Source organism: Tetrao urogallus (genome assembly GCF_951394365.1).
Source record: "Tetrao urogallus genome assembly, chromosome: 1".
Lineage (NCBI taxonomy): Eukaryota > Metazoa > Chordata > Aves > Galliformes > Phasianidae > Tetrao > Tetrao urogallus.
In genome coordinates this window covers 99685125-99973482 of record NC_136813.1, presented here as the reverse complement: position 1 = coordinate 99973482, position 288358 = coordinate 99685125, and the positions used below count along the sequence as shown (strand labels likewise).

General features: G+C 36.4%; 1 protein-coding gene across 1 annotated transcript; it reads left to right on the top strand.

Moving 5' to 3' along the window:
* Positions 1 to 53985: 53985 nt before the first annotated feature.
* GBE1 (1,4-alpha-glucan branching enzyme 1) lies at positions 53986 to 201269 on the top strand (the record flags this gene model as incomplete). The annotated part of the gene is made up of 17 exons (XM_079549548.1): positions 53986 to 54086; positions 88563 to 88732; positions 92842 to 92957; positions 113035 to 113160; positions 115061 to 115196; positions 117323 to 117413; positions 117908 to 118117; positions 135704 to 135819; positions 136037 to 136164; positions 140217 to 140315; positions 142411 to 142521; positions 146920 to 147091; positions 173263 to 173447; positions 177005 to 177136; positions 190203 to 190319; positions 192019 to 192081; positions 201213 to 201269. 17 exons carry the CDS (start codon positions 53986 to 53988, stop codon positions 201267 to 201269), a joined length of 2130 nt encoding a protein of 709 aa, XP_079405674.1.
* Positions 201270 to 288358: the final 87089 nt, after the last annotated feature.

Sequence of the window (288358 nt, the reverse complement as noted above, 5' to 3'; positions counted from 1 at the left end):
TGTACTTAGTCTTTGTTTAGAACATCAGCAATTGGCACAACACCGATATACTGTGTATCCTCATTTGAATCTGCTATGGTCAAAGGGTTTGTCTTCTCACTTGGATTATTCTATCAAGATCAATATTTAATTTTTTAAGTAATTCTTGCTCTCATCTTCAAAAAGAAGGCTATATTTGCCCCGATTGAAATGCTTATTAATCGTATTTTAGTGTGGATTAGTTTATTTCCCTGTGTCAGGTTTTAGCCTAAAGGGATTGCTTCTGTAAGTTTGCTTACTGATGGCTTGTATGTGTTTGCAGAAATGTTTTCCTCTTTAAATAATGTCTAACAACTGCTGTACAATGCCTTTAAAATGTAGGCTCTGTGATTTTGAAATATCAATGGACAATTGATGACAGAACAGTAGAAGTGATTAGTTTAGCTCAAAGAATTGAACTCAAAGAATATAAAGCTATTCTTCATGTCTCAGACACAAAGTATTGAATCAGATTTTTCCATTGTTAGCTGTATAAACTTTATACTGTTGTCTGCACAAAATGTTCTTATATATACATCAATCAGAGATGTTGTAATCTGAGAAATAATGGTCCTAACTTGTTTCATAGGAAAAAGCTACAATGTTATAAACTATTCTTTAATATCATCTACTGCTTGGGTTGTTTTTATCCTTTAGGTTTTGCTTTTCACAGAAATGCAGAAGAAATGCAAGGTTTGGAAGGGAACTCCAGAGATCATCGAGTCCAACACTGTTGCAAAGCAGGCCCCCTACAGCAGGCTAAGCCCCCTACACAGGTAGGTGTCCACGCAGGTCTTGAATATCTCCACAGAAGGAGAATCCACAATCTCCCTGGGCAGCTTGTTCCAATGCTCCATCACCCTTAGTATAAAGACATCCTTAACATATTGGTGCAGAACTTCATATGCTCCAGTTTGTGGCTGTTTCCTGTCATCCTGTCCCCACAGACTGCTGAAAAGAGGTTGGCCATGTCCCTTCGACTGCGGCACTCAAGGTATTTATAAACATTAATAAGATCCCCTCTCAGTCATTCAGCCTTTTCTCATAAGAGACATGCTCCAAAGTCTTTATCATCTTTGTGATGACCATATGCTGGACTCTTTCCAGGAGACCTGCCTTTTTTTTTTTTTTTTTTTTTTTAAAGGCTGTTAATAAGAGGGGAAAACAATGAAGAGGACAGGAGGAAATTATTGCACTCATATGAAATATTAGACTAAGAAAATCTCTCCGCTAATTGTTTGTAAGATGGACTAGCTACAGGGTTATAAACTAATTAGGATATAAATCACACTGTGTGATAGGAAAAAAAAAAAAATCTAGCCTTTATTACCAAGTACATTCTGCTCTACAGATCAAAATTAACATTTAAATTCAGCATACTGACTTCTCACCAAAAACCTAATTCTGCTACCAGGTTTATGCACATTCTTTTTTTAAACTATTATTTTTCTCTTTTTATTTTACTCACTTTCATAATTCTTGGAGCTGTTTCTCTGTCATTTAGATGCCAGTTACAATTTTCTTGCAATCCAATTTAGATTGGATGTAGATAGAATCCTAGTATCAAGAATACACTGATTATTTATGAGTGGCTGTTTATTGCATGTTATCCATTCTATTAAATTTTTAAGTTGTGAATTTCTTTTATAGTTTATACATAATGTAACAAATCACCAAAGTCCAGTCATGCACCAAGGTCCAAGGTGTAGTTAAGTTTGTGTACAAACAAGACTGGGACCATAATATTGTGTTCATTGTCTTGAGAAGCATACCCTTCTCTACTGAAAGAGGCTACATGGTGGTACCTGAATCAAGCAAATTGTGTATGCTTGTACACCAGTGCTGCTACAGCAAGTGACATCCACAGAGCAGTTAAGACATAAGAACACGGTAAATTAGGAAACTCAAAAGGAAAAGGAAACTCAAAATCAGTAAATTAACAAAATTGAAAGCAAAAACAATGAAGTGATAATGGTCAAAAATAGGGTTTGCCCATTTCTGCAAAATCAGGCATGAGACATCATTGCTAAAAAACTTAGGCAGCCAGTGCCAGTTGAGATGCCCAAGGTACACTGTCTGGCCTCCATCTGAAGCTTCTAGAGTGTCAGCTCAGACATAGTGATATAGATGGAAATGTGAACTAGAAGAATAACAGTCAGGCTGTTCTCTGACTATAACTTGGGAAGGCAAGGATGGTGGTAGTGTTTGAAACTACAGGGCTGCTCGTACCAAGGGTGTTAGGTCAGAATGGCCTTCAGTCTTTCTGTTGCCACAAGAACAGCAGTGTCTGTACATTTCAGATCTCTTACAAGATGGGAGTGTATCAAGGACCATCCTGAGCCAATGTTTTGTATCAGATCAGTGTGATTTAACTCCACTGCATCATGAATACTGCTAGTTTTTATAGCCAGTGGCCTGGAAATAAAGTCCTGTGGGACTATTGCCAAATCCATCTGAATGGAATTTCTCATTGAATTCTGCCTCATCAATACAAATAATGAGGAAAGTGTTAGAATTTGGATTTATAGGCATACACTTTAACAAACTTGCTGTCTTAACTGTACAAAAAAGTAGCTATATTTGCATTTTCACTTGTTTTAAAGTTTTTTTAGAGAGGATTAAGAAATGAGGAAACTTTCCAACCAAGTAAGTTTTACAAAAGTTCGTTTAACCCAACAGTTACATAAAGTACTTCATCTCTAATATTATAGTTGTCATGGTAATGTCTGGTTTGTTATTAATTACTTAAGTAAATTGTCTCCAAAGTCTGCCACCAGTTTCACACTGTAAAAGGATGAATTTTAATTTGTAGTTCTTTTTACATGCATTCAATTATACTACACAGTAATTAACAAGCTATCACACTTTATTTATGATATTGTGAGTGATTGCTATTTTTTAATCTCCATTCTTGTTCACAATATAGGGGAGAATAACATTCAGAAGTAAAAGTGTAACCCATGTTGAAATTATATTTTTTTCCTATTGGAGACAAAAATGCATACAATGCTTTTAATATGTCTTTATCTTCTGCTTATTCAAGATTATTCAGCACAAATTACTACATATTTTGGACTTGTATTAACTTGCTTAGACTTTCGAGCTTCATTATGATGATAAAGGTGTTATATCTGATGGATGCGTCCAGTTTATCTGCTCTCCAGAAGATTTCCAGAAGACACAGTACGTTCTTTAGAATACATTTTAAAGACTTTCATCATAAGAACAATGAATTCTAGGAAACATTCTAGGAGCATCTCTAGAGAAGGAGAGGAGATATTGGAAATTATTTTTGTGTTAGTACTTTATATAAACTTTATATTTCAAACAATATCCCTGGAGTATGAACAGGGATAATTTCTTACACCTTTATTTAAAAAAAAAAAAAAAAAAAGCAAAAAAAAAATCAACAGCATGTATTTCTGTTACTGGTTAATGTCATCAGCAAAATTAAGATCTTTTAAATACATAAGTGGTTTTTGCCAGTGAAATGTGTATTTGTAATTTATGATCATCTTTCTCTTGATTCAGACAGTACTACAAACAATAGCAGGGCATGAGAAAGACTTGCTTTACTCTTTTACTTTCTTTGCTAATTCTTGGATGGTGATTATCCCCTGGATATCATAGAGGACTCAGAGCATTTTAATTATTTTTCTAGCACTTACATTTTTATTTCTCAAATCTGTTTCTCATGCAGCCTTTGAGAAATGGCAATATCTCTTGTTGTAAAAATTATTTATCATTCTACAGTTTATAAAGAGACTTAAAATGTATCTTTTTTGTGGGAAAGTTATCTTTCCAACCTGCAAAACTTAAATTATATCCGTTTTACTGAAAAAGATGAACAATCAAATAATCAAAAATTATGCATCATATCGTCAGAAAGACTAACTATACAGATAATCTTTAGATATTTATATAACATGGAAAATAGACCCATATGGTAAGCTCAGTTGTCTTATTAAGTCAGTGAATAATGTTGGAAGTTTGCCTCAGAATGTGTACGTAAATGTCTGTAATTTCTGTTCTCCAGTCTGCTCTCAATGCAGCCATCAGAATTACAAATAACGTAATCTCCAGTGATGTCACACCGCTGGCCTATTTGTGCTGCTGTGTTTAATTTTTTTATATAATTTCAGATCCTCGCAGCTATGAACAGAATGCAGTATTTGGTTTTTGATATTTTGTATTAGACAGTAAGATATGTTTCATTTGGAGATCATTCACGTAGCTCCTTCTGTATCTGGATGTATTTGGAAAAGAAAATTCAACTGACATTACTCTTCTTTTCTTTCCTCTTCATCTTTTCTACAGGTTTGTTCTTAACATCAATTTTGGTAGCCAACAAATGACAGAATATGTTAAAATCTTGAGCAAATCAAATCCAATTAAAAAATGAGACCAATGCTGCAAAAAAAAAAGCTTTTACTTGGAGTTTTCATTAGAAGGTAATGATAGCATCGTTTGAAGAATAAACTAACAATTTGTGGATACTAGTTCTTTACGAAGATATTTTGCAATTTCCAAATTAATCTCTATTGTAAACATGTGATAGCATGTATTTATATCTGATGCATAATCTACATTGCAAGTGTGTCAGTATTAATGCTCGTAATGTATTTACTGCATTTGATAAGGTACAACTAGGAAGCTAGGAATAGATTGGCAAGCTTGATTCAGGAAGTCACAAATTTATACATAAAGTCAAATAGGGCCACTTTTTTTTCTCTCTTTGTGTGGAATTCTTCATGCTATTGGGATGTAATAAAACTGCCAAACAGAATTTGATTCACCAATCTGGAAGGAATAGGAAAGGAGTATGTTTTATGTTTAAGGTATATTTTATGTAATATGCAAGGAAAAAAGAACTTTTTTCCATTCAAATTTTCTAAAGGTTTATTAACAAGGATCTTGACTATGGCTTTTCTTTTATAAATAGCAAACTCGTTCATTGAAATGTGCAGTAAGAAATATTCTTTAAATGGACAACTATTTTTTTGTAATTTTATTTATGTGGTAACAGTAACCAGAAAAATCACTTGAGAGCTAATTTTTTAATCTCTCTGGAAAAGTAAAACATATTTAATAATTTTCTGAATGTTTTTGAAAGGTTTGTGAAAATAATGTATCTCTATTAATCACAACACCAATTGGCTTTTATCTTCTGTCATCATGCAGTATTCTGTCACATCAGCATAGCAATGCTATAAAAAATCTGGATGTTTCTGTGTGAAGCTTTGACTACTATAACCTCTTTCTTTGAACAAGTGAATCCCAAAGTATATAAATAGAGACATGTCAGCTTAAGACAAGTTTTCACCCCTATGTGAGAGGTGAAGTTCTGACTGCCTTACATACCTGACATTTGTGAGCCTAAAATCACAGGTGAATTTAATGCTATTTTACAGCGAGGTACTAATAGTTTTAAAATGTAACAACTGGTAGGATTGGTGTATAAGATTGTTATGTGGTTTTTAAATTACTGGGTTATGGATATCCCATTTTTGAGGGATGTGGCACCGCTATGCATATGCCCAATATCAGTATAGTTATTTCCCTGTCAGCGGGGAAATGAACTTTGATAGTATGAGCATCCTTACCCATTTAATACAGGTTCTAATACAGGCTACAGGTTCTATGATACAGGTAACAGCTCTGATAAACCAGGAATGGTGATGTGGTACGGGACACAATTGACTCAGAGGGCTGAGAATATAATAGGCAGCAAGCTAGCTGGGCTTATTATGAGGGCTTTAAACTAGAGCTGCTGGGAGAAGGGGATGTACTACTGAGTGACAGAGGAGAGCCAGGGAATGCTTTAGGAAGAAGCAGGGGGGAAAGCCTCAGATTTGTCCCAGAGGCTTATGGGAGGGCTCCTTTAAGAAGGCAGAGCATCTGAAAGCCAAGCTGAAGTGCTTCTGTACCAGTGTACTCAACATGGGAAATAAGGGGAAAGGGGAGTTGGAAACCTTGGTGCACTTGAAAAACTTTGATCTTACTGCCATCACAGAAGCATGGTGGGATGGTTCACACATGGGAACATCACCATTGAGGGCTATAACCCTTTTAGAAGGGATAGGCAAGTTAGGAGGGCTGGGGGAGTTGCCCTCTATGTTAAGGAGTAGGTAGACTGCAAGGAGATCCTTCTTAAAAACAGAATGAAGATGAACTGCTGCTGGAACTAGTGTTCACCAGTGTAGAGGATATCATTAAAAACATTAAGATCAGAGGCAGCCTGGACTGTAGTGACCATCTCTGGTTGAGTTTGTGACCTTGAGGAATGTGGGCCTAGCAAAGAGTGAAGTCAGGACTCTGAACAGAGTCCTGACTCGAGAGAGAAAACTTCTTTGCCTTAGTCTTCATTAGCAGGATTCTCACTTCCCTGAACTTGTACATCTATGTGGGAACTGGGGGAGCAAGCCGTCCCTGACTTCAAGAGTGGAGCAAATCTGAGAGCAAGTAATGAGGCTAAATATGTACAAGACCATGGGGCCATGTGATGTGCACCCCAGTGTACAAAGAGAGCTGGCTGAACTGCTCTCCATCATATTTGAAAAGTTGTGGTTGTCAGGCGAAGTTCCCAGGGACTGGAAAAAGGAACATATCATTCCCATTTCTAGAAAGGGAGAAAGGAGGGGGAATACAGGCCCATGAACCTCACATCTGTGCCTGAGAAGATCACGGTACAGATTCTACTAGAAGACATGTTAAGGCATGTGAGGGACAAGCAGGTGATTTGAGAGAGCTGGCTTCACCAAGGGAAGTTTGTGCCTGACCAATCTGGTGGCCTATTGTGATGGAGTGATGGCATCTGTGGACAAAGGGTGAGCAACAGGTGTCACCTACCTGGACTTCTGCAAGGCCTTTGACTTGGTCCTCCTCTGCATCCTATTCTCTAAATTGGAGAGGTATGGATTTGAAGGGTGGACTGTTTGGTAAATAAGGAATTGGTTGGAAGGTTGCAGCCAGAGGGCTGTGGTCAGTGGCTCTATGACCAGGTGGAAGCCCACAACTAGTGGTGTGTCCCAGGTGTCCATCTTGGGTCTGGTACTCTTTAGCATCTATATTTGTCATATCTACATGGATCTCCTGATTGTTGGTTATGATTCCTAAGATGTGGGAAACCGCTTTTTGTTTGCTATGGTTGTAGCTGCCTCTCTGAAGATAGGAAGGTTGTTCTTTAAGACATTCTGCTGTAGTGTATGATCTTAAAGATATGTATTATTAATATTATACGTGCATTAGATTATTTTACTATAACAGATATGTTTAAAAAAAAAAATTCTTTATGTATGTGTACATGTATATAAATGTGTGTATATAAATCTAAGGAGGAAAAGAAAGGGCAAAGGTTTCCAAACTAAAGTAAAAAGGACAAGATTTCCCACCTGTGAGAAGGGATAAAGGCCAAGACTTTCTAAAGTAACAACTTAACAAGGAGCTCCCCAGACTATAATTAAGCAACTGTCTGCTTTGCTGTGCTGCTAGGCTCCTAGGAGAAATCATGTCGAGAGGTTGGCTGCTCAGCGCTCTTCAAAGCAAACAGGTGCCTAAACATGGCCTTTGGGAACCCAACTTGAGGAGTATATATTTAAAATTCTTGTCCAAAAAGCAACACTCTATGTGAGAGGTTTCTAAGAACATTTGATCCCAATCGTGATTTTGACTGGGGGAAGGGAAAGTCATACATGGAAACTTTGGAAAATTAGAAGTTTACTTTTTTCTAAAAAATATCAACTGTAAGATACTCATGTTCTCTTCATCTCTCTTTCAGTCTTAGGGATGCAAAGCAACTTTTAAAGAACAAGTGTCTATCTTGCAAAAGTATGCTTCCAACGTTGCCTTACAATGCAAACATATATGCTTCTGTGATAAATAATTTGCAGATTCCAGCTCATCAGAGAGCCCAAAAACTTTGTCTTATGCCAGTGTAACTTTGGTGGTATTTTCCTGGATTCAGAATTAAGTTTACTGAAGCAAAAAAATGCTGATCGTTCTGATCTGTTTCAACAGTATTGCTAGACAGAAAGATGATTCATTATTGTTCCTTCCACAGCAGTACCTTAAGTGGGCAGTAAAGAATGACCAAACTGACTATCAGATGGGGAAGAGCAGAAGTTGGAACAGTATTTGCCTTGCTCACTTTGTACTTGACTATATGACCATGCGTTCTTGTCTGGAGTTGCAGAAGTTGCTCGAGCATTTAATTACTTGAATTCCAATGAGTTGAAACTACTTGGTTCAGGAGATAGCATAATAAAGTATTCTCCTGTGGTAGTTCTATCATTTATTTTTTTTTTAAGCTTTACTGACAAGCCAGAAATAGTTGCAGATTTTAAGTGTTGCCAAAGATTATATTCAAAAAGCATGGAAAACCTGAGCCTACATTTTCTGTGACACACATGATCCTTCAGGAATAGCAAAAGAAGATAGTATGTGCTACCTAGGTAGCTGCTTAATTATCTGGCTGACTACACAGAAGCTTTGGCCTTGTCATAGTTACTGTAATAAACTGCACTTGTTATTAAGGCACTAAAAGGGGACAGTTTGAGCTAAGTCTTCCCATTCCTGCGCAAGAAATGGGAAGAGTGACTTTACATTACCTCCTGCTGTTTGATACTTGAAGTACAGAATAACTTCATCCCAATATCAAGGTGACAGGAAGAATCAGAATAGCCAAGAGAGTCAGGAAAGAAGGAAATGTAAAAATATTGTACATTTGAAGCATGTATTTCCCGTGTTTGAAGAAAATCAATGTCTTCTAACTTTGTATAATTGAGGTCATTGGAGTGTCTGGTGTCCAGCTAAGCATGCAGTTCCAATGTGTCAATAATTACAAATAATTATTTCTCAATTTTGTTATCTACAGTGTTTGTGTGGGTTTTTCTGCTGTTTGTTCATTTATTTTTAACCTTATTTTTTATATATAATTGTGTGTGAAGGATTTCCATGTATTAAAAGGAAAAGGGCATGGAATTTGGATACAAACCCAAATGGAGAAAAACATCCCCAAAGAAATTCAAATAGTCAGTGACTCATGTAGAATACTGCTTGACATCTGAGCATGCAAGATCATGTGTGGGATGTGGCTTAAACAACTGCCGGTTTTCTATGTTTCTCTACAGATAAGGTTGTCAGATCTGGAATAAAACATATGATTTATTTTCATTCCAGGGTAGAAGTAGTCTTTTTGAGTTTTAGTATGCAATTGATGAGCACTTGTCAGTGCACATTTGTAAAAAATTAAAAAAAAAAAAAAAAAAAAAAAAAAAAAGTGGAGCACATACTTGAGCCCATCAAAAGTAGAAATAGAATCACGAGCCAGGATTTTTCTCTGCAGTATGATTTAAACTGGTTCATTTATTCTGTTAAATTACATAACTTTGTATTTTGCACTGCTTTAGGTAAGGAAAGGTTACACTGTTGAAATGGGAACACAAATTCTCCACCTGTATCTTCATGATTCTCCTCAGGCTTCCACATGATTATATGCTGTAGACTATCTAAATATGATTTTTTTTTTTTGCCAGCTGGGAGATCACTTGAGCTCCAGCCTGACAAACCTAATTTGTACTATGGAATTCTTTCACCTGAAATTCACCATGGGTGGTCTCCTAGAGCAATAGTATCTAGAATGGCTATGTTGGTGTAGAAACTGCACAGAGCAAACTGCTTCAGAGAACACTGATACACAGGTACCTGGAGACAGCTTTGTTGCAGTTTTCAATGGAGCTGACTAAACGTACAAAGTTTGTAGTTGGGTGACAAACTATGGCTTGTGAGTCATTCTATCTAGCAGTATCCTTTTTAGTTTTAAGTAATTCAATAAGCAGAAAATTCAAGCTATTAACAGCTCCTCCTACATGCTTTGAGCATGATTTGTCTAATTATTTGAATAAAAGTATATCTCTGTTCAACTATGATATTTAGTTGTATGGTTAAGTATCAGACAAATCTTCAAGGGCTTTTAGATCTCCTGCTATTCACTTTTACTTCTCAAGAAAAATGAAAGCAATATGAGAAAATTCAGAGCTTATGCTGTTGCTGTTGTTGTTTTTTTTAGCCATTCTTCAAACTTAACATTTATTATTATGCAGTTCCTTTTCCGTCATTATAGAGAAGTTGTACAGACACAAGGTATTTTGTCTTAAAAAGAAGGTGAACTTGGAATACATAAAATTTCAGGTGAAAGAATTCCAACAACACCAACAACAAACTTTGTATGTTTAGTCAGCTCCATTGAAAACTGCAACAAAGCTGTCTCCAGGTACCTGTGTATCAGTGTTCTCTGAAGCAGTTTGCTCTGTGCAGTTTCTACACCAACATAGCCATTCTAGATACTATTGCTCTAGGAGACCACCCATGGCTCCTGACTGGGCCCAGGTTAGTGTCTCCCATCGTGTTGGTCATCTTTGAATGGACGTGTCTGAAAGGACTACCAGGACATGAGAACTGATTATTCAGAGCTGCATTGTCTCTCATTCCTTTTTTCAAAAAGAAACATAGAACTTGGTAAAAGCTCCTTTTATAGCTCCTTTTATATGAGCCAATGCACAAGGTTGTGCAATGGAAATGTAGTAAATTACTGTCAGAAGCAAAGAAATAAAGAGAAAGGCTTGTGTTAATGCTCAAATGTTTCTATTATAATTCCTACTAGAGTTAGTTCTCTACTGACAAGGTTTATGTGCTGCTCCTTCCTCAGAGGTTTACTTAAAGTCCTAACAAGCACACATGCATTTCTTTTGGCTAACATACTGATATGACTGGGCTGATAGTATTATTCTGTTGTAATAGAAGGCTTAGTGAGAGGAGACATTGTGCAATGCAACTTTACGTAGTGCCTGCCTATTTCCTTAATATATTTACTTTCACTTACTTCTAATACTATTTTGAAAAGACAAATGCCATAATCCATGGCTAATTATGAGGTCAGACTAGTTCTGTCATGTCAGTACTTTCTTAATCCCTTTCTAACCAGATTAAAGCCCTTAATTTATAGGCTATTGACATTGTAGATAGCAGCATTCCTAGGGAGCTGTTACAGTTTCTCATGTCATAGAAGTTATTGTGATTTTAATAGCTATTCATAAGTTTTTCAATGAGTAAAAAGATTCTTTCTCAGGATGAAGAATTCCTAAAGCACATTTTAGCACAATATTCATCTGTCAGATAATTAAAAGTTTGGACTCATCTTTTTGCTATTTAAGCTTAAAAATAGGAGAACTACATTCTTAAGAACTTTCTGCAACTTTGATTCTCAAAGAATCAAAGCACAAATGCTAGTAGATCAACATAAAATCATTCCACTATTTTGCTATAGTTATTGGAATAGCCAAATTGTAGGAAGGCTGTTCTAAACTTGGAATTTACTTTTTGTATTCTACCCCGACCGAAAAATCATGATTTACACCTGGCAAGTACATGCTTTGATCACAGTCTGATTGTGTGTTACTAATGGGATATTCTGAAGTGAAAACATAAATGATGCCTTAGGTTGAATCAGGAAAAGCTTTCTAGAGAAGAAAAAGAAAATGTAATTATAAAAATGATCTTCATTTTATTCCTTGAATCAGCAAGCATTGCCAAGTTTTGCTGTTATCTCTGCCTTGAAATTATTTTAATAATAATCAGTAATTTTAAATATACTTTCATTTCATGATTTTTTTATTCCCTTTAACAAACTCATTCTTTTTCTCTTGATCAGAACAGTCCATTTTTAAAGCAATTGATATGCGAGTGTGTATTCCTGATGATGCCAAAGCCAGTTTTGAACACAAATTAAATTGCTAACTTGACTGTGAAAGTTTATGAATGCTCTGTACTTAGTCTTTGTTTAGAACATCAGCAATTGGCACAACACCGATATACTGTGTATCCTCATTTGAATCTGCTATGGTCAAAGGGTTTGTCTTCTCACTTGGATTATTCTATCAAGATCAATATTTAATTTTTTAAGTAATTCTTGCTCTCATCTTCAAAAAGAAGGCTATATTTGCCCCGATTGAAATGCTTATTAATCGTATTTTAGTGTGGATTAGTTTATTTCCCTGTGTCAGGTTTTAGCCTAAAGGGATTGCTTCTGTAAGTTTGCTTACTGATGGCTTGTATGTGTTTGCAGAAATGTTTTCCTCTTTAAATAATGTCTAACAACTGCTGTACAATGCCTTTAAAATGTAGGCTCTGTGATTTTGAAATATCAATGGACAATTGATGACAGAACAGTAGAAGTGATTAGTTTAGCTCAAAGAATTGAACTCAAAGAATATAAAGCTATTCTTCATGTCTCAGACACAAAGTATTGAATCAGATTTTTCCATTGTTAGCTGTATAAACTTTATACTGTTGTCTGCACAAAATGTTCTTATATATACATCAATCAGAGATGTTGTAATCTGAGAAATAATGGTCCTAACTTGTTTCATAGGAAAAAGCTACAATGTTATAAACTATTCTTTAATATCATCTACTGCTTGGGTTGTTTTTATCCTTTAGGTTTTGCTTTTCACAGAAATGCAGAAGAAATGCAAGGTTTGGAAGGGAACTCCAGAGATCATCGAGTCCAACACTGTTGCAAAGCAGGCCCCCTACAGCAGGCTAAGCCCCCTACACAGGTAGGTGTCCACGCAGGTCTTGAATATCTCCACAGAAGGAGAATCCACAATCTCCCTGGGCAGCTTGTTCCAATGCTCCATCACCCTTAGTATAAAGACATCCTTAACATATTGGTGCAGAACTTCATATGCTCCAGTTTGTGGCTGTTTCCTGTCATCCTGTCCCCACAGACTGCTGAAAAGAGGTTGGCCATGTCCCTTCGACTGCGGCACTCAAGGTATTTATAAACATTAATAAGATCCCCTCTCAGTCATTCAGCCTTTTCTCATAAGAGACATGCTCCAAAGTCTTTATCATCTTTGTGATGACCATATGCTGGACTCTTTCCAGGAGACCTGCCTTTTTTTTTTTTTTTTTTTTTTTAAAGGCTGTTAATAAGAGGGGAAAACAATGAAGAGGACAGGAGGAAATTATTGCACTCATATGAAATATTAGACTAAGAAAATCTCTCCGCTAATTGTTTGTAAGATGGACTAGCTACAGGGTTATAAACTAATTAGGATATAAATCACACTGTGTGATAGGAAAAAAAAAAAAATCTAGCCTTTATTACCAAGTACATTCTGCTCTACAGATCAAAATTAACATTTAAATTCAGCATACTGACTTCTCACCAAAAACCTAATTCTGCTACCAGGTTTATGCACATTCTTTTTTTAAACTATTATTTTTCTCTTTTTATTTTACTCACTTTCATAATTCTTGGAGCTGTTTCTCTGTCATTTAGATGCCAGTTACAATTTTCTTGCAATCCAATTTAGATTGGATGTAGATAGAATCCTAGTATCAAGAATACACTGATTATTTATGAGTGGCTGTTTATTGCATGTTATCCATTCTATTAAATTTTTAAGTTGTGAATTTCTTTTATAGTTTATACATAATGTAACAAATCACCAAAGTCCAGTCATGCACCAAGGTCCAAGGTGTAGTTAAGTTTGTGTACAAACAAGACTGGGACCATAATATTGTGTTCATTGTCTTGAGAAGCATACCCTTCTCTACTGAAAGAGGCTACATGGTGGTACCTGAATCAAGCAAATTGTGTATGCTTGTACACCAGTGCTGCTACAGCAAGTGACATCCACAGAGCAGTTAAGACATAAGAACACGGTAAATTAGGAAACTCAAAAGGAAAAGGAAACTCAAAATCAGTAAATTAACAAAATTGAAAGCAAAAACAATGAAGTGATAATGGTCAAAAATAGGGTTTGCCCATTTCTGCAAAATCAGGCATGAGACATCATTGCTAAAAAACTTAGGCAGCCAGTGCCAGTTGAGATGCCCAAGGTACACTGTCTGGCCTCCATCTGAAGCTTCTAGAGTGTCAGCTCAGACATAGTGATATAGATGGAAATGTGAACTAGAAGAATAACAGTCAGGCTGTTCTCTGACTATAACTTGGGAAGGCAAGGATGGTGGTAGTGTTTGAAACTACAGGGCTGCTCGTACCAAGGGTGTTAGGTCAGAATGGCCTTCAGTCTTTCTGTTGCCACAAGAACAGCAGTGTCTGTACATTTCAGATCTCTTACAAGATGGGAGTGTATCAAGGACCATCCTGAGCCAATGTTTTGTATCAGATCAGTGTGATTTAACTCCACTGCATCATGAATACTGCTAGTTTTTATAGCCAGTGGCCTGGAAATAAAGTCCTGTGGGACTATTGCCAAATCCATCTGAATGGAATTTCTCATTGAATTCTGCCTCATCAATACAAATAATGAGGAAAGTGTTAGAATTTGGATTTATAGGCATACACTTTAACAAACTTGCTGTCTTAACTGTACAAAAAAGTAGCTATATTTGCATTTTCACTTGTTTTAAAGTTTTTTTAGAGAGGATTAAGAAATGAGGAAACTTTCCAACCAAGTAAGTTTTACAAAAGTTCGTTTAACCCAACAGTTACATAAAGTACTTCATCTCTAATATTATAGTTGTCATGGTAATGTCTGGTTTGTTATTAATTACTTAAGTAAATTGTCTCCAAAGTCTGCCACCAGTTTCACACTGTAAAAGGATGAATTTTAATTTGTAGTTCTTTTTACATGCATTCAATTATACTACACAGTAATTAACAAGCTATCACACTTTATTTATGATATTGTGAGTGATTGCTATTTTTTAATCTCCATTCTTGTTCACAATATAGGGGAGAATAACATTCAGAAGTAAAAGTGTAACCCATGTTGAAATTATATTTTTTTCCTATTGGAGACAAAAATGCATACAATGCTTTTAATATGTCTTTATCTTCTGCTTATTCAAGATTATTCAGCACAAATTACTACATATTTTGGACTTGTATTAACTTGCTTAGACTTTCGAGCTTCATTATGATGATAAAGGTGTTATATCTGATGGATGCGTCCAGTTTATCTGCTCTCCAGAAGATTTCCAGAAGACACAGTACGTTCTTTAGAATACATTTTAAAGACTTTCATCATAAGAACAATGAATTCTAGGAAACATTCTAGGAGCATCTCTAGAGAAGGAGAGGAGATATTGGAAATTATTTTTGTGTTAGTACTTTATATAAACTTTATATTTCAAACAATATCCCTGGAGTATGAACAGGGATAATTTCTTACACCTTTATTTAAAAAAAAAAAAAAAAAAAGCAAAAAAAAAATCAACAGCATGTATTTCTGTTACTGGTTAATGTCATCAGCAAAATTAAGATCTTTTAAATACATAAGTGGTTTTTGCCAGTGAAATGTGTATTTGTAATTTATGATCATCTTTCTCTTGATTCAGACAGTACTACAAACAATAGCAGGGCATGAGAAAGACTTGCTTTACTCTTTTACTTTCTTTGCTAATTCTTGGATGGTGATTATCCCCTGGATATCATAGAGGACTCAGAGCATTTTAATTATTTTTCTAGCACTTACATTTTTATTTCTCAAATCTGTTTCTCATGCAGCCTTTGAGAAATGGCAATATCTCTTGTTGTAAAAATTATTTATCATTCTACAGTTTATAAAGAGACTTAAAATGTATCTTTTTTGTGGGAAAGTTATCTTTCCAACCTGCAAAACTTAAATTATATCCGTTTTACTGAAAAAGATGAACAATCAAATAATCAAAAATTATGCATCATATCGTCAGAAAGACTAACTATACAGATAATCTTTAGATATTTATATAACATGGAAAATAGACCCATATGGTAAGCTCAGTTGTCTTATTAAGTCAGTGAATAATGTTGGAAGTTTGCCTCAGAATGTGTACGTAAATGTCTGTAATTTCTGTTCTCCAGTCTGCTCTCAATGCAGCCATCAGAATTACAAATAACGTAATCTCCAGTGATGTCACACCGCTGGCCTATTTGTGCTGCTGTGTTTAATTTTTTTATATAATTTCAGATCCTCGCAGCTATGAACAGAATGCAGTATTTGGTTTTTGATATTTTGTATTAGACAGTAAGATATGTTTCATTTGGAGATCATTCACGTAGCTCCTTCTGTATCTGGATGTATTTGGAAAAGAAAATTCAACTGACATTACTCTTCTTTTCTTTCCTCTTCATCTTTTCTACAGGTTTGTTCTTAACATCAATTTTGGTAGCCAACAAATGACAGAATATGTTAAAATCTTGAGCAAATCAAATCCAATTAAAAAATGAGACCAATGCTGCAAAAAAAAAAGCTTTTACTTGGAGTTTTCATTAGAAGGTAATGATAGCATCGTTTGAAGAATAAACTAACAATTTGTGGATACTAGTTCTTTACGAAGATATTTTGCAATTTCCAAATTAATCTCTATTGTAAACATGTGATAGCATGTATTTATATCTGATGCATAATCTACATTGCAAGTGTGTCAGTATTAATGCTCGTAATGTATTTACTGCATTTGATAAGGTACAACTAGGAAGCTAGGAATAGATTGGCAAGCTTGATTCAGGAAGTCACAAATTTATACATAAAGTCAAATAGGGCCACTTTTTTTTCTCTCTTTGTGTGGAATTCTTCATGCTATTGGGATGTAATAAAACTGCCAAACAGAATTTGATTCACCAATCTGGAAGGAATAGGAAAGGAGTATGTTTTATGTTTAAGGTATATTTTATGTAATATGCAAGGAAAAAAGAACTTTTTTCCATTCAAATTTTCTAAAGGTTTATTAACAAGGATCTTGACTATGGCTTTTCTTTTATAAATAGCAAACTCGTTCATTGAAATGTGCAGTAAGAAATATTCTTTAAATGGACAACTATTTTTTTGTAATTTTATTTATGTGGTAACAGTAACCAGAAAAATCACTTGAGAGCTAATTTTTTAATCTCTCTGGAAAAGTAAAACATATTTAATAATTTTCTGAATGTTTTTGAAAGGTTTGTGAAAATAATGTATCTCTATTAATCACAACACCAATTGGCTTTTATCTTCTGTCATCATGCAGTATTCTGTCACATCAGCATAGCAATGCTATAAAAAATCTGGATGTTTCTGTGTGAAGCTTTGACTACTATAACCTCTTTCTTTGAACAAGTGAATCCCAAAGTATATAAATAGAGACATGTCAGCTTAAGACAAGTTTTCACCCCTATGTGAGAGGTGAAGTTCTGACTGCCTTACATACCTGACATTTGTGAGCCTAAAATCACAGGTGAATTTAATGCTATTTTACAGCGAGGTACTAATAGTTTTAAAATGTAACAACTGGTAGGATTGGTGTATAAGATTGTTATGTGGTTTTTAAATTACTGGGTTATGGATATCCCATTTTTGAGGGATGTGGCACCGCTATGCATATGCCCAATATCAGTATAGTTATTTCCCTGTCAGCGGGGAAATGAACTTTGATAGTATGAGCATCCTTACCCATTTAATAGCAGTAAGACAGTTGAGGAACCATGCTAATATTGCAGGAGATTTGAAAGGCATGGCTTTTGCTGTGCATGGTTACGAAAGTAACAACTTTATGCAGAAACTGCACTGACACTTTTTGTATACATCAGCCACGTATAAATGGCTGTAGAGAGAATTAGATCCAGATTCCCTAAGGGATTTAAGCATCTAATGATTTTGATGAACAGCAATTGAGATTATCAAAGATCTTTAACAAGTTAGGTACTTATCTCCCACTGACTTTATCTATTTAGTCACATTGCAGGGAAAAAAAAAAAAAAAGCCATTAGACTGTTCTAAGCAGCTTTAGATGGCTAGAAGAAAGGCACTCATTGAAAAAATTTGCCTATTTACAGTTAGTGATTTGCTATTTCTTTTATAGGCTTAAATCTATAAAATTACCGTTATTGATTAAACAAATGCAGTGTTTTTCTCTTTCCAAATAATTATAATAATAATAAATTCATTCCTAAGTAATAGTAATCTAATAAAACTGCATCCCATAAGGACAAATTTGATTAACATGGTTTAAGGGCCACACTGCCATTGTAGAAGCATACATATGTGTAATTAGTTTAATGAATAAAAAATATGCAATTAAAAAACTGCAGAAGAGGAAGGGGGTATTGCTTGAAACTGGGACTAAAGTTTTCTATACTATTGAACAAAACAAGCCAGAGTGAATATGATACTTTTATCTCCAGCACAGAGACTTGAAAGCAAAGCAGGTTTATTTCACACAGCTATTTAGCTCAGTTCAAAGACCCACACATTTAGGTTTCCTGCAGAGCTCTACTGCAGCCAGAGACTGACAGATGAAACGAGTCTTTTCATTTCTGTTTTATTACCTGCCATAGCAGTCAGTTATACCTGATCATATAAAAACATACCATAATTTTTATGAAAGTCCATAATTTAATGTCAAGATGTTAACCTTTTTCCAAAACTATTATTTCCTTCTTTTAGTTTTCTGAGCATATGGTTCTTAACTGCTCCAGTTAAAACCCCCATGTTTTGACTGCAGTTGCCCAGAATAAAATTGACATTTCTCATAAAGATTACATTCATTTTATTTTTTTGAAAAGCTTCTTGAACTTTAGAACTGCCCTCAGCTTTCTGCAATAGATGATTAGTTTCACTTATTTTTATACTTTTCATTTCTGAATTTCAAGGCTACAATTAGAAGTCAGTTTGTTTTAGCTTTTTTACCAGTGAGAAGTGAATGGATAAATCATAAAATATGTAGGTAGGCAGTCAAATATATTTATAAACTGCGCAAAAACTTGGTATTTTCAATTTATAGAGAAAGCTCAGGATTTTGATAGACTGGCATTATGAATTACTGGCACTCCTTTCCTTGGTGAGCTTCACTAGAGAGCTATAAATGCTAAATAGAAGGTTTTCCCATGTGAAAATATGAGACTATTTTTCAGTATACTTTGTTTAAACTTGACCGAAGTAATTTCTACAGACTGTATTTGGCTTTCATGTTATAACTGCCACTGTGTTCACATGAAAACAATGAAAATGAATTAAGATGAAAAATAAGGGTATAATTATGTCTTACATTAAAAGGTAATTTGTAAGCATCCAACTATCTGTATGGATTCCTCTCTAGTCAGTCCTTTTATCTGTAATTTACTCCTCATTCGTGCATTCAGACTACTCCATATTTTTCACTTTCAATTGCAAGAGCTTTTCAATTTTACAACTTAAATTAAACTTTCAGTTCAGCAACTTACTGCAGTAAATTTTGTCAGAGGAAAAGCAGTTTGCTTGACCAAAAGGCTCCAATTTTTAAGAGAATGAGAACTTGTCAATATTTTATGATACTGACTACAATTAAGTAGCTACTTACATAGCATATAGTCACTTCTGTTATATGTTACTCTTTGTACTACTTTGGTAACATATAATCATGAATTCTGTCAGTGTGTAAGCATCACTGGGTAGTGATAATCAACTCTTCATAAGGCAAGATGATGTATTAAAATCTGCAAAGAATCGTACTTAACATTTTTAAACTCCCAAGGCTATGCGGAGAACAGAAATTAGTGCACGCTCTCAGAGAAATTGCATTAATCCAAGAGAGAACTTGAATAAATATATTTCAGTTATAAAATGTTCTTCTTGAAAATGGTTAATCCAAATGACTTATTTTTAGTAGTGCCAAGAGCAATATGCAATATATCTACAACTACATTACCAAAGTTCTATTTAAAGCTGAATATAACACATTTGTATTATCGCTTTTATAGAGACAACATGTATTTGGATGTATATACAGATATGTATGTATCAACACGTCTGTCTTTATGATGTTCTCATTCTGATGCAAAGGAGTTTATATGCATAATGAACATGGACAGAGTGGACTTATGATAGTAATTACAGTGAGACTATGTCAGTTATTTCCAGGAGAAGCCAACAGATTGACATTAGAAGTGACTGATGGCTCATGCATAGGATCTGCAGCATGGAGCATTCCAACAGTATCAGCCTCACAATACCATGGGCATGTTCAGAATTACAATATTTACCATACCATTCTGACAGTAACAGAGGTATCTCTTCACAGTAGGAGCAGAAAATTATTTAGTTCTGCAGATGCTGCTGTGTGGCAAAACTTTTAATGGCTTCCATGTACCAGTTGAAATATGCATTTGTGAGTAGTAAAAATAATTTTTTAACTGACATGTTTTTGTGACTGAGAAGTCTGGTAAGAGAATGCCACAGTATGCAAAACAAATACATATATAGAGAATAACTGTTCTTTCTGTGTGTGGGGGAGAACTGTCAAAAACAGGTGGCTGTATTTTGATTTTCATGACTCTGAAACCCTTTTATGTTCTATGTGAAAGTGAGGAAGCTGTAGTAATGGCTTAGCAAAAGCTCTGTGCAATATGCTTCCCACTCAGTAAAATGTATGTTTTCTTAGTCTGGGATTCCTTTTCTCCCCCTTTTGACATCCTAAAACAGGCAGGGGTGCTCTCTAGCACGTGCTGCAGTATGACTACTGTGTTTTTACATGCTGAAAAAGCTAAGGTTATAAAGAACTAAAGTTGTTAAGAACTGTAAGAGCTAGACATGCATCACAACATGTGTGAAAATGCTTTGATCAAAGCACTATTGAAGATTTCTATTTCTACGGGTTTTTCTTTTTTTTTTTTTTTTTTTGTTCAGCAATTTAAGAGAGTTTTTGTGCAGGTATACATTGGTCTTCAAATAAATTTGGAGGAATTGCATAGGTACAGGGAATTTAACAGGGAATTTATTTATTTATTTATTTATTGTAGTAAGACGTGCAAAGAAAAAGAACTAAGGCTATTCTCAGCATTTTGCTTTTGCCTTGTTGACACGGCTGAACTTTCGCAAGTACAAAAGAAGATAGGGTTAAGCCAGAGCAGATCATACAGTAAGCAGGAGCGGGGTCAGTTCAAGGTTGAAATGCAGTTATCTGACAAGTTTGATCCAACTCTGTTTGAAATCTATGGCATTGTTTCTATGGAGTTCTGTGTATTTCATAAATTAAATACTGATTCCAAAGTGATTGTTATCAAAGACCACTGTAAAATGAAATAAAATACAATAAATTCATAACTGGTTGTGCAGGTTGCTGTGCCTACATACTGTGTCCTATATTTCTCCCTTTTAATATTAAATGCAAACCAATGAAGAATGTGGTTTCTGGTTATATTTTTTGGGAATTAGAGTCCTCCTTAAGTCATTTTCTATACAATAAATGTTTTGTGGCATGTGGCCTTCTAACCTGCTGAGTTCCTAGCTGTCACTTTATAAATTAGTATCTGAATATCTTTGCTTGAGCTGCTTCACGGAAGAAAATTCAGCATGATTCTTACCTGTGCATATTACTCAAAGATATAGTTCTGGAAAGAGATGTCAATCACTTGAGAAGAGTGTTCTTTAACAGTTTACAATAGTAAGGCAATTTCAACAGCTAAACTGCAACTAATGTTACTACTCATTGCCTTATAATATATATTATAATATATATTGACATATAATTCATTTTAATATCTTACCACCAATTATCTCAGATATTTTACAGAAAAAAAAAATAAATAAAATAAAAAATAAAAAAATTCCTAGATTACATGTTTAAAGCCTTGCAAAGAAACACAGCAAATATCTGCAGCATAACTTAATGGTCAGAAGTTTTACAATTAGACTAACATTTTTTTCCCTCTTGGTCTTGTTCAAGACCGTCTTTAGGACATTAAATTTCACAGATCCATGTTGTGTTGGTTCAAGGTTCATTTTAATTGTATTGTTCATTTGAGACAGGATTTTAAAAGGTGAGGGGAAAGTGACTATGCAGTACCCTGGTTGCTTGCTTTGCCTTTCTTTTCTCTGTGGCTCAAAAGAATTGTGAGCATTTATACACAAAATCTGTGCACCATTTTCCAGCTCAGGAATTCTACTTGGCAATTAAATTGACTTTACTGGTTTCTGCAGGTTATTTTGTATTGCTCTGATATTATCTTAATTCATTTGTGCTCAAGATTTTTGGCTTTAAGCAAGGTAGAAATATAGCAGGATAGGAATGGACAGAGGACCTTCACAGATCAAAAAATGACTTGGGCAGCACAGGCATCTTGTCAGCTTAATACACCTCCTCTGACAAGTCAGAGGTCAAAAGAGGAACAGTTTTAAGTGAGAATTTCAATTATTTATTCACATAAATTCAACGTCTTCAACATTTTTTCTTTAAAATGGTGCAAACATACTTTAAAAAATATTGAAAAGATTGAGAAATGTGGAAAGTGTAAATGAAAGTTTGATATTGGAGGCCACAACTGAAAATGTCCAGCATCATGTAGATGCTAGAATCGTAAGAATAATGGATAGAGAAAATTATATGGTTTTACCATTCTTTTGCTTAATCAAGTAGCTAGTATTTGATGCCTTGTTATTTTCATTAGCAATATGTAATCTGCATCAGTTATCCTCTGTTATAATCAAATGGAATTTACAAAAATGCAGAGAAAGATGACTGTAAAAGAGAACAACCTCTGGCCTTTCCATGGGATTGTTTCCTCCAGAAGCACCTCCTTTTGCATAACTGTTAGCTAACTTCTCTCATTTTTTGCTCCAATATGTTTGGTTGTTTCATGCAGTTATTAATGCAGTGCAACCATTAGTGCATTGGCCTCTGTATCTGTAGACTACCCTAAACTAATTTGTTGGTCCTTGCTCAGTCAGTCTTTGGATTAATGCTCTTTCTGTGTATCCTTCAGACTATACGTATATCTTCTAAGTAACTTTGCTTAGGAACTGTCTTAAAACTTATGGGTCTGTTGTTGTGGGTTAACCTTGCCTCAGGCCAAGCTCCCACCCACCTGTGCTCTCACTCTGCTTTTCTTCCCTCACCCCAGGGCAGCTGCTGGGCACAACCCTGCCTTGTGCTGGGGCCATTGGAGTTGGCTGGAACTATCAGTGTCCAGTATGGAGTGGTCCTGGCCTTGCCTTACACAGCCCTGCAGCCCCCTAACACTAATGGGGCACCTGAGCTGTGTACATCTATCCCTTGTCCCTTATTGCTTGCAGCATCTCTAACATTTTAAAAATAGGAATAACTTCACCAGTTACCCATTGGAGCTTAATTTAAGATCAAATCTTTGTGATCAAGCTGAAAATGTGCCTTCTGAAGCTTGTATTCATAGAGGGTGTGGGGACTTTATCTACTTGTGGCAAGCTGTATGAGCTCCATGGCGTTTGCTATTGCCACCAGGTAAGGGTGGCAACCCTTATCCATCTTATTCCAAAAAGCAAAACAAAACAGGTATTCAAAAATTCTGTTATGCCATCACTCTTTCTTTACTTGAACAGCATTCCAGTGGATGAGTCAGGCCCTGTTTCCCTGCTGTGCACTGATCACTGCTGCCCTGTGCCATCAACCCTGCATCCCCTAGTAAGCATGGGGCTGGTCTGAGGTGGGAGGCAGAACATAGACACTGAAACTAGCATTCAGCTACTGTGCACAGGGTGAGTGAAATGAGAACTACAACAGAGTAACCTCTCATGCAGGCTTTTGAGGAAGAATTTGGCCCCGCTTTGGGATGCAGAGCTGTATCTTCTTCCTGAGGGAAGAGGATGCATCCTGTCCCCACCATGTAAAGGAAGGGGTGTATTCACTTCATGCAGCATACCTGTTCTGTTTGGAAAAAAAATATACCTCAGTTTTACAGGTGAGATTTTGAGTGGCAGAGAAAGCAGATTATTAAAGTCACATAGCTGAAACAAGAAATTGCATTAGAATTTCTGAAAACATCAGCCTGGACCTTTTCTCTGTGACCTTTCTTTTATTTTTTGTCTTTAAATAAAACTTGATGTTGTAAATGAGGAAGAGCAGTATAAACCCATTCATTTTCGGACTTCACAGTTATTAAAATAGTCTAGAACGGTCTGAGATAATCATTAAAATGTATGTTTTTATTTGGCTTTCTGTTTAAGTAGGACAGAGTTCAGTTGCATTTGACCCAACCCTGAAGATTGACCCAACTTGCTTCTAATCTACAAACATGAATATTTAAGCAATTTAAAAGCTAATGCTGTTTACATATGTTACATACTAATAATTCTGTTCTATTGTGTAAATGTATATTTACACTGGGAAATCTTTATGAAGCTGAATTGAAGGGAAATGTAAACATTTGGGATAATTTTTGCACATTTTCAAGCATATTATAACAGATAAGAGTAAAATTGGTCATTACGGGTCCATAGTGATGAAAAATGGCTAGACACAATAACGGATAATTTCTTTGGTTTCCAAAGCATAACGGAGTATGAATCATATTTAAAATTAATGGCTGAGAAGGCAGACCATGATTTGAATGTCATCAGTAGCTATTTTACTCCTCCCTAGAGTGGCAACAAGCTTTTTATGAGAGATGAGTTCCTGCAAACAAGCGCTTCTAAGCTATCTGAAAGCTCCTGATTTATAATAGAGAGCTTTAGAAAACGTTTTAGTTTTGCTGTATTTCAGTGTCTGGAATGAAGAGAGCAGGCTGGGAACAGTCTCACTCCCCAGCAACTAATAAGCAGTTACTTGTTTGCAAGTAATTTTTTAAGTGTAACTTCCAGGGGGTAACGTTGGTTGTATGTGTCTTTGTTCTCAAATGTCACTGCGTACTCCTCTTTTATCCTTTTCTACTTCCGAACTAAATTTGCAATTATTTAAGAAACTTCTGATATTTTCATTTTTGGACAGTGCTATATCCCTGAGCCTTCATTTGAAAACCAGGTTGTTTGATAACCTTGAAGACTGCAGACACACTACTGTTTGCTGGCATACTTGTGTCCCATGTGTCAAAATAATGGTGGAACGCATGCATAGGTGTATCTATCCTGGTATTTATCTTGCCTCATGTGCAAGAGTTGCTCTCAGACAAAAACCTTACTGCACGTTTTGCAAGGCTTCTAACAATCATCCAAACCTCACACATATGTAATGGATATACTCTAATGCCTACCACCAACTGGAGGGCATTGACCAACATGATTGATTGTTAAGAAGAAGTATAGCAGAGCCATGACCTGAATCCAGCTAGAGGTGGAACCCTTGGTTGCCAGCCTCACCTTCTCCAAGAACCTGGCAGCTCACAGAGCCACTCAAACAATATCTGCATTGACCGGGACTTTCTTGCTTTCTAATGCTTCCAGAGGGAGAGAGCACTGTTTTGTACCATGAAGTGTGTCCACAACTCCATGATTTCCTAAATGGTGATGAATTCCTGGACTACCTGGAAACAACAGAGATTTAGCAGTTTAGATACATAATCTTTAGGAAGAGGGAAAAATAATTTTGTATATATAAGTATATATGCAATAGGACAAAAGACCTTTCTTCTTCTAACATAAAAAGAACACGTGCTTATGGCCAGCTCCAGAACAACAATATACCTAAGGTTTCCAAATATTAATGGAAGGATGGATTACTTCCACCAACTTATCTTTCTGTGAAATTCTTTGAAATCAAGCATCTAATTGGCAGGAGTTTCTTGAAATGAACATCTGCAACAATGAGCAAAGATTTATTTTTCATTTCTTCAGGTCTTGCATTTGGGGATTTCAGGAAATGGTTCTTCCCTAACACAGTGCTACAAGTAGTGATGAAATTACAGCATTTCCCGACAGGTTACTTGTGGCAACCGTGGTGTTGGAGAGAGGCTGGGCCTAGACCAATGCATGCAGAACTCAGAGAGACATGCTCTTCATTATGGTATCTCAAAATATGAGACAATGTAAGAACCACTGATATGAGCAGTAGGGTGTGTGTATGCCCATCTGCTATGTGGGATGTACTCTCTCATCCTCCCACAACTAAGCTCAGGCAGAACCAGGCATTTGCCCACTTACTAACATTTCCCCTTTTTTTCTGCAAAATATGTCAGCACATCTTGAAGATAGCCAATCAAATCTGCAAAGAAGGACTCATAGCAATCCATACAGCAGCAAATACCTGACTCATTGTTAGGCTGCTGTGCTGAAGCTGTTCTACCAAGGCCCCAGATGACTGAAACCCTACCCACATCTAACAATTAAAAAGTAGACTGAAAAATTCCTCTTCATGAGAGTAAGTGCCAGAACTGTTCTCCGGCTTTCTCCTCATCTTGAGGATTTACTGATAAAGAAAGCAGTCAGAGACAAAGTCTACAGATTACAGAAGTATTGTCTATCTTTAAATACGCTACTCTGTTAAACATTTCTTAATCTGTTTATTCCTATGTGGAGGGAAGGCATTGCAATGCTGTTTGTTCAAAAATAGTGCATTTGGCCAGAGTGGTTTCTGCTAGTTTGTGGGAAAGGAGAAAGAGGGTAAAGAAGCAATGTACCATATCTATATGAAGGGGAAAGAGGAAAAAAAAAAAAGAAAAGAAAAGAAAAAAGAAAAAAAAAAAAAGTTAGTGCTTGTCTTGAGCATATTATTCACAAAATAAATGGACCTCAGGGTATGTGCCAGTACCCATTTTAGACACTGGATAAGTAGCACGGTAGAGAGATACATTCTATTGCTTCTATTGCTTCTATTTAAGTGAACCTTTAAGTTCTGCTGTTCTGTCCATATGCCAGGCAATAAGTAACGATAAGTGATCAACAGTGATTTTTTTTTCCCCCAAGGAAAAAAAGCAACTTGATGTTTTGGCAAAGATATTAAGTAGGAATTAATGTGGAAAATCTGTATTTGTTTTGTCTTCTATATGCATGCAAACTAATTTATTTTGACTTTCAGTATCAATGACAGTCCTGCCTTGAAGATTGAAGTATGCTGCTGGAGAACAAACTTTTATTAATAGATGAAGTATGCCTTTTGTTCTAAATGACCATGAGTAAGACCTTTCCTGACATTCAAACTTTGTGTTTACCAGAACTGTTATGTACTTTCAGTTCACAGGCTGTCCTTAAACTGTTGGAATTATTACAGTAGTGTACTACCTTTCATTCTTCCCACCAACCTCTCACGCCTCATTTGCTGTGCACCATCAGGCTGTTTTCATTTTTCAGTAACTTACATCACAGAATACTCAAGATTTAGACATAATTCTATTTCACTGGCAGACTTCTCAGTTCTGTTCTTCTTAAAATTGTCTCTTGAAGAGATTATTCATAAAGCATTGCCAGTTAGGAACTCGGTTTAAAAGGATGTCTAAGTTTTACTATTTCAAATCATAGAAAGGTAGGATCATAGACCGGAAGGCCTAAGCAGGCATTGGAATGGCTCATTCTTACAAATGGAGGCAAGCCAGAAGGGACACACATATAATACCTAAAATAATAGCTCAGCTTCCCATTTTAGGGCATCGTTCTTCATGCTGCACTGTCCTGTTTATAATCTTGTAACATCAGAAAAGCACTTTTTACTGTATTTAGGTTTTCCCACTCTTTGATAATATCTAGAAAGACACAGAAGCTGTTCTGCTAAAGATAGATGAAATTTTATTGAAAAATGCTTCCCTTCATATATGCTATCCCTGCAGCATATATTTTTCCAGGAGCTGAAATGGGTACAATGAAAGTTATGGACTCTAATGATCTGTAGCCTGGCAACTACAGGAGTGGCCTGGGATTTAAAAGATGCATACATGATGAAGTTCTTGCCCTGACAAACACATACATACATATATAAAAATACATGACATACATAAAAAATAATGACAAGAAAGTAAAATCTCTTAACCTGCTACTCCATAAATCCTAGGACATGATATCTTGACCATAATGCAGCAGGATTCTGTGCTCTTAGTAAATGTTTTTTAAAACAAATGAACAAAAAATATTTGAACCCTTCCCTTGACTCCTAATATTTTGTATAATTTCTTTATTGCCAAGAGTCTTGTTAAAATTACTTCTCATTTCAGTGTGATAAAAAAATAAATGTCAAAACACTGGAATTTCAAATACATGATTGCTATCTTTTGATCAATTGTTGTATATCATTTCCTCTCCCTCTACCCAATAGGATTTTGAACTGTGTAGAGTACTCTCTACTCCTGATGATAAGCAAAGAAGAATGTCTGCAGAGAAATGCTTCTTTTTCATATATGGATGCTTAGAAGTTGTGTGATGGGGGTAATAGTGTAAGTTTTGTTGGGATGTGAATAAATGGAAGGAATCCACTGGCTGAGAAGGTGAGCAAAGTCTTAACTGTCACTTCTAATAATAGCTGTCCCTAGGCATTTCTCTGTTGCTCTTCTCCTTAAGTATAAAATAAACCTGACTGTAGTATGTAACATGTAGAAATGAGTCTGATGGTTTGGAAAGCAGCCCAAGTGAAATATGAATGGATATTTGCAATGCTCACAGAAATACAATAGAAAAATATTATGTGGAAGCAATTAATTTGGGATCCTAAACACTTTTTTTCCCCTTCCATTAATGATATTTTAAAAAGCAGGAAGTTCTTCTGTGAAGTATGAAGGATGATCAGGGTTAGCTAATGAGGCTGACAGGTACAATTGCTGCATGCTTGATCTGTCTTTGATCCTAATGCTCATTTGGACAAGTCTTATTATTGTGTGAGCGTTAATTCTGTCCAAGCTCATAATCAACAGATATATGGTCATTCAGAGTGTTTATGTCTCTGTCTTAGAAAGCTGGAACAAGGTGATCAGAATGTAGTTCACTAGATTCATACTGAAAAATTTTCTTTGAATATGAGCAAACTAATTGTTGACATTATCAGTCATATGAGCTGTAATAAAGGCATGGATAATGAAACTCATGCCACTGGCTATCACTTTATTATCTATAGGGTCAGAAAATAATTTGTTCAACTCTGAGCTGCATTTTATAATTGGCTATTTGTATCTGGAATTACTCTGGTTCCCTATGGTAGCTTTAGGTATCATTTATTGACTGTAAAATGTTCACTGTCAAGGTGTGTTGAAAAAGTAGACTGAAAAAAAACAACTCATCATTTTCAGTTTTTCAGTTTTAAACACATGGATCTTTGAGTTTTAGAGAAAATGGCCAGAAGTGGCAGCTCAGCAGATTTATTAAAACTGTATATCTGTCAAATGATGATGACATGATACTGCGTGTGTGTGTGAACATACTGAACAAAGTCAGGTGGTGCTTTGCTAAATGTACTTCTGTTTTGGTGATGTGACTCCTCAGTCTCTCAAGAAGGATGGAATTTCCCACCTTTAATTCTGTGTTGGATATCACATTAATGAAAGTCCCCCTATTGACAGGATGCTAACTCTTCAAGAACTCTTAAATGCCTGAGGATTGACAGTAAGAAAAAAAAAATCCCTTATTTTCTGAAAGCTGAGTCCAACATGAGACACAGCCACAATTCTTTCAGCCTGCGTCTAGCTGCTGGGTTGAGATAAGAATCTGGAAATCTAATTTTCTTAATTGTAACATAAGCAGACAGAGAGGAACTGCTATGATCACAGCTTACATTCCTCCAGAAAGCAATTCTGCCTTCATTTCTTTTCCTGTTAGCTGTATAAAAAGCCAAAGTAGTGTATGATTTTAATTTAAGCTGGTTTTACAAAAACTATTTGACTTATCATCATGTATTGAGTTTACTGTCCTAAGCGCATGGACATAAGTGTCTGCCTTTATAAGTAGGTTGAATGTCCCCTACAGCAAAGAATTAGTTATGCATCTTCAGCCTCAGCTGTGAATTGTGGCTTCATAAGACCCAAGACTTTCTCCTAAGGAAGAGGAGCAGAAGAACCCTTACGTGGTTAACCATCACCTCTGAGCTGACAAAGAGTGCCCTCACAGCTGAGAACAAGACCCACCAAACTGCTGTGCTAGTTCTCCATTCCTTAAATTGCTTTCCTACAGTGCCACCTTTGAGAGGTGGAAAGAAAATATTAGTGGTCAAGAGCAGACTAGAAAGAGTTGCAGGAAGTGCACCTTAACTTGCACTCACTGTTCAAACAAGATAGGAGAACTCGGAGAGACTGGTTTGAGACTAACGATGATGCCCAAAGAATTACCAAATTTGCACTAAGGCATTTCAGTAGTTCAGGTTAAATGCTTAGTCATAGAAAAATTACTTGGAACAGACCTAAGGTTTGATCACTTGGGTCTAAAATATAATCCCAAATCTCCTCTTTGCTGGTTGCCTATGGTGACATGGCTTTTAATTGCACATCCCTCAAGTATCAGCTCTGCTGCTGGATTTAGCCCTCTTTGGAGCAGCTGTGCTATGAGCTTCAGTTAAAATCAGATCAAGTCCCAGGTAATGCCCACTCTGGTAAAAAATAATTCAGATACTCAGTACAAGATCACAAGATTGATTATTATCAATAAGGTTATGGCTACTCTCTTCTAAGTATAAATAAGCTATGAATAGCTTTTAAATCTTCTGGGAAGGTTTCATAATGAATGGACTTATCAGCTGAGATACAGAAGCAGTAAGTCAAATAAGCTATTTCAAGAGTTTTTCTTAATTTTGAAAAAACAATCCAAAAACGTAGCATACATAGAAATCATAAATAGAAAACTACCCTATTTTCAATTTTAACTTTCAAATGAAATTTTACCTTTCAAACTACTCCAAAATCACTCACAAATAAAATTCTGTGAATTTGTATGTTTAAGTTCTTTATTTATTTTTATTCCAGTCCATTTTTAGAATAATAATTTGAAAAGCTGTTGTTTGCTTTGTTTTTAATCTGACTAGCTACATGTTACTGATTTGAAGGGCTTAACTCAAACTCTACAGAATTACTGTATTCTGAAAGTCTCAAGAATATTTTCCATTTTGAATTCAATATAAGTTTGGTTTTTAAGGATATGATTTACAAAGGCAAATTGAAATAATCCTATGTTTAACATTTCTAAATAATTCTACCTCATAGAATTGTTTCAAAACACGTTACTGGCAATAAAGGTTCGAGGCAAGAATTACACTCATGGCATAATATAGCAGAAGTATATTTTAGTCATTTCTGCTTATTATTCCAGTAGACAGCTGAATCATATCTGAAGGTCTCTATCAGGGCTACATTTATGGTGGATCTGGGCCAAAACTTTGCTAGGAACTTACCAGACTATACTTGCTGTGCTTCTTACATTCCTACAGGATAATGCCTACGTATTGGTTTTGGTATGTTTTGTTTTCTTTTTTTTTTTTTTTTTTTTTTTTTTGTTCTCCCCTCAGTATCTCTGGGAGCAGCTGCACCTACAATGGTTCTTAACTAGAGAAACAGCATCCAGCACCTGACTGTCCTGGCAGAGAGCTGGAAGCCTGCTTACTGCTTCCCCCTGGGCAGCTTTTAGGACAAGGACACAGCATTGTTATATATGCTGAAGCATTTGCTCTAAGCTGAAAATAATACTCCTAGGGCCCGGAACATAAATGTAAACTCAATGACCAAGACGATGCGCTAGGAAAATAGTAATAATAATAATAAAAGGTTTGTCCTAGTGTCTGCGTGTGGTCAGACCTCATGAGAATTTTGTATTCAATTTGCTGCCTGGATTTTTGCGAGTAACTTGAGGCTACAGTACCAGGCAGTTTTACAACTGTGATTGCTACAGTGGAATATTAAAAATATTTTTTTCCTTGTACTTTTGACCCATGAGACAGAAAATTCTCTGTTCTGAGAATTAAAGCATCAGTGCAGTTTAGGTTTCAATTGTAAGAAATGAAGAATTATTGATAAGACAGTTGCTGAGTTAAGAATTTGTTTAAAACCAAAGACGATTCATGAGTAACATAGGCAGCTAAATTGCACCATCTGGAGCAAGAGGCAGATGTAAGCATTTCTATTTAAAATCAGTTTATAAATAATAATAAAAGTTGTGTGGAATTAATTGGCTCCTTTTCTGTTGGTAGCAACATTCAGGAAAAATAGCTTTATTAGTTCACAGTATATCTACTTAGCACATAAAGCTTTGTACAGACATCTGGAATAGATATTTCTTAATCATTATTATAGAATAAATCCATAATAACTTCTAATGACTACTAAGCAATATTGCTCCAGAGCTTCAGACTATCTAACAGCCTGGACAAAGAGCGAGCAGATGCTCTCCACAGACTGTAAGAAAGACTAAGAATTACAAAGAAGCCACAGAAGTGACCTTTTATTGTGTCAGGGACTGAAAGTTTCATTGTATACATAAGCACCATACACTGCACAAAATTGGATAGATACATAAACTACAGACAACTTTGTTTTCTACCTGTTATTCTGGGCCTTTCAATTTTAAGCTGGGTATTCAGAAACTGAGGCATATAAAATTTTCAGTCATCTACTAAATTTCAGGATGAGAGTAGTATTTTCATAAGAATGTAGTCATTTTGTTTTCAGAATACTAATGTGTTGTCAGTGATTAATGAAAAGGTAATCTTTTTTTTTTTTTTTGTTAACTGAATATTATAGAACTTGATTCACAAAATGACTGTTATTCATACATTCACAGATGGAAGGAAAGGATCCTTAGTAACTTTCATACCATCATCTAAGTTTGTTCAAAGTGAGTCTAAATATAAAAAGATAAAATAAGCCAGTAATCTATGTATATTCAGGCAGGAATAGTGAGAAATAGTGTAAGCTTCAGAGCCTCCTGGGAGAAAAAATAATGAATGAAAAAATTAAAATTAAAATTAATTTTAATCTAAAATTAAAAATTAATGTTAACTTTTGCACTTTAAAAGAGGTGCATTTGATTCAGCACAAGTTATTTCTAGATGGAAGGCAGACATGAGAAATATTATACTCTCAGAAAAAAAAGGAAGAAAAAAAAAATTAGCGAGACTGAGGTAGACATTAGTAAAGCAACCACTTATAGAACTTTGAAGGTCCATGATATGAGAGTATTTTAAAGAAGCTGCCACCAAAGAAATATATGGAAGATATGATTTTGCATACGTGGCTATCTTCTCATGTCAAGACCTCTGAATTAATTCCAAATGTATTTCATGATCTGTACAATTAAAATATGTGTCTAAATGAACACATGGAATATACTGTTTATCCAAAAAAACCTACTAGCTTAGCTCTTGTGATTTGAATTAACACACCAAGAACAGACAAAACTGTTGCTTGTAAGTGGATCTTTGTCCTTAGTGACTATTAGTCAGCATCAGGAATGAGGATTTATCACCAGGTCTGTTTAGGCCCTGGTAATTCTGCTTGGTGAAATTTAATCTAGATTTAATTAGAGATGGACTGGAGTCAAGACACGTCTTCAATAAGCATTTGTTAGCACTGGAGTGGTACAAGTTATTTTTGTCTGTTGGCTCACCCAGCCAGGTTTTTCTCATGAAAACCTATCTTTCAGGTTAACTGGCTGTGGGCATTATCAACCATCAAAGCAAGACTACTGCCCGCATCAACAGCATCAATCACACATTCACCATTTGTGAGAAACACAGTTTGGCAGTGTATCAATGCCGAGAGCAGGACTGCTTATAAAAACCTATGCTTGTCTTTTATTTCCCAAAGGTGGGGAACAAAACTGTGGGCAAGCATCAACCATTTACTCACGGGCCTCATCCAGCTGTTCTCCACTCTGGATTAGGTGCTCAACTAGGCAGCCTCCCTAGCCATGGTCACTTTCTACCACTTCTTTGTCATGGTGCTCTCAGCTCTGCTTAATGCCCAGGCACAGCTTCCTTCTGCACTGTCCTGGCTTCTCTGAGACATGTGACCAGAATCCTGGGATTGGTCCCTCATGCACGTAAGCAAAACTTCTAGGGTTTCAATGCATCTTTGTGGTAAACCTAGCATCATATGCATATAGAGGTCCTTTCAGGGTTGGCATCTCACTAACTTTAAGAATTTAAGTATTAGCAGTAATATTGAGTAGATAGAAGTAGTCTCTCTGGTCCTCTTTCTAAACTTGATTTCTTACCTAACTCAGCTGCACTTTAAATTGATTACTGACAATTATATTCACAAGTATGAGAGAGAACTTGGCTTATCTCTTGTACTACTCTTGATAGAGATGATTGCCACTAACTCTTTTATTTTGTTTTCACAATGATTATAGACAGGAAAAAAATTAAAGTTCCCATTGTGGTTCAAAACAAACAAACAAAAAAATTGGAGGGAAAAGCAAGGTATAATATTCTCAAAATATTTTCAAAATATTTAAATTTTTAAATTAGCACTTTTGAAAACATAAATTGTTCATTATTGTAAATCAATAATTTTTTAATCTCTGTTAAAAACAAATCTTCCTCCTACATACACACAGGTACATCATTGTCTGGTGATCTGAGAATGCTGCAAAGGAGTTGCATGGAGTAACTGAAGAATAGCTCCAAGCTCAACATTTTTTTCCTGTCGGATAATGATTCTAAAAATTTTAAAAGGCTTTCTGTTGCACTATGTTTTCTTTCAGCAGTGTCATGGAACTTTGAATACCTGGGGGTTGTTTGTCAGCACATGCCTTCTCATTTGTGATTATACCTTTTTCATTATGTTTAAGAGCTTTTCTACAGATGAGCAGCATATGGTATTGGCTAAAGAGATGAGACTTTAATGAGATATAGAACACATAATCAAAATGCATGTTAAATTGCAGTGACATGGCTGTGTTGGTAGCATGTGAAATTAAATTCCTGACAAGACAATACAAACAAATGCACATCAGCAGGCATGCAATAATCAAACCAGTTTGAAAGTTGGTCCAGGAGATGGGGCAAATGAAGTGACATTGGGAGAAAGAGGGATTGGATTCTCTCTTTAGTCTCCTAGAAGTCATTCTAGTATTTTTTTCTCATCTTGCACATGGACATAATGAGGTGTAGTATTACTTGCTTGAAGATGCAGAGATAACTTGGTAAGTACGCCTGCTGAATCAGAAGTTTTTTTAAAAAAAAGTTGCATTTCTCTTACACTTCAAATATCTAAACAATAATAATGAGAATAATAATAAAAGAATCAACACAATAGAATGTATTTTGTGACATGCTGTAACCTGGAGCCACAGACACTACTTAATTAACTCTACTGAAAATTTTCCATCAGGGAATACAAGAACCAATCTTGTGTTCATCTGAAGGAGTGACTATTAGACTGAAAAAAAGAACTGGTATCAGTACCTCTTACACTTTTGGACTCCCAAATCACCCATTTTTTGCAAGGAAGAGTTAAAAGTAATAACACTAATGATATTGTTGTGAGTTGTTCACAAGGTTTGAAGGAGTTTGGTAACATCACTACTTAGTCTTGGGAGAGATTAAAGAAATAAAGTGTTGGATTCCTAGCCAAGGAACACAGATCTAACAGTTGTAATGTAGGTTGGATATTTTGGAGGGTAAAATGAACCTGTAGTCACAAAAAGAAGTGGTAGAAGTCAATGTGTTTCCACTCTAAAGTCACTATTTCACATTGTAATTTCACAATGTAATCTAGAATTTATGGTAAAAACTGTAAAGCAAGGAAATGAGTGTACAGAAACAGAAATAATGGAGATATTTTGAAAAGAGAAAAAAAACCTTTTTCCCCTTTCAAACTGAAAGCAAATGTAGATATGCAGTAATCTGTAACAGCAACACGAAAATGTAGTGGTTCACCATCTTATGTCAAAATTTACTTTCTCAAGAGCAAAAAAGTAGCTAGCAATCTGTTAGTTAAGGTAGATGTTACAAACTAGGGGAAGTAAAACTTCCCCAGTTTACAAAAACAGAGTGGTTATTAAGTAGGAGGCAACTAATAATCTGTCCTTGTGTTTCACAAAGCTTTTCCTCAAAGTGTCATAAATCCACAGCTTGGTTTCTTGAATGACCAGTTGAAGTTTTACATAATAAAGGGAAATGAAGTTTTACATAATAAAGGGAAATCAGTTTATCTCCGATAGCAGTGGATATGCTATCTGTGGCATGCTCTTGTATGCTTGTAAACTCTGACACTTTGGAGTGCTTCCTAGGACCTCAATTTTTCTTACTGTAATATATGTGAGGCACATGGCTGGCTTGTGGCAGCTCAAGGCAGATTCATTTGAGAACTTTCCATGCCAAGGCTTTATCTCGATTGCACTGCCAAGTAAAGGCCAGGTAAGAAGTGCCTAGGTAATCTGATTCCCAGAGGCTGTTGTAATGAGATCACCTGTGACCCAGCTCACCTTACCTTCAAATGAAGTGAGAAAGCCCTAGAGAATATCTCTGTTATTTCCTATGTGTAAGCCATTTTTAGAACTCATTCAGATTTCCAGAGTAAATGGTATATGCATTTGCTTTTAGCACAAAACTGTTAGGATCAATATAGTTTTGTTGAGACTTTTACTTACTTTTCCTAAGCCAGCTATTTTCTTCAAAACAAGGTTTTCAATTTTAAGGCTAAGAAAAGGAAAAAAAAAAAGATCAGGGGTCGTCGAAAGCACTGAGAGAGCGATCAATGATCTGAGCAAGGGCCTGCATGGAAAGATGAGTGGAGAGGGAGCTGAAATCTCCAGCTTGATATTTTTATTCATACTCACTCCATTCTACGTCATATTTGAAGGAGTCTTCCTGGCACACCCATATTTATCTCTTTCTTTGAGCCAAATATATTATGTTAATAATGCTATGCACATTGGAGAGACAATCCAAAGGAAGTGTAGAGTCTCCATGGGATGATGGCCCCTAGTAGAAAGATTATTTTATTCACCGAGTAATGCACAAAATGTTATGCTTCATTATAATAATTTTTCTTCTAGGTTAATATCTTATAACAATCAAAATTAGAAACAAATTACATTGTTATTTAGATCTTGCAAAGAAGAACTAGGATGCCTTTGTATTTTTCTATATTTGAAAACTGGGCTAAAGCAGAAATGTTCTGCTGCGTCCACTACTTTCAAGTGTACATGAGGCATACTTAGAAATAATCACAGATGTATATATCATACATTTTAAAATATATGCTGTTACCTATATGTTTGCAGATATTCCTGTGATACCAAGACATTTAGTAAGGTAGATAAAAACAGGTCAATTTAGGTCATTGCACTGTATCTTATATGCCCATGGGATTTTCAGTTTTTCCTATTGTCTTTATTGGAGCCATTATCATCAGCAAAAATCCTCATATTTTTTTGCAGGAGGGGGATTTTGCCATAATCATCCATGAGTGTTGTATCAGAATATATATTCCGACATAGAAACTCATTTTGGTTTTTATTAGAGAGAAAGACAGAGATGAACAAAACTTTGGGAAAGTGAGTTTCCCTTATTAAATATTTACCATTTCAGTTCCAGAGTCAGGAAAGGTAAGCTCTGTCATTACTTTTTATTTTTAGTATCCAATCTACTTGGAACTGAATGGAATGCAATAACCTTCAAATCCTTTAGAAGTTGTGAGTTACATGGAATCATTTATTTGAAAAGCACCATGAGATAATAGAGGAGGTGGTTGGGAGGTATAAGGCATTTTATTCATGCAAATCTCATTTTTTGACTCAATTTTTTTTGCCACATTTAAAACTGTAACTCTGGAGATAAGAATATGAGTTGATTTTTTTAAATTGTTTTGTGCTATGTTAATTTAAAATGATCAGCTAACAGAGCAGTAATGATCACAGAGGCTTGTTCTTTGGAAACAAAGATAACATTTCCCTGATCTGATGCAGCAATTGTAAGCTTTAGAAGACATCAGAGATTTTTAAGGCCACAAGGGAGTGTTTTGATCATGTAGCCTGACTTTTTGCACAAGAAGCAAAGAGAATTTCACCCATAGTTCTTGCACTTCTGAACAAACTCAAATGATTTTGTTTGTAGGAGCTTCTGAAAATGAAAATGAGGCTTTCACTAGGCAATTGTAACTTCTTTTGAAAGCACAGCTGAACATTTCATTACACACTGACATTATATACTGATTAAAATCAGGAGTGGATTTTGGAAGTGAATGAAAGAGATGAATTGCCAGTGAACATTTGAGTACCAAAATTAAGCCAAAAACATTATAAAATGTTTAAGACTTATTGATCTAGTACAGTTTTAAGAAGCTAGGTCTTAGATATAAATGCAAAAACAAACAAACAAACAAACAAAGGGAACAGCTAAACTTTTAATCCATTGGAATACTAAATTATGCTTGTGACTTCTATCATGTGAGAAATTTCATCAAAGGCAATGAGAGTGTTAAAAATTTGAGAAGATAAGCATGGATCTAAGCACTTTAGTAGATTGGAATCCAAGTGCCTATTCAAAATTAATTCTTAATTAATTGATTTCTTTTAGCAAAGAAGTACTATAGAGTTTAAGAGAAGTGCAGTAATAGAAATTACAAAACAGAAGGAATTATAAGAAAACTTATTTTCTTCAGTAGTCATGTTCATGGCATTACCTAAGGAACCAAAATGAAGTTCGTGCTGTGCAGTATAACATGCTTCGCAAAACACTAGATGCTACTTGTCCTGCAGAACACGCAAGCTGAACAGGAGAAAAACATGCCATTTTCATGCTAACATACAATCTTCTGTTATTTTAATGCTTTTTGTAGTACTTCCTCATGTTTTATTCTTGATTATGTATTTGTGTGTAAACCTACATACAAAACTAGTTCTAAAGGTGAGATGACATACCCCGAATATTGCCCTGCAGTAGCCCTGCAGGTGAGTTATGACATAATACCACTTAAAAGACTGAAGTGCTTATATCTGAAGTATGCAGAGAACATAATTGAACAGAGTTGCTATCATTAAAACACAATTAAAATTGTGAAGCCCTTGAGCATCTGAAATTGTGGCACGATAAAATATTTACCAGGCTTCAGAAGTAGATCACCTCTATGGCCATCAAGCCATGATTTGCTCTTTCACCAGCGAGAGAACCCCTCCATTACGCTTTAATGAGTCTCTTTATGTGACACAGTTTGAGGTTGAAGACTAAGGATTACAGACTTGCTTAGAAGCCAAACCAATAAACTGCTAAAAAAACACACACACACTTAAGCATTTGTTTAGAAAGATGTTTTATTTTTTGCTGTTAAAAAATAATGAAGCTAACATAAAAATTTGACAGGCATAATCCTAATGAATGCATCTGATACTGCAATCTATAGATGGTTTGCAAGCAATCAATATAACATTGTTCTTTTAATGCAAGAAATGATCTCTAAAAGGAAAAAAAAAAAAAAAAAAAAAAAGTGTAATTCATGTGGCTAATATTTGAAGTATGTTGTACTTAAGTCTACACATTTCATTTGATTACATGTGCATACTCTCCCCACCTGGGATAAAAATAAAAAAGTACAAATGACCTTCAGTTAAAAACTTGGCAACCATTTCAAAGTGTACTTCTAAATTTAACTTTGTTATGTATGCTTATTAAGAATATAATTCATCGCCTGGGACTCTGGCCTGAAATACCAGTATCTATCATAAATGCTGGACAATTTTTCAATGTATCTGCTTTCAGACATTGGCACAATACCAGCTTCAATGACTAGGTCAAATTAAGGTATTTGCAAATGACTCTGTAGGCTTTAATGACAGATTTGTGAATCCACTGACAAACAATGCTACTGAAGTTCAAAAAATTCACAGTTATTTTGATTTTCTGTCACATTTAGAAATGGAGCCATGAAGATCTTGTAAACAGTGCTTAAGTCAGGAGAAAACATTGCCATCCCTACACCTGAATGCCCTTAATTAGCTGTTAAAAGTGCTGGAATGACTTCCTCTGTTTTGTCTTTCCAGGTAGGAAACATATGTTATAGTGGGGGGTGGGGAAAAAGCAATTGCTACTATTTGGATTTTTTTTCCTAAGCAATAAATGTCTGCAAACAGAGCAGGGTTTTAACATTAGAAACTCTGCAGTGTTTAATAGATTTTTGTGTTACTTGCTATACTTCCATGTGTCATACATGAATGTAGTAAGGTCTGCATTGCTCGTCAGTCAGGAAAGGAACATAGACATAACGCCTCAGTCTGAAACAAATGATGTAGATCAAAACCAAAATTATTTCCAAATATAAAAGCAAGTGCTTTGAAATAGCGCAATTTACCTAGTAGCTCAAGAGATTGAGGACTGGAGACATTAATGTGCTTTAGAGCTGAAGGCTCAATTTCCAATACTGCCAATCCAACTACCACAATTTCCAAACAGTAGCGACAGCAATAACAGAGAACTCTGCTGGCTGTACACAGTCTAGAAATTGAAAATATGCTTGGTTGGAGAGGCCAATGATCTATTAATTGGTGGAAGATCCTTTTAATGTCTTCCTAATTGTGTTCTTGCTGCAACTGCTGCATCTTCAAATCAATGCTCATACTGAGGCCCTTCAAGGAGCAGCATACGCCTTCCTCACTTGCCTGGGCACAGGTTCAGCCATAAGCCTGGGAGCTACACATGTTCGAGGCAGCACCTGCCAGCCACTGGTATGAAACTAGCAGGAGAAAGCAAATCTTCCCCTGCTAATGGCAGGCTGGGAACCATTTTTTGAGTCATTAACAAGCAGCACTTAACAGGTGGACAGAGCGCAGGACTGATGGTGGATGCAAAGCAGGTAAACACTATTAAGACTGAGTGTCTGAAAAGTGATTGCTTGTTTCAGGGGAGGGACTTAATATTACTTTTATTTATTTATTTATTTATTTTCCTGTGACTGCAATGCAGAAGTTCCTTTGTGCTAATCTTGGCACTGACACTGAAATTGATGTGTGGCCTTTAGGCAAGTCACTTAATCAATGTGTTTGTAAAATGAGGATAATAACATTTATTTGCCTGCCTGAAAAGGATGTTGTAAGGACAGGCTAGTTAATGCTATAAAATGTTATTTACTGGTAATTGTAAGTATTATTATATTACAGACTTAAACCGCTCCTTGACCAGCAATTGAAATACCTGAAAAACCAAATGGCAGCCTTAAATGTAAAGGTGATGATGTCTCAGCTGAAGTGGAGGCGGTTAATCCCCCTTCTTTTTCATGTAGCTAATTATGCTTTAACTGCGGCAACAAATACAAAAATGTCCTGAGCATACATCTGCTCTTATTCAGAAACAGAATGAAGAGAAATGTGGAGGGAATCATGTTTGATTCACTATGCAATTTGCCCCAGATAATAGGTCAAGGGAGTAGCTGGGCGCAACACAGAAAAATACGTGTTGAAGCCCTTGTTCTGGGATGCAGGTGTTGTCAGGTGTTCTGAAAGGAGGGAGAGCACACAGATATGAGAAAATTAGATGAATCGTTACCATTTTCAACTCAATTAGCATCCTTGCTCTTCAGGATTAAACGAGGTCACAAGCATACCTTTAGGTATGGCAGGTGAAAAAAAAACAACAGAAAGAAGCCCTGAGGATGAGATGGATGGATGTAATATTGTAGGCCAGCAGGAAGTAACTTAGGAAATGAACTACAGGAAACTGTCTTATCTATGAGCTAAACTCTAAGGACATTACTGAGAACTCTTCTGAGGCCTCATACTGCAAATACATTGGAACATCAGCTATCTCTCTGGGGTTGCTAAAGGTTCAGATTATTTTCCTTTGTTCCCGCTTACAAAAATTCCCTTATGCCACCTGTAATGCTTTCAACAATAACTCCATTAAAAATAATCATGGTTAGTTAATGTAGCAGTTAAAATAAACAGCCCATGGTTTCTCTAACCACTGTAGTACAGGGTCATATTCTGATTGTTGCTTACACCGAGTGGAACTTAACTAGCAGCAAAAGTGTCTCCGACTTCCTTAGAACTTGGGTGTAATATCTTCTTCATAGATATTACATATATTTCAGTTTAACTGCCTGATATTTTCACATTGAATTTGCTTGAAATAAGCAATGAATGAAGGAAGAGAACCAGACTTTCCAAGAACATACTAAGAGTTCTGGAATGAGAAATGGCAGAATTGCTAATTTAGGGATGCCCTGCTTTGCCTATCTCCAGGTTATACCCTTGCTTTTCTATTTTGAAGAGTTACAATCAAAACTCAGGGTAAACCCAGTGTGGGAAAGAATGGGAGGGGAAGGGAATCACTGACCAGCATCTCAAAAGGATGAGAAAAACACAAAGATGGGTGCTGAGTACTAGATCTGTGATATTGAACTACTGCTTGGCACACCTGAAGCAGACAGATTTGTGATGCTTATCACAGGGTTAAGCTTTACAGAGAGATACAGATGGACAAATGTTTTGCAGTTTTCTTTAAAACAGTTCTTTGAGAGATTGCAAGTCGTTGTGCACTGGTGTAGTACCACAGAGAAGCATCATGCAGAGACAAATTGTAGCTTGGCTTGCCATGCAAATAGAGACAGAAATGCCTCTTTGGAGCTCAGACAAAAAGTGGTAGCTGTAGGGCATTCATACTAGAAAGAATACAGTGTACTGCATTTAGCAATTTAAGGGATGTGCTTCTGAGGAGATTTAAATGCAAGAATACAGAATACAGGATGCTGTAGACTTACCGCCAGGTTTAAAGAAGCAGTTTCTTGGGAGTTCTGCTGTGGGTAGCATGTGGGCAGAGGCCTGTCACTCAAAAAGACTGCATTGAAGAGACTGGGTGGAGGTGAGATCCGGCAACGATTCTTTTCCCATGAGATGGTATTATTGAATATAAAGGCACTGTTAGTCTGCCAGTTACTGAATGCTTAGAAATATTTCTGCGTGAATATTTGGTCAAATCAGTAAAAAAATATGCTAAGACATCTACTGATCCTTTATTTTTTTTCTTCCATGATTATAGCCTTACAAAAAGAATGAATTTCAATGACTGCCAGAGAAAAATCACTCAGAATAATATTTGAACAGGACTAGTGATTTGTTAAGTACCCACATCTAACAGGACTGTCATGTAAGTTCAATCAAACAAGCCAAATGATATCAAATTTCCAGACATGAATGCTAGTACCAGATTATCTGTGGATTACTTACAGACCAAAAATAGTGCACAGACCAAATTCTGAATTTATAGAAAAGATATTAAACATGTGGAGAAAAAGTTTCTAAAAGACTTAATGCTTTTTATTTCCATTCATTACCAGATTGGGTGAAAATTAAGTAATAAAATAATTACATTGTATTTTTTATTAGTTCTTGAAAAAAAAAACCCGACCAAGTTCTAGGCTGACACTGAGGTTTTATTTTATTAAAAGGATGAAATTATAGAGCATTTTCAATTTTGCTTTTATTCACCACTACTACAGCAGAGACGGCTATTGTCTTTGATCACGAATAATAAACTCCTTAATCTACTCCTAGTACCACGTGTTTTGAAAATATACTGAAATATTTCTATACTTTATTTGTAACTTTGTGATGATAATGGCCTGGAGATGCCTGTTCTATATAAAAAAAATCTACAGATGTATTGTACATCTTAATAGGAACAGTGGATCCTTAAACAGACTTTAAAAAGCACTGTCACTACCCAGCACTGAGCAGCTTCTTGTTTGCTTTGCAGCTCTACTAGTTATCCTTAAATCACTTCTGACAGTCCATAAACTCTAGACATCCATCCACAGACTCGTAAAGAAATTAAGTGTCTTATTTCAGCAACTAAAAGGAAAGTCAAATAAGGTTGCACATATTAATAATTTCTTAGCAATGCATTTTATTCACACTGGACTGCACACTGGGAGGTGAGTAAAAAAATATTTTATACTGAGCAGAAGAAGGCATTGTAACATATATCTGAAACTGCAGTTATGCAGTTATTTTTCTCTGTGCAGGGGCAAAGAATTAGTAGGGACAAAATAAAATAAAGGGTAAGGTGTTCCTGTGGAAACTAAGACACATAGATCTAATGACATACGTATTCTCTAGTCTTTCTTAATTACCAAGAGTAGTTAAGAAACCACTGCTGGAGGAGAATAGAAGAGGATAGAAGCATTTTACCTGTCTTGTGGCTGCAGATGTCCCTGGCATTTCTTCCTCAAATTCTAAGGTACAAGTACTATGTTACGTTTACTTACTAAGATGTTTTACATCAGTGGGAAGCCAGCAATTCAGCAGATGGTCATATAAGGTTCAGAACGGTGGATCAGAATATGAGTTTAGTAACTTTTTCAAGACTTATGTTAAATTCAGGTTCTTTCTAAAAAGAAGCAGGTGCTGTTTTGCTTATAGCAGAACTATATATTTTTAAAAACATCTTTGAGGAAAGTGACAGTTTCAATTAGCAAGAAACTCAATTTTTTTTTTTTTTTCCCACTGATATGTAAGCAAGGTATGTCATTTTGTCAGCAAACATAAATTCACTGAGTGTTTTGATAATTAATATGTAGATTGAAAAAGAAGACTCACTATCTTCCTTCAATTCTAAGTTCAATTCTTAGAACTAAGTCTTTCCTAACCTGTGATAGGAGGAGATTGAACCTTACGCTGTCACACCAAACAGTTAGATCAAAAGTGTTATAAGAGGGGGAATTCCAAGTCATCTCAATTATACAGCACCACGTGAAATAATTCTATTTATTTGGTTACACTTTAGAAGGGTATGTTCCTGAGGGATAACTCTTTATGTTGCAAACATGACTATATTCTGACTTCTGATTTTTAAATAGCTCTCACAGCTATAACCTCTGCATATTTATGTCTGTGAATGACAGTATTTTATTTACAAGCAGATACCATCTTCTTGACGATTTTATTTTCTTCACTATCCAGGTTTAGAGTGTAAGACAAAAGAAATTTAAGCCTTTGCTGAATCTTCTCTAACATAATGGTTTTAAACTGAGATGGGGAGGCTTAGGTTAGATATTAGAAGAAAGGTTTTCACACAGAGGGTGGTGACGCACTGGAACAGGTTGCCCAAGGAGGCTGCGGATGCCCCATCCCTGGAGGCATTCAAGGCCAGCTGGATGTGGCTCTGGGCAGCCTGGTCTGGTGACTGGCGACCCTGCATATAACAGGGGGATTGAAACTAAATGATTGTTGTGGTCCTTTTCAACTCAGGCCATTCTGTTATTCTAATGGAAAGTTGTCAGAGAATATTTAATATTTTTTACTAATGGAGGTAATTAAAAAACAAAACAAAACTTTTTTGAAAAGAATAAAAAGAACAAAATTAATCAACCGCCTTTTGGTTAATACGCAAACGTACACTCAAAGCAGAATTATTAACCTGAAATGCATACTGTGCCCATTTTCCAACTTATAAAAAGGCCTTTTTTCCCTTAACTACTCAACTTGTTGTACAATAATTTGTTACAGAAGTACAACAGAACCTACCTCAATTCATTGCAATTGTTCAGTGCTGAAAGAACTCTCAATGCTTATGAAAAATTGGTTGCCAACATACAAATGAAACTGTGTGAACGACAGGACAAATGCTAGAAGCCAAAATAAGTTAGATTTATTCCAAAGATCAAAACCTGGAGCAAGACAGCTGACTTAAGATAAGACCTGCAAAACATTTACAGATTTAAGAAAAACAGTAGGCAATGTGATAGTTTTTCTTAGAGTTGGCTTTTTTCTTTTTGAGAATATTAATGCTACATTCTACAGAAAGGAAATTAGAAAAACAAAACAAAGAACAACAAATGGCATTTATTTTTATATTCTTGGCAGAGTGGCTTTTTTACAGTTCTGAATGCCCATAATTCATTGTACAGAAAAGGAATGACTCCTTTTGCAACTCCTTACGAAAACAAAGAAATATTTTGACATTTGCATCTCATACTTCACAGTTCCATGCTTTTATCAAGATGTGGTGTGATCATAGAGAAGTCATAAAGTCTATCTCATCTGTTGGCACGAGGCTCAGTTTTCTTCTATGCAGATACAAATTCCTCAAGGAAAGCAGTGCAACAAGACTTACTGTAAAACAAAGAATTAAAAGGACAAAACAAAACATTGAAACAAAGAGTGATAAGTATGCAAGCAAGTAAAGAAAGGGGAATAAAAACGTAGTAGGCTGGAAAATTATAGATTTAATAAAGGCATTATTTATAAAATCAGAGCTAACGAGAATTTTTAACAGGTGAAATTATGCTGGAGAAATCAGCTGAAAAGTTTTATTTCAAGAAGTATAATAAAAATCAAAACAGAGGTGTTCAGAAATCTTTCTATAAATCTCTTTCAGTCCCACACATCAATTTTAACATAAGCAGGGAATGTCATAATGTGAATAACTTATAGTGCTAGAGTGGTTTCAACCTACTAAAGCGTTTATTTTTGGCAATCACAAACACAAAATTTATTTTTTTTATTTAAAATGTTTATTTAAAAATACAAAGAATGTGTGAGGTACTTTACAGTGCTAAGAAAAGAAAAGAAATAAATAGCCGGTCTTGTTTTTTCCATGTCTAATACATGTCACTGTTAGTCAGCTCTTTTAAATGTTAGCTATCTCAGATGACTAAAGCTAGATTGCTATTCACCATGACTGTCTTTTAGAGGTGTGACTGGACTAACAATTTGATTGTACAGATCATGTTCCTTGAGGACTGGAGGTTTCCTGGATAGGAAGAAAGTAGTTAAAGTTCAAGAGAATTAGGTGTAAATACAAAACAAGTGAAAATGTGAGTGTATTTTTTGAAATGACTATCAAATAAATAATTAGAACACAAAAATAACTAACATTTTGGCATTATGTAACACATTATGTAATTGTATGAATGCAAAGAAAGTTTTGGTGTGTACAGATAAATAATTTGGTATACTGATTCAGATATGCAAGCAATTTAAAGTAAGAGAAGCCAAAGAAAAATCAACATAAAATCACATATGTAATACTTGCCCTTAAGCTCTGCAGAGGAATATTTTATGTACAGAGAATGACAGTTCTTGGTTTAGAGAATGACTCAGCTCCCAGGATGGAATCCTTTGTGAGTTTTTCTTGTGCAAGTGTTGAAACAGAAGACAACATAAGAGTTACTGAGGAAAGCTGAAAGATTGCACAGGCCAAGAAGCAATAGATAATTTGTGAACCGTACAAGCATTTCAGTATTTTAAATGTGCAGCTGAAACAGGGAAATAGGGAAAAAACAAACATTATAATAATTTGGATAACAATCTTATCAGTGAAGAAATCTCACTATTTGCATAAACCAAAGCTTTAATAGCAAAGGTCAAAGAGCCAGAAAAAGACTAACAGAAAAATAACAGAGGATCTCAATGTGGTCTGTGAGACCAAGTTTTAATAGAGGAAGACAAAGGCATGGAAGACTTTTTAAAGCATTTCTCATTTACAGTGTGCTACCATGGCTGTTATTTGATTACTAATGACCTGACTGACCAGATACAGAGAGCTGTATTACATCTTAAAAAAAAAAAAAAGTTAAATTGATAAATGGTTGATATTAAAGCAAAAATATATACATGATAGTAATTTTGCTTAGAACACTGTGTTATAAGACTAAGTGGTGACACAAAGTAAACAGCAGATAGATTCCAGAGACTCAGGGCATTCACTGGTCCATGAATTGTCAGATATCTTACCATTCATCTTACTGTAAATAGTTTGTATACTATAACAAATAAATAACTAATAAATTTTGAGCCCAGGTGACTCAAGATCACTGATAATCTGAGGAAAGAAGAGAAATAGTAGCTAAATCATTCAGTGATCTGGTTGCAGTTCACTTTGGGCAAATCTCTTTTAGATAGGTGTCAGTCTTTGTGGTGGATGCCAACTGCTGAAAATCTGAGAAAGAAAATGTGGCAGTTTGGCAAATTGGCACTAGGTGGACATTGTATGGAGGCCCAAAGATTGCTTTAAAAGCCTCTGATCATAGCCCTAGGTGATCAGAGATCTTTGTCTTTGCTACCTCTCATGACTCAGCTGAACAGAGACTGTTTTTCTTATGGCTTATTAGTAAAGGACAAGGCCACTGACAGGGGAACCAAGGCTCTGAGGACATGGTTCAGCAGGCATGGTGATGTTGACAGTTGGACTAGATGATCTTAGTTGTCTTTTCCAATCTTCATGATTCTATAATTCTGCGATTCTTAGGAAAGATAAAAACAAAACCAGTCCCTTGCTGGACATTCCAACTCTGCTCCTAGGAATTATCTAGGACCCTGCACCTAGGATCTATCCATTTCTACTTTTTGGAAGTAATAGATGAGGTGAGGAAACAGTATTAAGCAGGGACTAAATCTTTGGGATCCAGATTCTTTCAAAAGATCTAGAAACTGATTATGATGAGTGGATGCATAACACTGTATGAACTTAAGAAGGAAGACCAGAATTTGAATGATTATACCACTATGATGGTCATAAGCCAAAAGAAAGTAGAGACATAATAGAAGCAGAAAAAAGTTGTCAGACTCTTTAATGTTTTGTGCATGGCAACATAGTCGAAATTGACAAGCCTTGAATGTTTAAATACACAGATGTATTCAAGTAACTATAATGGATGGCCTGGAGTGTATTTAGTTTTAGGGCCTATAGATACCAGAACAACATGGAATAAGCTAGCAGCCTATATGAGGGGAGAAGAGATATCAGCCATCATAGATAGTAAGCAGCAAATTTGAAAATATCAAACTGAGCAGATGACTCAGAAGCTGTAACACCGTTATTTTTATCAGTATTTACACTCATTCTTCTTAAGAAAATGTGGCAAAAGGGATATGACAAGATAAGATGCAAAAGCAAAGCAATCTATGCATATATGCACTGGTAGGAAATAGTGTAGCAAGAAAGCAGTTAAATTTAGCACAAACATGCAGATACAGTGAGGAAACTGGAAAAGATTCAATGTACTGGAACAGCATCTCCAAGGTCTCTACTGGATTGCGAACTGAAGAGTGACATAAGGGAAAAGGCCATTCATACCTCTCAGCTGCAGCCAAAAATGCTTATACTTCACCTTTGTAGACTCCAAATTACAATTTGATCATTGGGAAAGGTCTATTGTCCTGATGGAACCAATGGACAATTGGAAAATGACGAGGTTGGATGTTGCCTGAGAAGAAAACATAATGCAGAAAGAATGAATACTGGCACAAGCTGAGATCTGTACAATTTAGAAGGTTATTCTGACTAAGCAGACACAAGGAGAATGAAGTGGTAACAAAGACGTTGAAATATGAAAGTAGTGGAAACCAGAACTGGTATGAGAACCCTGCTGTAGAAGCTGATCATGCAGAATGGGAGAAATATCTTCACAGAGTGGTTAGTTAAACTAAAATCAGAGATCAAATGTTTCTTGAGTGGAATTAGGAGACTGAATCCAATATCCAGGGAGAATTTTGAGAGATTAACAAAAAACCAAAAGAGATACCAAAAAATGAAGGGCATTTGAAACTGAGAAACATCAATGCATAATTCCAGCTGAAGTAGGACAACATTAACTCAGAAAACTCAAAATTAACCTTATATATGATTGTAATTAAGATCTCAAAACCATGGTAAAAAAAAAGTATATGTTTAACTGCAAAGACTACTATTTAAAGTATAAATGTTTATCTGTTTGTTACAAAGAAGAGATGAAACAAAAGCAAAACAAACAAAAAGAAATGGAGTATTACTGAGGTGATGTAATAACATGAAGTAAAATATTCTTACTAAGTAGTAATGAATCATAGAATCTTTTGAGTTGGAAAGGACCTTATTAGGTCCCTGAATGTCTCCAAGGACGGAGCATCCACCACATCTTTGAGCAACCTGTACCAGAGCCTCGCCATCCTTATTGTAAAAAACTTCTTCCTTATGTTCAATTTAAATCTCCCCTCTTCTAGTCTGAAGCCATTTCTCCTTGTCCTGTCACCACAGACCCTACTAAAGTCTGTCCTCTTCTTTATTACGGCTCCCCTTTAGACACTGAAAAGCTCCTATCAAGTTTCCCCAGAGGCTTCTCTTCTCCAGTCTGAACAATCCCAGCTCTCTCAGCCTGTCCTCACAGGGGAGGTGTTCCATGAGGACACCAGATCACAGCAATACTTCAGTAACATGAAAGCAAAAAGCAGCCATTAGCTAGAGCTTTCATGCTGCCAGAGTATGATTTTGGTTCTGTATGCTAAGTGCAAATAGCAGTCCTATCAAGAGCATTTAGTGGAACTTGACAATCTGAACTGGCTTTTTAGTGGTTTAGATTTCAGATTACTTTTGATCTTTAAAGATGTGTTGTTATTAAAAGCTCCTGATACCATAGGAGGGCAAAGGTAAGACCTAAAAAGACAACCTCAATGAATAATACATTTCTTAAAACAAACTGACAGAAAAAAAGCCAACAAAAACAAAACTCCCAAACCATAAACTAATTAAAGGATATACTAATGGACTCATGCAATGTTTGCTGTAATTTTCAAGGTTATATCCTTTATTCTTCCTAAGTAATTAATTAACAGTTGAATCCTTACAAAAACTGCAAAACTATGTTTTAAGTAAAGAACTCTGACATGCTGCTGAGATTCAGCAACTGCACAACATTGCCCATTTTTCCTCCTGCTCCTCCTCTCATCTCAGCAGAGCCTTGGAAAGCTCAAAGACAGGGATAAAGAACTTGTTTAATCTCAATTGCCATTGTCTGACCTACATGTAAAGACCATGTAGATTAGTGATAATTAATAAATGTATTGGATGTTTGCAGTACCCACTTTATACCTATACTGGAAGGAAAACACATCACCCTTAACAACTGCCACATCTGTCTCTCTGCAGGCTCCAGCTAACACCATGTGGTGGTCTCTGGCCAATCTGAGAGCCACAATAGTGGGAAGAATTTGAACCAATGCTTCAAAGAAAGAACCTTGTTCCTACAGTTTAGCATCTCAGTCTACTTTTGCAAGTAAAAGCAAAATATGAGAAAATGAAAATTGTTGTAGTGCATCACATGAGTAGTCAGTTCTTGAATGTTCTTGAGTACAAAATTTTGATTTCTTTTTGAACTTTGTACAGAAACCATTCTAAGAATCGTAACTAGTTATTGCATAGCACTGCTATGCAACATTTTAAAGTAAACACAACTTAATCATGAACATCCTTTGAAAGACTAATTTAAAGTGGTTTGTTATACTCTGTTCTTGGTGGTAACTGGGTGCCAGACACATGCCTCAGATGCCACTCCTTTTATATTGATTACTGTCCCCCAAAAGTGCAGTTATTACCATCCACCCCTTCTTCCTATCTCTACTGGCAGCTGCTATCTTTGTATGGATGTCAGACAAATATACAAACAAACATTTATCTACTGAGACAACTTTTATTGTTTTGAGTGCCCTTTTTGCCTCTAGGTAGAAGACTAAATGGCAATGTCCTCAGAGCCAAATTTGGCCTTAGAGTCTCAGCCAGATTGTGTTGGAATAGATGATCGCAGTAATATATGCCTTTGTGTCTTTGAGCAGGCAGATAAAATCACACCTCAGTTGTAAACTTGAACATGAACGGATACAAATAGAATGGTTATCCATTTCCTAATTCACAAGGTATTAAATATAGCACTTGGGGCTACTTGAAGAATTTAACTTCCTGACATTCAAGGATGCTTGGATGCGAGTCAGGATACTGTGTTATTTCTGCTTACAATCTTGCAAGCAAAGGTTAAGAAAGGGTCTCTGTCTCCAGGGAGCTAAAAGTCACAGCAATATTTCTACTGTTTACATAGATTGCTAATGCCAATTTATAAATCCCTCTCTTGTGCCTAAGCCAAATAGCTAATAATGGCACTCTGAACCTGTTGAGCTTTCTGATAATTAAGAAAACCAAACAGACTGTGCTCAAAATGAAGCTCCTGTTTCCTATGGTAGTATATTCAAAGACTGCAGGGATTTCCCCCTTCCTTCCTCTTCAGCAGCAGGCAACGTCTCCATTACAGCTGGAAGCCTCAAACAGCAGTACAAGTAAAATGTTAGCTATTGTGAAAAACAAGTTACTGGCTCTTGATTAACAGCTGGATTTGCTCCCCTTTTAGCTTGCCCCACCAGATAACTATGGGAATGGCAGAGAGAGTTTGCAAAAGAAAACGTAGCGTGCATAGCATGATGTCAGAAATAAGAGTTATTAAACTCTGGTTTAACACAGACAAGGGAATCACTGCTACATAGACAGTTCTGAAGCATGTAACAGGTTTTCAGTCCTGATGGAGACTGAAGAAATCACTGAGGGAGAAAAAAAAAAGAAAAAGAAATCCCATTGTAAGCTGGTTACGACAGGTAGCTCTGATGTTTAATGCCATTTATTTCACAAAAAAAACAGAAACTGCTCAGGCCTTCTGATGGGGCAAATTATGTAACAATTTCACAGAATCCTAGAATCGTTTAAGGGGTCTTTGAAGGTCATCTAGTCTAAATCCCTGTAATGAACAGGGGCACCTACCAGATCAGGTTGCTCAGAGTCCTATCCAGCCTAAACCCTGAATGTCCCCAGGGACAGGGCTGCCATGACCTCTTTGTGCAATCAGTTCCAGTGCCTCTTTTATGAAAAACTTAACTCTTACTGTAAAAACCTTCTTTCTTATATCCAGTCTAAGTCTCCCCTCTTTAATTTGAAATAATTTCCACTTGTCCTATCACAACAGAGCCTGCTAAAGTGTCTGTCCCCTTCTCACAGCCCCACTTTAGATACTGAAAGGCTGCACTCAGGTCTCCCCAGAGGCATCTCTTCTCCAGGCTGAACAGCCCCAGCTCTCACAGCCTGTCCTCACAGAGGAGGTATTCCATTCTCTGGATCATTTCTGTGGCCCTCCTCTGGATACTCTCCAATAGGTCCACGTCTCTCTTGTACTGAGGACTCCACATCTGGTCACACTATTCCAGGTAAGATCTCAGCAATGTAGAGTAGAGGGGCAGGATCACCTCCCTCGACCAGCTGACCACACTTCTTTTGATGTACTTTTGATACAGTTGGCTTTCTGGGCTGTGAGGGCCCAATGCTGGCTCATGTCCAGCTTCCCATCCATCAGTCCCCCCAAGTCCTTTTCTGCAGGGCTGCCTTCCATTCCTTCACTGCCATCTTGTACTGATAAAGGGGGTTGCCTTGATCCAGGTGCAAGACCTTGAACACGGCTTCACTGAACCTCATGAGGTTGACCTGGATCCAATGCTCAAGCCTGTCTAGGTCCCTCCAGATGGCATCCTGGTCCCTCAGATGTGCTGACCACACCACACAGCTTAGCATTTTCCGCAAACTTGCTGAGGGTGCACTCAATCCTACTGTTGATGCCATGGATAAAGATATTGAACAGCACTTGTCCTAGTTCTTGGATTTTTGTATGCATACTGCTGCAAGGAAGGAAATACCGTGTAGTTAAATGTGTACCATTTGATGAAACAAATAATTTTGAAAACTGTCACTTCAGCTAATTTTTGGAGAAGCTATGAATAATTGCTGCAGTTTGTTATAGGCTGTCACCTGGCAGCAGAATAGGAAGCCACTCTAAATCCAGAGTAAGCCAAGGCAGGGGAGACGAGTTACAAACCAAGCACAGAAATCTTGGAGACAGTTGTGGAAGCAGTGTCAAGTACCCTAATGCTGGAAAGTTTATAACCTGTGGCTTCAAAAAGTATTCAAAAAGAGGCCTGTAAATACACACTGTCAGTACGTGTATTAACAAAGCAATATTGCTCTACTGCTGGACGTTGGCCTACAGCCACGGTCAGGCTGGCAAAGAGTTGCCTTGGATATCTGGAGGCCTATTCAAAAATGAGACACGCTGATTGATAATCTGTCCTTCGTAATCTATCTGTGCTATTCAGCATTTACAGCTGCCTTAGGATCCACTAAAGTCACTCTACTTTGTTCAAGCCTCCTCCGGCCCCTGCGAAGCAACGCTCCGCCAAACACACACAGCATTATATGAGAGCTCACGGATGCCGTCAGAGCCGCGCCGCTGCGCTCGGCTGCGAGCTGCCCAGCGCCCCGCCGAGCAGCGAAGGAATCTTTCTCAGCGCTCGCACCCTGTACCCCTTACAGAGAGCCCGGGAGTCGTCACCCGCAGCCGCAGCCTCCCACCCTGCCCAAGGCCGCGAAGCAAAAGGCGGGCGGGGAGTGGCAACGGAGGCGGGCGGCTCCCGGTCCCGGGGCTGCCCCCGCCGGTGGGCGGCGCCGGGCGGTGAGAGGCAGTGGGCTCCTCGACCGCCTCGATCCGAGACCCCCTCCCCCCTTCCCCCCCCCCCCCCCCCCCCCTCCCCACAGTCTAGAGGTATATAGCGGCCGTGCCCTGCGCCACGGAGCCGTGGCGGCAAGATGGCCGTCTCCGGCACGCAAGGCCCGCAGGCGCCTAAGCTACCGGAGCTGCTGGAGCGGGACCCCTACCTGGCCCCTTTCGAGCAGGACTTCCAACGCAGGTACAGGCCCCGGCATAGCGGCGGACTAGACCTGCGCGATAAGCTGCGGGCTGGCAGGCGATGGCCGCCCGCCTCCGGGGGCGCAGGATCGGGCGAGGGGCGGCGGATGCACCCCTCCCCGCGGCGGTGGGCTGTCCCTGCGCCGGCGCGGCTCCGCTTCCGGCCCCGGCGAGGACAAGGCGATTTGCACCGCTCTGATGGTGGTGGGGCCTTACAGCTGGTGTGGCCTCTCGGGACGGGCAGGGAACGCTTGCACGGGTACCCCAAGCGATGGGGGCGGCCGTCCCGTCCCCAGTGGTCTCTCTGATGGCCGCAGCGTGGCTTCTGGCGTCTCGCTCGTTCCCCTTGGGACTGCCTGAAAGCGGTAGCGCTTCTAAACGCAGTCGGGGCGGGCTCGTTCGCGAGCTCCTGCGCGTCGGAGGAGGGGAAGAAATGTGTTCTACAGTTGTGGACGTAGTTAGTAAGGCCGCTGTTGCTAATTAGACGTTCTTGCAGTCCGGTTGTGGTAACTTGTAAATAAAGTTAGTCTCTTTCTTTCTGGTGTGTTCGTTCCTTCCAGCTCAGGTGTTAGGCTTGCAGCAGACCGAGCACCGTGCTGGTGCAGGTCTCCCCCCAGTGTCCCTATTGCCTTTTCACGTCCTGTTTAGCTGCCGCTAAATTCACAGTGTCAGCTGTCAAATGGGATTTTGTGTTTTCTCTGCTACACCTCAATGCCTTCCGTTTTGTTAGCAGTCCCCTAATAATCAAAAGTATGATACTAATGGCCTGTGTCCTCAAAGTCTGGAAAACTCTGCATATGTGGCAGGGAGGCAGTTTGAGGTTTTATCATTATTTTAGCTTTTTTTTTTTTTCTTCTTTTTTCTCCTTGCTGTGTTATGAATAGCATATTTGGTTTAGGGCTGCTAGGTATCCTGAGAGCTTCTGGCAGAGTAGTGGCATGGCTAGGTCTTGTAAAATGGAATTAAACTAAGTAAACTGCTAGGTTAGCTTATAGCGCATTTTCTCCAACTGTAATCACTTAATGACTGAATAATGGAGTGTTTTGAGCAGTGATTCCTGGCAGATTTCTTACAACATGGCTGTAAGGCACCTGATTATTTTAGTAGGATGCCTGCATGTAGGAAGTATGACTAGACAAAAAAAACCCTGTTCATTAAAACAGTTTAGAAGCCCAGATGCACCTGCCATCTAAATGGTGCATTGTGGAGAGCAGTGTTTTTGCATGATTGTGCTGAAAGAGTGAGTTTGTAGAACTGTTGTATTGTTTTTTTTAGGTTTCTCTGTCTCACACACAACTTCAGATGATTCTGTTTGTCTCTTCTCTTAATGTCTTCTGGAACTGAAGACATTCCTTAACAATGAAGTTACTGTGGAGATCTGTAAGCTCATAATTTCTTTTTAAAGAGAAACAATTTCTGTGGCAACCTGTGATAAATAAAATGTCTTACTCAAAGCTCAGTTAGTCCAACTCTTCAGGCTATGGGAGAGAATGCCCAGGCGAAGGAGGCAGACCAAAGTGTCTGTTGGTGTCCATGCAATACTTATCCCAGCTCCACAAACTGTGATTTGTAGTGTGTATAATAACTTCAGGTGTGCTTTTTATCAATAGCTCTTGCATCAGGAATGCTGGGGAGGAAGGAGTTTCATAGCCTAATTGCTGCTTGTGTAAAGAACTGGTTCTTTGGAGTGTCCTGGAGCTCCAGTGTGTTAGTTTAACTCTCTGCTCTCAGATTCTTGTACTGAAAAAGGTGAACAACTCTGCTCGATTCTGCTGTGTCTTAAGATCCTGCTCAGTGTGTAGATTTGTAATCTTTGTTCTAGGCTCAGGAATGCTAATATGTTCAACTGGTTGTTAGAAGGCGACATTTGTGTCTGTGCCATGTTTTCTGTGACTTTCCCTTGTGAAATGGGAATTAGAACTGAGAGCAGTCCTCAAGTTGCATATTGTATGGATTAATACTACGGTTAATACAGTTACATAATGATACTCATGTAACTAATCCTTCATGTGCAAGTGTGAAGAAAAATAAAACCTGGCAAGCTGTCTAGAGGCAGAAGTGTATTTACCTTTGAAGCTTCAAGTGTGTGTACAGAATGAAGTTGCACATAGTCTTGAATCCTAGTTATGGCACATTTTTTTGCCTTTGAAAGGATAGCAGTTATTTTAAGTGGTTGCTTAAATTTGGATCCTGCAATTGCAGGGCATATTATTGAGGAAACGAGTGGATTAGATATATCCCAAATGAAGTCGGAAAGGCGGTGATGAGGCAGCTAGGAGTATGTACTGCTAAGCAATACTATTAGATGATGACTGTTAATTGCTTGCCTTGTGATCATAGCTAGGGAGAAAGGGCCAATTCTTAGTGTGTCTTGTAGAAATAGCAATCTTTTCAACATAGGAAAATTGTGCAGACATAATACAACTCAACTCCTAGATGTTGAAGTTCACTGTTCCTTGTGAACCAACTGTCTGGCCTTCCTACTTGTGCTGCTGATTCTGCCTCTCCTCCTCCTCAGTGGTGTTATTTTCCACTTGAACAGTTTAAACAACAATAAGACAGATAGCTTTCCAGGTCACAGGCTTGAGTTGTTGGTGGCAAAGGGGGCAAAACAGATGTGCTTGGCATCTTGCAGAAAGTGGAAATACGTAAAGCTTTTCTTGCTTAGGTTAGGAAAGCAAGGAAGGAAACAGACTTGGTGAAATACAGTGTGTGAGTACTTTCTGTGTAGTAGTCTAAATTTCTTTATAAAGTGTACAATAATGTTGAATTCAATATTAAAAAAGAAAGGAAATCTTGTGGCTTACAGCTGTGTGTAACCTAGGAAAAATAAAAGCTAGAGTTTTTGACAAAATTAAAGATTAAAAAAAAAAACCAACCACCACCATGTTGTTTCTCAAACATGGTGGTGGTGAGATATCTCTCTCTCTCTCTCTCTCTCTCTCTCTCTCTCTCTCTCTCTCTCTCTCTCTCTCTCTCTCTCTCTATGAGATATATATATATAGATATATATCTATCTCACCACCATATATATATATATATATCATATTCATATATATATATCTCACCACCACCATATATATATATGGTATATATGTATATATGTAAAATATATATATATATATATTTTACTGCGTTTTGTGCATGAACACAAAAATAGTCCTTCCTTTGCCTTACTTACTAATAGTAGGAGAGAGGGGGAAGAAAAGATTTGAGCTCTATTCCTGGCTGTGACATCAGCAAGCTGTTGACTCACCCTTTGGGCTTGAGTCTGCCTGCTATTTATCCATAGTGTCATCTTAGCCTGGATTATTGCTAGTGGAAAATTTCATAACTTTTTCTTTTTAAAAGACACACAGTTAACTTCATAATGATGGGCTTTTTCTCCTACTCAAAACGGGGCTATTTCTGGTGATGGATCATGTTGTGCTGTGTTTTTGAAGATGCATTTTCACAACCTCTTTGAGCAGCTTGTCCCAGTGTTTGGCTACCCTGATTAAATATTTTTTTTTTTTTTTTTTTTGTCTTAACTTTGTAATTTCCCTTGCTGCAGTTTTGTCCTTTGTCTCAATTCTCTTTCTGTGTGCTGTGGGAGTGAGCTTCGCCCATTCTTTTCTCTTGACATTTCTCTTTCTACCTGTCCCTTTGGTAGCTGGGGACTGTAAGTTAACATCTGCCATCCACACCTCCCTAAGGTTATTTTTTTCTTCTTTGGTCAGAAGAAACCACCTCCCATGATTCAGAAATAGTTGCCTAACATGACTTTTAAGATTGTACCTGTGTAATTGAAATGATCGTAGCTGATATTCATTTTTCACATCTATTTGGACATGAATCAAAGAATTGTTAACGTTAGACTAGAATCACTTCGTCTAGTCCAACTGCTGACCCATCACCACCATGTCCCCTAACGATATCTCTCAGTGCCAAATTTACCCTTTCCTTGAAAAACTCCAGAGACTATGACTCCCATCACCTCCCTGAGCAGCTTGTTCCAATGCCCTTACCATTCTTCCTGAGAAGACATTTTTCCTAATATCCAGCTGTGAATTAGTCATTTAGTCATTGCTAAAAGGAATGTCTTCTACTTATGTAATGTGTTCTGCCTCTGAATTCTTTCAAGCTAGTAGTTAGATGAAATGAGGCCAGTCATAGGTGGTACAGCTAGGATAAGATGTATTTTGTACACAATTTTGCGTACAGCCATTTAGGTGTACTTGCTGCAGACACTCTTGATATAATTGTTCTTTTGTTTATGCAGAAGATACATTGTGTTTGAGGGGGCTTTAAGTCCTGATAAGCAGGCATTGTCAAAGCTATCTACTAGGGTATTGCTTAAAGTTGTTGGCGCTGAAGTCTAAGCAAGCCTTGATGTTATGATCTGTATGCTGATGCTGCTGAATTCTTCTTTCAAGCTATGTTCTGCCACATTAGTAGTCTATGGTCTCTGAACTAGTGTTCTGCATTGTTTCTCAGGTGACTTCATAAAAATTTTTATTGCCAAGTACTGTTTGCTCTTACATTCAGAGCTCTTTATAGATAGCAAAATACGCTCAAGTAGAACTATTTCTTGCTTAATTGTTGCTGTAAATAGCTCCATATACAAAGTGTATAAAATGAACTAAGCTACATCTTACTGTGTAGGGCTTCAACACAGCCTTGGACACTTGTATGAGTGGGCTTTCAGTGAATACAGTTGCTCTTTACAAAAAGTTGTTCTGCAAATGTTACCTTCTTCATTTTGCTTGACTTCTAGGCTTTGCTTCTTTTTACTTTGAGGTGAGAAAGGTGGGGGGGGTTAAGTCTATCAGAACCATGAGTTAACACCATTTAGTAACATTACAAGTAGATGCTCTCTCTACCCCCTTCATTGGAGATTGAATGCTTAAACTGTTCCAGCTTGCCCTAGTATGTGGGTCAGAAATTTCTACTTGATTGTCATATCCCAAAACTTGATAGATGAGTGTGCATCTGTGAAACATGGAAATGTTATGAAACACTTTTGTTTTACAGTCTGAGAGCTTCTATAAGAACTAAGTGTTTCTGTGAAAGGAAGCTACCTAAAATGTGATTATAGGTCCTTGCAAGTCATCAGCATGGAAAATGGGCTACTGTGGTTAAATGGATGGATTATGGGAAGAATTGTGCTTCTGATGTATCTTCCTTTTGTTTTTTTTTTTTTTTGTCATGCATAATCATTTCATTGCCAGTGGTGTTTCAGGGTAGGGCAGATAGAAATCTGTAATTCTTTATTTCTGCAAATATCTGAAATTGGCCCTGAGTTTTGTGGGCATGTTTTCTTACAAAAGAAAGGAATCATTTCACTTGTATTTAGTGAGCCCTTCAGCTTTGACCTAAAGGCATTTGGTTTAACAGCTGAAACAAGAATATACTTAAAAATAAAAAAGTCAAAAAAAATTAATAGAAAAAACTCCAAGTGATACCACTGCTCTATTATTTGACCATCTGTGATATGTTTTCCCACAAGTATTTTGTTAACTCCCAAGTGTTATTTAGTCTAAAGACTTTGTATAATTTAGTGTGTATTTTTAGTCTTTTTACCTCTTAGTACATAATTGGCTCAATTAAAACCATTAATGCCTGTGGTGTAATTGCATTTTATGGAATTACAAACTGGAATCAGAAAGTGCTGCCCATTAGAATTTTTTGTTGTTACAGCGTGCATGGCTTAATATATTTTACCAGGCCCTGTAACTGTTTTGGTATCTATTAACTATAGAGTCCTCACTGAAAAATTGTTATTGAATAGTTCAATTTATACAGTAAGTGAGTAAAAATGTACTTCTGCATAGATTTAGTATTTATCTTGACTAAAGCTTCAGAAGGGGCGTTGGTTTGTTCAGCCAGGTGAAACACCTGCCATAGTGCTTGGCAAGGGTTATGAGAGGAGGGAATTGTCCCACTTCTTTTAAAGCGTTGCTGAGTTTTTGGTCAAGAAGATTGGATCTACTAGTACTTAGGCTTCAGTAGCTGGATTAATTAAGAAGGTATCTGTCAACAGGCTCATAGGTCTCTGATGGTGTTCCTTGATCCCTTCATTCTCTTCTTGTATCTATTACTATGAGGTTATGGGTGCTTTATTATGGTTTTGCCAATTTTATTCTAATTCCAGAGACTCACAGTAGTGAGTACTCCAAGTTTTGAAAATGAAGAAATATTCAGTGCTATCAAGCCTAATTTTATGAGAAGGCATCCATTGGAGTCTATTTGAAGTTAGGGAATGATAGCTGAAAGAGTGATTCAGATAGCATCCTAGTCATGGATAATAAGTGGAAGTGAAGTGTGAATCTGGATAAGTTTTGTCAGAATTTACTCAGTGACTTCTTGCCTTCTCTGTAGGGATTGATGCTAACTTTGGAGGGGGGGGGGAGGGAGGGGAAGGTTAGCCACCTGTGTTTTCTCACAGTCTGAAGAGATAGTTTAGTAAACTTAAACCAGAAGCAGGGGCCCTAAGATTAATGAATATTTTTAAAGAGTTGGGATGAGCATAACGTGGGTGAGAGCCACAAACCTAGGTCTTAATATTATTGACTAAAACTAGAAATTGAGAGATTCCTGAAGGAAATACTGTGCTAAATTGATGTTAGGAAATTGTTGATGCCATTATGTTTAGCGCTAGAGTTGACAGACTGGCACCTACTGACTGCAAAACCAAGTGTATGGTTGGTCAATACAATGCCTTGTTGCCATAGTTGGCATCAAAAGATTCAGGCTGCCTGTTGGCTTAATAGCTGCTAGGTTTAGGAAAAGGCAGGAGGGAGAATTAGATACAGATACTAAATTTTGTTAGCAGGACGGTTGCCTCTATATTTTAATTATAACTAAGTACTCTTTGGAAAACTGATTGGAGGCCCCCTCAATTCTGCTACTTAGCATTATCCAGAAAAGTTGGATGGATTCTGAGAATTTGGCCAGAATTCTGAAACTATAGAGCACGTGATCAGGAGTCTAATTACTGTCTCATTGTAATAGTGAGAAATAGCTTTGTCATGTTAAATACTTCACATTCAAGTGTTTATGCATGCTTTTCTACTACTCCTAAACTATAAATAAAGTGTTCTTATTCTGAAGGACCTTCTTAAATTGACAGTCTATCTCACTAAGATGCATTTTCTTTCCATTCAGTATTTATGTATACATACTTTCCTATCTTCTCTGCCTCCCTGTTACCTTCTACTTACTCCCACTATGCCTTCCAATCTTGGCTGCTCCTTTATCTCCTGTCTTTCCATGAAGAAGGCTCTTTTCCACTTGTATGGTGTCAGAGATCTAAAACCTGTCTCACTTCTGCTTCAGTTTACTTTGTACTTCTGAAGCTTTGCTTCATACAGTTATTCATTAGCTTAAAAAGAAAATAATGTCTTAAGGCAATATGTCAAGTGAAATAGGGTAAGATTTTTGTATTTAAAATGTTTAAAACATGAGCTTTCAGTTTTCCTTGGCAAAAAAATTTTCTGGGAAAAAAAAGTTTGTAGCTAAAGAACAGCTTGCCTCTTCCCCAACTGTCTGACAATTTATTTGATGTTTTTATAGCATTTCATGTTAATGAGTAGAAGGCCAGTTGTTAGTGATGATTCCTGGTCATGCTGCAAAGCATAGGACTCTCAAGCTGCCTAGAACAACAAAGTCTGCTTTGCTCATATTGCTGTCAGAAGCACCTTACTGATGAATGTTATCTTCACGTTATTTACAATTAAAATCTAGTATAGATCTGTTTTCTCAGAATAGATGCCTGAAGACCTGTCTCATTAGACAAGTCAACTAGTTTGTTTGAAATATATATTCATTTATGTGAACATCTTGAGACTATTAATCTAGGTATTTCTAATTCTGAATTTATTTTAATCTATCATCTTGTATAGTTAAAACAACAAACAGAAAAAAACCCACAAAACAAACAAAAGGAAACATGAACCTTACTGACAGTTTCCTCAGTAAGCAGCTGTGGGTGGCTCTCATGCTGTTCGATGCTCTCCTTCTTTCCTTGGGCCTGCAGGCACAGTGTCCTGGCTTCAGCATGTCCTTACACTCTTGGTGTGCTGTGTGGCTGCTTTTTGTCCTAGCATGTCTGCCATTGTGCTTAGCATTAGAGAGAAGAACTTAATGGGGTTATGAGGTCCCAGTAAAGGTGGATCTACTTTCCCAGGAGTTTCTCTGCTTGAGAGGTATGCCAAGTTCAGAAAATGTTGCCCAGATCTGCAGAAGGAATTGGGTGATGCTTAGTCCTGCAAAATGAACTTCTGAGTACTCAGTTGTTAGAACACAAAGTATGAGTTTCCACCCTTGTTACGTGGGCTAGTCTTAGGCTACTTTTCTTGGGAAGATGATAGAGAAAGCTCTTTATATTGGAATGACTAGTGTAAAGTAACACTTCAGTACTGATCATGCCACTATAAGCAGTTAGAGTGGAGACTATTTTGACAAAGCAGTGCTCTTTCCAAGCAAGTCCGTCTGTGCCAGCTGTTTGTTGGCCCAGACATCTGTTTTGAGGGCACTTTTTTATAATCTGTCACTGATGCCACAAGGTTTTTGGTTGTATGAACATTTGGTTAGATACTTTGGAGAAAAGCAGGAAGTTGGGAGAATTGTCTGAAAGGCTCCTATTAAAATCATATATGTAGTGTATTTTATGTGGCAAACATGCCATACTACCAGAACTGCTCAGGAATTGCCCATCTAGAATGAATTTATTACATAAGCATAGAAGTCTAGTGGCACATTCCAGAAGCATTAGGGGTTATCCTGACTGTATTGTAACAGAAAACACTATAGAGTTTTCATGAATTCTGTTGTATGTGATAGTGGGTATCCTGAATACTTCAGGCTAACATGCCTGTAGACCTTTAGGGAAGTAGCTTCTGCTGTTAACATCATTTAATATCTTCTGTGGTCAATATCTCTTGTATAAATATTCCTGGGTACATTAATAAGTCATCATGACTTTCAAGTTTAGTAAATGGATTTTATTGTAATAAAATATTTCCATTTTTTTAAGTGTAAATGGTGTACCTGGTATGCGTCTTATACTAGCAATGGCATTGGCTCTTTGAACACATATGAGGTTTTAAATGATGTGTAATCTGTTGGCAAGGGGCTTTCATTTTTCTTTCTCTCAAAAGGAATCATATGTTTTCTATGAATTCTTCTGACTGAAAGGGTAAGTGAATTTAGAGAAGTGAGGCTTTAAAAATGATCAATGCAGCAATAATTTCATTTTTTTTTCATTTTGTAGGTAATATGGTGTCTGTTCCATCTTCTCCCTTTGCAGTCTTCAGGAGACAAAACAGTTTTATCTGCTTGCCCTGATTTCATTGCTTTTGTTTCCTTCTTCGGTTAGCTTGTCACTACTTTTTTTGCTACTGGCTGTTATTTACCTCAGCAGCAGGTACTGTTTGGATGCTAATTTCAGCATATAGAACCAGTAGAAAAATAATCTTTTCATTAACAAACCTTAGAGGTATGAGAGGGAGACGAACTAAAGCATAGCATTTAGGCTAGCTACCTTGGATTGTATTCATGCTGTAAGCAGTTTTTTTTCTTGTTCTATCCCTTTAAAAAAAAAAAAAAAAATAAAGTTATACTTTCTGTCAGGAAGTGAGAGGAAAATCTAAGTACTAGAGGATTATCTTATTTTTAAAGTGATTAGGGGGAGTTGTGTGGAGATGTCACTTTATCTGCAATTAACTGTTTCTTAGCTGGTGAAAAATCAAATTAGTTATGTTTTAGTTAACTAACTTAAGGCTGTCTTAGCCTTCAATGACAAAGCTTTCAATTAGAGAGTGAAAGCAAGCTTTTCCTGTTTGCTGTGCACCTTTCTTTATAGCTTTTGATAGAAACTTGAAGTGGTTTTTGTTAATTGTACACATGCACTTAATTAAGTACTTATGCTATCCTTTTTTGAAGGAGTTTCTAGCTAGCATGACCATGTGTCCAGCCTCCATTGGGCTCGTTGGTGAGTTTAACTATGGCTTGTGGAGTTTGTAGTCTTAATGACCTATTTGTAAGTTTTCAAGTAAGAATGAGTTCATTAATGCTGGATTATCATAAAGATCTGAAAGATTTTTTTTTTCTCCAAAATTTTGCTGCTTTGTTTTAATCATATTTACAACAATTGGGCAATATTTAACAAAAAATCAGGCTTGTAACAGTCCTTTTAACATAGCAGTAGACAGACTTTTAATAGCAAGACTCTTGCAGTGTAATTTGAATGTGATTATAATGATTAGCTCTTTTAGACAGAAAATTATAAATTATTCTTGTTACAATGTAGATTTATTTGCCAAACTTCTTCAGATTTTCCTCATATCATCTAAATATTTCTGGACAGAATTTTTTTTTCTAGTTGCTAGTTGCTCTAGTTGCTACTTGTCATCCTGAAATAAAATTATATTGAATTATAGTATCAGTGTAAAATAGTGTAATATATGAAAAAATAGGTAACTTTAAAAAAAAAAAAAAGGTAGAATATGGATGAAAAACTTTTAAGAAGGACAATACTTGGTGAGGCTAGACTTGTTAATTATCAGATGTAATCTAAGAAGTAGTGATTATGTAGAGTAATAATACCAAGAATGGATGCTATTGGCAAAACTTATCTGTCATATGTAAATTCCACTAGTCTATCTGCATAATGTGACACAAAGTAAATGCTGCTTGTGGTGCAAGCTGTCTTTTCTGATTTATGGAATAATTGCCCTATTTCAGCAGCAGAATCTTAACCTTTGCAGGAGGGGGAAAAAAAAAAAATCAGGTAATTTAAGTTCCTTGATACTCATGGAGTTCTTAATGGCTGCAGAAGGCTCCATCTTGAAATCTAAATGTTCAAAAAATACAGTCTCCACCTCCTCTCACTTCTGAAGAAAGCCGTCTGCCACTTCTCAGGAACTGGTAACAGGAAGAAAATGTCTTTCATAGCGCAGTGTTTACCTATTCATTGACTCCTTTAGCTGGCAGAAAGTACTAGAAACTATGAAGCTAGATTCCAAAACTGTTTGGAAGTCAAAAGTCAGTCCAAAGTCAGTTTGCGTATGATGATGTGTTTCAGCTTTAACTTGTGTTTTTTAGAAATAAAGCAAAAAAATAGTTTACTAATAGATTAGATACTAGAATAGACCTAGTGATCATTATTGCTGTAAAATTTAGCAAATTTGGAAAGCAGTTACTTTGTTACAGCCAGTAGACCATGAGTGTTGGTACTATACAATAGGAATGAGCAGACTGAAGTTTGCTTGGTATCTTCTGATCTCTTTTGGACCATGAAGCTATGGCCTAAGTACTATAACAAGTGATAGCTTTGAGTATGCCTGTCAGCCATTGTTTTTGGCTTAGCTGTTGTTTTTTTTTTTGTTTTGTTTTGTTTTTTTACTTAATGTGAAGTAGTAGAAACAAATTAATATAAAAAGAAAACATACTTTGGCTTTGCATTTCTGAACATTGAATAGGGCATTTTATTTCCTAATATCGTAAGTAATGTATTAATATCAAAGTAGGTATGAGACTGAACACTCAGCAGCAGTCACGGTTGACTTTGTGTGGTTACCGGCTTAAAATGATGGTAGCTGTAAATAGCACTTATTTTTGTTGAGTGTTATTGCAGGGCTTTGACAATAACTGCTTATGACAGAAGTTTCTTCTAGGAAACCCTGTGGAAGTAGGAAATGCAAATTGTCAAGATCTAATTTTTTTTCCCCAGAAATTCCTCTGAACAGCTTGTTTGTCCTTAATAGCAGGAATCAGTGTAGTTTGCTGCAGTCCAGTATTGGTCAGTTAATGTAATTCCATTATAACAATATTTTCTCAAAAATGCTTAGTTCTGTGCTATTGATAATCACTACATTAATTGGCAGAGCAACCAAAAAAAGCAGGTACTGAAGTAGGTCTCTTAATGACAGACATTGCTAGCATGGCGTAAAATATCAGAAAAATGGTTACGCTGTCTGTATAGTTGACAAGTGCAAGAGCATGCTTTTCATAGTCCAAGCTGTTGCTGATACCCTCCCTAAACTAGAAGGAACTTTGTATGACAGATTCCTTGGTCTTACTGTTTCTTCACTAAGGCCTTTGGCAGCAAAAAGGATATTGCTCACTAGCAACTGCATTTGCTGTTGTGTCAATGTGCACTTTCACTGGCTGGGTAAGTAGTTGTAAGGCTGCAACTCCACTTCTTTGCAGTTTTTTAGTGTTTAATAAGGTTAGTATATACAAGCTGTTTACACCTTGATGGTTTTTACTGAAAGCTGATGCTTGTTTTCTTTTGGCACAGTGAAATGTACTGCCAATTGGGTAAGATCATGAGCTCCAAACCCTAGCTTTGTTTTTTATTGTAGAACTGTAGAATGGCTTGAATTGGAAGGGACATCAAAGACCATCCAGTTTCAACTCCCTCCCATGGGCAGAGCTGCCACCCACCAGCTCAGGCTGCCAGGGTCCCTTTCAATTTGGCCTTGAATGCCTTCAGGGATGGGGTATCCATAGCTTCTCTGGGCAGCTGTGCCAGTACCTCATCACTCTTCAGTGAAGAACTTCTTCCTTACAGCTAATCTAAGTCTACTTCTGTTAGTTTACAGCCAATACCCCTTGTTCTATTGCTGCACTCCCTAATAAAGAGTTCCTGACAGCAGGTTATGCAAAACTCATAATTATCCAAAGAAAAAGTAGGGATAAGATCTTCTTTTTGAAAGACCACCAATTCTTGTGAGGGACAAAAAAATGTAAGGACAGAAAAGTAGGAATTAACAGTAATGTATGGCTGGTTTTGTAAATGTTTTTCATACTTTGTTTCTCACTCAAAGTTTTTTTTTTTTTTTTTTGCATGTGTTGATTCAATTTTTTTTTTTTTTTTAGTTTCTGTTTGTACTGGGGTTAATAGTAACTTTCTGAATCTGTGTTACTGAAGTTTCTGATACTCAAATGTCAATGCAAAGAGAATATACGAACCACAGCATCTTGAAAACAGCTTCTGTGACTTTTATCAAGCCTTTTCTAATAGGTGTAAAAAGCATACAAAGCTTTTTTTTTTTAAGGTGTCCAACTCTGAGACTTGATGAACTGCTTTATGTCAGAGAATATAGGAGGGAAGTCGATATTCTTTATCAAGATGATGTACTAATTGCAGTTTGCTTTCCACTACAGAAGCAAAGAAGTACTGAAGAAACCTCAACATTCAATGGAATTTGAGCTTTCATCTGATAATAAAAAATCTAATGCTCTAAGGTATAAATAGGCATCTAAAAAACATTGTGGAGATAAGGTGCTACTGTTGTACATGTGCTTTGACAATGAATATGTGGTTTGTTAGGTGAGAAGATTAGGCTTACGTGCTTTTTTTTTTTTTTCCTGTTATTTCTCTTAATTCTTTTTCATCAGATGAGCCACTTGTAAACTATGGAAGAAGCTGTAAGGAAATTGAAATGAGGGGGGATTTTGTGGTCTTTAGAAATGAATTTAAGGAAGATCTGTTTGTTGTATGAAATATAGTTGAAAGGGGGCACACAGCCTCTTGTTCAAAAGTATTTGGCTTTGGTGGAAAAATAAAATGAAGCCTTGAGGGTTTAAATAGCTCTTAGTGGGGGGGAAAAAAAAAAAAGTATAACTTAACTGCTTATGATTGCCAAACTATATAAGGCACTGCTTTTTTTTTTTTTTTTTTTTTGTCATTCTGTTCCGCTGACTGAATTTCAAGTATCCTGTTGATACAACCAATGTGTTCTGCTTTGGTTCTGATTTGAGATGTTGTGTATTAGACATACAAGCACAAGGTTTTAACTAAGTTTTTTTTTTTTTTTTTTTTTTTACTCTATTCTTTAGATTTCAAGATCATGAAAAATTGAATTTAGGGACTTAAAGATTGGTCTTGTTTTTTCACTAAATGCCTATGTGATCTTATTTGAATGATGGAGGTATTTATTAAACAATCTTCAAATCATCTCCCGGAAAGCCAAGCAGGCCTATTGCCTTGTAGGTTATATATGACTCTGAAGCCTAGATAGCTGATGGCTTGTTTAGGATAAAGTATATGATGGTGTATACATTACTGTAAGATTCTCATATTTTTCATGCTCTACCTTTCATAATACAGCCAAAGCCAATTTTGATGGAAAACAGTGAGATCTTATGCATGTACACACTATTGCAACATAAATTTTAATTTCCATATTGCCAAATGACATTCTGCAACTTAAATTGTCTTAAGGAATCAAAGAGTGTGTGAGGTTTGAGTCAGAATGAACTTGGGAGAAGGAAGGGGAACGCAGAGTGAAGGTTTGCAGATCCCCTCTTAGAGACTGAGACAAAAGGCGGGATGCTTGTGTCTTTTTTGGAAAGATCCAGATTTTGCTGCAGTGCTCTTTTCCAGCTATGAAGAGTGTAGCTTGTGGGTTGTTTATAGGTGGGTAGGATTTTATTTTAAATAACAGGGTGGTCGTAAGATGACTGGAACAAACAGGCTGTAATTGCAACATGTGGTGTTGTTTTTCGTGATACTTACTGCAGTGACATGATAATTGCAGATCACACAAAGCTATCAATGACATTTGTAATGGAGTGTTGCTTCGCCTGGCTCATTCCTTTGTGCTCTGCTGGGATAGCTGATGAGAGCTGGTCAAATGCAGGGAACTTAAGAAACTACATAATTATATCATGTATATATGTGAATAAGATAACTTTAAACCTGTGGTTAGAGTAATTCTATATTTCAGTGTGACTTCAGTTGTTCTTACTGTTCTGATTGCCTGACTAGATATTGCTAAGAAATTCTTATTAGTAGATTGGATCTCTTAACGTCTTTTTGATACATTGTTGAAAATACAAGTTACCATCACATTTTAAAACAATAGTTTCAGTGTTATTTGATACAGTGTGTATTGAATATCATTATGTCAATAGCCTACTGAATACCATTTGCTATAAGAGGAGCTTCTGCTTTAAACAAACAAAAAATAATGATAAATTTTTAACAATGGGAAAGCTCAATGATTATTGCAGAATAGTAATTTTTTTTAGTTAATTGAAAGTATTATGGAAAGGTAAAATATGCAAACTTCTTGTGTTTTCAGGTCTTGACAGATATTCTGCACTACATCTTCTATTTGCTGTGTTCATTTGTTATTTCATTCATATTTTCTTCTGCTACCGTAACTATTTTTCATCTTGCTTACAAGCATAAGTTGGTTGTATACTTGTACTGGAAGTAATCTGCAGTATGTACTTGAGGTATGCAAGCCAGTGCTTTATATTTGGGGAGTTCAAGGCTCCTAGGCTCCTAATAATAATTTTCATTTTTCATTTTTGTAACTCCTAGTGTTTTGCTATTGTGAAAATTTGTTAATCGTAACACACAGTGTAAAACCTGTGGACGAGGCAGTTGAGGATATGGTCAGTGTGTATGGAGGTGATACGATGGGATCTTACTTTGTAATGAAGATTGCAAACACAAGCTTAAATTGAAAGCAATTATATGTTGCTTAATATTAATTAATATGGCAGCACTTGATCTTCCAAGTTTTTAATGGAATTAGATAAATTTGGCTGTTCAGCTGTGCCCAAGGTATGATTTCATGGGTTTGATGAGGTCAGTGTGTGGTGTGATTTTTGTGGGGGATGGGATGATTGCTTTTGTGTGTTCTTTTGTTGATTACTTTCTAAATTCCTTTCTGAACTGTATAAGCTCAGAATTTTCTGGAATCTTTGTCAGCAGGCTTTGATGATCACTAGATGGGCATCTGAATTAGCTGTCCTGGATGCAAGCTAAACTTGCTTCCAGTGTTGTTTCCACTACTGAGAAAATAGAAATGGAAAATAATAATTGCATTACATAAACTGGCATAGTTTCTGTTTATTTCAGTGTCCCTCATCTGCAAATAACTAAGAAAAGCTGTTAAAGAACTAGCTGAGGATGCCTGATGCTGAAGAGAGCTAGCTGCTGAGGAAAGGGGGCAGTATGTAGTTTTAAATTGTAGGTTTTGTCTTCTGTTCATTTTAGTAAAAAGCTGCCATACTTCAGGTTCACCTTTGCTCAAATTAACAGGCTTTTACCTCTGCCAAGATATTTATTTCGAAACTGTTTACCTGTTTTGCTTGATAGCTTAATATGTAAATAATGAGTTAATTAAAGAACAGCTTTTCTCTTCACGCTACCTTAAACTTTTAACAGAATGGATTTCATTAATGTTTGTGGCTTTAGACTGTGACTGTGTGCAAGCTATTTGAGGTGTTAGATCCATAGAATTGCATCACGGACAGTTGCACTTGTTTTTAGAACTACGTGCAGAAATGTGGGCCCCACTGCTTGGGGATTTCAAAGCTTGGTTTTGTTCCAAACTGAAATGAAGAAGGGGAGGGAACAGACCTTGTTAAAGGACAGCTGTGGGCAAAAACCAGATCTTGGCTTTGGGCCCCCCGGCTTGGTGCTTGCCCTGGAGCTGGAGGCCTTTAGAGGGTCTTAGTAAAGATGTGTGGTTTTGTCTGCCTTATTTCCCAGTATGTAAAATTGCTTGGGCTCTGGGTAAAAGCTGTCAGAGAATTTCAGATCCTCTCTGTGAAAAAATATGCTTCAGTAACGTGCTTTGTGTACTGAGCCTGAGTTGTGTGCTGTCCCTGAGCATTCAGCTTTCTGATTTTATAGGTAGAGAAAAACAAAATGCATTGTTCTCAAGATCAGAGCTCTCTTTGCAGTAATCTTTGTGTGAGGGCACAAGCAAACTGGGAGGGCTGTTTGTAATGTGTGTTACACTGCAAGCATATGCTGGCATAAGAGGCCATCTGAAAAAGATAGCAATGTGGTGGAACACTACTTAGGCAAAGACCTCTTCCCCCAGAAGGGGGGGCTTGCAATATAATATGTGGAAGTTGGAATCCGTATTAGCTATGTTTTGATTAGAGTCACTCAATTTCTAAGCGAAATCCAGTTCTAGCAACTCCTAAATGGTGTAAAAGTGGAATTAATTATCAATTTGAGCTCTATTTTTTTTTTTTTAGTGTCCGTATCAATTTTTGTTCATGCTGTTTGTTACAGATCCTATTATGCTTGCAAAATTTTGTTTCTTATCATGGATTTTTCTCAGTAAGCAATCTGAAAGTTTACCCTTAATTAGGAATAATTGGTATTCTTAAGAGGTTTCTCTCAGTCATCTGGCAGGTTGGAAATTACTTTTTTTTTTTTTTTTAATTGAATTCAGCAGTATACATGGTTAACGCAAAAAAAGGGGGGAAAAAAAAAATGAATGTTCAGTTTGGACCTGAGATTTGCTTACAGTATTTACACAGTGCAGCACTTCCAGTTCACGTGCTGGTAACCTTGAATGAACTTCTCATGCTCCTGTGGCTTCATGAAGCAGACTGTGTTCCCTTTACCAGCTGTGTGATATTTTAGGACTGGGAAAGAGGCCATGGCTCTGGCCTGCATTTAGAAATCTGAACTGTACTAAAGGTGTGGTAGTGAAAGGGGTCTTTTCATGATATGCTCCTGTCTCTTAATGCTGTACAAGAAGCTAGTAGTACACAGGTTGCTCCAAAAGTAATGCCTCCTACTTGTTTCTGTGGAAGCAGATATAAAGAACATAAGTACACTATTTGATAGAACAAATGCTCAGCTACAAAACACTATTTTTTCAATATATTCACTATCATTAGCTGATTTGCATGGATGAGCTGATCCAGGCAGTCATTGTCTTGTGGTGTAACAGCTGTGCATGACTGCCTACAATGTGGCTTGTCTTTTATGTTGTAGTATTCACTGCTGATATGTATCACCTACTGCCTCACTGTACTCACACCCATTGTTGGGTTGATCAAAATGTTCAGCAGGTGTTGATGAATGTTAGTGGGTGCCATTTTTCTGTATGGAGGAATTCAATCACACACATCTTGATTCATATGCGCTTCTATGTCAGACTGCCCCTCTGCTGCCATCTGTCACATGACAACAAAATGTGATGGGGTATTGGTGGGCAGGTTCAACCTCTACTGCCATACCACCATCTGCCTCTGATGTCTGGGACAACATAATAACATAGGAGGCATTACTTTCAGAGCTGCCCTCATAGGTCATAACTAAATGTATATGTATCAGCTCTTTCTAAACTGAGTTGTTTTATTAACTTTGTCAAACTGTGCACTTACTGATGATCTGTGTTGACTTAATGTTTAAAAGAAATACAAAATATTTCATTTAGCATGGGCGTTTATAAAAGACACTAAATGCTTAGCTCAGAAAATGTGAGAATTACATTTTCTAAAAAATTAGAATGAATTAATAATCAAATATAAGAATCCAGACTTCTTCCAAAAGAACTTAAATTGGTTTAGATAAACCCTCATTAGCCTTTTGCTGTGTAAGAGACTTAGTATGATGGACGTTAAGCTAATTCTGATAACCACAGTACAGTTACTGCCTCCCTGTGATGCGAGAGTACGCTCATCTGTCTTAACAGACCTACCAAGGAAGAAAGACATGTCAAGCATAACTTTCCCCAGTAGATGTGAATACTTTTTCAAAAGCCTCAAAGAATGCTACATCTGTCTTGAAAATGTAGGATTAAGTGCTTTTTTAGCCTGGAAACTAGTCTTAAAACTACTGAAGAAATTAGTGGAGGAAGTTTTCTACAAAGGAGTTCAGTGTTACAGAATTAGGACTGTTGCACTTAATTTAAATTTACTGGAAGCTGTCTGAAACATGGGTAAGGTCCTGATCTTCATACAGCTTGTGTGTGGGCCTTCAGAATCTGGCACAAATGAGAGACTGACCTTAGTAGCTGAGGGAGTTTGCTGGTTGGTAGCTATGAGGTACTTAAGTGAGATACTGAGAAGCGGTCTATGATGGCTTCACATTGGTCCAGATTTTGGTGATAGGGAACACTGGTTTTTTTCCCCTATCTTGTACAGATACTGTGTTGTTTAACAAAAGCTCTGTCCATTACTTGGGCAAGGAGGCATGATAGCATTGTGTTTCCTGATGGCACATCCCCCTCTGATGTGGAGTGCTCAGAGTATATGGATCTTCTCATTTGAGTTGCTTTTCCAGGAAGAAAGACACAAAAATTGCACCAGTACTACTTAGTTAAAGAGAGAAGAAGGAAAAACAATCTTTTGTATTGGGTAATTTCTGGTATGTGTACAATCTTGTATCTGTATCATTCTAATTCCTCAAGTGTTTTATACTTCAGTGCTGAAAGCTTTGGAAAACTGTCAATAGTAATTTGTTATAGTTTCAGAATATTTTGAAACAGTAGTTTCTAAAAAATACCAGTTTACTTATATATGTGTGTATATATAAAGTGTATACTGTACAGCTATTTAACTTGTACACAAGAAATTAAAATGGAAATAACCAGGTATATCAATTTCTTGTGAAGTCTGGTTGCTGAAATTGTTCTAGTAACAATTTTTAATGTGATATTGATGTAGAAGATCACTTGACACGCTTCAGTGACTACTTTAACTGATTTAAAATCATATGGTAATTGTGCTAATAAGACATTTACGGGGAAAAACAATGCCAACCACGACAACAGCAAAACTTTCAGAGTATGAGTTGTTTTGTCTGTTTTGTTTTATCAATGTAGAATTCTATTATCTGTGTACATACACATACAAAGAAAATGAATGCAAGCTCAGCAGAGGGGTATGTGATTCTCATTAACCTAAGATATATTAGAATGTTTTGGCACTTGCATTAGTTGCTGTGTTTCTTCCTTTGTCTGCATTGTTCTTTTTATATCTTACCAGGTTCTTTGTTTTCCTTTTGTAAAACTAGCTAGCTTCAAAAGACAAAAAGTAGTAAATATTCATAGAAAATTCTGGTTGGCAGGATCCAACATTCTGCTCAGAAACAAGTCAATATTTACTTCAGACTGGATTGCTTAGGATTTTCTTCACTTGGATCTTAAACCTGTAAAGATACAGATGCTGCAGCATCGCACAGATTCTGTTCCTAATGGAATCTATTTTTTTCTCTTTTTAGTTGGTGCCTCATATGTCAATTCTGCATACATTTCACCTTAATCTTACATCTTATACCAGTTCAAATGACAATTGGAGACTTATAATTGACAGTGTGTGAATTCACAGCTCTGGATGCTGAGGCATGTTTGGCCTTCCATGCTCTTCAGAATAGGAATAAAGGGTTGAAGTGTAGAATTTCTGGGGCAGTTTTAAACAATTGGCATATGTATATAGAATAATAAGTTCCTTAGCTACTCTGATATAATTAATATATTGTGATGGAAGTATTCCATGATGCCTCAGAAGTCTATACCAGCTTTATGCTGAAGACCTAACTCTTAAATCAAAAGATCAAATTCCTGATGAACCGTGAACAGAGCTCTAGGATGACTTCTTTCCTCCTTTGCTATTGCGGCTGCTGGCCTGATGCAAGGAGGCTGTGCTGACTGAAGCTGTGAGGCTAACCTGTTGGCCACTTGACTTTGGTAGGCTTGGCAGGCTTTATGTTGGCAGCTCTCCAGTTTGAGAATTGGAGCTAGCGGTGTTTCCCTGGGCTTAGTTCCAAAGAAGATAGTACTTGTATGTTTGCTTCTACCTGCTGCAGTTGGGAGAGAGAGGAAGAAGGAATGCTTGTTTAAGTACCTAGTGTAAATACTTAAAAAATAACATACTCTTGACTGAAGGTGCATGTATGTATAGTGCACTGCTTTTTTATAGTTTGTACTTCAGAGATGGAGAGGTACTTTGAAATAGAATTTATCAAGCAGATATGCCAGTGCTGTCTACATTTCTCTACAGGAGAGAAGTAGCCATAGGATGTCATAGTTGGAGTGGAAAATTACTGAAGAGGAAGTTCTTTTCAATGTGTTGTCAGTTACTATGTTGCCCAACCTTTGTGGTGTTTAACTTCATCCTTCTGAAGTGAATACTTACAGAACTAATTTTTGATACAAGAGGTTCTGTGTGAATAAAGCTTTTGTCGAAACTTGTCATGAATGTCTTCTCTAACTTATGCACTGTCTGAAGCAGGTACTAGCAGAGTCCAAGCAGATGGGAAGAATATGCAACTGTAAAAATAGGTTTCATCCACCCAATAGACAGAATGTTAATCTTGTATTCGTAACTCCTAGTGTTAGTGTTAATACTTGCGTGATTTTTTTTTTCTTTTTTTTTTTTTTTTTTTTTCTTTTGAAGCTTTCTCAGTAGCCCTGTTCAAAAGATGATGCTGTGCAGCAAGTCAGAGTGACTCAGCCTGGCAATACAAGGCTTTCTGAGGGGAGGTGTGTGTGTTTGTGTATGTGTGTGCACATGCATGCTGGTGGAGTTAGGGTTTTTCTTCTTACTTATCCTGTTGATAGCTTCAAGTGACTTTTGTGTGTTCCAAGCTACTTCATCGCTTGAGCTGTTGAAGACTTTGATGTAAGTGTCAGTGTCTCACTTGAGCCATATGTACAGTGGTTGGTTTGTGAGTCTTGAAAAGTAGTGCTCTATTAGTTATCTAAAGGTTTACAACTTTCTTTATCAATTCAATACTTGAACCATAAGTTTTCCAACGCAGTGACAAGGAAGTTGAATTACAGACAAGCAACTAGTGTATGCTTGGAGGCTGCAAAGTAGCAGTGACTGCTATGATTATCAAGCTGTCTCTAGTAGCTTCAAATACAGCCATGATCAGAAGGCTCAGATGTCTTCAAAGCTGTCATGTCCTTCAGAGCTCCAATCCAGTGGAAATGGATGTGGTTGAGATGAATCCAACAGCTGTTGAGTCGTGCTCACTCTGCAGTTATGAAGTCCTTAACAGATTTTTGACATGCAACATCTCATGTACTTTTATTCCAGTAAAAAGATTGTTAAGGGCACACAAAGTTTCAGAGTAACAGTCAGACTCCATATTTCTGTTTCTCTTCTGTTTTCTAAAGAGGTGTGAATATTCAGGCTAATACTGTGAATTTGATGTTCATGCCTCTCCAGATGATGGTACAACTCACTTAATGGCCTGTATTTCTCAGCTTTGTGTTCCTTGCTGCCAAAGTTTGGAAGAGCTTTTTAGAGTGAGAATGCTTGATTGTGAATGAAGCACGTCTTTGTATTGTAGACTGCTTCTGTGAATAGTTAAATGCATGCTTCTTGATTGCTTATCTTCCTTGGGAACAGGCTTGATTAGCTGGGGCTAGTTATAAATACTTCTGAAATACCCAAGGTCTAATTGTTCTTCTAGTTTACTGATACTGAATTATGAGCATTTTGCATTGTATACAGTACAAACGTTTGACTGCTTGGCTTTTTTTTAATTGATCTTCTCTACAGTGAAGTCAGTTAATAATAAAATATAGGCAAACTCATGCTGTAAAGATGGTGTGGTGCTTCTCCTAAGGTGCCTAAGGCTGTCATAATTACTTAGCAGATAAAGGAGTTCTGTGGTGTTCCTCTTCTCCAGCTCCAAATCCCTCTAGGATCTTACAGTCTCTGAAAGAAACACTTTGTTCCTTAAAAATCTATTCTAAAAGGGCTACTATTCATTGGCATAACAGGGAACCTAGCAAGCAGACCAGGTTTGCTTGGCAAGTTGAATCTGCAGTCAGTATGAATTGTTGTGTAGAGCCACTGAGCCTAAATAGAAAAGACTTATTGATCCAACCAGTGAAGACTGATTGAACTGCTACATTGGTCAACCAGAAAAGCAAAAGTATACCTTTCTTCCCATCTCATATTTAATAGCTGTTTTTCTATCTATGCTTTATATGTAAAATAATGTTTGCATTTCTGGAGTATTGTGAGGTTTTCTTTGCAATGTTAAAATACAGAGAGGTAATCTAAGAATGGGATATTAAGAACTTAAAGGCTAGGAAATAAAAACTACGTTGGGAATAAAGCTGTTTCTCTGTGAAAGCAAAACAGAATGCTTTTTCAGTTTGTATACATGCATATCTCAAAATTGAGGCTGAAGTGGTAAGGTTTAGTGCTTTTTGTAGACAAAAATCAATGCACTTGCAGGAAGATTGAATGCAAACAAATTACTGGTGTTAATTGTCAGTTTTTGCAAGTAGACGGTGGAATGCTCCAGTTTCAATGAGCAGCAAGATGTGGCGGGAACTCAGTGGCTGCTTGGGCACCCAGAAGACTGGTAGTGTGGGGTTGCTCTGAGTGTGGGGCTCAGCTCCTGAGCAACTGCTTGCTGGTACTGGTGGTACAGGCTGGAGCTGGTAAAGTCACTGCCACTGGAGGTGTTCAAGAAATGTATAGATGTTTAACATGGGGATGTGGTTTAGTGGGCATGATGGCGATGGGTTGGTGGTTGGACTGGGTGATCTTAGAGGTCTTTTTCAACCCGAATGATTCTGTGATTCAAAGGGTTATTAAATGTGTTGAGTATGTAGGTTTTACACTAGATGAGAGGAAAAGTGTTGCAGTGAACAACATTTGCTATAGTATGGTACCCAGGCACAACTGTGGGTGCCCTTCCTCTAACCAACTTTTTTGACAACTCTGGCTATTTATATCTGTTCAAGCCACAGCTTGACATGTTTCTCTATGAAGAAACATCTCTGTAAATAAGACTTTTGTTTGCTCTGTGGTTGTCAGTGGATGACAAGACTTCTGCTTGCCTTTCTGGCTTGACTTTCAGGTTGTAAACTAGTTGAATATACAGCCCACTAGATTTGATATATTAAGAGTTTGCTTTTAATTTTTGAGCAGGTTTTAATAGGAAACGAAGTAAGGTTTATGAAAGCCAACCGTTAGGATATTCAGGTTGTTGTTGTGTAATGTGTCCTCTAAAGCAGGTTGGGAGGCTAATGTGATGATAAATATCCAATGTTTTGTTTGAAATAATGGAGAGTGACTTTGACTTAGAAGCTTGGCAGGCCAAAAATTTGGTAGCCAATCAAATCTTTTCATTCTTAATTTCTTGGGGGTTGTTTAAAAGGATAAATCATTTTTAGTATTGTGTTGAGCTTCATTTATGCCAATTAAAATTACTTGCAGTATTTCTAAGAGTATGAAAGCCAAACTGATGCAACATACTTTGAATCCAAATTTGAGAAGAAACAGATGGCTTTTTATGTTTACTGCTATGGAAAGCTAATAAAAAAGAAAATACATTGAAAATGGCTTCTTTTTAACAACTAAAATGAAATGAAATAGTTACTGAAGTCCACATTATCCTGTCACAATGTGCAGAATGTTTAAAGCTCATAGGGCACAAATGGTCAGATTCTTACCATGTGGGTAACTGCATTAAGAGTGGGACTGACTGATGCTTTCAGGTTGATTAAGACCTTCATGATGTAGTACTTCTTGTCTAGCAAAAATTGTATTATAATTTTTTTTCTAAAAAGTTCCTGTGGCTTTTTCTGAAACCTCTGCTGTGACTTCTGCTTTTGGACTGTGTTTTGATTCCAGTGTGGTGCTAGTGCTATGGGAATCATTGCCTCTGTTTTTTAACTTCCCCGTTAACTAACTTTGGTATCTGTTAATATGAAGGAAGTATCTTAGAAATCATTGATGATAGGATCAAATGGGAATGGGTATGGTGTTATGTACAAATTCATTCTGATCAATAACTCATTTGAGTGAGTTATCTCCAGCTTAAGGGGGGGGGGGGGGAGGGTTTAAGCATATAAATAGTAAAAATGATTTTGGAGCTTTCTAGCAATGCGTTTTTACTGAAAGGAAAAAATGAGCTATTTTGTGTGAGGGGAGGCAAGGAGGAGTAGAGCTCTACAGTTTGTGGTTAAATAATACTGAATAACAAGAGTTTTTGTACTTAAAAATGCATTAGTACTCCAGATAAATTATTTTTTTGACTGTATTGGGTCCCTATTACAAACAAACCAATAACTGATTTCCCTGTAATTTACCTGGGAACATGATTAATGTTAAGCATTTAGTTATTCCGGTGTGTTTGGCAATATGAAAACCTGAATGGTTAGCAAGAACGCTAATTTGAAATAAAAGTGATAAAGCAGAGTTGCAGAAGTATGGCCTGTGGAGTGCCACGTGGGGAGTGTGTTGTGTCCCATGTGCCTGTGGCAGCACTGCTTCATCAGCACCCGTCTTTCCAGTCACGCTCATGTTCACGTCTCTGCTACATGCTCTGCTGATTACCTTGGAAAAGGGCAATGCTGTAACTGTTCAACTGACCTTTCAGTTTATTTTCTCTTGTGTAATATGAAACATGAGCTAACACAGTCTTAGTCTGCTGATTTCGAGAAAGAAATCTCTTTACATTCCTACAGCTTTCTGCTTGACTATGGAGTTTCTCTCTAATTATGTTAATCTAAAAAGCACTACCTCAAATTATTTTGCTTCTCTATTAAGATGGCATCCAAAGTTTTACAGTAGAATTTTTTTTGGAGCATAATTTATGCATAATTAAGATTACTTTGCAGAGATAGTGAGATGATGACTATGAAATGGAGAAATCTGATAACTGAAGTGTTTAACTGCCAACTATTTAGATGTGTAAAACAAAATAAAGAACACTATTACTAAATTTATACTTTTTCATTTGTATGTAAAGTCACAAAATTGAGCTTTTAGACAGTAATTGCAAACTAGTGTTTCTTCAGACTGTTCCTTCGTGATGGGGAAGTTGGTTTCCGTGCTTTGGCATATGCAGAGTATGCACAGCCGTTTTGTTCCGAAAAGATGTAATGCTGTTAGTATCTTGGAGGAGGCTGTCATTTGGGAGTGTCTTTAAATTTTTAAACAAAAAATTGTATAATTTTAATCTCTAAAAATGTAAAATAGCTTACTCGTAGGAAGAATGTTAATGCTGAAGTATTTCTATGCTTTTCTCTCTCACTCAACTTGATGTCTTTAACTAATTCTCTAGACTTCCCACTTCCTCCTTCAAAACATTAGTGGTTTGCTATACTTACTTTGAGATGCGTCCAGGTGTTTCTAATTAAACTGAAGGGGGTGAGATCAACACATGAGATTTAAGTAAGGAAACCTCTAAATATTGTGATGAACGGTGTTCTTACAAGTGGATTGGTTTAGGTAATTCAGAGGAGCAATTAATATTAAATGATTGCATTAAGTTTGGATTTGATACACTTTGTAATTGCTCTTGCATTTGGTTCTGAATCAAGCAATATATATGTTTGTTATGAGACATTTGTCAACTGTCTTCTTACTGTGCAGAAAGCTCTGTGCCTGAATATGTCGGCAAATAATCTTGCTAAAATACTGCTGAAATTTGTTTTTATTAAATTTCTAGTTTATTAGTCTTCACTAAGACTAGTGAGAAACTAGTTTAGTTAGTGAGAAACAGCAGCTGCTGATAAGATGCCAAGAAAACCTTTATAGTTGCTCTTTATTTTCTGATAATTTTTATAGTTTGTGCTCATGAAACAGGCTGCATAGTGTTGTTAGGCCTCGACTTGCAAATCACTGCATTATATCTTGAAAAAAGCTTATGCTTCATTAGTTATTTTGTCGGGTATGAATAAGTTTTAATAGAGCAAATGATTACTCATTAATTATCCCAAGCAGGTATCTTCCTAATGTTTAAGATACTGCATTTAGTTTGACATAAAGCTGTGCTATCTCCTTATATTGAAGTAATGGAACATCCAAGGTGAGTTGGGTTTTTGTATCCCTTTACTCACTATGGAAGATGCCTGAGAATTTTGACTGAATTAAGGTGTTGTGGATTTTTTTTCTGCTGCTTTAACTTTTTTTTCTATTTCCATTTCTTATGTAGCTTCCAGTATTACAGTATCATTCTATCTGGAGAGATGTAGCAAAGATACTTAAGTTAGTGCATTTACTTGTGTTCTCCATGTTGGCATTCGTTATTTGCAGACTAGATAAAAAAAAAAAAAATAGAAAAAAGCTGCTTTTGAAACTTTCTTTTTGTGAGGAGGAACCAGATCTTGAATTTTGAGCACTCCCTTAGTGGTAGGAATAGTAACAAATGTTTTAACTGTGTAAGTTTCCTATTGGAATACCTGTATATCCAAATTACTTGTGTGACACCTAATATAAATTGATTATCATTGGACAATCTGTGAAATCTTCCATTTGTAGCTGAAAATAGATGTTACATTGCTTTGAGATTTTTTTTTGAGATAAAGAGGCAAAGTATTTGTATAATGAAGATTTTTAATAATTATTGCTGGAATCTCTGATTTAGCCACCCACAGACAGTGATCATGATTTCAGAAACAAAATCTTTACTTGTAATGCTTAGAAAAACAAAGTGAAATGACAGACTTTGTCTCTTTAAAGGTCACCCGTTGGTATCTTGTAATTTTAAAGCATACACTCCTGGAATTCTTTGGACACTTCAAGGGTTACATGATGTTCAAATGTAAATGAATACACTTAACATTTAAATGGGTTAACCATATCTTTCTCTTCAGATAGTGCAAGTCAGTCATCTAAAACTATGAAGTTGATCTAGTTTACAGTGCAGTTAATTTTTTGTCCTGAAATAGCAGTACTTACCTGCTGGAGAGCAGCCCTGAGGAGAAGGGTTTGGAAATGGCGGTTGATGAAAGACTCAGTGTGAGCTGTCAGTTTGTGTTTGCAGCCCAGGAGGCTAAGTGTATCCTGGATTGCATCAAGAGAAGTGTGATCAGCAGGTCAAGGGAGGCGATTTTGCTCTTGTGAGACCCCACCTGGTGGAGTACTGTGTCCATTTCTGGGGGCCCCCAACACAAGCTGACACTGAGCTGTTGGAGCAAGTCTGGAGGAGGACCACAAAGATGAGCAGAGGGCTGGAGCACTTCTCCTATGATGACAGGCTGAAAGTGCTGGAGTTCTTCAGCCAAGAGAAGAGAAAGCTGTAAGGTGACCTGATAGTGGCCTTCAAGTATCTGAAGGGGGCCTACTGGAAAGCTGGGGAGGGACTTTTTAATAAGGGCATGCATCAACAGGATGAGGGGAAATGGTTTTAAACTAGAAGAGGGTAGACTTAGATTAGATGTTAGGAAGAAATTCTTTACTGTGAGGGTGGTGAGATGCTGGAACAGGTTGCCCAGTGAAGTTGTGAATATCTGCTCCTTGGAAGCATTCAAGACCAGGCTGGATAGGGCTTTGAGCTAACTGGTCTAGAAGGAGGTTCCTGCCTATGGTGGGGGAGTTGGAACTAGGTGATCTTATAGGTCCCAAACCATTCCATGATTCTATGAGTCTTATACTATGATTAGATGAAAGAAAGATGAGTAAGGGGAGGTGGAGAATAAAATTAAATAAAATACTTTTGTTTTGATATCCTTTCACTAGTGACCAAAACTGCTGAAGAAAGAAAAAGGAATTTGTTTTTGCCACGCTCTGCAAGTTGTGCTCAATTTGTTGTACTGCAGAAATCTCATTTGGGAAGAATTTTCTGTCTTTCTCCTGTCTTCTTTCAGGCTATTCCCTTACAAGAAGCTAAATGAGGACAGTGTATGAGAATAAATTATTGATTAAATGAGAAATTGACATGTGGGGACTCAGTAATCATAGCAATAGCTATCTGCATGGACTTTACTGTTGTTGAAAGTGTAACTACATCTGCAAATTAATAGCAGCAATATTGGAAAAAGTAATCTGTGAATAGCCATGTTCTTTATTTTGAAATATTTAGAGATGTTGAATCTATATTTCTGGCTTCCACTTCCATCTTTTCATTCCTTTTTTCTTCTGTGAAATGGTAGGGGGCGTAGAAGGAATAAAGATGGACACTATTAATGGTGATTGTTTTGTGATCATGTTCAATATTCCCATATGTCCCTCCTTCGACTACTTGGAAAATGTTTAATTCTACTCTGGCTTTCCAGGAACACATAGTGAGAATGCACAGCTGCTTTTGTATAGGATTTTGTGATCAAAGTGTTAACATCACATCTTCAGATACAGAGTTCCTCTTCTTACATGGCTATCAGGATGTTTTATTTTTTTATTTTAAGAAGCTGTTGCTGTATAAATATTCAGTGTAGGCGCTTTAAATGATACCTGTCACTGCTAGTAGATGATAGCATTGAAAAATTTTGGACTTCAATATCTTAAAGATGGGCTGTCTGTGATAACAGAAGGGAACTGTAGCTCCTAAGCCTTTTTTGATATATCAGTCAAAACCAGATATTAATCCTTTCTGTTGTTCTCACTGTAGTAATCTATTTGAGCTAAAATAAACTTTTCCTCAATTCCTCATTTGCCAATTTTTGAAGTGTCTTCATTTAAGTAAGCCTTTAAGAATGATGAGTTTTAATCATCCTATAGAGGGGTGATCTGTAAATGGTATAATGTTGGTGGAAGTGTGGTACAGTGACAGTTTGGACTTTCCTGTTTGTTGGAAGCTTTGAAATAAGACCTAGCATTCCTCACAGAGGTTTCAGGAATAAGTTTATGAACAGGATAAATGAATAAATGACATCTCAAAACAAACTGGTTCTGTTTTCTTTTTTGTTTTTTACTTCCATAAGGTTTATTGTTTTAAAGGAGAGGACAAAAACAAAATAATTACCCAAACATTCTACTCTATTTCTATCTTTCAGTTCTTCCAATATGTAATGGTTTTATGATTTTTTTGGTTATCGGTATTCCACATCATAGCGTCATGTAGTGCACTGGGAGTTAGTGTTAATGCTCCAGTTCCAGGTGCCTGTCCCAGAAGAGAAGAACTACAGAAGACTGTTAGCTGTGCTGCTATCACTTCTGCTCGGGGGAGCAGATCTAAGTCTTTGGTAGGTCATCTGACATTTCTTTTTTCAATCGTCAGGCCTCTCCTCACTGCTGCTCATCTCAGCTGCACGCATCGCCTCAGCATTAGTGTAAGGCCTATAGCTTTCAGATACTCTCTCTAATTGTATTTGATATTAGTTTCAGTTTTAATTATATTGTATTATAGTGTATTATCTTGCATTCTGATACAATTTTTAGTAAATTAGTCTGTTTCTCCTCAGATTGTTGCTGCTGGTTTTAATTATTCAGGGTCCCCTGTTTCCCCTTTCTAGAGGTGCAGATCTGCAGATTCCTCTGCCCTGCTAGTCACAGAACCAGGCCAAACCAGCCTGTAAACTGTTGACGCAATACCTACATTAGAAGAAAGAAAAAGAAATATAACAGACTGAAGTATTTGAGAGTTTTTTCTTTCCTTTTGGCTCTACCTTTATTTTTAACACTGACATTCCTGCAAGGGTGTGTGTGTTTTTTTTTTTTTTTTTTTTGTTTTGTTTTTTTTTTTTTTTTTTTTTTTTTGAAATGAGAGGATTTGGTTACAGAGAACAACTTACTGCGTGTTTTCTTTCATATCCTTTCCCCTTTGGTGTCTGCAGAATTGGGCTATCCATATGGATGCCAGATATCATCATCAAAGTCTCTCCTATTTACTTTCATGTTTTGAATAAATTTGCATTAATATTGGGCCAATATTATGGAAATAAATTATGGCACAAAAACTAATGTGGACAAAAAAAAACAATCTAAAAATGAACAGCTACTGAAATGTGAACATCATAAGCAGAAGAGGGATGAAAGTGATTAATGTAAGTGTTGACACCACAGGTCTTAAAATAGGCTGATTGACTGCTCTATAAACTGCAATAATTATGACTTCCTAAAAAGGTGCAAGAGTGGGCATAAAAATGTTCTGAAATTATGCAGCCATATTAGAGTGCAGCACCATGGTGATTAAATGAGGATATTATGTATGCTGCCAACACCTCTTTGGTTATATTAGTTTCTATTTAGATTCCTGTGAGACCTAAGAAATTCAGTGTAAATACAAAGATTTAAAATTTTATAATAAAAAGTGGCTAGAGGGGAGTAGAAACCTCCAATTGTTTTAAAAATTAGAGGTCTGAGGGCTTTATGTGGAGATGTAATTCATTATTACGACTTGCCATCAAACTTCAATATTCTGCCAAAAGTGATATTTCACTGAGACAGTTTAGTTTGGGAAGGAGGAAACTTAAATTTTATTTATTTATTTTGCCATAAAGAAATTACTATTTTAAATGTCTTTTTCTCATTTTTAATGGGATTAGCTAGTTGACTTAAGTCAGTGATGATAGGAATTGAGGTATCACAGTTACAAAATAACTAGTACATTTATTTCTTTGAGGAAGAGTTGTCTAGCTTTGCATTGAACTGATAGGCTTTGAGAAGCTGTTTTTTAACATCTACATACTTCCACTATGTAAGTAGTTGAAAGGCAAAACATTTGAGTCTTTTGAAGTGATAGCTGCTTGCATGAAATAGAACTCTTTAAAATGGCCTGAGTTAATACCATCTTTAAAATTTTCATTCATCTTTATTCTCTATGAAACTGTGTTACTGGCAAGGCACCTACTTTCTGGATAGTCACTGTGCAATATCATATTTTCAGGTGTTAAAATCTGTGCCAATTCATACATTCCCATTGTATGGTTCCAAACAAGGCTGCATATAAAGCATAGGAATCAAAGCAACAGAGTTTTACGAATCATGAATATAATAGCAACAGATTTTTGTGACACTGTTCCAAGTTATGTTTATGGTTACCCATACTTCACTGTGAAATACCAGAGGAGAAAAGAAAGAGTGCTGGTGTGAAAGTGCTAGTCTGTTACCAAATGTATTTCATGTTGGTTGTATGTGTAGTAATGCCCAGTCTGAATCTGTTTCCATTAAGTCTGGAGAAAAACACTGAATTTCTGATATTTTTAGCTTAAAACTCATTGGCCTCTTAATGGAAATGAGTTGAAAGGATGTGGGATTTGAATTGAAAAAGCCTTTGGTGTGGTCCTATGATCCCATCATAGTACATGAGCTTGCTTTTTTGTAAGAATTCCTGGAGCAAGAAATGCACCACAGCAGTCCTGGTCAGCTGTACTTGGCGTGTTTGTCATCCCCGATCCTGTAGTAAAGGAGCTAGCATACATCTTCCACTTACGTCTGACCAGAGCCCTGGAAAATGCGTGGATCTTCTTGTAACTTTTTTTTTCTTTTCTCTTTAATTTTTGTCACAAAGGTAACAGTTGTACTTTTCGAAGTATCACAATGTTGAAATCATGCTTAAGTATACCTCTTCAGTGTCAACTTCAATATAAGGAAGTAGAAAAATCTGTTGAGACTTTGCAGTTGCTCGTGAAGGCATAAAGGTTTAAGAGGTGGAATGCAGAACTTGGCTTCTAATCCTGGCTTCTAGCTTTGAATGCTGCTGGCAATTCCTGTCACATGTCCAGAATTTTGCAAGATTCTCTCACCTTCAGATTGTTCCCTGTTAACAGTCTGGTTGTAGTCTGTATAGCTACATATGTCATATAAATTTGTGTGCATGTTTGCCAGTGGTAACATGTAATATTCAGAGGAGATTGCTAAATGTGATGATCAGACAGATATCCACCTCTTTTAACGCTTGTGTGCCATGAATGAACATATCAGCCTTTGGAATGGTTCAAACAAAAAGGTTTTCCTGTCATTTTCTTTGTGTGATTCTGGGCTTTCAGTCTGAAAGATGAAAATGTTTCAGTGATGTAGAAATGAAAGAAGATTCTGTGAAAGCAAAACCTTAAGGTTGCTACACCTGGATTACAAGAATGCTCTTAAATGAATCCTCTCCTTTATAGCAGATAGAGAAATACACTTCTGTTCTGATTTACAGGATCTTCAAGGGAAGGTAACTTTGTTTTGTGGCCAGATGCATTTTGTCTCCTGAGATGAGTTTTTCAGAATAGTTCACAGCACAAGTAATTGATCCATTTTGGAAGCCTGTGGCTTTTTCATGAACTTCAAACAACCCATAATCCTATATTTGATCGCTTCAGGAGGTCACTGACAGAATTAAAACTGAATGCTTTCTGGAATATCGTGTAAAACAAACACAGAGGGCACTAGTTGTTCCAATTTTCATAATTTCTATAATGATGGCACAGCAGTTGTCTGAATGAACTTTCTCTGTCACAAGCACTTTGCTCTTGTATAATGACTATATTTAAAGAGTAGCTTTAAATAAAACAAAAAACTATATTCCTTCCCCAAACTGAGCAAATTAGAATACATTTACTGTTCAAATAGAACCTTTCAGTAGGGAACAATGTTTCTGTTACCAAATGCTATATGGTGAGCTTCTGAGCCTGTTTTAATTGCTTGTTCTGTTTCTGTATTTAACTTTCATTTTATTTATTGATATAAATATTTCTGATTGGAATTGATTAAAATTCCATTGACTGGATGTGTATATATAGGTTATACACTTATACACAGTGTAAATGAAATTGATTACCAGAGTAGTTGTTTGCAGTGTGTTTCTGAGGATTAGATTCATGAGTAAATTTAAAGGAATGGTGCAGGTAGATGGGCAACATGTTATAAATGTTTTTTCTGTAGTAAATCCTGAGGCATTTTTTTAATCTTGCTGTTTTTAAATGTGGACATTGTAATACAAACCTGCTGGGAGATTAACCTTGAAAGTGGTCATAGTACTCAAAATTAATATGTTATTCTGCTTAACCAGTAAATTGACATTTTGATCCCTTACTTTGAAATAATGAAGACCAATTCTGAAACAAAACTTTTAAAACAAATCTGAGAGTAGTGCACCAGTCCTAATGTTACAGGCAGAGTAACTCTTTTCTTTTTTCTTCTAAACCAACGAAGCATAATATTGTAATATTGTTAGCTTTTTTTAATGTTTATTTTTCCTTTTTCAAAATACAGTAAATGTAATGAGGCAGACAAGTTGGTTTTGCTTCAGTTCTTTCCAGTTTTTATACATTTCAGAAGCCTCCTTTCCATTTATGAAGAACACTGGTACATTTCTAAATTGCAAATAAAATAACCTTGCAGATAGCATTAATAAAATTCTCAATTGAAGTTCTTTAGCCATGCCTCTTCACATAGTAGCTCACACTTGGGGAAGCAAATATAACCCTCTTCTTTGTGTAGTATCTGGCTATTGTGTGTCTCTGAATTGCTGGGAATGTCTGACAGGAGAACTCCAAGCTGTTAATATCAAACTTTACATTAGAGGTTTATTGCATTTCTAGCCCTAACAGGGGTAAGTATGGAAGTAATTATTTTGTATTGTCCTCTAAAGTTTGACTGTAAGTAAATGTATATACTTCTCACCAACTAGTTCCAGTGGCAGAGGACTACGTAGTTTTGCTGATGATCTTTCTAGATAAATTGTTTAAGCAGTGCCAGACTATTTCCTCCATGCTTGCTATTTGCTGTATTGCAGATTTTTCAGTATTCAGAGTTTGTCTATTAAAATTCATCATGATAGATGTACCAGGCCTATGGAATTCTCCCTATGATGTCCTTGCTCAGTATTAATAAGATAGATGAAAAAGTATTAAGCTGTTCAGAGTGTGAATTTCTCTTGTTGTGTTGCAATACCAGGATTTTTGGACTGCCAGTCAGGAACTGTAGACTCCTTAGAGTCTTAGACTTAAAGTGCAAGGACTTGATGTGAAGTGGAGAAAACAGAAGTGGAAACTGCAACTTTTTTCTGGATTGCAACCATAAAAAATTGTGGTTTGATAATTTATTTTCTATTTCTGTAAAGAGAAATGTCTCAGTTATTTTTTTTTTTTTTTTAAAGGTATGCTCTGTTCTACAAACGTTTGAAGGGCATTGATGACAACGAAGGAGGTCTTAATAAATTTTCAAAAAGTTACAAATCTTTTGGAGTTAACCAATTTGTGGATGGTGGAGTATATTGCAAAGAGTGGGCACCAGGTGCAGAAGCAGTGTTTCTCACAGGTGATTTCAGTAAGTATTTCAGGAACATTTCCTCTCCCTTGCACTGCACCCTTGCACTGTGTTTTAGATCAATATCCTTTTCACTTAAAAACAGTGCTGTGGCAAATGTTCAATTCTAATAGCAAAAATACGTATGATGTGTTGCTAGTGTAGTGGCATTTAGTAACTTAATCTTCCGTATTAGAATAACCTAATAATGTGTGTTTCCATTGAATTCAGTATTATGTATCAGAATTATGTATTTCTATTTTTATATCCATAAAATGACTTCTCTAAAGACTCTAGCCTGATCACAGTGCAGCATTAGTTGAATATACCTAAACTACTTGATATACAGAAGAAGAAGATATACAGTTAGGCTTTTGTAGTATTGTGTGAAGGGAGGGAGAAAATAACAGTGAAATAACCTGATTTATCTTCTCTACTAATCTAACAGCAGTGTTGCCCAAGAACCAAGGCTTTTTGTCATTCTAACTAATCATGAGAGTGTAGAAACAAGTACTGCTTCAAAATGGTAATATCAAATCCTAATTGAACGTGCTCATGAAAAAGTACTATTCTCTTCTGGGAAAAGTAGGGATGGTGTTGGCAGAACAGGAAGGTGGCAGGATCACAGCGGAGGAACTGTATTGCTTAGTTTGAGAACTGGGAAGACATTGATTTACTTACATAGAGCTTGAGACAAAATCATAAATTTGCTTGTTTGTCAGAAGGCTAGCTACGCTTAGGTCATGTTATGCAAACTCTTAAATTTTTGCTCTTAAATCCTGCAATACTAGTTCAACTCTCTACCTACACTGTTAACTGTAGTATCTGGTGGTAGAGCAGTTAAGCCTTTGTACTACAATGTGCACTGTTAGAAAGAAATTTAAGTAGATTACCCTCACAGTACTTTTTAGATATGTTTGAGATTTTTTTTTTTTCAGTATTTCATAGTTTCCAGACATCAGGCCTAAACTGTGTCTATTTTAATTGTCACCTTTTTTTTTTCTTAGTTTAAGAACTTGATTAAAGGGTCTGTGTCTGCTATTTACTCTTATAATCTGAGCATGTAGACAGTGATTACTTTTAGGAAATCTTTAATGCAGAAGATGAACAGAAAGGTTTGTGTAACAGCACTTTCAGCTGTGGTCCCATTTGATACAATTTGACCTAACAAATGACAGGGTAGCTTTCCTTCAAACAGTCCCTGTCTTTAAATTTGAGTAGATGTTGATAAAATAGGTTGATATAGCACGTGAATTTTAATACAAAAATCAGATACATCTTTTGATTCCAAAACTCAGTAACAACTCATGGCTATAGTTCACCTCCTGCTAGATTACAGTGGTGCTAGCTGTTAATAGTGACTGTAAGGCAGCTGCATGAGGGAATTTTAAAAGCTAAACTTTACATTTATAAACACACATGATTCTCCTTTTCTCTTTCTTGCTAGCAATCTGGCACCATCAGCTACATCTTAGGCTTCTTCTTTGTAATGGGCTAAATTAAACAATGTAATCTAAGATCAGCTGTTTTGAAAACAGACTTACTGAAATTAATACCTAAGATTTTAAAACGAGTATATAAATTGTAAACTGTCTTGGAGTAGAGTTTGCAGGGAAGTACATGTATTGGTACTGGGAAGACAGTTAAAAAACAAAACAACAATAAGCTCACAAGAACAAACCTATTTCATTTAAAAAATATTTCATGTAGTACATCATATGAAGCAGAATTTTAGGAATGAGAACTTAAAATAGGTTATCTGTGTTAATGAAATGTGGCAGTAAGAAGTCAAAAGATTAAAAAGAAGTTCACTTAAATGTGGAAAAAAATGCATTTGTCCTATATATCATATTCATCATCAGTCGTAGTAAAGTATTCATTCCCAAAGGGAAGATAATGTACTCAAAAAGCCTAGAGGAATGGAAGATTGTCATTCAATTCAGATGATTTGGCTTTAATAATATTCTGATGAGAAATTGGGTTGCAAAACCCTAAGATTTAGAGTCAGGTTGCTACAGGTGCATTTAATTAAAACTGAATCCCTTTAACCTTTCTTCAAGTTTTCAAACAGGTTAAAGTTTCAAACTAAATTTACGATCATATTGTATTTAAATTGAATATCAGGTTTTCTGTTAATAAGATTTTTTTTTTTTTTTAAAAAAAGCTCAGTTTCATAAAGAGGAAAGAGTAATTGAACTACTGCAAGGAGGATGGGTTGAATTGTTACAAGGAAGCAAACCAAACTTAAAATAGCAGCTCTTCAGTTTTAAACTGAAATTTAATGATATGTGATTTAAAAACAAGGCAATTCATGACTTTTAGTTTTGCTGTGGATAAATGGATAATGGTGTTTTCTCATAATAGCTTACTTCCTTAAGTATTATCTGTGGATCTCTTAGGCGTTTGGTTGAAAGACAAGAAAAAACAAATGAAAGAAAAAAACAAAACCAAAACACCACAAGTACTAATTCCCACTACTTAAACTTTTAAGTTAATTATATTCAAGGACAGAAAACAAGTAAAAATTGATAGTGCAGACAATAAGAACTCTGATATTAAGAACTTTTTAGCTCAAATTATGAATATGTGAGTTTTTTGTTTTTTTTTAATCTCCTTCTTTGACATTTGTAGGGACTGAGATCCTCCTTATGGACTAACTTCTAGTGTTATACCTCCTGGAAAAAGGCAGAATGGCACACAAATCTGTATTCAAATTGGAGAATGAAAAACATGAATTTCGGTTAATCCTTGTATTTTCAGAGCTATGTACAGTGAAATGTTGAATCATGTTAGATATTAAGTGTTGCTCTATTTTTTTGAATAAGCATTCAAGTAACTTATTCTTCAGCATCTACTACTGCATACTAAGAAGTAAAAAGAAAAACAAACAAACAAAAAACAGTGGAAAACCTAACAAAAATCAGCAATCAAAACCTGTAGACAAGTAGGCTAGTAGTTTCAAAGTAGTGTAAATAGCTGCTGCCCATGGAGCAAGGCAGTAAGTTTTGCTGTCATGTCTAGTTTTTCTCTAATCACTTTCAACCACTAGTATGTTTAGTAGAAGTATTTATCAGCTGTTAAAGTATATACTTAGTCTTATATATAATTAATATACATAGGAGCTTGCAGAAGACTGCTTATGCTTCTGTACTTGAGGTGAAAACCACCTGTCATTTTACTGTAGGAAATATAGGAATAGATCATCAAGAAGGAAATTGTGGTGCAATTCAGTTTTCTGTTTTGACTGGTTTCTTGTTAACATGAGATTTGCTGTTGCTGTGGGCTATGTGAGGTGGACAAGTTTCAAGGCAAAAATAAGAAGTCATTTTGGAGCTTGGCTTAGCACTTTCTTCTAGTTCAGAAATAGTTACATTGCCTTTTGCTAGTCAGTTCAGAAGCTGTATATTTAGTTGCATTCATAAGAACTAACCTTGAACATCTATAGAAATGCACACAATTTTCTTGGCAGGCATTTATTCGGTTAAGCATGTCATCATGACTAACCTCACACCTCTCCAGAATTCAGTTACTCAAAACAGTATGAAGAATCTTGAATTATATAATCTAAGCTTGGTTCAGTAAATGTGTTTTGTTTTTGTGTTTCTTTTAATGAAAAGGGAACCCTCTTCAGGATTTAATTAATTATAACCGTGGCGTTTCAGGCTAACATTATTAGCTGTTACAAAGCATTTAGTTTTAAGTGGTTCTGTGGTTATTGCTACCAGGTTTGTCAGCTGCTTCCTTCCTCATTCTCCTCATTTATATACTTTGTGTTATTAAGGACATCAGTTAGTCAAAACAGAAGCAACTATAAGTATGCGTATCCATATCCAGAGTTGGTTTAGGCATATGGTTTATGGAGATGGCTTTTATTTTGTCCAAGAATATTTTTTTTCCCTTTTCTGTAATCAGAAATTGTCGAAGTAGAATTGGAGTATGGTTTCCCAGTGAACATCATATTGAACCTCTCCTAAAGAAAGTGTGCAGTAGTAGCTGATTTAAAAGTATTTGTTTATATATTGCTGAAAACCAAATGTATTCTGAAAAAGATTGAAAATACTGTTATGACTTTGAATTTTAATAGGGCATATTTTAAGATAAATACACTTAATAATATGTTCCTTTTACAGATGGCTGGAATCCATTTTCTCATCCATATAAGAAAATGGATTATGGGAAATGGGAGTTGTTCATTCCACCTGGACAAGATGGTTTTTCTCCTGTGCCCCATGGATCAAAGCTAAAGGTCCTAGTTCAAACCTCTTTTCTTTTCAATTCTTGTGACATTTCTTACTCATTTTGTCCTGTTTGTTTTCTCCTAAATATCTTGTGGTTGTTACAAGAAACAAAATCAATTTATCTTCTTGTGCAAGTGACCCTAAATGGTGAAAGAGTAATGTCTAGTTTTCTTTGTCTATATTTTGTGCAACTACTTAATATTCTATTCAAATCTTAGCACCCTGGTGGCAAGTGCTATGCTTTTAACTATAACTTTTCAAGTGTTCTGTTTGTATGTAGTATATCTAGCCTTTTAAAACTTAACTGTTAACACTTAGTAGTTAAGAATATTGATCCGTAGACATAGCTTAAGGAATTTGAGCTAAATACAGAATGATGGAAAGCTTATCACCAGTTGTATTTCATGAGCATGAAGTCCTGACTTTCAGAAATTAACTGAATGTTTCTTTGAGCTGTCAAATACCACAATTTTTATGCCTCATGTCATTATATACACAGCAATACCTATCACTGGATGTGGTTATTTATACATGAATACTGATTTCCCTCACTGTGATATACTTCTGAAAATTTGGCTGTTGCAATTTCAGCTTGTGTTCTAAAGATGTCAAATGATAACAGGGGTCAGCAATGACTAATTAAGGAAAGAGATATATGAAATCATACATAAGAGAACTAATCAACTGGGAGTGTTTGTATAATACATATACTACAGTCTCAGGGCTCCCATCAACAAAATTAGCACATAAAAAAAAAAAAAAAAATCCATTAAAAATCTGATCTTAATGAAACGGAATCTGCCAAAGCAAAGAATACATACTGGAAATGTTTGCTCAATATATGTACTTAATGCTGTGTTTATTATGGTTTAGAAAATTGTCTCAGTAATAAATATGAATGAATTGAAATTTAGGATTAGTCATTCAGGGGTGTGAGAAAGCTGATTTTATTTTGCAGAGCAGGGGAGAAAACTTTTCTCTGCAACAAAAATATGGTGATTAAACGATTTACGACACTAGAGAATGGTTACTGATATTTTCTATAATTTAGAGATAAATAGGTTGTTTTCTAATTGCTGCTATACTGCCTTTTATTTATGTTGCATTTTCAAAATTAGTGTGCTCAACTACTATAGAATGTTCTATGCTCAGTGTAGAGATAAAAGGTGAGAATGATGAGAAGTGTTGATAACTATTAGCAAATAATGTGTATTCCTAAGAATGCTTGGCAAAATTGAGTTGTCTTTATATAATCATGGTCATATTTCCTACTTTTAAACAGCAGATCTGTACAGTACTTACTCTCTTTCCATTTGCCATCTGTAAGGCAAAGACAATACTGCTCATAATTGGTTTAATATATAGAATTTTGGGTTACCAGGATGATTGTTAATATCAGTCATGTTATTCGTTGTAGTTCTGTAGTTGCTCTGAGCCTTCTGAAGAGGCTGGCAGAACAGAATGTGGGTTTGATTTATTTATTTATTTATTTATTTTACTCCTCCCCCTTGTCTTTAATTGTGCTTTTGTGCAGTTTGCTCTAAACAAGGACATGCAGTTATGACTGACACTCAAAATGTTTAATTACCAAAGAGGTCCGTGAAGGTAAACTGTTGTTATTCTGTCTGCCCCTGAGTCTGTTCAGCTTTTGAATGCATACATCCTGATGTGAATCAAATTTTGGTATCTTTGCACTTAACATACAAGTACATGTAGTTATACTGATAATTTCACCCACACAATATTCATTCAAACATCTTATGTAACTTTTCTGATAATATTTCATGATTATTTTTGTGTTATTGGTGCTTATGAATCTAACACATCATTAATATTTCCTTTCTGTGCGTTTATGTATCATAAAGTAACGTGTGAAAAAAATTCCTCAGTTAAGGTAAGGTGATTCTGAGATGGCTTATCTGTCACAAAATCTGAAGTGAGGTTGGAATATTCCATGTGGTAAGAGTGTACATTATCTTCATGTTATGGGTCATCTTTCTGTCTTCTATCGCTCCAGTAACAGATTCATAGAACTGCTGCTCTTTTATTAGCAGCTTAATTAGCCATTCATGGATTTGTTTGTTTTGGGGATCGTTAAAATTTGTGTAGTAGAACAATGTTTTGCAGTTCTTCATTCATGTAAAAGCTAAGAATATTGCATTTTATGTAGATAGAAATTATGCAGATTGCAGAGGTAATGTTTACAGACACAGGCAGTGTTGTCTGTGTATAATATACTAGCAAGAAAAAAAGTTGTTGTTGGGGCGTGTGTGTGTATTTATATTGCATTACTGTAAAAAGCATAAGGGCATCATAAGTTTTTAGAATTTATTTTGCCAGTATTAATGTTTAAATATTTAAGTAGTCAGTTCCAGACATTCACATACAGATTTGAGTAATCTGCTAGGAGGAAAACAGTTCTTCCAGAAAGTCCTTATCTTTAGCTTCTCTCTATACTATTTTTGTATTGAGTTCTACACTGGTGAATGCCAAGTTCTGAAATTGTGACAAGGTCATTTCTTTTAAATAAGTAATTTCTGAACCAGAATGGAAATGGATGCAGTGTGGCTGGTGACACTAATTTAGACCAGGTCACAAAATATTTTTATTGGAAAATAAATAAAGAACAGAGGTCAAACATTTTCTTGTTCAGTAGTAGTAGACCATCTACTGCAGCTTTTCAGGCAGCCTTCTCATAACCAAAGAAAGACATTAGAGAAGGTGAGTTTAAAAAAAAAAAAAAAAAAAAAAACCACAACAACCAATAGCCTTGCATTTTAGTATGCTTTTTACACACGTGTGTGTGTGTGTGTGTGTGTGTGTGTGTGAAGGAATAGATGCTTATAGCAGTTAGGCACCTTCTTTTTTTCTTTGAAAATAACAAAGTATTTTTGTTGTTGTTGTTACTTGGTGATAATGCCACCAGGTATTTCCAAAGCTCCTCCTAGGTCCATGAGGGAACTTACAAAGAGTTACTTGGTGAACAAATATAGTTGCTATTTTGTTATGAGTGCTTTTTATTTTCGGATAGATGACCCCCTCCTTGTGAGGAGGGGGTGAGTGTTATCTACTTTCATTGTCAGAAATGACTCAATTTTTCTTTCATTGACAGTGTTCCCGATTTCTTTTTCATAGTATATAAGCAAGCTATTAGAAGAATTCAGGTGGATAGGCTTCCTTAGTAAGTCTTGTTGTGATGCACGTGCAGGAATTTGTGTTCCACGTCATTGTTTTTGCTTGTTATTTGTATATCATAGAATCTTCAAATTGCTCAGGTTGGAAAAGACCTTGAAGATCAAGTCCAATCATAACCTAACCATACAACTCTAACAATCCTCTGCTAAATCATGTCCCTAAGCACCACAATCAAGATGGTTTTTAAACCATCCCACATTCAGGGATGGTGACTCCACCACCTCCCTGGGGAGCCTATTTCAGTACTTAACAACCTTTTCTGTAAACTAGTGTTTTCTGATATCCAACCTAAACTTACCCTGGCACATCTTGATGCCATTTCCCCTCATCCTGTCACCAGTGAGAAGAGACCAACACCACCCTTGCTGTAAGCATCTTTCAGGTATTTGAAGAGAGCAGTAAGGTCTGCCCTCAGCCTCCTTTTCCCCAGACTAAACAGCCCCAGTTCCTTCAGTCTCTCCTCACAGGGCATATTCTCCAAACCCTTCACAAGCCTTGTTGCCCTTCTTTGGACCTGCTCCAGCACCTCAATGTCCTTTCTGTCCTGAGGTGCCCAAAACTGAACACAGTACTTGAGGTGGGGCCTCACCAGTGCTGAGTAGAGGAGCAGGATTGCTTCCCTAGTCCTGCTTACCATACTATTCCTGATAGAAGCCAGGATGCCATTGACCTTGGCTACCTGGACACACTGCTGGCTCATATTCAGCCTATTGCCCATCAGTACACCAGGGTTCCTTTCCATCAGGCAACTTTCCAGCCACTCCTCCCCAAGCCTGTAGGGCTGCCTGGGGTTGTTGTAGCCAAAATGCAGGGCCTGACACTTGGCCCTATTGGAACTCATACAGTTAACCTTAGCCCATTGATCCAGTCCCTCTGTAGTGCCTTTTTATTTTTTCCCCTCAGGCAGATCAACACTCCCTCTGTAACTTGGTGGAGTATTGTATCTGCTGAAAGTACCTGTAAATTCAGTTTTTATTGTAGCAGTCTCTAATTTTGAAATAGTGCCAGTGAAGCTTAGGTCTGGTGATAACACCATTAAAAATTGAAATCTTATTATCTGTGTTGGAGAACTTGTTTAATATTCTTCATAGGAATACAAAAGATCAAAACAGAAAACGAAGAACAACTGGAAAATAGAAGCTAATAAAAATTCAAATCTAGAGAAAATTACCTTCCAAATTCATGACTAGCAATCAAATTCTGAAACATTTTGACACAAATAATAAAGCATAGTAAATACAAAATATTGGCAATTACAACTGTGGACTATCTGCTGCTTCAGAATGTTGGATAGAAAATAATTTCTAATTTGACATTGGTGTAAAATGAACTGTAAAATTTTTCTTCTGTGTGCTTGAGAAATTAAATAGTACTAAAATAATAATTGTTAAACTTTCAAGTAGTGACAGTTGACTGTGATTTTTTTGAAATGATATTGTTAACCTTGTAAGTTTATCTGGTGCTTTATCTGACAACATGTTGAGTAGGTGCTTGAAATAAAAACACTGTGTACATCCAGATCTTATTCACATCTTAATGAAATTTAGCTCCATGTAATTGATTTAGGTTTATTCCTCTTAACTTATGAAGGCAAGTGTTAGGATGTCTTCAGAGTGTAACTTTCCAAAGGTATGGTAAAGATTAGGAAAATTATCTGAAAAACTTCAGGGATGACTACATTCATTGGTTTTGTGTAGTCTTCTTGAGGCTATATAAATTAACTACCACTGGGTAGCTTTCTTAGATAGCTTTTATGTAATTGCATGTAGATAGATGACAGTAAGAAAAAAGTATATCCAAAATACAAAATTGAGGCTGGCACCATGGCTAATAAGTCATAATTTCTTATTCTGTACAAAAATACCACCTCTCCTGGTTTTGGATAGTTTTCTAGTTGAAATATATAAAGCTTTTTAACATTAATGTGTGCAAAAGTGGAACTGCTTTACATTGCAATGCTTTAACACACACTAACCACATTTAAAGTACCTAAAAATACATTTTTGCACCTATGAGATTCTGGGGAAAGGAAAATTGGTTGGAAAGAAAAACTTCATATTTACAATTTTTTACCACTCTATCTAGTAACTCATAGAGGTGCATGCTCTGTGTTGAGCATGAAAACCTTGAAAAAGAATCAAATGTGGTGAGCAAGTAGGTTAATCAGTGTCAGGGAACCACTGTCGGTAAAATTCATCAAGTGTAATTACTGACAATAATGAAATAGATGATGTTGCAGCTGACCTTACTGATCAGGAAGTCCAGTAGCATAGTATAAGACAGGTTTCAAGTTCAAGTCTCATGTGTTTCAAGTAGGCTGCAGTCAAAGTGTGAAAGCATTTTTAATGTGAACATGAAAGAATAGTAGAAGTGAATAAATGAGATAACAGATTTGTAGCTAGGTTGCTAGGTATAGAAGTGTTAGGGATGTAGTGGCTTTTTCCTTTAAATGTAAGATGTAAATGGATTACATGTAGTCAGACAACAGTCTACATACACAGGGAGCCCAGATACCCCTAGCTGAGGTAATTCCATAAGTTTTCTGAAGAAGCGTTCCTTGCTTTCTCATACATACAAATCTAATATTTCCTGCTTCCACCTCAGCTGTATGTGGGTAAAATATTCTTGCTCATAGTCTAAGTGCAATGTCACTTTAAATTTCATGTCTTCAAGTGAGTGAGAGGAGTAAAACCTCAGCTCTGCTAAGTTGAACAGTGATTGGGATGAGTGTCTTGAAGCATCATGCTGTGTCATTTGTGTGCAGCAAGGAGCAGACATAGTGTCACTGGCATTTTGAACTATAGGGAACAGGACTGGGGTAGCATATCTATGTCCATATCATTTCTATAATGAGGTACATTCAGTACCTCAGTGGAGCTAAATGGGGAAGTAAAGCCTTAGCGTGTGGCACTGCCTTTTGTTTCATTGCATGATTGTTAGCAAGTTATTGTGAAATTCGCTGTTAACTACAGATTAAATTTACTGGCAGGAAGAGTTGTTTTCTCAGTGGGACAAAAATGGTCTCTTACTTTGTTTATCAAATCCAAATAGGCAACGTGCAACTACTCATGGGCACATAGAAGTTGTAGCAGCCATAAATCATTGTGATACAGTGGACTGTTGCTCTTCAGAGCCTTTTAGAGACTTAGGTTGTGTTTTTTTTTTTTTTTTTTTTTTTTTTTTTTTTTTTTTTCCAGATTGAGCCCAGCACTTGAGAATGTTTTTGTTCAGTTATTTTGGCAGGCTGAGCTCTCCTGTGACTTGGTGACTGCACAATTCCTTGGTAGGAGGTTTTGCCATTTAAAAAATTGTTTCCTTTTAGCTTAGCCATACAAAAGATGAATTGTTTCAATTGATAATGGGTATGCTCTAGAGCAAAATGTAATTATTATTTTTTTTTTTTTTAGGGAAAAGAATTCAAAGGTTCTTAAAAAGAAGTCTTCAAATGAGAATTTGGAGCCTGAGGGTCCAGTTAAGTCTACACATATGACTATGTTCTGAGTTTTTTTGGTTTGTTTTTAGGATAGAGTCACTAATAGGTTAAAGCTGTTAACCTATGTTAACCTATTAACTATGATGTGACTACTGGTAATTTAGAAATTCTAGCTCTCAGCTGTATTTCTCTATAATTTTGTTAAGAGAAAATTGTAGGCAGAGGATGAAGTGAAGGATAAACTCTTCTAATGGAACTATTCCATGCAGTTCCATATGGTTGATGCTTAAGTCCTGTCTTGGAATCTCTGTAGGTAACACAGGAATTGGTAGAAGTAGACTTTTTTCTGAGGCATTATAATGAAACATTAATGGTATTCTCTTTTAGGTTATCAAAAAGTAGCTAAACTAATGCAGCTAACAATGTATAGAGAGACTTCCAGGGGAGCTTATCCCTGGAAGATGACATCATAATGCAGAAAACACATCAGGATGGTGGAGTGGCGTGGATGGTTTGAATTTTTCTCTGTATTATCTACCAAAGAGGCTGTGGCCAAATGTGATCAAGACTATTACTGTGGAGAAAAATAACAAGAAGAGAGATGGACAGTGAAAGGGCCATTGCCAGAAGCTACCTCAGTCATCTGTAAAATACTGTGGATGTGTCACAGGAAACTGTGCTATTTCATCTAAAAGCATTTCTTCATTGCTTTGAAAGAACTGTGAATGGGAGCACCAAAAAAAAAGCAGCAATGCCACAGCCACCCAGTCACAAGGTTCATTATGCATCAGTTATCCTTTACACAAATGCTTTAGAGTAGAGGGTATGTCATAGTGCTTTAATATGCCAATTATGTACTTCAGTAGCTTGTTTTCTACTTGACATGGCTTGAAACAACTCTAATAAGTTGCACTTATTGTGTGTAATCTGCTTTCTAACTATGATTGCTTTTCAAATCATGCTGTCCCAAGCCTCTTAATTATTTAATACATATGAATGTTTTTATATAGTGTATAGAAAAGTTTTATATTTTTTAATCTTTATCACTGTTGTTATGGTAACGTGATTCTGGTTAAGTCTCAGTGAGAAAAAATATTTATTGAATTACATTTTTAGAGATTCCAGTTTTCCTTTTATTGACTTGCCTTTTGAAAGAGTTTTTCAAAATCTGGATTCTAGATTCTAGTTTGAATGATGTCCTGCAAGGTAAATACGTGGTGTTCTCTTTTTTATGAAGTATTCTAATTGTCTGTAAATACCTAATAGCTATTAGCTACACAAAATAAGACACTATTAGCTTATTGTATTTTCCTATAGTAGCCCATGAATTTTTAGAGTAGTTGATGATTTGTGAAGCGGTGTCTGTAGCCTGGTGCCTGTTGAAATATACTGGGCATATTTCCGTGTTATAGTGCTTTTGTTATTAATAGTTCTCCTGTTGTTCGCTTGATTTTGATGTTCATATGTTATTTGTATCTCTATCTATATGGAAGTTTTTGTAATAGTAGGCTACTGTATCTGTCTCTTGAATTATACTGTATCCAAATAGATACTGTATTTATTTTCTGTACATTTTTGTTAGTATACGTGTCTAAGTGAAGCAGGGAAATGGAGGGGAAAAAAAAAACAACAAAACAATTTTCTTTTTTAATTTGTTCTAGTAAACTAGTTAAACACGTTTTTAGATTCTTCATTGAAATAGAAATACTTGCTTAATTCACAAATGGAGTTATATCTCCCTCTTTTGGAAAGTCTGAGCATGGCTTAACTTTGGAGTTAGACTTAACTTTGGAGTTAGACTTTTTTCCTTCTTTCATTTATTATTGATTTTATTTATTTATTTTAATTTTGCACAGTGAAAGGGATGAAGGGGAAAATTCTGAATATCCCTGATAAGTTTAGAGTCTGGTGTGATTGAGTATTTTCAGACAAATAATCTGCACAGAAAATTCCACCCCCTCCCCCCCCCAGTGACTTCTGAATCAAAGATACTACTTCACAGAATTATTGTTAAACATAAAATCACCTGAGAAGTATTCAAGTTGTGTGCAATAACTAGACAGCATTTTTTTCAATATCTGAAATAGAGGCTTGACCACTTGGCGAATATTTATTTATTTTTCTAAAGCAGGCAGCTTTGTCTTGACTAATTTTGATTTGATAGTAAGTTGAAAAGGGTAGACCTTGAGTAATGTGACTAGAGCATTCCATTATTTTTCCTTTCCATTTTAGCTGACTTGCAATTTATGAAGAATAACCTGACAGACAAAAAATACCTTTATGTGTTTTCTGAAACATCTTTTCAGAGTTTACACTGGATTAGCTTTTTAACAAATAACATAGAATCCTTAGAGTCTAACTCCCCTGCAGTGAACAGGGACATCCACAAATATATCAGGTTGCCCAGGGCCTTGCGTTTAAAGTTTCCAGAGACAGGGCATCAACCACATAACTGGGCAACCTGTCTCTGCTAGAATCTACACCCTTCTTTCCTGTAGCTCCCTTTTAGATATTGAAAGGTCACTATTAGATCATCTCACAGCCTTCTCTTCTCCAGGCTGAAGAGTATCAGCTCTTTAGCCTGTCTTCATAGGAGGGCTGTTCCATTCTATGGATCATTTTTTTTGGCCTTCCTCTGGATGCACTCCAATAGGTTCATGTCCCTCTTGTACTGAAGACTCCACAGTTGGATGCAGTAATCCAGGTGAGGCCTTAGGAGCACAGAATAGAGGGGCAGGATCACCTCCCTCAATCTGCTGGTCATGCTTCTTTTGATGCAGCCCAGGATACAGTTGGTTTTCTGGGTTGTGAGGGCACACTGCTGGTTCGTGTCCAGTTTACCGTTCACCAGTGCCTTCAGGTCTTTTTTGACAGGACTGCTCTCAATTGTTTTATTCCCCAGTTTGTAATGGTAATGGGAGTTGACCCAGGTACAATACTTTGCACTTGGATTTGTTGAACTTCATGAGGTTCACCTGGGCCCCCTGCTCAAGCCTGCATAGGTCCCTTTGGATGTCATCTTGTCCCTCTAGTGTGTCAACTGCACCCCACAGCTTGGCATCATCAGCAAAATTGCTGAGGATGCACTTGACCCCACTGCCCCACTATTGATGTCATTGATGAAGATATTGAAGAATATTGTTCCCAGCACTGGCCCCTGGGGGATACTGCTTTTCACAATAGCAATCTAAACGTTGAGCCATTGACTATTGCTCTCTGGACTTAATCCTGCAGCCAGTTCTTCATCAATCCAACAGTCCACCCATCATTATTTTCTAATTTGGAGAAAAAGTTGTTGTGGGATACTGTGTCAAAGGTTCTACTGGAGTCCAGATAGATGACATTGTCCACTGCATCAGTGGACACCATCATAGAAGGCCACTAGGCTAGGTTGATCATGCAGGATTTGCCCTTGGTGAAGCCATGCCGGTTTTCCCATCTCACCTCCCTGCTTTCTGTAGGCCTTAGCACAGCTTTCAGGAAGATCGGTTTCATTATCTTCCCTGGCATAGAGATGAGACAATCAGGTTTGGTAGTTCCCAGGGTTATTTTTTTTTTTTTTTTTACCCTTTTTAAAAATGAGTATGATGTTACCTTTTTTTCCAGTCACCAGGGACTTCATCTGATTGCCATGATGGGGACCTGGGGATCCTGGTGGATGGAAAACTTAACATGAGTCAGCAGTGTGCTCTTGCAGCTTGGAAAGCAAATAAATGGTATCCTGGGCTCCATCAGAAGAGGGGTGTTGGACAGCAGGGACAGGGTGGTGATTGTCCTCTGCTCTTGTGAGGCCCCATCTGGAGTACAATGTCCAGGTCTGGAGGCCCCCAGTACAAGAAAAACAGAGAGCTGTTGGAGAGGGTCCAGAGGAGAGCCACAAAGATGATCAGGGTTCTGGAGCACCTCCCCTACAAAGACCGGTTGAGGGAGCTGGGCTTCTTCAGCCTGAAGAAGAGAAGGCTACGGGGTGACCTCATTGCAGCCTTTCAGAACCTAAAGGGAGCCTACAAACAGGAGAGGAATCAACTCTTTGAGAGGGTAGATAACGGCAGGACAAGGGGAAATGGTTTTAAGTTGAGGGAGGAAAGATTTAGGTTAGATGTCAGGGGGAATTTCTTTACAGAGAGAGTGGTGAGGTGCTGGAACAGGCTGCCCAGAGAGGTTGTGGACACCCCATCCCTAGAGGCGTTCAAGGCCAGATTGGATGGGGCCCTGGGCAGCCTGGTCTAGTATTAAATGTGGAGGTTGGTGGCCCCTGCCTGTGGCAGGGGGGCTGGAGATTCATGATCCTTGAGGTCCCTTCCAACCCAGGCCATTCGGTGATGACTATTTAAATGCCATCAGGAGGGGCTTGGCAACCACATCAGCCAAGTCCATTAGGCCTCTGGGATGCATCTCATTGGGATTCATAGACTTGTGGATCTTCAAGTTCCTTCTCCAGTCCCCTCCTACCAAACCAAATGTTTGAGGGCTGTGTGGTGATCAGTTATCTGGGAAGGCTGAAGCAAAAAAGTACCCTCAATCTTTTCCTTTACTGTTGTTACCAACCTGCCTAACCCACTGCCTTTGTGCCCATCTTGGTCTTTGTGAGGCAGGGATGTACAGGGGCAAAAACAGTGCAGCAGTAGTGAAGCAATGTCTGCTTGTTCTTTCTTTTTCTTCTACTGCAGAGGCTGCTGAGGTTTTGCTCTCTTTGTGTGGATTCTCTGAAATTTATCAGGTTGAATTCCAGAATAATGCTCTTAACAGCGTTATGTCCTTGTTTGCTTGCTTATTTATATATTTTCTCTGGGCATTTGAATTTTCTTTGTATCCTCTTTTAAAGGTGACTGTGGGAGACAAGAAGCCTTGCAATCTGGTCCTATATTCTTCAGCAGTTTGCATTGCCTTACCAAAAGCATTCCTCACTCCAGAATAGGGAGAAAAGCCAGTCTTGGAATAGTTTGAGCCCATGAACGTGAAAATGTTGGACATGCAACATCTGCCAGCTGTAAAGCTGCCTCAGTTTGCTCTGAGAGGTTTAGTTAAAAACACATGGCTGAACTGGAAGCAGCATACTGTTTTTTGGGGGGATTTTCTTTCCTTTTCTTTTTTTTTGGTATCTGGTCAATATTCCCTGAATAGGAAAATTGCTTTTAGATCAGATGTAGGGTAGAAGTACTTTGCTTATAAACTGGTATGACCAATAGAAATAATGGTAATATTTGCCCTCTTGTTTCGTGTGTGCAGAATGCAGAATTGGTGGTCATTTAGTCTTGTATATATGGTTAGTTTGAATCAACCACTAGCAAAAGAAGATAATCTTAACCATGTATTCTATTGAATATTGAGGACCTGATATGTTTTGTGGAATAAAAGTCAAAGGTGTCCAGGGAAAAGCTATTTTCAACTAATTATAAAACTTCTCTATTTATGTGGCAGCTTGAGGTAGCTGAAAACAGAAGGATGATCAATTTAAGAAAAAAGAAAAATGATCTCATAGCAGGATTGTATCAATGACTTGAACACAGAAATAGGCTTTTAAACCAAACTGCACTTATGAAATAAAATATAAGGCCAGTTTGTTTTTTTTTTTTAATGTAGCAGGAAGTTTCAGGTACAAATATTTAGAGAGATAAACTTGAGTTGGTTCAGATTCTTTTCTATTCTTGTAAACCTGTGCTTTCTATCTTTTCCCTTTTTTTACTGAAATAGAAATTAAAACCCTTCTTGTTTTACAGCGTTTGCATTATTAGAAAAAGTGTTGGTGTACCAAGTTGTTTTTTCCTTCCCATGCAACTGAGGAAGGGAAATACCTTGATGGTTAACTTCCAATCATGGAGTGTTAAAAAAAATTGTCATATTTCAGTATCTAACTTGTTTAGACTTTCTGGAAAGTCTTCCAGACCTAATCCTGACATAATTCTAACTTCTCAGTCCCTTTTTTTTCAGATCGCATGCATGTAACTGAGTTGAGATGGTGTTTGTGCCTGTTTTTGTCTTTTTTTTTTTTTTTTTAAGTTCACATTATCTTTTCTCAGAAATGAAGGAAAAAAAAAAAAAAAGCTAATGAAAGAATGTTATAATGTATGAAAGTAATAGCTTACTGCCCTTGTAAATAGCAAATCACTGACACTTCCATATTTGTATTAAAGGTAATCCACACTCTCATTATGTGTTAGCTATTGTTAGTTTGATGGTCATTCTAATTTCATTGTTTTATTAAAAGCCACATGTACCAATAATCATTCCAAGGGCTTTTGAGCCATTAAAGTAATGAAATAATGATACAGTATTTCAGAGCAGTTTATTGGTTTGCATGATATTTTCATTATCTCCTCCTCTTTTCTGTCTGTCTCCTCATCTCTAATATATATGTCAAGGCACGGTGTAACAAATTTACTGAAGTGCAAAATATCACTCTTAATTCTTTAGCATCTGCAAGAGTGTTTTTTCAAAGAAAATTTTCTCAGGTTTTTAATTTGAAAACTATAAATCACAATGTCTCGATGACAATTCCTTGTTTTCAATTTTTAGTGCTTGACTCTGCATCACCATTAGTGAGAAACAGGGGTAGATGACTTAATAAGTAATGTTGTAACTGAAAATAACACTTGCATGTTGAATTTGTATGCTTTCAGGTCAGGAGTTTGAGGGGCATGGAGGCTATAAATGGGAAAGAAATTGTGTATGATCTTGTATGTAACTGTTAGTTGAGTGATTCTGTCATCCTGTTTTGAAGATCTGAATTTGTATGTATGCAGGAAGGTGAGATAGCCAGGTAAAGCCAACATGAAAATAAGGATAGAAGAGTAATACAAAAATAAAGAAATTCATAAACATGTATGAATTTTAAACAGTGTTTGTTGCACAGTTCAACCTCTCAAAAAAAAAAATAGCATGATCACAAGAATCTCTATTTTCTATGTAGCTTTATACTTTGTTTAAACAATTCTTATTTGTCACTGAACAAGTATTGGACTTGAAAACCTTTCAGACTGGTCATTGTCATAAATAATTTAAGAAAGGACTATATGGTTTAAAGGTCATAAAAAGCCCAAATTTTTCACTAACTCAGAATAGATGGAAAGCTGACTGAGTCTAAGAGCCTACTTTTAAATCAAAAGCTAGAGACTACTTGTACAAGGGACTGACAGATGTCTTGTAGGCCATATGGAAAGACAGAAAGAATAGTGGGGTATTTGAGAGGATCTAAAATGTTTAACGTATGTGTAAATTGAGGTCACTGAATCTCACTTGTCCTGCCTTGGAGGCACCATTAAATTAAATGGAACTATTTCAGCTTCTCAGTTACTCCAATGTGTTATTGCCTTTCTGTAAGGCTAGGCTGCCCTCAGAGTGTTTTTTTGTTTTTTATTTTTATTTTTATTTTTTTTTTTTTTTTTGCTAAGTGTAATAGACTGCTTTTGAGAATGTACTTTTTTGTTTTATCCTACAGCTTACTCTCAATTTCATAAATCTCCTCTACTCTAGTGGGACAGGCACCTTGTCATTTTGATACTAACATTATTTGAGATTTAGTTCCTACTTTTTCTTGTGTTAGTTCAGCATTATTAAAATAGTGCATCTTTGCTCATCAATTTTAACATACCTTCAAGGTCAGCAATTTCTTTATGTGCATTTGCTCTTATTACAGCTGTACATTCCAGTTTTTTTGGTGATTTTACTTAGATGCGGAATTTCTTACTTCAAAATTAATCACTTTAGCAGCATTGATGCCTCAGGTTACCAGGGCATCTTTTCACTACATTGGGTGTACTCATCTGTGAAATCTACTTCACTGATCATAGTGGTCTTGGATGCTAAACTTCAGGTGTGCTGAAAGTTTCAAACAGGAATGTTTAAATGTTTCTATAATGGAAAGTGTAAATAAAACACCCATTTCAAAACGTTCAATATGAGAGTTGAGCAGCTTAGCAGCTCTTTGCTGTTCATTATTCTACAGTTACACATACATGATTTATATATCTGTGCCCATACATTTGTTGAACAACATAAATGTCAAATTTTAAAGAATGCTTTCATTCTATCTTTCTGACATTTGCATGTTTGTCTGAGAGCATTTATTTAATGTACTTAGGTGTGTACTTACACTGATATTTCACTTTGAATATTGTGTGCTTCTGGCTTTTGCAGTTGCCAGAGTTTGTACTTCTTGTGTGAATATAATTACTGCTGGAGGGGAAAAAAAAAAAAACAATGGATGAGGTATATCTAGTGTTAATGTAGACAAATTCTGTATGATTAATTTTGAATTTTCTGAAAGTTTGTACTGTAAAATACCAGTGGATAAGCAACTCAAAAAGTATGGGTAAGTAGATAAAAGACTTATATATAAGATTTTAAATATGAAATATGCACTAGATTAACTAATGTGAGATACATCCTCCCCTCCACAAAAAAAAACTTGTCAAATTGCCTATGTTTTATGCAGTTTGCTGGTAGTATGTAGGTTGCTCTGAAAGTAATGCCTTGTAGTATCCATGGAAATAAATATATTATATACAAAGAGTACAATAGCACTTTTTGGTAGACTGAATTCTCAGCCACAAAACATTATTTTTCAACAGTCACTATTGTTAGCTATGTGTTTTTGCCAGTGATGAACAAGAGCTGGCAAAACACAAGACAAAATAAACAACCATGGCTTTCTGGAACGTGGCTTGTCTTTCACATCACTGTCACCACTGCTAAAACGTACCACCCGCTATCTACTGTTTGGTTTCCATAAACATACAAAAAGTATCAATGAATGTCAGTGTATGCAATTTTTTCCACATGGAGGAATTCAGTGACACACCTTTGCTTCATATGCTCATCTGTGTCAGATGCCATTCTGTCAGACTGCCCCTCTGTTGCCATCTGTCACATGGTAACAAAATGAAACGTAATTGATGGGAAGGTTCAATCTCTACTTCCATAGCGCCAACATCTGTCTCTGATGTTGTGGGCCAACATAGTAACATAGGAGACATTACTTTTAGAGCAGCTCTCATGAAATAATACTCTATTGGTAAGGAAGATAATCTTCAATCTTAATGTAGGTGGTAACAAGTACTTTATCTGCTTGTTTGTTTACTTGTTTACTCTGTTTTTCTGCCTAAGTATGGACAGTAAGTATGTTACTCTTCTGATGCATAGATTTCTTCTTAACCTAGATTCAGCCATTTCTTAACAGATTATTTTAAACATAGAATGGAAGCAGATGTATTGTTTTGCATGAAAAACATGAGTTTCCTTTTTCCCTTATACTTGACCTCTTGGAGATTCTTCTGTAGTGACCAATGATAAATCTCTTTTCTGATTATTTTAACATAGTTGATATCTAGAAAGGAATTTAAATCCTAAGAGCTGAAGAAAGAAGTTCATAACTGTACTCTCTTCTTCAATCTGAACAACACCAGTTCCCTCAGCCCCCATTCGGAGGAGCGTTGTTCCAGCCCTCTTATTGTTTTCTTGACTCTCATCAGGTTCAAACAGGTCCATGTTCTTAAAAGCCAGCAAAACAATGCTGTATGTTCTTGAAAGTCATCAGTAATTGAAGAAATGGTAATAAAATTGAAAATATCGAATATTTTTATCTACGATTTTCTTTAAAACTTCGTAAGGGTGAAAAGGTTTGTTGTCATTAGTAGCTAGACTATTGCCAGTTTGCATATCATGTTATATTATTATGCATTTTGGCGCTTTATTAATGGGATTAGAGGGTTTATACCAAATAGTATAATGTCCTTTCACATATACATTAAGCAAAGAATGGGAACCTCTTAAAAATGAAGTAGGTAAATCCCAAGACCATTTTGAATCAGCCTGTTTAATGAACATCATAATTTTATACATTTTTCTGTGGAGAACATTGGTTAGGTAATTAGGAAATGTAAACTCGGCTATAAAATGTTGATGGACTAAGCTGTAACTAGCTTAGGTTATGCACAATAACTTTCAAATACTATTTTTAAATGAGTAAAAAATCAAATTTAGAGCAGAAACGAAGTATCTGCTAAGTAGACTCATAGGTACATTGTGTAATGACTATATTCAGTATTCTTCATATATATATAACCTAGTGCAGTATGTGTAGCCTGTGTATGGTGGCTACGTCTCATCTGTGAGCACTGCAAAGAATGAGTCATGGGTAATACTGTGGACAAGTAGAGCATGGGTTATTTATGCATCTTTTAGTTTTACATGCATGTTTTATAAAAGAAGTAATTATAATAGAACTTTAATTTTAATTAGTTCTTTCAAGAAATGCTTAGATAAGTAAGAAAACAATAGTTATTGGACCATTTTTCTTGAAGAGTTTCTATTGCTCTTGGTCTGAGTTTCTTTTTGTGTTGGGGCACCATTCAAGATTTTGCAGTGTTTTGTCATCCCTCAGCTAAACATAATGGTATAGGAGTCCTATATTCAGGTAACACTTTAAAAAATTTAAGTCTTTCTATTTGTAATTTATGAATCCGTTTTCCTTAATACTATCATGTAAAGGAATAATAGGATGAATTATAGAACCTAGTAGTTACAGGAAAGTTTCATAAATGGCATTCATGTAAATTTGAGAAAAGGGTTAAGTAAGCTTATGAAACAATCACTGAAAATGCTAGGTTCATAACTTGGAATAGCTCTAAATAAACTGTTTTCTTTTTTTCTTTTCTTTTTTTTTTTTTTTTTTTTTTTGTAAACTAGAGAAGTGACCAGATTCAGCCATGGCTGTGTCTGAAATTGTTCTTTGTTTTAAGAAGATTTAAGCTGTGAAGAAAGTAACAGAAGTATTTTCTAACTACTTGTGTAACTGAAGTGCTTATTCCCGCTCTTTAGAGGTTTTCTGATATTTGCAGAGTTAAATTGTACCACTTCTGTTGTTGAAAAAAGTTATTTTCTTGAGTTTTCTTATATTTGCATAGTCAAACTGTAAGCTGAGTTGTCCTATATTTAAAGAACAATTTAAATATTTTATATTTAAAGACAAAAATTTAGATATTATTAGGGATGAAGAGCAAAGAAAATCACTTCTTTAATAAATTTAATTGTGTAAACCCAGCATTTGCAGAAGATGGTGTATTAGCACAACCTGCTTATGAATGTTCACTATTCAGCACAGAGAAAATCATCTGTACCTCTGCTTCTCAATAATTATTTTTTTTATTGCAGTTTGACTTCTGGCTATTAAAACTCATAGGGATTTTCATTGCTCCTACAAAGGTCTGTAAGTTCATGAAAAGTCTAACAACTTGACTGGATAGATACTTAGAGTACTCATCAGTTCTTCAAAAGTCATTTTGTATAAATTCAGAGCTGAGGAGAAAATATAGTCAGTATGACATGAGTGTCTGTGGAAGAAGGAAAATTCTGTAATTTCAGATGTATGGAATAGAGATCAATTAAATTCTCATATGTGCAGCATAAATGGGAAGTGTGACTTAAAAATAGGGAAATAGCTGTGTGATCATATTTAAATGTTTCTAATCTGCTGTTTTCTTGAGAGTTTTTCATTGCTTAACGAATTAAAGAGTACATATGTCTGTTTTTGATAATTCATAACTTTTTTCTCTCCTCATTCACCTTCCCAGAATCATTTTTAAATCAAGCTTGACCCACATGTAATCAATTGATGTTTTATATTTAGTTGAATTACCTTATATAAATGCTCCCACTTCTCATAGTCTTATATAGCATAAATTCCACTAGTGTGTTAGAGAGAAAAAAGGAATGTGAAGATGGTTAGCAATAGTTATTATATGCAGTAATACATTATTTCTAATAAATTGGAACAAACTTAATAAAACAAGCAATAACATCATCAGAAGTGTGCTGTCAGAAGGAGGTGGTAGTTTTTAGAAGTAATATGCAAATTATATCGGTATTGGACAGGAGGATCTTTATTGTTGATTCAATTTGCAAAAATACTTTTTAGTGCAACTTTCTAGCACAGCACTTTGGCAGAAGGGATTTTTCACGCAGCTGTACAGAGTATGCAATAGCTTATTCTCAGCAAAGCCTGTCTTGAATTGTCAGTGAAGCTAGCGTGCAATAGCCTTTTGGTATTATACACTGAAAGACGTTTCCTTCCTTTGTTCAACCAACTTCCATTAAACTGCCACGTATATTTATTTGCATCTTGTTTTCTCATGTGATTGGATTGAGGATACAGATAATCTATCAAAATAATAATAATAATAATAAAAAAAAAACTTGTTACAGGCAAGAAGGCAATTGCTGATAATTGTCTTCAACCAGAGTTCTTGTTAGGAAATGACAGCAATTTTATTTTTATTTATTTTTTTAAATTAAAGATGAGAAAGCTCAACTTCTACCCTTCATTACTATGTATACAGCTCTCTTTTACAAACAACTGAAACCAACACAAAAAATAAAAATACAACCAGTTTCCTAACAAATGCAGAATAAAGTTTAGGTGAAAAGCTTCAGTGATTTGTGCGTTTCTGGGTTCTAAATCCGCAATTCTTACCTGTCATTGCTTGAATGGCAACCAAAACAACAATCAAAACTAGACTGACACTTGTTCTACACTGAGGAAATGAGTGAGGGAGATGAATCAGACATTTTCAGGATCTTTGTATGAAATCCCTAACAACTGATTTTTTTGTTAACTGCTTTAATAGCAGCCAAACAGAGCCCTTGATGCTGTCCATCATTTTAAATTTGCTTTTGTTGTGTAAAATGATGACGAGCAAAACAGATTTCTTTTGTTTGATCACACATTCTGGCGAAGTGAAGTTTTGTGAGATTTTTAATAATTAAAAAGTCATTTTTTTTCAGCTCTGTGTAAAATAGGTGGCAGCAAATAAGAAAGGTAAAATAAGTTATATGCTTACCTTTATTTTAGCATTAGATTGGTGAAAACAACTGAAAGAACTCAAAGCAACAGAGGAAATCCAGCAATCTTAATTTTCTTCTTTACCATCTTCTTGGCTTAGAAGTTTTCGTGTGCCTTTTGTGTAAATCCATGTTTCTGATCTATACAGCTATTATCTATGCAGCCATGATCGGAGAAGCATAGAAAAGCAGAGAAATTAAGATATTAAAATTGGCATAGTAAACAAATCATGGTTCTCGTCTTGGTGACATTATACTACCTGTCTATTTAAATTATTTGAATGTGGTGGTGAAACAGCAATGACAGGAAGTAAGGGAATATAGCAGTAACCTGTTCAGAAAGGCTCATTTTCCCATTACTTAATGATGTTCACAAGTAAGAGTTAAAAAGTGAAAATATATGTAAACTTCATTTGTGTGTCTGACATTGCTGGTGTGTCAGCACTTTACAAACTTTGCCTATGAGCAGGGTCATTCTTTCTTAACTAGTGTTGCATATTTGTTTATTCTTTAAATTAAATTTCTGTGTGCCTTACTATTTCATTCTCTTCTATGGTTTACACAGTGAATGTTTCATGAATTTTATGTGACTGCATTGGTATGTTATGATTGTTTTATAGGTGGTGATTCGCGCTCAAAATGGCGAACTCCTCTATCGTATTTCACCGTGGGCAAGATACGTAGTCCGTTATGAAGGAAAAGTGAATTACGATTGGGTACACTGGGATCCACCACAGTCATATATAGTAAGGCTTAAATATAATTTTTGAGAGGTGTATAAAAACATGCATCATATCATATTTGTAGCCCTATTTTGAAAATTAAAAGTTGCTACGTGAAAAGAGAGTAAAATACTGGCTGGAATAGCCACCTGAGAAATGGTTTGTATTTGACAGAAACACCTGACTTTAATGGTCTCCCATGGAGTATATAAACACTGGTTATCTCTTAAAATGATATATTTTGCCTTGACTTTCCACATTATCGGTAAGTTTGGTAATTCTTCCAGGGTTAAGTAGTTATGGTCCTACTTTGCACTTGAGGAGGGAATTAGATTTAGAATTAGCTACGTGTATGAAGTTCAATGCCAGTAATAAGTTAACACTGTATGAAGTCATAAAGTCCTCACAATTAAGATGCTTGTGCTCCAATATAATTCCAGATTTTCAGATTGGGAAAATATGTATTTTATAGCCCATTACTTTTCATGCAGTGCTGTAAGTTACAGAGTAGATTCTGATATATAAATACCTTAGGAAAGTGTTCAGAACTTCTGACTGGCAAATTGTTATACTTCAGTATTGTTTTTTGTTTGTTGTTTGTTTGTTTGTTTTAATTAAAATAATATGCAGGGCTTTTTGTATGAAAGGTATTGCAAGTTCTGTTTTGAGTTAGATTTTAGAGCCCACCTCAAATTATGAAGTATGTGCTTGACAGAAAAAGAATAATTTTCATGCAGAATCTCTTTAAAAATTATATAAGCTACAGTAACTTTAGAATTTATATGTACAAACCCTATGAATTGATTGATATACTCTATTTTTTCATGCTCGGTAACTCCTAATTTTTGCACAAGAAGAAATAATTGAGTGACAAAATCGATGAATAAGCAAAGCAGGACAGCCCTTTCCCTCACACAGCTGGCAATGCTGAATATGACTGGCCCTTTGGGCTACCAGGGCATCCTGCTGACTCAGATACAACTAACTGTCAGCCATAATATGCAGATCCCTCTTGGCAGGACTGCTCTCCAGCCTCCGTTCCCGTCTTTATGCAGATTCAGTGTTTCCCTGTCCCAAGTGATGAATCCAGCACTTGCTTTTGTTGAACTCCATGCAGCTTGTGATTGCCCAAACCTCTGATATGTCACTATCTTTCTGCAAAGCCTCCCTGCCCTCGAAGGACTCCACAGCTCCTCCAAGCCCAGTGCCATTCTAAAACTCAATTGGTAACTGCTGAGCCTTGCATTTAAGTCGCTTACAAAACCATTGAAGAACACTGGCTGAAATAAGGAACCCTTTGGAACCCTACCAGTGACTGACTGCCAGTCTGATATAACCCCATTTACTGTAACCCTTTGAGCTCAAACCGTGGACTGGTTGTCCACATGTCACATCTTTTTGTTAAGCTGTGTTCTGAACGTTTTTGTCCAGAAGGTTACTATGAGAAATGTCATTGAAAGCTTTGCTCATATCAAAAAGGATTATTTCCAAGAGCTGGAAAAAGATCAGTTTTTATGGCCCAAAGTAAAAAAAGGAGGTAAGAACATATAGGTTGCGGACTAGCCTTTACTGAGTTATGTCAGATAAAAGGAATTGACTCTTTATGAGTAAGAGAGATACTTAAACTTCTGCTTGCTCTTTGCAAATATGTATGACTGTGTTTATTTTAATTGGTTGTTCTAACTTTGACTTCACTTAAGTACTGAACTGACAAGTAGGAAATAAAGTCTTGCAACATTTTTTTTTTTAATTGGGAGAAATTAGAAGAGAAAAAACCTTGGAGGAAAAGTATATTTCAAACAATAGTTTATCTGTTTCTTCGTGTAAGATTTTTGTTTTTAAAAAATAAAATCCCAATTAGATGTAAACTTCCCACATTTCATGTTGTATACTGTTGACAATTAGTTTTTATTTTTCTTTGTAGCGTAAGCATCGTTCTCCCAAGAAATTGAAAAGCCTGAGAATCTATGAATCTCATGTGGGAATTGCTTCCCCAGAAGGGAAAATAGCTTCTTATAAAAACTTCACATTTAACGTACTGCCCAGAATAAGGGATCTTGGTAAGTAATAACACAGATGCTTGCAGATATGTGCTTCTACTCTTATTAGAATATGTAATTATCAAGTGTCTATGAGGTTTTTTTTGTATTTTCAGATAAAAAGCACTGCAGAAATAGATTCTTAAGGCAAAGCAAAAAAAAGTTAAATTTATGGGAAAGGAATGTGGACTTAAATATCATTTTGAACCAAAATCCATTCAACAGATTTTGAAGTAATATGTGATTTCGGAAATCTAGACAGTTATTGGAGGGCAACTTGCTTTTGGCATGACTTGCTTTTCATCTGAAAATAGATCTGTTGCATGTTAGTCTTTGGAAAATACTGTGTTCTTAATTGGCTCTGCTATGTACATCTTGCTTTTTAGAAAAGACAAAGAAATATCTGAATAGAAAGGATTGTCATTTTTATTTGCCGTACAATGTGTGCTAATTGTTTTTTCATTTTTTTTATCCCTTAATAGTTGTAACAGTTGTTACGAGGTGTCAGAATATGGAAACTTTAAACTCTTGCAAAGAAATTTCCATTGTTGTGGAGGGCATATGTGGAAACAGCTCGTGTGGTTAAATTAAGAAGCATTGCAAACTGTTCACCTCAATTTGTTTAATGATATATTTTTTTTTAATTCCTGTGGTACCTTTGCACAGTTTATGCAATGGACAATGTTCTAACTTGTTAACTTTGACTCACTGTGATTAAATATGTCTTGTTACACTCAAACGTCACATAGTCTTGCCATACATGATTGATTGCTTTTAGATGTTGGCTGTCCTTATCTGTAGATTGATTTTTATTTATCAGAGTGCCTGAAGAAGGTTTTTTCTTGTAGGCTTATTTGTTGAGCCAGTGTTTCACAAAGCACGATGGGAGTTGCAGTCTGTAAATCTGAATGTCCTCAAAAAATTCATTTGGAATGCCCATTAAATACCTGTGCCTCTTTTCCTCGAGTCAGAGTACTTCCTTCTTTCCAGGAGGTTGATAGGTTTAATGGAATTATGAAAACTTTCTGCTCTATGTACCAATTCTTTTTTGGGAAGAGAAAATGTTGTGAAAAGACTGCTATACCATAAAAGCAATTCAAAGTTTAGGCTGCGTCTGCAGCATATATGATAGGTCGTTTTTTTTTTTTATTTAAATAAGTAAGCTGTGTGGGAATTGTCTCTCTCTTTCTCTCTTTTTCTTTTTTTTTTTTTTTTTTTTTAAGCTGTATTTTTAAGTGATATTTGATTCAGTTTTGAAATGTCTTAAACAAGCTTAAAGACATAAGTATTTAGGAATAAATACTAAGATAAATAACTTGTAGAAACATGCATGAAAAATAGCAAAGTAGACTAAATCATACTAATTTGATGCTATTCAACTTTTTATTTACAGAAATGCTGTAAATAATAATAAACGCAATGAGCTTGAATTATGAAACTTCAGTTTATCTGACAAACTGCTGAGCTTATGCCAACTACCTGCTAATAATAACTTATTCATGGGTGAAAAATTTTAAAACAAAACCAACAACAAAAGTTTCTGGTTTACACTAAAGAATGAAGAGCTCGGTAAAACTAATAAAGAGAAGCTATGTAGTTGTAGGTGTCTCAGCAGATTGTATATTAAACTTGAAAGTTACCTTTTGCTGACTGTCCTTATTTACTAGCTAGCTGGGGCACTTATTTGCTACCATTAATGATAGATTGGGTGAGGTGTATAGTAAGTAGTTTCATTACTTGTGCACAGTTTCTTCTTTAGATTTCCCTCTTATCTGCGCTGAAATACTTTAGTTGATGTGAGAATGAGTCACTTATGCTTCTGTGCTGTCTTGGTTCTTTGGTAAACTCAGAACAAAAACACATTACTCCTGTATTTTCTTTGTTTTGAAAGATTTAGTTTTATATAGACTGCTTGATGATTGAACCTTCCATTTTCATGTAGGTCATGTAAGTATAAGCTATTAGGTAAAATTACCTCTTGAGAGAGAACAAATCTGTAGTTAGTTGTTAAGTATGCATGAGAGTTAAACCAGCTATAATAGGATAAAATTAACACAGTTTGGAACTGATAAGTTACAGGAGTTGAATTTTTTGGTTAACTGTTCTTGAGGCAAGGGTGTATTTGTTTATTTCTTATATTTCTATAGGTTATAACTGTATTCAGCTGATGGCTATTATGGAACATGCATATTACGCCAGCTTTGGTTATCAGGTCACGAGTTTTTTTGCAGCATCAAGGTAGGTATAAGTACTTAATACTTTTTGTTCCTTTACTTTTCTTTCCATTTGCTAAAATCAGTATGTCATTGATTGCAAGTACAAGTTTAATGGAAGAAGAAAGTATAGGTTTAGGCATTTGCAATAGAGTCTGAAATCTGATATCAATTTGTCATAGTCATCACCTGTTTTGCAAAACACTTAGCATAAAAACAAAAGTTGTAAGTAACTGTAGCCATCACAGTATATTCCATTTAATTCAGTTTCAGCTGCCTGCATGTGTTTTGCATGCATAGGGGAGATGTTATTTCACAGTTAAAAAATCTTTTTAACTGTTAGTTTGTAATCAAGTTACTAATTCAGAGGCTGAAAAAAAACCCCAAATATACAAACAGTTGGAATCTAGATGATGAAGAACTAGTGACATTGATGTACTTCCTGTTAGTGATGTTAACTATTTTTTGCTTAAGTTGGGTGGCTCCCCTCATAACACATTTATTTTTTTATGCCAATAGCCGTTATGGAACTCCAGATGATCTGAGAGAATTGATTGACGTTGCTCATTCGATGGGTATTACTGTTCTGCTGGATGTTGTGCACAGCCACGCGTCAAAAAACTCAGAAGATGGTCTCAACAAATTCGATGGTACGGATTCTTGTTTCTTCCATTCTGGTCCTAGAGGAACTCATCAAATCTGGGACAGCAGGCTCTTTGATTACGCAAAGTAAGTATACAATATAGTTTAAGTATTTTAGTGATAATAATCTCTTAGCAGTTACATTAAAGCTTCAGTACTTGCCAAGCTGAAAAAAAATCTTTTGGATTGCTTAATGGCTAAAATATGCTGAATTAAATTCATCTGCTTTACTAAATATTTAAAATCTGAGATTAAATGATTCAGTTTCTCTTACTCTTCTGTGATCTATTACTATGTATGTACATAATTACAAAGCTTGTGCAGGTGTGTAACTTTTTTATATGTACAGGTAGTTATATAAATCTTATGTGTATAGATTTAAATACATGTATATGTTAAAATATATAAAATATAATATAGATATCTACCTATATATATGTACACACTTAACATAATGTATTTGTAAGTATATATATGCATTATATTTAAGAAGAAAATATGTTTACAAATAAAAAAAAAAAAGAAAAGCTGAAGAAAACTTATGAACTCTGGAAGTCTACTATCAAACTATAAGATTGTTAACAATCAGTAAAGGTTGTGGCCCTGGCTAGCTATATTCCAAAACTTTCCAGAGGTAGATCAACAGTTAATACAAAGAAGGGGTCATTTTCAGTAGGCAGCTTGGATGCAGGCATCTTGTTTTGGAGACTAAAGTATTTCTATGTGGAACCTGTTTTGAACAGCATGGCCTAAATCTGGAGACCCAGGCCCTGTGTAGGCATATGTAATTTTCTAGTAGACATTCAGGTTAATGCCAAGTAATGATTAGCATTTAATATAATTTACTTTGTGTTCTCTGAGATAGTGGAATGGGGAGTGATTTGTCTTGTGTGCTGAGTATTTATAGTTCTTTTACATGGAGAGAGGGTGAGAGAGAAAGGCAACCAGATTATTTCTGTCTCTTCTCATTTTGCTATGCATATTTTTATTTGAACCACCTTTATTTTCCCCCTTTTCTTGTCTTTAGTACTTCCTCTAAACACCCCCCTGAAATGCATTATTTTTTTAATATTCTTATCAGTTAGAAAGTTCTGGTTTAACCTCTTCAAGGTTTTGCTTGAGTAGTTCCTTCAACAGCTCATCAGTCAGTGACTTAAGAGTTCTAGTTTCTTGTTAATATGTTATTTATTAGGGTTTGTGTGCCTGCAAGTTCAATTAACTGCTTTTTTTTTTTTTAAACTCTCATTTCTCTACCTTGCATGTCTATAATTGCAATTAACTAGTTATGTTTGCAGTGCAAATGTCTTTAAACGTTAAATCAGAATTCTGTGTGTTCATGTAATGACCCCCCCCCAAAAGCGTGTATATACGTGTATGTATAGGTAGGTAGAGAAATCTATACATATTGTACTCAGGCTGTACTCTTTACTGGCAGTTTCATAGCTAATGAGGATTATAACTGTTTAAGAATGTCACTTTTGAAGAAGTATTGTTATATAACATGTCATTTTTTTTTAAAGGAAACTCTCTCATCATAACTCACAATTTCAATTAAACTGCGTGACGAATTTAATAAGCGATGTACACACTGTGTTACTTAATAGGATAAATTATTATGAATTTCATTCCTTTTAGCTGAGATAATTTTATGATGAATTCAGAGGGCCTATTTGAATTGTGCAACAAATGCATTTTAGTAGGACTCAACATAACCACTTCTTGTTTGGGTTGCTTCCTATTAATCTTTGAATCTATGTTCAGATAAACTCCATTTTAAGTAATCTTAAAGCTTGAGTATAATACAATAATGCTTCACATTTTATTACCTTCCATACTTATGTATAATCAAACAATTGTGTGGTGGCACCAGCCTCTCCAGTGAGAAAATAAGTTGAATTGAATACTTACAGGCATTTTATTCCAAGCAGAGACAGGCTGTAAAGAAAGTGGTGATGCTTTTGAGTGTGTTGGAAGGATTCATAAATGAAAGAAACAGGAGGCTGCTTTCCAAGTGACGTAGGTTGGATGAGATAGGCAATATTAAGCTCATATTCAGAGCTGAAGAACTGCTTACATGGTTCTTTATAGTTAATGTTATATGCTTTTATTTGTTGAGCAGGGGCATCTGGGATAGATGCTAGACTGCATGCTGAAAAGGGAGAAATGAAGAGATGTGAGAGAATAGATTACAAAACAGTGAAGAGCAAAGCAATTGAATATATTTTCTATTGAAGAGAAAAAAATGACGTCCTGGATGTCTGATGGTGCCTTTTATGTCATTCCCCATCCCCTGTCCTCTAGTGAATTGTAATAATGAGTTCAGTTTTCCTTTTTTAAACTTTTAGAGAAATCCATCCTTCTCCTTAAAGCACAGAATGCTGTACAGTGAACTAGGTTTAGTCAGAAAAAATTTTCTTTAGTCCTAATATCTGAAACATTAAATATTCTATACATACTTACAGTCAAAGCTTAATGCTTAAAAGATATAACAATCATGTTTCTTCTAGGTTGCTCAAAAATTGTTAAAAATATATATTATTTTCTCTTTTATGTGTATAAAGATTGCAAACAAAATTGGAAATGTTGAAACTGAAAATATTATTTTTTCCATCTATGTTTCATTGACATGCATGCAGATTTCCATAGCAGTAAATGAGCAGCTACTCTCTAACAGAGGGGAGTACAAAAATCTGTGGGATATACTCAGATTGTTTGCAGTTGCACAAAGTTCGCTGAAAATAAATGATGCCAAGCACAATGTATTGAATAGCATACAGAATAGTGTCTTTATTGTTCTGTAGTGGAAAAAGTTAAATCTACATGTACTTATACATCAAATACAGAAGATGCTCAATTTATTTTGGAATTGAGAGAAACTAAATCACTGCCATGAAAGAGATGGAAAAAACAATTGCTTTATCAGTTTAGTCTGTCTACGTTTTCTTTGAATGCCAAGGCATAAGGAAATAGTCTTGCAACATTTGCAAGATTATTTAGTTGTCTAGGAAGGTGACTGTGAGTGCTGACCACAGCAGAAGGAAGCAAAGATCTGTATTCATGGAAACTGTATTGATGGTGTATTCAAAATATTTTTAGCTACGTTCATGTAAGTAGTGAGAAGGTCTGATAAAAGTGGTATTAAAACTTGTGCTTCATTTCTAGTTCAGTAATATAATTTAAGCAGATAAAAGCAGGTTTTGTATTGTAGACTTCACAGCAATACCTAAAGAGTATGTTTATGTAAGACTTGTAAACTGAAGACGTGTTTAAAATCATCTAGTTTAAAGGAGTGTGATGTGAGGAACAAACCCTCAATTTCGTAGAAAGATAACTTACAGATTTAAAAAATGGATCAGTAAAGTAGTATTTTCTGCCTAACTTTTATTTGGGAAAAAAAAAATTCTTAATGTGAAAAGCAAATGAAAAGTCCTTCCGAAAACCAGCTACCCAAAAAATCAATTCAGAAATAAAGTTTCACAGTTCTGAATTTTTTTCCATTTTTTTTTTCTAAAATCTGGATTTAGGCATTGTATTCTTAAAATATAGTAATTTGCTGAATCTACTGTTTTCCTCCATCCTGTTGTTCTCCTCTTGCATTCCTCAAATCAAAGTAAACCAAAAGCCTATCTAACAAATTCTTAGCAGGTATTGTGTTGTATTAAGACAGGGACTTTTTATATTCTTTGTCTTGATTTCTAATAAAATGGGGTTTTCCTATCCCCAAATTCAATAAAAGGGCATGCTCTAAGGTAGTGGTGATATCAAATACTCTGGATCTGTACTTTACCTGGCACTGTCTATTTCATTTTGTGATAAATTAAGTGCCTTGTCTCTACTGTCAACCTGTTTTAGATGGCTCACTCAAAATGCATGCAAAAAGCCAATTTTCTCTCTTCCCCCGTCTTCATTTTAAGTAAGGATTCTGCTTATAATTAACATAACACAAGCTAAGTGTATCTCTGCTTTCCCCCTCAAATTGTGTTTGAACATTATCCAGCTGCCAAATACATTAGAAGTGTCGCTATAGACCAGGTGGGATCACAACTAGAGTAGGTGATTGTGTTTTGATTTATATTCATTTCTCCAAATAGCAAATGTGTCTAAAATACTGATTAGGCAAAACAATTTAAAAATAATTGAGAGCAAAGATTTTAGCTTGCAAAGATTTATGCCTCTTTTTTTTTTTTTTTCCTGTAAATGAATTTGCTTTTCCTTAGCTTGTTGAAAACTGAGAGTATTATTTTGAATTACTTATTTTTTTTTCTTTCAGTAGGTTTAGTTAGATTTTACGCTTTATCTAATTCTAAGGGACAATAGGTATCCTGTTATATTTATGTGTAAGGTGTGCCTTTAGGAAAATGACAGAAGTAAAACTTTGCAAAAATCGTACTATACTGTTTATGCTTTTTTATTTGTTTGGTTGGTTTTAATACTGCGACATCTGAGCATTTAACCCAAATTTTAAGTTGTTCAATCTTGGAGAATACTTTGGCACAAAAGTTAGAGGTTAGATTTAATCCTGTTTTTAATTAGTGACTCGTTTCCTTGAACACAGCAATGAGAGATGATGTTAACTACAAGATTCTGGGCCCAGAAGACTTCCTTGCAATCTCTTTTCAGGCTTTTTTGAGGTTCTGTTTTCAGAACCAAATTTTTGGACCAAATGTGAGCCTGTGCTTGGGTTCTTTTGTGTAGGCACCACAGTGAGTGGGAACTCTTTGGCCTGTGCACCTATAGATTTTGTCTTTTTTGTACTTGTTGGTAACAATCCTCTGTTTTGGCAATAAAGGTTTGTAAACGTTGTATAATAACTGTAGTCTTCTTAACTAAGCCATATTTTCTTCATTCTTCCCTCTTCAGTTCTATATTATTCAACTCAAGTGCTGTTCATATTTAGTATGCTTTAAAATGATGTAAGTAGGGTTCAAAGTATAAACATTGTTTTACAGCTCACAGCAATGAATGATATTCTGGTTGTCTGCTGCACTGTCTTCTCCAGTGAAGTCTTCAGAACTGTTCACAAAGCACCTCCTGAACTCCACAGAGTTCATTACAGAGTTCATTTGTTCTTTTTTGCATGTATATGTGCTTTTTTTTTTTTCTCTTTTCTTTCTCTAGTTATTCTTAAAGTGGATTATAAACTACTGTAGTTCTGAAACAGCTTTTAGCCTGCAGTCAGTACAGCAGAAGTAGGATAACTGGCTGGGGAGTGATTCAGATGCCCGAATTTGTGCTTTGCTATGTTTTAGACTGCTTGTCCTCCAGCTGCCTCTCCAGAATGGTGTGGGTCATCTGTCAGTTTTGTTCCTTATCCTGTGTTCCAACCTCATGCAGGTACTTTGGATGTCCCTTTGCGTCTGAAATGGTGCATTACACCTATATTTGGATGCTGAGACAATGGCCCTTTCTGGCGCCCAGTGTTTAAATCTAGTGTAGACTTCAAACTGTGTTTTACAGAAAGCAGTGATGACCATAGTAAACTATGCAAACTATTACCTATGGTAAGTGGCTAAAGTGATCTCTCCTGCAACTTTTGGGGACTTAGCCAAATACAGTCAATATTCTTCCAGCTGCATTTATGCAGTAGCAGTAACATCCAGTGGCAGGTCATGTTTATCACAAATGTATTTTTCCTGGAGAGATGTCTTAGATATCTAGCTTAAACTATGACCATGTGTTCTACATATTCTATGTATGTATTCTACCAGTCTTCTTTCACGAAGTACAGGAAGGCGCTGTGTTCACAGTTCCTACAGTATGCATTAGCACTGGAGTTGGATTTGACTGGCAAAGATTCCTTCTTAATGACTAACAGTTTTAAGAAAGCACCATTTGTGATGCAGTAGTGAGATTTGTTTTTTTTTTTCCCGCAAAGCTCGTATGTTTATTTTGCTTATAGAGTGGCCTTTTAAAAAGCTGTTTCTGTGTGTAATTAACACTATTTCTAATAGACTGGGCTTTTTGAAAGTGACTATGAAAGCATCAAACTACTTTACAATAACGTAAATGCTGATATGCGTTTTGAAAATCTTGTTTTCTCTGTATTCTCCTTTTGGTAATCATTGCAGATGCTGGCAAGAAGGCACTTTCAATTGCATATTTGAGAATGTAGTGTTAATAAATTCCTTTCCTTGAGGGGAATAAGTAGTAGATGCATCAACAGAAGGCATTGGAATTAAGTGCAGTATATTTTAAATAATTAAAATAATAGTGCTCTGTAATGTTCCAGCCATGAACATATGAGTATGTGACTCTAGCCTTGTTATATATAATTTATTTTTAATTAATGTTCTTCTATAAGCTTGATTGTTTTACTGCACTGTACTGATATGACGGAAGGCTTTAAATACACAGATGTTCTGAAGCTTAGAAGATCAGGTGTGAATGTACAAATTTCCTTGATGGATCCAGTTCCCTATAGTAACTTGCTGTGCAAGCTTCTGAAATGTGTGTTATAGTAATAAAATTAATACAAGAAGAAGAGGCACACTGAAAAATTGCAAGCAATTGTTCTAAATTTTGTCAAGTAGTCAATCTTAAAATATAGAGGTCACTGCCTGTAGCCAATTGAATTCATTATTCTTTTGAATAGACACAATAACTTTCCTGAAGTTAATTACAGTATTTCAGTAAAGATGTGAAATTAGGATAGTTTCAAAATGCTTCAGAGAATCATTGCTCATCAGTCTAAATGTCATAATGATCTTGCATTTAGTAATCCAAATTTAAATTGACATCTTTCACAGGATTTCTTATGTGATTACTTCACCAAATTGCACGAGCAGTTTAAGAGGTACAATGAATCTGTTGTGAATAGGACCTTTTTTGCTGGGAGGAAAAAGAGTGATGGCTATACAGATTGGAGATTAAAGAGAGGTGGAAAATATCACACATGAAGCAGAGAACGTAGACTTTATCCTAGTAGTGTTGTATCCAAAGAAGATCCAAGTTGGAGAAAAATTAGGCATGCTACATCTCATTGCAAGGCAAAAGAATAGGAACATTAAGAGAACATTTAAGAACTTTGTCAGTTTGTCTGTTTATTTTTTTAATTCTAATGTATGTTTTTTGTAACATACAGATAGTTGAAATCTGATTTTGGTAAGATCACTGAAAAGAGACAAAATGGATAGTAACGAGACAATAATTAAGAACCACAGAAAGTAGAAAACAATCAACTATTAAAATATTGTATGTGAAGTAACAGTTTTCCAAAGTTAAGTGTGTATATTAGGCAAAAGTGTATATATGTGTTACCTCTTAGGTAATGCTTACATATTAAGGTATAGAGCATCTGATCTGGAATTAGATGCATAGACAATCAGCGTTCAATACTTAGAGTCAAGTTTACATATTCTTAGTACTACTTTTCCTCATGTTTATTTGTTCTCAAGTGAAATTAACTGATAAGGGCACAGCACTGGATCATCAGGGTCAGTAACAGTGACTTTGGGAGAATCTCTAAGAAGCACAAGATTACCTCAATATCTCTTAATTTTAACTAGAGAAAAGGTTAGAGCCTTTGACTGTTTATCCTATACATGTTTTGTCATCTTAATTTAACTTCAAAACACAAATTCTATAAGTTGCACATAATTACTTACAAACTTTTACAATTCATCTGCTGAGCACCCGTAGAACAGAGCTCAGTGAACACAGTGTTCTCGGTATGTGGTAGCTCTGAAGAAAAAAGGGTAGAGAGCTCATTTAAATGACAGCCCAAATATATGACATCTGAAAAGTGCATCCCTCAGATTTTTTGATGGATTTTAGAAAAAAAATAAATCAGGTGCTGTTATTTATGCTGTCAGCACTTTAGAGGTAATGATTCCAAATCTGTAGCGTGTTTGAACTTTTCATTTACCTTACAGCATAAGTCATTTTTCAAAGAAGTATTTTGGAATTGGCATCTGTTAAAAGTTTATTTTCAAAATCACTTGGTTTATGTTTAGAAAATGTGGAGTGTGGATAAGCTCTCTTTTTAAAATTTCCAAGAAATTTGGTTCTTGAAAGTGATTTTTCATATATTTCAACAACTTCATAATTGTAATGGAAAGTGTCCGCAAATCTGTCATCTAGCACCACATAGCTGAATTTCTTCTCCTCCTATACTGTTATTCTTAGGAACTGAATGAATAGCCTGCCCCCATGCCCTTGTGTTCCTATTACAGGTGGGCGTTCTAAGTTCTGGAGGCAGGATAGATTTAGTTCTTTCATTGTTTTGCAGAAGAGAAGATCTGATCTAGGTATGAATTCAAATTTAAAAAGCATGAGAGCATTATATGGGTGCATTCTAGTTAGTGTGAGATTCTGTACTAAGAGATCCTCACTGATTAACACTTCTTTGCAGCAATAGATGAAGTAGAAATTTTAGGCAAGCACTATTTAGGAATATTTTCAGAATTACTGCTTTTGTTTGAATGAAAGAGCTTTCTAAAAAATCATTTCCCCTAAGTAATTATTGAGTATGTATCAAGTCAATGTCAGGGTGGACCAGGCTCTGGGGAACCTCTGACCTAGATGTAGATATTCCTGTTCATTGCAGGGGAGTTGTACTAGATGGCCTTTAAGGGTCTCTTCCAAATCAAATGATTCTATGATTCTGTAAGTCTAATAAGTGCATGTTGCTATTGTATCTTTTAGAGTGACATCAATGAAAGCTTCTTCTTCCCTCATAACAGTGAACGTATGGGAGTCAGGACTGATGCTTTCAGAACGGGCATTGTCTGATATGGGACTGTGGAAGTCTGGCTAAAACTAAATTGCAAAATCCTCTGCATCTTCAAAGATGTTTTTCTGTTCTTCTTCTTTACTCGTAAAGGAGAGGGGGGAGGCTTTTAGTGAAATAAGATACTTTCAACTAAAGCAAGATGAGGAAAACTACTCTGGTGGTTTCATTTTTACTTACAGTAATCAATATTTTATACACCTTTCACTTAGTCTTAGAATATCAAGCTATGGCTTCACACTCTCTAAAACAACAATTAATTGTGAGTTATGAAAAATAGCTTGATCATAATTAATTTTGATGAACATAATGCAGTGTTAATGATTCTTAACTAACAGTCTTTGTGCATTGTTTTCTGTTTCTTTTCCTTTTGAATTTTTTTAACCATCTTTACTGCAGCAAGAGTTGATTATTAGTTATCAGAATATGCAAGAACTTCAAAGGTAATGTTTCCTATTTTATTACGTTGGACAGAGACATCAGAGGCTGATGTTGGTGGTATGGTGGCAGAAGTTGAACTTTCCCACCAAAATTCTGTTTCATTTTGTTGCTGTGTGACAGATGGTGGCAGAGGGGCAGTCTGACAGATTAGCACCTGACATGGAAGTGCATGTGAAGCAAAGGTTTGTAATTAAGTTCCTCCATGTGGAAAAAATGGCACCCACTGACCGTCAACAATACTTGCTGAATGTTTCCAGACACCAGACAGTGGATGTGAGCACAGTGAGGTGGTGGTTGGTGTGTTTCAGCAATGGCAACTGGATGGTGGGTCACTTCCTCTAGTGCAAGTTTTTATTAGTGTGGTGTGCTGGCTTTTGTTCATTGCTAGGACAAATGCATAGCTAATGATGGTGACCATGTCTTGGGCCCCTCATGAAAAGAAAGACATTGCGGCCCTGGAAAGAGTTCAGAGAAGGACAATGAAGCTGGTGAGGGGTCTGGAGCACAAGTCTTATGAGGTGTGGCTGAAGGAGCTGGGATTGTTCAGTCTGGAGAAGAGGAGGCTCGGGGTACCTCTACAACTGCCTGAAGTGAGGTTGTGGTGAGGTGGGTGTTGACTTCTTCTCCCATGTGACTAGCAATAAGAATAGAGGGAATGGCCTCAAGTTGTGGCAGGGAAGATTGGAGTTGGATGTTAGGAAATACTTCTCCAAGAGATTGGTCTGGTGCTGGTATGGGCTGCCCAGGTGGGTGGTGGAGTCACTGTCCCTGGAGGTGTTAGAGAAACATTTAGATGTACTGAGGGACGTGGCTGAATAAGAAATATTGGTGATGGGTGGACGGGTAGATTGGATGATGCTAGAGGTCTTTTCCAGCTTTGGTGGTTCTGTAATTCTATGGTATATTAACCAGTGCTGCTCTTGTTGGAAGAATAATCATTAAATTATTTATATATAAAATATGAAAACATAAATTAATAAATTATTAATAAAAAGTGTAATTTCTTTTAAAGAATTTCTGCTTTTTTCTTTTTAGTATTAAAAATGAATGCATTTATTATGCCTCTAGAGGGGGTGAGATAGAATTGTGCAATTTGGAATGCAATTGATTCATCAGTGTTTAACTTCTTATGTTGTTTATTAGAAAATTCTATGACCTAGTTCATGAAAGGACTTCAGATCTTCCCTGAACAAATGCTTCCAAACTTAAAAATAATCCTTCTTTCACCTACTCATGATATTTTGTAATATTACTTAGATATTTAATGACAGTTTTTTGAAGACTTATTGAAAATCAGAAATACTTTTGAGCTTTTCCTTTGTAAGTCAAGGGATGAAATAACAACTGAGCAAAGATGTGTTCTGACAAAAAGGTTTAAAAAAAATCTATTGTTTGTGTACCGCTACAGGAAGCTTTTAGTCTTTCTATGGCTCATTTGAAGTAGTCTTTTAGTGTTATAATATTGTTGATTTTCTTATGTTGAAAAATTCTGAATTCCTGTGGCTAAAATTAAAATCTGCCTGCACTTGCATGTGCTATTCCTGTAATCTTACACATGCAAGATTCCTGTATTTCTTGAAAAGAGATTCTGAAGAATCAAGGGGCTCAACTGCCGCCTTTGTTTTCTTTTTTAGCATCGTAATCTCCCATGCTGTTCAATTTAATGAAATAGTGTTCTATAAAACCATATAAAACATTTTCCTATCAATCCTTTTTAGTGATCTATATCTTTTTGTAAAAATGCTCATAAAAGTTGAGCATTTGATACTCAAATACCTGACCAGAAGAAGACTAAGTAGTATATTAACATGTCCGCTTTGTGGTATTTTGGCACCTCACTGTAACAAGATTGATTAAGAATAACCAGTCTTCCTTTAGATCTTTGTTTTAAGTCTATAAGGGCTAGTTGGCTTTTTTTTTTTTAAAAAAAAAAAAAAAAAAAGCTTTTCCAGTGACAAAAGACTCCAGAGGGCCACAGTATAGGCTGTGAGATTACAGGAAACTTTTATATTGCAGTTATTCACAATCGCTAATTCATCCTGAGACCCTGAGTCCTAATCTAGTGTTTCAGACTTTCATACTTAACTGCATCCTTTTCTGGCCTCAAGGTAGGCTACATACTTCAGGCCACTCTAGTCTTTGGTCACTGCTGTGTTCTGGTGCAGATATCTACTCTTCAGTAGAAGCATGATTATCTAGAACACACACAAATGACTGTTTGACAAATCAAGCAATCTAGCACTGCCTCAGAGGGATTTTATATCTCTTGAAATTAAGATCTGGTTTGCTGTCAAATGTGTGTCTCTGAGTTCATCTTTTCTGATTTCACCTCTGTTCATCTTTTCTGATTTCAGATGTGTAGCATTTTTGTTTGTTTATTGATTTGACATTCTTCCATGTGTCTATAATAAAGGTCTTTTTCTCCTTTCTGGTGTCGTAGTACTGTTAACTTGTGCATTAATCTAAGCTGGCAAATCATTTTTAATATTTTCACTGCATAGCGGCTCTGGTTTACCAAAGCCTTTCATCCACTTGCAGTGATCTGTGTGCATTCTTTTTCAGTAGAGAGCTCTCTGTTCCACAATTGGGTCCTAAGACCTTGCAGTGTTAGTCAGGAGTTTCTTACTGAGGCTGGAAGGAAAGCTGGTCGTGAAACCTTTAGACTAAGCTATCTAATTCACAGTTGAGAAGGTTTAGGCTGTCACAGTAGACCAAAAGGACAGATAGAACTCAGAGAGTTGTGATATTACTTGTGTTATTTAGTATAATGCTTTCTTAATTTGAAATAGCATTTAAAAGATAAAGCTATTTTGCACAGTAAAGATCAAAGGTTATAAGTCTTGTAGCATTGTCAACATCTGTGATGTATCTCAAATTATGTGCTTTCAGTGTTATGAATTCCATGCAGGTAGCAAAGTGAGCATAATCTAATCAAGTGAAACAGAAAGGTCATGATATGGATCAATTTCTCTTTAAAACAAACAAACAGAACCTCACAATGCAGGGAGCATTGTGAGTGATAAACGTGATAAATGATTGTAAGTAGTAAGTGGGTATTGTGGTTTCGTTGATTCTATCACAAGTGATGGGGCTTCACAACCTGTTCCTTCTTCCCCTCTGGAAGAGGGAATAAAAGTATGAATGATGTGATTGAGATAAGGAAGGATAACTAATTTACTACAAATGATAAGAGAATGTAAAGCAGTATGACATGAAAAGGAGTTACAGGTAATAAATTAAATAAATGGGGGAGAGTGAAGTTTCGACCATGTTGCTCATTGCGCTACTGTAAGTGGAAGAGAACTTTCTTCTCCATGGCTGTTCTCTCCTACTTCTTTTACCCAGAATTGGAAAATGTGGAGAATACTGGAGACTTCTGGGAACTGTAGTTTGTCTCTTCTTAGTGTATCTTCCTCCCGCAAAGCTGAAACTCACATAAGAGCAGCCAATGCTGCCAGGACACAGGAAGTGCAAATAGACGAGACTGCTACGAGCTGACTGAGGAAAGTGCAGCTCTCTGGCACCATGTTCCAGCACTAAAGATCTTGTCATGTGATATCATGTTATGGAATAGTGCTAAAACCAAGACAGTGGGGAAGGAAAAAAAATAGTGGGGCAGTAATTAAGATATGTAGATTGTCTCCCATTTATTTCCATGGAAACTACTGCAGATACAAAGAACATAATAACACTTTTTGATAGAGCAAATTCTCAGCCACAGAACATTGCTTTTTGACATGGTTGCCACCATTAGCTATGCATTTTCAGCAGCAGTGAACAAGAGCCTGCCTGCTGTACTCATAAAAAATCTGCATGGCTGTCTGGAATGTTAACTTGCCTTTCATGTTGCCATTGCTTCTGCTGAAATGCATAACCCACCACCTCAGTATGCTCTTATCCACTGGTCTCCAGAAATATCAATAAACATTTTCAGCAAGCATGGAAGAATGCTAGTAGGTGTCATTTTTTTTCTGCAGGGAGAAAATCAGTGACACACATTTTCTCAATCACTTCCATGTCAGATGCCATTCTGTCAGACTGCCCCGCTGCTGCCATCTGTCACACAGCAACAAAATATAATGGAATACTGATGGGAAGGTTCAACCTCTACTGACATATCATCAGCATCCACCTTTGATGCCCTGGGCCAACATAATATAGGAGGTATTACTTTTGGAGCAGCCCTCATGTTTTCTAACTGTGGAAAAAAAAACTTGGGGGCTAGATCTAGAGCTAATATTTATTTTAAATTCAGAGACTTCATGGGGAAAAAAAGGTAGTTCTTCATCAGTGATATGACTGAAGATGATGTGAGTAGATACTATTTAATGATTCAAGCTCTCTATTAAGTAACTCTTGAGCCATTAGCATTGGGAAGATGGGGGAGTTGTGAAGTTATCCTTGTAATCCTTCCCAAGAAAATATAACAATGATATATTCAATGCGAGTGTCATCTTTTCAAGTTTCATGCCAATAAAGGTGTATTGTTGTTGGAAGTGTTAGTTTCAAGCTTCACCCATGTCTGAGATTGTGATGGACAGAAGTAAAAACTTTCCAACTTATTCATGTAACCTCTTAAGTTCTCCTTTGGCCCTCAGCTCACTTTCACAGTGCAACAGCTTGCACTACTTGACCAAAGGGATTGTGGCAACACTGATTATCTATTGAGTTGATAGTCTATAGTGGAAATATTTTTAAAATAAAAAAGATTAATTTGTTCGTATTCATTTAATGATATCTAAAATACTGTCACACTAAAGAATTGCCTAAGAACTCTGCAACAGCATTGCAGTCATTTAGAAGACTAATATCAGTTAAATTCTCCTGTAAATGGAATTTAGTTTGAATGTAGAAACTTTATACCAGTCTGTCCTCAGAACTTTTGTCAATTGTCTTCTCTTTATTTTAAAATAATCTTAAAAACTTAGTACTTAGTACAGTGTTGAACTGTAAAATTCTAGTGTTTTGTAATTTCTCAGCTCTCTATTTGTCTATGCACTAAGATTAATTAGCAATTTTTATAGTCAGAAGAAGCATTTTCCTTAAAAGTTATTTTGTGTCTGAATGTTAATTTTGAAATGTAACCGAACTCAATATTGATGAAATGTAATGGCTTAATGGCTTATTTCGCTGTTTAAAAGGCTGGTTAAAAAGCAGCCATAGCAGTGCGTTCCCAGAAATCCCATCTTTGGAAACAGTACCCTATGCTTTGCCTCCGTGGTTTTTACTGGGGGAGGAAGAGTCAACTCATTGCTTCTGGGAACTGATACAGGGGAAACCACGTGTCACTGCTGCCCTCTTCTGCTCTCGGATTACTGTGCCCTCCAGGAGGATAGCGCTTTAGTTTTTAGTACTGGCTTTTATTTTGGTTTCTGGTTTCCACACAATTCACTTCCAAGTATATTGCCTTGGAATTCCAGAGTTATTTGCTCTCTTTATTAGCAAAGGAGGAAAAAAAGTAAATAATGAGGATGACTTACACAAAATTTCACAGGTTTTCTGCCGACCTAGTTGTTTAAATTCCTTATCACCTTGTGAAACCAGGCCATCTAAGCAGTTGTGTGCACATTTCACTAAAAAGGCGGATTTCTCAGTTGAAATACATAAGTTATCTTTCACAGGGAAGGACAAAAACCAAGATTTCTTTGCAAAGACCACCTTTGTTCTGAGTGGTATCTGAGTGAGTTCTCAACTGCTTAAATTCCTTATGTTGTAAATAATTTTGTTAAATGCTAATACAGCTTTTTTTTTTCCTCTTGCCCTCTTAGTTCTTGCAAGGAATAAAAGAATGTTCTCAATTTTATGGCACATAAAAGTGTGAGAAACTTTTAGGATGTGATTTAATGCACAGCTTTTGCCCAGAAAAAAATTACATTTTTAATGAATGCTATCCTGTTTGCATATCTGTTAAATTATGGGATCTATTTCTTTTAGAAATGTTACTGAATTATTGCTTATACTGTGGATGTGTTTCATTTATGCTATGATTTTGCAATTCCACAATTTTTTGTTACTTCTGTCAACTTCTATTTCTAGTGCTGCTGTTCCCATGAGCAAATTGAATTGGATGAACTAATGAATCTCTGTATAATTTGTTATTTGCTTGTTTCTTTGAAACTGTTATTCTGGCTCTTGTTTTGGAGCTGTCACCCTATAGAGTGAAAATTACACTCTAGAATTGCACCCTTTCCTCAATTTTTTTTTTTTCCCCTCCAAGTTTATATGAGAAACAGATTTCATCTGTTTGTTTTCTTGTTTATTTATTCATGATCTTCTCTCCCACGTGCAATCAGATGGCTGGAAAACACCTCCTGCTCCTACACAGGTTTTTAAAGTCATTGATTTGTTAACTAATGTTTTGATTCAGCAAATCCATCTTGTTTACTCTTCTCTGTAGTCATTTTTTAATGTAAAAGTAATTACAAATTATTTTCATACTTCCTTTCCATCTTTTTCAAAAGATCAGTCTTCAGTGCCCACAATGTGTGAAAAATTGCATGTTACCCATCTTGGGAATTCTGTGTATGTTTTACAAATCCAATTTATTGTCATAAGTGCTAGAAGGTTATAAAGTCAAGCAGTCTGTAATGAGGAAAACCAGTTTCTAAGACTTGTTGGTGCTTGTGACAATTAATCTACTCTTTGTACATGTATTATCTTAATCAGGAGAGATTATTTTTATCACCATACAGTTACTGTTGCTGTGACTCGTAGCGCTTAGCTTACAGTAAAGATCTTACTGCATATTTGATGCTGGCCGGGAAAAGGTTCATTAAGCAATGGCAAAATGTTGCAATTTGAAGGGACAAGTTTGCCAATTCACAAGAACGTTGGTTATCTTTCTAGTCTTTTCACCATCAGAGCATTATCTTTTTATTTTTCATTCATTGTAACTCATCTCACCTAAAAAATAAGAAATATCTAAGAAGTTCTACAGATAAGATGTTGAGATCTTCCTACTATAATGTTATCTTGTAAATTAAACAATTCTGAGGAAAAAAGTTATCAAGTAATACATGTTCAAAAAGGTATTAATTGATTGAATTGAGGCAATACATTGATTTGCATTTCCTAGCTTTGGAATTTCTGATTTAGCAACATTTCTGTTTTTGTATGCACAAATATTTACATGCAGTGTGTGCAAAGAAAATTAGAAATGAGAGTTTATTTTTATTTTATTGAATGAGATCAGGATTTTACCAGGTTCATAATGTATCTAGGATGCCTCCTCTATTTTAAGATTTAAAGCAGCCTTCATATGAGGAGGGTTCTGGGAGGAATGAAGGTGAAAATATTTCTTTTGTCAAAACGGAGTTTGTCCCTTTGGTTGCAATAGCCTCATGAGTGCGCTGCCTCTTTTATCTGATAAATAAAATATAGAAAAGATCAAAGATATTCTTCACTGGCTAATTCCTTCTATGTGGATTGATAAATTACAATAGTGATGCTAACAAATGCACCTTGAGTTAGTACCCCTTCCATCTCACCTTGCCAGAGGCTGATGAGTGAGGTGTCCTGCATGCTTCTGTGTAGCTTTCTCTTTTGCCTGAGCTCAAACTTGTTGATGGGTAGGATTGTAGTTATGCTTTATTGGTAAATGTCGTAAGCATAGGCAAAAAATACTTCATGGGAATAGTTGAGGTGGATGAGCTGTCTCGAACCTTAGCTTGCAGGAGATGCATTTGTTGCAGCCTGGATACTGAGGGTATCAGAGCACAGGAGTACAATATGGCACAACCGACGGAAACAAGATAGGAGTGGTTTTGAAACTGCTGAGGTCAGAGTGCTAGGAGTAGGAAGACTTCTGGAAACTGTTCTACTCTTTGTTATAAATTTTGTTCACAGATGCCTCTGTGCTTACTTACTTGGGAACTTCTTTTATATTTTCGATTTTCTGTCCTTGCTTTGTTTGTGTATTTATTACATCTCATTCCTGTTGTTCTGAATTGCAAATAATACCTCTTCAATTTCCATTACTTTGTGCTTTAAGCAATTTCTATAACACAATACATGATATGATGCTAGTAACTTACTGATGACATGTGATTTATATGCATAATTGGGGTAGGGAATAAAAAAATATCACAGAAGTTTTTGAACTTCTATTGGGTCTAGAAATTGCTGTAAATCCATAACATCTTGGGAAGTAAATGTTAACTAACAATTTCTTTTTCATTTTTATAAGATCTATTTCCACAGAGTGTAACTATTTTTAAAGATGCAAACCATATGTACAGTAACACATTCTGTATTAAAATGTGTTAAAACAGTAACCTATAAAGATATGTATATGTAGATAGATTGTAACTTTTATCCTAGCTCCCATCCAGGAGCTTAAAATTCTGTGCAGTAAGAGACTCAGATTCAAGGAATGGGGAAAAAGTCATTAAAAAAGTAATATGTCCAATATGGGTAGTATACATAGTATATTCAAGTAGATGCATTGTGTAAGGAGCAGTAGTTCCTTCCAAGGTTTCTAAAGCTTTCTGCTCATATTATTTCAGCTGGGAAGTTTTGAGATTCCTTTTGTCTAATCTGAGAATGTGGATTGAAGATTATGGTTTCGACGGCTTCCGATTTGATGGTGTTACGTCTATGCTGTATCACAGTCATGGGATTGGTAAGTAATTTAATCACTTTTGATGTAAGCAGTCCTGTTGCAGCTCTGTTGTGGAAATTGTGATACAAAAATTAACTGAATACTCAAAAACTAATCCAGATTTGCCAATATCTTTTTTTCTGCTGCTATGAAGATAGATTTGAGATTTTGAATAACAATTTACGTATTACGAAATATATTTTTAAAATGCATCTTTTTAAACTTCCTATTTTAATAGGCAAAGAATTCAGTGGGGATTACAATGAATATTTTGGCCTAGATGTGGATGAAGATGCTTTGTGTTATCTGATGCTGGCCAACCACATGATTAACTTCTTGCACCCGGAATGCATAACAATAGCAGAGGTAAAATCAGAATTTTCCATACTGAATGAAATTAGTATTGATCAGTTTGTGTTTGGATGTGATTTCCTAGTAATTATCAAGTCATCCTTCAGGGACTCAAGAATTGACATGAGCTGATAAATATTAATTAGAGGACAGACTGCACCTTAATGGAGGAAGGGAGGGGGGAGAGGAACTGGAAAACACATATTGGGAATTTTCTCTACATTAATGGGTCATTAACTAATGTGAGGATTTCTGTTCTTTTTTTTTTTTCCTCTCTCTCATTTTCTTGAACTTGTAATGAGGCTTGTTTTTATTAGTTCGTTAGTCTATTTGTCACTAGCAATTCATGCTACTAAAGATTAACAGCCCTTGTGCTGATTTGCATATTTTGAATTATATTGGCATAATTGACAATTACCTTTCATAATAAATGTGATAAATTTACAAATACTGAATGTGTATGATAATTAGTATTTAGTGTTAAATTCCTTCAGGTTTCTGAGGGAGTAAATAAGCTATATTTAAGCCATTTGAGTTCTCTTGAGAATTCATCTGTTGTTATATTTAAATAATTCTTTTTATTAAAAAATCTCTTTATGGGATGGTATGGATTGTTAATGAAGCTCTTTTGTATTAGACAAACAAAATATAAAAAAAATCATGGTACTTATGTAAGTTTACATTATAGACTAAAAGATTATGGAAGGCTATCAAAGCCACATCTGGTAAGCAATTCATAATGAAACATCTCATTACTCTGTGAGTAAGTGAGAAGGCTTATTTTGTAGGAAGCTATAGGTTGTAAGCATTCCTACCAATAAAATTTTGAGTTCAATCTGCTTGAATTTCCAGGCTTAAGAACTCTTAATCATGAGTTGCCTCATCTATTTCTCTCGTTTGTGTTGAAAACTGCTTCTCTTTCAATTCATCAGTCTTCAGCCTTTGGGAGTCACTGTACAAAATACGAATTTGGTCCATATGGATCAAGAGGGGAAACTTTTGGCATAAATGAAAATTACAGAAGACAGTAAAGAATTTTTGTTTGCCTATAATGATGATAGAATGAATGCGATAGAAGTAAAATATGGTTTTGCATAACCGTAATTAATCATAATATATATTGTAAATACTTTTCTCATAATTTTACAGATTTTTAGTATTAGAATCTCTAGATTTTTATAGAATCTTATAGAATCTCTAGATTTATTTATCTTGACATGAAGATATCTACATAAAGAGATTGAATATTGTAGAATACTGTTTTAGTACAGAAATTCTTTTGACAGCCTGTCTTATTTTTAAAGCTGTGTGCTTTCCTACTTTCCTAAACTTAACTTTTCTTATTAATTAATCTTATTAATTTTCTTCAATAAATTGAAAGAGAGGTTTTATGTGAAAATCATAAGTACATAAATATTGAAAAATACTTCAAAAGAAAGCATAAATTTGTGCATGTTGGAAGGTAACTAGGATAATCTAGCCTTGCCTCTTGCTCAAAATTTGTTCATAACTGAACTTACACAATTGGAATGCTCAAAGGTTTTTTTTTCAGTTGGTCTTGAAAACCTCCAAGGACATGTCTCCCACTGCTTCTCTGGGCAGTCTGTTTATTTAACCTCCCAATGATTTACATTTCTCCTAATATCCATTTAGAACTGTCTCTGTATTGATTTAGCACCTGTGTCTCTCATTCTCTTGCTGTCCAACTCATTACAAAAACAGTCTCCTCAGTAACCCTGCGGGCACTGACTGCTGTTTGATCCCCTGCTGTCACTTCTTCCCCAGGCAGAACAAGGACCAGTCTTCAGCCTCCCGTTGCAGGGCAAGGGCTCCAGCCCCATGTCCTGCTAACCTCCTGATAAACTCCCTTTGGTTTGGCAGTATCTATCTTTAGCTGGGCAGGGAAAAAAGTGGATGCTGTTTTTTCTGCGGTCTAATGACTGCTGAGTGAAGTGTGATAATCCCTTCCTTTGATCTGTCTGTTCATTCAGCCGAAGATGCTGCCAGCCATCTCTCAGCATGCTGCCAGCCCAGGGCCTTTCCAGCAGAGCAGCTCTCTGGCTTGGTAGGTCCTTGCCTGCCCTGATAAAAGGGGTTAGTCCATGGGTGTTGAAACTTTTGTCCTGCCTGGGTTGCATTCGATGAAGAGGAATTGTGGAGTGGCATATAAAAAAATAATATACTTTGTATATATAAAAAATTTTAATAAATAATAAATAAAAATAATAAATAATAATAAATATAAATATAAATATTATATTTATATAATATAAATAATAAATAATAAATAAAACTTTTTTTTTTTTAATTAAAACACAAGAGAGCAGCAAAACATAGGACTAGCATGATATTTTGATATTTGACCTTGTTTTGTGAAACTAATGCATCAGGGTGGTTTGATGGCAGTGGTTGCAATTCTTAATGTGCTCTCAAGGTGTTTGCCAGGGATTTTTGATGAAATTTTAATTGTTCCTGTGCTTCATCCTTGAAAAGATTTGCTCACAAATGTACATACTGCCAAAAAGCAATAACATGTAAGGCGTGACTTTGAATAGGGGGAATTTTTTGTCTGGGAAGAGAAGTCTTTAAAGTCTGGTAAAGAGGCATGATCAAAATGTTGAATTGGGTATCTGATTGCAACTCTGTATGTTCCATTTGAAAATTTGTGGTTAACCATATTTATATTGACTGATAATGGAGCCACGAATACGCAAAACAATTGATTTTTCTGTCAATCTTGAAACCTACCCTCAAATTCCTTTATTGGAATGAAAAGCACAGCTGCTTGTTTTTACATTGTTCACAGAACTGTGTTTTGAACCAGTGGTTCAAAATGCTTAAAATGCATAAAATCAAAATTCATTTACCTTAAGTAGAGCTAGCACTGCACTGCACTCACCCCATGCCCTGGATTTAGCCCAGAGAGTGACAGTTGCACATGGAAGACTGGTTGTTGTGAGAGATGGGCACATTGTCTGAATTTGGTTGAGCTGCTTGGTGGGATAGAGCTGCCACCATGGTGACTTGGGATAGAGGGGGACTGCAGACCTGTAACCAATAAGCTGTGGGTTAGACATGTCTGGGTTATTCCATCCCATAGGCATGATTTGGTATTTGCCTTTGTTGAACTTTCTGAGGTTGCTGTATGAGTATTTATATGCAACTTCACATGCAAATACCTTTTTCATTCTGAAGGAGATTCCACATCTTTTGATTATATTACAAATTTTGCATTGAAATAATGTTCTAGTTTAAGATAAATTCAGTTCCATATAAACACTTGAGTAGACACAAAAGATAACGTGTGTTAATCCATAGCCACTGTGGTGGAATGACTTCTCACTTATGTAATGTGGTTCAACTGATTGTTGGTAGATATTTTGCAATTATTTTTGGATTTGCATTTTCTACTTGGATAATCCAACTTTATTGGAAAGATGCTATGTGACATAACCGTCTAATAAAATAATGATGTAAACATTAAGAACTTTGAATTATAAAATTAAGAGTGACCAGCCTCCATGAATATAAAGCTGGAGAACTATGCAACGAGAGTGTGTTACTTTCCAGGGCTAGCTGAATCAGTTTTATGTGTTTAGGAAAATAGTAGAGATTGTATTCCTTGCTGTACTTAATTCAGCCTTTTACTTTCATGCCATTCTTTATGCAGAATATCAATAAACAAAATGAAGGTTTCATTTGTCTTTTGTTGATTACTTTTTACTAACTACTGATTACTTGAAACTCAAGAGAGCTAATTATTTCAAATTCTGCCTCTGCTAAATTCTCTTTCTCTTCAAATATCTATTCTATGAAATGCTTTATAGTGAAATATTTGAGATGAGTCATAATACTTCCCTGTAACTTGTATTCAAAGAGTAAGTCTGTGCTGCAATCACACATAGATTTTTCTTTCTCTTTCCCCTTCTCATCCCCTTCTCCCCAGTCAATCACAGAGGCTGTTTAGAGTTTACATAGCACTTGTGTACATTGGAGTACAACTGTATGATGGAAAAGCTGAACAAATAATTACTATGCTAGCCAAATTATGTTGTGTATCATTTAAGGATGTTTCTGGAATGCCAGCTCTTTGCCGTCCTGTTGCAGAGGGAGGAGGAGGATTTGATTATCGACTAGCCATGGCTATTCCAGATAAGTGGATAAAGGTGAGAAAATGTGTTTTAAAAATACATTCTGCTCTTCAGAGTGCTGTGTTTTTCTAACTGCACATATATAGAAACACTTTCAGGAATTCTGCTGATGAATTCAACTGTCTCCCTCATCCATTAACTTAATGCCCTATTAGAATAAATTCTGACAGTCTTGAGCACAGATATTAGTGGATGAAATGAGAGCTGTCAGATATCATATCTCAGGTTTGAGAAGATGAGAAAGATTATGGGCTGTTCTTTGCATTTTAGCTGATTTCATTTCTTTATCCAATGCAACAGGCATACACTGATTTTATTTGAAGTAACCTATAACTTGGAGCAACAGTAGAATGTATAGTCAATATTGAATGTGAACACGTAAATAATAAGATAACCATATGCACATAAGTTAGAGAGAAACAAACAAAAACATACAATGAACTTTTCTGAAATCGGGTGTAGCAATTGGCACTGAGCATAGATAGGGATATTTAAAATTTAACCAAAGTAAACATGAGGTAATTACTCTAACACCAACAATCCGCAGCATGGGGTTACAAAAAGAATAATAACTCTGTAAGTGCTCTTCAAGAACAATAATATGCTAATGAACGCTGACTGTCATAAAGATAAAAATCACATTTACCTGGTTACAGAGAATCACAAGAAAAAAGAATGAAACAATAAAAGAATGAAACAATCTTAAAAGGCTTTTTCTAATGTTTTAGAGAATGTTTTTCAGTTAGATATAAGATTGCATCCTAATCCCTGGGGCTATCATGATAATCTGAAAACAATAAATGTTTTATATGAGCATTAATGCCCCAGTAAATGTAGTGAGTAGCTTAAAATAAGAAGTGAATTAACTTCAGAATCTTTCATTTTTTGTAACTAGTAGGTAGAGGGCCGATCTGCTGAAAAACAGTTTGCCTTCTTTCCATGCAGAAGACAAACATACCAGGCTTCCTAACAGCATCACTGAACTCTGGATTGGGAAGAAATTTAGATCCTGAATATAGTGTGGGCACATAATTTTATAATAACCTGTTGTGATGATGGTTTTTTTTTTTTTTTTTTTTTTGTTTTTGTTTTTGTTTTAATTTAATTTATTTTTTTATTCCCATTTTACTTATTTATTTATTCCCATTATTAGTTCAACTTCCCTGCCACACCTTGACAGACAAAAATTAGTGATTTTCTGCATAGGTAAAATAAATGTGGCTGAATTTTATGTTGTACAGGAAAAGAATCTTAAATTTTTAGAATCAAAATGTTTGGATTTTTCTATTATGAATGTATTATTGTACTATTACAGCAATTTCTGCTGTAGTGTCTTATTTTAGTTTACTCTTATTTTAGTTCAGGAGCATGCTGATTTTACAAAAACGTAAGTGATGCAAAAATCTTCTAGGTAAGGTAGCTGCAAATAAGTAACCACAGAGGACAAGCTTGAGTTATGTGCCTAGTTTGTTACCACATTTTTGGGACAAAAGTAAAGCTAAAATGATTGGGAGTGTAAATATTGCAGTCTATCAATTCCTTAATGACTTTTCTCTCTAGCTTTTGAGTATATATGTTTTAATCACCTGTTTTTCTGAGCAACTTTCTAAAAGAAATTTTAGATCTGAAAGATCTCCAGGGTGCCGTAAACTTGTTCTGATGGATCTGTAAAAAGTAGCTAAGAAGTGATAGCTGCCATAACAGTGACTGTATTTGTTCAGATTAAGGTTACATTTAGTATGTTATATGCTGCATCAGCGCCTGAATGTTTTCAGGGCTAGAATTTATGAAGGGGAGAATAAAAAAGTTGTTGAGGAGTGCGTAGCCAGTTACCATGAGAACATTAAATTTTACAGCATCATATCAGTGTTCTTGATGTCACTGCTATTTTTTTTTTTTTTTTTGTCGGAATATCAAATACATAGACGTATAATGAACAGAAATCTTTTTTGATTATCAGAGAAAGCTCATAACTTCAAAATTTAGTTCACCATTCATTGAGAATTTGTATGCCAAAATAATGAAGAAAGGTAGTACTACGCTTTCAGTAGAGGGGAAAAAAAAAAAAAGCAATAACTTCTGATTGATTTTTTTTCCTTTATTTCTGTAGATAATTAAGGAGTTGAAAGATGAAGACTGGAATATGGGCAACATTGTGTATACATTAACAAACAGACGATGTGATGAGAAATATATTGCATATGCAGAGAGTCATGACCAGGTATGGTAGACAATGCCTATTTATTTATTTATCATATATAAGTGCACAGAAGATGAGTTTAGTTTAGTTGGTTTTTGTTATTAAAATTCAATCTTGACTTGGGAAAGATAGGAAACAGCTTCAGATATGTGCAAGTCTCAGACACTGCATGTAGGCTTATTGTTGTGTTTCTTTTATTTGTTTGTTTTGATTTGTTTATTCTTGATCCTTCCTTGCATTGGGTGGGTGGTGTTACTTTTCAGTTTTGTAATTTAACAAACAAATGCTACCTTCCAGTTTTGCCTGCCTGTCAGAGGACATAAGAAAGCATGTAATTTATAATTTCAAAAATTCTAGTTTCCATAAGGTAGGCTGGAGCACTGCTTATGATAAGCATAAACAACATGACAAATTAGTAGATTTACTTACTGAATCACTGTCTGAAATGGTTTTATTCCCGTCAGAAAAATGTTTCATCTCTTAAAGGATTGCAAGCTCCAATTCTAGTTTGAGATCTAACTGGCATGTTCTTTAACAACTTGGTGCAAAACACAGCAATTGTAGTGATTCTGCATGTGGAAAAACAAAAAATAATGTTTAGTTAGATAGCACTCAATTCCCACTGTCTTTGTAGTTGTTATTTCTGAGGTATCAGTAAACATGATAGTTTAGAGTTTCTAATATTAAAGCTTAAAAATAAGAACAAAGGAAAAATAGTTTTCTTATAAAAGGTTTAAGTAACCTTTATTCAGATACTTCATTTACATAAGAGACTGATGTGTATTTTCTGTGTTGACATAAGTCAACAAAAGTGCCTAAAACAAGATCTATATTTTCATATAAAATAAGAATTTATCAACTTGCTTTTGAGTGCTTATTTGCCTTCCTATTGATGAGATTGTTTCACAGTGTTCACTTAGAGCACAAGAGCGGAGTCCCTGTCCTGGCAAAAAATTAAGGTATTACTTGGAAATGCATATTTTTCTGCTTATATGCTTTTATAAAAGATGAGTCTTCATCCTGAAACATGAAGGTTGCTCTGAATGTAATACCTCCCATTCCTTTCCATGAAAAATACAGCAGATACAAAGAGCACAATAACACTATTCAATAGAGCAAATTCTCAGCTCCATAACACAATTCTTCTACATAGTCACCACCATTAGCTATGCATTTTCACAAGCAATAAACAAGAGCCTGCATGCTGCTGTCATAAATATCTGCATCTACTGTTTCTAAGACAGCAGTGTTTCTGAAGTGCACCATCCTCCACCTCATTGAGCTCACATATCACAGAATCACAGAATAGCCAGGGTTGGAAGGGACCTCAAGGATCATGAATCTCCAACCTCCCTGCCACAGGCAGGGCCACCAACCTCCCCAATTAATACTAGACCAGGCTGCCCAGGGCCCCATCCAATCTGGCCTTGAACACCTCCAGGGATGGGGTATCCACAACCTCTCTGGGCAGCCTGTTCCAGCACTTCACCACTCTCTCTGTAAAGAATTTCCCCTTGACATCCAACCTAAATCTTCCCTCCCTCAACTTAAAACCATTTCCCCTTGTCCTGCCGTTATCTACCCTCTCAAAGAGTTGATTCCTCTCTTGTTTGTAGGCTCCCTTTAGGTACTGAAGGGCTGCAATGAGGTCACCCCACAGCCTTCTCTTCTCCAGGTTGAACAAGCCCAGCTCCCTCAACCTGTCTTTGTAGGGGAGGTGCTCCAGTCCCCTCCAGTCCCCATCTTTGTGGCTCTCCTCTGGACCCTCTCCAGGAGCTCTCTGACAAACCCAGGCACTGCAGATGGGGCCTCACAAGAGCAGAGTAGAGAGGGACAATCACCTTCCTGTCCCTGCTGGCCACCCTTCTTCTGATGGAGCCCAGGATACTATTTGCTTTCCAAGCTGCAAGAGCACACTGCTGGCTTACGTTAAGTTTTTCATCACATCCACTATTTGGTCTCCATAAACATTCAGCAAGCATCTGCAAATGTCAATGGGTGCCTTTTATTTTTTTTTTTTTTTTTGCATAGAGGAATTCAATGACACATCTTTGCTCTATATGCACTGCCACGTCAGACACCATTTTTGTTAGACTGCCCCTCTGCTGCCATCTGTTGCATGGCAAGAGAAGGTAGTGGAATGTTTGAGGGAAGATTCAACCTCTACAGTCATACCATCAACAGTGGCCTCTGACTCTGTGGGCCAGGGTAATAGAATAGGAGGCATTACTTTTGAAGGAGCTCCCGTATAGCGTTACAGTTTTATTTCATACTGGATTTTATTAATATTTTCGTATGACAATGTATTTTTATTTTAGAATCTTATTCTTTGGGCTAAGAGCTGTATGTATATTTCAGATTTGAACAAAAAAATAGCTTTGTGGATTGCAGATGAACACCAGGATGATATGTGAAGAGGTGAAAAGTAGGACAGAGAAGCAAAACAGGATGATAGATAAAATGTGATGTAATGATATGCAATGAAGCACATAAGAGTCTGAAATGATTCCAATTTCTTACATGTAATAATGGTTTATGAACAGACTGTAAACAGAGTATAGGGCCCTGTGATTATAATACACATATGAAAATATCAAGTCAATGCTAATAGCAGTCAGAAAGCATGTATTTTTCTGGAAATTATGATGAAAGATAGCAAAAAGCAAAATCAGTATATCACTGTAGCCTTTCATAGTTTACTTGCACCTGAATGTTGCAGGCAGGTGTAGTCCTGTATCTCAGGACAACCAGCATAACTGGAAGAGAAGTTGACAGAGTTGATAAGAATAATCAGATGTATGGAATGGCTTTCAAAAAAGAAAACTATATAGACCGAGACTCTTTAGGATAGATCATTAAAATTGGAAGAGCATCAGTTTACAAAGCCATGACCTACATAGAAAATGTGAATAGTTGCTTCAATTTCTAGGAGAAAGATTAAGGGATGTTAAATTAAATGAAGAAATACCAGATTATGCATAAAGAGAAGAGTTGTTCCTCCCTTATTTCTTCAGCGTGAAGCAAATTCTGTCATGTTGTGCTATGTTTGCACCGTGTTTACATAATTTCAAAAGAGTTTGAATTTGTTTCACAGAAGATTTCTGAAAAACTTCTGAATACCAACATTATGTTTCAACATCTGTCTATTTGTGATAGCGTTTTTGGGAAGTATTGCTAATAGTTTGGCTCCCTTCATGCTCTGTTCTTTCACATCTGCTATTGGCTGTTTTTGGAGACAGTGTGCTAAGCCAGATAGACTACTGTCTGTTGTACTACAGTTACACTTGTTGTCTCTGTGTGAATACACAAGTCTGCTTAATACAAAACATTTTAGCACTGCAGTCTTTCCATTCCTAGATAGGAATTCTCTCTTTTTTTCTCCTCCCTAATAAAATAAGAGTACTTTGGGGGAATTATCTATTTATGTAATTATATTGCCAGTCTGAAAACTAAAGGTTGATGGGTTTTTCACCTTCACCTGTTTACAACTCAGCTGTCTCTGGGAACATAGTAAGTTTTCATAATAGAGTATAAAATGAGAATTAAGCTGATGGAACAAAAGTTACAGGTTTACATACAAACAATCCCAAACATTTCCAACTACCTGTGTACTAATATATTAGAATAATTCTTGTTATTAAAAAGATTTGCTTGGCCTTAAGTACTGTAAACACTAACAAGTTAGTAATTCAGTTGCTGTTTTTAGGTAGAAATACTATTTTATATTGCTCCCTTGTGTAAAATCAGAAAACATCATATTCTTGATAGCATATAACATTTATTTGCGCATCCCAGGAACTCTACTTGAGGTGTTTGCTTTCTCATTTTATGTTTTTCCTATAGAAATTCTAAAATGATAGGCTACTTGCGGCTTATTGAGTAGAAGCTAACATTTTACGTACATAAGCAAAAAGGTATTCAGAATTAACTGTGTGGTTTGATACCATCATGTAAAACATAATACCGTAGCTGGAGTTAGATGGCTGGGAGCTGATTTATTATATACACACCAGCACAGAGTTGCACAAGTGAAGTGGGCAGCTGGATCAGGGATTTGGGCAGGGCTCAGCTCAGGGATGTCCCTGTCTCAACTTAGGCTTTTCTTTTTGACAGCAGATTGTGTAATCATATGGGTGTGGTATATATCAAACAATATAATTGCTGCAGTAATTAGAAAGCAGGGTTACTGTGACCTTATGGTCATAAGTAGAGGCAAGTTGTTTGGTTTGTGAGCTAGCAGTAGGTCATATTCAGCAAGCCACATTCTTGACTCCTCACAGATTTTTCAAGTTCTCCCCTTACAAAATAGAAAAACCCAAAAAGCAAATAAAAAAAAAAAACCACACAAAAAAAAAACACATTAGAAACTCTTCTAGTATTCTTAGGGGCTTTCACATTATTTTTTTTTTTTTTTTATAGGCACTTGTTGGTGATAAGACATTGGCGTTTCGATTGATGGATGCAGAGATGTACACAAACATGAGTGTGTTCACACCGCTAACTCCAGTTATTGATCGCGGAATTCAGCTTCATAAACTGATTCGCCTCATTACTCACACACTTGGAGGAGATGGCTATCTGAACTTCATGGGTAAGTAACCTTAGGAGCATGCCTTTCATTTTCTCATCTACAGAAGGCTTGACAGAGAAATAAAAATATATGATACCATCTTACAACTATACTATTTTTTTTAAAATAAAGATTTAGCACAAATGGTAACACAGATTGTTTTCTGTCTTTAAGATGTATTGTAAAACAAGAAAATAAAATCAGCGGGGCCCCTATTTGTAAAAGAAATAAGTTTCCTTAAAGTTTAAGGTTACTCATATTTATAGTTCAAGTGAGTATTTTAATTGTAGTTCTGCAGGTCTGTCTGTGTAAGTCTTACTTTACAAAACCAGGTTGTCTTTTGTCTCAGGATTTTTAGAGTAGCATTGAAATAACTGAAGATAGTTCTTATTTCAGTTATTCGCTATCAAACAATTAGTGCAAGAAACTAAACTAGAATCAGTTGTTTTGTTTCATTGCTTCCAAGTTAAGAGCAGGAGTTCAGTGAGATGTAGGCAAAGATGAATCAGAGACAGGATGCACATCCTGCCGTGGAAGCAGGGAAATAGTGAGAGCTAGCAGTACTTCTTTCTTCATAATCTCTAAAATACAACTGTTGCATTGTTTCCTAAACTATTGCTACAAGTCCATCTCACAGTTCTCATTTGATCAGCCAGTTAAAGTTGCATGTGGTCTTAAAAAATTAATATTGTTATTAGTTTTACATGCAATATTGAAACAATTTATGCTTGATAACCTCTTCCTTAATTTCTTTGCAAAATAACCCTTACTACGTTATCTATTGTAAAAAAGAAAAAATAAAATTACAGTCCTGTAACGTGGCATGCCAGGTTTTATACAGCAGTTCTGTTAGTCACATGAAAGGCAAAAAAATGCTGAAAGCAGTCGTCTTGGATGATTTTCAGGCAATGAAATACTTGAAAATTATAGCTTATATTATCTTATATTGCCTTCAGTTTTTATTGTTAAATGTCATTTACTATCATGTTTGAGGAGAACTGGATGTACTTTATTCTCTTTTCTTAATAGTATGTTTTACATATGCATAAATACATATTAATATGATTCTAATTAAAAAGAAGAAACCTTAAAAAGAGAGTGCTGGCATTTCAGTACGCCTGTACTGTTCTGCTCCTCATCAATAAAAGAGCACTCGAAAATTTAGGTGCCCTGGTTGTGGGTTTGGGGATTTTATTTTTATTTTATTTTTTGAGAACTAAAGTAACTTTAATACAATGCATAAAAAACTTCATTATGTGCTACACTAGTAAAAATATTGCTTTCAATATTTTTTCTCTAGAGCGAAGAAGAATTAATTAAAAAAAAAAAAAAAAAAGTGAGTTTTGTAGACAGGCCAAAAAATGTATAAGGTATGATGAGTGCTATTCCATTCAAACTAGTGATACTATGTAGTAGTTGATGAAGCAGGTGTTTAGAAAATATGTCTACTAAACTGCAGATGTCTCTGGCTCAGATTGACTTCGTAAGGTTAGAGAAACAATAAGTAATTCAATGTGGCATGTTAAATTCAGTATGTCAGTGCAGGTTGATTGAACAGCTAATACTGTGTATCCTTCAGTTCTGGAAATGTTTCAGTAAATTATAATGCTATATGTAAAAGGTGAAAAAAATTGAATGTTGGATGAGAAAATGTATAAATTTAGTGTACTTAAAATGCACATTGTGACACACTATTTAATTAAGCAAATTTTTTAATCAAAAAATAATGACAAGCAAGTTCTCTAATTTTCTATTTTGAGAGAAAGCTAAGAGTTAGGAAGAGAAGACTCAAGTGAGGTGGAAAGAGACAAGGAATCTCTTTTCAGAACTGGAGAAGGCACTCTGGTTGCCTCTGTGCATTCTTAAGTTTATTTAAAAAAAAAAAAAAAAAAGTATCTTTTTCTGAAAATGAAGATACCAAAGTGTCACAGAGTTAACTGGATCAATCTATGCCCGTGACGGGGGGGCAGTAGGCCCCTGCCCCTCCGACCCCACAAAATGGGAAGGGAAAAGGGATAGGGAGATGGGAGCTGGGCTCAAGGAAGGAAGGAAAAAAAAAAAACCAACAATCTATGGAGGAAAACTTATTTTACTAATTATGATATCAGAATGCAAGATAACACAATATAATACAATCTAATTGAAATTGAGACTAATAAGTCAAATAAGATAGGAGAGAGAGAATTCTTGAGACTGAGTCAAACCTGAAAAGCTTGCTACAGCTAGGAAAGCACCTTCCAGCATCCACTGCCATGCAGTAAGAGACCGCCCCACCTGGGGCGGGAATAGGTACCCAGAATTGGAGCATTAACACTTTAACTCCCAGTGCACTACATGATGTTATGAATGCGGAATACTGAAAACCAAAAAACAAAACCATGATACAAAGATACCCTACCAATGAAGATACCTTTCTCAATGCTTTGTTTGCCTTAAAGAAAAAGAGACGCCTTCTAAAAGTATTTTTTAGCAGAACTATACATGGGATTAGAAATGTGCTCTCAAATATATGCTTGATTTTCTCTTTGAACACATGGAATAGCATTTGTGTACACCTGTATTGAAGTATCATTCATATTCTATATGTGCAAGCAGATTCTTACTGAGAAAGTTCTGGCCATCAGACACGGATGGTGACTTTCTCCTGACACTAATACTATCTAGTTCTGTCCTTATTACAGTAGGAAACCACTTCAAAAATCCAGGAAGTTATCCTTGTTTGTTTTTTTCCTTCATGTTTTCAGGCTGTTTCATTTTTACTGAAGGCCTAATAGAGGAAAGCAGTGGCATATGGAAACTTAAATACAAATATAAACATTCTGTCATGTCAGCAAGTTACTTTCCTAGTAATATAAACCATTGGGAGTATTCTTTCCTTCTGTCCTTCTGGTTTTTGTTTTTTTTTTTTTTTTTAAACGCAACTTCACAAGTAATCTCTGGGGTTTCTTTTGCCCATCTGGAATGGAAACTTAACCTAGAAAGGAAAACTTAATATTCTTGGCTGAATATGAGCATGACAGTGATTAACATTCTGCTTTAGGGAATGAACACAGGAAGGACAGTTTGCTTAATAATTATCATCATCATGAAGTAGTACTTGTTTTGATACTTGTGCTTTCATAGCAGGTAGGGAACAGCAATTCTACTGTTGTTGTAATTGTAATTTGTTGCCCAAGTGCTCTTCTTAGATGGAGATTTTAATACTGAGCAGAGCCATTGCTATTCAGAAAATGTTATAGGATTTTAGTAAATCACAGAAGTCTCGTTCTTTTGTGCAGTGCCTAAGTAATGCCACAGCATTCTCTCCTCCATGACAATGCTGACGTATGTAGATCATACACCCATGGTTGTCTGATCTTTAATGACACTTTAGGAGAAGTCCAAAGCATGCATAGTCTGTGCCTATATTATACAGTAAAAGTAATTTTTCTGTTGGCAATGTTGGTAACACTATTCAAATGCTAATGTATATGTTTGTAAATGTAATGATATTGAACTAAAACAAAATATAATATTAATGTAATTCAAAGCAGAAGAAAAGTGATATTTACCTTTCATAGCTTGAAGATTCAAAACCAAAATAAATACCTTACAAACAGCTACAAGTTCAACAAAAATTCTTTTGATTTGAATCTAATTGCTAAATTGCAAAACAAGAATAAGTAGAAATCGTTGTAAGACTTCTAGAATATTACTGGAATATTCTCATCATACCTTGTGAATTCAAGAAACACTGCTGACATCCACTGGATAACATTTAAATAACAGTTCTCATATTTCATGCAAATAAAAGTTGAAATTATCACTACAAAACTACCACATCTGTACGTGCCTTCACTTGTATTTGACTTTATTTTCTGTTCTTGAAGAAAAACTATAGACAATGTAGTAGTTCCCTCCAAGTAGGGAAAACTGCTGGGCACGCAGCTCTGCTGGGCGCACAGAAGAGCTGTAGCAGTTCTTCTGTGAGTTTGTATTTCAGTTGGAAAGATTAACATGGTGGAGTAGCAAGAAACAAACGGGAAAAGAATGCTCACCTGTATCCAAAGATCTAGACTTGTAGGGAAAAACTTCACAACAGAGGGATCTCCAAAAAGAGATCCTTACCTGCTGGCAGTCAGCCCTGACGTGGGGGGGGGTCTAAGAGGAGTGACGCATTGCCTTCACGTGAGCTCCCAGAGCTGACCTAATCCTTTCCCCAAGTGATCAATCAGTGGTTCAGGCTGTGACTCAGCATTTCCCATGCAGCTTGTTTCCCTGGATCTCTCTAGTACTATTTTGCATGGCTTTTCTGTAGTAAAATAGCTCTTAATTAGGGCTCTAGAGTCTTTCTCTTCCTGAAGGACAACTTTTTTCTTCTTCTTGCTTCTACGTTAAAAAAATAAATAAATAAAAATTCGGTAACTACTGAATTCTTTGCAGTCATGATCGTTGAGTGATGCTATTTGTTAATTGAGTTGACATTTATCTCTGTTTCACTAATATCAAATCAATCTGTTCAGATTTCTATGCTTCCCACTTGTTAGTTCATTTAGACAGCAGTTTATCTATTTTCTCTATGCTGTAGTTTTTCTAATGCACTAAATAGTTCTTCTCTAACATTTGATGTAATGAAACCTTGTTTTCTCCTGGGCCTTTAAAAAAAAATGCTATGCATCAACTCTTCCTTCAAATAAGCATTTTGCAGAAAGAAACAGATTTTTGTAAACTAAGGCATTTCAAAAGTAAAAAGCATTTATTAGGCAAAAATATTTTAACAAACAAGGAATGATGTAAAAGCATCAGTAGCACCAATATCATGGTGGGGAATACGCATACAATTTGCTTGAAGACTATTAATTTCAAGTTTGAAATAATAAGGATGAATGAGAATGCTGTTGTTTAAAGCAAAATCTGTAGTCTCCTGATGCAAAACCTGAAATGCTGTTTTTGTGAACTACTTTGGATAAAAAATAAACTTTATCCAAAACAAGGATATTCATTTCAAACCAAAGGTGTGGGTTTTTTTGTTTGTTTGTTTTTGTTTTTCTTAGGGATGTTGCAAACAAAGCACTAGTAATTTTGTTGTGCTTATTACTGCTGCATTCTGGTTTCAGTGTTCCTTGTGACTTTTTTGATTGTGACCTAAAAAATGGCCTTTTGCAAGAGCAGATTCTCCTTGAACTAGCGCACTTTTGTCAACTCTTTTAGATGAACAGTCTTGAAATTGTCAGCTGGTAAAAAGACTGGGGATTAGGATATGTATTTTGAAGTCATTCTACTTAATATCTGCTAGTATTTCTGGCAAATGTGCTTTCTGTGTTGCCAGTTCTGCTAGATGTTTTAATATCCTGGCGTCTGGACAGTAACAATTAGAATCACTGAATCATTTAGGTTGGAAAAGACCTTTAAGGTCATCAGGTAAGATGCAAAATAAGAAAGATGTAATTATATATGTATTTTTTAGTAGTAATGGACCAGCTACAACGTTGTTCTGCAATACGCTATATATCAAAATTTGAGGAATGGGAGGAACTATCCAGTTATATAGGATAGGCTTTGTTAATTGCATTGAGAGTTTCTTCCAAAAGCTCTTCCAGTACAAATTGCTAATACTTGTATTCATTTACAGTTATGTGAAATAAGTCTCATTTCTATGCTTGTTCAAAACATGTTAGAAACTAGGAGAGAAGCAATTAGAGAAAGACTTTCATAAAATAGAGCAATGCTGATATTTTGTTCCTTTGTGTGACTCAAGTCTGCAAAGTATCAGGTATTCAGGTGTCATGAGTGGGGCAGATTTGTAGTCCATACTGACATTTTAATTACCATATATGGTTGGGTTTTGATGGATGAATTTCTAGTGTTTTTCTTTTTTTTTTTTTTTTTTTTTTTTCTTTAACTGTTATTGTTTTAGAGAGATAATTTTTACACCTGAGTTATTTGGGGAAATTGTAGATCAACTTCTGATGCTCTTAATTAAAAGACGCTGTACAAAACCAAAAGGAAGAAAACAGTATTTTTATTGTGTAACTAAGTTGATCTATAGATAAGATTGTAATCCAACATTAAGGTCCCTGTTTTAATCAAAAATGAATGTCTGCATTTCTGGGATAAACTGGTCTTGCTTTTCTTCCCTTCAGTTCAGTTTATCTCCAATAAATTTGTGTAATAATATATGCTTTTCATATAGCACTTAAGCAAAAGCAAGGAGTAATGTTTATCTTCTAGTTCATCAGCTTCACTAATTACATGTGTAGTATAGAAGGCCAGTCATTTTCTGAATGTCATACGTCTACAGAAATATTCTACCTGATTAGAAACCCACTGGAGTTGCTAAGTCTCTCCAAGGCCATCATTTGAAGAATTTTATGTGTAACAACAGGGCATGGAATAAGAGTGCCCAATCCAAACAATGATAAATACATTGTTTGTGAACAATTTAAGTCATCAGCAAGGGTTGCCATTCATTAAAGAATGCGTATGTTACGAACTGTGTGTCTCATCCATATCTATCCTGATGAAAGAAGCTATATGTGCTAAATGAAACCTAGATGCTATCATATTAAAGTTTGTCTTTTCTCTCACTGATGTTCAGAGTTCTTCATACAGTTTTGATGCGGACAATTTGTTAGTAGTTAAGTTTTATATTACTTTGATTTTTTTAAGCTACTTATTTCTGAATCTCTCAACACTGAAAACAACTACAGCAGCCTTTTACCACAGCCAGATGTGTTTTATTTCTGCTTTTTGCAGTATATCTGTGTTCAATGATCCAGAAAATGTGTAAGAATTTCATGGTCTAGTGATAAATAATTTTTTTTTTGCCCAAAACAGTATACCAAAAAGCAAATAATTTCTTCTTGGTTATACTTAGTAGGCTGGCTTTAGAAGAGTGAGATGACATAAACTGCATTTTCCTTTACTTCCCAATCAAATAATAAAAATAACTGTAGTAAGCTGCTGTAATAGCATGCATAAGAATCTGTTCATCAGCAACTCTCCATTTGACGATACGTTATTCTTTCTTAAGGCTGCTACAGGGCAGTGAATAGCCAATTAAAACTAAACTGTATGGGTTACTCAGTAAGAAATTGTTATTTTGAGTCGTGACTGAACAGGTGACATTTTATATTAGTGAAGTCTGAATAGTAGACCTTTAAGCATGCATTCCAATTTGGATTTTAATGTGTGCTTTTGTGCTAATTGTAAATGAGTTCATCTCAGTAGCATCGTTAAATCTTCCAAAGCAATGTAGTTTAAACTGGGCTAACACCTTCTGTGGTGACACTGGAATAAAACCTTGTGTCTCTGAGTTCAAGAACTTGCTCTCTTCACAATCCCTATTTGCTTAAAATCTGCTCATTGTCTCAATTTTCTGAGGTCATCAATCTGACACTTACTCATAAATTTACTAGAATATGAATTCTAACACCATTGCATTGATCTTCAAGGGGCAAAGTATTTTCTATGCAAATTTTCATAAGAAGTGGTAAATTCTGCAGTGGGAAGCATGTTAAGACAACTTTTATAAATTCTGAACTGTCTCTCTTATGTCTTGAGATCTTCAGTTTGAAATTTAAAACTATGCAGGCTTTGTGTCATTAGAACTATCATGCAAACTTAGACCACATACTTCTTGTGTCCTTGTTCTGAGGGCTTCAGAACTGGATGCAGTATTCCAGGTGGGGTCTCAAAAGAGCAGAGTAGAAGGGAAGAATAACCTCCATCAACCTATTGATTGTGCTTTTCTTGATGCTACCCAGAATACAATTGGTCTTCTGAACTGCTAGCACACATTACTGGCTCAGGTTGAGTCTTGTGTCAACTGACACCCCAAATCCTTCTCCTCAGGGCTGTTCTCAGGCCATTCTCCACCTAGCCTGTATCTGCGCTTGGGATTGCCCCAACTCAGGTGCAGGACCTTGCACGTGGCTTTGTTGAACATCACAAGGCTGACATAGACCCACATTTGAAGCCTGTCCAGGTCCCTCTAGATAGCATCCCTTCCCTCTAGCATGTCAACAGCTTGACTTTGTCTGCAAAGTTGCTGAGGGTGCACTTAATTGCACTAACCATGCTGCTTACAAAGATGTTACATAACACCAGTCCCAGTACTGATTTTTGAGGAATGCCACTCACCACTGGTCTCCAATTTGACACTGAGCTGTTGACTGCAACTTTCTGAGTGCAACAATCCATACAATTCCTTATGCAGCATGTGGACCATCCTTCAATTCCATTTTTCTCCAATTTTTTACCAGGATGTAACACGGGATAGTGTCAAATGCTCTGCACAAGTCTGGAAAGATGATGTCAGCGCTCTTCTTTTGTCCACTGACTTTGTAACTCCATCATAAAAGGACTTTACTTGTGCAGATTTCTACATTATGTGAAATTTGTTGTTATGGCTTCAAAAATAATAAATAGGGCTCTGCTGTTACAGTGCTAGCTGTGACTTGCCTTAGAAATTTAAGAAGCTATTAGTTGATATCCTTTGTTCCTGTTTATGGTGCAGAAGGGGGTCTCAATTAAAAATAATGAAACAGGCAGTCTCTTCAGAAGATGAAAACCATTTTTAATTGAGTAAGTTTTTAACTCATTGCTGTTTTTCAGATAAACTGTGAAATTTCCTTTTGCATATTTACTAGTTGCATTTATACTTATAGAACAATAGAGCAGTGTAATTTTTCATTTCCTCCATGTTTGATTTGAACACTGCACACAGGAATTCATGACTATATCTTTTACTTTTCTCTCAATTTTTAAATACAAGAAAAGAAGAACACATCTGAAAACAACACAGATAGCTGCTTTAAGTTCATGCTCATAGAGTCGTAGACTGGCCTGGGTTGAAAAGGACCATAGTGATCATTTAATTTCAACACCCCTGTTATGTGCAGGACTGCCGACTACTAGGCTGTCCAGAGTTCAGTTTTATAATCTCTTGGTAAGCTCCTTTGTTCTTGGTTTCTTCTTTTACATGAATACATTGAAAATACTGACACAGATACTCTTGAACAAGAAGTAGAAAACACCATGTTGTATGTATGAAGGAGTATTATTTTACCTCTTCAGTTCCCATTATGATCTTAATAAGAAAACAAGTAGTGAAGTGCGTGACCAGTATTTTTTGGCTTTGTAAAAGAATGAAATGAAACAAAAGTAATGATATAGGTAAATAAAACTTTGGGCAGTAAGTATGCTGTCCTAATTGTTTCAGAAGATTGACTTTTTTTTCACCTCAGTGACTTCATTTCTTTAAATTAAAAAAAAAAAAAAAAAAAAAATTAAAAATCCTTAATGAAATATATTAATCTGTCCAAATCAAAATTTTCTCTGTCAGTAATCTGCAATGATTTCTTCTCTGTATTGTGTTTTACTTTTGTTACTTTGAATTTCCATGCATCATTGCTAAAGGGGAGAGGAGAAATTAAATAACAGTTCTGGAAATAATGTTTTAAAATGAAATAGTGAATATATGCATACAAAATAAATTCCAGTAAGTACAAAAACTTTGGAATTGGAGCAGGAGTGCATATTAGAAAGATTTTTCTACTAAAAAACTGCTCAAGAAAAAATGTTGGAGATGACTACTTAAATGAGTTTAGTCGTTTTACGCAGTTCAGAAATATTTGTTTCAAAAATTAAATTGTCATGTTTTAAGCAGCCATATCGTAATCTAGACCTGTAATCTGTTCTGATTCTCATTTATCAGTGTAAATTTCTGTATGTTAACTTGGTGTCACAAGGAAGATCTAAAAGCATTTGTTAGGTGTGTCTTGAAAGGATCCCAGTTCACCTAATCTTAAAACTTAGGGCTAAACTAAATGTGTTTCTAGTACAAGAGGAATATTAACACTTGTGGATATAGCAAATTCTGGAATTCCGAAACCAAAGTAGCTGTAATTTGAAAATAAAGAGCTATGACATACCCTCATTAAAAACAGATAATTCTTGGAAACTAGATCTCACAGGTCTGTATAGTTTAAATCTATTTATTTACCTGTTACCTAAATCATTTAAACAACATTTTTAGACTTTTTTCTAGCTTTTCTTAACATTTCAAAAAATAAAAATAAAATAACCATCACGATTATCTTGAAGTCTAGAAGGTATCTGCTGTTTCTGTTTGTAAACTCACACAGCTCAGCTGTTGTAAGCATACATATACCTTGTAGTAGTGTTCTTAATGTACGGGCTGATGCATGTCCAGTGTTATGTATGTAATAAGCCAATTGTCAGAAAACATTCAAGGTGATTACTTGATTTTCCTAGTTAACTGAACAATTTTTTTGTACTGAAACCTGAAAACTGGCAGACAAAATACAAAATAGGAAGAAGCTTTGCCTGATGTCACTCTGAGTACCTCTTAGCTCTTCATCAAAAGACATTGTCGGGAGGCAGATAGTCAAAGTGTTGTCTCTAGTGTTTCTGCCTGTAGTGTGGTTGATTATTTGAAAGAACAGGGATGTACCAGTATCACTTAAGACAATGTATCTTTCAGCTCTTCTAATGTTTTTTAAATCTGTTTCTTCAAGCTATTACCTATGCAAAAAAGAACGTTTTTTGGTACAACTAATTTTTCAAAGAAAATATGGTAATGTTTAGTTGTGATGTAGTATGTCAATTACAGAATTCCCTGTAAATTTTCCCCTTCCTTATGTTTGGCAAAATTTAGAACAAATCATGTTTTTAAGTTTGTTCTCCAAATATTACAATGATTTTTTTCTTTTCTCACTTCATGGAAACAAAAAGTATGATGAATGCCTCACAGGACAGTTGTTCTCTAATCTTATAGATTTGGTATGGTATTTTATAAATCTTGCTATCTGTAGTGAAGTTACCATCAGTACCAATTCTCTACACTACTTTTCTTTTTTTTCCTTCTGAGAAGTGATTTTTCACTTTAGTTTCCAAAGCTATTTCCTGCTGGACAATTGCCTGATGGGCTATACCTAAACCTGCTAAATTGATTTTTCTTCTTTCCTATATTTTCTTCTTTCCTGTGTTGTTTCTTCACCCATTTCTCAATTGTGCTGATGCTGATTAAATGTACACACAAGTTAAGACTATCTTTAAATTACTGTTGTAAATACAGCCTATCCATTTATCAGGACACTTGTAATGGTCTGCTGTAGCATCCTTGTTGCACTGCATGCCATCCCCAGAGCAGACTGCTGTTAGAACTGGGGCAGTGAATTCCAGGCCAATTACTGAGGTCAGAACTAAATAATCTAAGGTTTTTGTGAATTAATACAGACTTTCCATGCATCTTCATTAGTAGAACATAGAATATATACATACAGACGAGGCATTTCCATTCACACTGTCCCTTTTCTGTTCTGTGACTATCAGGACAGCTTTTCAGTCAGCTCAATAAAGTGCCTGATATGACTTCTAAGTATTTAAAACTTGCTTATTTTGTAGCCTGGCTACATACAGAGACTCAGCCTATGAATGTGCAACTGTTCTTACTGAAAATCCAAACTTGCAGGCTTCAATACCCTTTCCCATGTAGTAAAATAAAGGAAGAAAGTTATCAGCATAAATATAATTTTGCCTCTAAGCATACTTGTTTTGATTGACTGTAATGAATAAGGATCTTGGAACAGACTGCGCTGTCACCATACAATTATACTAGCACTTTGGAAATACTCTAAAAATAATAACCATCACTTATAAAACAAAAAAATTTTCAAGTGCCTGATTATATTTTTTGAATAAGCAGTCACCTTCTTTCAACTCTTATGTAAGTGTGTCTCAGACAAGCAAAAATCAGAAACAAAAGAGCACCCTAAACGTAACAGTGAAGAAGTTGAAAGGAAGAAAGGAGACTCAGAAGCAAAGAATGCACAAAGTAGCTGGATTGATGGAAAGTTGTTTTGATAGGCAAGCTAATTATGTACATATCAGCATAAATATTTGTGAACTACTAAAGATATTACCTATGGGACACTCTCTGCAAAAGCAAATTTTCACACTTTGGAATATCAGTATATTTCAAAGGTAGCGTTCTTTTCAAATTGGAATGACACGTGAGATGAAAAATCAGTAGTTTCCATATGATAGAATTTAAACTGCTTATATTTCTGTTTTAATGTACTTACTCCTAAGCAGAATGGAAAACAATCAGAATGTAAATGTAATGCTTAATTTGGTTTAATGCAAGTGAGAATTTGAAACTCAGAAGGCTTCCTATGTTGCCTCAACTTTTATCCCTAAATTATTAGATAAAAAATTACTTCTATACCCCAGCAAATCTTAATGAAATTGCTGTGATTTGAGTGGGAATGCCAAATGCGCAATGCATAATATTATGACATGTTTAGGTTGGTGAGTTTATTTTGTCTCTAAGTAGAGCTAGAAAACATTAAATCAGTGTTTGTTTTAGAAATTAAGACACAAATTTTATCTCTCTTTTCCAAGAGAATATTTTAAGCAAAGTTACTGTGGTATTCAGGTCCTGAAGTGAAACTACTGCTGTAAATTAGAGAGCAGTGTCACCACTGTTTCACTGACACGCTGCGAGGTCTTTGGATCAGCAGCTGCACGTGAGGACTAAGCAGTTTCTGCCCATCACTGCAGGCAGTCCAGGTGGACGAGGCTAGACTTATGCAGAGTTGCTTATCTCAGAACAAGGTAGTGTGGGTCAGCTGATAAGCCATACCATGAATCTGTATAACGCAGTGTCTGTCAGCTCAGAACTTCATCAGAGTTTTTGCCTCTCAATCTGTGTGAGCTGTGGAATAGGCCAATTTCAGCTGATTTTGGGCTCAGTAAGGGCTTCTGTCACTCCTGCCTTTTACAAGGTCTTGTCCTTCCTGTAAGTGTGGTTGTATGGTTTCTGCAGGGCCTGATCTGCCTTTCCATTTTATCTCTTCAAAGTGCTGTTGCATTAAATGACTTCAGTGGCACGAAGTAGTCATCAATTTTTAAAGTCAAGCATGTATTTAGACCCTTCTACAGCTCACTCTGTATTTCTCTCCAAAAAGACTTTAGTATGAGCGTTTGCGAATGGCAGGATGAAGTGTTTGCCCACACTCAGGAGTCTTCTGTGCATATAATTATTTTCATTAATTTTATGTACTACATTTACTTTGATAACTGTACAGGAAAGTATCTTGATTAAATCAATGTTACCTCAGAATTGTTCTAAACTGTTAGTAAAAGTTACAATTCTCAAAGTATCATTTTTGCATCATCATTTGTATTTTTCTCCAGCATGCTTGGATTTTACAGATGGCTAATATTTCATTTATAGAGCAGCAGTAGCCTTGAAGCACAGGGAATAGTTGACCAAACTTCTTTTCTTCTTTTTCATTGTCAGTGGCTGGCATCTATTTTCATCTGCTGTGTATATTTAAGAAAAAAAAAAAAAAAAAAAAAAAAAAAAAGTGATCTAACCTGAAATCTTCAGTCCATTATTATTTAACATCAACCTTCTACATTATTTTGCCAAGAAGAAGAAATACAATAAAAATTCAAATCTCTTCCTGCAAAGTAGTGGAATTGAAGTAGTTGTAGAAAGAAATTATGCTGTGCTGAACAGTAGGAATGCTGAATTATGCCAAGACTGCGCTTTTTTATCAGCTCACTGAGACAAGTCTATTTTTGAGAGAATTGTGTAAAAGAAACCTGACTTGAAAATGTATGCAACTCTTCTGATTTTTGAAGGCTTTCTATATTCTGAATCATTGTTAATATGTAACATTGGGTCAAATAATTTGTGTTTCTTTTTAACAATGAGCTTGGATGTGCTAGCCAAGCACTACATGGAATGGTGTTGTCAAACTCTGTAACAGTTAATTAAAAGACTCTAATGAAAACTTTGTAAGAAACAGACATTGTATATTCAGATCATTTTTTCGAAAGGGTATATAATTGGAAGATGTGATTATGTTCAAAAACTTCTTTGACATATGCACCCATCTTGTTTAATTGGTGAGTTAGGAACTTGCAAGAACATTAATGTAAAAAGTTTCATACTGAATGTGACATATGTGACTGAGTTGAGAATCATTTTACTGTGCATTTTTGTTTTGTTTTGTTTTGTTTTATAATTCAATGTTGTGAAATTCTGTGCCGAAGATTTTTTTTTGTATGATAGAAGCTTTCTTCTCCCCCAGTCCTAGTAGTCAGAGAAGGCAGTGAATTTTCTAACTTACTTCAGGCCTAAACTAGGTACAGACCTAATTATGTGGTGGTTTGCAGTCGCTCACAGCAGATGAATTAACTACAAATTCATTAGAATTCAGCTGGATTTTAAAGCCTAGGCTATTTAAGCACAGGAAATTCGTATGCCAATCAGCTTGCCTTGACAAGATGTGCTGACAGTACATCAGATTTACTTTTCGTTCTTTGTATAGGAGTTCTGCACAACTTTTTTGTTTATTCCATTTTTATTTTGTAAAATAAATGTACGGTTACTCTGAAACCTATTTATTATTCCTATTTATTTCCATGGAAACTGCAACAGATACAAAGAACACAATAACACTGTTTTCTAAAGCACAGTCTCAGCTACAAAGTGGTATTTTTCTACATCATCAGTACTGTGAGCCAAGTTGTGTAGATAAGGTGATTGAAACACTCTCCATTTAATGGTGTGAACATTGTGCATGGCTGTCTAGAACATGGCTTGTCTTTCACGTAGCTGTCACCACTGCTGAAATGCACCACGCACCTAATTTTACCTAATTTTAACTGCATTTGCTTCTGTTTCAAGAGCCGAATGTTACTGAACAATTTAAACTTTCATTGTTGACTTCATGTGAAAAACTTTAGCTTTCTCTTTTATCGAATACTATTCAAGTAGTCTTTTTCTTTAGTTTGCACTTAATTTCACTAGCTTAATCCTTTATCTGTTATCTCAAAATTAGAGGATGACATTCTGAACTAACCGGAGCGAATAAGAACTTTTCCATTTATTTAATGTATTATGGCAAAAAAAAAATCTGCCATTTTTCTGTGAACTTTTCCTGTTACTTGTCTTTGATTCACCTTTAAAATCCGTTGACCTGTTAATTGTGGTATTCACCAATAGCTAGCAGTATGTCACACTTAAAGAATTAGCTAGAACTTCTTTGTTGACATTTTCTGTTTGAAGAAAGCTCCTTTTCATCAAGTTTTGTTTTGCAGGGAATTTTTTTCAGTTTTTTTTTTTTTTTTTTTTTTTTTTTTTTTTTCAGATTTTGTTGTTGTTTTAACAACACTGTAGTATGAGAAGATGTATCATTGAGTAGGCATGCAGTGTAGTGGAAATGTTACAGTTTCCATGTCGATCTGTTGTTTTGCCAAGATGCTACTAATAGGAAACAGCAAAATGAAAACTGTTGCAGTGTTGCAGCAACGCACATAGTTTGCATTGTTAGTTAAATGCAGTATGTGATCTTGGAGTAAGTTTTATGTCTAACGTTTATTGTTCTACACAGTGCAAGGCATGCTGAAATACAAACATTCATGAATTTAGAATTAGAATTAGAAATTTTTAAGAGAATATTAGTAAAATCTGAGCTAGATAACTTCTCATGGTCTTCTTTTTTTGGTCAGTACTATGAACTAACAAAGCTCCTGAGTTCCGTTCACTAAAGCATTTAAGGAGAAACATTTGTCTGCTCCTGAGAACCAAATATTATTAGTGGCATTAATAATATTTGATTGAATACTCTTTTGATGAAACACTGCAGATAAGTAAATGAAATGTTTATTCTAGAGAAATACTTTCCTATTTAAATATAGTTCTACTAACTGCGAACACACTGCACTTCACCTCTGTTGGAGATGAATGTAAATCATACTGTACAGTTTCATGCTCTGTTCACTCTTGCCTACACCGAGCTGTTCTTCTATGTAGGCAAGCTTCAGCATTGTCCTGCCTTCCCAGATAAAGATATAAAGAGTTGGTGCTTCTGGGTAGAATGAGTTGAGATGTGTTGATGGTTGGACTAGATGATCTTAGTGATCTTTTCCAACTTTTTTTTTTTCTCCAATGATTCTGTGATTTTATAATACACATGAATATACTTACTGGTAATGTCAAACTCATACACATCTTCACATTGTCACAGACTCTTTACTTTTGAATATCTATGCACAACTGTAAAAGAACATATTTCTAATCTGCATCTGGGATTGTCATCCTTACTACAGACTTGAATATCCCTGTTGAGTGCAGAATGCAAAAACAGACAGAATGCTGCTATAAAGCAGTGTGAACAATTATGCAATAATAAAACTCAAAGAAATGTATTTGAGACATTACCTCTCATTTCTTGCAAAGCAAACTTATAGCTATGTTTGAATGAGTTGGGTTAACAGTCACTATTTTTAATGTTAAAATGCCTTAGGGAAGTTACAAAACTCATCAGATACACAGTATAAAGTAAGCTTAACAGCATAGGTGTGAGCACTCTCAGTGCGTTTGATTCTGTACAAATGCGTCTCTGTCCTAATAAGGGAGTTAAGGATTACTTGTGCTTGTTTTGAAAAAGTAAGCTCTTAGCTGGGAAGCTAGGAATGCCTAGTCAGTATACAAGAATGGGACCCTTTCTCTTTCTATGAATGTTTTATTAACTATACTAGTATGCTTTACTAGCTATACTGTGCTTTATCATGAACAACAGCAAAAGGATTGGGGAGTATAATGAAAGAAAGGAGCATAAAAACAGTGAGTTTTACTTGTGTGGAAGTAGCCAACATGTGTCTCTGCCCAGCTTCTGTCAACAGGGGCATGATCCTGAGCACTGATACCCCTAGAACTCAAGTGTTTCTACTCCATGTCATGCAGATTTATGTCATGCACAAAGATCTTAATGTAATCCTGCAGTTCCTCTACTACAGCCATTCTCTACTACAGTCATACTCCCTGAAAGACTTCCTTAGATAAGCCAGATATAACCATGGGAAATACACGTGGGAACCAGGGTGTCAACTGTATCATTTTTGTGGCATATAAATCTAATAGAAATCAAGTAAAATATATTTCATGGAAGTCTGGGATGATGGCTTATTTCCTTGGCTTTACAGCAGTATTTTAATCCTGAATTCTACTGAGATTTCAAAACATTTATTTTTCCAGCTTGAAAAGAATGTGGCATTACTGGTTGTGAAAAATGTCTTTTAATGGGATCTCTGTTGATCTCTTATTTGCCAAGTAGACTGCATAAGGAATAACAATGGATACAATTGGGGGGATAACAATGTATACAATTTTAAGAGAATCTTTCAGGGTATTTGTCATCATGAACTTTGGAAGTACTGTGATCATCCAACATAAGGAGGAAAGAAAAAAAAAAAAAAAAAAAAAAAACTAAATAGTGCAAATTGTAGCGTATTTCAAAAAAGGAGGCCCTCTGCTAAATTCCATAGCATCTGCATACAGGTACAGGTTAACTGTATTTGTCTAGGCTTGGCAACCTGTCTACCAAACAGTAGTCTAATGCAATGTAAAATGGTCAGCATATAAAATAGGAAAAAAATGAGAGTACCAAACTTTTAACAATAATATAAACATAGTACAATATCTTGCAAGAGCACTGATTTGGTAACCATTTGTCCACTTCTATGAAATATAAATTCAAGAGGCTTCATAGATTACTATTTAAACAAAGTCTCTGATATCAGTATATTTGCTTTTCTGGATGATTTATTTGTATTAACCTGTGGCATTTTGCCTTAATGACTGAGAGAATGATGAAGTAGATCTGTTTGCTTTGACAAGAAGACATTTATTGTAAGTGACATATACTGCAAATGTATCTGTTTTGGAGGAGAAAAGGTCAGCAACCAGTAAATGATCTTTAAATAAGTATATGTATGTACTTATATATATACATATATATATAATATACTAAGTATATAATTTGTATATGTTTATGCTATATATTATTATTACTCTGTGTGTGTGTGTATATATATATATATATATATATACACAGTAATAAAATTCGTAGACTGATGAAGATAGCTTATAAAGCTAATGTTTTCCTGCTGAGTAATGTGTATGGTTTTCATAGAATCAGAGAATCACCAAGGTTGAAAAAGACATTCAAGATCACCCAGTTCAACCGTCTGCCTACCACCAGTATTTCCCCACTAAGCCATGTCCCTTAGTACCATATCCAAATGTTTCCTGAACGCCTCCAGGAACTGTTACTCAACCATCTCGCTAGGCAGCCTATTTCAGTGCCTGACCACTCTTTTGTAGAATAAGTTTTTCCTAACATCCAACCTGAATCTCCCCTGGTGCAGCATGAGGCCAGTCCTATTGCTAGTTATGCAGCAGAAGAGTGACCTCCACCTCTATACAACCTTCTTTCAGGTCATTGTAGAGACCAGTAAGGTGTCCTCTCAGTCTCCTCCAGACTAAACAAACTCAGTTCCCTGAGCTGCTTCCTGTAAGACTTGTGCTCCAGACCCCTCACCAGCTTTGTTGCCCTTCTCTGGACATGCTCCAGAGTTTCAGTGTCTTTGTTCTAGCAAGGAGCCCAAAACTGAACACAATACTCAACATGCAGCCTCACCAGTGCTGAATACAGAAAAACAATAACTTCCCTACTCGTGCTGGCAACGCTGCTTCTGATACAAGCCAGGGTGCCATTGACCTTGGCTCCCTGGGCACACTGTTGGCTCATGTTTAGTCAAGCATCAACTGGCAACCATTTCTTCCACACAGAAGAAGCTTTGATTGCCAGAAGCTTTGGTACATGTCATAGGTAGTATGTTTATCTACGTAGTTTTCATAGGCTTATAATATATATTTTTTTAATCTTGTACTTTATTCTTTCCAACTTGAAAATTCACATTAATAATCCATAGGAAGTAAGAACAGAAGACAATTTTCACAATTTTTGAATTTTTTTGACTTTTAATTAAACCAGCCAAAGGTTGATAAAGGAAGGAAGGAGAACAATAACACTCATAACAGAGTTGACACCCTAGTTTTGTTCTCAAACTGACAGAATACAGAAGCACTTTCTCTATGACCCAGTATTTATTTATTTTTATTAGCCTCAAAGAAAAGCATGGAGAGTATTTGCCCTAGTTTAGAATTTGCCAGAGTTGGTATTCTCCAGCACAAAACTGTTTCATAATGAGTGGGCATTTTTTTATTATTCAGTTGGATTTGCTTGTATATTACCTAGGTATGGCATTCCAGACCCACATATTCGTGTTGAAACTATGCATTCAAACTGTTGGCTGTAATAAAAATTGAGATTGAGAAGTACTGAAGAAAATAATGAGTCTATGAAAATAGGAAAGAAAGTTATAACAGAAGCTTTTATTTAGTACAGTAGAAATATGTATGCTATACTGGTGTAAGAACAAAAAAAACGTATAGTTAACCTGAAAGATGTTTTGAAGCAGCGAGTCAGACATACTAGGAATTCCTTAGAATTTCCATTGCAAAAAGAATCATCGAGTACCTGGCCTGACTCATGTCAGCTGCTTCTGGTAGAGTACTGTATCTGTGGTGTGATCTAGGGTTATCATTTTATGGACCGAGTACTTTCCTATGGCTTTGGCACAGTAGAGAAACGCTTGTTTCAGAGGAGATGCATTCTTTTGTTCCTATAATACAAGCTGTGACCCTTCCTTTATTCTCTGTCTTGAGCCTTTTTCAGCTGATCCACATACAGCAAATCAGCAATGACTGCGTTTTCCAGCTGGAGTCAAGGATCCCAACAGAAAACGTCATAACTGATGTGTACATGTGTGTGCACAATCATGCAGTGCAGCAAAGGTTTAGTAACAAAACGAGATCAGTATAGATCACTCACTATATAGGTGAAAAAATATTTTAATCTTGTATTATTATAGTCTGCGACAGGAATAAATGTCTGTTACCTTTTATCGTCTCCCTTCATGCTGTTTTTCAGTCAGCCTGAATTGCCACACGCTCATCTGACTTTGGGAATAGCCAGGAAACATCTTCTGAGTACTACTGCACAAGCACAATAATGCTTTGTGTTGCCAGGCTTGATGCTAGCAAGTGCAATATCCATGCTTAGCAAAAGAAGCAAATGACACTCAAAAAAAAAAAGTCTAGTTTTTTTCCATACAAACCTGTTTTAGTTTCTGATTAAATGAAATTGTGCTTTTCTGTGATATATTGTGGAATTAGACTTAACTTATTGTACTTCTTAAGACATTATCAAAAGTTAAGCTTGTCTAGAATGCTGTACTTCTTATAAGCCCTTTCTTTACTTTGTCATTTTCTTAGATACATTCAACTTAGTATCTCAAATGTGTTATGATGTCTTGCACATCATGGTATACTTAATGTAATTTATAGGATCAAAGATCTTAATTTTTTTTTAATAGATCTTCTACAGATATTTGCCATTCCCTCATCGTAGTTGTAATTTCATTCACAATTTCTAGTTCTTCCCTAATTCTTTCAGCAATATAAGTTATTAATTATTTTCTCAAGTCTGTTTAATACTCTCAGGCTTTTGTTCTGATGTCCAGTATGATGTCCCTGTTCTTATTTACTGTCTTGCCTTCACTTCTTGTTATCACAGGTATGATCATAAGTCTATGTATATCTGCCATGTTATTTATCAGAAGTAGATTGGTTACCACATAGCAAAGGAAACTGGTCTCCATAACTCTGACTGCAGGACCACTAGCCTCCTCACTGTACACTTGTGACCTGATGTTTTGGAGATTGGCCTACACGTGATATCAGGCCAATATTATATAACAAATGCTCCTGTCTTTGGTGTTCAGAGGATTGGGTAATTTTATGAAGAATATCTACGTAAACATCAGATGATGTGGTCACAATGGCTAAAAAAAAACTGTGGTTAAAACAACAAAATAAATCTCTTTTATTACAATAATGCTAATAGAAAAGTAGTATCACAGTATTTATAAGGAAAAGATACTTGAATCCCCTTATGCTACCTGAAAATCAGTCCTAGTGGATTAAACTGTTTGTGCAGACTCAGTGAAAGGCTTTTTGATCCTACACAAAAAAAATTTATTAAACTTACATAGTAGTAAGTAGGTTAATCCAAACCACTGTAATGGAGCTGAAAATGTTCAACTGAAATATTTTCAAACAAATTTTAGCTTCCAGCAAATTTGCATGGTTTTTCTTATGCCAAGGGTAGATGGTAATTTTTTCATAAGTTGTTGGGGTTTTTTTTTTGTTTGATTTCTTTGTTTTTTTAAATGAGGAATAGAAATACCAATTCAGAGCCTTCAAAAATATGTTTCAAAAAAATATTTACAAGTGGCATTGCACATACGAGAAGATTCTAGTGGAGATGATGGTAAGTGGGAAAAACGAACTGTCCAGTCAGAGGTTTAGAGAATCCCTTTGGGTATGGAAGATCTAAGTTTCAAAACAAATACAACACTTATCTTTGTCTCTTCATAGATTTGAAGTACAATATCTGATATTTTCAGAAGGTGGAAAATGCTTCTTTCACAGAATTTGTTTTACATCTCTTATTGCTACCAACTTAATCATTATATTTCCTCTAAGTTATATTTTAGTTTCCTCTAGGTTGTGTTTTGGGCAAGAACTGTACAGTAACTTTTGATTGAACTTCCGTTAGTCTTTACTGGACCAATTGAAGGCTACTGAAAAATTGGAAAATATAAAAGTCTTCAAGTTGCCTAGCCCACCTGTTTCAACAGCAGTCAAATTGGAATTTATTATATTTTCATTTGATTGACAAGGTTAAATGACTTGTAATGAATGAAACTCATTCTCTTGTATTTTGAAGGAAAGACAGAGTTTCTTGCATTCAGGTTCAGGTAGTAAGAATGTTGTTGAGTTACGTAAGGGGCTGAAGAAGATTAAATGCAGCAATGATTAAGTACAAAGGATTAGAACTGCATAATATCCAAGGGCTCCACATTTAGGGAAAATGAGAATTAATTGTTTGAAATGTTTATTTTTGAAACAGGTCTATCTAGGTCTGATTTACACTGTCTCTGTATTCTGCAAATTGCTATATTGTGATCAATGTTCACAAAGGTAGTGATCTTAAATTCAAATTAGTTGTAACTCACAAATGAGCTGAATACCTGGCTTGTTTAAACTACCACTGAGTTTGGTAGAAATGTAGTAAGGTAGAGCAGCTGAGTATCTGTCTCAGTGTGTCTCATATGCTTTAAGTAGGATCTTTTTACAGTATTTTAGATCATTTATATACTTCTTCAACTTTATACACCCACTAAAGCTTCTAACTTTTGATGTATCAAGTAGACTACTTGCTTAAACTCCTTTTAAAGATTTAATGTCATAATTCATTAAAAAAAAAAAAAAAGCAACGAACAAAAGCAAACAAAAATACCAGACATTTTTTAGCACTGCCTTCATCTTTTAAATATGCCCTCACTTTTGTTTAGCCTTATTCTTTGAGAGGAATAAACTAGTAAAGATGTCTTAAGAGGGGAGATCAAGAAAACTTTAATGACCTGTGGGGCTCAGCTACAGAGTAATCATCATCATCATAAGTACTTTGCGTTGTAGATATATTTCTACCCTAATAAACAAGTGAGATGTAAATTTTCATTATAGTGGTAGTGTTAATTCCTTTGTTGGAACTATGATCTTGAAATCTTGTACACAGTGAAGTTGCACAATATGTAGGGAATAGCAAACTTGAATTAATTCCTAAATAAAATTAGTATTCATTGCACTTCAATGATTTGTCTTTGTTTTGTTTCTTTAATCAAAATCCCAGTTAATTTCAGCCTTGTTCTCAGCCTCCCCCACATTAGTTCCATTGTCTAGATTTGCATCATTTATAGCAGCTGGCTTCTTGTTAATCTGTCCTTTGGACCTTTACATCAAACAGCAAATTAATTACAGGAAAAGAAATCCCAATAGTACTTCTTCGCTTGGAGGTTTTCACAGTTATTAAGAAGTGAATGCTTCTGATTCTCATCAGAAAGGAGAAATGGAACACAGGAGAGGATGAAGCATGTACTTCACTGGTACCTTTGGCTAGAAGTAAGCATCAGTCAGTTTCCCTCTACTTTCCATTTTCCAGCTCCTCCCTTCTTTTGCTGTAGAGTTAAAATAGGACAAAAAGCACTTGGAAAGATTGAAAAAAGTAATACAAGATGTGTGTTTCTTCTTAAAGGCTGTGTAGCATTAATGCTTTTCAAGTTGCAAAAACATATTTAAGTTTACTAGAAGGCCCACTGGCATCATTAATGTTAGTAATGTGTTCTTGTTATTGAGTTGCTACATTGTGTATTCAGCACCTGTGAGACTGCGTCTTGAGTACTGTGTTCAGTTTTGGGTTTCTTGCTAGAACAAAGACGTTAAAGCCCTGGAGCATGTCCAGAGATAGGCAGCAAAGCTGGTGAGGGAGCTGGGGTACAGGTCTTAAAAGAAGCAGCTCGGAGAACTGAGATTTTAGTCTGGAGAAGAGGTGACACAGGGGAGACCTTATTGGTCTCTACAACCACCTGAAAGGAGGTTGTGTAGAGGTGGGGATCAGCCTCTTCTTGCAGGTGATAGGACAAGAGGGAATGGCCTCAAGTTGCACCAGAGGATGTTCAAGTTGGATACTAGAGAAAATTTCTTCTGAGAAAGAAGGGTGAGACACTGGCACAGACTGCCCAGGAGATTTTGGAGTCACCATCTCTGGAGAGGTTCAAGAAATGTGCGCATATTGAACTCAGGGACATCATTAGTGGGTATGATGGGGACTATGTGCTTGGAGGTCTTTTTCGATCTTCATGATTCTATGATTCTATGTTAAATTTCTTATTTCTTATTGACCATTATTAACTTTTTCATTTTGCCTTTTTTTTTTTTTTTTTTTCTTATCAGCATAAAAGCACAAACAGCGTTCAAACAACGCTTTCTACTATGGTGGGTAAACAAGGAAAGGAGATGGAGACAGGGGAGTTGCTGTGTGGTCTAAACGTAAAGAGATACACTTCTGGTGAAATACTCTGTTAAAATAATTTGCTGGTTCAGTCTATCTTCACTGTCTTCCATTGCTTATGTCCCCATTTCTATGTTTTCCTTGAATGAAAAGTTGTGATTTCCCTTGCTATCTTTTCAAGATACATATCATCTCTGACTTTCTGATGTTTTTCACTCTCTAACTAAGCTATCTTATGTAGTCCATCTTTTCAATAGTGCATAGATCATGAATGAAGGTAATGCCTTGTCCAGCTCTTAAGAGAATATTCAGCTATGGTATGGTAAACTGTTTTGCAGCAATATGTTTTTTCCATTTTTATACCTTACTGTTATCACTGCTTAAGAGCTCAGTCCAGCATTATTCCAACATCATTTTGAGAGTCCTGCTGTGATTCTGATTCTTTTATATTTGTCTCTGGTTCTGAGCTGAATATGAAATTTAGTGACTTAGCTTTTGAATGGGAAATTTAATTTACAACTTGTCAGCTTGCTTTACAAAACAAGTACCAGTGCAGAGAATTCTCCTAAATATATATGCAGCCTCTCTCTTTTGTTTGTTGTTTGCTTCTTTATTCCCATGAAGTGTGGAAATAGACAAAAACCATTTTGAAAATCTAAATTCATAGTTGTCACTCTTGACCACATCCTCAGAGCCTCCCAGGCAGCGCAGGCTGTATGAGACAGCAGATGGTGGCTACACGTGCAGAGTATCCATCCAGGAAACAGTGCACATCTTCCCTCAGCATCCCTGTCCTTCATCTGCCCACAAAACTGCTGTTTATTACCAGAAGTTGAATAGTTCCTTGTAGAAAGATTAGAATTTTCCTTAGTAGTAAACCTTTTACGTCTGATTGTGTTACTTTACATATATCCATGTATTTGTGCGTATTCCATGTATTCCCATATACCACTTGTTGCCTGTGTTTTGGAGTGAGTAGGTATTCTCTGTACTCTCCATAAAAAGTTTGTGGTGAACCAGCTGTTGTAGACATTGAAATGTGTCTAATTTTCAAAATACTGAATGCCATCTAATCTTGTGTAAAATGAGTAATCAGAATTGGCTGGGAGTATACAAGGCAGTAGTTTATAGCCTGAGTTAGAAACATTTAAGTTCTTCTGGATTCGCATCAAAGCGTAATAATTATGGGATATAAACAAAACAAAACAAAAGTTTGCATATGTAAATGACATTTGATATACTATATTCCATTTGAAGTGTTGACATGATTCTTTGGCTTTGTCAGCTGAGATTTGCTTTGGAGATTCTACATAAGTGAAGCTTTTTCTTATTTTTTAACATAGAGTTTCAGCTAAGTCTGAATAAGCCAATTTCATTCCTTAAAGGGTTGTTGTGTCGGCTGGGTAATTGTGATGAGACTGGTAAACTTACAAAGCATTAGCACTAGTGAAAAACAAGATTGCTACATTTCCATAGTCAGTGGGACCTGAACCACAATGTGTAGGTGAATTCAGAATTGAAATATGCATCACTCCAATCCTTAGAAGGGTCTTGTGTGTGTGTGAAACAAAGTATAGCGTGTAGGAAGGGAGCTCCACTTGCAGAGGAACTCACTCAAGGTGTTATGTTATATCACTGAAGTGTCATGCCCATTAAGTCACTTGTTTTCTATATAAAAGACTGAATTTTTCATGTTAAAGCACTGTGCTTTTTCTATACAATCTAGCTTACTCCTTAAATGAGGATATCTTTCTGAATTTTCCTGGGAATTGAAGAACAGTGATTCCGGTCACTTTTTCTAATTGTTATTTTTATACCACTGGAAACAATGATGACAGTATTTATGGCCACCGTTAAAAAAGAATCAGAAGGATGGTCAAAGTGGGTCCCCGTCTTATGCATTTTTGGGGGGAAAGAAGCCTCTGTGGTTATGGAAACTGACAGTGCTGATTTCTGCTAAGTTCTCTTAGGTGATGGACTTACTGTGGTGATAGTTTCATAGCAACTGCGAAGCTTGTATCCTGGCTGACTGAAGTCCTGTTGCCCTTATTTTAAGGAATTGCAATGAGAAATGATCATGGTATGATAGCGCAGAGGTTAAAATGCATCTATGAATTCAGATTTCCCTTCGGCTTCGTGGATATTTTGCTCTGCTAATTTTATTGTCCAAACAAACCTGTTACAAGCATGAGTGTTCTAAACATGATTTTAATAATAAAAGGACCAATTCATGTATGAATTCTTTGAAATTTAAAACTTGTAGAAAGGAAATACCTTTTAATTTATTTTATTTCTAAGATTTTATTATTATCACATGATTTCACAGCTCCTTGATATTTTTAAATACAGGTAATGAATTTGGGCATCCAGAATGGCTTGACTTCCCCAGAAAAGGGAATAATGAGAGCTTTCACTATGCCAGAAGACAGTTCAATCTTACTGATGATCATCTTCTTCGCTATAAATTCCTAAATCAGTTTGACAGAGATATGAATAAATTGGAAGAAAAATTTGGCTGGCTTGCATCTCCTCCGGTAAGCTGTATATAGTAAATGATAAGTTTTTAGTCACCAGTTGTGTACGTGTTCAGAATAACAACAATACAAAATTTGCATGCAGAGATTTTAAACAGCACTTTATTATGCGCTGTGTAATGTCTCTCTATATATTTCAAGTTGTCAAAACTTGTCTCTGAAATATCTTCCACAGATAACGGAAATATGGAACGGTCTCCTTCTAGCTTCATAACAAGCTTTTTTTGTATTATTTTTGCTATTTTTTTTTAAGTAACTGCAGATTGGATAAAGCAGACTATGAAATTGTGCGTAATCCAATCAAAGGATTGCTTTGGGAAAGGGTAAATTGCTCTGACAAGTTACTTTTACATATCTAATTATTTCTGAGGAAACGTTTTTGATCAGCTGTAATGCAAGGTGTATTTTCCTAGTCTTCAACTTGTCACTTTTGTATTTGCCTTTTTTTTTCCTAAATATTGCACTGTACTTACTAAAGCAACTGAATTATAATTTCTTAGTGTTTAAATTATTTCATAATCTAGTCATAATCTATTTCAAAGATTATTTTTAAAATGTGCTTCTAGTTATTAATAGCTTACGTAAATACAGCAAAGGTGTTTTATTTAGTTTATCAGAGCACTATTAAAAAAAAAAACAAAAAAACCCACAAAAACCCACCAAGAACTGATGCTGATCTTCACCCCATGGAAATGGATAAATTGATTTTATAAAAGGAAAATGTGCTTCTTCCTCGTTAATTTTGCATATCCTTTTAAAAAGTAAGCTACAGTTCATTGTTCATAAATTTTCTATTATGTAGGCATAACAGTTACAGTTTACATTTAATGTTCATATCTATATTGCTTGAATCTTTTATTCTTTTACTTGAAATGAGGTATTGCAGCAATTTGTTTTTTTTCTTATTTTTGTTAATTCAATTAGAAAAATCTGCAACAGGTTGAGAGGCTGTGGGTTAAGATTAGGGATGAGACCAGTAGAGGACTGTCTACTATAGGCCACTTGATCAAGAGAAAGCTGTTGATGAGGCCTTATGAGGGATTTCAGTCATCCAAATAAGTGCTGGGAAAGCAGTGCAGTTTGTTGCAAACAATCCAGCAGACTCCTGGAGTCCATCAGTGATAATATTCTGGTTCAAGTATCGGATGTATCAACTGGAGGTGAAGTGCTGTGGACCTGGTGCTCACTAATGCAGAAAAGATTATTAAAGATGATTGGTTGAGTTCATGATCTTAAGGAACATGAGCCTGGCAAAGAGTGAAGTCAGGACCCTGGACTTCAAGAGACCAAACTTCAGGCTGTTTAAAGAATTGTTGAGTGAGATCTCCTGGGAAGCTGTCCTTAGAGACAAAGGAGTGAAACAAAGCTGACTACTCTTTAAGGATACCTTACTGAAAGAGCAAGAGCTCTCCATCCCCCAGTATAAGAAAGCAGGCAGAGGAGGCAGGAAACCAGTGTGGCTTGGCAAGAACCTGCTAGTCAAACTAAGGGAGAAGTATGGGATATATCAGCAATGGAAACAAGGACATGACACCTAGAAAGAATACAGGGATGCTGTCCAGACTTGTGTGGGTGGGATTAGGAAAGCCAAGGCACAGATGGAACTCAACTTGATGAGGGATGTTAAAAACAACAAGAAGGGGTTCTGTTGGTACAATGATCAGAAGAGACAGGCCAAGGAGAGTGTAGTGTACTTCCTCTGATAAATGACAAAGGAGAACTAGCTGCAACGGATATGGTAAAAGCTGAGGTACTCAGTGACATCTTTGTCTCAGTCTTTGTGATCAACCAGGATTCTCATATTTTCTCATATTCCTGAACCTCACATCCGTGAACCTCTTGGTGGGAAATGGGAGAGTTTCCTCCTACACCCTGTAAGGGCAGAGCAAGTCTGAGACTACCTTGTGAGGCTGAATGTGTCTATGGGTCTGGATGGCATGCATCCCAGGGTCCTAAGGGAACTGGTTGATGGGATTGCTGACCTGCTCTTTATTATATTTTTGTCAACGGTTTACGGGCTACTTCAGCCCTGTTCCATGACTAGAAAAGTTGTGGCTGTCAGGTGGAATCTTTGGTGGCTGGAAAAGGGGAAACATCACATTCATTTATAAGGAAGTGTGGAAGGAGGACTACAGGGAACTACAGGCCAGTGGTCCTCATCTCTGTGCCTGAGATCATGGAACAGATCCTCCTTGAAGACGTGTGAAGACACATGAGGGGTGAGCAGATGATCAAAGACAACCAGCACAACTTCACTAAGACAAAGTCGTTCTTGACTAATCCACTGGCCTTGTATGGTGGGTTGACAGCATAAGCAGAAAAAGGGAAGTCAACTGATGTCATCTGCCTGGACCTTTACAAGGCCTTTGACTTGGTCCCCCACAACATCCTTACCTCTAAATTGGAGAGAGGTGGATTTGAAAGCTGAACTATTTGCAGCCAGAGGGTTATGCTTAATGGTTCTATGTCCAGGTGGAGCAGTGTGGAGTGGTGATGAGCAGTGTGTCCCAGAAGGGTCTGTCCTGGGGTCAGTACTTTTTAACATCTTCATCAATGGCATAGAGGATGGGATCAAGAGCACACTCAGCAAGTTTGCTGATGACATGAAACTGAGTGGTGCAGTTGATAGAACAGAAGGCGGGGATGCCATCCAGAGGGACTTTGATTAACTCAAAAAGTGGACCCTTGTCAACCTAATGAGGATCGATCAGCAAAGCAAAGTGCAAGATTTTACACTTGGGTCGAGGTAACATCAGGTATGTATACAGACTAACTCCTTGAGAATAGCCCTGCTGATAAGGACTTAGGAGTACTGGTAGATGGAAAAACTTAACATGAACTAGCAATGTGCTCTTGCAGCCCAGAAGGCCAATGGTAACCTGGACTGCATCAGAAGAGGGGCAGCCAGAAGGACAAGAGAGGTTATTGTCCCTCTCTACTCTGCCCTCATGAGGCTCCACCTGGGATAGTGCATCCAGATCTGGGGTCTCCAGTATAGGAAAGATGTTGAGCTTCTGGAGAAGGTCTACAGGAGAGCTACAAAGATGAGCAGAAGGCTGGAGCACCTCTCCTATGAAAACAGGCTGAAGGGTCTAGGCTTGTTCAATCTGGAAAAGAGGAGGCTATGAAATGACCTCATTGCAGCCTTCTAGTATTTAAAGGGAGATTATAAACAGGAGAGTGGCCAACTTTTTACGGTACTGGATAGTGATAGGATGGGGTAATAGTTTTAAACTAGAGGAAGGGAGATTTAGTAATCTAAATCAGGGGAAAGTTTTCCTGAGAAGATGTTGAGGTGCTGGAACAGGCTGCCCAGAGAGGCTGTGGATGCCTCATCCCTGGAGGTGTTCAAGGCGAGGTTGGATGGGGCCCTAGGCAACCTAATCTAGGCTTGATCTAACGGTTGGCAACCTTGCCTATAGCAGAGATTTGGAACTTAATGATCCTTGAGGTCTCTTTCAGTCCAATCCAAGACATTCTATTACTTTGTGATTGATTCTATGAAGGAAAATATTTCTTAGCATTGGATTTACGTTTGTTTTTTTTTTCCTTCCTAGGCTTTTGTGACTGAAAAGCATGAATCCAACAAGGTCATTGCATTTGAGAGAGCTGATCTCCTTTTTATTTTCAATTTCCATCCGTATGAAAGTTATGTGGACTACAGAGTGGGTGTTGAAGTTCCAGGAAAATATCCTTTTCTTACTCTTTCATTTATGCAAAGAAACTTACTTAATTAGCGTGGGTGTGTATATATATATAAATATAAATGTATATGTTTTCTAATATTAATGCAAACTGTAACTAGAAGGTCAGACATCACTTACTCCTCATCAGTAGAGTCTTGCTTTAATTCTTAGTGTACAACAAAAGCAACTACTAGAAGTTTATTGTCTTCATGAGATCATTTTGTAGAACACAAGTAAAAGTAAAGCTTTAAAGGCTCCATTTGAAAATTTATTCGTGAATCTTCCTCTCTCCCGTCACCCTCCCCCTCCCCCCACATCCCAAAATGTTGCATAGAAATCAAGGAACTCTTGCTTCTTAAATTACAGAAGCTGACCACAGTAAGATGCACACACTTGCACAAGGAAATGCGTTAGTTTGAACCTCCCGGAAGATTGTGCAATTTCTGTTTTATAATTGGGGGGACTGAGAATGTGCTCTTAGCTCAGCTGAGAAACAGTAAATGATTAATCTCAAGTAATTGGCCGGTTTTGCTTGTGTCCAAATCCACTTTTTCAAGTGCATTGACAAGTGAAGTCTAATGAATCTTGTTGTGTCATTTTAAAGCACTGCAGCTCCTGATTTTTTATTTTTTATTTTTTTAATTAGTAGTTTCAGCAAACTGTTGCTGTATTTGAGTTGCCTTTGTGCAGTGTAGCACCTTATTACTTGAGTACTGCTTGAATTTACTGACAGGAGCTCAAAAAAATTGCAGGATTCTGGTTTAGAAACATCAGGTCAAATCCTTTTTCACCGCTGTCCTCTGCTGCCTGTATGGTCCTAACTGAGCTCCTAGTAAAGATAGAATGGAGTAATAAATTGGATTAGTAAAACCTTAACCTGATGCTGTGAGATATACCAACACTTCACTGTCACAGGTATTAGAGAGGCTAGAAAGGTGGGTCCAGGTGAACCTGATGAGATTCAACACGGCAAAGTGCAGAGTTTTGCACTTGGGCCGGAGGAATCCAGGCATCCATACAAACTGGAAGGAGCAGTTCTTGAGAGCAGCCCTGTGGAGAAGGACCTGGGGGTCTTGATAGTTGAAAAACTTAACATGAGCCAGCAGTGTGCCCTTGCGGCTTGGAAGGCAAATGGAATCCTGGGCTCCATCAGAAGAGGGGTGGCCAGCAGGGACAGGGAGGTGATTGTCCCCCTCTACTCTGCCCTTGTGAGGCCCCATCTGGAATACTGCGTCCAAGTGTGGAGCCCCTAGTACAAAAAAGACAGGCAGCTGTTGGAGAGGGTCCAGAGGAGAGCCACAGAGATGATCAGGGGACTGGAGCACCTCCCCTACAAAGACAGGCTAAGGGAGCTGGGCTTGTTCAGCCTGGAGAAAAGAAGGCTGTGGGGTGACCTCATTGCAGCCCTTCAGTACCTAAAGGGAGCCTACAAACAGGAGAGGAATCGACTCTTTGAAAGGGTAGATAACTGCAGGACAAGGGGAAATGGTTTTAAGTTGAGGGAGGGAAGATTTAGGTTGGATGTCAGGGGGAAGTTCTTTACAGAGAGAGTGGTGAGGTGCTGGAACAGGCTGCCCAGAGAGGTTGTGATGCCCCGTCCCTGGAGGTGTTCAAGGCCAGATTGGATGGGGCCCTGGGCAATCTGGTCTGGGGAGGTTGGTGGTTGGAGGTCCCTTCCAACCCGAGCCATTCTGTGATTCTGTGATATTCACCTATTGTGGTTGTTGCTACCATAGTTCCTCTGTCTTGTATGAAATGCTCTGAGTTTGTAGATGTAAAAGGTGTAAAATCAATTTTAAGGACTACAACACATAACAATAGATTTAACTTGACTTTTCTGTGATACATATATAGATAACATTAAACCCAAAACACATTTTGTTGCTCACTTTCTTTCTTTCTCAAACATACTAGAGTTTCAGTTCTCAGAAATGCTTGAGAAATATTTCAAGAAAACTCACTCTCAAGATCTTCATTTATTTTCTTTCTTCTATTACAAATGTGCTGATGAGGCCTGGGTTTAAGTGCAATTTCATATGAGTCTGCTTCCCTAGCTTCATTTTCTGTTCTGTACTAAGTGAATTAAATACCCCAGCTTTATTTTTGCACGTGTATTTAAATGTGCTGTATACAGTTTTTCAAAAATTTTGCTCTGTATCACATACAACAAAGATGGCACTAAGCTGTGCTCAGTCACTTTTGAAACTGATCTTTCATTATGTTTAGGAAACTATTTTTATGATTAGCCTGTTGACTAAATATTTTATATAAGCAGTCTTCTGGGTTTTTTTTAGTGCTCTAAATTTTTCAGTCATTTTGGAAGCATTTCATGAATCTATTTTACAGCACCAGAATTTCCTTTGTCCTTAGGCATTTGTTGTTTGTGTAGGATTCTGAATGCATTGCTCCTGTTTCAGCTGAGACTGCTCTGTAGTAGTTGTTGAGGAGCAAATTGCAAAATCTGGCCTTCACTGCTTTTCCTTTGCAGATCACAAGGCCCAGTTGGATTTCAGTAAGTCGGTCTGAGAGTAGTTCACTCTGGTCATTAAACAGCTTCCTGTACTGTTTCTTGGTGAGCAGAAGAGTCGATGCAGATTGACTTTTTTATTTTCATTAAGCAAGTGGAAATTTACTGGGAAATGTTTGTTTTTCACTTAGTGGTAGCTGATCACATTTTTTCAGATGCTTTTTAAAAAAAATTTAATTCACTGACAATCATATGAGAAACTTAGCAGCTCAAGTATATATAAAACAAGCATGTTATAAAAAATCATAAAGATAATTCATAGCAGGGGATTGGAACTAGATGATCTTAAAGTTCCCTTCCAACTCAGACCATTCTATGATTCTATGATATTTCATATTTACAGTTTACATTACATATTTATTTTAATCTGTTAGTCTCAGTACACATTCTTCTTTTTTTTTTTAAGTGAATGCAATATATAATTTTACTTACAAAATATATTACAGGTAGTTTAAATGTAAAAGGCCTTTGTTAAGTCATAAAGATACATAGTAACTTTTCCATTCACTGAGCTGAAGTTTTTAAGGCTAATAGAACAGCCAGTTATAAACACTTCATCTGCATTTATTAGAGCTGTTTTGTTGTACTCACTCCTCCCACACTAATCAAATAGTGAAATTTTTAGTTCACATTAGCTGCCTCCTCTGGTAGAGCTGAGGGTTCTTGGTGCAGTCATTCTACTACTTTTCTATAAAACATGCACCCCTTTACCTCAGGGCTTTGTTCATTTTATTAAGAAAGTGTCTTGTTTTACTCTACTATACTGCTCACAACACTCAGTGGAACTAGTGAGCTTTTTGTAAAATAGTAGTCTTATTTGAGAATTCCAAATATTGATTCTTCCCATCAAGTCACCTTCTCAACAATCCTTCTCCTGGTAGTTTTATTCTACGTCAGTTTAGTGTATGAACAAGGTGAGTGAACTTTGGGAATTAGCTATTGCCAACTGTATCACAGCCTGATTAATGTATTTTTACATCTGAAAACAGGAACCTTCTCTTCTTTACAGTAGGATTTTAAAGATGTGAATCATTCCAAATAACATGTGCGCTATCTCTTGCGATATATCTTTCTACAAGCTGTGGCTTCTGAAGTGCCTGTTGCTAGTACAGTCTGTGGGCAGTAAGTTGTTCATAAATAGCTTGAACATATCTGTTTTTTGTTCCTGTTCTGTATAGGTAAAAGCCAAGCAATATTAAATCTAACAGTTACATTATTTATGTCCTTTTCATTGGTAAACAAATGTGAAAGCAATCCATTATTGCTATGTGTAAAACATTTGCTTTTCTACTGCTCCGAGGAAAGCCCTGGAGTTGTAGAACTGCCATGACCAGGTAGTGCCTGATCAGCATATTAGGGAACTACTGAAATCCTAGTAGTAGCTGGTATGAGATGTGTGTAATTGTTAACACTTCTCTGAATCTGAGCTCCAAAGCAGAATCATGTTCTTGATTCGTGAAATCATGAAGGATTTGCTTTTATATTTAGAACTGAAAGTTAGGAGTGGTTATCAACAACAGAAGATCATAGAAACTCTTCTCTATGCCCTAGTTAGCCAGGAGAGCTAACAATTGTATCTTCATTTCTTTTGAGCATGTTGGAAGCTGTTCTTGATGGAGTTTTCTAAACTACTCATCATAAACAGCTTCCTTTGAATAATACTTTGCATCAGCTTATAGACAACGAAAAAATCATGAAGGTTTATTCTTGCATTTTTAGTGTTCAAACATTTGTAGTATAGAAATAGTGCAAAACTGTTTATAATAACAATTTTTAACTGGAATGTAACCCAAAGTTAGCAACTGCTATTACTCTCCTATTCTACTTTCAGCATCTTCTCTTCTGCCTGCCAACATTCAGCTGACCTATGATTAGTATCTATTTTCTTTAGAGATGCTGGTGTGTTTTTCATGCTGAACCTTTTTTTTTTTTCTTTCTAACTCTTGTCCTGCAATTAGAGCAGTGAATTTTATGTGTAGTCTTGTAACTTTTAACCTGAGATTTTATGAGATGTATATCTTATAAATAGGAAGTGTTGTCACATGTGACCTTCAAACATCAGAACAGCTTCTCCACTTCTGAGAGCAGTTCTTTCCTCTCCCTTTGAAACTTAAACGTAAAGCAGAAATAAAAGACAAGAGCTTATTGTTATTCTGTGTTGTTCTTATTTTAAGAAATGAGTGGATTTTTTGCTTGGTACTCTGAGAGGCAATTTGCTGCGTAAGCCTTAAGAGGCAGCTACTATAATGCACTGATTAAAATCTTTTTAATAAAAGGTTTATCTGAATGACACAGAATTGTAGGAAATGTAGTGATGATCATTCCACTTACTCATACCTGGGTTTCTAATCTGTTTAGTGGATTGGATTAACCAGATTTATGTCTTAAATTTATCAGTATTAAGCGGATGGCTGTGACACATACTCAAAGAAATGTGTATATAACAACACTGTTGTTATTTATAGCTTGTCAGGGATGCTGTTAGTTACATTAAAGGATACAGAGCTTCCTGACTCTCTGGCATTGGCATTGTTTTTGTAGTCATTTGGCTGTTGTTATCTCATTGAAGATGTCATCCTTCTGTCAGCAGTTCTTTGTAGGCTATTGGTGTAGCAAAATGCACTTGTTCTTTTGTAAGAGAAGTCATAGTAGACTTTGCAGTCCTTCTGGTATTGGTTAGCTTGGACAGTCTTCTTCTGAACAGGCAGCTTAATGAAGACTCACAGCTAGCTTGAAGTCAGTTTTTCTTCCCTTTTGTACCATTGTCTTCTCTGTTGATGTATTTCCTTTAAAAGTGAGTTGCTCAGTTGTACATCTTGTTTGCCTATTATCATGCATCCTAGTGTGAGATGTTCAAAGACTGAGACCTTAATAGTGGACGTGGGCATGAAAGTCTGTGTTGTTAAGCAGTACTGAATCTCAACTAGCATATGTCTGTTTTTCTTGACATCTTATATTGTCATACATTACACTACTAAAATAGAAGGAGATAAAAAATGTTGTGAAAAGAAATGGTTACCTCATTACAGGCATTGCCATTTTTAATATAAAATAATGTACCAAAGCATTGTGAAGCTGGGATGAATGAATATCAAAAAGTCATACAGTTATTGTTGGCAGTTAATATACAGAAAGTCAGAGTTATTGATATGCAGGTAGCTAGATGAGGCCTGAAATATCACAAATATTGTCACTGAAATGCTGCAGAATTATTCTTTAAAAAAAAAAAAAAATGTTAACTCAAGCTCTCTGACATTTGCAACCTGCTCCAAGAGCTTCTAATGAGCAAATAAGGTCACTTGAATGAGTCACTGGAGTGTGATTGCTGAAGGCAAAGATGCTGCTTTGCAGGCTGCTTTGAAGTGCAGTTATGTAACTGTCCCTGCCTATTAGAATTCAGTGTATATACACCAAATGAAGACAAAGAACTTAATTTAGGATCAGCCAAATGCCAAATTCTATCAAGGTAGTTCATACATTAAGGTTAATATGTGTGAATAAGAAATATAGCCTACTAATGCATCTTGAAAAAGTTTGATCTGAGTAGGAAAAGCCATGTGTTTACAGCACCATGAATCTGTGTAATTATTAGGGCTGCACATGCTATTTCTCAATTTCTATTTTTTTATGTGAAGAAAAGAAGAAAACATTTCTATGCTGATACTGGAATTCTACCTCATAAATTATGCTCTTTCAGAAGCCTCTTCATGAGAAACAGGCAGCTTGAGTTAACAAATTATTTCTGCCTAATTTGCTTCAGTTTGGAAATGGAAGAATAGTCAACATCTAGATCATCTGTCTCTAGTTCTGATTGTAGATAAAATTTTGAATGTTAACAGGAAACCATTCATGAATTTCCTCTTTTTTTTTTCTTTTTCTAATTTTGCCAAGACCTTTCTGTGGTGTAGTGGTTAATTTGATTCAAAGGCTTGTCTACAGTAAAACTTACCTCTCTTGAGAAAGATGATGGCTGAAAGGAGGCAGAAAAGGAAAAGGAGAGGAGCTTTGGTTTTCATTTTAGTTAATAATAGGAATTTGAAAATAACTTTCCTACTTCTGTAGTAAGATCTATTCCAGTGTATTACTGTCTCTACTATTAGAATGGTTTCCTTATTGTGCAATTGAGTTCTGTTCAAATACATTTTAAACACTGTTTATTCTTGGTCCCATTTTTATGGAGAAGAGAGATTCTTTCTGTTTAGATGATACTGCTGTCACTTTTTTGATCTTCTCTTGTTAAAATTTTTCAACCGTTCCTCTGGAATCAGCTTTCTTGAACTTCATTGTCAAAACTGAGTCACAGTTCTGACAGTTCACCAAATCCACAGAGCTATAAAGATTCATGGTCTTGAAAAATTAAATTGTGTGATGTTTATGCCAATGTTTTTCAACCGTTTACTTCCTCTCCTTTTGTACTACAATGTTCCCTACAGTTAAATAATTCTTATTCCTACTTTTGTAGCTTTTTGCATTTATGCCAGCTGAACTTCCCTCCTTTCACCCTGGACCGTTCTCAAATTTATTGCAGCTCTATGACGAAATGGAAGCAAAAGTATATTTCACCATCTCCAAAATAATAGTAGATTTGTAACAAACGTATTACTAATATAGATAAAATATGTGAATGGAAACATGTTTGTGAGATTACTGCCAGAGACAACAAAATAGAAGTTAAAAGAATGATGTGTATTGATAATGGAGATTGTTGTTCCCAGCAGCAGAACAAAGGAATCAGTTTTCTTATCAAGACAGCAGGGTAGATAAGTGTCACCATCTCTGTTGTGGCACAGCTGACTTGTCAGACAACCCTGCATCCTAACAGCAGTGGGATGGCAACAAGATTTAACATATGCTATTCCTTTTCCCATTAGCACAGTAGGAAAGCAGACACATTGCAAGTAAACAAGGATAAGCAGACAGTGAACAGCAATCTTTTCTAACGCTTACAGTGACTGCAGTGAGGAAAATTCCAAAGCAAAGAATAACAACTCAGAACAACTGTAATCTTCAGAGAATGTGAAAGACTTGTCCAATAGCTCCATCCTCATTATGAATCAGGAAGAACCTAAGAGATAGAATGAAGTGTTATTAACTGATGTTTCTTTGTTTTGAGTGTTGTACACTTGTTGTGTACACTTGGACACATGTGATTTGGTATAAGAGTGAGAAAAAATTGTGACAGAATGAATGTGGCTAAAAGCAACCTTCTTCAAGATTTCATAAATAACCCTTTTTCCTTCCTTAAGATTTCATGCTGACTTTTGTCAATGTCAAAAGTCTCATTAAAATTAAGCTGTATTTATTTTTCTTTTTTTTTTAATAAGACTTGTTATCTTGCAAAAAAAGTAAATCAGCAGTTTATCTTCATAGTTATCAGCTGATATGATTTTATATACATCCACATGTAAATTTGATTGAAGCGAAAAGGTATAGTACTTGTCCTCTTCCCCTTCAGTACTGCATCATTAGTTAACTTACAAATGTCTTCAGCTATCCTGTAAATATTCTGAGCTGAAGATCATCAAGCCAAGATGTTTAATTTTATTTGAAAACTCGTCTAAAAACTCTTTAATATGCTCTTCCTCAAAGTTGACACCTTAGCCCTCTCAAAAATTTGAAGTGTGTTTAGAGAAGGAAAACAGGTACCCTTTACTGTGAAATTATGCTAATTACCTGGTTTGTTATTGAAATTCAAGAACCATTAAAAACAAACAAAAAGGGATCCTACCAACTATGGGCTTTTTACAGTTCTTCTGGAAACTTCTCTTATTTTCATCTTTCCTCATTCCATACATGTTGCATTTAAAAAAACGAGTTTTTGTTTTACTTAGTGTGTTTTATTACCAGCATATGATTTTGTCCCTTTAACATCCCTATTATTACCTGGATATTCTTGATCTAGCTTGAAAATCTGCTTTCTGCTTTTTAGGATTTGAGGTGATTAAAACTCATTGTTTAGTCTAATGATCTATGACTGTATTTATTTGTTTTGTTGTGCATTTTAGTAATTTATAAATTATGATTGTGGCCATAGCTTTTCTTTTACAAGATCAATTCAATGATATAATAATGATTTTCTGTTCTACAGCTGCTTTTCTTTCCTTTTTCATTTTGTTTCTTATCTTCGCTCTTTGGCAAGGAGTCTTCTTCAAATGGTAATATTTTGGCAATGAAAATTGCTGCCAAGACAGCTTATCTGTTCTTGCTTTCTGTAAGTATTTTCCTTTAGCTCTTGTTCATTACTGTTGGCTTTGACTGCTCAAACCAGCTAATACTTTTTGCGTAATAGTCAGGTAACACCTTCACTGTCATCCTCATGATTTCTATATATCAGTGCTTTTTCCAACAGCTTTTCTGCATAATTTTGAAAAACAGAATGATGTTGTCTTCCCAGATACGTTTTGCTCTTGAACAGGACATTGTTCCAGTAAATCCAGTCTAAAATCTAAGTTGGAGGAGGTTACAACCATGGTTCAACTTTATTAGCTACAAGTCTAATTGCAGGAATGTTGCTTTTCCAAACGGAAACTTTCCACAGTGCACACCGGCAAGCACGTGCTGAAACAGATTGCCCACAAGGTTGGGCAGGCTCAATCTTTAGAGTAACCTTTTTAATATCTTACTAGACAAAGCCCTGAGCAACTTGGTCTAACCCTGTAGCTGACTTCCAGAGATTCTTTCCAACCTACATGTTTGATGATCCCAGTTTTCCTTTAGGCTGTCTTATGATGCTGTTTTCTACTCTCTTGTGTCAGTGTAAAGTCCTGTGGTAAGTGGGGGCATCTCTCTTACCTAGATGAGCTGTTTTTTCTAATTAGCTTGCATCTATTTAGCTTCCCTAAATAGCAGCTTTGTGTTATTTCTGTAAGCAGAGTTCTTAAAGATGAGTAAACATAAGTAAATAATTGGAACCAACTTAAATTTGGGAAACGCACTCTTGATCATGCCAGAGCACTCTCAAAATTGATTTTAAACAGATTGAAGTAATGAAATATCTAAATGGAACTAAAAATGAAATTACAAACAGAAGGGAAATCAACTTTGTACAGGGGTAGATATTGGTAGCACAAAGGGGACTGGTTTCGAACTAAAGGATGAAATATTTTTATTAGATGTCAGGGAGAAGTTTTTTCACAGAGAGTGGTGATGTGCTGGCACAGGCTGCCCAGAGAGGTTGTGGATGTCCCATCCCTGGAGGTGTTTAAGACCAGGTTGGATGGGGCACTGGGCAGCCTCATATAATGGTTGACCCAGTGGTTGGCAACCCTACCCACAATCAGGGGGCTTGGAACTTGAGGATCCTTGAGATCCCTTCCAACCCAGGCCAATCTATGGTTCAACATGAAAAGGTGCTTGTGGTAGATTTCTTAATTTTTCAGGACTTCAGTTAACAAAAAACACATTGCTTTCAGAAGGGCTCTGTTGAATCTGGGATGTTTTTCTTCGTTTATAAGCTTCTGAGTCAAATTCTGTATTTCACATCTTCAACCTTTATACATATAACTTGAATATTTAGATGTCATGGAAAGAATACCAAAGTATTTTCCTGTTAATTGTTTTTCTTCTCCAGGGAAAGTTTTGTGTATGCTTTTTGTACTGTGTTACTAACTTAAGAATGCATACTCAGTTTCAAATTCTGTTAAACTGATTTAAAAACAAACAAATAAAAGACACAAAAAACAGATCTACAGGTGGCATTCTTTGAGCACCAAAATGGCGTAGAACTGTAAATTGAAGCACAGTAAGGGTTGATGGATGAGATTTACTCCAAAAGTGTACTTCCTGGACTTCTGAAATGTTGAGGTTGATACGCCTTCTCATTCCCCTACATCTCATTATCTGATGATAATGAGAATCTGTCCACTTACAATGAGTATGTATAAACATACAAGATAAAAGTTATTTGTGGTAAACAAAAAGGCACTTCTAAAGCATTGCACTTCAATTTTTTAATGTAGGACTTCTCTAATTCTTTGTGTAACCAGTTTTAGCTTTGGAGAAAGAGATAGCAACTTGCTCTAAGAACTGCCCTGAATTGAAGCCATTCTATTTTGATTTTTTCTTAGAATAACCCTGGGTTGTATCTTCAGGGTGAGTAAACAGGTACATACAGCCCTACTTGTTCTCACAATAAAACCACAGTGTTTCTCTTCTGCCTTTTGAGAAATTTAAGTAGAGAAAATTAGTATCGTGTCTTATCTGAACCACTGGCTGTATCTAAAGAAGAGAAAAATGTGCCAAAGTAAGTAAAAAAGCTATTTCAGATAATGGTGCATTTAAGAACATATGAACTTCTGGTAGTGATTGGTATCTGTGAAGGCTTCAGATGAAATGTGAAACCTGTGAACTTCATATTTCGCCTCTTGTAGTTTTTAATTTTGAGTAGACAAATATTGAGAATCCAGGATAAGCTATTTTTGTTTTTAAATTAAAATAGTAAAAGGAAATTTTGGTGCATCCATGACAGATTTCTAATCCACACTTATAAGGGTTGCCTCTTATTTATTTCTGTGCTATTGGCTTAGAGTGACTTCTTTTTTAATGAGCAAAGTTGGAAAGACATGTAGATTCAGCTTTTAAATGCTGAGTGATTCTACTGCTTTGTTAGTATATTCAGTCTGACCTCTAAGCATCCACTTATTATAATATTGAATTTAGTTTAGATGTAGGCCGCTTGTATGCTAGTTGCTAAAACAAGACAAAAGAGAAATGCTGGTACAATGCTTGGGGGTGGCTTTTGATTCTTATTTCAGATGGGCAAAAGTATTTTACCATACTCTGAAGGTTAGATTGGTTGTAATATTTCCAACTTATTAAAGGTTTTTATTTGGATGTTTTTATCTTATGCAATCACTGTGTTCGTAGCTAATAAACTAATTGTACTAAAAAGCAGTTAAAAGCTTTGCATCAGACAGAGTCAGCCTTGATTTTCATCTGCTACACTTAAGGATGATTTTTTAAGTTGCTAAACATACCTTCATAAAAAAACTTCAGTACATCCAACTTGAATAACACCCAAATTCTTTGTCTTTTCAGATGAGAGTGTTAGATAAATGTGTATGGAAACAGTGTCAACTTATTGCTGCTGTTCAGACTAATTTGATAGGTCAAGTAACCTGTCGTGTAAGGAATCTCTCTAATAAGATTGCTAAGTATAATACAGAGGACTCAACTGTACTTAAAAACCTGTCATAGATCAAAAACATTCAAATAAAATTATGTGAATTGAACTAGACTATACAGAGAAGAACAGTTTCTTTATAAATATTCAGTAAATCTTACATCATTTTCCAGCTGGTCACTAGAAATTCCTTTCTGCTCTTCTGCAAAGTTCCTAATTATCCGGAGCCATCATCCCCACAATTAACAGTGGTATTCTTTTTTCAATACTAAAGGTTGAGGAACAAAATACAAATTATTTCTTTTTATAGTGTGCCTTTACTTGGTGGTGCTTTATGTGTCATTAAGCATGCAAAAGATTAAATTAAAAATCTGTGTTAAAATATGTATTTCAAAATATCATAAAAGCATGGTAATTCAGTAATTAATGTGGTATATAATGACAGACTTTCCATTTCCAGCTCAATCTGTACAAGAGTTCATTGCTTTTACTGTTCTACTTCACTGTAGTAGTTAGGAAATTTACAGTTAGAGAATCAAATTGAACAGAAATTGGGCTTTTTTGAATCAGGGTAGTATTTCCAGCATTCTGTCACTGAAACAAGAGACTTCACTGCAAAATGAAACGCTTCTATTATGTGCTTAATTAAATTGCAAAACTGTTGTTTAATGTGTCTATGAAGGTAGCATTCTAAAACTTAAATGCTCAATTAATTAATTAATTTTCAAAATTCTGAAATGTGAATGCAAGGGAAATGGTCTTGTTTACCAAACTAAGTCTTCTTCCTTCTAATTTATGAAGATCTTAGAATGCTTCTGTCCCCATTTTTCAGGATTAACAGTAGTTCTGCCAAATAAGCTGTGTTGCGAGGTGTGGAGAGGCAGTGATTGCTAGAGAGAACTGCTAGACTTACTTTGATAGTGTAGATTAAGGACACTAGATAATTTGTTTCAAATTAGTACAGCCATAACAATTGCATTTGCTGTAAGTAGCTTTAAAGGAATCATTAGAGATGTCAGGCCTTTCAGCAATGTTGATGAATTATTAAATTTAATGTATAATGTAGATCATAGTAGCAATGAGTGAAATGCTTGAGGGAGATGTTCCCCTGCCATGTTCATAAAATATACAATGGAATAGTAGCAGCCCTTGTTGATAGTGGCTTTGGAAGGATACTGCAAAGTCGGAGCTGTAGTTTGTGGGTATGTTGTGCATGGCAAGAAATGACTGACGATTTGGGCGTGTTTATAAAATAAAGGAGAGGGAGTATATAGTGAGCATACAAGGCATTGAAAATTAAAGCTGATAATGAGGTAAAATTTTCCAACATTTTCTTAAAAGACACTTCTTTCAGAATTTCCACTTTGATTTATTTCCCATTTAACATAATTTTGACATAATACCTTAACAGTCTTTTTAAGTATAAAATCGTTATGGATTCCGATGCTGCAGAATATGGAGGGCATCAAAGGTTGGACCACAATACAGAGTACTTCTCTGAAGAATATCCTCACAATTATCGACCTAATTCAGTTATGGTAAGAAAGATGTTGTATTATTAATCTGAATAATTGAATGATTTTAAAAGTCTTCAGACAAATGGAGACTATTCTAGGAGTATTTCTGTGGTAGGTTTGTTTGCTTTTTAACATTCGGAAATTAGCCTGTGTATGAATACATAGGAGGTGATATTACAGTTTTATCATGGCTAATAATATTATCTGATTTTCTTTGGACATTACCTTTTCATTTGCATGTCATCTTGCACTGTCTTGCATTGCCACATGATATGCATGAAAATCTTCTAATGTACTTTTGAATTGCCTTTTTTAATATAAGCATTTACTTTGTTTTCATGTCTGAAAAACTCCATCTTCATGCTTTCTTAGTGAATAAAGCTATATAAACTAATTTTTCATTGCTTTCTTAAAATCATTTGCCTAACTTGACAAAGCCTTTATCCTCCTCAGTTTACAGAAAAACATACAACAGACCATCTCTATTTGCATCAAGAATGTTTAGTCCTAATTGTTCTGAACAGTGAACAAAGAGTTTCCCTCAAATCACTTCAGATCAACTTCTAATCACTTTGCTTGTACAGTTGTATATACAATTTCTGTTAGCTGAGGTGGTGACTAATCAAAACCAAATCAGTGCCTATTGTCATTACTCTTGAAATCATAATCCCTTACCACAATTAATTTGTAAATCTACCATTTCCCATTCTTTCTATATGTATACATACACATGTATGCATATACTATATATATATAAGTGCGTGTGTGTATATATATATTACACACTTGTATGTATTTTCACTAGTTCAACAGATACTAAGATTCGAAAATGCTGTGAACTGGTCAGGCTTCACTGGAAAAGTTCTGAGAATGCTTATGTTGCTGGCCACATTTTTATATCTAAACCATTTAAGTGTGTGAAAATATATCTCTATACACAGGTATATCTGTATACACTAAAATTGTATTATTTTTGTAATGTAACAGACTACAGATACGGAGTATCTATACTGGTATGTGTGTGACAGTCTTCTTCAATGTCAGAATGGATAAATGATCTTCTGGTGTCACATTTCTTGTGAGATCCCAATTCCTGAGAGTTATTGTACGTTTTAATCTCTGCCTCTCACGCTTTCTTTTACCCTCTTTTGTTACACTCAGAGTATTGACAATTCTTCTGTTGGCATGTTTTAAAATAGTTTTGTTACATTGTGCTTGGCCTGGAGGATCTTGGGAACATGCTGTTTTTTTAAAGTGTTTGTGTATGACAGTGCCCTTAGATACCCTTAGGTAAGTATCTGTTATCATAAGCACTCTAAGAAACTGAGGATTTAAAAGTCCAGTCCTGCAGGTTACACATCAAATTAATGCTCCCAGAATTCTTGCTTCCTGTGTCGAATTCAAGTATGATGCTTTAGTGATTAGAGAGCATTTTAATTAGCTGCCACTAACTTAACTTTTGCAAGCCAATTAACTGTAATTTAGAGTGTATATTTCACATAAGGGCTTTTAGATGATAAGTGCAGATCCTTCAAGACAGAAAAAATACAACAAAACTTGAAGGTGCATCTTAACTAGGAGCATGTGGAAGATAAAGCATGTGACAAGCAAAGAAGCAAATGCATTTTTGCAGCATAAGCTGTGGCATGGCAATGGCACTTCTGAGTCAGATAGAAACCCATCAGAGTGGGTCATGACAACTTTCCTTTATGTCCTTCAGCAGTCCAATTCACAGACCAGCTTCAGCCAACACTCCAGAAGATGCCACAAGCGCCTCATAAAGGTAAAATGGTAGTAAGAAGACACAAAGCAAAAGTAATTGGGGGAAAAAATGTGGAAAATCAGACCAAATCCAGCAAGATATAACACCAAGTAAGAAAGAACAAAAGTTATAGTGAATACTACTAGTTGGTATTTTACAAAAGAAACAAATGTTTTATCATAAGTAGAAATTTAGATCCCAGTTCTTAAATAATCCGTCATCCTTGAGAATTGTTTTAGTCCTGCTTTAACATTAAGAAGTCTAAGTAGATATCTTCCTCTCGATTTTTCTTTTTGATGGCACCACCCCAATGAACTCAGAAAAGGTTTTTTTATTGTACTTCAGCAATTATCTTATTGTTTGTACATAATGCATGTGACATAAGTGTCTAGTTTCAAAAATTTTAGTTCTCCCTTCACCACAAACACATTTTTTATAGTGAAAGATACACTTCCCTTAAGGTGTGCTAGATAAACACTGTCAGTAAAACATACCCACAGGACTATGACAAAATGAAATTACATGCAATAATTCTGCTGCTCAAGTCAAGCTTAAATAGTGCACAAACACATTATAGAAGTAGGAGATTAGACATGACATAATTCATTCTAGAAATATCACCTAATAAAAGAGATATTCAAAGTGACATTGCAAAATGAGAAGAAAAGAAATGTGAAATACCTGGAGTGAAGAAAACTGAGTGAAGAGTAAACTTTGTAAGCACTACTCAGCACTGTGAAATTTTGCTGATAAATATATGGTAATTCAAGTTCTGTATGAGGCCAGATTTCAAGATCATCATGCATGCCTTGAAAATTCTGTAGGAAAATCAAAAGTATTCTTTGTAAATAATCTCATTTTTCTGTTTTGCTTCTTCCTCTGCTGCAGGTTGTTAACAATTACATGAAATGCACATAACTTTTCATGTGATCAAACCTTCTTAAAACAAACTGTTAGTCTATTTGTCATTGTACAAAAGAACTTTTAAACCATCATATTTTTGTTTGTATTGCTGCCATGGAAAACAGGCTTTAATAGTCTTTTTTGAGCTAAGTTTGTTGTGGATGCTTCATTTCTGGAGGCGTTTTAGGTCAGATTGGATGGAGCCCCAGGCAGCCTGATCTCATGGGTTGCAACCCGGCAAGGGGCAACCAGGTGACAGGGGGCTGGCACTAAGTGGTCTTTGAGGTCCCTTCCAATCCAAGCCATTCTATGTTTTATGAAAGATGTGTGCTTTTTCTATGCTTGCATAACCTTCTAGTTTTATATTGTCTTCACATTTCAAATTAACTGCTGCAGATGTGTTTCTACTCCTGTAAGATCCTGCTGCCCCTTTACATTTGTACCTTACCTGATTATCGTAGCTGGATATGAAACTTAGATTTGGGGCAAGGAGAGGGTGGGGGAAGAAAAAAAATCTGTTTCTAATAACACTCATCATTCCAAATGTTTTATCAGGCATCTGATGTGATTGATTTATATTGAAAATGTAATTAGATATCAAAGTGTGTGTTGTAGTAACTTAAGTATTTTTTTTTTAATAAAAGTAGTAAGTAAGAAAGAAGTAAGGACTTGTACGGATGCACTGGGTTTTATACATGTTGCACCAACAGAACTGAGTAATAAGTAGTCTAAATGTAAAGTTGCAGACTATGTTATGTCATTGGCAAAACAGTATGCAGTTAAAGTGTAATTGTTTAACACATTTCAGTTTTTATATATTCACTTTTCCTGTAGTTCTCATCAGTTCAATTAGCTAAACTAAAAGTGGAAGCTGAAATACTCTTTCTCCCTTTCATTATATCAACTAAAAATTATGTAGTTTATTCTAAGAATATCCTTTCTGCTGGGTTGGGCTTTTTAACCTTGACCTTAATATATAATACTCAGTGTCAAAGTGCAATTTCATGTCTCCATGAGTCTATTGACAAATTAAAAATATACACATAGATTGAAATGTTCTAAAAGCTTTTAGTGACCTTAGCTTTGAAAATAGTAATTTGAAAAACTTTCATGATAAGGATTTATGTATTGAATTTTAAAAGAATGATGTAATCTTTAACTATTTTCTCCCTTAACATGCATAGATATACAGAATATTTGTATGTATTTTATACTGTATATTTGTTGTTAGAAAATTGACTGTTCTAACTAGGAAGATGAGATAGCAGCAAGATCTTGCTTCTTCGTGATTAAGATAAATCAACAATAAATTGATAAATTAGTTTGCTTGTATTCATTGATCATTTCAATTCTTCAACAAACAAAAACTCAGAAACAAGTATAATGATTCCAAAGTTAATCAGTTATCCACTTTCATTCAGTCTTGTTTTGTTGGACTGCATGTTTGAGTTTGTCAGGATTTAGTTGTCTATTTGAAGTAACTTTTCTTAAGGAAGAGTGCAAAAGATAATAGAAACGTTGAGATAGAGCCTGGAGATCTTTTGCATAAATGAAGCAAGACAGAGAAATGATTTTCTGCATATTCATGCTTTACTGTTGTAAATTGAAAAACAGGTTGGAAGGCAGTGCTTCACATTATTTTAAGCATACCTTCCTTTTCATATGCAATATCTAGCAAAATAAAATCTGAAATATAAAGTTCTTTATAACAAGTTACAGTCAGAAAGGAAAAGCTATCATGTACCTTATTCATTGATGGTTAATTATATTCTCAGAATAGTGTCAGCGTCTGACAATTAGTAGTGATACAGAGACATGAGATTGTCCAAGGCCCTCATTTTAATTAAAAGTTTGGGAAAATGTTGGCACAGACTCCTGTGATATTGCCTTCTGCATCCACCAGCTGCAATATGCACTATCAAATATTTTTCTGCAGCGCCTGATCTAGCTCTGAGTTCCAGTAATTCTCCCATCTGCTGCAAAATGACCTTGAAATGATTTTTAGGACTTGATGTTTTCCAACCTCAAAGTGGGATGAAGAGTAGTTCATTACGGTTCCAGCCAATTTCAGTTGTGCTTGCACCTGGTACAGAATCTACTCTGATGAATCTGAAAGTAGAAATGTAGTTTGTAGAATTTCTTGCTCATGTGTTTTTGGGGTTTTTTGTTTGTTTGTTTGTTTCTTTGTTTTTTTTTTTTTTAAATATATATTTAGAGATTGCTATATATTGCAACCCTCCTAAAATATCTAAGGTGAGCTTCATACTTAGAACTGCTGCTATTCACAAATACTTCCTGTATTTTCTACTTCTGTATTCTTAACTATTCTGGTCTCTTGTTTCTTGAAATTATCCAGAAAAATAATGAAAACAAAACAAACCAACAAACAAACAAAAAAAAGTAAGAAATAAGTATTTGAATACTGAAAAGCATTTTATGTATTCCTGTCAAATGGTTGGATGACCAGTTTCTTTTCCCTGTTTCTGTGGTAGCCCACATAAACAGAATATGATCTTGATAGAACACCATGTATGCAGGTGGAAAACAGGTTGCTTGAAAGAAATGTTTTCGTGTGTGTATTATATTGGCTATCTTGTATTAGTGCTAGAAATTCTGATCTCTGTGAAATTTGCCTAATTGCAAACACTGTGACTGCCTTTCATTTTAAATTGACAAGCGGTATGAAAAGGTCAAAGAGGAAGTAATAAAAAATATGTTGTATGTATTTGACTTGCAAACATTTCTGTCCTCAGTCATCATCTTTCTTAGCAATTCTACCTGTGAAGTCAATCACAACTATTCCACTTTATTCCCACTGAATACTCCATTGGGAATAAAAAGACTTTCAATAACTTGATGACTAAACATCTGAAAATTAACTTTGTCGAAAACTTTTTTTCACAGCTGAGTCACCCTAACTGTCCCCAGAGGATCTGATGTTCTCCTTTCTGCATATCCCACTCCCTCCATTAGTGAAGGCCTTATGAATCTCCTGATATGTTTTTTGATGGCTTCCTAAAATACCAGAGTTAGTGTGACAGCACAGAGGGTGCGAGGTCATAAGTAAGCAATTGGTATAAAAAACAAAGGTTCAGTTCATTGAGATATCCAAAGCCTTGACTAGCCTGATTTGACCTCATAGCTGGCCTTGCCTCTTGAGGCCCCTTCCAGTGTGAATGAGACTGTAATTCGGAAGGGGAGGAAGGACTTAGAAGGGCCTGTAGAATGAGCACAGAATGCTTGAAACAACATTCAGAGGATGATACGGTTGAAAGGGAGTCAAGAATTTGATTAGCTATGAATGTATTCTCCTTAATATTCTCTACTTTGTTTTCACATATATCCATGTTCGTCAAGTAAGCCTTGTGAAATGATGAAGAAGACATGAATGAAATAAAAATCTGTGATCAGAAAGGCAGGATATAAGATATAAGGATGTAAACCAAGCAGAAGCTGTTAATTGGAACTATATAATTCAGCAACAGTATATGAAAGGAAAAGCAAGACTAGAAAATACTTCTGTACCTCTCCTCATTGGTGTGTAGAAAAACAAGAAAAATGGCATTTCTCTATGATTTCTTTTAATGATAAATGTCTGGATTTCCTGTTGTGCTTTGAATCAAGACGCTTTTGTATACTGTTACGTGATCTGAACTAGACAGACATTTTGAAGTTGGCAATTGGGGCACAAGGAGGTGAACATCTTAAGAAAGACTTCCACAAGTCATTTCTCAGTGTCCACATCTCCTGGCTTTTAAGAGATGCACTTAGGATAAAAAAGCCTGGGAAAAGGAGATCAAGTTTTTAACTGTTGTGACCAGCATCATGAAGAATAATACAGTAAGCATGGTGAGAGAGAAACCAGGGGTGTTGCTGCTGATATTTCTACTGAGCTAAAATGGGAAAAACAGTTGTTTTTAAATCTTCTTTTATCATTATTTCTGTAGCTAAATAAAGGTTAAGGATGTAAGCTAGTATAATGTAGTAATACTTCACATTAAATTGTCTGTCTTGAGGTGTTTGTTTTTTTTTCTTAGAACTTCCCTTAACAATAAGTCAGCTATCACTTCTAAAGTGACTTTTGTTTTCATAATTGTTAATTGGGAGTCAACACCTCAGTAACTGTTCTATGTCATAAATCATAAATCACAAGAACACATATGCTGAACACAGCAATAAAAAATGAAGAGCCACTTGGCAAACTTTATTACATGTGAAAAATAAGGGAATAAGGCAGGTAATGAAGGAATATTAAAGCAAGGTGTAGACTATTAAGAGCAAAATCAGAGAGGTCAAAACCTTGTTTGAGTTAAAAACTAGTTAGAGATATAAAGGATGGCAAGAAAGGAGTTCTACAAGTGTGCAGAAAGTGTACGAATATCAGAAGAGATCAAGAAAAAAATGCAAAATCCTTGAGAAGAGGAGGAGTTATGTTTTTTTGTTGTTTTTAAACCTCAGCCTCTGAGGGTAAAGCCTGTTTTCCAACTCTTTTGTGTACCAGTACACTATCAAAAAGAATGTAGCAGCAGCAGAGCAATAGGTTAGAGACACCTTAACGAGGCTGGATAAATGGGATATATGCAGAGATTTGGAAAGATTTCACTGGCATGGTTGCAAGGCTGAAATCATCTGTGAAAAATCATAGTGTCCAGGGGAAATTTTTGGAAACTGAAGAAAGTTTGTAGTGAAAGCGAGAAAAGAAACCTGATGGATCTGGAGGCCAGTGAGCCTTCCCTGCTCAGTCTCTTAGGAGATCATGGACCATATCCCTTTGGAAGGGGATAGGTATGAGTTGATCAGAAGGACAGCTCAGATTTAGTAAATACAAAACATACCTGATAACCTGGTTGCTTTCTCTGATGAAATATCTAGCTACGTGCATGAGGCTACTACAGTCAATGTTGTAATGTTTAAACTTTGTCTCCTGCAAGTGGAAGTACAAGCTGAATGGGAAGATTGTTAGGCACATTGAAATCTGGTTGGGCTGCTGCACTTTTAGTAGTCGGAGGTTCAATGTCCAGGTATTGACTGATAGGAAGAAGACTGCTGTAGCAATTACTGCCAGGGCTGGTGCTGTTTGATGGAGTCTTTAACAGTAACAAAGCACATCCCCAGCAGATTTGTAGACGACACTGAATTAGGGTCAGTCATTGATAAATTGAATGTTAGAGGTCCAATCCAGATGCGTCTTAATAAATCTGAAGATTTAGCCAATAGAAAAATCAATGAGAAAAAGATCAGGAGAAGACTCCCATGTACTAGTAAAGATTAAAAAACCAGTATGCTGAGTAGGAGACCTCATAAGAACTGTTGTTTATGCTGGATATCAGATTGAATTGATAGGACTTTGTCACAGACACCTATCATAAAATGCCAGATCTCATCTTTATTAATGCATTTCATTGTGTTGGAGTAGTTGTTAAAATACTTTAATATAACTTGGACAGTCTTAAAAACAAGTGAACAAAAAATATACATAATGGCTTACCTAGGAAATACAGAAAGAAACATGGTTGCCATTTTCTTCAGTATTTAAAGAAGATAGAACTGAGTAGTACAGGAGAAGCATGGATGTGTGTGTCTGGGGATGATGGCCTTTTATTGTATGCTGTTGCAAATTTATTTTTCTACAATATGAAGTACTATATGTATGTGTTTTGATATGATCAGAACAATAGATTAAAATACAGTAAGCAAACAGTTCTTGATCTAAATTGGATAGAGAAATTAAAATGTATGTATTGTCACTTATTAAGGCATGCTTTTATTTGCTTTTAGCTAGGATTTATCTATTCTTTATATGTTAAAATGTATCTGAACTTAAATGTAATCTCAGAATTTTTGAAGGTCACTTTAAAAATTTGGCTTCTGTTTTTTGTTTTGTTTTGTTTTGTTTTAATTTGTTTATTTTTTCTTCAAAACACAGGTAGTGTATAATCTAACCAGTACACCACTACTGCCAGGCTGCCAAAGGAGTTCAGTAATTACAGATATGATGGCTCTTAGTCTGGACAGAGAAGGAGTGTGTATGACTAGGAGGAAATCAGGAAAAGAATAGAGAAAATAAAGTGAAATGTGTGGGGATGTGTTTTTACACAAGTGATAGTTAAATGTGACAAAAGAAAAGAAGAGGCTGGGGAAGCTTTGGAGATTGAGTGCCAGAAGTGAGAAGAGTAAAAAGTTAGAAATCTGGACTGGGAAAGATGAAAGTTTTGCTAGATCCTGAGTGAATAATCTTTCCTATTTCACCTCATGAAAAATGGGCAATCTTTCCAACCTCTTTGGTCACATTTTTTTTTAACATTCCCTTCACCCAGATGTTCTGAATTCTCTTAAAACAAAGTAACAGGAATTATCTAATGCTTGTGTAATATTGCTTTTTTTAAAAAATTGTATTCCTACCAGTGGAATGAATACTTAATGTACAATTGAGAGTATTCCTTGCTCATGCCCTAGTGGTTTTGTTATTTCTTATAGTTTTGTGTAGGCCTTAGAGGCAATTACACTGATAAATGATATAAGTTGATCAGACTAGGAAGCAATGTCATAGCTGATTTTTCTGTTTTAGTAAAAAGACCACCAAGTCAATAAGCATTAGAACCTATGTTTAATTTTCCAAGGTATGGAAATGTTTGACTAAAGTAATAAGTTTGCAATTGAATCTCTTCCTGACAAGTAGAAAAACAAGCAGAAAATTCTTATCAATTAAAATATAATATGTTACTCAAATTCCAAAATTGTACCTAAAACCAGTTCTAAAATTTTGATTGACATTGTACTGGTGGAGTGATTCCACAATGCTCTTAGATTCTCATTTGGTGCAAGTTGACTTTATAGGCACTGAGATAATACATTTCTCCTAAGATCTGTTATATTATTGACCTGGCTATAACGGAATTGATATATCCTCTATTAATGTCAGTCTTTGTTGGCTTAACCAAAGTAACTTCTTATGAATATTTTCTTAGAAAAATTATTCCCTTTAGCTCCTTTCCATTTTCATCGTATCAACTCAGAGTGCTGAATTTCTCAATACACAATTTAAAAATCTTGGCATTATCTATACATTCTGAGCTAGTTCATTAAGTATTTCCTCCCCTGAACAGTGGAGCTATTTATCACTGAAACCTTAGGGGAAATCATTATGTTCACTGCCTTTCAAGAAGCACTGGACATGGCTCTGTCTGATTCAATGAAGATCAGCTGTTCTTTTCTTTTTTCTCCTTTTCTTAAAGCTCTTTGCTCTGTTCCTTCATTCTGTTTTTGAAAACTATGAAAGCCTTTCATGCCATCAAGCTCTAGTTTGCAGATAACATAGTTGAAATTGTGGGATATTAGATATTCCACAGGGATGGAGAGTAGTCTAAAGGAGGATGTTGTCAGAATGAAGCCGATAATCTTCAATCTTGTGTTACCTTTTATAATTGCATTTTTATTGACTTGTTCAGCAAACACATTCATACACTTGACAATTGATGGAGTACCATATATCAAGGTAATTGGTAGGTAGTGCATATCAGTCTCGTTTTCAGATTGTGATTCTACTTTGCTTAGAAGAAATGTCATGTAAAATATATTGCCACAAGCTCTTTTGTGATCTATGAGAAGTCTTTTGATTATATGCATATCTTTCTCATGGTAATCAGATAAAAAAGGGTAAAACAAAATGCAGTAGTGTAATGGTTAATATGCATCTATATCTAGTTTTTTGAGTAATTTTTAGCAACTGGCACTGAAATTCCATAGATGCCAAGATGGAGAAGAATGCAATGCTGTGTCATAATGCTGTTACTTACCTGTATGAAATGATATCATATGCCTTGAGGACTCTTTACTTCACAGCGGAGGAGTGTTCGAATGTTGTTGTAAAACTTTCTCATTTATCATTGTATAGTCTATTGACCTAGATGTCTTCGAGTATTATAAATTGGACTTTGGAAGTCATATGAGGCCCTCTACTGGTAGCCATTTTAAATCTTTCAAAGCAATATTTATAAAAAGAGAAAAGAGGAGAGATTGCAATTAAGATGTCTTTTAAACTTTTATATTATCTTGTATAACTCAAGTACTGGAACTAAGCAGCCAGTCACATTTAAAATACAATTAGAATAACCTACAAGATCGCAAAAATGAGAAATATTGAATGGCTAAGTATTACATGTGTTTTTTCATATACTGTTTTTTTTTTTAAGAAAATGAATCCTGTGACGTTCATGGATTTTTCCTTGTTCTTATCATCTTTTTACTAGGCGTACATTCCAAGCAGAGTGGCTATTGTGCTTCAGAATATGGATGTCCCACGTTGAAGATCTCTGTACCTATCACTGAAGAAGCAAGTGATAGAAGTGCTGATACACTATACTACTAAGTGTAACAAAACTAGCTCTATTGAATCTTTCCAAAGCTGAATCTAGTAATATTAACGTTTTTAAAATGCAAGATTAATATTCACATGCAAATGCAGAGGTTTGTGCTTGTTAGAACCTATTTTGAAGAAATGTTAAGGAAGAGAAAGAAGAATGTTATCATTTTGGTAATAAAAATTTTCACTAACAATACTTCAAAACAGCAGGTCTTCTCAATAAAATGTTGTTTACAGGATTTTATGAGGAATAACATTCTTACCAAAAGTGATCCTGCTCCAATGTTTGTAATTTCTTGAAATCTTTTTCAAAAAGTGAATTAAAATGCTCATTGTATGTAAATGCTGCTTATTAATAGTTTTGGTTTGCTTAAATGAAACAAAGGTTTTTGGCTGAAAGGCAGCCTTAAGGATACGTGGGACCTAATTGGAGGCTCCTCTTCTGCAATGAGTTCTAACATGCAATTTAAGACATTTGCCCAAATTAATGAGAAGATCCTTAAGAGTGTTGTACTCCTCCATTTTTTAATTTGATTTAAATTGCTAAAAAGTGCTTAAGAGCCAAGTGGGCAGACAACTCACTGCCGATGTGCTGATGGCACTGGGTGGCTTACTTGCTCTCCATCAAATCACTTAGACTGTGCACTTCACTTGCTACAGCTGAAAAAAAAAAAAAAAGAAAAAAAAAAGATACTTAACTGTTTTATTTACACTGCTAAGGTATTCACTAAGAAGAATGTTACACTGGAGAATGTTCTAAATACACGATTCATCTTAATGCTTTAATTTCAGTGATGTTAGGACGTTGTTATACTGATTTCACCATTTCCAGAAGCTGCCTTTCAGCTTGGAATATGAGCTTCTTGCACTTTCGTAACTTCTAAAATGTTTATGTTTTGACAAAAAGCTGTCTCAAAATACAGTAATCAAGGTTTTTTGGTTTTTTTTTTTTTGTTTGTTTGTTTGTTTTCAATAAAATCAAGATAGTTAATTATTGGAATGCTGCTAAGATTATTCAAGAGAATTCTTTAATAAGTAGAACTTTTCTTTTTGTAAGGATTAAGATTCTTTATATTTGAAAATGTATTGAGGAATACTATGAAAAATTAATACCAAATTAATGAAATGGACTTTATTTTGTTCCACTTGTTCATAGGCATATTAGAATGGGGTATGAAGTGAATGTCTCTTATACAAGTCTGAATTTTGTGACTTTAAATTAGCCAAAAAGGAAGATGCCTGTAACCATTTCATAAAGTTCTTTTTACTTTGTTTCTTGTTTTTTACCCAGCTTCCTACATAAACCATTGTGTAAATTACTGAAAAATTGTGCCAGCACTGAAAGTCTTTCGCCGTTCTTGAAATGCTTACTTGCATTTCTATATAGCTTACTTCTTAAGCTAAATAAAGTACATGATGGAATTTTGCAGCATGATAGAAAAGAGTCTTTTAGTAGTGTTTACAACAAAGGGATTTTATGAACATCCCTAGTCTGCTATATTCGTTGTGACAGAGAATTCTGTATTGTGGTGGAGTACTACAATATTGTCTACTATCATGCTTCATTTTCTGCTATACCAGTTTGATCGCTGCTTGGTAGTGAGCTAATAAAAGCATTTCTATACTGAAACTTTGAAATAAAGTCTTTAAAAGAGAATACATTGAACTATTTTAGCAACTGGAACTGATTATCTTTTTTTTTTTTTTTCTTTTTCAAATTGTTTTCCTTGTATTGAAATAATAAGGAACTTCTAATATGTATGCTATATTTACATTATTTTATTTAGTAGGTGTTCAGTAGGTGGGGTGTTGCTTTATTGTTTTTATTGACACCAGTTCCAGGTTTCCAAAAGTAATGGAAGGCAAGTCCCCTTGTCAAAACTTTTTTCAAGAGAAGGAATAAATGTGTGACATGAAGGAAAAAACTGTAAAATTATATGCAAATAAACTGAGGAGAATAAAACAAATGCATATATGGTTTCATTGCTTGTACTGTGAAAAGATTGTGTGGTAGTCCTAACACTGGATAGACCGATATCAAATACTGTCTTGGAATCAGTAACTTATCTTGGTCAGAAACGATCTAGGGAGAATAGTGGATTGTTTGACATACATATATCACTCTTCTGCAGTAATAGACTAATAAAAGCAAACTACAAGATTTCCAAGGTAGGCATGTAAATATGGGAAGCATAATAATTAGGGAATTTTTGGAGTCCTTGTGTACATTCAGCCCCCTTGAGATATGAGAAAGGAATGAGGAGCAGAATAAACCCCCCCCTCCCCACACACACACACAGTTCAGGAGGAACCAGTTAGTGACATGCTACTTCACCCGGACTGTCATAAGTCTGTGGAACAAGATCCACCCAAGATTACTGAGGGAGCTAGCAGGAGTGATTACTAACCTGATTTCCATCATTTATCTGCTGTCCTGGTCAACCAGGGAGGTCCCAGATTACTGGAAACTTGCTAATGTAATGTTCATCTACAAGAAGAGTTGGAGGGAGGAACTGCAGGTCTGTCAGTTTTGGGAAAGGCTATAGAGCAAAAATTCATGAGTGTCATCACATGGCATGTGCAAGACAACCAGGTAATCAGTCCCAGTCAACATGGAATAATGAAACACATGTTGCTTGACCAGCCTGATATCCTTCCATGACCAGGTGACCTGCCTTTTGGAGGAGGATATAATCTACCTAGACTTCAGTGAAGCCTTTGACTGTGTCTCCCATAGTATTCTCATGGAGAAACTGGTAGCCCATGGCTTCCACAGGTGTCCTCTTCCCTGATTAAACAACAACCTGGATGGCTGAGCTCAGGAAATTGTGGTTAATGGAGTAAAATCCAGCTGGCAACCAGTCATGAGTGGTGTTCCTCAGGGATCTGTACTGATGCTGGTCCCCTTTAATATCTTTACTGATGATCTGGATGAAAAGATTGAGTGTACCCTCAGTAGGTTTGCAGATGACACCAAGCTGTGAGGAAGCGTTGATCTGCTTTGAGTGTCAGAAGTCTGTACAGAGGGATCTGGACAGGCTGGGTAGCTGGGCTGAGGCCAGTGAGATGAAGTTCAACAAGACCAAGTCCTGCACTTTGGTTGCAGTAACCCCAGGCAACACTACAGGCTTGGGGTAGAGTGGCTGGGAAGCTGAGCAGAAGAAAAGTATCTGGGGATGTTGGTCAGTGTTCAGCTAAACATGAGCCAGCAGTGTGCCAGGGGTCCAAGAAGGCTAATGGCATCCTGGCTTGTAAGAGAAATAGCATAGCCATCAGGAGCAGGGAAGTGATCGTCCCCCTGTACTCAGCCCTGGTGAGGCTACTCCTCGAGTACTGCGTTCAGTTTTGGGCCCCTCACTACAAGAAAGACATTGAGGCCCTGGAGCATGTTCAGAGAAGGGCAGCAAAACTGTTGAGGGGTCTGGAACACAAATTTTAGAAGGAGAGGCTGAGCAAACTGGGATTGTTTAATCTGGAGGAGATTCGGGAGACTTTGTTGCTCTCTCAAATGACCTGAAAAGAGGTTATGTTGAGGTGAAGGTTGGCCTCTTCTCCCAGGAAACAGCAATAGGATTAATGGGAATGGCCTTAAGTTGCACCAGAGGAGGTTCTGGCTGAATTTTTGGAAAAATTTCTCAGAAAGAGTGGAACAGGCTGCCCGGGAAGGTGGTGCAGTCACCATCCCTGGAGATGTTCAAGAACCGTGTAGATGTGGCGCTGGAGATCATGAGTCAGTGGGCATGGTGTTGGTGGGCTGATGATTGGACTGGATTATTTTAGAGGTCTTTTCCAACCTTTATGATTCTCTTGGTGGATGTTCTCCTGCCTATTTTAAGATGCTAGAAATTTTCCCTTGAGAGTACAGCTCTAATCAGCACTCTTCTGTCAAAACTGCTAGCTTATCTCTGTCACAGAAATAAATTGTGTCTATGGTCATTCATCTGAGGGCAAATAACTTTCCACAGAGATTTAGGCATTGCGGAGGAACTACCTTTAAAGATAACCTCTCATAGGGTGGAAGATTGATAAGAGTCTGTATTCCTTTAAAGAGAGCCTTTCTACTTCCCTATGATCTGGAAGAATGTTGGTGATTCTTGGTAGTTCTGGCTTCAGAAGTTTGTACTATGGTCTCTCTAGCAGTTAATGAGAACTCAAGAAGTTTTTTGTCACTTAAAGATGCAGGCTGATGCTTAAGGACCCTACCTCTATCTTGCAGCCTTTGTGCTAACTGGTTCTTTGTAGTAAATAATTAAAGGTCTTCTTTAACTCAGGTGATTCTTACAGTGACAGGAAGGTGTCCACTTGGCTGGTATATTCTCAGAGCAGTAACTTAATTTCCTTTTTCTTTTTTAAATTTATTTTTCCTCCTCCTCTGACAAACTCAAGCCTTGTTGTCCTGAAGTTTATTTTGAAGATAAGGAATGGAGTAGTTATATCAACTTGGTCAGTATTTCTGAAAAACAGACTATAGTGGAAAATCCATTTGACCTTTCTGTTTGTTTTTCTCCTATGAAATTTGTCTTGCATGTTATATTCAACTTAGTAAAGAGTTTGTTAACCAAGTTTTCTGAAAGACAGGAATGTGTTGTAGCTAACCCTCTGAAAATGGGAGACCTATATAAGCTATATAAACAGTAAGAAAACAGTAGGTAAATTGTTGTGTGGTACTTGAACATAATGTAAGGTGATACTTTCTGTATCACTGTGTCAATCACAATTCTGCTTTCAAATGAAGATGATTTAAGCAGCTGAATAAGTTGTAGTTGCTTCATTTTTTTTCATGACTCAAGGTTCTTTTCAGCTGCACATCAATGGATAAACAAATAAAGTTCCTATTTATTTAAAAGTCTTGACTCTCATGTGCAGAAATAGCTTTATTAATTAAATAGTGAAAAGGAGAGTTATCTGAATGAACAGAAACCTTTCTTTTAACCCAATAAAATGTAGCTATTCTGTTCCAGACTCATAGAGGTCTGTGACTGTCCTCCTCCATAATTTGATTTTGATTAATATAAAAATATAGTGTTTAAAAGTTTCTTCATTGACTAATGTTTCCTAACTCCTGCCGTTCTAGGTCAACTGCTAAAAAGCCAAATCAGTTTTACATATTTTCTTACTTAGTCCATGTATGGGAACTGTTAGGTCACATAATGAATCAGTGATTGAGCACCTGGGACACAGCCAGCACTGGGAGCATAGGTGGAAGCAATTCACCTGTGCGACAAGAAGGGGAGGACACTGGGTCCATCCCTCCCTAACCTCATTTAAGGGATGGCAGGTGCAAGGGAAGCATCTCTACTCCAAGGTTGATTTCTTTGGTATATTTGGTGAGCCCTGATCCTTGGAAAGGGGTAAGTGATTCGTTCTTTATTATTGGATTGTGGCCTCTACCTTTCTAAGGTGACCTAAAGCTGGCTTAAAGCATCTGTATCTGCCATTGCCCATTCTCATAGTCCCTTAAGTAGGTTCTCAATTTTATAAAGTCAGTCTTAACCACCTTTGTTGTGGTTAACAGAAAGCTTTCTGCTAAGGCTATCTTTGTGCATGTATATGTTTTCGGACCTCCTAGTATATGCTGCAAGTTTTTTGAAAAGGGAAGTGGGGCTATTTGCTGTGACGGGGAGCTGTCTCTTATGATGGAGAAAAAATTTTAATTCTTTGAGGTTTCCAGATTACTTAGAGCATTACTAAACTTCTTGGGGAAAGAAACTGCACCTTTTCAAAAGTTTCATAAGCATTTAATGAAATTTTAAAATTCTAGAACTCTTGGTCTTATTTACTTTGTTTAGAGAAATACTTTTCCCTTCATGCAGTATTTCCTTTGTGGGCTCTTTCATTTCTGCTTTATCTGAAAACAAGTTGTGGTAATAATGAGAGTCTGACATATGACTGCTCTTATTAAAAAGAACTATATAAATCTTGGCATGAAAATAACTCCAGTTGAATGCATTAAAAATATTCTGCTTTTGGAAAGGTAAAAACAAAAGTTAATTATGACTCATTAGATGAGACAAATTATGTTTTTCATGCCTGTGAGTACAATATGTACCCTGTAAATATAAAAAACTCGTGGATGTTCATGGTAAATTAAAGCTTAAAATGAATTAAGAGAAAATGTTAGAACTTACAGGCATTGAAATAATAGTCTTAGCTTAGGTAGTATTCTGCATTTTTATAAAGCTATTCTGAACCCTGGAGTTGGTCCAAGTTTAATTGAACTTTTTCTGAAATCTGTCTTCGAAAGACATTCATTTCTTGGAGTATTAGGAGAGTATTAAAATTGATGCAACACTAATTGCTCATGCCATTTGACTCCAAGGTGATTCTCAGTGTTGTTTAGGAACTTGTGGAACTCCCTCTAAGTTTACCTGTCTTTTTCTGATTATGCCTCACAAAACACAGTTTAAAAGTATGAAGTGAGCATAGTTTATAAGATGATATAAATTTAATCAGTTTAATTCAGTCTTTGTTCAGGAAAAGTATGATGTTTATGAAAGAAAATAGAGTGCCTTTCAGGTAAATAGTTATGTCTGTAAACAGTGAAGAAACTAAATGGCAAATGCGATGATGTTATACTGTTTTCTCTACAGTAGTTTTGTATTATTCCACTTCTCAGTAGTCTGCTTAAGTGTTTCGTAGTGAAGGAAATGGCTTTGGTATGTTTTCTACTCTGTTTACTATTGAGAAGGAATTGAGCGTGTAAAGCTAGCTGTCTTACTGTACTGGTTATGGCTGGGATGGTGTTTGCCTTCTTCATAGCAGCCATATAGTACTGTATTTTGGATTTGAAGCTAAAATGGTGTTTATAACATATCAGTGCTTTGGCTGCTACAGAGCAGTGCCTGCACAATGTCAAGCTTTTGTTTTCTTCCCTGCCTTTATCCACCCCAGCAAGTGGGAGGATGGCCAGGAGAGCTGACACAAAGCTGCCCAAAGGCAAGCCAGGAAGTGGCTGGATGTCTTCCTGATGTCAAGTCATGAATAAATTGCCTTTTCCATTTTGCTTGTGCATACAGCTTTTGCTTTGCCTGTTAAGCTGGCTGGCAACGTGAAATTAGGTGAAGTCACTTGAAATTCATTGAAGGAAAATGGAAGGAGTGAAACTCAACCTTATCTGCCTTTCAAAAAGCATTCAGTGTGTCCTGTGTGAACTTGACTTATAGTGCAAGATAACTGGGGTGCTTTAGTTATCCTGCTCTTAAGGTAACATCTTTGTGAATGACCAGACAAAGCTGATGTATCCAGGCTATTTCATGGTAAGAATTATTGGACCAGTTCTTTGTGTAAGTTTTGACTTGCTGGCATGTATTCCTGTAGAAGAGGTTTGTTTAAAAAAGAAGTATAGAAAAACTTCTCTGCTTAAAAAAAAAAAAAAAAAAAAAAAAAGTTGATGTTTTCAATGTAAATTATACTTTGTAAAAGTATATTCTCTGTTAAACACAAATTTTATATCAAATGACTATAGTTTGTAGGGATATGGAAAATTAACTAAAGTGAGAGCCCATTCTGCAGAGTGCCTGAAATTCTAATCACTATTTTTGTAGAGAGTTCCTTTCATGTATTGGCTGTTGCTTTCACTGTGGTATTTTCTTATTTGGTTGAATACTACTGCAATGAACAAAACACACTTTCTTTAAGTGTTTCTGTATTCCACATCCTATCTAAATGATAGTTAATTTTTCAGGCAATTGCGTGGTTGTTGGTTTGTTTGTTTGTTTTTTAAGAGTTGGAAGCTAGCTGTTATTTTACGTAACTAAAGCTTGAAAATGGGCTCCTTGCTATAGGTGTCTCAGTCATCTTGCTGCTTGCAAGGGGGGTGAAAATGTGGTATCCAGTATGCATGTGTTTGTTTTTCTTTTTCTAGTTGTCCTGTGTAACTAAGTGCTGTGAAACAGAACTAACTTCCTTCTGATTTCAAATAACCCAGAGAAACATGTCCTTGTTCCTCAGACTTATTGGACTAATGTAATGCAGTGTATAACGCATGGATTAACACAGTAACTGTGTCCTTCATAGCAATGACCTCAAGGAATCATTTAGTAATATAATTAAGTATTTTTAAGCAAATTGAGCCCGAGCTGCTCAGATAGGGATACCTGGTTGGGAGTGATAATGGAGAAATTGTATTCATTTAGCACATTATTAGGTTTTTCCTTCTTTTTTTTTTTTTTTTTTTTTCTTTTTTTCTTTTTTCCTCTCACTCTTCCTGTGGATGGAATTGGCACAGGATATCAGTGGTTAGTGCATCCCTAGGAATGTTATCACACATGTTATGGAATATAAAGCTGTATTAACATACAACTAAAAATTAAGGAAGGAAAGCTATTCTCATGTCAAATTAAGCAGTTCATTGTTGGACTGAAGTACTGGTAGAGTGGAGGAAAATCCTAATCTTCCATCGCTACACAAACAGGGTTACTTTTTTTTGGAAATCTTTGTTATTGTATGAAACATGACAGGAACAAATATCCCTCAGTTATACATCTGGTACTGTTACAGAAACTCTCTTCAGGAAATTCTTGTCTTGCAATGTGTTCTTTCTACGCAGGCTGATTGTAATAGCCCAATTTAAACTTGAGTGGTAATACACAGCATGTTATGTGAAACACTGTACAAGGATATTTAAACATGAAAGATAGTTGCTGATGTTTTGTTGGAGGTAACTCATAGGTATTCATTCCTATGAATAATTAAATATACTGGCCTTTTGTATTAACAGCCTTGATGGGTGTCAAGCCAAGACATACTTTGATGCTAGATACAGCTTTCTTGTCTTGTTTGCATTTGGTGTTTTGTTTTTTTTTTTTTGTTTTGTTTTGTTTGTTTGTTTTTTCAAACTAGAGCTTGTGTCCTTCCTGTTTATTTTGGCTGATGTGGGCAGGTGCCTGGTGGCTTGTGACCCTTACGGAGTCCTGACACCGTTCCCTGAAGAACTTTTCCAGGCTTAGTCCTGGAAGCTTTTAGCTGAGTACTAAGCAGCACTTGTGTCCTGTTCCTAATCCCCACTGCCTAGCAAGGCTATGTTGGTAGAAGTACTTGCAAGGCTTTTGACTCATTGAAAGTTCTGCTAAAGCCCAATCTCTCTGGTGCTCAGAGTCAGAGAGGATTACAGCAGAGATAAATGCACTGGCCCCTATTTCACCCTATCTGTAAAGGTCATGAGGGGTCCAGCTCCTAACTCTGAACTTCCCTGGGTCCTGTGAATTCTGTCTTACTAGTTTGGTGACACCCCCCCCCCCCCCCCCCCTTTCAGGTCTGCCTGAGCTGAGAAGCTTCATAGCAGTGTTTCTGCTGTTGTGCTCACAGCGATTGTTAGAACAGCACAGATGTAAGCTTCAATAAGAGATGTACAAATGAACCATTTCCTGAACTTCTTAAACATTCTCTGTGTCATTTGCTGATTAATGCTTGTATGTTGCTGGTAGGGAATTTTCCCTGTAAACAAAAATTCTAGGTGTAAGCAAGTTCTTGCATATATTTAGGGGAGTCGGACTCTTTTTTTTTTTTTTTTTTTTTTTTTTTTTTTTTTTTTGTCCTGTACACCTCGGCTCTGAAAAAGCAGATGTGGCAGATGACTAGCTCAGGACGAGAGAATATCACACCACAGGTCACTATGTGCAGCTTTTTGTAGTAGGATACTGGGGAAGCAAATCAAGCACGAAGGTGTGAAGACACATCATCTTCTAAGGCTAGTTTCATGCCTAGTGGATTGAGATAATCATATAAACCCTCTTACCATCCAAGGAAGTTCTCTTGTATCCATATCAGTACACAGATGCTACATTTGCAATTCCCTGAGCACGTGCAGTGGCAGGAACAACAGGAGGGCCAATGCGAATAAGGGTACACAACCTAAAGCACGTTGCGCAGATGGTTCTTACTAAGATCAATCAGGTGCTCATCCTTTCATGGTGATCTGTGCTGGCAGAAAATGCAAGGAGGCAGTAGCAGGTATTTAAGTGATAATCCTGCATAAAGGAAAGGCCAGACTTGCTTGGGGATGGACATGATAGATGCATTTGTGCAGAGAAGGAACTGCAGCGAGGAAGTATCCAAATATATCAGATATCTCCAGTGAACCCGTTCTTGCTCTTATATATTCTGTTGATATGTCTCTTTGTTACAGAAACTTGGAAGTTGGACTCTATTGTTTAAACACTCATTCAGCAGTATTTTGTATCTATCTTTATATCTTTTCTACATCTGTAGGTCACATCATTAGCACCAGCAGCACACTGCTGCATAGTATTTCCACAAGTGATACTGCTTAATCAAGTGATGTGTATTAATACTGTGTGACACCCTTCTAAATGTACATCCTGAGAGACCTGAACCTCTTAGAAACGATAACAAAAATGTGATAGCATATTTATCTTTCTAAACTGTACTACAAAAGATTTGGTGTGTGTTTGTAAGGCTGAGTCTATAACTATGATTTGGATCAGAGAGGTAATCCCAGTTACTGTGTGCTAACTCAGTTCCAAGAGCTGTTTTGGGGCAAACAGTGTTTGTTCCTTAGAAATTGAACTAAACAGCTGTTTATTCTCCAAAAGCACTCCAAATGTCCATCGGATGTGGGATTTGTTGAGACCCTAATATGTCCATGCATGGTCTCTGCCTCCTGCAAGGACTTCCCACAGACGTCTCTACGTGTCCCTGCCAAAAGGCTTCAAATTACACGTGGAGTACCATAAGCAGTAGCAATGCAAAGAGCTCAATGTCAGCCACTTCGATCTTCTGTTCTTAAAATATTTGCTCCACAGATGTAAACTTGGGCCAATACCGTTGTTTCTATTAAGCTACCAGATTTACTATTGTCGATCCATATTCCTTAAGCGGTGTTCTTTATGTAGCACTGCAAAACAAAGACACAGAAACAATTCAGAAAATGCTTACAAAGAACTGATGATGTGAATCTACAGTTATTTCTACGTTTATCTTAATGCAGCCATTTTGGCATAACAGCAGCCTTTAGTCATTGCTCTTCAGCCCACTAAGGCAAACAATGTTCTTGTCTAATATAACAAGCCACAGTGAACAGAAATATTTTTAATTTGCTAAACCTTATTTTGTACTTTTTCATCTGAAATGAAGATTTATAAATTGAAGCGGTGTATGTAACATTTCAGTACACAAAATTATTACCACTAAGACATTTGGATGGCAGTTGTCATTTGGTCTTGTTTTGTTTCTTTTTTCTGACACTAATTTGTCTTCATGCACCAGAAGATTTTTAAGTTAAGAACTTACATAGTTTTTTCTAAATTTTAGAAGCACATTCTGAAGGTCAACTAATTCCTCCATCCTCCATTTCTACATTTGTAAACTCAAAATCTGATACTTAATCTCAGTCCTGTTTGAGATTGGTTTGTAGCACAAGGAAACAACGAATGTTCATGTAAGGCATAGCACAAGGGAAGTAGAAGTGGTATGTCCCATTTTATAGTCAAAGATCTGTCACTTGGAGTTCATATTTCATGACACACTTTGTGGTGCTTTGCCGATAAAAAGATTCACTGCTTCCAGATCTTGCAATGCTGTTCTCTTACTAAGTTCTTCCTTACTTAAATGCACTGAGGAAGAGCATACCTGTGGGTTAAGTGGGCCAAATACTGCCCTTGGTGCTCTTCAAGTGTTTTATATTGTGTATGTTCTCTTATACTTTTATCATTGCTCTAAAAATGCAGTAATCGGGGAGAATATTAAGGAGACATCAATTTCTGCGTTTGGTGTACATAAATGATTATGCTGTGGTACTTACCGTGTCAACCCTTCTTGCAGCTTCCCAGCAACTTCTCAGTGGAGTTTTGGACTCAACTGTTCTTTTCTGTCATGCACAACCTCTCTTGGAGCCCATACTGCCATAGATACGAGCAGAAAAGTGAGACTTCTTGGTAATCCCCGTGCTCAGTCCATGGTAGCATACATCACCTAGGCACGAGGGGGCTAAGGGATGGGAGTCATCCTACAAAGTGTGTGGGATAACTGCTGTGGATTCATGGTAGGAATAGATATTCTGCTTCAAACTTGCTGGAGCTGCTGCCTGACACCTGAGAAGATTAAATGTGGATATGCTTTATTGTGCTGTGATATCCTGTCAGATTGTAAGTGTTTGAGAGGAAGATAGTGTCATCAGCACAGAGCTCAGGTGTAAAAGCCACATACAGGATGAGTCTTATGTCCGTGGGATTTGGCTGAGCCCTACAGCAGTCTTTCCCTATATAAGGCTGCATGGGCAATGCTGTCCCTCTGTCCCAGGTGCAGATGTGTCATTGCAGAAGAGTGGGAGAGTGTAGCATCATGCTGCAGCTTTCTGTCAGTTTCTAAAGAAGTTTTCTGCCTGCTTTGCACAGCCTTTAGTTGGAGCAGCTTGAACTAGTGCAAAGCTTATTTTACTGATGTGTAGGATCTTCATTAACATCAGGGATGTTGTGATGCATATCACTAAACATAAAACTGAGCTTTCTATTCAAATATGCATAAGTTGTATATGCAGGGTTATGCAGATAGTGTTTTCTCTAGCACTGTGTATGAGACCTCGATTGACTTATGCAGCATTAACTCCTTTTTTTTTCTCCTATGTAAATAGACCAAATATAGCTACTGTAGGTATCTATGCACTGTAATGAAAGCAAATATACCTATGTGGCCAATATTAGTCAACATAAGCAAAAACTAAATTTCATTTAAATATCTGGGTAATCTAGGTGAAAATTTACAACTTCGTTAATCCAAAGCTCACGTACATGGTTGGAGCACTGTACCATGTAGTAAGTACAACATTATAGAAGAGTTTGGGGAGGAAGTTTTATTCTTTTTTACTGGAAAATGTCACATAGAATTCGATACTTTGACAGTTGAAGTAGTTCTATTAATTTGAATTTTTTAGAGGTATGTTGGCTGAATAACAGCTGTCCAGTAATTCACACTTACTGTTACTGTAAGGAGTCTGAGACACAAACCTCTCCAGCACAGTAATAGGTTCTGACCTTGCTAAGTACAGGCTGCAACTTAACAGTTAGGAAATACTGATTTTTTAAATATATTTGTTGCTTATACAGTAATCCCTGTTTATGTAGTCAGTTGATACCACAGAAAGAATATTATTTATAAATACATTTTAACTTCCATTAAAGCTTAAAAAACTTATCTTAGAAAAACTTTAAGAGGGTTAAGCAAATGTATTAAAGCTGTCATTCTCATTCTAGTCCTCCAGGAAAAGTCATCCTTCAGTTTTCATAAAAATCCTGCAATAACTCAAATGGATTTGTGCTGTCTAAGTAGAGCTCAGTGCCTCCTCTCTGGGTGAATAATTGAATTTATTGCCTCATTCAGCACACCAATAAAGTACAAATGTTTAAAGATAATATTAGCAGTTTTTATCAGTTGTTATTGAAGTAAATCACAATGTTTTGTAGTACTAGAAACACTTCCTTCGACCTAAAATAACAAGATTAATTTGGAAACAGATGAAGAACACAAGAGAATTGATGGATGAGTTCTGCCAAGGGTCAGATCTGAAATGTGTTTGGGGAAAAAAAGGGGTTTTCAGCTGGAGATATTGGTGTTAATGTGATACAGGCCCCAGTTTGAGATGAGGATCATATGAAATACTCAAATACTCAGAAAAATGTCACAAATCGCTGCCCTAAAGATCTACAGACTCACAGGGCAGGTGATAGCTGTGGGGTACAATATCTTATCCAGGACCTACTGCTGATCGTGTGTCCTGATAATGCTTTTAACTTTGTGTCCTTGACTGAGTCCAAGGTGTCTCTTGTTCTGTGGGTGTGGGCACCTGTCTGAGAAGTGGACAGATGAGGCACTGAATAATAGTGGGTTCTTTGCCCTTTGTCAGCCTCAGTCATCTAGTTGGTTTCCAGGTGCAAAATTTGATTCATGTGGGTCTCTAATTCATATCCACGGTCTAGCGCTTGTAATGCATGGAATACTAAAGCACCCATTTTGTCCTGCCACCTCCAGTACTGCACTTGTAGGCCCTGTACCTGTGGTGCCTTGCAATCTGCTGTTTCATCCTAAGGGTTGCCCCGGGTCCTACCTTTCAGGAAGACACAGCCTTATTCCAAGGAAAATTTTAATTGGCCTCTCATCAAGGAATTAGTTCAGAAAAGGAAAAGGGGGAGATTGTAGCACAGAATGGTGTTTCAATAAATAACAAAACTGAAGTCTACCTGTGGTACAAGCCACTATAAAATGATTCAGGTACTACGTACCACCAGTAGGTGGTTCCATGTCCCGTGGCTTCACCTTGGCAAATCTAGAAAGCAATTACAGCATTTTGCTTAATTTGTAGTAAATGAGGGATTCTAGTGAAATAAAAGCCTTAAACTTGAATATATGCTATATGTTTCTCATTATTTTCCTTTTTAACCTGGACTGGAGAGTTCACTTTCATACAGAATTGGGGTATGGATACTCAATCTCTTCTTAACTTGTGTTAAACCATGCTGGACCTCCTATATCTTGTCTTTTGAAAAAAACATAGAATTACTCCATAGGAAACACCCCCAAGCCTCATTTGAAATCAATGAAAGCAGCCAGAGTGCTGTCAGTAATTGTCAAATCCAGCCCATGCCATTTACTTCCTGGCTCCATTTACTTAATTTTTTTCCCCTTAAATACTGCCAAGTGCAAACTCTTTATGTTCTCTTGATTTATATATAATTTTAAATTAAATTTAGAAGCACTGCAGTGCTTATGATGAGTTAAACATATTTCAAATCTTAATAAGTCTGTTTTCATATTAGGCTGCTAGAACTAGTCATAGCAAGGAATGGGGTGTGGAGGAATAAAATTAATAGGGTCCTCTTGAAGTAGAAAAATTTATTCGTTTTTGATAAAAGATCTTATGATAATTTACTCTTGACTTTGCTACTTGATTTATCTCCTATTCCTGCATTAATTTCATTTTAATTTTTTTCCCCTTCCTTTCTGAGGTTCTGTAGCAACTCAGATAGTTGGCTTGATGGACTACAAAACTTAACATTTCTGAACTGAAAGAAAGAGCTTAAATATTTGAGCTGGCAAGCAATAATTTCATATAACAAACTAAAAATTTAGCTTTCTAGTGCCTTGATCTAGGATGTTGGAAATTGATTTACTTCATCTGCTCTATGCCCCTAGTAGGCCAGTATAGTTTCAAAATGTAGAAGTTTTTTTACTTGCTGGGTCTTTAGACTGGATTAAGTGTTTGTACTTTTCATTATTTTCCTGGAGATACAATTTATAGGCTGACACATACTGTTGTCTTTAAGGCTTCTTGCTATGTCAGCTTCTAGGGTATTTTTCAGAATTGCTTAGTTCTTTCCTCAAGCATTAACAATACATCTTCTTAAATCCTTGCTAAAAGACTGTGTGTGAAGTTGTCACTGTTATTTCAAGCTATCAATGCATTCTCTGTATACATTCTTATTTTCAGCATGTTAGTGTACTCTCAAAATAAGCTGTACTGGTCAGAATTAATAATTCAAGAGTAGACATTTGTTGTTTAATATTAGGTATTTTATATAATGTTAGTTATTTAATACACAGTCAAGGTAGTACTTCTATTATTTTAATGACTTTATGAAATAGAGTAACTGGCAACTCATCATCTCCCTGGTGCTAAGACCTTGAGTGCCTTGGCTTATAGTTTGGTAGGTCAGTGCTTCAGTGCAACCTAGACATTCTGATGAAACTATGGACTGCTCATTTAGGACTGTGACTGATGTATGAAAGTAGGATAATTTCTGAGTCAGCTGAACATGTAGGTGACATGTCAGAAATTGAACTTCTCTGAATTAAATGGTAAAATCTTCTATCATAACGTTTGTCAAGGTTAAAAGCAAACAAAAAAAGAGTCAAGGGTGTGACTCCATACAGTGCATGTCCTATTCTTTCTTCCATCATTTTCATCCATCCATTATTCAGTTCTTATTCATTTCTGTGCATGTGCTTTTCTCTAATTTTTCACTTAAAGCTGAGCCAAATTTTCTTTACTGTGCACAAAGAAAAGCCCAGACAGCACTAATAGGTGTTAGGGTGTCCAGTGAGGCACAAAAACAGGAAACGTTTTGTACCAGATGGTTGCAAGAGGCAATCTTAACTGAGATGCAGAGAGTGTGTTCATGGATGATGGATCATATTTTATCCTAAGATGCATAAAAGCAGCATTCTTCCTTTTACTAATCTGTTGTTTGTGTCTGTGTTGGCAGCAAAATAGCACAAGTCAGTTGAGATTCAATAAGGACACTGTTTCTTCTTTACTAAGAAAGATCTCTTGATGCTTGAGAATACTGAACATCTACTCTCTAGCAACATAAATATGATAAATTCTATTTATCCTGTGCAAGTGTTGAATATTAAAGTCAAATGGTATTGCTATGACTCCAATTTCTTCTTTTACCACAGAATGGCTTGGGTTGGAAGGGGCTTTTAAGGCCATTTAGTTCCAACCCCCTTCCATGGGCAAGGCTGCCCCCCAGCAGCTCAGGCTGCCCAGGTCCCCATCCAACCTGGCCTTGAACGCCTTTAGGGATGAGGCACCCACAGCTTCTCTGGGCAGCCTGTCTCCATGCTTGGCACTCTGAGTGTAGAATTTCTTCCTAATGTCTAATCTAAATCTCTCCTGTTTTTAGTTTAAAACCATTTCCTCTTGTCCTTACACTATCTGCCTGTGTAAAAAGTCGCTCCCCTTTCCGATTATAAGCTCCCATGAAGTATTAGAAGGCTGCAATGAGGTGTTTCCAGAGCCGTCTCTTTTCCAAGCTGAGCAACCCCAACGTGTTCAACCTTTATTCATAGGAGATGTGCCGCAGCCCTCTGATCACCCTCGTGGTCCTCCTCTGGAGCCCTGCTCCAACAGCTCCGTAAGTTTCTCATGCTGGGGGCCCCAGCCCTGGACACAGTACTCCAGATGAAGCCTCACAGGGACAGAAACAGATGGGGACAATTCCTCCCCTCTCTCCCCCCCCCATCCCTATTGGCCACCCTTCTTTTGATGCAACCCAGGATATGACTTGCTTGGGCTGCAAAAGCGCACTGCTGGTTAATGGCCACCTTTTTGTCTACCAAGACCCCCAGTCCCTCACAGAGAGGGGAGAAACTGCCCTAGCTCAGATCTTGCACTTGACTTTGTTAAGCCTTATTATCTTCCTATGAGTCCTCTTTTGAAACTTATCCAGGTACCTTTGAGTGGCATCCCTACCTTCTGTCATATCAGCTGTACCACTCAGCTTGATGTTGTCTGCAAAAACGTTAAAGGTGCTCTTGATCCCACTACGTCACCAACAAATATTTAAATGGTACCAGTTCCAAGATCACAACCCAAAGGACACCACTCATTTGTCTCCACCTGGACATTCAGCTATTGACCACAACCCTCTGGCAGCAGTCATCTAGTTAGTTCCTTATTCACTGTATGGTCCACTCTTAAAATACATATCTCTCAAACTTAGAGAAAAGGATGCCATATCAAAGACCTTAATTTTTTGTGGGTCTATGTCAAAGGTTTTTTTGTGCATTTTAATTCTTTTTCTCTGTTGTATTTTAATTAATGTTATAAAACTTTTTTTAGGGAATCTGTTCTGTTTTACCATGTAATAATGTGTTCCCTCTTCTTGGATCTTAAAACTTATGTGGCTGTAAAATGTGGTAAACTAGCACTGAGAGAATTGCATCTATATTCAGGATATTGTAATGATATGTAATCATTAAAGGATCCTTATTTTCAGCATATTGAAAGTTCTTGGGCAACAGCACTTTTCAAGTCTTAGATATAGCATATCCATCTCTAACATTTTCTTGGTTTCATAGCATGGTTGGTGCATTTGATTTTGAACTAATTAATATAATTCTCAATTTATAAAAAGTTTTTTTTCTATGTTTTCATACCTTAGTTTGTTGGTGTTTATAGAGAAATACCTTAAAGCTTTACTGTTCAAAAACAAAAGAGTTTTTAATTAATAATGATCTCTAAATTTGTCATCTCCATTGTTATATAAGGCAATCTGAGCAAGTATAATTGTCTTCTTCCTAGATAACTGTATCTTAGAAATGTTTGTTGGTTATCCCATTAACACATATCTACTGTCTTCTCTATGCCTTTCTTTTCAGTTGATTCTTGTCCAAATAGCACATTTTCAGTCATTTTTGTCGTTGTTAATTGCTTCCTGAGCAATCATTGTTGATGTTCCAATTTTCTGAAACATTTATTTGACTGGAGTTACAGGTGCGTTGAATATCATATGTCCTAGATACTGGGCTTTTCTGATACACCCTGCAGTTAAAGTAATGAATATAAATGTAAAAGAGAAATAAGTAGCCCATTATATATCACAGCTTTTCCAGTCTCAGCTCTTGCATTTCATGTCATTTGGCCATTTCTGCTGCTCAGGGGAAAAGACAATCTTTTCAGCTTACTCCTGAAGTCAGTGACCTGAGGTTGTTCCAGAGAAGGAGGGGGGATGAGCCCAGAACTGGAGCTGCCCAAGTGACAAACACTGTTCACAGTTTTCCCCAAATTCCGGAGGAGTTGCAGCTGTAGTTGGAGGATATTTTAGATGCCAAAAAGTGGTTTTGGCAGGGTAACTTTCCATGTACACCTCCAAGGAGTGATTGTATCTCCTGGAAGCCTGGTGTCATTTTCACAGCCTAAAAATTTCCTTCAGTGTATGTCTCTTTGCATTATCTTCATCATTCAATTCAATTTATTTTGTTGCAGATTTATTGTGTTGAAATCTGCTTACCCTTAAAATTAAGTACCAGGTGCTTACTGTATCTTCAGTATATAACTTCTATCTTGCCTGAACTTTTGCTAAAACATTCATTTTGCATTTTTGCTACCAACTTCATGTCCTGGTATATTCGCATTTGAACATGAGTGATTGAACTTATCTGTAACAGTATAGTAAAGGGGAGTGCCAGATAAAGTTTGAATTGCCCTCATTTTGAGTTTTCTGCCTCTGTGGGGTTTGCTAAATAGTAGGTTTTTAACAAACCATTAAGAATAAATGTAGATGTACATTAGCTTCCTTTGCTCAGGGGTTCATTTGTGTCTGGCAAATCTCTAGATGTTGCCTGCACGTTGTCCACAGGAAAGAAAAAACATAAATCTGATATATGTCTGACTGGAATTTTTGCAGACCTTTAAAACCTCTTTAATGTTATGCTATCTATTACATCCATTCACTTACTAAAATCTACTTTAATTGATGAAAGGGAAGGTAAACTTCTTGGGAGTAGATTTTTGATTCTTACTTTACTTACTGTAAATCTCCATGCATTAGTAATGAAGAAAAGTAGATCTATTGCCCACTGAGCTGATAGGGAACAAACCAACACTTTGTGAACCCTCAAACAATATTGGTAGATAAATAAACAGGCCGGTGGTAACTTGAAGGGAAGAAAGAATATATGAAGATGTATGTGTTTTTGAGCAGCTTGACTTTCCTTTTTCTTCTCCAGTGGCTGTGTCTACTGGGTGAATCTGTCTGCATAGGAGCTAGATTTCTCCATCCTCACAACAAAGAACAACTGAATAATCAGAAGGCCATCTTCATCTGTCATTGTTTCATTTTTGAAGAAGTCATTGTATACCTATGCTTTAAAAAAAAAAAAAAAAAAGTGTAACACATTTCAAAATATTTTCATCTCTTCTCACAATTGTAGGCAATTCAATTCTTGAAGGATTCCCAGTTGTGCAGTGTCTTAGCAGCAGCCCTGCTTGAGCTTAATGTCAAAAGTCTAGTAGAAGGAAAACAATGTAACAGAAAAGAACAAAACAAAAGACTTACATATTAGATAAGGTGGGTGGGTTGAAAGAGAGTGAATTGGCTAGATTTAGACCCTAATCTTTTGAAAAGCAAATTGAATTTTAGAAATATTTCTCTCTGCATTTTTCATGAGCACAACTAATCAGAGTCTTTTTTAATTGCAGTGGAAAGTTATGGTGAACTATTCAATAGGTGTACTAATTTAAAAAAGAAAAAGAAATTTGTCTGCATGGAACACTGTATAATTTTACGAAAGAAATAAGTATGGCTTGTAAGTAGCCAGTTTCAATTTTGCCCACTGAAAACTGTAGACTAAAAGTGTAGTCTTCCCAAAACTAGTTCAGCTTTACCACTCTCTTTAAGAAAGCTAAGACAAAAAAAAAAGTGTACTTAAAGGATAGAGAGTATTTGTACTGTGAACATTTGCAGCAGTTTTGATAAAACTTCAGAATCATCTCACTCTTTTTTTTTTTTTTAATCTTCCTATACATTCTACTACTAATTTTGTAGTTTCACGCGGCTTTAATTCTAGTGAGTGTTAGTTAAAAAGTTGTATCCTAAAGGGGTTTTGTTTGTTTTTCTAGCTTTGATTTTTTTTTTATTTTTATTTTTATTTTTTTTCTTTTTTTTTTCCTGTAGTTTACAGGGTTGCTGCTTAACTTCCTGGGGGATGGCAGTGGTTAGGTTTCCTTTTTACTTAATTTTTAATTACCACTGGGGAAATTGGCATCTGAAAAGTCAGAATAGTTTTTGTTTTGTATGTGATCATCTGTTCCTGCTGTTTATGCTTCACCTGGATACCTAATCTTTTTAGCAATGCAGAAGATTTTGAAGCAACAGACAAGAGATTAAAGTTCCAGGTGAGGGATAAGCAGCTGATCAAATGAATGAAGAAGAAAAAGGGATTGTTTCAATGCAAATATTCCCCACTAATTAGTGCCAGGGTGAAGAACTATGAAGAAATTCTCCTGCAGAAGCTGGCAGCCCATGGCTTGGACAGGTACACTCTTGGCTGGGTAAGGAAATGGCTGGAGGGCTGGGCCCAGAAAGTGGTGGTGAATGGAGCTAAATCCAGCTGCCAACAGGTCACAAGTGGTGTTTCCCAGGGGTCGGTGCTGGGACCTGTCCTCTTCAATATCTTTATTGATGACCTGGATGAGGGCATTGAATGCACCTTCAGTAAGTCTGCTGATGACACCAAGTTGGCTGGAAGTGTTGATCTGCCTGGGGGTAGCGAGGCCATGCAGAGGGATTTGCACAGGCTGAGAGCTGGGCTGATGTCAGTGGAGTGAAGTTTAGCAAGGCCAAATGCCGTGTCCTGCACTTTGGCCACAACAACCCCAAGCAATGTTGCAGGCTTGGGACAAAGCGGCTGGAAAACTGTGTAGAGGAAATGGACCTGGGGGTTGTAAGAGATTATTCTTTTACATCATTGTCTCAAAGCTTCCTGAGGACGCAGATGAACAAGTCCAAGCAAGTCCTGGACAAGGGTTGAGAAATCCTCTGTCTGGAGAACTTTGATGGACAAGTCCTGAGCAAAGGTTGCAAACCCTTTGTCTGAGGGACACAGGTGGACAAGGCCAGGGCAACGAGAGAGAGAGATAAGACGCAGATTAATGGCTGTTGAGCAGTCTTTTGTGTGGACTTATCTCAAGGAAGATGGTCATCTCAGGGGGTACTCACATGACTCTTGCTCAAGCACCCAAGGATGTCACATAGGCAGAAAAAGAAGGATAAAATGGGGACCTAAAATCATGAGGTTAAGGTTTTTCTAGCAACAGATTTCTTCCTCATGAAGAAGAATGGAGGTTTTCTGACAACAGATTCCTCATGAAGAAGAAGAGGTTTCTGACATGAGAAGACTCACAACTTGCCTCTCTCCCTCCTGTACTTGCTCTGTGCTCTCTCTCCCTCCTGTACTTGCTCTGCACTCTACCAGCATGCTGAAGAAGAACAAAGGTATCTGCTATCAGATTTCTCGCTATGGAATTCCTGCATGCTGTCAGACTCTCCTGGGCCTGCTACCTGAGTCCTGCTGCTTCCTTCCTTCCAGATTGGCTCTGTGACTTCTTCCTGCTACCTGCTTGCTTGCCCAAGGCCAGCCACACTGCTGCTCTTCCCCCCCCTGCTGCTTCTGCCTCAAACCTTCAAACATCGTGCAACGGGATGCTGCTGGATCCTAGTGGTGACTCTCCCCGCTCTACGCGATTGTTGCTTTTTCCTATCTTTTATATTGCCCTCCTTCCCTTCCCTGATTAGGATTTATAATAGGCTGGTTGGATCAACATTTGAACCGTTGTTTCTTGATCTCATGCCGGGTATACAGATGTTAAAAGAACCTCCTCTACCTCCTATAAATTGGAGTGAGGCAGGGGTACTGATTGATACTCGGCTGAAAATGAGCCAGCAGTGTGCTGCCCAGGTGGCCAAGAAGGCCAATGGCATCCTGGCTTGCATCAGACAAAAGTGGTGCCAGCAGGAACAGGGAAGTGATTGTCCTGCTGTACTCAGCTCTGATGAGGCTGCTGTGTCCAGTTTTGAGCCCCTCACTGCAAGAAAGACCCTGGAGCAGGTTCAAAGAAGGGCAACAGAGCTGGTGAGGGATCTAGAGCACAGGCCTTATGAGAAGCAGCTGAAGGAGCTGGGATTGTTCAGTCTGGAGAAGAGGAGGCTCAGGAGAAACCTTACTGCTCTCCATAACTACCTGAAGGGAGGTTGTAGTGAGCTGGGAGTTGGCGTCTTCTCTTGTGCAACTGGTGGTAGAACTAGAGGGAATGGCTTCAAGCTGCACCAGGGGAGATTCAGGCTGGATGTTAGGAAATACTACTTATCTGAAAGAGTGGTCAGGCACTGGATTGGGCTGCCCAGGGAGGTGGTGGAGTCACTGACCCTGGATGTGTTCAAGGAACGTTTGGACATTGTGCTGAGAGATATGGTTTAGTCTGAGCTATTGGTGGACGGTTGGGCTGGATGATCCTGTGGGTCTTTTCCAACCTCGGTGATTCTCTGATTCTATGAAATGTTGGTAGGAGTCTCTGTCTCTGAATTTATTTTTTTCAATGGGAATGCCTTAAAGATTTCAGAAATAGTTAACACCATTGTTAATATACAATTCTGTGAGAGATGTGCATAGCTGTACAGTTCATACCACGCTCCTATTCCATGCTATGTTGATGTTTTTCCTCTCACTTGATATATTTATACGTATTCTAATCTTCACTTGTACAGGAATTTCACAGGGTCATGAGCTAAGTATCAGGAGGACATATATCTGCCAAGTCAGTGTCTTCCATTGTTTTGCTTGCAGTGCAAGAAATCATCAGTTTGTTTTAGTTAGTATTGCAAATGTTCCTAGTGGTATTTCTTTTAGTACATGTTAAGTGAGGTTACAACATGATAATAATAAAAAAAAAAAGCTCCTTACTGCTGTGTCATCCTTCTCCGACACAAAATTTTAGGACTCCCCAAGAGCAGCCGGTACTTCAGTATGATTAATGCTTTACTGTTACTGTATTCTGTGCTCTGATTGTTCACAAAATGGCCTTCATATCTGGTTTTAAAAAACAAAAACAAACAAACAAACAAAAAAACCCCACTAAGAACAGTGATAAGCTAAATAGTCATAGGATTACTCCTTTTTTCCCAATCCTATCCATCTGAGTAACACACCAGAACAGAGGCAGTTTTCTACTGACATTTCCAGGGAGATATAGGTGCTACTGTAATTCAAACATATGCATTTTTTCATACAGATTTAGTCACTTGTCTTTCCTTCCCATTCTCTCCACAAAAAGTTATGATGGTTGGAAACTGCTGGATTTTACTCATTCTGATGTACAGATATATTGTCATAACACAAGGCAGTGCCTGGCCCTCTGCAAAGCAGTCACCTAACACTTTGTTCCTAACTAGAAGTTTCTGTTTTTCCTGTTCTCCAAATAATAATAATAATGGAAATGGAAAAGGACTTATTTACACATCAGTGCAAATTCTGAATGGCAAATAATGAGACTGATCTGTCTCCTACTGCTTACAGTACTGGTGCAGCTGGGAAGAAAACCCAATTATCCTTTTCTGACTACATGCCCTGAACCACGCTGCTGTCTTGGTACCAGAAGAACATATCTCTGTGTTTTTCATTTTTCTTCTAAATAAATAAATAAAAGCAATACAAGAAATCATTGTTCCAAGTCAGTAGTAGGCAAGGTAAGTACCTTGCAAAAGGGATGATTTATTTTGTGAGCTGTGCTGCAAACTCCGTAAACCTCGTAAATTGCTTTGCAATGTGTACATACAAGAATTGATTAAAGGAAGGTAATTAAAATCTCTTTCACAAAACTGGCAAAAAACTTCTTTACCTGTGGAATCATTTCTTTGGAAAATGAATTACTTATTCCCAAAAGCACTTGAAATTAAGACAAAGGTTTGCTGAATATTTTCATAGCCTGTTTTAAGAAGGGCACACTGTTGATTTACTTGTGACGGGCATGCTATTTTACAGTCCTGTTCAAGCTAACAATAAAATTTGTCATGTTCTGCAGAAAACAGAGAAAAGATATTTGCCTTTATGGAGGATTTAAAGTTTTGCCACATAGCTAAGCACAGTTTGTGAAAGTGTAAAAATGGGAACTCCATATATTAAGTACACAATGCTATATCAGAGGAAATAACAATTTGTGATGTAATTAGGTGGCTTGTATGAGCTAATATATTCACCCCTGGAAAAATATATGAATGCTAATACTTGAGTCAGTATTTCAATCTGAGAGTTGCTCTATTCATAGGCAAATTCATTAACAACTGTATCTGTATATGTGTAATTAATTGACTGTTGCATAATACTGGCCTTTGTTCAGCTTTTGAAGTCAGACAGTATTTATAGCAAATAAGTTCTGCTGGGGACTTTTAAGTTGTAATTAATATTTCTTATGTCTCGTCATTTAAAGGGCTTGTCCAATCAATACTTTGCCTCAGTTTATGGTGTGGAAGTCTTGCAATAATTAAAAGGAAAATGGTGGAAAGTATATTCCACATCACAGAGACATTAATGAGGAGCAGTTAGTTCTTGTATGATTAGCAGGAAAGAACTCAAGTGTTTCTTTAAAAATAAATGTTATGCTTCTTTTGAAATATGTGCTTGACTTTAAAAATGAGCCTTAAATGAAATTTACATTTGCCACATTTGATTACAAAAGATGGAAGGATACAGCAATGATATGTAGGCTTTAGATAGCAGTTGGAGATAAGCAGCAGCTCTCAAGATGTTTTGCAAGTGGGAAGGCAAAGGCATGAAGCAAAGAAGTGACTTTTCCTAGGTCACCGCTGATGGCAATGCTTCAAATAAATGACCAAAACCCAAGAACTTTTACTGAACAAATAAGCAGTTGTGCTTTGATCGTTCATGCTGACTTCTGGTATCTTTCTCTCTCTCCCATGTTAAGCATATGTGAGCCCAACTGTTTCTTACTGCTTTAGCTGGCATAATGGCATGGCTGGTCATGACCTCTGCTAGTTAAAAAAAATGTTCAAGATTTGGGAAGAGCACCTTTACTGAGATAACTGCAGCATACCTAGTGCTGCTGTGCTCTTTCAACCAGTTTGACTCAGGCTTCAGAGTTGTGCATTAGCAAGGAAAGCTTTTTCCAACCCGTAGAGAAATGCTTAGGTTGGACTGTGCAGACAGCTGCCCCAATGCCCCTGATTCCTCTGAAAAGGAGATGCTGCAACATGTCCTTGTGCTCATCTCCACCTCTGCCTGGAGATGGACTATCCTTTCTTAATTATATTTATGTGAAAGAAGTCTCTGATGCCTGATTAATCTAATTGTATGTGTCCTTGTATATTTGATGTTGGGAGAAAATGATCAAATTTCAAGAGCTCAAGAAGACTTAATTATTCTTATTTGGTAACGTCTTCCTATGAAATAGTAGTTTGCTGGCAGTATTGAACAGTTCATTGATAATTTCATGAATCGCTTTTTGTCCTTCCATGCATTACATTCTGAGAGCACTGATAATCCTAAATTTGGGCTTTGTTTACAAGCTCCTAGGGGTTGTTTCATTTGTGGTACTACAATAAGCTATTCCTCCCACAGGCAGATGAGAGCCAACGGCAGAGTTCTGTGTGAGAATTTTCGAGAGGATGTCCACTTTGCAGTGGTCTTTCAGAGGTTGAAGTATCTACTGGTGAAAGGTGGGTACCAGCACGGCTATTTTTCCCCCACAGAGTTTTGAACCTTTAATGCTCTTAAATGGTTTCAGATATTTAATACTTCTAACGTTGGGTAAGAGCCAGTAATGCTACAGGCATTCAGTCATAGAAACAGATGTATGATTCATTCACCATTTTCTTTTTATTTTGCCTACTTAAAGAGCATGATGTATCCTATGAGCCCCCGACAGACAGAAGATTCTAAAAATATTACCAGTACATGCTTCCATTCATGCTGTCCCCTGGATTGTTACTAGAGGAAGAGTAGTGTGAGATGGCTGAGGAATTAACCACCCTTAGCTGCAGAGTGTGAATAACCTCAGTACAAATCACCATCTGATGCCATTTACTCTGCGCTGCAAACTGCGGACAGGTTGGTTCACGGACAGCTTGGTGATCGTCTGTTACATCTTTGATGTGATGGCAGGGAAAAAATTCAGCATTCAGAACTGTCCAAAACTGTACACATAAACTCCCTACTGTTTTCTGTATTGATTTATTCTGCATTACTTTTATCTCCTTACTGCCCTTTTTCTTACAGAATCACTGTGCTTCTTTGAGGAACAGAGTCTGAGGTAACAACTGCTGCTGGAATGGTGGACCACAGGCAGAATATACTGTGAGCTTTCTGTCCAGCAGCAGTTAGTATCTGGAGGAAGCAGGCACTGCTGTTATTTGCAGTTGCTGGCTGTCATGCTGCATGTAAGTCTGGCACCTCAGAGCAATTGCTTTGGATTAGAGATGGAATTCAGCACACAAAGGAAAAATGGTACTCCTATATAAATAAGTGAGAGTCTCACAATGGCCCTTTGAACCAGCTCGTTTGTTCTAGTCACTGCCTGTGAGTAGCATGAGTTTATCTAGTACATGCAGCCATTGAAAGTAAAGTTTGAAAAAAAAAAAAAAAACCCCAACAAAAAAAGAAAGCCTGTTACATTCAAGGTTGTGCAGATCTATTCTATGGGCTAGATGCCTGTGTCCAAATTATATAAGAACATTTGTTTATCCATGTAGTTATCTGTTCATCTTTGTGCTTGCTCCAGTAGCCAGAAATTGCACCCCTCTCTTTGTAAGGGTAACCATGTGATTGCACAGCTCTTCCGTACTTCTACAGCATGATTTATTTTTATTTTGCTTCTTTAAGTGGCCTATTGCACACTGAGAAGCTTAAGCTTCCATTATCTTTGAACAGCAGCAGTTATTTATATAAATGAAATCATTGTATTTGCGTTATTGGCAGTGTAGAGAATAGGAAATCAAATGGCTTAGTTTGCTGGAGTATTCTGGCATTCACTTCCAGCATCATGGGGCCTGCATCAATCATTAGCTTTTAGAAGCTAGTACTATCAATATTTATTCTGGATCTTAAATATCTCAGTTTTCCTCAAGAAATACAAGATAAAGACAACAGGAGGATTTGAATGTTCTGATGTATTTTTTTGTTTGTTTGTTTTAAAGAAGCAGCAAAGCTGACAGCTGAATTGTGTAGCTCATAACTTGTAGTTAATTAGTAGAATTCCCTCAGCTGTTTGCATCAGCTGATGGTGAAAGAGTCACAATGTACTGTTAAAGGGCAAGTAGAATAATTTGTTCCTATAGAAGAGACAAAAATTATATGTTTATTGTGCATCCAATTTTTCCTTTTAGATGAATAGGAGAGGTCACCAAAATAATTGTTACTTTCCCCCTATGTATATGTAAATATTTTTACATTAGACATGAAGCCTTTCTCCACTAAATAAATAACATATGGAGACTTAGACATGTACTTCTGTTCTATGTTACCAAAACTATTGAGCTTGAGACTTTTCTTCTGTGCACTTTACCTTTTATCTGATAAACTGTTAATGAAATAAAGCACCCTTAACAAACCATGGATATCATATAACTTATTTTGCAAGAAAAACATAATTCTAATTTTATATTGTATTTCTGCATTGTCTTTTCCTGAAGGTATGTGTGAATCTATAACATCTTCCTTGTGAATCCTCTCTGCTACAAGTATATTCAGACATCCAGTCCTGCCTTGTTATACTTGCAAGAGATAAGAGTCACTAAATGGGTATTTTACATAGTCTCAGAGATGAGGAAGAAAGGAGGAAAAAAAAAAAGAAAAGAAAAGAAAAAGAAACTATGAACAACATGTTTCTTTAGATTTTTTTTCCATTTTATATTTTTAGAAGGCTTTCTTTATTTTAAGTTTTATTTTATTTTTCCTGATGCAGAATAAACGTATTCAAGTCTATGTTCCATTAGCCATTTTCACCTCAATTGTCCACAGCTTCCTCAGCCAGATCTCTTTCTCTTTAACGTATTCCATGGTTGGCTTCAGATCAGAAGTGACATTTCTGAGAGTAAATAAAATTTAGTCAGTCAACTTTTGGATTTCTCCATACGTTTTAAATCCGGAGAGCTGTCAAGATGTCACTTAATGGATGACTTGGTACCCAATTTTTAGATCTTAAGAAAAAGCAAATGAGATTTGAATTTCATAGCTTTAAAGTTTTGAACACATTTGATTTTCACTTGTTTTTTTTGTTACTTAATGCAAACTTGCTGCTATTTTTTCATATTGTGAAATGAATCTTTAAGTGGGCTAGAAGAATATTTTTCATACCTGATTTTTAATCTAGACCTTTCTCTTCAACTGAGATCAATCATATTCTAAATAAACCCAAATTACAGTGCTGACTATACTAAAAGTCTAGTTGATGAAGTTATAGATCTTTAAACAATCAGATGACTCTTAGTCTGATTTCAGGGAAAGAAGCACTGAAGCTGCCTGTGCCTCACTTTGTTAATTTGTATTTAAAAAAAAAAAAAAGTTTGCATTTGAGTTCATGTTCAGAAAGCACTTCTTGTTGTTTCATACCAACAGCCTCTGAGCAACCTCTTTCAGCATCTCACCATCCTAGTAGAGATACTACTGCTGTGTAGTCCTCCTCTACTTTAGCTTAAAGACATTTCTGCTTGTTCTATGACTATCTACCCATGTTAAAAAGTTAATTTTCCTCCTGTTTATAATCTCCCTTTAAATAGTGGAAGGCCACCATGAGGTTTCCCCGCCACATTCTCTTCTCCAGGCTAAACAAGCCCAGTTCTTCAGCATGTCTTCATAGGAGAGGTGTTTTAGCTCTCTCATCCTCTCTGTGACACTCCTCTATCCTCTCCAAAAGCTCAACATTCTTCTTGTGTTGAGTGCCCAAGACTGGATGCAATAGTCCAGGTGGGGCCTGTCTCGCTCCAATTTATAGGAGGGAGATGAGGTTCTTTAATATCTGTATACCCGGTGTGAGATTAAGAAACAACGGTTCATATGTTGTTGCATCCAGTTTATTACTAAGACCTAATCAGGGAGACGGGGAAAGGAAGGAGGGCGATAGAAAAGATGGAAAAGAAGCAGGAGTTGCGTAAAGCGCGGATAGTCACCAGCAGGATCCAGCAGCGGTCCCGTTGCACGGTGTTTGAAGGTCACGGGCAGAACGCAGCAGAAGACGGGGAGCAGCAGCGTGGCCGGACTTGGGCAACAGGCAGGTAGACGAGGAAGTCGAGGAGCCAATTCTTGAAGCAGCAACAGCAGTCCGGCAGCAGGCTCAGGAGAGTTCAACAGTATGCAGGAATCACCTCAATCTTCAGGAATCCCTCTATCTTCCGGAATTCCTCTCTCTCCCTGAATTCTTGCCTCTCCCTGAATTCCTCTCTCGTGGTTTTCAGTTCCTCTTTTATCCTCCTTGTTCTCCTGAAAGGATGGGCTTCGAGCAAGAGTCATTGAGTACCCTCTAAGATGGCCCATCATCCTGAGATAAGTCCACACAAAGGAGCACTTCACAGCTATTTAGCTGCAGTTCATCTCGCTCTCGTTGCTCCTGGCCTTGTCCATCTGCGTTCCCCCCAGACAAAGGATTTCACAACCTTTGCCTAGGGCTTGCCTGGACTTGTCCATCTGTCTCCTTGAGACAAAGGTTTTCACTGTCCTTGCTCGGGACTTGTCTGGACTTGAACAAGTCCATCGGTGTCCCCAGCAAACTTTGAGACACAGACGTTGACAGAATAATATCTTACAGAGTAATATCTTACAGGGCCTCACAAGGAGTAGAGAGAGGAAACCACCTCCCTCAGCCTGCTGGTCCGACACCTCTTCTGAGGCAGCCCAGGATACCATTGACCTCCCAGCCTGCAGTTGTGCACTCTGCTGGCTCGTGTTAAGTTTTTCTTCTACCAGGACTCTTAAGTCCTTCTCAGGAGGGCTGCTTGCAAGGAGTTCTTCTCCCAGCCTGTGTACATTCCTGGTATTACCTTGACCTAAGCATAAAATTTTGCACTTTGCTGAACCTCAGTATATTCACATGGGCCACCTTTTGAGTTTATAGAGGTCCCTCTGGATGGCATCCCTTCTTTCTGTTGAATCAATTGCACCACTCAACTTGATGTCATCAGCAAAGTTGCCTGCACCCAATCCATCACCTGTCACTGATAAAGCTATTAAAGAGTACCAGTCCCAAGACAGATCCCTGGGGGACACCAGTTGTCACCAGCCTTCACTTGGACATAGAGCCATTGATCACAACCCTCTGGCTGCGATCTTCCAACCAATTCCTTATCCACTGAATATTCCACCGTTCAAATCCAATTTAGAGATAAGGATGTGGTGGAGGACTTTGTCAAAGGCTTTGCAGAAGTCCAGGTAGATTACATCATTTGCCACATACCCAGCACTGTTTGTGGCTCAGATCTGTCAGCAGCAAGTCCCTGTTGGAGCAGCTAAAGCTATACTCCTCTGACATTGGAGCAGCGCTGGTCATTGCTCACAGAGATCATCCCTGCAGCTCCCCAGCTACAAAAACCTTGCCACATAAGCCCAATATCACTTCAGTCAACACTAAGCATTCATACATATATACATATATATATATATGCATGTGTGTATGTATAAGTAATGCATAAATACATGCTTGTGTACGTATGTACATGTCTACATAGCAAAAGTATGAATTTTTTAAGCAATTTTTTTTTCCAGAATTTTTTTTTTTTTACTATATAGATACATGCGCATTTTTTTTTAATATAACTACATTTAGAGTCAACAGTTCCTTTTCTAATGTGTTAGTTGGCCTCAGGTTCCAACATGTTGATTGGCAGTTGCACACTATGCATCCAGATTGATTCACAGATTTGACTAAGGGAAATGGGTCTCAGTTTCCAGAAATGAGCCATGAAGGTATCTGAAAATGAAATAACTGTACCTGATTTTAGCTTTGATAAGATATTTTGCTGTTGTGTAGGCAGAGGTTAGAAGTTCCTCATAATAAGCTAGAAGCAGCGAAGAGAATCGAGTACTTTCAATAGCATTAAGTCCCTCAGCAGTAATCCTTTAAGCACCCTCCTAAGCAGATTGGGAAGTTGATCTAACCTGTGCTGTCAGTATCTGTCACCCAACCCCACAGTCTGGAAATGCATTAGCGGGAACACGCTGCAGACTCAATTATTTGAATTCCTGCAGCATGTGGTGTCTCATTCCAGTTTTGTAGTTGTATGCTATCGCTTAAGAATCTTTATGGAGGGTGTTTTTGTTTTGTTTTGCTTTAACCTGTATTCTTTGCTCTTAAAAAGGAAAAACATTAAAACATTTGCATCATATTCAGGATATTTTCAAAGCTTATTATTTCAAACCAAGCTATATGATTTCGGGGTGCTTGGAATTATCAGTACTGGAGGAAAACTGTATCACTGTTGATATCCTTCCCAAATGTAAGGATCCCTGCCTTCACAGTTCACTGAATGTTTTTTTATCCTACTTAAACTGCTCTCAAATTAGAAGGACTAAAAAGCAGAAGTACATTAATGATAATTTTGACAGTTTTCCTCAACCTCTTAATTAGAGCCAAAAAGCAAAAGTTGTTTAATCTTACTATGATAATGTGATGGCTACCATTGTACCACCATCGTTACAGGTTATTTGGACTCACTTTGATCCTTCAGCTCTGGTTACACTTTGAGATATAAACTCTAGGACACAAAGACAGGCAAAATGGAGCCCCAAAAACAGGAGTGATGAGCACAAAACATCATTGTTGGTACTGAAAGGCCTGAGAATGTGCACCTGCGTTTTCATAGTGGAGTATTCAAGATTGCTGCAGGTTTTGTCACTGAGCATGGACAAATTTACTGCTTTCTTGGTAAAAGTATTAAATTATCTAGGCTTGATTAGATTCCTTTGTATCATAAGTGGGGTCAGAGGAAGAGGAGGAAGAAGTACTAAGAGGGTTCTCCAGGCCTGGTATCCATTGCATTATAGTGAAAAGGTCAGAACTCAACTTGATCCTCTGCCCAAGAATGCAAACTCCCGTTCGTCCTTTCTCATTAAAGCATTTGAACTGAAAAGTGAGGGGGCTAGATTGGATAATCTTTAAAAATGGCGAATTAACGAGTCCAAAAGAAGAGTCTGCAAGAGGAATTTGCCTCTGTAGTCCCACAATAAGGCAAAGGGAGAACTGAAGATTGATTTATGCTTCCCAAATCAAGTTCAAAGCCCAGGGCAATTCTAATTACTGTGCCGCTATGACACATTTGTCATTAATCATTCCCATGTGCTGTCTCCCGAGTGTTTCACAAGGCAAGGAGCAAGCTGAGAATGCCAGCCCTGTCACTGCACTCCTGATCTAGAGAAGGAGTAAGGCATGGTGATACTTACTCATTTTGTCCATGAACGAAATGCCATGCTTCTAGGTTGCTATAAGAAAGCAAAATAATGGCACAAGTTCCACACTCTTATTTCTTGCTGTTTTTAAGAGGAAAAGTTTAAGTAGCCTTCATGTGCTAAGAAAGTTCCTACATCCTGCAGGACTGTAGATCCTGATCTCAGAAAAACTACTACCTCAACTTGCACAGAATAGCCTGAGAAAGATGAGATTTTAAGCACTTCTCATCCACATTTCCTTCCAGCTGGTTTAGATGTCTTTTGGATTACATGGAAACTGACTGCTTAAAATAAGTCTTTTGTAAATTCTGTGGAGGGATGTGCATGTCAAAAAGCCAGCCATCACCATACTTTAGTCCTGTCTAGATTTGGACTGCAGTGACAATGCTGGCATTCTCAGCTTGCTTTTTGTCTTGTGAATTATTTTAGTAGAGCCAGTGGATAAGAAAGAGTAATTATGGAGGTGTCATAGCAGCACCATAATTAGGATTGCATTGAGCTTTGCAGTTAAATTTTATGCCTAATGCTCCCCTGCTGTCCCCCATCAGCATACCACATTTGAAGTACAGCTACAATTAAACCATCATAAAACAGAGTACACAGCTAGACAAAATGATTAAAAGGAACCCAAAATCACGTGTTGTGAAGAGGAATGACTTTCTCATGACATTGGTTGCTCTTGCTATAGTTTGTAGACTTTCAAGCATTTCAATTTCATGATTTCCCCCTCTTTCCCTCTACCAATACTATAGTATGTGTCACCTTGGGCCCTATTATTTATCCAATTGCAAAACAGCCTCATCCAGTATGACACAAAAGAACTATAAATAATCTTGGCTCTGTTTATGCTTGAATAGTTCAACATGCCTGAGATGCCTGGGCACAGCTTGTGAACACAGCTATATAATAATCCGTGGGATATAAAGCCAGTTCTTTTTTTTGAAATTTACATTGGGCTTTGTTTTCTTTAGCTTGGATATTCACATCAGCATGGTTTTCCAGGAAGCAGGCAAAACATGAATGAAAAAGTCTCACTGTGCTGTTGAAGACTAGAACACCTGCAAAAAATCTGCTGGAGTTTACAATAACCCCAGGGTACTTTTGGCTTGTTCTTGTTTTGAATAGCATTTGTTCTTCTCCAATGGTATTCTGAATAAAGTATGCAGTATCATCCATTCACTAGAGTATATAAAGAAAGAACATACATGGCTTAATTTGAGGTAGTTAAAAAAAAACATAACACCTATGTACATACTGGATCAAACATAATTAACCAATATTCAGTCTTTTGAGGCTGGTTTTCAAATCTACCAATCTCACAACTATATTCCTAAAAAAACAAAAACAAACAAACAAACAAAAAAAAACATGTAGAGTTGCAGACCTGCAGAAAAGGCAAGTTGTGTGCTTATGGTCTGGAAACAGGAAGAGATCATGTGCAGCCTCTTCAGACCATCTGTACTAGTAAGGGCCTGAAAGCAATGCAGGCACACAGGAACCAGCCCCAGAGCATTCAGTAAGAGATCAGGATCAGCATAAGCTGACTCCAAATGCCAAGTCATGTGCCCTAAAGTTCTTGTGCTAGCATTGGTTTGACTCAGAAAGCTTCAGCCATAACATAGGATGAAAGGGAGGAGAACCATGCAGTAATCATACTGTGTCCAGTTCTCATGCTGAATTAGCACAAAAATGTCTTGGATCATGTATACATTTGAGAACTTGCAGTGGGAGATTGTCACTCATCTGATGGCCATGACAGTCAGCATCATATTGACTCCTCTTTATCAAGGCAGACAGCCTTACTGCTAGGATCCAATTCTGTAAAATGCATAGCACTGAAAGGTAGGTTATATCTAAATGCAAATTAATGGGCTCCATGTAGCAGTAACAGACAGCTTGTATTACACAGAAATGTGTATCTTCTGATTTAATTATACCTATATTTGGGAATCTACTAGAAATTAATGCAATATTCTGGTGGAATAATGTGCAGGGATCCTAGTAATAAGTTTCCATTTCTCTTATTAGTGGTTCTGCTTGTAAAACCATTCAAATCTCTACTAGATAAGCCACTCAAATTTATTAAAGTTTGAAAAATTTTAATTACTTCAAGGGAAAATTTGATTACAATAACTTCTGCAAGCCCATGTCCTGTTCTGGAAAAATATTTTATAGTCTGAACACACTGTTGCTTTTATTCCCCCTAGAGTCTGCAGTGCAGTTCAGACTGATAAATATATTTTATTCTAGGAACTTTTGTAATAAATGAAATGTTATTTATTTTATTTTCTCTACACTTTGCACTACAAAAGCATGAATATCTTTTAATAACTCATTAAACTGACAGTCATTACAGTAGGTTAACTCAAAAACATTGGAGAGAACACTGTAAACAGCTTACTGAGGCCAAAATGCCTGTGACCATTAAAGTTTACTAAAGTATGCCATCTAGAGGTCTTTGGCAGAGCAAAAATAACAGTTCAGGGTCTTCAGAGAAATGCCACAGTAGCATCACTCTGCCTTTTGTCTCAAGTGTATGAGAACCTAGTTAAAACTCACCTTTCTGCATGAAACTGGAAGTGTGTATGTTTTGACTGTTGGCAAGGCACAAGCTGAGGTTAGTTTCATCATCTTTCTGCTCTGAAAAATCAATTTAGAATGAACTTGCAGTTTATAGTTCAGAATTGTTATCTTCTATATATATTACAAGACTTTCAGCTTTTATGCACTTAGCCTTTTTGATGTAGAACATAGAGAAACAGGACTTTTTGAATGCAGGTATATGTCAAATATTAGCATTAGTTTTGCAGCAAAATCTAAGTAAATGCCCTGTTGTAAACAGGCGATTAAAACTGTCTAAACAAAAGTAATGAGTGTACAGTAATGACTTGTGTTCCTAGGGGCTGCCTGTATCTTAACAGATAATACTGCAAGCAAGAAAACTTCTTGAAAATACAGTAAAATAAACTGGAGTAGCAGCAAAGGGTATTAATGAAGTTCATTTGGCAGAAAGGAATTTTGTAGTTGTCTTGTGAGATAATAACAGATCTTGTCACATGACTTTTAAAAAGCTGTAACTCTTAGTTGCCCATTTTTATCATTAAAAATGTGGGATTTTTGTCAAGATGACCATGGATGTTGTACTTATGTGGCAGAACTATAGTTATATTACATTAAAACCTGAGAACTTTAGAATGCATTCTGCATTACTAGAATATTGCAGGAGTGCACTATAAACATTAGATTTTGAATTAGAATTGAATAATGCTTGTGAGTATATTAGAAAGATTGCTCCTGAGCATTTAGATATAATCAGGAAAAAAAAAAAAGTAAATATCCTGTTGTGTCTCTCATAAATGTAATTTATTGGAATATGTTTTAGGGTGCAATTTTTCATCTAAATTTCCAAGTGTATAATCAATGAATATAAAGATGTTATAATTATAAAATACACAAAAGAGTTTGATAAAGCAGGTAATGATAGCAACAACAACAACCAAAAAAAATAGATAGAAAGCTTACCCTTATCCTGGGCTCACTTACAAAACACCAGCAGAGGCAATCTCCAGAAGAGATCCTTCCCTACTGACAGTCAGCTCTTAAATAGGTCTAGGAGAGGTGGAGCCAGGCTCCACCCCTTCTGGCAGCACAGGTGAATTGCCTTCACCTGTGCTCCTCTGGCTGACTCATTGCTCGCCTCAGGTGATCAGTCAGAGGTTGATTGAGGTGATCAATTAGCAGTTCCCATACACCAAGGTAAAACTTGACTATGCCCTTAGGTCTTACTGGTGAATTTCTGAGATCAGTGACAACAAGAAGTGAAAGCAGTAGCTTCTATTTTTCTTTTGCGTGGGGTGAGGATTTAAAATGGCACAAAAATATGCACATCTGAATTTTTTGTATAACTTTAAAGGGTACGAAGGCATGAGCTTTTTCCATTGACATCTTTATTTTCAGACTAGCCTAGAAGCAAGAAGTCCCAACAGGAACATCGTCATTTCAATGCAGAGAAGCGCAAAGGCATGCAGAGATTTTTCTCCAGCAACTCTGAACTTTGATTCCAGTTCTAAACGTGGTTAATTATGATTTTTTTTTTTTTTTTTTTTTTTTAAGGAAAAACCTAAATGGAAGATTGCTAGAGTGCTAAAAAAAGATTTGTCTCCATTTCTTCTTGTATTTGTCACTTTCTGACTTCACTATAGCTGTAAGAGAGTACCCCTTGTATTGAGAAAGGGCTAAGTACTATATTCTGATGTAATGTAGAGTTTGTGCTGGAAGTCCTAGCTGAGAGAAAGGAAGATATTGTCAGTTTTGCTTTGTAGAAGAAAAAAACTAAACAACAACACACGAACCTTAGCACTTTCTAGACAATCAGACAAATAGACATTAGGAAGAAATTGTGTGCTTTGTTGTTGTTAAGTCTAGATTTGGCTCAGGATAAAAAATCATTTTAAGAGACACTAATGAATAAATCAGAAACAAGACTGGGTCTCCAGGAAGCTCTGTGGTTTTCTGGAAATGGAAGCTGGATTTAGTCCTTCCAAATTAAGAAGAAAGCCAGTCAGCCTTGTTTATGTCGTGATGAAACATAAGATGAGATTGCATGTATGTATGTACGTACGTATGGGCTTCCTTTATGAAATCATTCTCTGATGTTTTGCTTCATTTATCACTTCAGCAGACTCGTCTTACAAAAACTGCAGGTCACAAGTCCACAGGAGCAGCTGGTGCAGAGGTGATGTGCAAATAGCAGTGAGCTATGTTAAGCCTCTGTTGGAATTGCACTTCTTCTGTGCACATAAGGAGCTGGAAAGAAGCAGAGCTGCAATCAGCTCCATAACCTAGATAGTGATATTAACCAGTAATTAAAAATTGATTCCCTCTCCCCCTCTCTCCACCTTCCCCTCCACTGTTTCTCACCTACCTTTAAAAATAACCTAGAATATCAGTTATGAATATTAACTTTTCTGTTGCTTCAGAGAAATGCAACATGCAGTGGTGAATTAATAATTAAAATCAGGAAAGTAAGAGCAGAAACACTCAAGGGAGTCAGCGGCAATGATGTTATTAAAACAGTCAATTTAAGAGTCAGAATTTCTCAAATAATTTAAATGTTAACTTATAAGATGACCTATAAAAGATGAAGCAACATATAAATAATCAGCTACCATACCAACTTTTTGCATAATTGGGTAGTTTATAATCAGCATGTTTCTTTTCTCTCTGTTTCCAGAAACTGCAAAGCCTTGTAAGCTCAGAAAGCTTCTTAAAGACGGAGAACAGAAATAAATGAGACTTTGACACTTCAAGTAATATATAATTGCCGTCAGAGAAGAAGATGTAGAAAAAAAAGGCTAGATGTTGAGCTCATTAGGGTTTTACCTGCGATCAGACATATTGTATTACAAAGGTATTCTGATCTCTGCACTGTATTATGGACAGCAGTATATTTAACGAACGATATAAGATATGTGGGTCATGTAAGCACTTTTGGAAATTGCTAACCTTGTTCCAGAACTACAGTTTGTTTTTTTAACCCCTTTTTTTTTTTCCCTATTATTAGTGTTGCATACATTTTATTTCTCTCTTTCAGCTGTTCATGAGAACACCTTTGTCCAACCCTGCTCGCATTCCCCCATAAAGATGTTTTCTCCAATTCCCTTCCTGCCCTTGGATCAGGCACCCTGGATATTTCATTCCTTAGGAAAATCTCCTGTGGAACTTATGTGTCATACAGTGCATTCCAAACTCAGTGTGCTCATAATGAAGCCAACTAGTTTACGCAGAAAGTTGCTTTAGTCTTACTACATGGCTCTGATTGGGGTAAAGTAAATGTGGAGGTCTGAACTAGGCCTTTCCTCTGTTCTACCTCTGAATCTGCTTGCATGAGGTCTTCCTGTGACAGCTCAGAGAGAGAGAGAGAGAGAGAGAGAGAGAGAGAGAGAGAACTGGTGTTGGTTTTCTTTTTTTTTTTTTTTTTTTGCTTCTCTTTAGTCCTGACACAGTGATCATCATCAGAATTATAATTGCTGTCTTTTCAGTTTTCCAGGTGGTGCTGCTTCTTTGAATAGCTGTTTGCACTGGGAGAACACTAGATGTATTTCAGAGGAAGCCTGCCAAAATGTCAGAACTCTGCATCTTCTCCTTGAGGGTAGACCACTCTCCTAGGTATTGATCTCAATAATAAAGTCTTGCTATCATTATCAATGACTACTGATAATAAAGACATTAAATCTTGTGGCTCTAAAGCTAGAAACATTTAATGCAGTGAATTTTATTCCGCAAATGTTAAGGAAAAAATCTCCCACAGTATCTGCTTCTGAGTACCCAGAAAAACAAGAAGCCAGAGGTGTTTCACAAAGCACCTCTGAAGTGTATGTGTCTGTTTTGAAAACACAGGAGTGCTCCCTTTCACAAGGGGGCAGAACATTTCTTATTTATTAGTGGAAAAGTACCTTCAATGCCTTTTACCCTGTCCAAATGGTCTTGCTGTTGTCATGCTGATTAAAAGTAACAAACTGTTCTACCTGAGGTGAGCCCCTGCTACTAAGGAAACGATGGACATGGCTGTGTGGCGTTCTGTTGGGAGCTTTTCTAATTGGGATCCTGCCCATCTACTTGATTTTCAGAAATCCAGGAAGAAACCTTAATTTAAATCATCACCTTGGAAATAAAATATGGATGTGTGTGGGGAGATGTTTTTAAGAAGTTTGTTTTTGATAAGAATTTTTAATGAAAAGAAATGCAATGACAACTTGAAAGTTTGATTTCTTTTTACCTCTCATCATTTGTGTGGTTAATCTACTGGTTAAACTATTAGGGCTACACACTCCATTCTTTCCAATTTAAGGAGTGTTCTCTTTTCCTACTGCCATAACAACTCTGTCAATCTTGTATATTGCAGTGGCCTCCAGAAGCCTGTATCAGGATCAAATCCTTGTAATGCACTTTGATACGCAGTGAAATAAAAAGACATGTTTTTTCTCTTCCCACTCTCCAGAGTTCCTGTCCTTTACTATCTTTTAGAGGTAATGTAATTTATGTTTTACGGAATTAACAATATTACTGTTTTCATATATCATCTCTCGTTCATCTCTCCCTCTAACAACTGTCATTTACTTCTTGAACTTTTGTGGTTATGAGAGCAAAAATCAGGTTTGGGGAAGTGCTCAAAGGAATAAAATAGTAGAGTGTGAGGAAGAGTTAGAAATGAGACTTTTTGAAACTTAATTGAGAGCAATTTGAAAAGAGCTATGAACTCTCTATCACATCTATTCTATTTACAGGTGCCTCTGCACTGCCTTCATCTTCCTGCTCTCTTTTCTCATTCTGCACTGCACAGCTCCTACTCATCCTAACAGTCTGCTATACCCTCATTTGTATACAGTGGTTTTTTTTCTTCTGTACCAGTGCTAAACACATTTCTTCCCCTTGAGCTCTTCCCTTTCTCTCTCCACTGCTTCCTCCTTGCCTGAGATTTTCAATCATCTCATAGCAGCAGGCTCTGAACTTCCCTGCGCTCACCATGCGGCACCTGCCACAGAAAGAAAAACGCACTACTCCATTCATTTTAGAAATGATTTTACAATACGTCAAGATAAGAGGGCCTGGGGATATAAACAAGCTCAGAAATATTTCAAGATCAGGTAGACATAATTAGAACACAGAAGGTTGATTAGATTGTTTCATTTTGCAACAATGAGAGTTTAATCATGTTGGAAATTGATTATGGGATTTCTTGTGGAGATTAGATATTTCTATTGCATTTTAGCATCCTTTAATTACACAAATAAATACTGGTTGTTTACTCTATTTTTTACCCACTTTTTCCCTGCCAGTTTGCATGCGGTAACCAGATCTGCTGCCCAGTGGTTTCAGGGCTTCCTCACAGCACTCACTGTAGGGAGGAATGCTGCTGTCTTTTGTCTTCTAGGTGATGGTTGCTCCATTGCTGACTCCCTGATTCCATCCTCCTTCTTACTGAAGATTTGTTCTCTCGGGTCTGAAACACTGATACCACAGAAGAAGTCAGTTTTTCTGGTTCCAGCTATTCAGAAGTGCCATTCTTGGGCAAAGCATCCAAAATAAGAAGAATGTCTCAGTGCACAAGGATACTGAGTTGCTCAAGCATGCGCAAAAAAGAGCAATGAAGCTGCTGATGTGTCTAGTAAACAAGATTTATGAGGAGTGGCTGAAGACACATGTGCAGGCTAGTATGGAAAGGAAGAGTCTGAGGGGAGACCTCATCACTCTCGCTTGAACACCTGCACTGCAACAACTTGAATGAACACCTGAATGAATGGAAACTGAAGTGACCAGAGTGTTGGTCTCTTTTCTCATGTGATAAACTGACAGGAGATGAGGAAACCTTCTTGAGCTGCGTAAGAGGATGATTAGATTGGAAATTAGGAATAATTTATTCATGGAGAGGATGATAAAGCATTGGAAGGGGCTGCCCAGGGAAAAAAAAAGAGTCTGAATCCCTGGAGGAGTAATTTAAGAGAGGTTTGGACATGGCTGTAAGGGACATGATTTAGTGAGGGATTTGGTCAGTCTGATGGTTGGACGTGGTGATCTTGGTGGTCTTTCTCAACATCAATATTTGTGTGATTTCATAAAGCTACAGCCTCCCCTAAGGAAATTAAGTTGCCTTCTTTCTAGGCAGAGTGCACTAGCTCCCTACTAGTTTCTGCATCACTCCTGCTAAGCATGGGACTGTTGGCTCCTTAGGGGCATGTAGCATAGCGGTTTCTTGCTTTTCCTGCCACAGAACAGCACATATGGTAATAAACAATGGCAGGTTTATTAACGCCCACCTGGATTGCCACTTCTGCAGGCCAGGTTTTATGTCATGGACATACTAATGTTAAAGTAGTTGCAGCTTGAGTCCTCATTATCCTGCAGTATGACAGAGGAAGTTTATAAGATTGCAGGAGACAGAATGAACTAAGCTAGAAAGCAAATTTGTTGATTTCCCCTGAGCATCCCTTTTTTTGTGCCTCTGAGGTCAGTTTCAAGCACAGATCTAATCAGATTCACATGCTGGCACATCTTCAGACTATAGACTTATCAGATACTACTACTATGGCTTTAATAACATCTCTCCTTCCATAACTACTTCCTGATTGCAAATCTTTTATGTTTTTCCCTGTATTTTTCTTCTCCATAGCTCCACCCTGGTGTGAGAAACTCGTCTTTGGTGACACAGGTCTGAAAGCAGTCTGCTTCAAAACTGTAGGTACACATTGTCTTGTGGGCAGATGGCACAATTTCAAAAATGTAGCATAACATTAAGAAATGGATAACCTGCTGCAGGATTCTGTATTATTAAGGTTTATGAACTCTACATTTAACTGTGAGCTCCAGTCTATACAGCATGTGCAGGACAACTGGGGGTTCAGGCCTAGCCAGCATTGGTTCATGAAGGGCAAGTCCTGCTTGGCCAACCTGATCTCCTTTTATGTTATACTGACCCATCTGGTAAACAAGGGAAAGGCTACTGGTGTAGTCTACCTAGACTTCAGCAAAGTCTTTGAGGCTGTCTCCCACAGTATTCTCCTGCAGGAGTTGGCTTGGACAGGTACATTTTTGGCTGGGTAAGGAAATGGCTGGAGGGGCAGGCCCAGAAAATGGTGGTGAACAGAGCTAAATCCAGCTGGTGACTGGTCACAAGTGGTGTTCCCCAGGGGTCGGTGCTGGGGCCTGTCCTCTTCAGTATCTTTATTGATGACTTGGATGAGGGCATTGAATGCACCTTCAGTTAGTCTGCTGATGACACCAAGTTGGCTGGAAGCATTGATCTGCCTGGGGGTAGCGAGGCCATACAGAGGGATCTGGGCAGGCGGGATAGCTGGGCTTAAGCCAAAGGGATGAAGTTCAGCAAGGCCAAAGGCTGGGTCCTGCACTTTGGCCACAACAACCCCAAGCAATGCTGCAGGCTTGGGACAAAGTGGCTGGAAGACTATGTAGAGGAAATGGACCTGGGGGTATTGATTGACGCTCAGCTGAAAATGAGCCAGCAGTGTGCTGCCCAGGTGGCCAAGAAGGCCAATGGCATCCTGGCTTGCATCAGACAAAAGTGGTGCCAGCAGGAACTGGGAAGTAATTGTCCCCCTGTACTCAGCTCTCGTGAGGCTGCACCTCGAGTACTGTGTCCAGTTTTGGGCCCCTCACTGCAAGAAAGACATTGACGCCCTGGAGCGGGTTCAAAGAAGGGCAACAAAGCTGGTGAGGGATCTGGAGCACAGGGCTTATGAGGAGCAGCTGAAGAAGCTGGGATTGTTCAGTCTGGAGAAGAGGAGGCTCAGGGGAGACCTTATTGCTCTCTATAACTACCTGAAGGGAGGTTGTAGTGAGCTGGGAGTTGGCGTCTTCTCTCATGTAACTGATGATAGGACTAGAGAGAATGGCCTTCAAGCTATGCCAGGGAGATTCAGGCTGGATGTTAGGAAATACTACTTATCTGAAAGAGTGGTCAGGCACTGGATTGGGCTGCCCAGGGAGGTGGTGGAGTCACTGACCCTGGATGTGTTCAAGAAACGTTTGGACGTTGTGCTGAGGGACATGGTTTAGTGAGAGGTATTGGTGATAGGTGGGTGGATGGTTGAACTGGATGATCTTGTGGGTCTTTTCCAACTTTGGTGTTTCTGTGACTCTGCAATTCTGTGATTAAAGAAAAAAGCCATTAATAGATTCAGTCAAAATGGCTTCATCCAGTGTCTTATGAATTTAATATAATTCAATAATAAGATAAGATTATAAGAAAAAAAGATTCTCTTAGTGAATGAAGAAATGGTGGACATAATCTTCCTACATTTTAGTAAGGCCTTTGGTACCATCCCTCGTGGACCCCTTCTGGAAAAATTGTCCACCCCTGAGATAAACATCTTCATGCTTTGCTGGGCAATGAAGTGGCTCAACAGTAGAGCTCAAAGGATTGCAGGGAATAGGGCTGCATCTGTTTGATGGCCAGTCACAAGTGCTGTTCCCATTTCTATGGTCACTTCTGTTCAACATTTTTGTCAGTGATCTGGAGGTAGGAATGATTGCAAAGGATGATTGCATCCTTTGCAAGGTTGATGATACTAAACTGGAAGGTACTGTTTTTTCAGTGGGGTGAAAAGAGGTCTTGCTGAGGGTCCTAGATCAATTGAAGCACTGGGGCAATCATCAGTGATGTGAAAATCAACGAAGAAATGTGCTGGGTTCTGAACCTGAGATGGAGTAATTTGGGAAAAAGGTGCAGACTGGGATGGAGTAGCTCAGCAGAATCTGAACAAGAGCTTCAGTGTGTCCTGTGAGGAGAAGCTAAGGAAACTTTGTTGTCCTGGTGTGGAAAAGAGGAGGCTGAGAGACAGCCTCAGAGCTCTCCTGAGGAGGACAAGTTTAAAGGGAGAAGCTGATGTCTTCTCCCTGGTCACTGATAAGAGGACATGCAGGAACAGCATAAAGCCGTGCCAGGGAAGTTCAGACTGGCATTAGGAAGTATTTGTTTGCCGTGAGAGTGTTCAAATACTGGAACAACCTTCCTAGCAAGGTGGTTGTTTTCCCATCCCTGTCAGTACTGAAGTCATCTGGATAATGCCATCATTAGTGTGCTTTAACTTCTGGCTAACACTGAAGTAGTCAGGCAGTTGGATTGGACAACCCTTGAATCTCTTCTAAATAAGACATAAAAAATAGAATACAAGAAGAGATGAATATAAGAGCATAAATGCTCTTTTGAGATCCATGTTTTGTCACGCGTGGAAGCACATTCAGATAACAAAGAAAGACCATTCTGTTCATTGCCAAAAGTCGAGATGTCTCACCATATTTGGTATTCTGAAACTAAGTTCTTCTCAGTTTGACTGATATTTTGCCTAGACCAAAATCCAAAGTACACAAAATGTCAGGGTCTTTGCAGGTGATAACGGGGGATGTTTTGGAGCATGGGAGCAGTTTCCTTGCAAGAAGGTTCATTGTGGCCAATGGGTTGCAAGAGTTTATTGCCTGATTGGATGAAGAACATTGCCTAAAAATTGCCTACCAGCCCCTCTTATAAGAAGTGATTGCACTTTCAGAATAGGAGTCATGAAGAAAAAGAAGGTAGTAAGTATTGTTCAACTACATTAAAGAGTAATAAAAATGCTCTATTGTTCCACATCATTTTCAGTCGAACAGTGTCAAAATGTATAACTATTATTAGTAAAAGCATTTTTACTAAATTTATTATTACTAATTTACTAATTTATTATTAGTAAAAGCAATTTTTACTAAAAACAACATTTCTCTGATATAGAAAATTTGTGTTCTTATTTTGGAGATGCAGATGATGAAGGAGAATATGTTAATGTAACTGTCCCAAGAACAAATGCAATAGGTCTGTGGCAATGGCAGAAACATTAATGATATTTTTCTGTCTTAATCAGAAGATGAAGTTCCAATAGACCAAGACCTGGACTCTAGGTTGAAAATGAATCCAGGGTACAAAATGTACCATGGTTACTTGGATTTCTTCTTCCTTGCCAAAAAAATTAATGTCTTTCAGTGACTATTTTACAGTGGTGTCACAGGGTTCATCTCTGCTAGGCTCCTTTCACACGATTTAAAAAAAAAAAAAGATAATAATTATCCAAAAACATGGGTAACAGTCTGCACTTCATCTATTGTAAATTTATGAGAAGCCAAGAAAAAATAAAAATCAAGGAAAAGCAGAATAAATGTTCTTATTTCAGCCAGAACACTTTTTTTCCAATGATAAAGTGTACACATTATGCTATGTGTATTTTCTACCAATAATTGACATAAAGAAATACAATAAGGTAGGTTAATATTTTTGTCATTGTCCTCATCGGTCTTCTCTAATCTTGTCTGCAACAGAAACTGTAAAGAAAAGAGAAGATGAGATTGATGTCTTAACTTTCATTTTACCCTTTTTTTGATTTTTAGATTTTTAAAAATCTGAGATAAAAGTGGTGGGTAGTAAATCCCAACCAGACAGATTTCATCAGGTCTCTGTATAACAAGCGCTGTCTTACAATCTTAAAATGTCACTGCTGCGTAAACTTTTTCAGTGTTCCTGTCCTCTAAATCCTTTATAAACCCATTAGGATTTTCAAAAGAATTTATTTCTTACAACTGCATAGAGAAGGTATAACCAATTTCTTCATTTCCAGGGTATTGTAAACTGAGGTAATTTCTGGAATGAACTTTTATGAAAAATATACACTCATTTGTAACCTAACCAAAAAAAAAAAAAGAAAAAAAAAAAGTGTTGAAGTTACTTAATTTACTAGAAATAAAAAATGCCCATATATACCATGTATTCTTGTGTTACTTTAAATACTTAAAGTACACTAAAGAAAGTAACAGCTGACTGGCTTTAAATCTTCATGGAAACAACATTTCTGGATGCTTAGAGCCTTCACTGTTCCATTTCAGCTAAATACAGGATTACTTGAGCTGTTTTATATCCCCTATCTGATTTTCAGCCTTATTGTACCAATTATGCAGCCTGGAAGCTTATAGAGGCTTATATTGAGGTTCAGATAGATATAAGAAGGTAGTCTATATTCTCTGTGATAAAAATACTCATTAATTACTAAGACTTGTAAACGGCTTAGCATTCTTCTTATTATGGCGCATCATGCACTTTACTTCAATCTATAGCTAATCACCAAAAAAGAGAGGAGAAAAATACTTCAGAAAGAATATTATCTTTCCTAGTTGGAATGGAATGCTGGAGTTAGAAGGATCTACAAAAAAAGAGTTAGCCACTTCAGACTGAATTTGTTTTTCAAGCATTGTTTGTGTCTATAAAATCGATCAAATATGATGCTGAAGGCAGCTCATTGAAAGGGGATCACCAATGCCTTCACTATCCTAGGTGAGAATGTAATTGCACAGACACAGATGCTTTATCTAACTGGGATATATGTTTTCAAACGGGAGGGTATCAAACAGAGCTAACAAAAGCCATTTTAAACTTCCTAAAAGGAAAAGTACAAAAGCTGTGACTCATTTATTTTATATCCATGTGAATAATGCCCCTGTATGTCCAATTATTAAATGGCCAGTTATCTTTCAGCTGTTTCTGGATCTTCATATGGTTGAAGACAACCAATCAATGATAATTTAAGAAAATCACAAATCGCCAAAAGACCTACAATGAGCATTAAATTTGTATTTTAATATCCAAACTACATGGTCTTCTAGTCTGAATAAACCAAGTGAGTACTGAATGAATAGCTTCAGCATTCATGATTTTTTTTAAACAAGGTATTCAGTCTATTAACGTAAAATTCATTTATATCGTATTGTTAAATTTTTTTTTAGAAATGTTTATTTACCATTTAATTTTTATTCATTTTTCAAATGTCAGTTTGCACTTTTTTTTTTTTTTAATTCTCCTGAGATGTATGACTTAATTAAATGAGCAACTGTTTTTAGCTCTTTTGTGGCTCCCATTAAGGAGCACATAAGTGCCTCTCTGTGCAGATTTTATCCATGCAAGCAAACAATATTCATTCAATTCAGTTTGGAATTGCTACATCTACGTGGAAGCAAATTCATCCACACTGGGCACCCGGAAGACCTCAGCTCCTGATTCATGTGCCTCAGTCACATGCCAAGTCTTTGAAGGGTGACACTTTGCACAAGCCTTCCTACACTTCAAGTATTTTTGTGGTGACTGAACCATCATGAGATAAAAGCTTATGGGGAGTCAGGTGAGCTACTTCATGTCTTCACCTCCAGGAACGGGGACGCACAACTGCATGCAGTTACTTCATTGTTTATGGTAGCAAAGAGCAAGTCTCCTTGCAGTCAGTTAATGTTTGCGTTTGTAGATGATAGCCAATTCTGGCTTTGTTCAAGTTCTAGGAAAAAAAGTGTTTTTGATTTACCCAAGAGATAGTCATCCAATTATATACCAACAGGATAAGCACTGAGTTGTTGATCTGAATCTAGCACCAATTTATTGTGGATAATGGTGTCTGGAGAGAATGATACGTAGATAAATACTAGCCTAATAAAAGATAACATCAATCTTAAAAGCTTTGTATTGCTTGCATCCTTAAATCACCAGGAGCTACAAAAGTACTATCAGAAGGTAAGTTTTTGCAGTTGGATGTATTTCTGTGAATTCACACTGAATCCATTAGACTGATTATATGGGAGATCACACTCCAAACCAACACTTAAAACAGTAATACGTTTCCAGAAATTAAATGAATTACTTGATGTGCTCCAGGGCTGCAGGAGAGTGCAGCCATGAGGAATGGTCAGCAGATCAGAACCCATTGCTAGTTGCAAAATCCTTCAGGGGATAAATGAAAACAAAAAATTCAAAACTTATCTTAGGTTTAAACTTTGGACAAATGAATTTAGGAATAATTTATTTGATTACCTTGACAGAAATAAGTTTGGTTTTGATTATTGTTGTTGTTTTTGCTTTAATTTTTTTTAAATGTTGTGTCTATGCCTATGTATTACACCAGTCATTAAGGGCAGTATTTGTGGACTATGAACTGTGGTTAGGACTTCACACTCCACCAATGCCCCATCTCACAGCTTCCAAAAGAATGAAAAGCCTACAGATAAAAAGATGTTGTGCTCTGAGTCAAAGATACATATTCCATCTTTGACAAAAACTATATTATTTCTCAACAGATTAATTTTGGCAAAACCTCCAAATATGTCATCTCTGCCTGTTTTTCTAATATTTTCTTCTTACTATCCTCCTCTTGACAGTAATGATGAGGACAAATAGGGTCTTACTCTTTTACTTCTGTATTCTAACATGTTCCTTTAGGTTTGTATCTTTAGAATGACAGAGAGCTGTTGGTGATGGAATATCCAAAAACTGCATGAGGTATTTAAGCCACTATGATTAGGTTGAATCAAATGAATTCAGTCTGGTAGTTTTGAAAAGTGTCATAAACACCAGGAAACTGGAAGGAGGTAAGATTTTTCAAATTATACTGTTCATTATTTTTAGTTATGGGTACAATCAGAACTTAAGAGATGCATAAAATAAAATATTATGCTGACTGAGAAAGATATCTGCTTGGACAACAGTGGCTTTCTTCTTCACATATGTATGTTAATCTTTTTAATTGTATCCAGTGTTTTTTTTTTTTTTTTTTTTTTCTGACTTTCATATCTATTACAAGCAAAAATTCAGTATTCATGGCTTTTTTCATCAGATTTATTTGTTATTATATATTGGTTTTAAAATTACAGGTCTCACCTAGTTTCATATGTATTTTTCTCTGTCGCTAATAGTATTGCATGTGGTCATGAATGTGCTAAAGTATTTGCACTGCTGCAAGAAAAAAGAAATAAGCTTATTAAGATATAATAAAAAATCACACCCTTATTTAATTCTTCCATAATAATCCTTTAATTTTAGTAGGAAATGGGACAACCTGTAACATAGATTTTATACCTCTGAAACACTAAATTACTCTTGATTTTTTTTTCCCTATTTTGCTGCATCACAATAATTGTACTGACTGTGTTATGGTGAGTGAAAAAGATTAGGGTATGTAACATTACAATGTTTTTGACAGCCTGATGTATTGCAATTTGAAATGTACAAGTCCTTTCAGTGCTATTCTCTCTTACTCATTAAAAGTAAGAACAAGGTTTATGAATGTGAGGCTACTTTTCTTGACTGCTTTTAAGACAGAACTAAAATAAACTCTTTGCACTGGTGATGCAGATTCCATTCGCATGTCCATACTTGTGACCAAAGGGCTAATTTTCTCTTTCATTTTCATTCTCATTTTCAGTCTGAGACTGAAGGACAGTGAGGATGGAGAGGATCAAATGGCATCTCCAATATCTGTGAAATCAAATGAATTTTACTATTCTTTGCTGGCTGCTAAGTAAGGGCAATACCTGGCTCTGCAACAATTGTTTTTGTGAGGTGCTAGCCTAGGAGGACAAATAATACCTCTTTGTGTCTAGCACAGAGGACCAAGTCCAATAATTTTTGTCAAATATGAACTTCGAGTGCACTCTATAGAGCAACCTGGAACCTCTATCACCACCTTAGCTGTTATATGTCTCTTGTATGATTTGCCAGATTTCTTTTCTGTAGAAATAGAAGAGGGCTAGAGAAAGAAGTTGGTGTCTGTGTTCTTCTACATTTCAGAAAAGGATTAGGATGTTATGGAGTATAAAATTCTGTTTGAGGGGAGCCAATGAAACAGCATTCTGGGATGGGCTAAGTTCTATACAGATATGCACACACACACAAAGTAACTCATAAGTAACCTCATAGCAGCCCCTTTCCTCTGTGAAAGCATTCTTGTCTTCAGTGTGATTTAATAATTTTCTGTTTTCTTCCCCATGATTCAGTGTGGATAACCAAGCAGGAAACTTTGTGCCAGAGAGAGGAATCGATCACATGGTCACACAGCATAAAAAGTAAGTCCTGAAAAGAAAGGAACAGTCCTGTCAGATGTTTAAACACTATATGTATTTTTAGTTACTAGATGGGGAAAAATAAATGGTGATAATTCTGTCACGCACCTTGGGATCTATGTTGCCTTGTGTCACTCCTGTACTTCCAGAGGACCTGATTAGAAAGGTAGTTCAGCAGAAGCAAGTGAAAGGTGAGCAATCATTCCAGCAGATAAATGTCTCAATAAGTCAACCTGACTTTTGTAGCTAGTTTAATATCTACTGCATACCAGCCAAACAAACCATTTAGACTTAATAAGACAGACTCAGCTTTGTGAAAGTTGCAGTTCACTGAGCATTATTCCAAAAAGCATCTGTTTCCAGCACTGAAATGACTTTCAGGATCAAACCCGGTTTTGCATCTCTGGTTTTCACTAAGATTATACTGTATCCATTACCGTATCAAAACTGAGACCAAGTAAATATGTCTTTTCTCTCTCTCTCTCATTTAATCATCACTGATAAGAGTCATAGTTATAAGGGCAGTGCCCAGTGGCAAATCTTCACATTACACAGTACTGCAAGAACTGCCTGAGCCTGACGTGGGAGTTTTTATATAAAGTGTCATGTGAGAAGCATAAGAAGCAAAGTTATCTATCTTCTGTGGCAGCCTAATACTTATAAGCTAAATTCCAGTGTCATTAAAAGTTTATAATTTTTAATCAAGGTCCAGTATTCAGACTTCAGTAAGCAATTATAGAGCTCAGCCAATTAACCAGTAAAGCTTCTCTGTTGTGAAGTAGACTAAGGGCTTTGCTGTAGCCCACCCGGAACAAGAATTTTTGTGTTTTTCCCTAAAGGTGAACAGTTAGACTTTTAAGTACAACTTAAAGCTGGGTGAATAATAACTAAACTAATTAATGAATGTTTGGGATAATCCAGAAAGTAAAACAGCTGGCCATGTTTTTTTTCTTTTCATGTTTATCTCTTCTCAAATATTTGTGTTTCAGTGAGTAAAATTTTGTTTTGTACAAGTGTTTATGAGAAAAGGATGTTGAAATCTGTTTCATAGTAAGCAAAATCCATTTTGGATGAAATGGAATTTTTTGATTTTTTGATTTTCTGATTCAATTTGTCAGAAGGCTCTTTTCTGTCTTCCCCTGCTCCATCTCACTCTTCCTTAGGTAGAATACAGAGTGGATAAAGTCCATGAAGCCCAGTTTCTTGCTTTTCTAACCACTGCCATCATATACATTCTTATACTTTGAATGAGTACCCACTTATTCAATACTCCATATAAACTCCATATAACAAATATATATTCTCAGTAGTCAACAACATCCATAATGTTTTTCTTTTTAAAATAATTACAGAAAACTCCATCTAACTCAGATTTTTTTTTAACAATCTCATTGTAAAAAGTCTTTGGTATCCCTTTCTAGGGTGATTGTGGTCTACCTTGGTTGTGTTTAATCCGCAGTATCTCTGTTTCTTTCAGACTGTCATTGATATGCTTCTTCCCAGTTAGAGCTATCTTGCTGGGAAGAGAGAGACATGGTGTTGATTACAATTTGAACCTTGACCTTAAATATCTATAAAAGATCTTGAAGGATCTGTTTAAAGAAATTCTTCCCTATTTGCCACACATTTCCCTGTCCTTCCCGCTTCCTGTCATTTGCATGCAGATGATATTTGCGTGCCAGTAACTTAGAGATATCAAGAAAAGCAGTGCTCCTTGAAACCAGGCAAAGCATAATTGAAATGAACTCTACCAGAAGTTCTATAAGAAGATATTCTTGTAATACATATGGATGCTTTCCTTTACCTTCTCAGAAGCTGGAGCAGAAAGCTTTGAGGGAGACAGGACTCCAAGTGACATAACCACGTACTCTTGCAACAAGAGAAAGCTAAGGATTCAAGTTTACTTACAATAATCCAAATTTTCTGTCAATTGATATTTAAAAAAACCAGAAAGATATAGCTTGAGAACATTTTGAAAAGAGAACACCCCTCCCCCTTCCCCCCCCTGTAACTTTTTAATTCATTAACCTCAGTCCCTTAATTGCCTTTTCTTCACTCTCTTTCCTCTGTGAATGCACTTAAATATAATGAAGTGTATCACTGAGAAAAGGAAGAGCAGAAAAATATCCCAAGGTGACCCAACACAAACAGCCACATTAATTCTCTAAACACAATTTGCAAGCATGTCATAGGCCAAATGTTACTGACTTAAGATCTCCAAATAATTATAGGCTGCAGTCAGATTCATAAAAATAAAAGTATGTTTGTGAACAATTCATTTTCTTAATTGTTTGCTTCACATAGCCTATATGTGGGACAAATGGTAGTAGGAAATGTATAGCTCTTGTTACTTAGGAGTGGATGAAGGCTTTCAGTAGTAATGAGAAGACCTTGAGTGGCGGTAAACATGAAAAAACAGTGTGCCTAAATTAACCATGAGAATATTTTTTCGTAAATTTAACACTTAACAATTTAAATCTATTACAGTATTAATATTTTGCTAAATTCTACACCTAGTACAATTTGACTGAATTCTTTCTTTGATGCCAATAATCAGACATATAACTCTGAGATCAGGTCATTTGAAAGTCCTTCAGTACATTCAGTTGGGTGTAATTTTTTATTGTTTTAACTTCATGGGGCTATTCAGCAAATGTTGCAATCTCCTGCAGGCAAATGACATTGCAACAGATGTCATAGATTTTGATATACCTAAAATACTTTAGGTTTGTTTATTTTGAATGTGGATTATCTAAAGTTATTAAAAGTCTGTATAACTCTTAACTACATCTACATTATTCAAACTGTCTTTTTTTTTTTTTTTCAAATAACATTTAATATGCACATCTGGAAAACAACAGAGGGACTAGCCAAATTGATTGGAAGTCTAATATTCCTGTAGTCAGCACTGCCTCGAGGTAAAAAGCAGTTGAAGTGTTAGAATCAGACAGCTCTTCCGCTTTCTCCAGCATATCTAGCTCTGTCTTGTGAAATACTGAAGTGCATTTTTAAATGCTTTGCAAAAACAATTAGTGTTGTGCTGTGTGGAAGACCAAAGGAATAGTCCTATTCATCTTTAATCTGAAAAATTCCTGAGAATTTTTCTGGAGTTCCTTAGGTGCGAGCCTCTCTCAATCTCAGCTCTACAAATGCACCCATCCATAAATATCAGCAATGTATGGGCTCCAAAATTTCATGTTTTTGCACCTTTGAACTCGTTTCCAGAGTTTGTGACGGGCCTCCCTAACCCTAGATGGCAGGCAGCACTTGAGGTATTTCCATTTTTTTGTTTTGTAATCTGTTTTTTTTTTCCCTCTCCTTTGCTGCTGACTGTTGTAGAATGCACAAGCAGATGAGTGCTGAGAAGGGCTGAGTGACTTAAGGAAAAGATGCAAAATCTTTACTCAGATAATGAAAATCTTTCTGTTGAAAGGGCATTGGCCTTATGAATGAGATATTCATCTAAGTCAGCTTAAGATGCAGCTGTAAAAAAGGACAGCTTTAAACATAACTCCATATCTCTGTACTACCTGTGTTGTTCTTTTAAGTTTTTTTGCTTGTTTGTTTTTGTTTTTTGGTGTTTTCTTTTTTTTTTTTTTTTTTTGAATACTGCGCACTGATGAAAAGAAGAGGATTCATGAAAGTGTTATGTATTGCCAACATTTTTATGCATAATAAGTGCTATTTCAGCTTGTGGGTTGATTCATTTTCTATTCTTTCCAGAACAAGCTGCCTTGCTGGGAAACTTTATTAGTTTTCTTAGACAGGAAATAATTTTACTTACATCTTTTGCAGGACTTAGGGATGGGGTGGGACAGGATAAAATGCTGAGATAGCATGGTCTATGGAGGGAAAATGTTTTGTTACCTTCACTAACAGTTAACAAGAAAGACTGAAAACCTAATGACTGATCTGTCATGGTCTGGTTTGTGTTTTTTGTATATGTATGTATTTTTTTTTTTTAGGGTTTTTTTTTTTTTTGCTTGCTTGATTCTAAGGAGGTAAGTGCACAGCTCCTAATGAAAGCCTGCTGGGTTTAGGCACCCTTGAATCTTAGCCTTTATTTTATCTTTTGGAATTAGAAAGTGGATGTGTGTAGCAGATGTTCCCAGCCTGCTTTGCCTCATTGTAATTCCTACAATACTCAGTTCCTTATCTTTAACCCATTTCTGAAATCGATGGTGTCAAGCCTCTCTGGCTTCACATAATCTAATATGTTTTAAAAAATGATTTTTCTATCCATCTTATTCTTTCCGTCTTACTTCTGCATCTTCCATCAACTTTAATTAAGCTTTCCTTGGGCTTGTGACCTTGGCGAGCTTTTAAAAATAAAGTGAACTGTGTTGCAAGGTGATTTTTTCCAATTTTTTCATAGCCCTGCTGGAAATTCGCTTTGTGTGGTGTTTGAAAATATAGGCTGTTCTTCTGGGATCATCATACGTGCATGAAGCAACAATGTTGAGAAATTTCAGTCTACTCATTACTACATTGTAGTAAATAGCTCATTTATCTATAATTTATGCTTTGACTTTTCTATCCCTGCAGGTCCTAACTATACACAGTTGTTTTTTAAGAGAATAAGTTCTTTCAGGCAGGCAGTTTTGAAAGAAAACCTTTAAAAATAAGTTGCAATGTAAAAGACCATTCTTTTTATCTTCCTTACCATTTTTTTACCCTAATAAAATCCCAGAACAAATGGGAAGTAGATGACTCTTCCTAATTCTATTTATAATTACTGGGCTGGCTCTGTCAGACATCTGAATAGCAGCATCTTGTCCTGATTTTCACTGCTATGGAATCTACATATAAATCACAGCACACGGTTGTATTCTGTAAGGCTGAACACAAAGTGCTCCTTATGCTGGACTTACAGGTGTTATATCTACAGATAGTTTTACATATAGAATGAATAAATGGGGCTAAAAATTTAAAGGATTTTTTGTTTGTTTGTTTATTCTATTCTTTCTTGCTTGGAATAGGATTTTTGTTGTTTGGTTTCCATGCCTTGAAATCTCCATGCATGAAATCTACAACCCTATACAGAACTTTATGCAGCATTTTATCTGCTTGCCATTGCAGAGGCTTCTCCTTCTGCATTCCTTACAGAGTTGGAGGAGTAGGTAGTGTGTGGAACCTGCCCAATGCTGGCCCTTTAGTGAAAATCACTTGATGCTGGAGCAGCCCTTGGGTTGAGTAAATAAAGACAGTATTAGTTGTGACTGAACACACAGAGAAAACTCACAGTAGAAAAAAAGGCTTTTATAGACCTTATATAATAGAGTAAATAACACAAGAGAAATCTTGGTAAAAGCTGGCATTTTAGCATTAGGCTGAGGTAAACATTGGGATGAAGACTACAGTGTGCTTTGGCTTAATGACCTATAGTCATACAAGCATTTATTTGTTTTTGCTAAGAATGTATTTTGGGTTACTCACTACTTGTTAAGACAGTAAGCTCCTTTCTTTTGAAAAAAACAACCTCTTGTGAGATTATGCTTAGTGTTAGCAAAGACTAACCTTAAATTAAGCATGACCATCTGAAATGCTGCTAAATTTAGCAATCTTTTTTGAACTGGTGCATTTAAAACTCTCCTAATTACTAGTACTCCTCACGTCATGCACTAGTGTGATGTCATTTTCCATCTCAGACAGGGCTTTTAAATGAAAATGTGAACAACATCAGATCTGTGTTACTTAGGTCCCCTAATACACGCCCCAGAAAAATGCATCAGATCCCTACCGTGGCATTTGGTATTCTCCTTTGAGAACTAGAAGCAGCGCATCCGTTCAGCAAAGTGTGATACCTTTCTAACACAGCTGCAATGATTTTGACATGCAAGACCTCTATGCAGGTGTGTTCTGTGCTAGCAATGAGCTCGGTATCTCAACCATACTGCCGCAGTGCTCTTTGTAGCCTCACTGCTCTGGAGAGGATGAGTCACCACTATGAAATGAGGTGTGTGACTTCATATAGTGCTAGATCAAGGCATCACCCTGATTTTAAAGAGCATTGATTTAGTCATTTAGGTCAAATTTAATGTAAGATATTAATAATGCTGTAAAATTATTAACAGCAATGCATTGCCATCTATGAAAAGTGAATGTTTCAAACAGTTATGACATTAAAGTCGTGCCACCTTTCTTTTCTCTTTTTAATGTTAGAAAAAGAATGCTGGCAGCAGACAGGCTGCAAATTATTTTCCATGTGTATTTTTTTTTCTCATATGAAGTACTTCTTGATGTGTAAAATAATATTTGAATGTGTAAGACTGCAAGCCTTGAGACTTTGATATAGACTTATATTGAAAGGCTGGAGAGGATGAAAGGCCACTTCTCAGAAAAGCTCGGACCTTTGGATAATACTGATACTGTCTTTAGAGAGGAACTTTCAGATATTCCCACTGTGATAAGAGGAAACAGTTACTTTGTCTGGACCTAAGTTTTACCTAAGTAACGTCCATTGTATTGTGTACAAACATTCTGCTATTAAAGAGCAAATACCTTTCCTTCACATATTTAATTAATTCATAGATTGTTTTTACAAATTGGGAGTACTTAGGAGTGGGGAATTCTTTACCTATGCTAAGAGATATAAAGACACTGATGTTTTCCTAGGCTTAATGAGGATGAATGGCAGGCCTTTAACTGTCTGAGCATAAATCAGTTTTAGAGTTAATAAATCTTATAGATATATGTGTAGCTTTTTTTTTTTTTTTTTTTTTTTTTTTAATGTTGTCATAATCTGGAATGTGTACAGTATCACAAGAAACACTCCAGCAATCTTGTTTAGAATCTTTGAAACTAAGGGTCTCTTAAGCAACTTGGAAATAAATTACCACTTTTTATAATCCTCTTCAGAATTCAGATTTAGTCAACAGCATTTAGAATTCAGTTCAAAAGAATTCACTGCTCCCTGTCCTGTTAGTATGAGTTAGCATTCATACAGGAAATATTTATCAGCCTGATTTTCCAGTTATATTTGCAGGGATGCATTGGAATTTTCTCTTAACATGTAGATCCAGATCAGTAAATAAGAACCACTTTTCCAGTGCCTTAAATTCTCCCGTGTTAGAATGAGCGGAAGCTTAAAGTGTACTACAGCAAAACATCAGACTTGTCTGGTAAGTGTTTAAGTAGATATTTACAATTTAAAAATACATATTTTCTATATTGATAAATAGATCCTGGTTTAGAGGTGGATTTCCTGAATGTGACACTGCTTTAATAGCCAGCATTCTGAATCTGGTGAAACTGGTCTTCAAGTGTGCTGCTCTCCTTTGACTGCAGAGTAAAGCAACGTGAGAGAAAAGGGGCAATGGTGTATCCTGTGCTTGTTATAGTGTAGAAGGTATTCTGGGTTTAGTCTGACTGTTCTGACACTCATAATACAGTACATTTACCGTTCAGATTTGTACAGGCTAAAATATATATTAAGTCAAATCTTTGACATTTTAGCTAAGTCAGGTTGAAGTAAATGAGAAGCTCATTATGAAATTCCCAAGCAAAATTGAACAAATGGGGATGAGGATGTCAGATGACCTCTACATGTTCTATATTCTCGGGTATAAAAACTAATCCAAGGAGATATCTGAATCATTTTGTTTTTATCATATCTTATGAAAAAATAACTTGGCTTTCTTGCATAATCATGTTAATATTTGGGAATCTCCTTCCAGTTTCAAATATCAACCTAACTATTTTCTTGACATGTTGTTTATTCTTTAGATAAAAAGTAAACTTGCTTTCAATTTTATTTAAAATGTGTTCTTAAACTGTTATCTGAATGGCACATGATTATAATTCAGAGTATTCACAGTGCATTTGAAATAATTTCAGCAGAACATGATGCTGAAGCTTGATGCTGAACAGATATGCAAGGAGGTACTAGCACAATGAACTGTACAGACATTACAGATTAAAGTGATTGACAACTATCATTCTCCAGATAAACTTTGGGTGGTGATCAAATGTCTCTCCTCTTATTCAGAATTGAAGATGTGTCTTTTGGTATTTTAAAATCTGCGTGAGGTTCTTTGCCCCTGCTGTATCAAGATTACTGTTCTGGTTTTGTCACTATTTTCACTTTTCTATGTGGATCTTTGTCCTGACCTCCATATGGTAGATGTTTCTGAAGGCTTTAAAGAATCTATCAGTATTACTCTGGATTCATCATCTCCTCTAAGGTGAATATTTTACAAAAAGGAGACTCTTCATAATAAGTTCTGACTTTAGTATACTGACGTTAAACATGGGAAAATAGTCCTAGGATTCTGAAGCAACTCATGACAGTTCATGTATTCAAACTGATGCAAAAATGTCAAGAACACAAATTGGCTTTAATAGTCTGTCTGATTAATATCTGTAACTGCAGACAAAGAGGTTCTGTATCTATACTCACAGGGATGCATATCTGTTATGCTACAATAAGTTTGGAGACAAATACACAGAAATTTATTCTTTATCATTTTCTTTTTTTCTGTTTGACTCAAGAGTTGTCATGATCAACTTGTCACATCTATATTTCTTTAAAGAAAAATTATCTCTGACAGATGAATACACATGTTTCATAAGTATGTATACATGCTATACATCATCATTCTATAGCACATCATCAGTCACTACTGCAGATATTTGCAGAATATCTGGATTTTTTTGAATTGCAGTAATTTGCCTCTGACCAAAATATCTAAAAAGCACCATGTTGCTGGAGTGTCTTCCATCCTCTCCTATATGAAACATTAAGGGGGTGGAGAGCAGCCAAATGGGGGGACCAAAATGAGAGACAGAGAGTCTCAAAGAAGAGAAGTCTGAATAGTTAGAATATGGTGAGGTGAAATGCTGCTGAGTACAGAGGGCTATAATTACCCAAGCTGCAAGAGCAGAGTCAAGTTCCTGCAGCATATACTGCAGTTATTTTATTTGTATTCAGGCCATGACCGAAGGCCTTGATGAGTTCAGGCATGGTAGGTATTGGACAAATGCATGCCATTCATGCAATTTCTGAACAATCTATGACCTAAACAACACAGCCGTTGGGTTATCCCATTCTATACTTATCATTAGGAGGAAAGAGCCTAAGCAGCTTTGTGGATCTGTTTTAGAATGACTGTCAAGGTCAGATGGACATCTGAGGGCCACTCAGAACTGAGCTCCTGGGCCCCTACCAATGGCCTCATGTCTGATTTATTTGCTGGAGCGAAGGCATCACTGTAACTCCTCTCATTCCTAAAAGACTGTGAAAAGGGAAGGAGAGCTTTCACGCTTACTTGTTGACATTGTAACAGCACATTAATATTTTGAATACTTAAAGGAGGTACAGTGTCTGGAAAAACTTAAATATTTCTTGCAAGTAGATGATGGCAAACAGGCAACTTTCTTCCCAGTAGTACTTCTTCATGTTTTGATTCCTTGGCACACTCTAAAGATGTATTTTAAACTTTCATGACAACCAGTGCAACCGTCAACCACTTTGAGTGGGGTGGATTGCAACTTCTGAATTTGCTGATGAACTGTCTAAGAATGTGCTTTTATCTCTTATGGTAATCGTATGCATTTAAAAGATACAAGGGAAGTAAAATAGCTTAATGTGTCAAAAAGAACAATATCTGTGTAGGAAAAATGTCAGTCACTGTAACATTATTAAACCTCAACCCCTATCAGCTCTGCCAGTGGCGCAGAGCAGTTGTAAAATGAATACTAAGACAGATTTGTCTTGGAGCATAAAAATACTACCAATAAGAATCATTGTTAAGATCCAAGAAGTTATTTAAATCTTATGAGAATTCTTCCTGAATATTCTCCATAAGCTCACAGGCATCTTCTTTTTCATCTTATTGTTTCTCTCACTTTGTCATTTATGTAAGAAAAAGAGGAATGCATTTGAGTGCATTGTTGAATCAGATTAAGGACTAATGCTTAGCTGTCCTAGAGTAGTTAGTCAGCGATGTACAAAATAATCATAGAATCACAGAATTGTAGGGGTTGGAAGGGACCTCCAGAGATCAAGTCCAACCCCACTGCCAAAGCAGGTTCCCTACAGCATGTCAGTCCAGTGGGCCACTCAGTTTCTCATTTATTCAATTGCTGCTGGCTTTAGCTGGTCTGAAAACTTTGTTGGTTTTACTTCTTGTGTGTGTGTTGTGGGGAGCAGGGTTTTTTGTTTGTTTGTTTCTTTGTTTTTCTGTTTGTTTTTCTGTATGTTTTTTGATGGAGAAAGTTCTGCTCTTCCTGTTCCCAGACAACACAAACCAGATGCCAAGTCATACTGCTATTTATTGTTCCAATTAAGAGCAAAGATCATTTCTGCAGAGGTTCTTGGGGCAAATTTATCTTATTGATGTTAGGAGATGTCAAGCAACTAAATTGTTTATGACAGAACTTTCCTATTTAAATCTCTGCTGCTGCTCTTTTAAGTACTGCTACAGTTCGTTAAATGCAATGAGTGGTTGTACTTGCTCCCCCATTCCCTGAATTTCCTCCCTCACCTTTTCTTTTGCTTTCCAACTTTTAGTGTGATGGTAGTTTAGATCAGTTAAATATGTATTTCAGGATGCTCAATAAGGAATACATATCCCTTTCATACAAAACTTGTCACATGTAAGTAAGAATTTGAACCAGTGTGTTTCTCTAAGATTTGATACTTCAAGTCAGTTCTATCTACACTATGTTTTCTGAGCTCAGGATGACTTGTCTTGGTAAACAAGAATTTCTTGCTCAAATTTTTTTTTTTTTTTTTGTGTGTGTGTGTGTGTGTCAGTTTGTTAATGCAAGCAAGTGTATTGGGTCATGGAATATTCTCATTTCACAAACCTAAAAGGAAACTCTAGCTGTCAAAATGCAATAGAAATGCGAGACAGGCAGTCTTCTCATATAAGAGGGAATTGAGGTGCACAGACTGATAGCATCCAAAGAGGCAATGTGTACTGCTTAATGCTTTTGAAGGCTGACCATTTGAGATCTGTCCTTCAATGTTATATTTTTTTGTTCCTACTCCAATTACACTTGCTTAAGAGAGAGGGGAAGTAAAAAGACGGAACAAATGGCCCATAACAGGTTTCTGGTTGAGAGCACGGATTCAGGGGATCTTGTTACAGTGAACAGATATCACTTTCCAGTAGTTCTGCAATAAAATTTCGCTGTCAGCAGGAATCCATGTTTTTACTGAAAAATAAACCAAGATTGTTTAGCCAGATGTATTATAATAAACCTTGGAGTGTAACTGGGGAAGAACATATGGCTAGTAAAGAAACAAATCTGTAAGATAAACATATTTATTGCCAGTTGATGTAGTGCAGGTTTTTATGTACTGCATCAACTTAAATTTTATGTAATCAAAAAAGAAAGCACTTTAAAAGTAATAATTTAAAGGAAAGAAAAAAAAATTGTGCAGTCAACGGAGTTGTGAAGTTAATGTGTATTTCTAGAGCTGCAGAAAAATAAAATATATGATCACTTCCTAAGGAGATTAGTTTTAAACTGACTTATATGGCTACTACATTTTCTATTAGATACAAATCTCAGAGATAAAATTAGCCTAATTTGTCACATCTTTTAAGATTTGGGGATTTTGTACATAATTTTGAGTTACTGTATAAATCATCTACAATATATTTAAACACAGTACATAATTTTGTCCTCTCTTTCTTTCTTTTGGTGTAGTATGAATGCAAGTATTTCTCCAATATGTGCAAGAGTTTGATTTTTTTTCATTTCTGTAAACTGGCTACTCAAGAGAGTCACTGGAGAGCATCAAGGCGGATAGTTCCAAAGTAAGTTGCGCACTTTGCCTGTGTGCTGAAATTTTTTTTGAATATTCTCTTCTTTCCTGAAGTGCTCTAAGTTTGGATGAAATTAGTTACTAAAATAGAAATCTTTGAGAATTGTTGATGGGGCATGATACCAATGCGAGTTCCTGCTGTAGTCATGCTGCATAGCAATAACCGACAAGACATTGAGTTACAGAAATTCTTTGCCTTGTTTCTTCACCTGGAGTATAATGAGAATGCTTTTGAACTCTAAAAAGATATTGTAAGACTTAACTAATTAAATATTGCCCTTTACAGAAGTGAAACTAAATTTTATCAATGAAGCATGTGTTAAAGTCAGCTAGAAGCTGACTTGAAGTCGATAGTGACAAAATGTTTTATTGAAGGGATTCTTAATAGCCTCTAATAAAAATTTGAGGCTTTCTTTTTGTTAATATTTTGTAGGTTCCTGAGACTCTCAAGTTTAAAAGAATAGTAAAATAGTAAAAGAATAGTAAATAGCTATTTACTTTACTATTACTTTAATTAATTAATTTACTTTAATATTACATTTACTATATAATAGTAAAATAATAAAATAGTAAAAGAATAGTAAATAGCTATTACTGGATGCTGGCTAGGTAGTTATAATGGCTAGGCTTGTGGTATAACCTGGCAGCAGCTCAGCACTACATGGCTGCTCACTCCCGACACAGTGGGACGAGGAAGAGAATTGGAAACAAAATAGAACTTGTGGGTTGAGATAAAAACTATTTTCTAAGACAGGAAAGCAAAATGGCCCTGCTCCTATTTCTTAGCAACAACCAAAACATCAGTGTGCTATTTGAACTGTCTCAGCTGAAATCAAGACAGCAAGTTAAAGGCAAATCCCATCATACAATGACCAAGAAGGGGAGTTATCTTAAGCATCACTGTGCTGTGGATGCTGCCACAAATGAAGTGCGATGTTAGCAACAGATCTGTTCCCATTAATCATCCTGATGATGATTCTGGAGATGATGATTCTCATTATGAAAGTGATTGCCTGCGTTCAGAGGATCTATACCTGCTTTTATTGAGTTCAGAGGCAGCTCTGAAAAGGGTCGAAGTTAGCTGGTAACTTTAGTTGGTATTTGCAGAATAGCAGGAGTGAGTACACTTTTATATCCCCTCCTTCCTTGTTTCTCATTTTAAAGGACCAATTAATTTCAGCAATTACTCTTCTTCCTTTCTAGTTTATTGCTTGGATACCACTAAGGCCACCTTTGCACCAGTGTTGCAGTAGCAGTATCAGTTTAATTAGAAGCTTACTGTGTGACTCCCACAAACCCAACTGATTACTGACATGGGGAAACTACTGGAGCAAGAAAGTTATATGAAGATAGAAGGGAGGGAGATTTTTAAGTCTAGAGCTGCTAAAAGCAGCATTTGCAGAGACATCTAAAGATCCAGTCCTGTTGAGCAAAACTGACTTATAAGTAGGCTACAAATATTCAGCCTTTGTATAGCTTCAGCATCATTTTCAGTGAGTTCATATCCCTGTGCAGAGGCAGTCATGCATCCATTCATGCTCAGAGAAGATCAGTCTCTGTTCTGTTCTATGTGTTCAGGAATGGCCTTGCCACAAACTGGATGAGAAACGGTGCATTTCAGTTTGGATCAAACTTCACTCCGCTGCGGCTTCCTGACCAGAGCTGGCTTGTTTCTAATTGATTTGGAAAATATACTGTTAGAATTAGTTCCCATGGGGAAATGAGTTCTGCTGACTGATCTCATTGGTCAGAGTAAAATAATGCACAGTGTAAAATATATGTAGTGTGAAAAGCTGCAAAGCAATTAAAGAACAAGTGTGTTTTCAATGAAAACCAGAAGAAAAGCAATATTTATCTTCTATTGTCATTTTTCATAAAATTGAATATGCTGTAATTGAGATAATTTTTTCTTTTTGCTGTTTTATGAAGTAAATTGGATAACACGAATTTCATTTATTTTTTTCCTTTTTTTTTAACTCATGTTTTAATCAGTTTTTATTAAAAAAAAAAAAAAAAAAAAAGGCTGGACAGACAAGTAGCTAAAAATCTTGCTCATGATAGTTGGACAGCCATATGAAAGTTTTCATTAAGCACAGCATTCAGTTTGGATAAAAATCTAGGCATGCCAGTATTTTCTCATGTATATAAGAAGGCTTTTAAGGTCAGAGTAAACCATCCTGATCAGAGCTTGATCTCCTGTCTACAGCATGTATCATAAAACTAAAGGAAGGTTATTTTTTCATCTTGCTGTATTTAGAGCACCTTGACCAGCTTAATGTGACTATTCAAGATCTGCGAGGCTGCAGAAAAATATTCTGTAGTTTAGAAACCAAGTCAAGTCGGATGTTTAATTAGCCCGAGTCTAATGTGATATTTTCAGTAGAATCAATCAACATAGAATTGTTGTCCTTTAGTACATGTGCTTCATTACTCATCCTGTGTGTTTAAGAATATATTGAGAATGGCCTACCTTCTCACAGATTATGCCGACCTAATTACTACAGTAGACAAATTCATCTTTCCAAATATGTTTATTTTGTGTATCTTGGGTTCCTCACTTGAGACTCGTACAGGTCAAACACATCTATCATAAGCCTTATGTTCTCTTCAAAGACATGAAATCTATATAGGTCGTTTTGAAATTAGTGTCTTCTATTTATTTCCATGGAAACTACAACAGATTAGAAGAGCATAATAACACTCTTTGATAGAGAAAATTCTCAACTACAGAATGTTATTTTTCAACATAGTTACCACCATTAGCTATGCATTTTTGTTTGCAATGAACAATTGCCTGTGTGCCACACTTACAAAAATGTGCATGAGTGTCTAGAACATGGCTTGCCATTCATATTGCTGTCACCACTGCTGAAAAGCACCACTTACTGCCTCACTGTGTCCACATCCACAGTTTAGTCTCCAGAAACATTCAGCAAGTGTTGATGAATGTCAGTGGGTGCTATTTTTTTTGAATGGAGGAATTCAGTGACATATCAATGAGACATCCATGTCAGATGCCTTTTTGTCAGACTGCCCCTTTCTGCCATCTATCACATAGCAACAAAATATAATGGTGAATATTGGTGAAAAGGCTCAACCTCTGATACCATACAACCATCTGCCTCTGACATCACAGGCTAACATAAGAAAATAAGAAGAATTACTTTTGGAGCAGCCTTCATGCATAAAATGCATAACCAAATACTAATTTCTGGCATGAAAAGAGGGTAAGGGAGTCATCATTACCAATTTCTTTTTTTTTTTTTACTTTTTTCTTCTTTTTTCCTGAAAGCAAAACCAAGCAGAGAAGAATAAATTTAGAGGTAGCATAAATGAAATATATTGACTAGATAATGGATTGCAGCTGAGATCCTCTCACTCGATCAGTTTCTGAAGCCAATTCTACTACTACTAGTTCTTTTCAAATTTTATCAGATCATTATATTTTAGAATTTCCTATCTGAAAAACATTTTAGGGAACATCTGCCAAGAAATGCTATATTAAGTCAGGTTAGGGAGGAGGATATTCTTTTCTTCTTGCCTGTCTAGCATTTTGTTTGGTCTTTAATGTTCCAAGTGTGGAAAAATATTACTTAGACAAGCATGTTTGTTTGATTATTATTTTTTTTTTTTTTTTACCATTCAGGTCTAATTTGGGAGCTCGTCTGTAATGGAAGATGACATAATGATGATGTACCCTTGGCTAAAAGTTATGGTATATGCACAGGTAGTTGAGTTACCTCTTGGTCAAGCCCATACGTCTGAGGAAAAATAACAGGCTAGCTTTGACAGTCAGCATGGATTGATGGCTTTTATGTGTACTTAGGGCCTATAGCAGGGATGACCTAGTTAACAAGAGTGCCTAAGTTTAACCACATTAGTACATCACATCTGTGTGAGGAAAACAAACAGATCCCCTGAACTAATCATATTAACTCTATTGACAGTCTTCACTGTACCGTGAGGGTTTTTCGGCTTTGTCACTTTGCCAGTGGGGTTGCATGTGGGGCTCGCGATAGCATGAATCAGGCTCTCCTTGGGCTTGTCAAGTGTGTGGTAGATTACTTGTGCAATTTCTTCTTTCAGCTGTACTTGCTGAGAACTTCTCCAACAGCTAGATGCTATTTTTAAGCAGCCACAAGAAACTGATTTATCTGTCAGTACAGGAGAATGTGCTTTGCAAAGCAGTATCTGGGTCACACACAATATCATACGAGGAAACTATGTTCGGTTCCATCAGGAATTTGACAGTTATCGAGAGTTGTTTTTTGGCAAAGGAAAAAGAATCCCAAAAAAGCAGGGAAAGAAGGTTCTTTGGGTTACAAATCATTGTATGATAAACTAGACATACTTGGAAGAATTCCTACAGGATTAAAGTAATTCAGTCTCTGTATTCCACTATTTTTAAGGAAAAGTGAGCATTTATTCATTGATTGAAGCTTTGTAATGAGCATAAATGACAGGACTAGATACCCTAAGCCCTTCTCTAAGACCACTGGATTACGTATGTTATTAATATAATTACAAGGGTATTTGGAAATGGGGTGGGGAGAGAATTAGCTTTCTTTGTGGTAGAAAAGCAATCTTTGCATCCTTGGTGGGGTCTGAGACAGGCAAGCTTGTTAGCTCTGCCATGTATCTTGAATAATTTCACTGGAAAATGAATTTGCAAAGCATTGGCTGTATGATCTCATGGAGAATTGTGTCCTTCAGCTTTCCCTAAGCTTATGATCGTAGTCTTGGAATATTTTGTAGGTGCAGTGGGGAGTGCTCTTGCTGGAGGACTGGTTCTGGCTCTCACAGGAACTACAACATCAGACCAGTTGCCTTCAGCTCCATGTTGGCAGAACATTTGATGAAAACCAGGAAGATCTGCCCTATGTCCTGCAGAGTCCAATAACCTGGGTGGTATTACCAATTGATAATAGTATTTGTGATAAATGAAATGATATATTTTAAGTCTTCAGCAACAGTTCCTATATCATAATGTAGCAACCAAACAAAATATGCTTTCTTAGGCTTTGCAGGAAAAAAAGAATAAAGACACATGGTAGAAATTTTAAAAAATTTACAAATGAACAAAAAATCAGTGCATATCTTGCAAATATGAAAATTTAGCTTTCAAGGAGGGTGTTGTATGCAGATATGACCAGGTCTGCCCTGATACATATGTCTGATACAATATATTATTTTTAAGGTTATTGACAGCATAGCCCTTTGATGGAGATACATAATTATTTTCTTTGTGTAACTAGGCAGTCCAGACATCTCAGAAACAGGTCGAGTTCAGGATCCACCAGAACTGCTGAATTCTTCTAAACCAGTTTCTGGTAAATTTTATTATGACAGTATTCCTAAATTAAAGTTTAAAGTTAGCGACTTTTAAATGACAAAGAACATATGTATGAAAGAAGAAAAATCTCTTTACTTTGCTGAGGACTTCTTGATCAGGGTTTTGTTGATGTGGATTGGCTGGGGTTAAAAGGTGAGGTAGTGCTGGTAGAGCTTTGGCAGAAAGTACGTGGACAATACAAAGCAGAAGCAGAGGGAACCCATGACTTTACTTTTCTGTACCTTGCAACAGCGTGGGAGTAGCGGCAGCACTGGCACAGTCGAAGCACAAGTACCTATCTGAAAACAGAAGGCCAAATCAGGGGATGCTGAGATCTTGAGTTTGATGAAGTCCCATCACTGAACTATGTTTGCCTAGCATGGCAAGGCTGGTGCAACACAAACACTACATGCCTCAGAGGAATATGGAGCTTATGGCAGAAGCTCTCTAACAGGCAGGTAGAAAAGGAACAGAATGTGGTGTAAGAAAAATGTGTAAGAAATGCTGCCTTATGAAAAGTTAAAAAAATAATAATCCGTGGATTGTTGCATTATATTATCATCCTGTTATCTTTTCTGATTTTCTGTAGTATAGCAGAACATTTTAATGTATTATTATTTTACCTTGTGTGGTACCATGATATAGAAACTTTGAGAGAAAGTGTATGTTTTGATTGGATTATGGCTGCTTTGGATTCCTGCTTTTTTCAGTGTTTTCTGAGTGGTACTCTCCAATTGGCTCATTCAGAACTGAGTTGGAAAAGATAAGAATTTCCTTTACTGTTTCTTATGAGCTCATTGAACAAGATTAATGCTAATCAGTCTGTATAAAAGTTGTTAAGTGTTCATTTTAGTTCTTCTATGATAGTGAAATGATAATGAACTAAATTTAGTAGCTGGAAACGAAGAACTGTATTTCCTGTGTTAAAATGTAAATGATAGATACATTATAGCAATGTCTTTGTTTTGAATGCTTTACTAGGAAATTGCACTTTACTTCCCTTCTTCATTTTTTTCTCCTCTCCTCATCAATCTCATCACATTCTTGTTGGAAAGAGCACAATGTTTTGTTGTGTCAAGCTTCTTGGTTCAGAAGAAGTTCGCTAACCATCAATCTATTTCCATAAATACATACACATTCTGAATTTTATTATATCTTTATAATGAAGTGTTTGACTGAACTAAGGCTCTGGTTGTGTACTGATGTGTACCTCATGTTATTTATCTGAATATTATACAAGAATTTACTATTGAAATACCTATTAGAATCTTATGTTTTCCAAAGTTAAAAGATGCAATCTTGTTCTGTCATTCCAAATGCACCTCTGTAGCACCATTTGTGCTTGCTGGATTCAGAAGACAGAATCTAGTTTGCATGGTTTTGAATAACTGCCGAAGTAATGGAATTCAGTTTGTTCTATTTCTGGAGATATGCTAGAAGAATTAGTATGGTTACGTGAGGAAATATCTAATCCAGGTATCTGTCATGAAATACATGAAATACAGTATGTCATCTGTGTTTTGATAATTTGATAATGAATAATCTACTTTAATTTGAAAATAAAACTGTTCTATGTTTTTCATTTGTGGAGACCTAGGAGCAGGGCTATGATTACATTTAGATAAAGAAATGAAGTTACATTATTAACAAATTAGAAAACTTTGGATTCCTATTTTGTCAGTAAGTTACACTTCTGCTCTAACATTCTGATCATAATCTAGCCAAACGTCCTCATGATGATCAAGAAATGGGCTTCATGCCCCATTTTTCTAGGAGTGAAACTTTACACCTCTTACATTCTGCAGGTCTCCAAACTAACTCTGGCTCCCTTTAAGAGATTCAAACACCTTATTTTCACAACCTATTACATTTTTCTCGGTAAAAGTTTATGCTGGATTCAGTGTGTGGAACAGCTTGCATGGAGAACTGTATGTCTTTCCAGTGCTTTTATGCAGATATGTAAAAATCTCCATCTGGCAATATCCATTGAAACCTACTGGCCAGTTTTGTTGCCTAGAATGTAAAAGCTATAGCTAAGATTATTAACCTGTATATTTTAAATCTTACATTCAGATTCTGAAGTTCATAGAATATGAGATACAGTTTCGCAAATTCACTTTTGCTTTCACATTGTATGTGTAGTACAAACCAGAAGTCTCTGTTCAACTTCTACTTAACTGTTCCTATTTCTAAGTATTTTGAAATTTGTAAATTCACAGGGAATTACATAAATCTGGTGTCAACCCTTCAAACTCCCTAGGGGCAGAGTGTAAAACAGTCTTTTTGATTATGACCATGATTTTTGTTTAAATAACAATAATAATACATCGTCTACTCTGGAAGTATGTGGTGAGTTAAAGCAGATCTCTGAAGCTTCTGTACTGTTCCAGAAAATTATTACTGAATTTAAAAAATATTCTTCTAGGATGAGAATGAGATTGCAGAGTAGAGGATGCACTTGAGGTGAGTGTTTTTATTACAGAATTTAATATGAGCTGCTTTCTCTCTACCTCAGCATGTTTTGATGTAATTACATGACTTAGGAAAGCTTGTGAAGTGATGCTGAACTTGTAAATTTCATTCATTTTCATCTTTCCTTTCCCTGTCCCTTTCCCTTTCCTTTTGTGATTTGTGATGTCTAGTGCATACACATCTCAAGTTGTAGTAGTATTTATATTATTAGTGACCTTAGATTATTTTATTATTAAAAGTATTGTACTTTTTGTACTATTGTATTTATTGTACTAAGTTATAAATTCCAGGTAGGTAGCATTACAAAAATAGAACAATAATTTGAATAGCCAGAATAAGTGTCTCAGATAGCACCAGGGGAAAAACTGATTACATGTATTCATGTCCACTTTCAAACAGCATGTAAAATTTTTCATTTCAACAAGGTGTAGTGTTCAGAATTTTTCACTCGAATGCATTTTGTCCTGGAATCCTTTTGTTTAAAGGAGAGATTGTTCAAAACTTTTGTATATCACATTGTAAAAATGTGTATTTTATATTTACCTGTTTAATTTCACTGTGTAAAGCATACTTTATATACCAAGTTGTGAGAATCCTTCTTTGTTTTTCTGGGTCAAAGTTTGCTTCCTTAGGTATTTTGTTGAGGAGGCAAGTGATGGATGTTGTGTGGCAATCAACATCGCTGTGTGGACAATTTTACATCTTTGGAACTGTTTGCCTTCGGAAGATAGTGCTCAGGACTGTTTACTGGCAGAAGATCTAGCCTGTTACCAAATAACTCCTGTTTGCTATGGAAGACTGGGGGACAATGCCATTGTATCCTGCGAAGGCAAGATACAAGTTGGCGTCTCCCTGCTCCCTCTTATCTGCTGGCAAGGCCAGGAAGATAAGAACAAAGGAGTTTTCTGCTGAGATCCCAGAGCCAGAAGCTGCCACTCAAAGGAGAGCTGACTCAACCACTTTGGATTTGAGCTGTCACTGCAAAGACTGCTGATTCAACCACTTTGAAACCATTGAAAAGGGGCCATCATCGCCATGGTCGTTGTGCTTCGTCATTGGCAACAGAACAACTCTGCCTGACGACCCACCGCTACTGAAGATCAAAGACTGAACTACGAACCTCGCTGGATCCATGGTGGTGACTATCTCCCTCTTGCTGCCTATAAAGACCCCTTGCTTCTCCTTTTCTATCTTTTCTATCGCCCTCCTTCCCTTCCCCATTACCCTAATTCATAATAGTGTCCGTCCTCCCCTTCCCCGTTTCCCTGATTAAGATTTGTAATAAACTGGTCGGACCAACATTTGAACCGTTGCTTCTTAATCTCACGCCGGGTATATAGATAATAAAAGAACCTCCTCTCCCTCCTATAAATTGGAGCGAGACACAAGTATAGAAAGAAGTACATGACAGCAAAGGAGTATCTTTCATTAGCAAAAAGAAAGAAAAATATTAATTCCAGGAAAGAATATCACTTTCAAGTTAAAGCCGGGACATAATGAAGTTGGCTGGACATACAATTTTGGAATTCTCTTTTGTGAGCATTTCCCTTAATAGCCTAAATTTCCATTCCTATAATTGCTACTCAAGTGTACTGTACCTGGTAATTATTGCAATCTGATCCAGTAAAAGATGACTTCTTAGAGACAGTGAGTTATGTGGGTTTTTCTTATAAAAATTGTAATGGAATTTGGGTTAAAAGATTGTAAATCCATGGAGAAAGCCTACTGTTCAATATTTCGCAGGAAAAAGTTCATTGTTTTTTGTCCCTTCCTTATCATTGCACAGTTCCACATGTTAACTGTGTTCCATTTATCGACGGTTTTATATTCTGGCTAGATTATATCAGAAGCATATCTTGAAGTCTCTGCTTCAGATCTCATTGGCAGAGGTGGCTGTGGGGTTCCCAGAAAGCTTTACTGACTGATCTTCTCAGAGGTGCATTAACTGGTAGTGCAGTTACACCAGTAGAAACTTAAACTCTCTGAAAATCAGGTTTCTACCAATACATGAAAGCTTTTCTCTCAGTGGAAGGAGAATTTGTTTCCTACTGGTGAGCTGAGGACTCAGAATATCCCCTGCCAACTGATGGTTTTATCTGCAGTCAAAAGGCAGAGCACAAGAAAGGACGTGGAGCACGATTGCAGGGTTGTTCTGTGCCTCTAAATGTGGCCAGTTTTGGGTGCTGCTCAGGACCTGGGGTAACTGCAGATCTTTCCAGAAAGATACCAAATGTGAAAAATCCAGCAGTGAGGATGAAAACCTGAAAGAAGAATCGCCTTATCCTTCGTTTTAGTGGAAAGAGGCCAGGCTACTTTTTGATGACCCAAACCTCCTGGATCCTCCTGAAAACCAGACATTTGCCATTTGCTTTTCAAACTAAGCAATATGTTTTTGCCCCAGGCACCTCATTATAGAAAAAAAAAAAAAAAAAAAGAGCTGAAGGTATTTTGGAAAAGGTAATCTGAAGCCAGGAGAGCTACTTTGGGAAGTAATTATTGACTTAACTGTCAATGTATCTAACTCTTATGTATTAAAACTGTATGCCTCCTGAGTCCACAGCCTTCCTACTAGTGAACTGGATTACAAGTGGGTGATCAGATTTATTTTCAAGTGGAATTTTGCCACAATAATTCTAGAAAGTTGATATTAAGAAAAGAAAACAGATTTTTCCCAAACCATACTTAGTAATTGTAGTCTTCCTGGTGCTAAAATATTGGTCTAATTCCCTTTTACTGCCCAATTCCTCTTTCTTTTGTGCAATTAACTTCAAATAATTCCCATGCTAACATCTTTGAGAAGTTTCAGAGTAATTAAGATCACATTGCACAGTCTGCCCTCTAGGCTTGCAAACTGTGTTCTTAGCTCTTCTGGTTGAGTCCTCGTCCCCGAATTTTTAAAAACCATCTGGATGTGGTGCTCAGGGTCATGATTTAGCAGTGGGTTGTTAGAGTTAGGGTAGTAGGGTAGTATGGTTAGTTTGCTGGTGGACTTGATGATCTCAAAAACCTTTTCCAACCTGAGCAATTGTATGATTTTATGATCCAGGAAAAGAAGTGGATTAACAACCTTGCCAGGCTGTTGATAACTAGAAGTACCTCCAGGTATTTCTCCATATTACTCATATACCTCCATATTACTTAAGATTACTGCTTCAAATCTAGTCAGAGACCTTTATGTCAAAATGATTATTTTTCAATACAGGCACAACCTTATTCATTTCAAAAGACTGCTTGTTTAGACTTCATATATAGTTCTGAGCTGAGGCCGACAAAAAATAAAAGATGTAGTTTGGAAGATTAGACAATTATACACTCTAGTTCTGGGCTATATTTTAATATCAAAAGAATTTCCTTTTTTGAAGAAGAATTACTAAAGACTTAGTAACATTTTGGGCAACTACAAGTGGAAAAAATAATACCGAACGTGTTAGATCAGCATCACATTGTTATATCATCATAGATTACTACTCACTCACCCAAGTAGTAACTGAGGAACACCTGTGTCAGTGTTTGGTAATAAGTAGCTATTTTGTACTTGAGTTTTTATTCATCTGTTGATTGGCAGTGAGGGTGAAGTGATGGATGGAAGAAGCTGCAACTGAAGCATTGTGATGCTTGCCAAACTGAAATGGCATGTGGGAGAACAAGGAACAGAAGGTATTGAGCAGAAGAACTAATTATAGTACTGTGGTGTTTTCTGGGTTTTGGGGGAAGTTTTGTTGCCTTAACAGTACACACAATTTTCCACTTAAATGTGGAAATAAGCATTTCAGTTTATTTCCTACAAATACTTTTATGTATGCTGAACTTGGTTGAACAGGAACTTTCATTTTGTTTCTAATCTACATATGCTAGGACATATTCATATGTTTACACTAAGCTTACTAATTCTATAACCTACTTATTGTGATGTATAAACATCAAATGCTGAGGTTGAAAATGTACTCGTAAAGATTACCTTCTACCATAACCCTCATCCTGTGTCCTATCATAAAAAATATATCTTATTTCTAAGAGGAATTACAGACTGTATTAATCTCTGCATTGTGTGTTATTTGATATCTAATTATCCCACTAGTGACAACATTAACTATACTGTGATTCGTGGCAGCATTCCTGCAAGTATCTCAATAAATCAATGTGGATGTGCCAGGTCTGTTACTCAAATTCCTTAACAAATATTTACAGAAGTATATCAAGCCCGATGAATTACAGCTACTAAATTGTTGGGATGTACTCATGAAAACAAATCCTGTTTGTATAAGAAGAAAGGCACAATCATTCTTTAAACTGTACAATAAATCTTTACTGCTGTGAAAAGGTTGAAAGTCATTTGCATTTGGCAGAGGTAATGAAATGCATCTTAATAGACTTAAATGCTCAGTCTTTTTAATACAGAGCAGCAGAATATTATCGTTTTATGGGTGTGAGCGGGTGAGTTTTACAAAAACAAGTTTTTGTTTTGCAGTTGGGTCATGTTCATTGCTAAAATTCTTCTTCCTATGTGGCAGCAAATCATGTATTAGACTTGCAGGAAAATATAGCATCAAAACTACTATCTCATGGAAGTAAACAAGAGTCATTTGTTTAGTCAGCAAATATATGCTTAATAAAGAATACAGATTACTGCAACATTTTCAGAATTGTTGTTAGCTTGATTACTAACATGATTTCTGTAAAGAATTTCACTGAACTCAGGAACAATAAAATATAATGGAATCAGTGTCCCAAGGGGCTTTGTGATGGCGTATGTGAAAAATTATTCTTGCCGCGGATATTCAGTGCAGCTTTTCTTTTACAAAATAGCTAACATTTGAAAATATGCCACTTTCTTCACTCGTTTTGAAATTTGTTTTGAAAGAAAATGCTAATCCTATCAGCAGTGTTGCAGACTTAAAATGCAATCCATTCCTATTAAAAGTGATATTATGCCATAATAAAATCTAAATGCTTATTGCTTGTTTGTGTTAGGAAACATGACTGTCCCAGGTTTTTCCTTCCAAAGAAAAATAGTTTTTCTGCTCTTCTTCCTCCATTAAATCTTGAACTAGAAGGCTGCTATAAAAATATTTTTCCTTTGGTCCTGTTCACTGACGGACATACTAATTAAGAATAAAAATAAATGCCCTCCATACAATGTTTATACCATCTATCTCCATTTCCATTTCTGTGTTTGTACACAGCAATGTTTAGACATTGAGCAGGCAGGGAAGAAGAATGTAGCTATTAATAATTCATTTGATTCAAAGTATAGGAGTCTGTATGGAAAGTCAGATTTTTTTCCATCTGTTCTAAGTATTTGATATATGTTTTAGTTGAAATGTTAGTCTTTACCTATAGACACTGTGGATAAGACTTGAACGTGCTTTTTCCTAATTATTGACTAAGCAGAAATTAAAACAAGTAATAGACATTGGGACAAATCAGCTTCCAGATCTCAGCTTTCTCTTCTGTGCTATTTGAAATCTGGAGAAACTGACTGAAAATCCTTCCCCCTTTCTTGTAACAAACAACAACTAAAAAAATCAAGATTTCTATTTCTACAATACCAACCTGTCTTTTAGAAAAATCAGAAGTATTCTTATGTGAGATCCAAGAAATGGTAAGCTTTGCTTGTTATTTGTTGCACATGTATCAAAGGCAAACATACAACTCTTAGAGGGTCACCCTTTTCAAAGAGAGGTTCCAATGAACTTTCCACTCTGTGTCTAATTTTCTTTGGGAGTGAATTCTTGTGTAGATTTTTCTATTCCATCGATATTGAAATCCAAATAAAACTCTGTTTAAACTGCAGCTTAAAAAAAAGGCTAACACACCTTCAAATTCTAGTAATGCCCATCATGAATTAGAGAAGCTGGAACAGAGTAAATGCAATCTCTTTTTTTCAGCCAGAATTTGTTTTTAAATGAACAGAGCCTCGATGAGAACAGGAGATCTGCCACTGCTCCTTTAAAAGTGTGACCTCATATTACGTAGTCTATTTCTTGTCGCAAGAATCTCTTTGCTGCTTTATCTGTCTTTGGTGCCAACTAACTTTCTGCATTGCAAGATTCCTTATTCTTTCTGTACCTAGGTGCCAGGCTGCAGCCAGGTCTATCATCAGTCAAAAGCTCCTGTTTTGTCAGTCTCAAGAGAGATTCCTTTGCAAATCCCTGTACTGCACAGTAAATGCCATCCAGCTCCTTAACAGGCCAAAAGGTCTTTTGAGAAGGTCTTGGAATTGTTTAATCCACCTGAGCTTTCCTTTCTGAAGAAAACAGTTTTGATGCTCTAAACACCAGCATTTATATAGTCCCCAAAGAGCAGCATCTTTTTGAACTGAAGAATCAATGATGTTAGCAAGGTGGATTATCTGAAGACAGTTTTGTTGTTGCTATGTAACCTTAGTTCAGTGACAGACACTCTATGCTGGGGTAATTCTTCTGATTCATTTGCTGCCTTGCTTGTTCATTTGTTTTATCATGTTCAGCTAACCTGTCCTTTGCTTCTAACAATAGCTTACATGATCTCTCTTTCAGTTAGATTGTCTTGTGTGACTACAGAGACATTTGATAATGCTTCTCTGATTTTCAAATGCAAACAGTACAATAGAATATATGACAAGGTACTGTAGCTTAGAGCCAAACTGAAATGAAATAAGAAAAAAGGTTGATTTTTAGTCGTTTGACAACATGAAGTCTTTTTTTCTATCATACTGCATTGTTTTTAGTATAAAGTAAGCCTAAAAGTTGCTTATATTCCTTGAATACTTAAGGAGACAGCAGCTGAGTATGAAGGTGGCAGACAAAGCAGTATAAATTATGTAAACTTGAAAGCAGAGGAATTGCAATGGAAATCAGCAACCCTGGACTGTATAGCAGTCAGATGTTTTAACTCAAGAAATAATGTGGGAAAATAACAGCAGAATTATTCTGTGACATTTGCTCTCTAGATAATAGTAGAAAAATATAGAGTGCTTTGAAATTCCCCACATATACCATAAGTATTTTTAAAAATAGAATCACTATTTTCTCCGTCTTATTAAGTACTAAGCTACTACTCAAGAAATGAGATGTATTTGAAATTTAAAGGATTTCATGGGGTCACTTTACAGCGACAGTTTCAGGGGAACTCTGTTCTGAATAACAAATATATATAAAATTTCCTCTTCCCCTAGGATAACATGCTATGATTTTCTTCCAGTTGGTCTCTGACCAGCAGGAAAGGCCAATCTCCCAATGCAATTCATTCAGGACACAGCTTCAACCTGAATCCCGAATTAGGTTCTTGTGGTGTGAACAGTGCTCTGAATATTTACATTTTTTCTTAGCATAGCATTGTCCCAGACTGTGCTATGTTTCTAGATGGCCGTAATTGCTCCGTAGGAACCATTTGAATTTCTCAGGTAAATGCAAAACTGATACGTAAGTCTTAAAATATGTATTACGTGTATTCCCTTTACTTGTCTGACTAACCTGCATTTTAGGAACCGTTATAATCTGTTAAGTATATCTGTGATTAAAAGATCAGTCAAAAGATACATTATAAGACTTTCCTGATTTATTTATTTATTTATTTATTTATTTATTTATTTATTTATTTATTTATTTATTTATTTTTAGAAGCTCTGAAGTAGCATGTCCATGGATTTGTACAGACCTTGGGAGCCATTGATTATTCATCTATCGTGAATGTGTGCTAAAACTGCAAGCTGAAAATCCCCTTGAGAGTTTTATAGGAGATGGTACTGCATTTTCATCCTCACTTTGAGACAAAATAACATCTCAATCATTTTTATTTTTCCCCTTGAATAGTCAGTGCATAACATTTGAAGAAAGGCCTGTTGAGGTAGCTTCATTGCCATTGTGTTAGCAAAGTAATTTCTGCCTCTCTCCCATTTTGTAGGTCATATTCTTTCTTACTAAAGCTGGCCAATGGAAGCTGTGAATGTGTGTGTGGGGATTGCCCCTTGCTTGGCAGCTAGGAGAGTCAGAGCAGCTGGCTACAAGGGAGGGAAAGTTTGATATTGTAAGCAATGATTTCTCCCTTGGGACGGGGAGAAAAATGATCACAAATGTATTCAAATATTTCCACAGGGTGGAGTTGATAGATCTTTCTTTTTAATCAGTTTGCCATTTACTTAGGTTCATTTATTGTTCCACTATGCTTATACATTAAAAAAAAATAATCTTAATTTATTTGTTGAATTGTTGGCAAAATGACAAAATAACTAACAGTTTTATATATTATTTAAAATTTTATTTTGTACAGTATTTAAATTTCCGTAACTTTCTGCTACAAGCATAGATATGAAGGATAATTAGGAAATTCTGTAGAGAGAGAAATCTTTTCTTTCCTTCTGGATCTGACTGCTACTACCATACCAAAAGAGGATAGATTCTCTTTCCTCTTGCTGTAATTTGAATGTGAATTTGATCTTCCTAAGGAAGGAAGATCTTCCTAAGGAAGGAAGATCAAATATCTTCTATCCAAGCACAAATAAAGAAGGGGAAGTGGAGAGAATTCTGTTTGACATTGTCAGTGGTAACGCGTAACCTACTGCTGAGCATATGTTAGAGACCTACCTATGTAAATATACAGAGAGTGTGTCTATTATAGTCTCATCCAGAGACCTTATATCTTTGTTTTGGACAGTAGCAACTGAAATTTTCAGCTTTACAGATACAGCTGTACTTTGACAGCTATGACTTCAGTCTATATGCAAGGGATTAAATGTGTTTATTCACGCTGTAGACTGTGCAAAGGACTTGCTTATTGCTCAACTATGCCCCTATTTTTGCTTTGTTCTAACAGAAATAGCAGCAAATGGAGGAATAAGGTATCAAGACGAGCTTGCTATTTGATACAGTACGCATGGCTGGCTGCAGGTGAACTCAAGCTGCCTCTCTTCATTCTGTGCGCTTAGTTAGGTACAAGTCTGCTATTCCTGGGTGGTATAGATAGCTATCATCCATTTGGCTCTGATAGTTTTAGAGGACAAGTTATCACAATGAATTACCTACACTAGAATGAAGAATAACCTGATGAGGACAGCTATTTTGTAGTGAAGCTAAGCACTACATGAACAAGGAATGAAGGAGTTTTGTTTTTTTTTTTCCCAGAGATTTTTTTGACAGACTAATGTGCCATGAAGTTTTGTTGGGTGTTGAGAGCGAAAGCATTGGAGATGCAGCTGTAGAACAGAAACAGGCTCTTCTAGAGTCTCACTGCTCTCTCAAGGGTCCAGCAAGAGATGAAATTGCAGGAAGACCTTGTGAGAACTTTTCAGTGAGCCACTGGGTTTTTGATATTTTTTTATGTTCTTTTTCTTGTTACTTTTTTAATTTCCTCCAGATAAATCTTGTACTGATAGAAGCAGAATATTTTCTCTGTATTTTCTGTATTTACTTTCCTAATTTTGCTAAAATAAATGTGTTCTGGACTTAAATTTTTGTACAGTGGCAATCTTTATTAAATTAATATATATATATATATATCCAAACAAACAAACAAAAAAACAACAACAACAAAAAAACCCAACAACCAAGTTTAAATTCCAGTGGTTCAGTAGTTGTAAGTTAGAAGAAAGACATTTGTTTTTCCAGATCTAGCTGAGAAATAACTTCTCTGAAGGAAACTATGGTCACTTTTTTCTCTTGCAGAGTTCATCATCAAGCAGCTGTTTTTATAGTTGTGCTCTGGACATGGTTAGCACCATAATTTTTGTAGATTCAATGTATTTTTCCCTCAGAAAGGTATGAACATTGAGTAGTGTTCTCTACAAATTCTCTGTGCTTACAGATCAATAAGAATATTCAGAAAATACACCGGTTTTATTTCCTCATGTTTTGAAACAAACTCCCTTTGTAATTCCTGAAACATCTTCAAATGATTTCTCTTATACTGTTTACCTTCTAAGAGACATAATATATCATTGATTTTTTCTTTCTTTCTTCTTTTTTTTCTTTTTCAAGCCAGAACTTCCTACTGAAATCAATGAGGAGTTTGCTTAAAAATCAATGGGATGGTATAGCCCTGAAACATAAGACAATGGATGCTCCTTAATCATATGGAGAGAGGTGATTAAGATATCAGAAACAAACTATTAATCTGCATGCAAAGAAGTATGTGCTACTTTGAAAACAACCGTCTTTACCAGAGTGTAATTCCTTTTGATTTCAGTGTGAGCTCTGCCTGAAAAGGTACGGTAGAATCAAGTACAAAATGTGAAGCAATGTCATCAGAATTATTAATCAAACATTTGTGCTGAACTAAGGTCACTCTCCAAGAGAAGATTGGTCTTTAAATAAACTACACAAGCAACATCACTGATTTCTTGGTTCAAAGAGCTTCTGGTCCTTTGGGACTGGGAAAGCAATGAATGAATGTTCAGAGCATCAGGCTGCATGTTCACGAAAGGACAGACTAAACTGATGAAACGATAACCAGTCTTTCTCAAAAGACCTTTTAGACCTTCAAAAAGCTGACTGGGCTTTGACATGCATGGCAGGGATTTACAGAATTATTCCCCTGGGAAGTAAGGAAGGTGGAAGTACAGATTCCTTCTTGTTATTCCAAACATCCTAGCCCTCAAATATTGCACTTTGATTCTTTTGGGCAAGCTAAAAACAAACAAGTTCTTTAACGTTTCTTACCAATTATCTTTTTTTTTCTTTTTTTTTTTTTTTGTCTTTCTGCAATCTGTAGCTCTGATACTTCATATATGTGTGAGTTTCCTCATAGTTTTCAAAAGACCTTCATCCTAAAGCAAGGGACAGAAGCCAAGAGCATCCTGGATGGAGATTTTTGTTCACCATTTGTCTCTTTATTGGACAAAATTTTACATATTATATATTTTTGAAGACCAAGGAGTAAAAAAGCCAATTAGCATCCTTAAAAATTAGTTTAGAAAGTGGTAAGTCAAAGCTGGAGGTGAGCATCGTTAAATTAATAATAATTAAAAATATATTACAAAATAGAATTTGAAGACCAATTTTCCCTGTTAAAATGTAACACATGTTATTTACAGTGTTGAATATACTTCTTAGAATATGACTCTAAAGGAACAATATAAGAAGAAACTGTATGTGTATAGCTGCTATTAGAGTCTGTTGTCGCCTTTATCTAATTATATCGTACCACTCTACTTAAGATTAGAAAAATGATCTCAAAAGAAACCTGGTTTTAACTTCTCCTCTTGATTAGTTCCAAAAACTGAGTTTAGAGAGTTATCAGATGAAAACTTGAAACTAAAATTGGAGCTCAGATTAGTCGTTCATCCTGTGAGTCAAGAGTGATTTAGTATCTAAAATCTGATTACATTATTTTGCCAAGAAATACTGGGAAAGTCTTTTGTTCATTTTCTGCATGTGGTCATTACTGCAAACAAATGAGCTTAATTTGTTTTATAAGCAAAGATGCAGTGGAGAGCAAGGACTGAAAAGGTCTTCTGCATGTGTGGTTTTATTAAGGATTGTTTTCTCCAGAGAGAACTTATGCTACTAATATAGGAATATAAAGAGACCTTTTATTGTAACAGCTTTCATAGTTATCCCCTTAGCAAAGTTTGCTTTTGTGATAATTACATTTTACCATCTACAGTTGTTTACTAAATGAACAGCTTTTCTCTTACTGCTCAAGTAGTTTTCCTTTGATAATTTGTGGTTTCAATGAAATCTTCAGAAATATGTATTTGCCTCATGTTTGTTCTTGTTCTTGTTTTGTTTTGATAGCAAATGGCCTTGGTTGTGGTTCTGGTGCATACGAGCCACAAGGGTTTCTTTAGGAATTATGCCTGAAGTAACATGACATTAATGATGCTATTTCATTGAGAAGAAAACTGATGGCTTATTCATTTTCCCAGTTAACAGAAAAGGATCATTCTGTTGTGTCTACAGCTTCTAGGATACATCACAAAGGCAAGACATCAGGCTAACGTTGTCTGCAGTACTGAGTAATGCATTTTTGTGGTGGAAATACATCATGTGTGAATGCGTGCATGCACTCACTCTACAAAATATTTGTTTTTTCAGCTTTTTAGCAGGTAGTAAACCTCTGCTATAATTAATACATAAAACCATCACACTATGTGGTTATATGCATATATAAATATATGCATACATATGGGGGGTGTTCCAAAAGTAGTGCCTTCTATTTCATTATGTTGACCTAGAATTTCAGAGGTGGATGTTGGTGGCATGACAGTAGAAATTTAACCTTCCCACTAACATTGTTACATTTTGCTGTCATGCGACAGATGGCAGCAGAAGGGCAGGCTGACAAAAAGGCATCTAACATGCCTGTGCCATCAGCAGTATAAAGGTAAATCTAAACTGTAATTTGGAACTTTGTTTTTAGACGCAGTTTTCAGATTGTACAACTAAATTTGTATTTTGAGTACATCTGAACATGCAGGTTAAAAAAAATAATCAGGAAAATATCTCAGGATACTCTGAAATCTTTTTTTAAAACTTCAACCTTAAGAAGGTCCCAGGCCTTCTTTTGCCCTAAGAATAGGGCAAAAAAAGTTTTCATAGCAGTGACATAACAAATTAGTAGTGCTTTTGTCAAACACATTATAGTCTTTGGAAGCACATTAGTAATCGTATAGGTGGTTTGAGGAAATTCCTTTCTTTATCACAGTCTCCACACTCACTGTCTCCCCTTACTTTCCCCAGGATCTTTGTGATAATTTACTAGGAAGGGTGAATCAGCCTTGCTGAATTCCATTAAATGGAGGGAAGGAGCTTTCCAGTGATGAACAAAACCACACTATCTATGACATCTTAAGCAAATAAAGCTTGTAAGGCAAAATATATCATTGATGGTATAGAAACCAATGCACTTCTTTTGTCACAAGGTTATCAGGGAATTCTTCTGTCTTCCATGCCATGTCTCAATATCTGTCCATTTCATTCACCCTCAAAAAAGTATCATAAATTATCTCACTGAAGATGTAGTGTCAATATAAGATATAGCTTCGTTCTAGATTTTTCTTAAAACAGAATTAGGAATCTCTGCAATCATGCTTTGTCTTTGTCGTACAGAAGTAGCTGGCTAGATTAACAAGTTAGCAATCTAACAGTATAAATTATGATATTATTACGCATTTTGGGCTGAAAAAGGGAATATTGTGTGTCTTGGCCACTATGCATGTTATCACCACTGTAATAAGTAGGAACAAAATAGTGGTAAATCTACATAATCTATTAAAACTGCAGTAACTATGTGCTGAACAAGAAAGCTGAGGAGCTCAGTGGCGAGGCAGACCGTAATCCCTTTTCCAGCTGCAGGATTCCCAGTTGTCAGAAACCAAGGATAGACGTGCAAGGCTGCTGTAACTTCAAAGGCTGACAGCACAGTATCTATAAATACAGGCAATGTGAAGCAATTTGCTTGCTTTTTAAAGCATTTTAACCTTTTGTGCTCCCTCTGATAGTGATGAACTTCAATTCACATAAAAAGAATAAATTCTGAACTGTTTTATGTAGGCGATTGATATCTTTATATTGATAAATACTGCAGTACTAGAACTTCATGCAGATAACCTCCACCCTAAAGAGCATACAGTCTAAGCAGACAAAATGAATAAAAAGCAAGAAATGCATCGTTATTCTTCCCTTTTTAGAGCTGAGAAAACCACAGCACTGAAAGGTTAAGTGGCTTGTCTGTGGTCAGGCAGGGAGCCCATGGCAGGGCTGTGAATTAAATGCCTGTTCTTGCAAGAACTGCACTGTCTCCTTAGGAAATATGAATAGCAGAGTACAGAGAAACTACCCAGCATGAATTTACTGTGTAGTACTTGAATAACATGGTACTGGAAGTGAAATAATGAACTGATAGCTGAAAGTGGACAAAAATGTATTATAAGACTGAAAAATGTGAGAAACTTGATTATTTCACTCTCTAAAGCTGTTTTTCCTCATGACAATGAAATGTACAGTTTTTCTGTGTCAGTCTCTCCACCTCTCTATTTCTGATAGATCTTTGCATTCAGGCAACAGGCTCAGGAGAACCATGTTCCTATACACGTGGTTAAAAGTCACCTTGATGACTTGCATTTCACATCCCCTAAGACAGAAATGCTGCACTGTGGCTCAGAAACTACCTGCTCTGCTTGGCTGCCCAAGCAAAAAGCACCAATGGTACTGAGAATGCTGTGTGCTGCCTCCTGTCCTACCCATGGCTCAGATGTGAGAGAGGAGCCATGTGCTGGGCTGCTGTAGCAAGGGAGCTGGAAGAACTGCAGGAGCTTACTGCATCTCTGCATGGGAAACCAAGCTGGTGATGGCAGGTTATGATCCATGGGTGTAGAGGAATTTCGCATAATTTAATGTGTTCCTTACTAGACTTACAGTGATTTTCTTCCTGTTTGTCCTGCAGTTGTTACTTTGTTTTTCATTTATTTTTTATCTCTATTTTTAGCTTTTCATCCTTTAGTGTCCTATGCATTTCTAGTAGAGGTACTAATTGTTTTCAGTTGATACATGTGTAAATTCAAAGTTTCACTTTGATGCTCATACTTAGTAAAGTTTAGTTCTAATTTCAGTTCTTCTTTCAGACTTCTCAAGAGAGGCAAGTTGGCCTAAATTCAACAACCCCCGAAGTTATCTGAGCTGCACAAAAAAAATTAGTACATGGCTAGTAATTAGCTAAACCCTGAGAACAGGTAGTTTAATTAGCTAGTATGAAAGAACCACTTCAAATCAAGGACTTTCTGAAACCCCTACATGAGCTTAAGGACATTTAAATTTCTGCAACACTTCTAGTTTCCTGTAAAAACCCTACAGCTTTCCATTTTATAGTTGGAAGTAATATAGGCAATGATAATTTTGAAGCTTAAAAACAGTACTAATTCTAATGGATACAAGCAATATTTTCTATCTGCACCTTCAAAGTTGCAGCCTTGCACTACTCAGTTGTTTATAAGACATTTTTCCCTTCTTTTTCAGTAGGCTTGAAAACATACAAAGGATGTGGAGTCCTACCATACAAATTTATTTTATAAATTTATTTTATACTGGCTTAATGTTCTTTCCAGTAATTAACACACATGCAAGGAGATCATTGTCTCTCCAGATAAATTATTAAAATAGCCATAAGGACCCAAAGTTTCCAGAATTCATTTTTTTAATCAAGATTTTTATCTCTTTTTTTTTTTTCTTCTTCTTTCATCTAGAAGTTCTTCCCTAGAAATGAGAAAGGACAGCTACTTCAGCATTTGATGGTGATTCAAAGATATCTTTCAAAGACATAAGTTCCAGGAGGCATGTGAAACCAAAACAGGTTAACCATCTTGTCAGGTATGATGTCTTTTGTTAATTATATTGCTTTGTATACAGATAAACAGATTATTTTTCAGTATCCTCTACAGAAATGTGATATTTTCATTCCGTGTTGATAGTTGCGGAAATGCTTGTCTGCTGGCATGTTTGTTGTTCATTCTAAGGGAAAGAAACAAGAGGTAAAAAAGAGCCCCCAAAAATCCCAATATTTCTTCAGAAAAATAAAGATGATGGATGAGCTGGGACAGCTTGAGAAAGTTTTTCCTTACAAAGTAATGATAAGGGTTTGGATAATTTAGGGTGCTATCTATTTGTCTGCTGTAACTAAACCAAGAAAATAGTTGAATTTAGATATTAAATTGCTCTTCCACTTCTCATAGTGTGAAAAGGAAAAAAAAGGATATGGCAACTCCTTTTTGAGAAGCAGTCTACAAGCACAAAGAAGCATTATTCAAATTGTTTGATAAACAAGCATCAACTTAAATTCTTGGAGCCTGGTGTGTGTCACCCAAGTGAGCACTGCCTCATCTTCTGTGTCTGAATGTCAGCTCTGTAGGTATTTCTTGATCCGGCACACAGTGGCTGCTTGTTCTGTATTGTACCACTTGTTACAGAGAGTTGCACTACCACTTAGAGATGAGGAAATATCATTACTGCTTTATAGCAAAAGACTGGCTCAAAAATTTCTGTGGCTTTACTATAACCTACTCTTTTCTTCTTAAATATCCTGGATTTCTTTGCTTATTTTCAGCTCCCTGCTTGAAATGGCTGTGATCAAGAGGCTTTCTTTGAGAGTATGGAAAGAAGACAGTAGGATAGCACTGGCACTCTCAGTGCTGGAACTGGAAATAGATGTTTCTCCGATTCTCACTGTGCTCCATTTTATCTATCACTTTCTTTCAGTGAAACAAAAAGCCTTGTTGCTTTCTTGTCATAAAACATTGGCATCTCCTTTGGAAGAGAAGACAGTGGAAATTGGAAACAATTTCTGTGAAAGCTGTACTCCTTACACCTCTGTGGCAAATCATGAATAGGATCTTGGTTAAAAAAATAATATAATGTTGTCTGAATCACACAAAATCTCCTTTTCTGTTTAACTTCTTAGTACCATTTCTCATGCCTTATTGAGTTCTTACTCTGATTTTTTTTCTTTTAATCTTGTGCCACAGGCACATTTTGAAAACAGGTTTATGGGAAATAAATGCTTCCTGTGCTTTGTGTAAGTGATGCCGGGTGACATACCCATTGCGTTCAAATTGGATAACCTCTGCAATCATGCTATTATTTGTCTGCTCTTTTCAATGATGTCTGAAGACATGAGCTCAGGTCTTCCTAGCAGTGCACTTGGACTGATGAAGCTGTCTTTATGTGTGCATTCCTGCAAGTAAGATCAAATGCCTGTACCTAGTGGGAAAATTTGCTGCTATATAATTTACATTAATGAAACACGTGGAACATATTTCTGTATGCTGGGTAATACCTGCAGCTGAGCAAAAGAATCAGCACTGTTTTTAAGTATGCATATAACAAAGGACAGCAGGATGTTCCTGGTTAAAAGAACACTCTGCTCTTTCCTCTGGTTTTGCTTCTGGCTGGCAATTTTTGAGAAAGCTTTGAAAAGTTTAAAGACTGGAATATCAGGATCCACTACAAAAGGGGACGCTTATGGGCACTTTGTGGTGACCTGTGATCAAAAGACAGAGCTTACTGTTGTTTAATATGCTTGTGAGCCTGTATACTTGAATGAGGAGGTTTGACTTTCAGGTGTTCTGCTTTTTGAGGTGCTGGCGTGGTGTGCAGAGTAGAGACAAGCTGCAAAAGACAGAATCACTCTTTCCTCCTGTTCTGTTTTGCCCTGCTGTATATAGATCTCCTGCTAGTTAGAGGTTGTAGATGAAATGAACACATTCAGATTTCTGCTCTGAACTGGGCTCAGATCCTATATCTGCCATCCTGTAGCGAGCTCTGGTCACAAAACTCAGCACCTGGCTTATGCTCTCTTCTGACTAGGAATTCAATCTCTCTATGAAATTCTTTAATGTTTTCTGTTAGAAACTATTTTGTTAAAAACTAGCAACCCAAAGCACCAATCCACATTC